General features: G+C 32.6%; 2 protein-coding genes and 2 long non-coding RNA genes across 6 annotated transcripts; 2 read left to right on the plus strand and 2 right to left on the minus strand.

Annotated features, from left to right (window-relative positions):
* Positions 1-46,213: 46,213 nt before the first annotated feature.
* Cph (BCL11 transcription factor chronophage) lies at positions 46,214-112,506 on the plus strand. 2 transcript variants are annotated; one of them, XM_076418192.1, is made up of 4 exons: positions 46,214-46,715; positions 85,053-85,350; positions 85,410-85,636; positions 108,777-112,506. In XM_076418192.1, exons 1-4 carry the CDS (start codon positions 46,679-46,681, stop codon positions 110,795-110,797), a joined length of 2,583 nt encoding a protein of 860 aa, XP_076274307.1. In that variant the 5' UTR covers positions 46,214-46,678; the 3' UTR covers positions 110,798-112,506. The 2 variants fall into 2 exon arrangements, with proteins under 2 accessions (XP_076274307.1, XP_076274308.1); XM_076418193.1 differs by having other exon boundaries at positions 46,307-46,715; positions 85,056-85,350.
* An 18,909-nt stretch (positions 112,507-131,415) lies between these two features.
* Positions 131,416-132,425, minus strand: LOC143205125 (uncharacterized). Its single transcript, XR_013007766.1, has 2 exons — positions 131,574-132,425; positions 131,416-131,517 (listed from the first exon to the last, which is right to left on the minus strand). It is a non-coding gene; the product is annotated as an uncharacterized LOC143205125 (long non-coding RNA).
* Positions 132,426-141,803: 9,378 nt separating this feature from the next.
* LOC143204983 (uncharacterized) lies at positions 141,804-168,472 on the minus strand. Its single transcript, XR_013007712.1, has 2 exons — positions 168,318-168,472; positions 141,804-145,386 (listed from the first exon to the last, which is right to left on the minus strand). It is a non-coding gene; the product is annotated as an uncharacterized LOC143204983 (long non-coding RNA).
* A 4,715-nt stretch (positions 168,473-173,187) lies between these two features.
* LOC143204984 (uncharacterized) lies at positions 173,188-186,429 on the plus strand. Of its 2 annotated transcripts, none has more exons than XM_076417943.1 (5): positions 173,188-173,322; positions 178,292-178,553; positions 181,215-181,454; positions 181,514-182,039; positions 185,998-186,429. In XM_076417943.1, exons 2-5 carry the CDS (start codon positions 178,293-178,295, stop codon positions 186,285-186,287), a joined length of 1,317 nt encoding a protein of 438 aa, XP_076274058.1. In that variant the 5' UTR covers positions 173,188-173,322; position 178,292; the 3' UTR covers positions 186,288-186,429. The 2 variants fall into 2 exon arrangements, with proteins under 2 accessions (XP_076274058.1, XP_076274057.1); XM_076417942.1 differs by lacking the exon at positions 173,188-173,322 and adding an exon at positions 176,758-177,086.
* Positions 186,430-288,358: the final 101,929 nt, after the last annotated feature.

The raw sequence follows: 288,358 nt of genomic DNA on the forward strand, positions 1-288,358 counted from the left end.
AATATAAACGGCACATGTTGGACCGTGGCATATGATGGTCGCCGTTATCGAGGGTGATTGGCGATACTCTATTCCGTTCAGCGTGTCCCATCTCTCCGTCGTTAAATACCGATGGACAAGCGTGGAAATATCGTCGACATAACAAAACGCAGAGTAATTAGAAGTTTATAGTCTATTCAAAATTTTTTTAGTAATGCGTAATGGATATTTGTGACGTCGAAACATTGCAATGTTTCCGCATAAACTCTACAATTTTACAAACATAATTGACAATTTTAATCATTTATCTCCACGATCAAACAAATCACCCTGTTCAACTGAACTAAAGCGTATAAGAAACCCACTAACACACTTATAATTTAAAATAATCATGAGGTGATATGACAGCAACGATTAAAACCATACAAAAAGATGTTTTTCTTAATTAGGACCGATATTTATTGATGGAAATTACGCTATCTATTTCAAATGAACTTAAGCTTTAATAGTATTTTTCTTCTTACTCTATAATATATGACTATTCCAAATCAATGAACGGGTATCTTTTTTGTTCGTATTGATGGTAATTCATACATGAACGTTATGAAGTGTTAAGTTAAGTTAAATACATTATAGGGTAGTCGACAACGACTAGTAACAATGTAATAATAAAAAATAAATTATGCAACAGCATCATCTATATATTTTGATGAAAATACATTGAATTTTAATTGTTCGAGACATCTCAGACGGAATGGAGACTATATGATCCAGTTATACGCTCGATGGAGACCGAGGGACAGAGGCACACATGTGAAGTCGCGCGAAGAACATCTTCAAGACGCGAGCCTGTGAGGCCTGCTACTAGCAGTGGACACGCTGGTCCCCGAGAGGGTTACGATGATATTTTTAACTTTCACACCGAGACCAAAATAAATTATCGGACGCTACGTTGTCAGGGCATGGTCTCTTTGTTTTCCTAAGGCTCTCTGGACGAATATAACCAAACAATGAAAGTTCGTTTCGACGAAACGCCAATGATTCAGGAGATTTTCTCGAACAAATATCGATTCCAGTTTACGGAACTATAGAGAAATGTTGGTAATATTGAACGTTTATTCCCGAAAGTTTCATGGAAATTTCGATAATGGGTTAGGAGTATAGATTATGCGTTCTTCTATGAAGATATGTACAATAAATGCCGCGTTTATTTTCATTATTATATCCGTATCTGAGTTTATAAACATCCAAATTATCAAACGCATTGATCAGGTTAATATATCACTTATTACGCAAAGATGCTTTTCGTTAGTTTTATGAATTTATCATTTTGTTTCAATTTGTTGTGTAATATATGAATTTGTCCGGAAGCAGACAAAGATTAGTCGCTATGGAAAGCAATTCAGATATTTAAAAACCAATTACTAGAGTACCACCTACTAAAAATTATCGACATGAATCGGTTCAAGGCAATGATGAAAAACCTGAATTATTCGCAGAACATATTCTAACGTGACAGATCAATTGAAAAGTCACCGGCCTGACATATACATGGCCCATATTCTCCAGATCTGGCATCCAGCGACTATTTCCTGTTCTCACATCTCAAAAGAATTCTGGCTGGGAAGAAATTTTCGTCGAATCGAAGAAGCAAACGACAAATTGTACTAAAATTTTTTTTATAACATCTTTATTAGATACGCTTAGTACAATCTTAATTTACAATTAATTTATTACTACAACATTACATCTATTACTACTTCCTATGTACTTGGATTAATTAACAAGCAAGACGAGTGCGAGAAAATACATCAGTATGTATTCCTCAATTATATAATTATAATTATTTATTAATTATTAACTTATAGCTATAGTTTACACTAATAGTACACACTAAATGTTCACACAGGTTCGAATGGTTTTGTTCGTTTCAATCTCCTGACATCCTGCACGCTGTCCAGCAGTATTGCTTCCACGTTATTATGATTTAGTTATCTTCTTTCGTGTTTTAAGGCGAAATCTTGCACAACGCAAATCCATTTGATTTCCAGGTCTTTGTGCAGTTCTTCGTTGGTTACATAGCGATAGGAATTGGTAATCAATCGAAGAACCTTGTTTTAACAGCGCTGTATGACTAACTGTTTTGAATTTTTAGTGCAACCCCATATTTGCACCCTATAAGTTCTAATTGGCTTTATAATTGTATTATAGATCAACCTTCTTGATTTTAGATCAAGTTGAGAGTATCTTCCGACTAACCAGTATAGTTGTTTTATTTTGGTTCTAATGTGTTTTGCTTTTTGTCTAACGTGCTTCCAATTTAATCTACCGTCAAGATGGATTCCAAGGTATTTTGCTGATTCTGCTTCGGGAATCGGGCATAGATTGAGTGATATGATTAAGTTTTTATTATTTCGCCTTAATGCAAAATTAACGTGGACAGATTTGGAGCTATTAAGTTGAATTTTCCAAACTTTCGTCCATTTGTAGATGTTGTTGACTACCACTTGCACTTTTTCTATTGCCCTAGGCAGAGATATATCTTTTGCCATAATAACTATGTCGTCAGCAAAGGTTCCAAGAAGTGTTTTTTGTTGTTGGAATGTCAGCAGTGTAGAGCAGATACAGGAGAAGTCCTAAGACGCTACCTTGTGGAACTCCAGCCGATATAAAAGTAAATTTAAATACCAAAGTTTTTTTCTTATGGTTTTATATATATGTATATAATATTTATATTTTATAGATATATTTATTTTTATATTATATTTATATTTTGTAGATAAATTTACATTATAAATTTATATTTATTATTATAGTTTATAATTATATTTGTTTATTTTTACAGATTATATTTATATTTATTTATTTTTAAATATTATATTTATATGTATATTTAATTGAATTTTATTTAATACATTTATTTCAGAAAAAAAAGTTTTTTATTTAAATTTCATTGGTCAATTAAACATGGGGTCAAGGCTGTCAGTACTATAAAACAATTTTGTTAGAGTCTGGGGCACGAGACATTATCTTGCCTCTATAAAATCAGTCTCAGTTTCTGGATCTACTTATTTATTCATAATTATATGTAAACAAAAATCACACTTAATTTCTTTTTTAAAAAGTTTTACTAAATAACCTGAAATATACACCACGGTACAATGTAAAACTTGTAAAATGTTTGCTCTTTTAAGAACATCTGGATTGAAGTCTATAATTTCAGTCCAGATGTTAATTAATTAATAGTAAGAATGAGCAGAAAGAAGGATACTGGCTGAGTGAATACAAACTTTACCATTATCTTATGGAGTTTGATCAAAAATCTTGGATAGCTTCGCAAATACACTTGATTTCCAAGTTTTCGTGCAGCTCTTCATTGGTTGCGTAGCGATGAGCATCGGTATAAGAAGCATCAATCCTAGAAATTTGTTTAGGCTGCGTTGGATTACTACTTGATTTGGTGTTTTAATGCATCCCTAAATTTTCACCCCCAACGTCCAAATTGACTTTATAATTGACTAATAAACGAATCTCTTTGATTTTAGGTCAAGTTGAGAGTATCTTCCGACTAACCACAACAGTTGTTTGACTTGCCTGAGAATGCCCCTTCATGCGAGCCTCCATTTTTTTCGAAAAGATATAATTCAGTCGACAGTAATTCCGCGGTAGCAATTTTTTCACTTTGTAGATAAATCTCAAATACTACACCCGGTCAAAAGTTGATGAGACGCCCAGTCCATCAAGAACCGCTGTTATTCTATGCATTTGGTCATCGATTGTCATGTGGCGATTTCGAAATCTATAATATATAAATTAGTTTGCAATTAAATTAAAACCTATATTAAAAGATATATATATATATATATATATACAGAGAGAGAGAGAGAGAGAGAGAGAGAGAGAGAGAGAGAGAGAAAGAGGGAGATAAATTCTCCTTCAATAATCCACTAAATCAAACAGAGAGCAGTGTAATTATATGGCGAAACAATTTACTCATAAACACTATTATTCGACGAACGAAGATATGTTTGTTTAGCTTGAGAAAGTTCATTAAATAAAGTAGTGATGTTGATATAGTAATAACATCGTACAGGGTAATTTATGTTTCAGGAATGGCTGTGGCTGTGATCATTTCCGAAACGGCCTCTTACTGTGCTGAATCGATTTATCACTTTATGTGTTGGCGTTCGATTACATCGAAACTGCACAGGTAAAGGTCACATGCAAATGTATCCAATCGATAAAAAATGTTGTTATTAACAATCCGCATTATTTCTGCGTTAAATTCTGATTGCTCTAGCTTAATGGACTTTATATTCATTGGATTATAGCTTTTATCTCAAAAAAGCATTTATTGAGAAAAATTGCTACGTTATATCTATATATTAATCAACTTAGTGAGAATTTGGCTCCCTTTTTATGTAAAACAGGAGCATCTGGTTCAAACTTATATGAAGGAAGAATATTTAGACCTAAAATATATGTTTAATCTTTGATATAAACAGCGATCAATCATCATTTAATTTGATATGTGGTGACCTCTAAAGCTAACACCTAAGGAACATAGTCCTTGCTGAAGAACTGGTAGTTATTGATAAGGTACTGAAGACGCAGCATATCATTGTATTAGAGGTAATTGTCAAATTTATTAAGATTTTTCTATACATTTTATTGGCATTATCTTCTAATCTATTTCAGGTTTCATTATTAAATGCATGTCGAAGCAAAACTGTAACCAAATATTGCAGACAATAAATATATTAATTTGTGTATCAAGAGTTAAAATAAATAAATATTATTGGTTTGTTTCTATTTCATTCGAAAATGTGCTTACCAATTTTTTTTTTCAACAGCACCATAAGTTTTTTTAATTAATTACATCTTACATTAGAAATGCTTACTACAATCTTAATTTACATTTATTACTATTGATGTGTGCTATAAATGAGACGAAGATGTACATATTACTATTGGAACTTGGAAAAGAATAGGAAAGAAATAATTCCTCTAATTTATTAGCGTCAAAAACCCTCTCATTTTGAAAGATGGAAATTTATTTTTATACTTTATATATTTGACTTCAATGAAACTTTATTAATGATTTTACAATTACACCCTTTTTAAATACAATAATAATTTTATTTATGGATAATAGGGAATATTTTAAGATTATTATTCGTTAAAATAAAGTAAAATAATAAATTTGAACTCAAAATGCTTGAACAAACATCGAGAGATTCAGAAAATCGGAAAAGTCAATAAAAAACACCCTATAGTGGACAAGGTAACATAAATTAAGTTCGGTCATAGTTATTTTTTAATTTATCATTCAAAATGTTGATTGCATTTACAAATAATCTTAAAAAATACAGTTCCAAAATACTGCTATACTAATGCACTCTATGTCAAATATATAAATAAGTATATAATATCCGAGAAACATTGTACAATATTTTCTATCGAAATGCTACTATATTAATGGATTTGGCGGCATAATCTTTGTGATAGTACCCAATATAAAACTGATTAATTTTCTTTGGAGTAACTGTAAATCGTCACGTGGTAGTCGAGGACTTAGGAAGGTGTACTTTTATTTAATCACTCATTAAATATATTATTTGTGGGTCATTATGGCCTGGAATAGTGTAGTGAAATTTATTATTCATCATTTCGCGAACTTTAATAAGTATACTAAAGAAAATTTATGTACGCTAACGTATGATCTTCCGTAAGCAATGGCGGTAATTATGTGATGGTATTATGGCAACCGCCACAAGAACCTCCCCATTTTATATCAGAGATTTATTGATCTTTAAACTTAAATTTTTAATCTTAAAACTTTCTTTCTTCTAAATTCAAATGCAACAAAGTATATAGAGAACTAAACTAGTTTTAATCACAGTAACTCTCCTATTTCTCATAATTCTTTTAATATTTGTATACAACAGGTCAATTGAAAATTTTCGGGCCTACCATAGTAAAGCACATTTTACTGGTTAAATTATTAGTTTTTATTTATTCAATATAATTCCCTTTAAGGGTGATACACTGATTATAGCGACCCTCCAACTTTTCCATACCATTTTGTAGTACGATTTGTCCTTTGCTTCAAAATAGGCCTCAGTTTCGGCGATCACCTCATCATTCAAGGAAAATTTCTTCCCAGCGAGCATTTTTTTCAGATCTGAGAACAGGAAATAGTCGCTGGTGGCCAGATCTGGAGAATACGGTGGATGAGGAAGCAATTAGAAAATTCATGGATTTTTGCCATCGTTTTCACTGATTTGTGACACGCTGCATTGTTTTGTTGAAACAGCACTTTATTTTTCCTCAAATGCGGTCGTTTTTCGGTGATTCCATTCTTCAAACGGTCCAAGAACACTATGTAATAATCGCTGTTGATGGTCCTTCCTTCTTCAAGGTTGTCAATAAAAATCATTCCATATGCATCCCAAAATACAGACGCCATAACATTGCCAGCCGACTGTTGTGTTTTCCCACGCTTTGGAGCGAATTCGTCGTGTGCAGTCCACTCGGATGTCTATCGATTGGACTTCGGAGTGAAACGATGAAGCCATGTTTCATCGATTGTCACATATCGACGCAAAAACTCGGGTTTATTACGCTGATCATCAACTCGTCGTTGTTCTTGTTCAAAAGTGACTCGCGCGGCACCCACTTTTCACAGAGCTTTCTCATATCCAAATAATCGTGAATGATATGATGTACACGTTCAGTTGATATCTTTAAAGTGTCAGCTATTTCATTTCAATTTTAATTTACGGTCATTTAAAATCATTTTGTGGAGTTTTTGTCGGTAACAACCTCTTGGGTGTCCACTGCGTTCACCGCTTTCGGTGATCATTTCACCACTTGGAACCACTTCAAACTGTAAAAAAAACAGTAAACTCTATTTTTCCCCTCAAAAAGCAATATTTTATCAATACGCGAAATTTCTTTTTATCCATTTTTTTCAAAATAACAAAAGTTGCTTCACTCAAAATGGTATAATTCACAAACTAATGATCCGACAGCTGTCAAATTTATACACGCATCTTTTGAGGGTTAGAGCTTAACACATGGATTTACTTCTAGTAGATTTATCTATGCGTTAGGCCGGGGACTTTTGAATTGACCTGTTATGTTATGTAATACCGCCCAGACTATATGGCCATCTGTTTTTCTCACTACTTGAATGGCGAACAAGTGAGATAGGTTGGTGTGTTTTTACACTCAATGTCTCTCTCTATCATCGTTCAACGACTCACCTCTTCTTTTGATAAAATAAAACAGTTTTTAAGTGAAAGAACAGTTTTTTATTTAATACCCTTTCATAAAATACAACTAGCGCAGTCGGCGAGATTCCGGGGAAATCATAAGGCTGTTCTTTTATGAATTCAATAAATTGCCAAGAAAAGAAAATAGGTTGACGTTGGATTGGTAATCATTCCGCTTAACTGCTCATAGTTTTTCTTGGTGTAGTTAAGTATAATGCAGCCAAAAGTAACGCAACTGAAGTTGTAAGGTAACAAATGGTGGATGGAAGGTGCTCAACGACCCTTACAAATACATTATTTCAAGTAAGAGATATTCAAGCTTCAACACCCCTAGTCTAAAGTAAACTTGCCGAAAAACCGATATTACACGCTCTAAATAGTTTCATCGTGCACCACATAATTTCTGATGAACATTTCGGCTTCCGTGCCAAACACTCAAGCCTCCATCAAGCTGCTCATATCGCAACAACCTTCCATCAGCCACTTTCTAGATGTTTTCAACGTTTTCGATGAAGAATGGCAGAACGGTCTAATCATTAGAACAAAACAACTAGATCTTCCGGATGACTTAATTTCCCCGATTCACTTTAACTTGGATGATAGATCCGTTCAAGTAAAGATCGGCGATGCAGTCAACTGTTCAACAATCTGTTCAACCTGGACATGGCTGATTTCCCACTTCTCAAGCAGTCTCATACAGTATTTTATACAGACAACACAGCTTTCCTCGCCACCGGTTACAGTCCCGACGCCATCCGCGACAGACTCCAGGTCCAACTCAACCAGGCAATTGCGTGGTATAAATTCAGGCGACTGCAGATTAACACGAGCAAAACTCAGACTATTCTGTTCCATTGCAAGAAGAACTTGCGCAAATAACAAAAATCCAAATCTCCAAATTGAATAAGCCCCTATCCTCTGTCTCCAGAAGGTATCATACCTCGGTCTCCAATTCTATTACATGTTACAATAGTCAGCCCAAATTCAGCACGCCATTTGCAAAGGTAATGGCATGTTGAGCATACTATTTCCACTCCCCTGCAGAAAAAGCAAACTCCCAATCCCCCAGAAAGCCACTCTATACAAAATGCTGGTCCGTCCAGTCGGCCTTTACGGAGCACAGGTGTGGTATAGGTACGTCTTCGAGAGAACTTGCATTGTTCTTATAGACAACATTACTCCAAGTGCTTCAATACAAAAAAAGTCCGCGCATTGCTTGCCCCATGGTTTATGAGGGACGCGAATAACCACCTAGAATGACATATCCCGTTCGTGAAAAGCTTCACGAATATGCTCAGTGTGAGGTAGGCTTAGAATACAAAAACAATTTCCCTACCCATCCATAAACCCCGGTAGTTAAACTAAATACGACAATCCCAGTCGTAACCCAAGGTCTCCCTTGCCCATAAAACATAACTATTCTGAGGCGGAAGCGACATCAGCAAAATACCATTTGGTTCCAGCCAGTTATCTTGGAAAAAAACCCACACCTAGACCTCGGGCTTTCGGCATATGCCTCACAGTTCAATGTGAAAGGCCACCAAGGATAGACTGAAGTTGCTATGAATTAAGATAGTTTACTACAATTTGAACGGAACCTTGCAGTTCAAGGTGAACGGATACCAAATGTGTATTGCAGTAGCCTAATTTCTTAAGCGCGGATTATTAGAATCCAAAGCAATCAAAGCTGGGAAATCATTCCATAGAGGGATAAACTGGCGGACGAAGGAACATGCGATACTCAAACATAATTTTATAATTACTATAAGCTGTCCAAATGAAATAACGACCACCTACATCCCTGTAACCATTTGTTTAGAAGGGAGATGTTATGTTTTACGGCTCAGAATATCCGGCCATCTGCTTTTTTACTACTTGAACGGTGAACGAGTGAGACTGCTTTTTCGGGAGGGGTCTGTTTTCTAATAGACAAAAACCCCCTCCGGGTCGCTTTGTATCGTCGTTAAACCAGTCGTTTCTTCTTTTCGTAAAATAAAACAGTAATAAAAATTTCATAATTTTCAACAATTTTTCTTTTCGTTCTTGCTCTAGAAACGTTGGACATAATTTTTACCGCGTTTAGGGCCATAGTTTTGTTGATGAACTAAACTACGGCCAATTGAATTAATTCCAGAAGGAAGGGTTTTCCTGGAGTATTTTCAGACAGGCCCTATTTTATTATCATATAGCCTGGCTAATTATTACCAGATCATGGTCAAACCATCACGTTATCCATGCCTAACAGTCTGCACAGTGAACAAAAAGCAATTTATTAGATACAAAATCTGATTTTTTAAAAATTTTGAAATAGAAAATAAACAAATAATTTACAATTGTTAATATCAATGTTACCTGACTCAAGCATATGTGTCTGTCATAAGTACATTGACAACTCATATTAGGCTGTTCTGACCCATCATTTTACCCATTAATTTGCTTATGTTGTCATATTAGGATATTATTATTAAAATTATAAAAAAATTTCATATTTTTGTCTCATTTTTTTTACTCGGGATATTTCGTTCAAATATTAATAGTGTTTAACTAAAAAATCTCTAGACATCCATTTTCTATTGGTATGCTAAGTGTTCTGTACCATGGTACACGTTATAATACAATATCTGATAAATTATAGATAGTTTTTGAAATAAATATCGACCAAAGAATATCGTTATATCGGCCAAAAATATCGATATGTCGTTGTGTCGATATTATTTCGGCATCTCTAATTCTACTTACTTACGCCTGCAATGTAGCTAAATAACGTTAGGCGCAAATAATCTCGACGCAACACTGTTGTGATCGATCGTTGGCGACAAGATGTTGCGTTGGTTTTATTGTTAATATTTTTCAGAACTCTTTTGTTGTTATGAGTCAATGCTGACCACTGTCTCAGTCTTCCTTTATCTATTCTGACTAGTTAATCAATAATAAGCTAGATGACTGTAATAAAAAATTACAAAACTATTAATTTTTAATAATAATACACTATAGAAATATTATTAGTAATACACTTGTGGTAATATATATAATGTGATTTTATTGTTACTTGTTGCAGACTTGAATTTAATTAATATTTTTCTTTGCGTTTTAACCAGCTAACCAGTTCAGTAATGACCACTGAACAAAAACCAATTTATTAAAACCAAAAATCTGATATTTTAAAAATTTTTAAATAGAAAATAAACAAATAATTTACAATTGTTAATATCAATGTTACCTGACTCAAGCATATGTGTCTGTTAAAGTACATTGACAACTCATACTAGGCTGTTCTGACCCATCATTTTACCCATTATTTTGCTTATGACAACATACAATATATTAGGATATTATTATTAAGAAAATAATACTTAAATTAAAAAAATGTATATAACATACCTATATACCTATAAACTTGCCGAAGTTGTATATCAAAGGAAAACCGATCAAGAAATAAAATTATAAAAAATTTCATATTTTTGTCTCATTTTTTTTTACTCGAGATATTTCGTTCAAATGTTAATAGTGTTTAACTAAAAAATCTCTAGACATGCATTTTCTATTGGTATGATAAATGTTCTGTACAATGGTACACGTTATAAAACAATATCTGAGAAATTATAGATAGTTTTTGAAATAAATATTGACCAAAGAATATCGTTATATCGGTCAAAAATATCGATATGTCGTTGTGTCGATATTATTTAGGCATCTCTAATTCTACTTACTTATGCCTGCAATGTAGCTAAATAATGTTAGGCGCAAATAATCTCGACTCAACACTGTTGTGATCGATCGTTGGCGACAAGATGTTGCGTTGGTTTTATTGTTAATATTTTTCAGAACTCTTTTGTTGTTATCAGTCAATGCTGACCACTGTCTCAGTCTTCCTTTATCTATTCTGACTAGTTAATCAATAATAAGCTAGATGACTGTAATAAAAAATTACAAAACTATTAATTTTTAATAATAATACACTATAGAAATATTATTAGTAATACACTTGTGGTAATATATATAATGTGATTTTATTGTTACTTGTTGCAGACTTGAATTTAATTAATATTTTTCTTTGCGTTTTAACCAGCTAACCAGTTCAGTAATGACCACTGAACAAAAACCAATTTATTAAAACCAAAAATCTGATATTTTAAAAATTTTTAAATAGAAAATAAACAAATAATTTACAATTGTTAATATCAATGTTACCTGACTCAAGCATATGTGTCTGTTAAAGTACATTGGAAACTCATATTAGGCTGTTCTGACCCATCATTTTACCCATTATTTTGCTTATGACAAGATACAACATATTAGGGTATTATTATTAAGAAAATAATACTTAAAATAAAAAAAATGTAGATAATATACCTATAAATTTGCCGAAGGTGTATATCAAAGGAAAACCGATCAAGAAATAAAATTATAAAAAATTTCATATTTTTGTCTCATTTTTTTTTACTCGGGATATTTCGTTCAAATGTTAATAGTGTTTAACTAAAAAATCTCTAGACATGCATTTTCTATTGGTATGATAAATGTTCTGTACCATGGTACACGTTATAAAACAATATCTGAGAAATTATAGATAGTTTTTGAAATAAATATTGACCAAAGAATATCGTTATATCGGTCAAAAATATCGATATATCGTTGTGTCGATATTATTTAGGCATCTCTAATTCTACTTACTTATGCCTGCAATGTAGCTAAATAATGTTAGGCGCAAATAATCTCGACTCAACACTGTTGTGATCGATCGTTGGCGACAAGATGTTGCGTTGGTTTTATTGTTAATATTTTTCAGAACTCTTTTGTTGTTATCAGTCAATGCTGACCACTGTCTCAGTCTTCCTTTATCTATTCTGACTAGTTAATCAATAATAAGCTAGATGACTGTAATAAAAAATTACAAAACTATTAATTTTTAATAATAATACACTATAGAAATATTATTAGTAATACACTTGTGGTAATATATATAATGTGATTTTATTGTTACTTGTTGCAGACTTGAATTTAATTAATATTTTTCTTTGCGTTTTAACCAGCTAACCAGTTCAGTAATGACCACTGAACAAAAACCAATTTATTAAAACCAAAAATCTGATATTTTAAAAATTTTTAAATAGAAAATAAACAAATAATTTACAATTGTTAATATCAATGTTACCTGACTCAAGCATATGTGTCTGTTAAAGTACATTGACAACTCATACTAGGCTGTTCTGACCCATCATTTTACCCATTATTTTGCTTATGACAACATACAATATATTAGGATATTATTATTAAGAAAATAATACTTAAATTAAAAAAATGTATATAACATACCTATATACCTATAAACTTGCCGAAGTTGTATATCAAAGGAAAACCGATCAAGAAATAAAATTATAAAAAATTTCATATTTTTGTCTCATTTTTTTTTACTCGAGATATTTCGTTCAAATGTTAATAGTGTTTAACTAAAAAATCTCTAGACATGCATTTTCTATTGGTATGATAAATGTTCTGTACAATGGTACACGTTATAAAACAATATCTGAGAAATTATAGATAGTTTTTGAAATAAATATTGACCAAAGAATATCGTTATATCGGTCAAAAATATCGATATGCCGTTGTGTCGATATTATTTTGGCATCTCTAATTCTACTTACTTACGCCTGCAATGTAGTTAAATAATGTTAGGCGCAAATAATCTCGACTCAACACTGTTGTGATCGATCGTTGGCGACAAGATATTGCGTTAGTTTTATTGTTAATATTTTTCAGAACTCTTTTGTTGTTATCAGTCAATGCTGACCACTGTCTCAGTCTTCCTTTATCTATTCTGACTAGTTAATCAATAATAAGCTAGATGACTGTAATAAAAAATTACAAAACTATTAATTTTTAATAATAATACACTATAGAAATATTATTAGTAATACACTTGTGGTAATATATATAATGTGATTTTATTGTTACTTGTTGCAGACTTGAATTTAATTAATATTTTTCTTTGCGTTTTAACCAGCTAACCAGTTCAGTAATGACCACTGAACAAACACCAATTTATTAAAACCAAAAATCTGATATTTTAAAAATTTTTAAATAGAAAATAAACAAATAATTTACAATTGTTAATATCAATGTTATCTGACTCAAGCATATGCGGATGTTGAAGTACATTGAAAACTAATAATAGGCTGTTCTGACCCATTATTTTACCCATTATTTTGCTTATGACAAGATATAACATATTAGGATAAAATTATTAAGAAAATACTACTTATAATAAAAAAAATGTGGATAATATTCAATTACCTATAAACTTGCCGAAGGTATATATAAAAGGAAAACCGATTAAGAAATAAAATTACAAAAAAATTTCATATTTTTGTCTCATTTTTTTTGTATTCAGAATATTTCGTTCAAATGTTAATAGTGTTTAACAAAAAAAATTTCTAGACATGCATTTTCTATTGGTATGATAAGTGTTCTGTACCATGGTACACATTATAATACAATATCTGATAAATTATTTTCAAGTATAATTGCAAAATAATTTGTAGTAAATATTACAACTACAACACGCGTTGAGATGTAAAAATAGATTTCATCATTCTGTCCATGTAAATTAAACTAAAAAAATATTTAAATTTTAGAAATGTTTGTAGAATTAAACACTAAATCAACACAACTTTTGTGAACCATTGATGTGTGCTAATGTTAAATTAGTAAAATATGAATGTCTAGACATTAAAATGGAAATGTTTAATGCATATTATTCTTAATTTATTTGGAGAATGATAACACACGCACAATTTGGAAACCGTAAATACAAACGAGAAAAAGTTAAATGTTGTTGATCTCATAATAAAATAGTTCATCCTTTTCTTGTTCATTCAATTTTAATTTTTCTGTTTTCATGGCGTTGTTGATGATAATGTTGTTGATAAGAAGATAATATTTTGTTGCTTCTAAACGAAATTTATTGATATCAATTCTAAACAATATCAGGCACTGGTATTTTGCTATTTTTCTGGTAGAACTATAGAAGTTAGTATTTTATTTCTGGACTAAAAACTGAATAAAATATTGTCACGTTTTTCTTTCGAAGCTCAATACAAATCATTAATAGTGTTATTCAAAAAATGTTAGTGTTTATTAATATTTAACTTCCCAAACACTTCCTATCAATTTTTGCCAAGACATTATATATAAGAGGTCAATTGACAAGTTCCCGGCCTACCATAGAAAAAACAAATTTTTTTGGCAAAATTAGTTTTTTTTATTCACATAATTCCTTTCAAGGGTGCTACACTTATTATAGCGACCCACCAACTTTTCTATATCATTTTTATAGTACGATTTGTCCTTTGCTTCAAAATAGGTCTCAGTTTCGTCGATCACCTCTTCATTTGACACAAATTCCTTCCCAGCGAGCATTCTTTCGAGATCTAAGAACAGGAAGTAATCGCTGGAGGCAGATCTAAAGAATACAGTAGATGAGGAAGCAATTCGAAGCCCAATACAGTCATTTTTGACATCGTTTTTCGTCGGTGACAACCTCTTTTGGGCATCCACTGCGTTCACCGTCTTCGGTGCTCATTTCACCATGTCTAAACTTAGCATACCAATCCTTAATGGTTGATTTTCCTGGGGCAGTGTCCGGAAATTCGTCATCAAGTCAAATTTTTGCTTTAACTGTATGTTTTCCCTTCAAAAAACAATATTTTATAAACACGCGCAATTCCTTTTTATCCATTTTTTTTTCACTATAACAAAATTTGTTGCACTCAAAATGCTATAATTCACAAACTAATGATCTGACAGTTGTCAAATTTATACACACCTTTGGAGGGTTAGGGCTAACTAAAAAACATATGGATTTAATTCTAATAGCGCCATCTATGTGTCAGGCCGGGGACTCTTCAATTGACCTCTTAATTGTATTAAAATGTATCTATATGGAAAAAACTACTTACTGTTTTTATAAATTTCATAAACTTTATCTCAAATGGAGTTGACATATAGTATTTTTAATTTTTTGAGAAATTTTAGATACAGTACCCATACTAATATTCAGTGCTGCTGCAACACGCTAAAATTACCAGTAAAAACACAGTAACCTAATATATTATAGTAACATTTATTTTATTGGCAAATGAACCGTTTAAAAATCCATTTCTGACTGGCTATTTATTGGCTTCGGCATTTCCAACCAGAGCATTATTTCAAAGACAAAGCAACGTTTGTCGGTCACTAATGTTTTGAAGAATTTGCAGACATTTGATAACCAGGTGATATTATAGGCTGATTTGATTACAACTGCTACATTAATATAAGATAATTTGTTCCAAACCGCTGAATAACAAAACTGCGTTGCGGTGACCATAACAAAACACATCCGAAACATAAATTTAAACAAACCGTTTAATTGTGTTTGCGTCCCGTCATCTCTAGTACTCTCTTCTACTTCCACGTTCATATTATCGTCCCATTCGAGGCGACGCTTATTGTTAGAGAGTAAATATCGTTCCGCCTTTGACCAGTGTGATATATCGGCGCGGCCCATCTCGAGGAGTGACTGTAAAGATGAGACCTTTCGGATCGCATTAGCATTGAATGCCGTGACGTCACGAGGGCGAGTCAGTCGGGTCATCTCATTGTCCATGCCGGGCGAGACCCGCGAACCTCGCCTCATATTGTTTAACGTTTCTCGTTGTCGACTCCCACATAGTTCGAATAAGCGACTCGGTGTTCGTGTTTGGACCCAATTAGACATTCGTATTGGGCGGCGATTCTTCGACATCTCGGCTTTAATTAGAAACACGTCGCGGCAGCTCAATGTAAGGATGTCGACCGCGGAGCAACATATCGATATATCCTTATTTTTTTTAGATATCGAAATATCAAAACGAAAGTTCGATAAACAGCTTCAAAATAACTAGCTTCCATTTTTCGCCAAAAATATTTTGATCCAGTTAATCGATACTCTGATTTTCAACTATCGATACTTTTTTGAAAATAAAAATTCTAAATAAATCGGCCAAAAACATCGACATGTTTTTAAAAAATTATGAATACATCGATGTATCGAAAGAAAAGTTCGATACACTCCTTCAAAAACATCATGTTTTTCATATTGAAGTTTTATTTTACAACTCAAGGTTCGATACTCTCATTAACAACTAACTATACTTTTTTGAGAGATATATCGAAAAATATCGGGCAAAATATCGATATCTTGTTCAAAAATTGTTAATATTTTGATATGGCAAAACAAAAGTTTGATACATCCCTCCAAAAACATAGTGTTTTTCATATCGATATTTTAATTCACAACTTAAAGTTCGATACTCTCCTTTACAACTAACGATACTTTATTAAAAAAAATATCGACCAAAAACATCGATAAAATAAATAAAAGATAAGAAAAATATATAACGATATACTTATATACAGAAATGTCAGAACAAAAGTCCAATATACTCCCTCAAAAACCATACACTTTAATATCGATATTATATAATTTGTAACTCAAATTTCAGTACTCTTGTTTACAAGTATCGATACTTTTTTGAGAGAAATATCGAAAAATATTTGCCGAAAACATCAATATTTTATTAAAGAACTCTCGATATATCTATATATAGAAATATCAAAACAACACTTACACTCTCTCAAAACTGTAAGTTTTAGTATCGAACTTTTTCTTGTCAAGTAAAAATTTTCGCTAACAATATTTTGATGATCCATTGGAAGAAATCTCGGACAAAAAGTTCTATACTCTGATTTACAATTATCGACGATATTTTATAATTTCACTTTGAAAGGAATATCTAAAAATATCAACTAAAATCATCAATGTTATAGAAATACCGATATATCTATATATAGCAATATCAAAACAAAATTTCGATACAAACCAAAACACTAGGTTTTTGTATCAAACTTTTTATTCCAGTCCTAATTTTCGGCAAAAAACATTTTAATTGCCCTTTTGATTATTAATATCGATATTATAATTAAAATTGCAAGGTTCGATACTGTCATTTACAACTATAGATAGTTTTTGAAAAAATTATCGACCAAAAAATATCGTTATATCGGCCAAAAATATCGATAAATTTTTCAAAAATTATGAATACATCGATGTTTCAAAATAAAAGTTCGATACAATCCTTCAAAAACATCATGTTTTTCATATCGAAGTTTTATTTTGCAACTCAAGGTTCGATACTCTCATTAACAACTAACTATACTTTTTTGAGAAATATATCGAAAAATATCGGGCAAAACATCGATATCTTGTTCAAAAATTTTTAATATTTTGATATGACAAAACAAAAGTTTGATACACCCCTCCAAAAACAGAATGTTTTTTATATCGATGTTTTAATTTACAACTTAAAGTTCGATAATCCCCTTTACAACTAACGATACTTTATTAAAAAAAATATCGACCAAAAACATCGATAAGATAAAAAAATATATAACGATATACCTATATATAGAAATGTCGGAACAAAAGTCCAATAAACTCCCTCAAAAACCATATATTTTAATATCGATATTACATAATTTATAACTCAAATTTCAGTACTCTTGTTTACAAGTATCGATACTTTTTTGAGAGAAATATCGAAAAATATTTGCCGAAAACATCAATATTTTATTAAAGAACTCTCGATATATCTATATATAGAAATATCAAAACAACACTTACACTCTCTCAAAACTGTAAATTTCAGTATCGAACTTTTTCTTGTCAAGTAAAACTTTTCGCTAACAATATTTTGATGATCCATGGGAAGAAATCTCGGACAAAAAGTTCGATACTCTGATTTACAATTATAGACGATATTTTATAATTATCATTTTGAAAGGAATATCTAACAATAAAACATTATCTAAAATATCAATATTATAAAAATATAGATATATGTATATATAGTAATATCAAAACAAAATTGCGATACAAACCAAAACACCAGGTTTTTGTATCAAACTTTTTATTCCAGTCCTAATTTTCGGCAAAAAACATTTTAATTGCCCTTTTGATTATTAATACCGATATTATAATTAAAATTGCAAGGTTCGATAATGTCATTTACAACTATAGATAGTTTTTGAAAAAATTATCATCCAAAAATATCGATAAATTTTTCAAAAATTATGAATACATCGACGTTTCAAAACAAAAGTTCGATACACTCCTTCAAAAACATCATGTTTTTCATATCGATGTTTTATTTTGCAACTCAAGGTTCGATACTCTCATTAACAACTAACTATACTTTTTTGAGAAATATATCGAAAAATATCGGGCAATACATCGATATCTTGTTCAAAAATTGTGAATATTTTGATATAACAAAATAAAAGTTTGATACACCCCTCCAAAAACATAATGTTTTTCATATCGATGTTTTAATTCACAACTTAAAGTTCGATAATCCCCTTTACAACTAACGATACTTTATTAAAAAAAATATCGACCAAAAACATCGATAAGATAAAAAAATATATAACGATATACCTATATATAGAAATGTCAGAACAAAAGTCCAATATACTCCCTCAAAAACCATTCACTTTAATATCGATATTATATAATTTGTAACCCAAATTTCAGTACTCTTGTTTACAAGTATCGATACTTTTTGAAAGAAATATCGAAAAATATCTGCCGAAAACATCAATATTTTATTAAAAAACTATCGATATATCTATATATAGAAATATCAAAACAGCACTTACACTCTCTCAAAACTGTAAGTTTTAGTATCGAACTTTTTCTTGTCAAGTAAAACTTTTCGCTAACAATATTTTGATGATCCATGGGAAGAAATCTCGGACAAAAAGTTCGATACTCTGATTTACAATTATAGACGATATTTTATAATTATCATTTTGAAAGGAATATCTAACAATAAAACATTATCTAAAATATCAATATTATAAAAATATAGATATATCTATATATAGTAATATCAAAACAAAATTGCGATACAAACCAAAACACTAGGTTCGACAAAAAACATTATAATTGCCTTTTTGATTATTAATACCGATATTATAATTAAAATTGCAAGGTTCGATAATGTCATTTACAACTATAGATAGTTTTTGAAATAAATATCGACAAAAAAATATCGTTATATCGGCCAAAAATATCGATAAATTTTTCAAAAATTATGAATACATCGATATTTCAAAACAAAAGTTCGATACACTCCTTCAGAAACATCATGTTTTTCATATGGAAGTTTTATTTTACAACTCAAGGTTCGATACTCTCATTAACAACTAACTATACTTTTTTGAGAAATATATCGAAGAATATCGGGCAAAATATCGATATCTTGTTCAAAAATTGTTAATATTTTGATATGACAAAACAAAAGCTTGATACACCCCTCCAAACCAAAAACAGAATGTTTTTTATATCGATGTTTTAATTTACAACTTAAAGTTCGATAATCCCCTTTACAACTAACGATACTTTATTTAAAAAAATATCGACCAAAAACATCGATAAGTTAAAAAAATTATGACCATATACCTATATACAGAAATGTCGGAACAAAAGTCCAATAAACTCCCTCAAAAACCATATATTTTAATATCGATATTACATAATTTATAACTCAAATTTCAGTACTCTTGTTTACAAGTATCGATACTTTTTTGAAAGAAATATCGAAGAACATTTGCCGAAAACATCAATATTTTATTAAAAACTATCGATATATCTATATATAGAAATATCAAAACAACACTTACACTCCCTCGAAACTTTAAGTTTTAGTATCGAACTTTTTCTTGTCAAGTAAAACTTTTCGATAATAATATTTTGATGACCCATGGGAAGAAATCTCGAACAAAAAGTTCGATACTCTAATTTGCAATTATCGACAATATTTTATAATTATCACTTTGAAAGTAATATCTAAAAATATCAACTAAAAACATCAATATTATAAAAATACCGATATATCTATATATAGCAATATCAAAACAAAATTTCGATACAACCAAAACACAAGGTTTTTATCAAACTTTTTATTCCAGTCCTAATTTTCGCCAAAAAACATTTTAATTGCCATTTTGATTATTAATATCGATATTATAATTAAAATTGCAACGTTCCATACTGTCACTTACAACTATAAATAGTTTTTGAAATAAATATCGACCAAAAAATATCGTTATATCGGCCAAAAATACCGATATATTTTTGTTGTGTAGATATTTTTTCGGCATCTCTAATTGTACTTACTTACGCCCGCAATGTCGCTAAATAACGTTAGGCTCGCAACGATGATGATTCATCTCGACGCAACACTGTTGTGATCGATCGATGGCAACAACATGTTGCGTTGGTTTTATTGTTAATATTTTTCAGAACTTTTTGTTGTTATCAGTCGATGCTGACCACTGTCTCAGTCTTCCTTTATCTATTCTGACTAGTTTATCAATAATAAGCTAGATGACTGTAATAAAGAATTACAAAACTATCGATTTATAATAATAATACACATAAAAATATTATTAGTAATATACTTGTGGTAATATATATATATATATAATGTGATTTTATTGTTACTTGTTGCAGATTTGAATTTAATTAATATTTTTCGTTCCATTTTAACCAGCTAACCAGTTCAGTAATGACCAGCATTGAACATTCAGTGACTTCAGTTAGAAGCCCATTTCCTTCCATCCGGTTAACATTGGATTCTTATAGAAATATATACTGATTTTATGCAGACTTGCCGACTAAGCCCAATCACTTTATATTAAATAGGATTTGCTGAAGAATTGAACAAACGAATTCAACTAAATGTACCCCTCAAGACAACTGAACAATTAAATCTTGAAGCAGAGAAATTCGTAGTAGATATTCAACAAGCTGCTTGTAATAATACTCCAGAAATTAAGAGTACAACTAAGGGTATTAATTATCCAAAGGAAGTGAAGGAAACAGAAACAGAAAACAGAACACCTGAAAATAAAAATAGTTTAAATAATATAATCCAAAGGCAGAAAAGAGAAATTCTGGAAATAAAAAACAAAACCATAAATGACTATGTCAGAAATTTAACAGATGATAAAGAAACTGATTACTCACTCTGGAAAGCCACAAAATATCTAAAGCGCTTATGTCTACACAGTCCACTTATAAGAGACCTACGTGGGAATTGGGCACGTGACAATCGCCAAAAAGCAGAAACATTTGCTGAATATATAAAAAAAACTTTCAAACCGAATGAAGCTAATATTGAACATAATTTACCGGACATAGACGCTGAAAATTCGATGATTGAATTAGTCACGCCGAAAGAGTTAACCAAAGTTATTAAAACTGACATTAACCCCAGGAAATCACCATATGATTTAATAACAGGAGAATTACTGCAAATCTACCAAGAAAGAGAATTATAAAACTCACCAACTTGATCAATACAGCATTTAGATTAAAACATGTCCCAGAAATTTTGAAGATGGCGGAAATTATAATGATTCCAAAACCTGGGAAGTCACCAAACGAAATAAAATCCTATAGACCTATATCATTGCTGCCAGTAATATCTAAGGTTTTTGAAAAACTCCTGTTGAAAAGAATAAAACCTATCACAGAGAGAAAAAACCTAATACCAACACACCAGTTTGGGTTTACTAACAAAGAGTCAACAATTGACCAGGTCCACAGAATAACAGATGTTATTGAAAAAGATTACGAAAGTCAAAAAGTATGCTCAGCTATATTCTTGGATGTAGCACAAGCCTTCGATAAGGTTTGGCATGAAGGCCTTGTTCATAAACTACAGAAAATGCTACCAAAACAAGACACCGAACTATTAAAATCATACATTACAACCAGAATGTTTAGAGTCGAGCAAGAAGAAGCTTACTTTACAATAAAAGAAGCTAAAGCAATACCACAAGGAAGTGTACTGGGACCAATGCTTTATCTACTTTACACTTGTGATATACCACAAATGGAAAATATCACGATGGCGACATTTGCTGATGATACTGCGATTATAGCTGTCGGGGACAATAGTGAAGAAGCCTCACGAAAATTACAACGGGTAAGTGACAATATAAATAATTGGACACAAGCTTGGAAAATAAGAATTAATGAAAGTAAATCTGTACATGTGCAGTTCACCTGTAAACAGATCGTACTAGCACCAATAGCATTAAATAACACTATCATTCCATATAGCAATAACGTTAAATATATCGGAATGAATCTCGATGCAAAACTTCGCTGGAAGGAACATATAAAGAAGAAAAGAAAAGAACTGGAATTGAAATATAAGAAAATGTACTGGCTAATTGGAAGAAAATCACAATTATCAGTACATAATATATTGTTATTATATAAGCAAATATTGAAACCTATATGGACGGAGTTCAATTATGGGGATGTTCTGCAAAGAGTAACATTAATAAAATACAAATTTTTCAGAACAAAGTCCTGAGAGGCATTGTGGGTGCACCCAAATACTATAGGACTGATTACCTACATCGAGACCTTCAGATACCCACAGTCAGTCAAGAAATCAAGAGAATTGCAAGGGGGCATGAGGAAAGATTCCATTCTCATACTAATATTGAAATATTGCAACTTTTGGATACCACTAGAATAGGACACAGACTCAAAAGAACCAAACCATCTGATCTTTTGTAGTGTTGTGTAGTGAGGTGCATATATTAAAAAATTCAGCAGTGACATGTATAAACATTATTTCACCAGAGACTGAGTTCAGGCCGATGGGTCCTCCTAGTTATATATCTAGATTGAAGTTAGCATAAAGACAAATTGTAGGTTAGACGGAAACGACTAGTAACAATATATTAATTAAATAATAAAAAAAACCTTTATATTAAATATGGTTTTCAATATTATTTGGTAAATGGAAGACAACAAAATTATTAGAGACGTTATATGCGCAATAAACAAATGAGGTTTAACCTCAAGTCTTTAGCAGTGTTAGTCAATAGCGATCCTCAGTGATGGTTTCATTTAGTGATGTCTTCAAATCCTCGTTCTGTAATGCGAACGATTAGGTCGCAAAAGGAAACTAGTTTAGTAAGTTTAATATAATATAATTGTTTTGAGTTATGACAATATTAATTTTAATAAAACCATGAAGAATCCGAATAATTGATAAAATTCAGGGAAAAAATTGGAGAAGTTGTTATACTGAGGCAGTAGGCAAACCGTGAATTGTTCAAATTAAATACACAAGATTCAAAATCAGACCAAAACACTTTTGGGAACAAAAAATATATATAATAAAATAAATTCTCATTTAGGTGTTGCTCGTAACAACGTTGTGATGGATCGATGGCCACAACTGTTGCGTTGGTTTTGTTGTTAAAATTTTTCAGAACTCTTGTGTTGTTATCAGTTAATGCTAATCGCTGTCTCAGTCTTTACTTTTGACCGTGTATTGTTAAAATTAAATATACAAGATTCAAAATCAAACCAAAACACTTTAGGGAACACTCAAATGAGAAGTCATTTTAGATGTTGCTCCATTCAACCATTTATTTCGATCAACATATGACCTATAGGAACAAGAATTAATTTTCTTATGAATGAAGCAAAATATTAGTAAGTCCACGCATAGCATAAAATAAAAATAAAAAATTCGACGTGAGACCCATCTCTCGTCAGAAGAAATTGGTTTTGTAGAAGATCGCAAATGGCACCGACTAGCTTTTAAAACATTTGAAAGACAAAATATTCGAGGTAAGCTTACTTTTTAAAATCAAGCCTCAAAATTAAGTCACAGTATTAGTAATAGTTAATAAAATATATCATACATTTATATCAAACGTGCTTAGTACAATTTCCAAATTAATTTATTCCTACTGTTGTACTACACTTGCATCAGTTCATAAGCAAGATGGATGTGACATTTATACACTATACAAGTTCGTATGCTTTGGTTCGTTTCAATATTCTGATTTCCTACATGTTGTCCAGTAACTCTATAGCTGCGATGTAGTAAGAGTTGGTTGAATATTTTAACGCAGCTCCACATATGCACCCCATAAGCCCAAATAGACCCTATTATTAACTGAAAAATCAATATATTTAAATATACTCAAGCTGGAAGTATTTACCGACTAACTAGCGCAGTTCTTCTGCAGAAATCTGCTCAATTTTGTGTTTTAAAATATGAAATAAGGTTGCTAAATCAGAGCAACGTGGAAGCAATAGAGCTACAGGACAACACCCAGAAAATCAGAAGTGTGAAGCTAACCAATCCACAGGAATTTGTTTAATGTGTAAGTATTCTTAACTTTAGCTTAAATAGTTTAGTTTTATTTTAATTTGGGAACTATATACTGATATATTAATCCCGTACTAGCCTTGCTTGTGTATTAATGCAAGTACAATAGAATAGTAGTAATAAATTAATTTGAAAACTTAGATTGTGCTAAGCATACCTGATGTAAGATGTATTTAATTAAAAAAATGTTATTTGAAATAATGTTTCCAATTTAATCCATCATTGAGATGGATACCGAGCTGATATTTAGCTGATTCTGGCTAAGGAATTCAAGTGGCAATTCTGATATTATTCACTTTTAATCATTTCACTGTAACGCAAAATTGATACGGATAATAAGCATTTAATGTAGACATAAAAATATGAATAATGAAAAGTGTACAGATAGCCCAAAGACATACTAAACCTGATCTTAATTGATTATGCTAAAAATAGCTGCAATAATTTCGAAGTTCAATATTTTTTTCTCGTTTAAAATAACCGTCCTCTTCATGAGGGACGAAGAAGACTTAGTGAAATAGGTGAAAATCAAATGGCCGACACGCGTCTATTTCCTACACGTCAATTTACATATTCTCTTAAGACTCATCGTCACATAAAACCGCAAGTTTCAAACCGCGGTCTGAGGCCTGAATAACAATATCAGTGTCTATTATTTAAAAATCGGCAAAATTATCTAGAAATTGTCATGGTCCTAACAATTTGCTTGTGTTAAACTGTACATAATTATGTAATAGGCATGCCCAGCGAGAATAATGCAACCTCCGACCTGATTCTCTATCTAAAATAAAAAAAGGCAAAGCTCGATGCATGATGATGAGATATGAATGTAGATTTAAGTGTTGTAATTGCAGCGATATGCCAGCCGTATCTTGGCAATTTTTTTATTTTATTTGCCATATCCTTTATCGTGACCGCATTATACTTGTATATCGTGAAAAATGGAGATATTACATAATTACTCGGTTAGATTTATAAAATATCTGAATAAACTATTACCTTTATTGAATAATTGTTGTCTTCGAATTGAACGCGGAATTATGGAAGAAATTCATTGACGGGAAAACCAATATATCTTCACTTAGATGCTCAAAGATATTGTTTTATTGCTTTTCTGGATATATCCCAGAATTTCGATAAAGCTGTCTAAATTTTCCTCTCCTCCGTCCGCATGACGCATATCTGATCGCGGGGCTTGCCCTGGAGCGACAAATAGGATCGGATTATATGGGACTTCCTCTGGGCTTACCAATAAACTAAACCGAAACCGCCTCATACTTGACCCCTGTGGGTCGCTACTGCTACTGCATTAAATTTGGAGATATGGCACCAGCTAATCGGGCAGACGCTGTTGGGCACGAGGATCCGACGAAAGAACAGATAGTGATACTAAAATTGTGATTGAAAATGATGAAAAAGATTGAGATATGAAGTGCTTGATTTCTGAAGGGTCAGTATTTCTATCAATTTGACTATTTCTGACAAACCATGGAGCGCCTAAGATTCTCCTGATGAGATTATTTTGGAAAACTTGAAGCCATTTCACCAGGTTGGGCGTAACAAACTTGAAGTAGACATTAGATCTGTAGACGAGTACGAACCTAATTAACATCTTGTAAAATAAGCATTTGATGGATATGGAAATTATGCTAGAAGGACAGATTAGAAAAGATAGCAGGTTTACTATCCCCGAACCTTTCTGGATTTGGGAACACCAACCGAACCGTCGGTCGAAATGGAGACCTCTCCTCTCCTGCTCTCCTGAAGTGGCGATCTTAAGTGGTGAGACGCGCAGCGCGTTTTTGTGGAAAATGATTGTCTGGATTTTCGGAGAGTTGATTTCCAACCACCAGAATTTAAACCTTTTGACCGCACCATCGAGCTGCTTTTCTAAACGTCCTTGAATGGTACCCTTGAGCCTAGAGGCCATGAAGAAAGTAGTACGTCGTAAGAAAGTAAAACGCTACGTCAATGTGCTCTTTTCTCGAAAGATCTGAAATAAAGAGGTTAAATAAGGCTAGGGCAGCGGGGAACCTTCAGTTACGCCAGCGTCGATTGGTTTTCGACTGGAAAGTGTTTTCCTGATCTTGACCTGGAAAGATCTGCCCGATAGATAGGATCTAATGAGAGCGGTTAGGTCTTCAGCGATCAAACCGTCGTGCCAGGCCTTGTCGAAAGGGTCGGTTAGGTTTAGGAGGACTGCTCCAAGCTTTTTAAGTTGGTCAACAGCGTGATGGATGTGTGCGGCCACGCGGGTGGCCTGACGGACGGATATATGGTGAGCGCGAAAGCCGAATTATTCTTCAGGAATGACGTTGTTTTCCTTTATGAAAGAGTTGAGAGCATAAAGTATTGCTCTTTCGTCAAGCTGTGAAATGGCACGAAGGCTGATGGGCGTGTAGTCAGATGGAGACGATTTTGCTCTTTTATTGAGAATAACCGCTATATGTACGTGTTACCAAGACGCCGGGAAGTGCCAATTTTATGGTACACTTGGTCCTGATGATGTTGGTTCAAAATTACCACCATTCCTGTTGTGAACGATTTTTGTTGCTGCAAATCATGCCATTTGAATTTGTTCACCGATTTATTCGTCAATTGTGGACCCATTTGTAAAAAAAATATTCGAAATGGTACTTATGAATGCATTGGAATGGTATTGATGGTCCCATTGGAACCAAGTCGGTATCTGATGGCGGAATCCTGGGAAAGCGAGGGATACCCTCATATTTCAAAGGTTTTAGCATATTTTTTTATCCAAAATAATCAGATGTTTGGGTATAATGTTACTGCTGAGCTGATATGATAGAATGCACAACTTCTCAACGGTTAGGACCAACTACTACCAACTGATCACTCTGAAGTCGGTCCCGAGCCCAAACAATACAAAAATAATAATATAATTTTGTGACTTTTGTTGCTCGTACCGAGTTTAAGATATATATAGATAGATAGTGTAGTAGATAGGCTAAATAAGGTTTATGTTAATTTTTATTTATTTATTACAACGATTATAATTGTGTACATATATTAATTATTTTAAAACTCTTTTCATGTTAAAAATCTAAGTTTATTTTATTTATATATCTTATTTTATTTAAGATTATTTTGTACTTTTTAGTAAGTTCCTTATTTATTTTTTGAAGTTGGTGCAAATTTAATTACTGTATGTTTAGAAGAACACTACTACCCCCACAAGCATGATGATTACCATCAACACCCGTACTATAACGATTTTCCTGCAAATTTACGCAATCCACCCTCGACTGAACGGACGGGGAGACGGCGTCGCGACGCGGCAGCTGGCGCCCCCTAGTGTCGCAATACCAATATCGTCGGCAACCCACCACCCCTGCCACCCGTAGCAGGTTCGCGTGCCACAAAGTCAAGTTATTTAATTATTTTTTAAGCTGTTCCTCGGAAAGTTTTCTGAACGCAGTTTAACCATGAATTTTATAGCGATTAAATAAACTCCTAATTGTTTAGCGTGTGTTTGTCCGTTGAGACTCACGATTTATTAATGTCTAGTCGAAGAAATGTTTCTATTTTTGAATGGACGATTTAATTCATACGTTGTAGCTTATCTAACAATGATATCTTGAAAAAATAACACTAAAATGTTAGACGAGAAAGAATAATGCCGGCTTGGTTGCCTTAGTAATAAAGACGACAGGACGGTCAACCTGCTGTTGCGATAGTCGCCAGTTTTGCTGGGGTATGACCGTTAAATTTATGTTTGTGATTCTTTAATATTTGTGATTGTTCTGGACAAGAGTGTAAAATCCGACAAGGAAAATTATCCCAGTGACGCCAGTAACCAGGCTGGGTAAGATCGGATAACCGTCACTGGTAAAAAGGAGACTATATAAGGAAGAATACCTCAAATAGGTATAAGCCTATAAATTAGTTTTAGGATTTTTAAAAAACTTTCAGGCATTTTATTCCACCTCGAAAGAACGATGAATATTTTGAAGCTATCCATGAATAGACACATTTTTTCGCGTCAAAGTGGTACAGCGCTGCTCAGACAGATAACTACTCATAAGTAGGAACAAATAACAGATCAATTGTACTAGTATTAAATCCATATATTTTTTAGTTCGCCCTAACCCTCAAAAGATGCGTGTATAAATTTTACAGCTGTCGGATTATTAGTGTGTGAATTATAGCATTTTGACTGAAGCAATTTTTGTTATTGTGAAAAAAAAACGAATAAAAAGGAATTTCGCGTTTTGATAAAATATTGCTTTTTAAAGGGAACAAATACAGTCGGAGCAAAAACTTGGATTGATGCCGAGTTTCCGGACACCGCCCCAGGAAAATCAACCATCAAGGATTGGATTTCCCCGTGTTGTCCAGTGCCTCTATGATTTCGACGTTTCTATGATTTACTAATCGTCCCGCATGTTTTACGGTGAAATCTTAGATCAGTTTGTAGATCCTTACCATTTCAAGGTCATCTATGTCACAGTCACTATACGGTAGTTTATGATTGTAACTATTATTTCTAGAAAAATATTAGTTATGAGTATACCTATTAGAATAATAAAACCATGGATGGTTGTATAGACATTGTTATTAAATTAAAACATTATCATTAAAATTTCGGGACATACGATATTAATAATCATTTAGTAGTAATAGTAGTTGTTTTTAAATCGAAATCGCGATAAGAAATAGTGATAATGCCTCGTCTTATATGAGCCCTGAAAATTACATTGAAATTTTTAATGTGTCTTACCTCAACGTTTTTATTTACCAGAGATTGTAACATATACAACGCGCTGAAACCTGAGTGGAAAAAATGGCTCATTTATCACAATATATTGATTAAGTTTATTGGTACTGGTATCGTCTATATTAATAATAATATCAAGACATTTTATAAAAAGATTCACTTTTAAAATAATCTGTAATTCAAAATATTTCAAAAACAAACCAAAGTAACTTTTTATATAAATATGTTTATATAAAAGAGATAATAATAAGGAGCTCTAAATGTTTCTCACCCTTTGGTATAATCTTATAAATATCTTTTTAATTCTTTTAACACACATGGCGTTCAATATTAAGCTGCAAACACCTTCGATCTAATGTTCACTGACGCTGAAAGCGCCATATTCACCGATACAGACGATGAGACTTGTAGAATTCTTCATGGTATAATTCGCGCTACACAGCCATACGGCTTGACATATAATGAGGAAAATACCGAGAAGTACAAGTGACAAATCTCTAAACTTTGACTTTTGCGAGCTTAATTTTATCTAAACACTGAATTTAATCCAATTTCAAGATTCAGAATTGATACTCACCTTTATTAAAGTCTTTAATACTTAACAGTATATGTGAATAAGTAAACAAAAAAAGTAATAGAACAGTAAATTAACCACAAACTTAGAATAATACATAATGCAGAAACTAAATATTATAATTAATAGCTTTATGTCAAATATAGACCTATTTCAAACAACTCTTAGATAATTAGATTATAATTTTTGATTACGTTTGTACAATGGCAACGTTGCTCAATGATGCGAAAACTGTCAAAGTTAACAGAGTAGTATTGACCGCTAAAAATAGAGGTGGCTTTGATGAAACATCAGAAGCGATATTTTATTTGTGAAAGGTTTGAAATGGAAACATTCCAGCATAATTTGTTTACAGTTGGCAAGGTCATTGACACCATTGGATAATTTAAAAAAGCAAAGATAATTGAAAAACATCAATAGTTTCTCCAATCATACTACCACTTTCTATGATTCCTGTAGAACTTTATCAAGTTTTTCAGAAAAGCTTGTGGAAAGAAGTTGATCCAGTTTCTCAACCTATTCTTATAGTACTCTATTCATTACTGTCAGCACCCAAATCAATCAATATAAAACTGAGAACTATACTGAACACTTTTCCATATTCTCGGACGGTTCCAAGAGCAATGACTACGTGGTGGCAGAATTTACATCGGTGATGTCGGAAGAACACTTCGGGCTCCACGTTTCATCGAGTGTATTGACGGCTGAACTGTTTGCCATGTATAGAGCACTGACCTCAAGATGTGCAAGACAAACGATTGGTTATCGCCTCTGATTCAATGAACTACTTAAAGTGCCTCCAATCATATCCACCTCTATACCGGCTAGAACTGCTTATCGATGAACTAATCTCCAAATTGGAAAGGAGCGGCAGAACTATCACTTTTATACGGCGCCCTTCCCAATCTGGGATCATTGAAAGTAAAAGAGCGGATTACTTAGCCAAGAAGAGGGAGGCATCACTTACTCTACAGAATTTTTAGATATCTAGACCAACTCCGATGGAATCTAACAGAAAACAACAAACTTTGGGAGGTGAAAAGGAGTATTTTCAGGGCCTTAACACCAGTAACATCACCAGGCGTAACTTAAGCTTATTCTCACGTCTCAGAATTGGTCACTGCAAATTGACCCATGAGTTTCTCATTAAGGGAACAAGCCTACCACTGTGCGATGAATGTGGTTCCTCACTGTCTATCAAACACATACTAATCGAATGCCGAAGATACAACTCGCAAAAATGTTTGTTCAGCGATGGAGGGACGATGGACCAATGTCTTGGGCTGGAGAACCTGGACAAGCTGATTAGTTTTCTAACAGTAACAGTATCTTGTATCTTTATCATTTGTATCTTTATCACTGTCATGGGTTGTATGGCTATTATACTGTAGCATTCATGTATTTACATATATGCTTTTACATATTTTACTTATCATCTTGCAATATATTCTATTATCTTACACATCTAACTCTAGACTTATACTTTATATCCGTATTTATATTGTTCTTTACATTCTTATTTAACACACATGGCGTTCAATATTAAGCTGCAAACACCTTCGATCTAATGTTCACTGACGCTGAAAGCGCTCTATTCACTGATACAGACGATGAGACTTGTAGAATTCTTCATAGAACAATTCTTCAGAGAAGTACAACTGACAAATGGCCTGCTACTGTATTGCGTTTCTCTAAACTTTTATTTATAAATTAACCACAAACTTAGAATAACACATAATACAGAAACTATATATTATAATTAATAGCTTTTTATCAAATATAGACCTATTTCAAACAACTCTTAGATAATTAGATTCTAATTTTTGATTACGTTTGTACAATGGCAACGTTGTAATAGGATTGTATAGTTTAACTGATGCAAATGTGTTGTATATTGTATATCCATAAACAGACCCTAAATAAGCCAGGAGACTGATGGGTCTATAATATATAAATAAAATCTATTCATTACTCAATAATCAACCATTGCTCTGCCCGAAAAAAATGGTGAATGATAATAGATTCTTTTGGTTTTTGGTTTTTGGTTTAAATAAGTTTATTTTGACATTATTAAAAAAATCACTTCAATTTTACCTCTAAAACGCTACAAATACAACATCTCAATACCATCAAATAAAAAAATCATAATAATTATGAAATTAATTACTCATTCCCGCCATTTATAACAGAATAAATCAACGAACCATCTCGTCCAGACCGGATTCGTTATCTGACGTCTCAGACGACGGCAGGTCGAAAATGTAAATTTTATTATTTAAAGAAGTTTTTAACGTTTCACAAAAATAGAATTACCCGAGAAATTTCCTCGTAAATGATTGAGGTTTTCGGGGAAAAGTTTTCCGCGAAATATTCTTACGGTTCTTAGGGAACTTAAAGTTGTTGATATTCTTTCGTTATTTGCCTTCGGTTCTCCTTTAGATTGTTAAACAGATTTCGTTTCGAATAACCGAAACCAAAGTGTAGTACGCGATCTTTAGATACACACCTTTTTCGGTGTAAAAAGTTACGAGCTTTTAAAACGAACCGAGTGTTTTATTTTCGTTCTTTTTAGTGTTTTAATAATTTATTTTCCACGAAGCTTTGACCATAAAATGACTTTTAACCGTCCTGTTTAGAGATCGAGTGATTTTGTATGTAGCAATTTGAAAGAAAATCGGAAAAATGGATTCAAATTGTGATCAAGAACTAAAGGGCATTGATAAAATTATTTCACAGGATGCTGTCCATGAAGCTTTGACCATAAAATGACTTTTAACCTTCCTGTTTAGAGATCGAGTGATTTTGTATGTAACAATTTGAAAGAAAATCGGAAAAATGGATTCAAATTGTGATCAAGAACTAAAGGGCATTGATAAAATTATTTCACAGGATGCTGTCCACGAAGCTGACCATAAAATGACTTTTAACCTTCCTGTTTAGAGATCGAGTGATTTTGTATGTAACAATTTGAAAGAAAATCGGAAAAATGGATTCAAATTGTGATCAAGAACTAAAGGGCATTGATAAAATTATTTCACAGGATGCTGTCCACGAAGCTTTGACCATAAAATGACTTTTAACCTTCCTGTTTAGAGATCGAGTGATTTTGTATGTAACAATTTGAAAGAAAATCGGAAAAATTGATTCAAATTGTGATCAAGAACTAAAGGGCATTGATAAAATTATTTCACAGGATGCTGTCCACGAAGCTTTGACCATAAAATGACTTTTAACCTTCCTGTTTAGAGATCGAGTGATTTTGTATGTAGCAATTTGAAAGAAAATCGGAAATGGATTCAAATTGTGATCAGGAACTAAAGGGCATTGATAAAATTATTTCACAGGATGCTGTTAGATACTCGCAAGTACTCAGGTCAGTTTTTCAGTTTAAGAGCTTCAACTGGAAGGATTGTGAAATGCGTGCCAGAGAATCCAAGAATGAATCATCGGTCTCTTTTTGCATTTCTTCACCATTTAAAAACCGTATACCAGCCAAATCCTACTGGATCGATTAAGACATTATGTCTGGTGAGTATGCTGACTGTTGGGTGCTCTTGTAGCATGTGGCCCAACAGATTTTTTGAAATTAAATAACAAAAGTAATAAATCACCCATTAATACTTAATAGAAATCGCATCAATATACATGCATGCTCAGTAGACATATACTAGCATATACTAGCATATTGAGTATTATGGTAGACAGAATCTTAACTGAAATATCAATTTTCAAGTTTTATTTATTTAATGAAAATGTTAAACATTATTAGTCAATCATATGTATATCTTCTTACAAGGCTGTAACGTTTTGTAACTCCTTTTAGAATATACCATTAAGTCAGACTGAAGAGTATAACTCAGAAATGTATGAGAACTAAAACCTTATGAACAGAGCCCCAGACTATTTATAACAGATATTTGGAGTTTTAGTAGAATATACTCTGAACCCAAATAGCTTGAATTACTCCAGCATATATTATTAAATGATTCATTAAATTATTAATTAAAGAGTATCTTTGATTGCCTAAGATGTATACGGATGAAGGAGTGTTTAGAATTGTCATTAGCACTTTTATAAAAGGGTATCTTATTGAAGATGACTTACTTTTTGCTTACTGAAAACACAACGAACAAAAACGAATTCAGAACACGATGTTTCTTGGTGGAGGAAGATCATTCGAAATTTGGTAGAGTGTAGTGGCTAGGTTTGTAAAACTGGTAAAAACTTAGCCTTTCGCAAGTCTCAACTAGGTGAATTTTGTATTGATATTCTGATTCTCACTACACTAAAATTCAGTCATCTTCAGATCAGGAATAGTTGAAACAACTCAGAACTCTGGAACAGTTGTTGCCGACTGCTGAATAAAAATCTGTTAATTTTTATGCATATTCATATTAAAACATCAAGCTGTTGTCATAATAACAATTATCAAAATCTATGCTTGCACAGAATGGCATTATTGTGAAAGTTTTAGACATTTTTACATTAAAAGTAGTTAACTATTTTTCTACAATATTAACGTATATCTAGTACACCTCAAACTCAACCCCACCACCTCAAAAGGTTTAGTCCTCTTGCGTCATGACATTGATATTGCGAAGAAGGCTATTTAGTGATCTGGTTAATAATGTCCAATGCCATATGGCCATATGACTATGAAGATTTACTTTAATACTGTATGTTGATAGGGTTCTTCCTAATATCTAGTACATTCCTCTATATATAATATCAAGTCTTTCTTCATTCTTCTTTACATGAAGCTTCTAGCTCAATTTCACGTTAAATATAATTTCTAAATATTTTGTTAAGTTTGTATGTAGCACTTGGATATTATATGATGAGCCAGATTTGATGATGCGCCGAGTTTTGTAATTTCATTGTTATTACTTCATAATCTTTACCCGCATCCACGATGTAAATATGGTCAGCGGTTCACCTAATTATGAAGAAGATGTATTTCAAACCTTACTAATTGTGTTAGTTAAGGTTCTAAAGGAAAACGAATTGTCTTAAGAAAACTATGCATTAAAATAGTATTATTTTCTGCTTTAAGTGTGCTGTTTTTGTTGAGTATTTATTATTATTATTATCATTTATCATAGCAAACTAGAAAATTAACACAAATTTGATTTTATCATAATTTGACACGGTTTAAAAATTATAAAGCACTTATTCTATTCTATTCTAACATATATGTCATTGCTTTTAATGTGCTCTGAGTCTTACTAATAATTTCACTGATCTAAATCAAATGCTTTTATCTCTTTAATCTTTTGACTATGTCTTCATTATCTAGGAGCTGGAGAATCTCAACATTGATGTGTTGATGCAGCCTCTGTCCATATATTTAGGCATCGTCCTTGATAAGGTTATTGTCAGTTTTAGCTAGTATAATCCCAGAGTTAAACATCATAAGTTCACATTGGTTTCAAGACTTGTTGGTAAAATAAAAGCTTATTATATACTTTCTTAACGTATGGTTTAACATATTGTCACGCCAAGGTAAATACAGCCAAATACTGACAGTGCTGAATATCTAGCCAATAGCCAGTATATTTTTTGTACTTTAGATTCAGCTATCCACATTATTTCTTAACGTAGGGCTTCCACCTGAGTTTAACATCAGGGGTCATGCCAAGATATTTGGCTGTAGTTCTACACGGGTCTACTTGCTGTTTCATATATACTGGCTTGTGCTTGATTCTTTTGTTGGTGGAATCAATATGCTTTAATTTTTTAAAATACATTTTGATGCGCCATTTTTCCATCAGAAAATGATATTTACCACTCGGCTTTCAGAAATAACGTTATTGGCGAGCCTTAACCAACAACAACTAATCTTGAGAGCTTGAGAAAGCCAAATAAAAACCTGGCAAAACAATTAACCGTGAGGAAATGATAAGCGTCGGCCAACATGTCGTTGTCCAATAAACCGTTAAAGCGGGATATATTTATGGTGTTATAATAAGAATCGGCCTTAATAACAAAATCCTATCGTATATCAGGTCAGACAATATCTTATGGTCATAAGGTTCTTATCAGTTTGTTTTCACAGGTTATCGTGCACATTTTGTTTGTCTGACGAACCGGGCTTATCTCAGATAATACCGTTCATACGTTACGTTCACAATCTCCACAAATCTCATTTTCCTTGAAATATACGGGACGGTTAAAATACAAACGCATCTAGAGAACATAGTGGACTGAAATGTGAATTAAATATCGCCAGTATTTGCCTGAATATATTCTAGTTTTCACTGTAAAAACGCAGTTATAGAGAAAAATTAGTAAAACGCATATTAGTCAAAACACTTTTCATTATTTTTAAATACCCTTCGCCCATTTTCCTAAAAATAAGGCTATACGGTCCTTAAAGAACGATGTTGGTTTAACAGCTATCAAATCATTGATACATTTTCGCATTTCTATACCATAGTTATAAACGGTGTGTAGAGTATCAGAAGAAAATGAAAAAACTTCAGTCAAATAAAATGACAGTTGTACAACGAACAAGACAAGATAAATCGACAAAGCTCTAAACTTTGCAAAGCCATCTGTCATTGAAAATAAGAACTTAAAGTAAAAAAGCAGGAAATTATAACCAACGACAAAACCAAACCATCCTCGACATGCTCACTGAATATCAGACTGAAATGCGATAATTTCAATCAGTTAGCAAACAAAAAACAATTAAAATACGAGATTATGATGCATACTGGATAAAACACCAAAGTGAATGTGCTCGAGGCAGAACAGCTCCAATTATAAAACAAAATATACAGAATTTCGGACAAGACGAGATACAAAAAAAAGAAATACAAGGTACGATAGTTGGGATTGAGAAGAACGACGCTGAAATCCGAAAGATAACTGAACAAATTCGGTCTGCTGCAATGGAAGTTACCCCGACATAAGGAGTGAAATCAGAATATGAGGTAAATTACTACCTTGAAATTAGGGTATCTACATTAGATATACATTTTGTTCATCAGCCCGATGTAGCTGTAAATCTGATTGGCAGGCAGTTAACAAAAACCTCAATCCTAAAAAAGCCCTTGGAATTGATGATATATCCACTGGGTTATTAAAAGAGCTGCCACGAGAAACAATAATCATGTTGACATACATATTCAATGCCTGTTTGGGACTCAACCATTTTTCGGAATGTCTTAAGGTTGCTCCAGTAAGTTGGATATTACAGGCCTATTTAACTGCTACCTGCAATGTTAATCGACTCTCGTTAATCGATCTGCTCGACAATCGACCAAGTATACAGAGAAACAGCGGTTGTTAAAACGGCATTTGAGGAATAGAAATTCTGCCCTACAATATTCCTGAACGTCTCATAAGCTTTTGATCGGGTATGGCATTTGGGATTAATATACAAAATTGGCAAATTGCTAATGCCAAATTACTGTCGACTGCTAGAATCATATATTTCGGAAAGACAATATCTAAAGAGAGTCTCGCATGAAGCATTCGCAGGACTTAAACCTATTTTGGCTGGGGGGTAATGTCTTGAGAACACAGCTATATCAGCTCTATACTGCTGATGTCCCAACACCAAAAGAAACAGTGCTTGGAATATATGCCGACGATACAGTTATCATTTTAAAAAAGTTATCTCTGTCGAATTCTTTAGAAAAAATACAAGTAGTGATCAACAAGATCCACAAAAGTAGTGACTGGAAAATGCACCTTAATAGATCCAAATCTGTCCGCGCTAATTTTGTATTGCGGCGAAATGACAAAAACCTAATTATATCTATATAATATAGAATTATATAATTATATAGTCTTATTGCTACGTAATAAAATTATACAATATTTCGCCTTGAAACACGACATAAGGTTACTAAATTATAGGAAAAGTGGAAACAATTCAGGCACTGGACAAAAAACAGGAAATCATAAAATTGAAGCAAACCAAACCACATGAACTTGCATAGTGTATACGTATTACGCTCCACTTTAGCTTAAGCAGTTTACGAGAAGAATTACATACTGATATACTTGTCCATATTGGACTTGTTTTTATATTGACGCAAGTACAACAGAACAACAGTAATTATTAATAAATTTATCAATTTAGTTTACACTAAGCATATCTAATGTAAGATGTAATATGTTTTAAAAACTGTTTCTACGAAAACCATCATGATATCATGATAAAAAGCTTAAGAAATCATCTTCACAAAGATGTTACGTTCACAAAATAAAATCTTTACATGGTGTGGAAACATATCAATAGGCATCTTGTTCGTCTGACCTACTTCTTCGTCTAATTCTTCTTGTGAACCAACGTTACGTGTGTACTTTTCGATATTTTTGGTATTAGCATTCGGCTTATCATGATCCCATCGGACTTCGAAGCTTATGATCGGGCAACGTATTTCGTTTTTATCGCATTTTAAACACCGCGTATTGATACTGTGGGATTATTCATTGATCTGTCGGCGTTTAGCCTTATTATTAGTACAAAATCAAACTGCGAAGCGTAAGTTTGGATGAATAACCTCACATTTCGGTAGCAGGATTATTAGCGGCTTTTCATTGTGATTGATACACTTATAGATATAGCTGACACATTTATTTATATAAATAACAAATAAAAAACAGGAAAGGATATTAGTATGTGGAGTAATAACAGTTCAATTGAAAAGTCCACGGCCTACCATAGTAAAACACGTTTTTTAGCAAAATTAGTTTTTTTATTCAACATAATTCCCTTCAAATGTGATATCATAGTCGCTGTTCATGGTCCTTCCTTTTTCAAGGTAGTCAATAAAATTTATTCCATGCGTATCCCAAAATACAGACGCCATAAACTTGCCAGCCGACTGTTGCGTTTTCCCACGCTTTGGAGCGGGTTCATCGTGTGTAGTCCACTCCGATGACTATCGATTGGACTTCACAGTGAAATCATGGAGTCATGTTTCATCCATTGTTACATATCGATGCAAAAACTCGGGTTTATTACGCTTGATCATCTTCAAACACTGCTCCGAATCATCAACTCGTCATTGTTTTTGGTCAAAATTGAGCTCGCGCGGCACCTACTTTGCACAGAGCGTTCTCATACCCAAATATTTGTGAATAATATGATGTACACATTCAGTTGATATTTTTAGATTGTTTGCTTTTTCATTCAATTTCAATTTGTGGTCATTCAAAATTATTTTGTGGATTTTTTTAATGTTTTCGTCGGTAACAACCCCTTTTGGGCGTCCACTGTGTTGACCGTCTTCGGTGCTCATTTCACCGAAACTTGATTTTCCTCTAGTAGTGTCCGGAAACTTGGTATCAAGCCAAGTTTTTGCTTCAACTGTATTTTTTCCCTTCAAAAAGCAATATTTTTTCCACGCGCGAAATACCTTTATCCATTTTTCCAACAAAAGTTGCTTCACTCAAAATGCTATAATTCACAAACTAATAATCCTACAGCTGTCAAATTTATACGCGCATCTCTTGAGGGTTAAGGCTTACTAAAAAATATATGGATTTAATTTTAGTAGCGGTTGGGGACTTTTCAATGACCTGTTATATCGACTATAAATTAAATAAATTATTTTTGTATATTTAGTCGCATCTGGTACATTTGTAACCAACTGCATGTTGAAGGCTCACTTCGTTTTTAAGTATGTGTCGTCGAAATATGAACAAACACTTTTTTCAGTGCATTGAATATGTCTGAATTTGTATCGAGTTAATTGCACTTATAGGAAGTTTTAATTTTTTTCTTGAGTTTCATGAAAAGGGCAAATACAGGTCATCGATTGTCGTTTGAAGACTCTGACAACCATGCTGCATCGATTGGAACAAGTGAACATTGGTTTTGACGGTTTAAAAGTGGTAGTTTTAACATCGATGACAAAGAAACTTCTGGGCAGCCAACAGACATTTGAAGACGATGATATTAAGACATTACTCGATGAAAGCATTAATGGGGTTCGCTATCGACTACAATTGATGCGTTGAGAAAAACACTGCTCGAAAAATTTCCAGAATGTGAGATAGGACACAAGAATATTATCCTCCATCATCGTTCAACAACAAGATACATCGGTTTTTGTTAGATGAAATCTATAAAATGCCTGAAAAATGGGAAAAAGTAACGGCTATCGATGGACAATATTTTGAATAATATACTTTATACCGATTTATTACAGTAAACTTTCAAATTAAAAAAAAAAGGGATTTAAAACCAATTTGAAACGTGAGAAGCATTAATGTAAACAACTCTTAAACAACTTAACCATTTTCTATACAGTATTGGTTAAGAATGTTCATCAAACGCTTTTATAAACCCATAGTGATACCGACTTTTCATATATCAAACTTTAATCTTAGTGTCAAGGATATATAAGTGGTGATATTGATGTCAATGACAAACAAATCTGTATACCATACATTATTTACTATTCTATGTTACTCTAATGACAAGGTTTCGAAATGTCTAACCATACCGAAAAATCAGGCGATCATTTGCTTCAGCGAAAGTGCTTTAGGCACGAATTATTTTTGTTAAATTTTTCTCATTTTGAAAGACTAGGATTGTTGTTTCTTTGGGGCTTATATCGATAGATCCAAGATCTACCACCTGTGTAGATACCATATGCAGCCTTTTATGCACCCCCACTGTATTTCCTTTCACCAGTTGACATGAGCATAATTTTGAAATTTTGTCAAATCACATGACGATCTTGCAATATCACTTCACGCCTAGCGTCAATATTTTTTAGCACAATAGCTGTATTAGGACATGCTTCATGACTTTCCTCCCTGAATATCGTGACATCGACGTTTCACAGTAACCAAGGCTTAATTCTAAGTAAGTTGTCGAAAGTTGTAAGAAATCATCTCGCAAAAATATTCAATGAGTTACACTGAAACCTTTTTTACAAGGGTCAGTCAACAATATCTACAAATAGATGAAAGATTGCAAAATACAACTTAACAGATTCAACTCTCTCCATGTTAATTATGCTTTGCGGCGAAATGACAAAGAGATAATTATATTGACAATCGACGGATGCCCGATTCCTTATCAGAAAAAATAACATTATAAGGAGAAAAAACCTAATACCAACATACTAGTTTGAGTTTATTAACAAACACTCAACAATTGATCAGGACCACAGAACAACAGGTGTTATTGAAAAAGCCTACGAAAGTCAAAAAGTATGCTCAGCTATATTCTTAAATATAGCATAAGCCTTCTATAAGGTTTGGTTGTCAGAAAACGCTACAAAAACAATACACCAAACTATTAAAATCATACAATACAACCAGAATGTTTAGAGTCAAGCAAGAAAACGCTTACTCTACATTAAAAGAAGCTAAAGCAGGTGTACCACAAGGAAGTGTACTGGGACTAATGCTTTATCTACTTTACACCTGTGATATACCATAAATGGAAAATATCACAATGGCTACATTTGCTGATGATACTGCGATATTAGCTATCGGAGACAATAGTGAAAAAGCCTCACGAAATTTACAACAGGCAGGTGACAATATAAATAATTGGACACAAGCTTGGAAAATAATAATTAATGAAAGTAAATATGTACATGTATAGTTTACCTATAAACAGACCATACAAGCACCAATAACATTAAATAACACTATCATTCGATATAGCAACAACGCTAAATATCTCGGAATGAATCTCAATGCAAAACTTCGCTGGAAGGAACATATAAAGAAGGAAAGAAGAGAACTGGAATTGAAATATAGGAAAATGTACTGGCTAATTGGAAGAAAATCACAATTATCAGTACATAATAAATTGCTATTATATAAGCAAATATTGAAACCTATATGGACAGACGGAGTTCAATTATGGGGAGGTTATGCAAAGAGTAACATTAATAAAATACAAATTTTTCAGGACAAAGTCCTGAGATGTATTGTGGGTGCACCCAAATACTATAGGGCTGATTACCTACATCGAGATCTCCAGATACCCACAGTCAGTCAAGAAATCAAGAGAATTGCAAGGGGCCACGAGGAAAGACTCTATTCTCATACTAATATTGAAATAATGCAACTTTTGGATATCACCAGAACAGGACACAGACTCAAAAGCATCAAACCATCGGATCTTGTGTAGTGTTGTGTAGTGTGGTGCATATGTTAAAAAATTCGGCAGTGACATGTATAAACATTATATATAACAACCAGAGACTGAGTTAGGGCCGATGGGTCCTCCTAGTTATATACCTAGATTTAGGTTAGCATAAAGACAAATTGTAGGTTAGCCAGAAACGACTAGTAACAATGTATTAATTAAATAATAAAAAAAATAATACTCGGAATACATCTCGATGGTACGTTAATTTGGAAACATCATGTTAGTTAAAAAGCAGAGCAGATCAGACTCAAAATCAAACAACTGTACTGGTTAGTCGGACGGTACCCTCAACTTGATTTAAAATCAATGGAATTGGTTTATCAGACAACCATAAAGCCTATGGGGTTCAAAATAATATTCTACGGTTTATTACCGATTCTTATGGCTATGTATCCCGTACTCGCCTTGCATGTGTATCAATGCAAGTGAAACAACTTAAGATTGTACTAAGCATATTTAATTTAAGATATAATTATTAAAAAAACCATATCGCGTTTGAAAAAACTATCTAAACTGTAAAATGTCTAATAAATCAAACAAATATTAAGTTCTTCAGTCAGCCAGAGCTTGCATGATTAGGGCTATTTGAAATTTGTCGAAAATAAATAGATAATTTCGAATGTGTACGAGTATTATTCAATTGTTTTTGTATGCTATTGAAAAAAAAAAACACTCGAAAAAATAGATTAAAAATAAACCGTCTGCGATGTGGTTTTGACCAGATCGATTTAACGTTAGCGATGGTTAGACATCCGATAAGAAATCATTCCGATAAGCCGTTGATATTGGACTTTACACGGATCCACATGATTTCATTTGTTATCTATCCGAACCGAATTATAATATGTGGTGAAAATAACGAGGTATATTTGCGAAATACCTGTTCTTATCGTGAGTAAAAATTATCCACCTTGTTTTTTCATAGCAACAATGATTAATTTTAGAAGCAAAACTATTCGGCTCTTGGTAACGACTGTTGGACTCACTCTTGATTTATAATCATTATTTAAATATTGGCTGTACTAATTATTTTTCGTAAAACAACAAGGATATTTTGAGTTAAGCTATCAGATTCGACCAAACAGAATTTAGGAAATAATTTTTCAAACTTTTCTTTCAAAATTAGTATCTAATTATTTACCAATCTGGGTTATTATGGACTGGATCGACCGCTAAGACTCAAGTAACTTCCATTCAAGCGGCAACAGTATCCTTCACAAGTTGTTGTAGTACAAGAAGATGATTTTGTGTCTATTGCTGTGTTTTTGCAACAATAGGTCCCTCAATTTGTCCAACAAATGTTGGTAAACATCTACAGTAATAGTTTCATTCAGCTCGCTATAACATACGTTCCTGATCCCACCATAATCAAGGTTATGATTATAAATCAGCTTCGACATTGATACGGATTCATTACCAATTACAATATGGTACAGGAAGCTCTTCTTATTTTTGCTAATCAATTGCCAATGAATCCGCGATGTTACAACGGTCCCAAATCGTATTTTTAGTCGATGTGACTGAACTTGGTAGCTATTTTCCATCCATGTATGAATACAGTGGCTCCATCAACTAATATGCTGCCTGAAAATTTTTTGAGAGTTTGAAATGGGTTTTTATCCAACAACAACAAGTTTTGTAATTCATTGTCTTCGGGCTGTTTTGGCCCTCTAGGCCATCAAAATTACCATTTTTAAATCGTTAAAATAAGAACTGACCAGCAATATCACCATACGCCACCAAAAAAGTAATGAATGTTGAAAATGCCATTTTGTACAATCCATGAATTAGCACCTGTTGTAGCAAGGAAAACTATTACTTTACGTAGAAGAATGTCAAACGCAAAATTATTGACAGTGATCCTTTACATATTTGCCAATAGATATCACTGAGCAAAACACATGCAAGCACCTGTTACAATCATTCCCCGGCAGGATTCGGAACTATGACGATTTCCAGCTGTCAATTACTAAGTGATTCTAGTAATACTGTTGATACCAAGCAGTTATATACAATACACAAACATTGTATAGAGCGTTACATATTTCTAAATTTTGAGGTTTGATTTATTTAGACAGAAAGAGGTAAGATAGAAATACATACACAGGTTTTAAGACTCACTAGTTTTTAAACGAAATGTGTATTTTTCTCTACAATTCGTAGATAATGCATCGTAGTAGTTAAATTTTCTTCTAAGCCAAAAGCCAGAAGAAATAAATATCCAATTGATAGCAAAATCATTTAGATATCCGAAAATATAAATTAAAAGTCATTATTGTTTGTTCACCTAAATTTATATCACAATTGGTTATAACCTCACTATTTGTGTGCACACACGTATACAACCTAAAAAAAATAAAAACAAACTCTAAAAGTAGAAATATAATCGACGAAGGCGAAGACAAAATATGAATAGCACATCATTGACAGAAATAACATTTAGCAGTGCTCTCATCTTAAGCAAATATAGCCCACCGTGCTATGTCAAAACGTTATCTGATATTCGATGGAAAAATAGCAAAACTAATCACTAAAATCAACTGTAATGTTATTATTTGAATCTCCAGCATAAGTGATTAAACAATAGTTAGCCTTCATATACTAAAAGATAAATTTTAGACAGAAATTCAAATGAAATTGGATAGTTTTCCATGTAAACATTAAAATACAAGTACAAATACTTGAAATATTGTGGTATGCGACAAGATAACAATCAATATTAACAAAAGTTCGTTAATTTATTGATAATTGTTCTTATTTATTTATTCAACAATATAATCATTTACGATTGTTGTTTCTGATTGTTCCCATATATATTTAATTTGGATTAATGGTTTCACATTTAATTGTAACCTTACAAGTTACTATTATTTTAAAGTGTCTATAAATATGTGTTGAGTGTCAGACTTAAACATTTGTTTGTTTAGTTTCTTCACCATTAAAATTTGATATAAACTTAAACATTAAAAGATAGAAGGTACGAATTTGTTTGCTTTTAACTTTAAGTGGAACTGTACAATTATTACATTATTTTAAAGTAATTTATTAATGTTTTTGTTCTGAATAATCGTTTCAACTGTTAACTAGTTTGGTTTCTTCACTACAAAATGTTGGATATAAACGTAAATATTAATATATTCAAAGTAATCTTTGAACTATAAAAAGGAAGGATGGTTTGTCAATAAAATCTTTTGTTAAAGGATACATCGGTACCAGAAGTCCAAATAAAATGGTACAGTAATATCTTGTAAACATTAAAATAAAAGTACAGATACTAGAAGTTTTGCGGTATGGAGATGCAAAAAATGACAAGATGTTTGTACAACACTATAATAACTTAATATTTATTATACCCATAGACAATTCATCTTGAATTATCAACCCTTAAGTTTATGCCCTTAGTTGTAACCGAACAGGTCATTAACATTCTAAATTTGTCAATAAATACCTAAATTTTTATTATTTTATAATTAAAGGTCAATTAAAGATAATTTAAGGTTTTTTATAGTTTTATTAAACATTAGTTTCAATTGCTATTGGCTTTGTTTCTTCACCATTAAATTTCTCATATAAACGTAAATATTAGTACATGTCAAGTATCCTTCCAACGGTAAAATCGAATAGGAAATTTGACAAGAAAGTGTTTCTGTTAAAAGGTAAATTTTTACCAGCTCAAATAAAATAATATAGTTACTTCATATAAACCTTAAAATATAAGTAAATATATATAAATTGTTGTGGCATTAGAGAAGACTTTGATTAAAATTAACAAAAGTTCGTTAAATTGTTGATAGTTTTTCTTGCTTCTTTATGTAGCACCATAATAATTTATTCTTGATTGTTCTCATAAACAATTATTTAATATTATTTTAAAGTGTCTCTAAGTATTTATAAGGGTTTTAATGTTTTTGTTGAACATTTGTTTTATCTGTTAACTAGTTTGGTTTCTTCACTACTAAATGTTTGACATAAACGTAAACAATAAAAGATTCAGGAGACTCTGAACGGTAAAAACGAATAGGAGAAAGCCGGCTCGACGAGAAATCCTCGCGTCCCCTGGTCTTCGCCGTTATCCTGCCGCAGCAGTTACCGGAGCCATACCGGAACACGACTTCCGGATGCCCGCTGTCCCTCCCCACTCCTACAACTCGCGCATCCTCCCCACCCCTCAGCGCACTACACACACACGTTCGTTCTCACACAGGACCGCTGGCTAGTGAGTAGCCGGTGCGAAAGGGACCGACTCGTTCCGACCAAACCCGAAGTATCCACGGGGCTTGAGCGCTGCCCGGTGGATCTAGCGGCGGCACACGCGTTTGGACCATCGAGATAGCCAGCGGTCCAGGAAAGCGCCGATAGAGGACAGAGAGAAGTCTCGCAGGATCGTGCTCAGTTTGCGAACGACACGACGGTTTGGAAGTCGCCTAAAGTGTTTCGTCCGATTGTTGACCGTCATCAGTTTACCGACGACTTTTCTCATGTGTCGACGGACATTGGACTCGATATTCTCCCGTGCTAGGACAAAGTGATGGAACGACGGAAAAGTTTCCTGTGACATTTTCGTTGTTGGTTTTATTTACATATATACAGTGTGTTTTTTTTTTATTTTGTCGTTTATTTGTACGATGAACTGAGTTTTGATTTCACGGACACGTCAGAGACTTACACAACGTTATCAAGATGAGAATTAAAATGCCAGCTGTGAGGATCGCACAGGGTAAGTACATCACACTATTTTCTGTTCTCTTAAAACTCCCGCGATAATAAACAATTTCGTTATAGTTTTCCGATGTTTTCATTAAACTAACGTCAACAAAAACCAGTAGCGAAAGAGTAAACACGCGCATCTTTAAACTCTACTACTCCGGTAAATGTTTGAAAATCAACCTCACAACCTTAGCTGTTTCTGCATATTTAATTCCTTTAATATCTAATAGGATTTCCATAGTTAGAAAACGTTATTATAATTTTTTTTGTAGAACACAAGGAAACGCTATTTTATTATTAGTTAATTAAGTGTTAGTTAAAACAATCTCGTGTAAATTGTTACAAAAAATTATCTTTCTTTGCATACATTTTTCTATGTATAAATATAACATCAAACTTTATCGCAACTTCAAGTTCTTCTGGGTATATTGTAGGAGGATTTTAAACATCTTTCTAAAACAGACGACAGACAGACAGGTTAACAAAAATGTGTTTTAATGAATGAACTTGTCAACTTCGGAAACTTTTACTATCATTGTAACATGAAAACTTTTGAATTTATACCATTAAAATTATATTATTTTTGATATTAGCAATCAAAAAATTAGGTTTCAAATCTTGTTGAGTTATTAGTCTACTTCATTATGTTTCTCTAAATATGCAATACATTTCTGAATAATTCAACTCATCAACGTCGTTTTTTATTTTTGTATTTTTGCAAGTTAGCCTTTTATCTCTCTTTGATGGTGACTAATTATTTATTATATAGAAAAGATGTATTAATTACTGTTTAAAATAAAACATCGAACTTTATTGCAACTTCTTATGAATAAATTGTAGGAGAGTTTTTAGATATTTCTAAAACAGACAGCAGAGCAAGTTAACTAAAATGTGTTTTAATGAATGAACTTGTCAACTTTAGAGAATGTTGTTATCACTGAAACATGAAAATTTGAATTTATATCATTAAAATGATATTATTTATGAAATCACCCAAAGAATTAGGTTTTAGATGTTGATAAGTTATGAGCTTAATTAATTATGTTTCTCCAAACATACAATACATTTTTTAATAGTTTTAATTGCAATATTAATTATCTTTATTAATATACTAATAAAATATAACTAGATTTAATAGAATTGATTTGTATTTTTGAAAATTATGTTTTATTTTTCTTTGATGGTGATTAATTATTTGTAATATAAAAAACTGTACTATTACTTAAAATAAATTATTAAACTTTAACGCACACTGAGTTTCTTATCGATAAATTGTAGGCGGATTTTTAGATCTTGCAAAAACAGAGAGCAGGTTACCAAAAATGTGTTTTAACGAACTTGTCACCTTTGGAGAATTTTGTTGTCATTGATAGCTATTTACGGAACTATGGCAATTTATTGAGTTTTTTTTATATTAACAGGAAAATGTTTGAATGTATGTCATTAAGACGATATTACTTATGATATTATAACCTAAAATTTATGTTTCATTTGTTATAAATTACTAGATTACTTCATTATATGTCTCTAAACATGCAATACATTTTTGAATGATATAAATCATCAGTGTTAACGTTCATCGTTTTTAGCTGCATTTTTAATTAATTCTCTTAATAATTAATCAATTAAATTTTAAAAAAATGTATCTGTTTATTATTTACGGAAATATGAAAATTTATATCATTAAAATGATGTTATTTGTGATATCAACACACGAAAAATTTGGTTTCATATCTTATGAGTTATTAGTTTACTTCACTAAGTTTCTCTACACGTACAATACATTTTTGCATAATTTAAATCGCCATTATTAACGTTCATGATTTTTAGCTGCATTTCAAATAATCTTCACTAATAAACTAATGAAATAGAACTGAATTTAATAGTATTCTTTTATATGTTTGTCTCTGTCGTTCAACAAATCATCCTAAACTAAAATATAACAACTGGTTAATAGATGTCACGCTTCGACTGAAAGAAAAAACTTAATTTAAATGAGAATCTTTAGACACGCGTCCATTCTCAACCCTTTAAATCGTTAATTTGAGGGAGAATCTTCTTTTAATGGCCCCGCGTGTGTGTCCTAACGCGCATAACAAGTTGGGTGTCGCTTTTTTTACCGTCTTGGAGAAGTGTGCTCGTGTCGTAGAGTTGGGGTCGCGAAAGGTCACGAGAAAGGGTTGGTTTGTTTGCGGTGGCCGAGAAAAAGTCAAGCTTCACCCCTTCCGGGGGAAGGGTGGGCAGTGGTCAAGGCGGTCGGAACTAGGAATAGACAAAAAAAGTCGGGAAAAAAGTAACAGGTAAAATGTTAAAGAATCTAACGAACGTTTCGATTAGTTTCGTATTGTTAAGGTTGGGAAATATAACGATTTATTTCTCTGTATGGTGAGTGTTTGTTCTCGACGAATAAACGTGAGATAAAACGAACCAAACTGACTGAATAAAATAGAAATATAGATGTTCTTATAAGTGCCGTATGGTGGAGAGTTATTTTATTCAATAAACAAGAATTTAATAAACACTAGTGGAAAATTGGGCCAAAATGTATGATATTTAAAGGTATTAAAACATGCTAATATCGCCAGTATCATCTGAAAATAATTTGATTGAAGTTGTTGTCGTGTAATTCCGAACGAAGCGTAGAAAGTCCTCATCAATTCGGTCGCCACGATAAAGGCGCGTCGCCATTAGCGGAAAAGGTCACTTTATCTCAAATCAAACAAGATTTTTCGGCGTTTTCTGGAAACCATCGCTTACAAGTAAAATTCACCTCGACTTTATCTAATCTGAGGCTTATAAACTCTGATCCATAACGTGTTGGAGGCAAATATTTGCCAGTCTATTGCACATTAATTAAACAACTGTTATCAAGTAAATAGAATTATTACACATACGGATCGGGATAGCGGTGTCGCTTCACAATGTAAAAAATTTCAAGTGCTTGTTGGGCAGACACATCAGAAAAACACGCCAAATGATCGTAAATGAATAATATCTAATATTAGACAGATGATAAGAATATTAAACAAGGAAACTTGAAACACGAGAGCATATTTTAAGATATTTTAATTAATAGGTGACCCACAATGCTGGTGACCCACAATCTTCGTAATAATTCATATGATTTAAAATAAAACTAAAATTAACCGGTTTGGTTAGTGCAGTGGTAAAGACGACAGGACGCTCGTCCTACTGTTCCGATATCACGGGTTCGATTCCTGCTGGGGCATGGTCATAAATTTATGTTTTTGACTGTTTAACATTTGTGATTGTCCTTAGACAAGATTGCAAAATCCTACAAGGAAAATGATCCCAGTCACGCCAGAAATCAGACTGGGTAAGACCGGATGTCTTCTGGTATGATTTATAAGTTGGTCATTCGCCAGTCGGTAGGCTTAATGCCGAGGACCGTGTTTCGGAGCCCACGTTAAACTGTAGGTCCAGTCCAGATCAACTCTCGTTGGTAACAGGATACTTTAAGATATACAACAATAAAACTAAAATATGCATTCAAAAAACAAATAGTCACAAAATAAACTTAAATTTAGATCGCCATGACCATCTTATAAAGCAGCCATTGGTATAGTCTATAACATACATGTATCACATATTTTCAAAGCTTGACCATTTAAAATTATGCCCTTAAGATGATTTTTCAGTGTTTTAATTATTATTAAGTTTGCCGACTAACTTACAATTTTAATCTAGGTTCTTATAATATATATATATATATATATATATATATATATATATAAATGCTAGTAGTATTTTTCAGTGTTTTTCAAAAAATGAAGTACTTCGGTGTTAACATAGGTGGAGTCTTTCCTCATGTCTTGTTGTGAATCTCTTAATTTCCTCTATAACAGTTGGAATCCGAAGGCCTCGAAGTAAGTAACTGTTCATGTAGTATCTGGGTGTATCCACAATACTTCGAAGCACTTTATTCTGTAATATTTGTATCATATTGGTATTATTGCTCACAGAATATCCTCATAGTTGAATTTCGTTGGTCCATATAGGTTTTAGTATCGGATTGTATAGCAGCAACTTGTTATATACTGATAATCATCTTCCGGATAACCAATACATTGTTTTCCAAGTTCTTTTCTTTTTCTTTCGATGTGCTCCTTCCGACGAAGTTTTGGATCAAGATTCATTCCAAGATACTTAGTGATTTGGCATATAAGCTGCGATATTTGTCAACGAAACTTTAAACGCGTTTTTCTTGATACTACTCTTTTCTAAGCGGTTAGTATGACATCTCAAGTTCTACTGGATCGAGTTACTTAACATTCCTTGAGAAAATGTTTCATAATAAGAACAATAAAACAAATTTGGTCGCCAAATCACCGCTTTCCACTATCAACTGTCTTTTATGCGTGTATTTTATATATAAACATTTCATTTTCTAAAGACGTAATATATCAGTAGTTTCAAAAACCCATTTTGGACCCGCAGTAGCCTCTTCAACCATTCTGTTGTCATCAGTTGTTGACCTCCACTGGTCTAATATACTCAGTAATTCAGCGTGTATCATATTGTAGATTTTTTCTATTTTTTTTTGCTGGTTTTTCCTCTTCTGTTCTATTTTTCGAATACATCTGCTGTATAGTTAAAGTCCGTTGGTTCTTCTTGTTATTTGACGCACTAAAATTATCCCACCTATTTGTTCAATACTCCAAGTTATTTCTTTAATACTCCTCCGAATATTTAGGTATTATTGTTATTCAACGCTTTCCATACATTGAATATTCTTTCCATTTTGTACTGTTTTATAACTAATAACTTATTTCCATCTTTATTCCTATTTTCTTCGTCTCCATACATCACTGCTAGTTTATATATATATATATATATATATATATATATATGAGTTATTTTCAACAGATGATTTGGTACTATTATATCCAGTATTTATGTTATAATTGTCCCTAATTAAACCTGTTTATTTTTTTATATTTATAGAGTACCATATTGTTTGATTTTTACTCTTAACTTACTTTTCGCTAAATTTACATCATCCTTTATAAAATTTATTTAAAATTTTTCAATGGTGCCAATGGCTTCTAGATTTTGAGAATAAGGAGGTTTAAATAATTAATGAACAGTGATATGACTAGATCTAAAAACACTTTATCACTATTTCGCTAATTATAACTCATTTAAATACCAATTAAATTCAATTTATGAAAAATTTGATTTATGATTGTAGTTATTGGTGAATTTAATGCATTATAACCGTAAGTATCTATCATCTTCTTGCACATACTAGTGAAGTATTTATATAATTTTCATTTATTGAACTTAATTCTTTGTACAGAACCAAATAAGACAACGAGTTAAAGATATATCGACAAAACGTCGTTTATGATTCAAACTACTTTCAATTATATTTAACCGAGAAATTTATAAATTTATCATTCTTCCAATGAATTAATTAATTCAAAATAAAAAATCTTGACCAACGTTTCAATAAAAATTAAATTTCTAGTTAATTAACGAATATATCTGTTTGTATTGTGGTTTATTGTTTTTTTTTTCGGTTGTTAAATCAATGTAGAATGTTTTATCGATACGATAAACCCGCCGGCCCCCTGGCCGATTGATATTGATGATTCAGAATTACGATAGGTCAGGTACCGAAATGTCCGAAATTAATTGCTGGGGTGTACTCGTTGGGACTGACCCCGTCCACCATAGTAAGGGTGGTCGGCGAGGCATTAAAATTATCTGATCTACTACGGCACGACATTTACAACTCTGTGGGTGATTCTTAAGCGGTTATTTCCGTTAATAAGAATTACTAATAAATTCCGGAAACCTATCCAGGCGATAAATAACTGTAAAACGTTATTAGTTCAAATTATTTGTACTGGTAGTAGTACAATGGAGGAAATATTAATACCTGAAATACAATTGTCGGTCATAAACAGAAACTTTAAAAGAAAACTATTTTTGAGCGACTTCGAAAAAGAGGAAGATCTACGTTCGGCTGTGTAATATATCTTCGCCAATTTCTTCGTTAATTGTAGGCCGATTTTCAAAATTGTTTTTTTTTATTCGAAAGAGTGCACGTCCGAGGTGGTCCCATTAGAAACAAAACAGGATCTGTTGGGGGAAGGGGTGGAAATAGAGGGAAACGCTCAAATCTCGGAGGCGCGTACAAATTTTTCAATTTTTTTTTATCGAAAACAGTCAGCAAATAGTGTATAATGTTATTGCTGAATCGATGTGCCGAAGAATCGGAAGTCGTTCAATGCAAAAGCTATTAAGTTTGCTTTTTTAGCACTACCCCAATTGAAAAATCAAAAAAAAAAGCAAAAATCCATGAATTGTGTTTCGAATTGCTTCCTCGTCCACCGTATTCTCCAGATCTAGCCCCCAGCGACTATTTCCTGTTCTCAAAAGAATGCTCGCTGCGAAGAAATTTTCGCCGAATGAAGAGGTGATCGCCGAAACTGAAAGGTTGTAGGGTCGCTATAATCAATGTATCATCCTTGAAAGGAATTATATTGATTAAAAGAAACTAATTTTGCCGAAAAAATGTGATTTACTATGGTAGGCCGGGAACTTTTCATTTTAACTGTTATACTGCCAAACTATTTCATTAAGATTCTATTTAATATTCCTTTTACTCTATACTTAAGAATAGTAGACCTAAATTACAACTACATATATATGTATTTTAGGGATATAAAATATAATCCAAGAAAAATGTACTTCTCAAAGAAACAAATATAGCAAACATTATATATTTCAAATTTTGTACAAAGCGGAAGATACAAATTACTTTACGTATTATAATACGCTATATTAAATTATTCTTAGGAAGGATTTCATTATCAACCTGTGTTATAACATACAATAGCCGGGCGATGAAATATTCTATATATTTAAATATCGAATTTCGTGTTTGTATTTTTTCTCAATCACTAAGCAGATGTTACGTCTCGTTTGACTACTTCCAATTTCCCAGTTGACGTGATGTATTTGTCTTGATGTAAAAAACTGGCCGAGTCCAATTAGTCCATCTGAAACGTTGTTAATGGATCGGACCACTTCCTGGATAAGTTGTTTATTTTTTGTTGTATGTGTACATGAGGATATCAAAAGCGTCTCTTATTGCTTGGTGTTCCCGCAAAGATAGTAACGTTATCATATCTGCCTGTCAGTTGGTTAAATAAAGGATTGTGATATTTTCAGAAAAGGGTTCGTCCGAATTCTTACTCATTCCACTCTGTATAATCCATGATACATTATTTCGCAATGCCTGGCCAGTACGCTATGGCTCGTCAGTTATTAACACTATCTTATCAGTTGGGCCCGCATATGTGGACTTTTATCAAAGGTAAACATTGTTCACCTATATTGAAATGTTTGTCGTATAGCCCATATTTATTAGAAAGAGAGTTTTTTTTCAAGTTTATATACACTACCGTTCGAAAGTTTCGAATAAATAAGGTAACTAAAAGAAGTGCAGTGATATGCTATTACTGCGCTCCAATCTTAATCAAACTGTAGAAATGTAGAACATTTAGTTAAATTAAATTTAGTACAAATAAAAGCCTCCTACCGGCCTTATAAGTTTAATATCGGTAATCTAAAAGCTTTTCAGAAACTGTACATAAGGAGGCACAATTATCTGATAGATAGATATAAAAGAAAGATCTTTCCATAACACCAATTTAGATTTCGTAATAAGCATGGAACAATGCATAGAACAAGAACAAGTGCATAGACTTGTTAACAAAATAAATATGGATTTAAACGCCATAAGATATTCTTCAGCTGCATTTCTAGATATTATCTCTAGCCTTTGATACAGTATGGTAAGCGGGATTGCAGTTTAAATTAAAGAAATCTCTCACTCATCCAAATTATGAGCTACTAAAATATTACCTCACTGATCATCACTTTACTGTAAAACAAAACGATGAAAATACCGAATTACACCGATCATACAAAACAAACTACAACAAAAATAACCACAGTGGCAACATACGCAGGCGACACGGGAGTCTTATCTTCTCATGAAGAGCGATAGCACTAATGAACCTACAAGCACACCTAAATCAAATATAGATGTGGCTGAAAAGATGGCGTATAAAAGCCAACGAATCAAAATCTATATGATTGGATTTTTACGCTCCGTAGAAGAACATGTCCACCAGTTTGTATCAATAATTGACAACTTCCGCAAAAAGAGGATTCTAAATATATTGGTATGCACCTAGATCGACGCCTAACTAGGAAAAAGCACATAATCGCCAAACGGAAACAACTTGGACTTAAACTCTACCAAATGTATTGGCCTATTAGGCACAAATTCAAGGTATCATTGGATAACAAAATATTATTATATAAATCTAACGCTAGCTCCGGGGAATCGCTAGCAAGTCTAATTATCCACCATGTAGCTGTTCCATAGTATGTTTCAAATGAAGTGGTACAACGTGATATTCCTTTAGAAGCAATAAAAAATGTAATTCAACGTGTTTGTGTGAAGTACTTCCAAAGAGTGTCAGGACATCCCAATGTACTCGCTAATCAGCTAAATATGCAGTGACAGTGAAATGCGTAGACTAAAGAGTCTAACACCATCCGATCTGATTATGGACATATACAGACCTACATAGACTTTAGAATAAGCTTTATAATAAGACTAATTAATTAAAATAGTATTTTATACAGGAGATTACTTAATGAAGTAATTTTCTACATGTCATGTATATATAACATGAACGTCACAAATACTTATTACCCTCTGGGCAGATTGTGGTGTGTGTCTAGTCAAACTAAGAACAATAAAACATTTTTGTGCAATTTTGGCTTCGTCAAAGTGACCATCCTTATATTTAATTATTTGATCAATTTTCTCATTCCTTTTGTAGTATATTTAAGTCTTTGAGTACCCGACAGGCATCAATTCTTCAATTTTTTTATCGAGTTCACCCCATATTAATTGGATAAAAGAGAGGTCTGGTGAATGTGATCACTATTTCATTATTTGCAAAGTTTCTTCGTTTCGATTTTGCTCTCCGAACCCGAGACATAATGTTGACGAATGTTTTTAAGAAATCGGATTTCTTTATTCAGTTTTTCATCAATTTGAATGTAAATTAATCTAATATCCGTCCATGGTCCAACATTTTTCTTGTTTTTCTGGTTCAGTTTTTATAGTTTTTAGCACACTGCAGTCTATTTATTTACAGGTGTAGTTGACACTGGCTTGTCTCTTTTAAGTTGATTAATTTAGAGCAGAGGTAATTTTGATAATATTACAACTAAGTTATCTTCCTGCTTTGTTGTAGCTTTGGGAGAACAGCACAAAGTGCACCGCATACTAAACTAATAGTATTTGAGGCTCTAAACCCACTTTTAAAATATTAAATAATATTCAATACTAGCGACCCGCCCCGGCTTCGCACGGGTGCAATGCTGATACTAAATTAAATACACTACAGAAAAAATATGAACGTTGTATATAAAAACATAGCGGCCCGCTCCGACTTTGCATGGGCATAAAATATATATGCCTATGCCACTCAATGAAAACATGATTAAAATCGATCCAGTATTTTTGGTTCATTCATTACTGCCCTTGGCCTGCACGCATTAAATTTGGAGTAAAACAATTCCTCTTCCCCTATACTTACTATGAAGATTTCCTGCTATCTTTGGAATATCTAAATTCATACAATTTTTATTACATTACACATTTTTAAACGCAAATTTTAAATTTGTAATATCTCCGAAAATATTTGTTTAATTTACATGCTGTAAGGAACCATATTGATCTATATTAATTGCACACTGTATTTAAGGTACTTAATTCGATAAGGATTAATGCCGTATTGCTTAAAATAGCTTCGTAAATAAGCCATTTTCTCACGTAAAAAGTAAACAATAAAAATGGTTAATGTGGGTTATCCCTAAAAGATAAACATATACCATCGCGGACTTTTTTGTAGACCTTTTTATGGTGTACAATACTGTAGTACATTAATTTGATCTAACTCGTAGGGTTAGGCAGCGTTTTTGCTAATTGCTAAATAAGCCTAAAAAAATAGGTTAATTTACGACATCACATTAGAAACCTCTAAAATTAGCAATATTGCCTTAGTATATTATGCATGTATTATACATATAAACCTTCCTCTTGAATCACTCTATCTATTGAAAAAAACCGCATCAAAATCCGTTGCGTAGTTTTAAAGATTTAAGCGCACATAGGGATATAGGGACAGAAAAGGCGACTTTGTTTTATACTATGTAGTGATAAAGCGATTAAGTCATTGCCAATTCTAAGAAATCAAGAATCATAAAGTCATTAAACACGTCTACCGGTCATTTTTAGGTAAAAATAAGGTATAATTGATAAGGAACTAGTATTTTTTATTATTATAAGTTCGTAAAATAGTAAACGCAATGTCAACATTTTCGTTTAAATATTTGTTACCGTATTATTATGTCAAATTTTTGGCCGAAATCTCATCGGCCATCTTCAAATCTTGGCGGACTTTTGCTAGTTTCGCTTCTCGTCATACGAGCTGGAATGATGCAGTATTATTTGAATTTTAATCAATCCTTTTAGAAATAATCGTCATTTCAAACGGTAATAAAATTTCTATTAGCACAAAAGGTAACACTATAATAAAACGCGCCAGCGATTTGGATTTACAGTCTAATAAAATTCGGTGAATGTATATACGATGGACTTCAGAAAATTTCCTTTATTTATATATAATCGCCAGGATGTTGTGTGTTTTATATAAATAGTATTGAGTGTATTGGTTAACTGATAATACTGCCCAATAAAAAGTTGAATGTTAAGAAAAATAAATTTTTATTAGATTTAGCTTTTGTTTTTTATTTGTTTGTCCCAAAAAGTCTATTTGTACCTTTATCATGCCCTTAAAATAATTCTTAAAAATATTGTATTATTGTCGTTATGACTCCACAAGTTCAGCCTTGCTTAAAGTGTGAATTTGGGATATATTAACAACTTATAAACTACCTGAATCTATAAAAGATCAAATACCAGAGAAGGGATTCTGATATTTCACTCTTCTCTTTTTTTATGGACACAATAATAATAGTCGTCATACGATTAGTTTGAAAGCCGTCGGAAGTCATAGGAACAGCAAAAGCTATGATTTCCGTTATACAATATTAACTTCAGTAAGTCACTTCACTAAGTGATCTTCCGTACAAACATATAATTAAAATCTTATTCTAGATACTATTCTAAGTTATTCTAAAACTATATCTTAATTTATTCTAAAGACTACTCTAACTTATTCTGGAGATTATTATATCTCACTCTATGTAACTGTTATTCGATTCGTATGGTAGTTATTGGAGTCGTTTCAGCTTGCGCACTTCACTCTGATCGCGCCCATTTAACTGTTTTGGAAAAATTTGGTAAAGAGCAATCTAAAATGCAAAAAGTCCTGAATTAGTCCAGACATCCATCCACATTGACGCCAAAACGGAAAATTCATGACCACGATATAGTTCATACAATATAGTTGATACACAGTATTATACATATAGTGGAATTGGTACTGTGTAGTGTATTACTAGCTGCAAAAACCTAATAAAACTCTTAGTGCACATAAAAACGGATGTCATCTGAATAAGCTGAATGATTTATTGTTGCAAAACTTGCAGCAAGACTTGATTGGTACATGGTTTCAGAATGCTGACAAACTGCGAAGATGAATCGTTACCAAACTTGTAAAAAATAGTAAGAAATATGTATTGTACTAATTTTCCGAATAAATGCTTTTTTGAAGTGAAAAAATATTCAGAATAGATGCAAGCTTATAAGATAATAGCAGAAACAATAGCCTATCTTCTTAGTTCTAAGATGTGTGATTTTTGAACAATATTACTGCTGTACATTGTTGCAATAATGAGTAACGAGGATATTCTTCATAAACAATGTTGTTTTGGATAACAAACTTTCCGGTTATTGTAAATGTTCCGTTGAGTTGTACGATACTGAGAAGCGTACTGGGACCAACGCTTTATCTACTCTACGGTTGTGATATACAACAAATGGAGAATATTACGATGGTTACATTTGCTGATGATACTGCGATTATAGCTGTCGGATACAATAGTGAAGAAGCCTAACGTAAATTACGATAGACAAGTAACAATATAAATAATTGGACACAAGCTTGGAAAATAAGAATTAATGAAAGTAAATCTGTACATGTGCAGTTCACCTATAAACAGACCGTACAAGCACCAATAATATTAAATAACACTATCATTCCATATAGCAACAACGCTAAATATCTCGAAATGAATCTAGATGCAAAACTTCGCTGGAAGGAACGTATAAAGAAGGAAAGAAAAGAACTGGAATTGAAATATAGGAAAATGTGCTGGCTAATTAGAAGAAAATCGCAATTATCAGTACATAATAAATTACTATTATATAAGCAAATACTGAAACCTATATGGACATACGAAGTTCATTTATGGGGATGTTCTGCAAAGAGCAACATAAATAATAGGACTGATACCTACACAACCTTCAGATACCCACAGTCACTCAAGAAATCAAGAGAATTGCAAAGGGGTATGAGGAATTACTCCATTCTCATGAGAATATTGAAATATTACAGCTTTTGGATACCACCAGAACAGGACACAGACTCAAAAGAATCAAACCATCTGATCTTGTGTGGTGTTGTGTAGTGAGGTGCATATAATAAAAAATACAGCAGTAACATGTATAAACATTATTTCACCAAATACTGAGATAGGGCCGATGGGTATTCCTAGTTATATACCTAGATTTAAGCTATTATACAGACAAATTGTAGGTTAGACGGAAACGACTAGTAACAATGTAATAATTAAATAATTAAAAAATATATAAATAATTATATCGAATACATTTAGAATAAAACATACTGGTTTTCTAACTAAAAAATACTTAGTGACATTTTACGCGATAAATCTTCCTCTCTATTCAAGGACTTACATTCTTTTAACATACCCTTCTACTGTAGACACCCTCACAACCCGGTATCTCAATGCAAAAGGAACCAATCGAAGTTTTTACTTAAGTAGAATCATAGGACTGTGATATCTTGAATCAAAACCTTCGGCAAATATTTGTTTTCTCTCTCGAAATTCGTGTGATAAGATTTAGACGCAAAGGACATGTTTTGAGATCGAAAAATTTCCTAAATAGATAATAACGCTGTTAGATATTGCGAACGGACCACCGATGCGTCTGGGGTCTGCTAACCTTTTAACGGGTAAGCGGTCAGCGGAAAAGAATAAGCGCTGAATAATTTGAGGAGAAATTTTGAACTCTACCATTTCGCAATAGACGGCTGTAAATTTAACATGCTCTTTAACACTCTCCCTGTACAACAGTTCGCATTGTTGTACCGAGTAATAATATTCGAAAAACCACGCTATAAATATCAAGCAATAGAGAACAGGCCGGTCATATGATGACCCTATGACATTTAAGACCACGAAGAGCATGAGGAAGGTCAAGAGATGCGCTTAGAAAATAAGGACACCGTATTGGACACATGGGCTCGACGTACGTTACTTAAAGAAGGAGAAAAAAGAATTGGTAAATGGTAAAGGTATTCTGCAGCATCATCAATTCTCTTTATTGATGCGGTTTTCGTTCAAGAGTCGTCATTTGAAACGTTACAACTAGCAATATATCACTATTAACAATAATTTATGTTTTTATTTCCTTTCAGTGTCTAATAATTTGTATTTTTTTTTAAATATCGGCTATTTTTATTATTTTATTTTTACAGTACTCGCCATATTCATATTTTGATGATGATTATAAGTAACCTTCTTAAAATTAGGCATACAATTTCTTCTTTATATAGTCTAATAACTGAAAAAACTCTAAAAAAAGAAAGTAGTATAAAATTAATAAAATTTCAGATATTTCATTATTTCATATGTTGATATCTTACCTTATAGATGATAGTATAACATAAAACAAGATAATAAATACTCTGGACTGTATCCAATGTATTCAGGAGTTCTACAAGACAGTGTAGTTTAACAAGTATTATATCTCTTATATTATGGATGTGGTTGATAACTGAAAATTGAAGTATCAAAGATAATGAAACAAAATCTACTGATGCAAATTTTATCTAACATGGCTCATATCAAAAATTGTCAACTATCCCAAATGAAACATGTTAAAAATCTTGGCGTACAAGCAACTTGAATCTTTAGATAACAAGTTATTTCCATACAAATAAATACTTAGACCCATTTGGTCCTACAGCATGATATCCCTCGAGAACATATAACGAGTATAATTTAAAGTTTTAGATAATAAGTAATTCAAAAGAGTATCAGAGAAGTGTCTAGACTAACAAAATAGTCTTTTAAACATAAAACAATACTTAAAACTAATGTATTCCTACTATATAAACCATTAGTTGATACATTTCTATGAACATCTTTCATATCTTGTACATATATATGATGAATCATGAGTTACCCCATAATTACAGTGATAATACCCATTTTTTTCTATCATTGGTTATTTTTGCTCGATGTTTTTCTTTTCTAGAGATTCATGAAAAAGTTATAATATTTTTATTAGTATTTTTTGTATTATTTATATTTAATAATACTATATAATTGTAAAGTTCTCCTTATAATTGTTATTTTTATTTCCAAATTGTAATTAAAATGTATGAGATTTTTTTTTAAATAATGTCTTAAAACGTCAACAATCTGCCCGTGGACAATAAGTATTATTATATGATTTCAGTTATATAACATAACTATCCTGACATGTAGAAGATCACTTCAGTAAGTGATCTACTGTACAACTTATAATCTAAATCTTATTCTAGATACTATTCTAACTTATTTTAAAGTTAACTTATTCTAAAAACTATTCTAGCTTATTCTAAAGCTTACAAATCGTCTGAGAATGAAACGTAATTAATATGTTAAACGATATAGGTGTCAGTAAATATGTTAAAATTATTATATTATCATGAATTTTACAGTAAATTGATCAACAAAAGCTTGTAGGTTCAACAAGGTTTTTCCTGAGGCCTACCTTCATGTCTATAATATTCTTTAACATAATTAGGTTTAAAATATTTTTTGTTTATATTTTACAGTATGCATTTAACGAACATATTTATTGAGTAATTCAAGTTTTTTTTATAAAAGACGTATGATTTTCTCCTGTTTTTCGTTTCATTTGTATTAAGATAGAACCAAACGAATACAAGTATGAAGTGTTTGCTAATAATAGCGCTGAAACGGTGTAAAAAATCGACTACAATTTAAATTATACCGTTTAGCGGCTTTCTAATTAGTCAGTTGGGCAATTACCACAATAACCTAACGTAAAATTCGAGTGACATCCTGGACATTTCTTCACTGTTGGACACAAAAGATCGGTAGTACGGTTTTAGCACTAAGACAACGCACCCAAGCGTAACAAACCGGAAGACTGACTTTCTTGCCACTTGGACCACGTTATTGTCCTTCAAGAGGCTTAAAAAAATCAGCTTTTTTACCACTTTTAACGGTACGGGGATTTTCAACAGCCGCCAAAACAATATGATGATTTTTCGGTATTGGTTTAGGTCCTCGATTTTTTTCCCATCAGTAATGACTTGTGGGTATTTAGTTTCGAAGAAAAAAACAAAACCAGTAACATTTGAATCTCGATTGAAATCCACTACTAATTAATTGTTACAGAACTTGTATAGATTTAAGACTATTAACACAAATAAAATAGATGTACGTTATCATTTAATTAGGGCTCTGCTTGGATTTTGAAAATTTATAATTTCGTGTTATCTACAATAACGGCAGGAGTATATATCCCGTATATTTCTTAAATTATTCTTGCGATTTTATTATTTACACCTAGTTTTCTCATGTTACTTTTACAGCCCATAGAGTTTCTCTTCTTGCTCTACCTAATGCATGAACCAACGAATGCTAGATATATCTTTTTTAGAATAGAACTTTTAACAATAATTATTTTATACTAAAATTACTTTAAAAAATTGGTAAGACTTAGATTATATATATATATATATATATATATATATATATATATATATATATATATATATATATATAATAGTAGTAGTAATCGCAAGGAGCAAGTTCTGGAGAATTACCATTTTCCATTCTAATGTTTCCAAGTATGTTTCCACCGGTTTAAGTGGGGCTTCAGTATGAAGTTGGATACAAATGTATCGGATACGATTTTATACACAGTTTGTTCTTAAAATCTGTATAATTATGTATAGATTTATATCAATAATATGTACAAACTATTGTCGAAGGAGAATTTATTTAAACGATATCAAACAATGAGGCTCATCTCTGTGAAATGTCTCTCCCGCACAGCAAAAGGTTATTTGAGACTAGTTAAGCCAACGATATTGTATGAAATAATTAGATGCAAATGAGCGATTGTTTCGAGAATTCTCTTTGTCATCATCTCGAGGGTACAACCGACTATATTCCTACGATTTAGCGCCTTGGCGTGATCTAGCGTTATTATATAAAACATAATATTTAAGACGGCTAGGAAGTAAATACAAATAATTCTCAACAAACTCATTTAAGAGTATATTATATTACATCAATAGTGTGAGCTTTGCTATTTAATTTGAATTCGAAATCAGTTTCAATATCATCACCAGCAACAAAATACCATCGCAAATGCTAACAATAACACTTAACTTGGAAGCTGACAAGAATATAGTGGAAAAGGAGGGTAATTTCAAGAACTTGTGACCCTCTAGTCTCTAACTATATCTTTGATTGTTCAAAGTTCAGTTTTTACACAACCATCATGATATTTTGTTGACATTTAGGTAATGTGAGTGAGGAGCAAATTCTGTGGCTTCGCTAGGTTATAAAAAAGATTAAAAAAACATATCAAAAATACATAATTGGCATGTTACCCGAGAGATATACCAATATTGTTGATAACGATGGTATAACCGACTATATACCTACGATTTGGCGCTTTGGCGTGATCTTGCTTTATCATATAAAACATGTTATTTAATAAGACGTCTAAGAAGTAAATACAAATAATTCTCAACAAACTCATTTAAGAGCATATTAAAGCTCCATAAAAAAATCTTATTTCGGGTTATTGATAGTTGTACCCTTCGCAGCTGCAACAGGGACCAGTGTCAGTCTAACCAGAACAAATTACTTTTTCGTATGTAGAAATCTATTTTTGGCGATTTAAATTTAAAAGTCTACCTCGTAATAACGACTTGGTGTTCTTATACGTCAACTTTAATTCCTTTTATTTACAAGTCTATTAGCAACTGTAACTATATCTTACAATCTACTGTAGTATTCTGGCACACTATATCTTTAATTTTTATGTTATTAGCTGTAGTTATATATGTGTGAATATTGTTCTGATCAATTTAATTAGTTCTTAAGTAACTACAAGATATGAGCTTGTTACGTTTTAATCAATATAGATCGAGTGCTGTGAAAAAAATATAGCCCCCAAAATATTTTAATTAAAAAATAAAATAAAATAAAACGTATTGTATTGTTGTTTAATACATTTTACGTATCCTGAAGATTTATACGTGTTTTATCTCGGCATAACTTCATGCTCGAAGGTAACATTTTTTTAAAATTTTAACTATATATGTCTGCTTTTTATCTATTAATTTAGTTACAACTATCGATACATATTATGTGTTTACTATACACTAGAACTATGATAAAAGGGCAAATCTGGTATGTGTATATGTATGGTAATAGTACAGTAGTAGTATCTGGTATGTATATTTATGGTAAATAAAAGAATTTGACAAGTTTAAGTTGCGTAAAGAAAAGCGTAAAATGAATCATATTAAAGTGATACATAATTTCATTGAAATTCAAAAAGTGAAGGAAGTGAACTGAATTTTTGATAACAAGTTATATTTTCTAATGAAAATAAATTTAATTTTGATCGATTTTGTGATATCTGATGAATTATATGATCTGTGGCGCTATCAGTTGGCGTCTAAAGAAATAATTGACATTTACTAAAGGTGATAAATAGACTAAATATAGCAAACAAGAGTTTACAAACTGTTATATTCAAAATGTAACTGATTTTTTATTAATTTGATGTAGTAATAGCTATATTAGCTTGATATATCAATTAGTTTGTGAAGAACAACAATATATATAACAATTATAAAACACATGCACATATCTGGAGTTAAATGACGTTCATTCTGTTAATAAACATGCAATAAATCATAAATATAATATGTAAAAATATATTCAGATGCATATAAAATAAAATAAATTAAACCTGAACGAGTCCTTTAAATAAAATACGACAGCCGTAGAAAACAACTAATTATGTCACAAGAAAATATAAAACGAAACAAAAAAAAACACTCAATCTACTAGAGATAAGGCATATCCGTCGCATATAAATCAATCGCTTACATGGTCCTGATAGCAGTTATTATTATATTATAAGTACTAGCGGTTTAATGAGGAAATTAGTTGAATAAAACACAGTAAAACCTTTTGCTGTTTATAGAGACCCGATTTTACCTAGCCCAAACGATCTCCAGTAGGACGTCCAAACAACTTTCCTATAAATTTTTCTCACTGTCACTGTCATTTGTCACATTGTAATATATACTGACTATTTTGGAAAATGTTAATATAATTTTTTGGATTAGATGGATGCTGCATAGAATTTAAAAGTTATCCTTAGTCAACGAAAGTGATTTTCCAAATTTATTTCCACTTATGTAACTTAAAGAAGTTGTGACCCTAAAAAAAGAAGTCCCTAACTATACATATCTCGGTAGCTCAAATTCCACTTTTTACATAACCATCATGATCTTTTTCTTGATATTTAGGTAATGCGAGTGAGAAGCAAGGACAATAGCTTCACTAGACTATAAAAAAAGATGTGAAAATCACCCAGTTGCTGAATATTATACGAATGGTAGTTTATTTTATCAAATATAGATATAAATATTCTAAGTTTACTATAACATAGTTGTATTGCACTGTCGTTATTAGATAAAATATATTATTATAGATAGAATTTTCACTTTCAAATATTTATGAAATATTTAGACAAATATTTTGCATCTTTTTTTAGTTTTATTTAACCGATAGCTATGAATATATTAACCAAATCATTCAAAACAAAATCGTGAATAATATCGGTTTTAGTCAACTTAAAGAACGATGAATTTGGATTTAATATTTTTCTATTAGTTTTTGAGTCAACATAATTTACTGTCGTTATTTAGCTTGGAAATTCGACACTATCAATTTATTTTGTTACGACAAAAGCTACAATTGGATATTTCGAACTCGGAGCCCATTAAAATCGAATCGTAATTTAATATTAAACAAAATGCCGACCTATTGTGCAAATCCGAAGGTGGTGAAAGACCGTAAGGGCGCCATTGGACCAAGTCAAAACAATATCGGAATGTACGGGATCGTTACTCAAGCCAATGGGCACGAAGGATTAAAGAAAAAGGGCAAGGGGGTCAGCCGGGATCGGTCCCTCTCTTTGTACAACCGTCGAGGACGTCTGGAGACGGACGTCAAGAATAAAATGTCGGTTATGTTTTTTCTTTGTAGTTTTGGTGTAGCCATAAAAAAATACAAGACATTTTTTTTAGTAAATCTTAGGTTAAATTGAAACTACAACAGTGCCAGATCATGAAGTCTTTTGAAGTGAAAGTAAATTTGAATTATTTCAAGCCATGCCATTTTGACCACATAGATATTCATGAATACTGATATAGGAAATATGTATACTGTATTTCCTCCATAACGGTATGTCAAACTCCTGTTATGAGATCTGAACAATATTACGAATTTTTTTTTATTAATCTCCTAGAATGTCAGCAATCTGCCCGTGGACAATAAGTATTATTATATGATTTCAGTTATATAACATAACTATCCTGACATGTAGAAGATCACTTCAGTAAGTGATCTACTGTACAACTTATAATCTAAATCTTATTCTAGATACTATTCTAACTTATTTTAAAATCTATCCTAACTTATTGTAAAAACAATTGTAGCTTAATCTAGAGTTTATTAAATCTCATTATATGTATCTATTAATCAGTTCGTATGATAGTTTGCATTTGAGCCTACGCATTCACTGTCATCGCGCACATTTAACTGTTTGGCTAGTGCATTGGGATGCACTAATAGTCTTACAGAGTGCTTCGCTCTAACACTCCGAATCACACTCATTATAAGTTATATGGGGATATCGCGCTGAATCAGTTTGTTGGACACGTAATATGGGGCATCGACGATGACTCGCAACACTTTATTTCTAAATATTGTTCCCTAAAAAGTTTTTATTAGACATTTATTTTATAAGGGAGACAAAATGAAACCCATCTTTTTACCCAAGTGTTATTTTTTGTCTTAACTGCAGCTGAAGCATGATAATATAAAGGTCATTCTTAGAGGGACATGGTGACCACTGGTTTGGCTCAAACCATACGATTTTCTCGTTGACGACAATAAGCGTCCTAAAACAGTAAAGAAGCTTGAAGGTTCTTAATATCCTGAGCGAAATTTTTTGGTAAACTTAGCAATAGCTTGTACACCCATTAAAGGTTACTCAAAAAGCCATTTCGTACCAATTGGAAATCCTAGGGCTCATTCAAAAACAAAGACATGGGTTGCCAAAAAAAACGTATGGATACGTAATTCGCATTGTTGATAATGATGGACAGTATTTCTCCGAGTAATATGTAATAGTGTTTGTGGTATGGAGCTTTGAATATTTAAGTTTTAATATAAAATGATGATTTTTCAATAGTCTGAGCTTTGCTATTTAATTTAAAGTCGAAATCAAGTTCCGGTATCATCACCATCAGCAAAATACCATGACAGATACAAACAATAATTGTTAACTTCGAATTTAACAAGAGTACAAAGAAAAAGAGGCTTGAATATAATTTAAAATGTTGTCACCCTCAAGTCTCTAACTATATCTTTGGTTATTCAATTTCCAGTTTTTACACAACCATCATGATCTTTTTTTTCGGTATTTAGAGAATGTGAGTGAAGAGCATAGGCAGTTGATGAAAAGAGATGGAAAAATCATACCAGAGAAAATTAAATATCAACATGATTGGTGATTTCTGGCAACCACAGAAGAACTATAAATAAAACGAAATAAAACGGCGATTTTTCAATAGCGTGAGCCGTGCTATTTAACTTACATTCGAAATCAAGTTCCAGTATCATCACCATCGACAAAATACCACGACAGATGACAATAAATAAAGCAACAACGCTGATGAAGCACATAAATCTACGGGAGAACAACGCGACGATATAAAGATCGGTCGCGTTATCTGCGAAAATAAAAGAGCATCAGCTCGCGCATCGTCATTAGCTAAAACAAAAGCCAACATGGTCTCATTCTACCCGTAGACGTTTCCTTATCAACGGCTCGACAACATACGTGAGCGTAGCCAAAGTTCACAGAGAAGAGATATCGTGAGAAAAGTGAAAGATTACATCTGAATCGTTCGCGATATTTCAACTCTGCAGAGATACCTGTCGTGGCTTCGACCGAACCTACGTCAATCCGAAAGATCTATCTGACCGGTGTCCCTACCATGCCACCGTGCGATGAATCTAACTTAAAGCCGATGTTCATTTTTTCCGAGTGTTTTTTTTTTTCGGACATATAATGTAATAAATCAGGATGCGTGTATCCAGAAGGTATGAAGAAAGATATCGATAAATAGTTATATAGATTATTTTTTGCCAGATATATTGATATGTTTCGATATTATTTCAAAAAAGGAACTTAAAAGACGTGTTTTAAACTTTAAAAATTTTAAAACTCTAAATTTTGATACTTAATTTTAAAGGTTTATTTAAAAATAATAATACTATATTAAATCGTTACAAAAACAATTTTTTGGGCCGATATATTAGTATTTTCGCTTAGCGACATGTCCGATACTTTAGTTGGCTGTCAGGAAAGAAAATATCAATATTTTTTCTAAATGTTGAAGGTTTTGTTTTTCGCTTGAAAAGAGGTTGTTACCGACGAAAACATTAAAAAGTCCACAAAATGGTTTTGAATGACCGTAAATTGAAACTGAATGAAATAGCAGACACTCTAAAGATATCAACTGAACGTGTACATCATATCATTTAAGAATATTTCGGTATGAGAAAGCTCTGTGCAAAATGCGTGCCGCGCGAGCTCACTTTTGACCAAAAACAACGACTTATGCTAATTACCGCTTTATCGTTCGTAATATAATTAATTACCGATTAAAACCGAACGGTTTCGTGTTTATTTTCGATCGATTTTGGGTGTTTATCGGTTTTATTTTTCCAAAATAGAACCTGTTGAGCAGTAGGGGACAAGGGGCCGCGTATAATGGTTCCTTTTGTGGGGTGCAGGTTCCCGCTGACCATTGTCCCCGAAAAGGACGACAGTTCAATGAGTTTTGACCCTTTTCCTCGATCCATTTCAAGCCACCGACTAATGTAGAGCGTGATGGACATACCCTAGCGTGGGAGAATTTTAAAATCACACCTTGCTCGCCAACTTCGATTAAAATATCTCTAAAATGTCGAGAATTTTAATCTGTATTGGACATTAACAGAATTTGATATTTTCTGATAACGTCTTGGATGATAACAATATGTTGTATATGCCATTTCATTATACCCTTTATAAATACATAGAAACACGCCCTACTTTGGTCTCGCTCAACGTCTAACAATTTTATTATTGTCAATTAATTAAGATAAAACTTATCAGTAACATGAAAATCTCATATGGAATGATAAATCGACAGAAAACGTAAAATACTCACTAACAAAAGTTATTGAGGCCATCATATATTTATAAGTATTAATCATCTTCTAATTATATCCTATTGATTATATTTATAAAAGTACCTTTCCTGTATTTTCCAAGTAGTTTTCTCTGACTTTTTATCGTTAAATTTTTTCCCTAAAAATAACCGTTTTTATTATTGTTTTATTTATATTTGTAATTATGACAAATAATGGGTTTTAATAACAATGTCCAATAGGATGTACTAAAGTGTTATCTTACTTGCTGACCAGATATAAATCACATTTAAATATAAGTGTATATTTTTCCAATTATGACAAATGAGTTTTTTTTATCTCTGTATATAAAATTTGTCACTTATGTCAAGTGATTTTAATATCCAACAATATTTAAATTTACATGATTGTTATAAGATGTTTATTGATACTGTAGATAAGGTTGGTTCATCAATTTTAGAAATTAAACCAAATTAACACTATAGACAATATTTTATTATTTCTTTAATATTCAACATTATATAAATATTTAATTATTAATACAATTTATATTGTTACTATATTTATATTTAAAATATATTCAATATTTATCAATTTAAAAATTATGGCAACTAATCAGCGTACAATTAAATAATATTTTATTCATTTTTTAATCTGTTTTCATTATACCTACCAATAATATATACTTAAAAATATAAATTAATATAATAAAAATGATGGTGATGTGAAAATGGTAATGTCAAATATCTAAAAATCATTAATTTTCTTCTTCATCTTCGTCTAAAAATCATTTATTTTATTAATTATGGAGAATGACCAGTGAATAATTAGAGAATAGCTTAAGCATTCTTTACTATTTAACAGGATTCAGAAATCTGGTTGATTATAATATGCTTAATATATATTTATATACTATATTTTAATTTGTATTTATGAAATATGTTTAAATTTTACTTATATGAAATATTATGGCAAACGATAAGTGCATAATTAGAGAATATTTTAGCTTTTTCAATATTTCACAGAATATAAGTGCTCGATTTTTCATAATGTATCAATAGACGCTATATCTAGGTAGATATGAAAGATAGAACAGGTGTCGAGTGTTGTTGAACATAATTAATAATACTGATTATGGCAAAAGATTGGCGTACAAGGAAGCAATATTTAACATTCAACAAAAATCAGAAATCTGATTGGCTATAATGTACTTACCGGATACAATATTTATGTACATGTAATATGTTCAAATATCACTGATATGGAAATTTTTGGGAAATGATCACTGAATAATAAGAGAATATTTCATCTATTCAACAGAATATAGGTAGTTGATTGTTTCTACTTATCAATTATTGCATATACATATATACGTCATATCAGATGTCTAAAAAGCATTAACTTTATTAATTTTGGCAAATGACCAGAGCATAATGGCAAATGACCAGAGCATAATGGCCAATGACCAGAGCATAATTAGAAAATACTTTAAACATTATTTAACATATATCTCTAAATAATATCACACACACCATTGATGTTAAAAAATCATTAATTTTATTAATTATGGAAACTAATCAATGCATAATTAGAGAATATTTACGCATCATTTAACATATATTTACTATAGTACTATCACACTTATATATCAAATGTTTAAATAGCATTAATTTTAATAATTATGGAAATTGATCAGTGCTTCATTCGAGAATATTTTATACATTCTTTAACATATATCTACAAATACTATCACACATATTAAAGAAGCATTGATTTTATTAATTATGGAAAATAATCAGTCTATAATTAGAGAATAGTTGATTGTTGGTAATATATTTACAGAGAAATTTGAGTCGTTATTTTCGTATATTATAGTAACAAGTGTCCGGCACTTGATATGACGATCAAGTTTTGCTAATGTCAAGCTCTTTATTCATATTTACATTATCGCGAACCAATTTCGCTAATTTTGGCGAGGCGTTTGGTATTCTCTACCGATCCGCAACACACGCGGATTAAAACTGGCGTGGGACCTCGCGCACGTTACTTCTTTCGTGCCGCGTAAGGACGGTTACCATTATAAAACTACCGTTACAGGTCATTATTATATTATCGTAAATCTGGAGGATCAACACGTATGCCCGCGGTCTGAGCCGGTAACTTATGCGACCTCATAATTTACGGCCCAATAAAAACGATTTTTTCTTCTTTTGCTTGTCGAACGAGCGCTCCTCGCAGTTTATGAATGCCCCTTCACTTGCGATCGTAAATCTATCGGTCTCTTCTGTTCCGTCAAATTTAAAACAGTTTCTTGCCAACTCCGTGTGTCTTTCTTTGGTTTTTTCTTTTCGGAAACTGATATACGAAGACGAACGGTGTGTTTTCTATTTAGAGTGATAATTCTTTTTTACACACCATCATCAATTCTTTTTATAATCCGAGGATAGTTCTCTACCATGGACTAGACAGTAACATTTCAGATAAAGTTTTAGTAATTATTATACGTTTGTGATAATCATTTCTTTTTATAATCTGCTTAATATACTATTAAATGTTTATGCATTTAATTTTTATTATTTTTTTATTAATTTTTTTTAATAATTACATCTTGTATTAGATATTCATAGTATAATCTTAATTTACAAATTAATTTATTACTACTGTTCTGTTGTACTTGTCTAAATACATAAGCAAGGCTAGTTGTTTTATATTTTCCAATTTTATTTTCGTTATTTTCTTATGTTTATTAATTTCGTATATTATTTATTAATTATTTCCTCTTATTAATTATTTATTACTCATAATGGCTGCTAATAGATTTACTTATTATTATTATTATTATATGTTTACCTGTAAGGTTTCTAATTATTACCTCTTTTCTACCCATACTGTCTTATATCTTTTATATTGTTATTACATTTTACATGAGGTCACGTAAATCTTGCAAAAAGTATGTATGTAATAAATAGTTATTATGCATATTAATATGTTTTTATAGCTGCATGTATTTATAGCTGCATGTATTTTTGTATATTGTGTCAATTTATCAGTTCGTTAGTGAAAACTAATCCCCCAGAGTGGATATTCAAGGACTGTTTGTAAGATATGTATATACGAAGTATATTTAAATATAAAATATAATTAAGTAAATTAATTTTCTTTGTTATTTTCTTATTTTTAGTTAAAACGGATGACTTCTATTTTCTAAAACAATATACTCGTAATCACAAGTATTTTATTGAATTTGTTTTATTTAATTGTTGAAAATATTTTTAGATATTTCTTTTTAATAGGTTTTATTATTGTTACTTCCACTTTTAGATATAAGAATATTAATAGAAAGACCTATCGATATATATATAAAACACAAACAACAATATTAATATTAACTATATTTTAAACAGCATTTTTTCATATAGTAACTGTTACATTTCTAGTTTACATTTCATTTCTAGATACATTTTTAGTTTTTAAATATAGCGTAAAATCTTAAGACTCTTTTCTATCATTTGAGCTAATGTTTTCACATATTTCACATATCACATATTTTATACGAAATATTAATATTAACGTTAATTCAAACCAAATTTTTTTTCAACCATCTAAACTGTTCTCAAAATTTTAATATATTTCGGCTGGAGCTCCGTAGGGTAATTTGTTGGAACCACTCCTGTATCTGCAGTATACTGCTGATATCCCAACAACAAAAGAAGCACTGCTTTGAACATTTGCAGGTGACATAGTTATAATGTAGAAAAAGTATAACTAGCGACCAATAAGATCTACAAATGGGCTAGAGACTGGCAAATACAGCTTAATATCTCCAAATCTGTCCATTTTAATTTTGCGTTGAGGTAAAATGACAGATACCTAATTGTATCACTTAACGGGTGCCCGATTCATCAAGCAGAATCAGTTAAATAGCGGCACATCCTGATAGTAGGTTTAATTCGAAACATCATATTAGGCAAAAAGCAGAGCAGATAAGGCTCAACTGTACTGGTTACTCGGAAGATACTGTCAACTTGATCTCATATCAAAGAATTTGGTTTATCAGTCAATCATAAAGCCAATTCGGACTTATGGGGACAGGATATGGGGTTGCACTAAAATATCAAACCAACTAGTAATTCAACGCTGTCAAAACAAAGTTCTGCGTTTTATTACTAGTGCTTACAGCTATATAATCAACGAAGAGCTTCACGATAACCTCGAAATTAAATGGATATATAAATTTATCCAATATTTCGCCTTAAAAATTTAAAGTTTGCTAAATCACAGCTACGAGGAGGGAATAAAGATAGCGAACATCAAACAGCAAATTAGATGATTAAAGCCTAGGTATATATATATATATATATATATATATATATATATATATATATATATATATGTATTATATATATATATTATTATATATATATATTATTATATATGTATTATTGTAAAGAAATCAATTAAATCACTCAACAGTGAGTGAAATCCTAAACAATCCTATCAACGACGGGGAAAAAACGACAATTCGTTGATAAAATTAAAAGATTAACATCACCTACGTTATTCAACATCAATTCGAATTATGCGTCCCTAAGCGGCCGCAGTCCAGCCGAAGACGCAGCAGCTAACGCAAGACGACAAAAGGCCCAACAACGACAAAAAAACATCACCTCTTTATAATTCTTTCTTCGCGATCGCTATCTGTTTTTCCTAAATTTCTTAAACGGTCTCCGGAGATGTCCAGATAACATTCAAGATTTCATAAAGCGACGAATCTAGTGACCTGGGCAGATGTAGTGGGTGACGAACCAACGAGCTCCCAATATGGATCGTAAACAGATCACGTTTATTCCTAGTTCGTATTGTCGAGACTCCCGCGATAATATATTGTTATGCGAGAAGTGTTTTGGGTTAGAGTGTACTGTTAAATTAATGGACGGTTATTAATAGCGCGCGCGATTTATTTTAGCGTTGACTCTCTATGCACGAACTCGTTAGCAGAGGTGGACAGTTTTTGGGCGTATGTGTGGGAATACAAGACATCGAATTTTAAACCCTTTGGCATTATGGCAAATGACCAGTGAATAATTAGAGAATATTTTATGCATTATTTAACACTTATCTAGAAGTTTTATCACACATAAATATCAGATATTAAAAAAGCATAAATTTTATTTATTATGGAAAATGATCAGTGCATAATTAGAGAATATTTTATGTATTCTTTAACATATTTCTACAAGTATTATCAAACATAAATAAAATATAACATTTGTTAATTATGGAAATTGATCAGTGTTTAATTCGAGAATATTGTATGCATTCTTTAACATATATCTACAAATACACAATTCACACATTAAAGAAGCATTGATTTTATTAATTATAGAAATTGATCAGTGTATAATTACAGAATAGTTACTTAGTCTTTATATTATATTTACATATATGAAATATTTTAGTGGATGACGAACAAACGAGCTCCCAATATGGATCGTATACAGATCACGTTTATTCCTAGTTCGTATTGTCGAAACTCTAGCGATTATATTGTTATGCGCGAAGCGTTTTGGGTTAGAGTGTACTATTAAATCAAAGGACATTTATTACTGGAGCCCGCGCGATTTATTTTAACGTCGACTCTCTATGCACGAACTCGTCGGCAGAGGTGGACAGTTTTTGGGCGTATGTGTGGGAATACAAGACGTCGAATTTTAAACCCTTTGACAGGGGACAATGCTGGCAAATGTTTGCCCCAATACCCTTTCGATCGTTTTATGTTTGTAAAATGAAAAATGATACAGATATTGGGATGCATGCGTGGGAACTGACCCCGTTAGCAAGGTGCATTTTACGAATCGGAATTTAGATAAAAATATCGCGACGATTCTAATTAAAATTGCCGATCTCGAAAGTTCTTCGAGTTCCCATAGTGTTACAGAAAAAAGGCGACCCCCAGGGACCTCCTTAAAAAAATTGTGGGGTACTATCAGAGATCTGTGTGAGAATTTCGCTCTTACCTTTTTTTACACCTGGTATGGGGTGCGCATTTTTTTAAGCCTGTTTTTTTTGCGTTGGTAATAAATCTATTTTTATAGGACCCCTTTTTTATTTGCCCGCCGTAGTTCGGGATGAAATGCAAATTACTTAAATTAATTTCTTTTTATACCTTTTGTTTTTTATTAACTTATTTTTTATAGATTTTTAATTAATTATTTCTCAAACATATTATTGTTTTCTTAATTTAATATATAATTATTGTTTATTAAATCTACTAATTAGAGATTTTTTTGTTATCCTTTAGAACTAGTCCCTTTTAATAATCTGTATTATACGTATTTTGTCCCCAGGACTAGATCATTTTTTTATATCTTTTTATCTTAAGAAGTGAGACATACTAATATTGGACTGTGGAAAAATTGTTATTCTCATTTTTATTATCATTTTTTGAGTTTATTACCTAATTATATATATGTACAAAAATATATATATTTATTTATACTTTGTTTCACTCGGACTAAAAAATAGAGTAATAATTCCTTGCAACACGGTCTCCAACGTCTCTTCTTTTTATAATCTGAGAATAGTTATCATAGTAGCATTTAATTTTTGAATACAGAACAAAATTTTACCAAGCCGACTTGGTGGCGCAGTGGTAAAGCCTATGAGACAGTCTTCCTACTGTTGCGATAGCCGCGGGTTCGAATCCTGCTAGGGCATGGTCGTAAATTTATGTTTGTGATTGTTTAAAATTTGTGAATGTTCAAGGCAAGAGTGTAAAATCCGACAAGGAAAATGATCCCAGTCACGCCAGTAACCAGGCTGGGTAAGACCAGATGTCTTCTGGGATGATTTTTGAAGTTGGTCACTCGCCAATTTGTTATCAAATTCATCTCCTCTTTTTATAATCTACATGAAGTATATCAACAAATTATATATATATATATATATATATATATATATATATATATATATATATAATACTTTTTAACTATATAAAATTATGTTCTATATAATATTATTCACATAGTTTATGTCCTATGTTCCAATTTTATTTTAGTTATTCATGTTTATTCATTTCTTGTTTTATATATGAATTTCCTCCATTCATGATTTATAATGACTGCCAATTAATTTATTTATTATTATATTATATTTACCTGATTATCCCTCTTCTATCCGTTCCTCACCAATATATCTTTTATTTTTTATTCCCATATCTTATATAATAATATAAATAAAAATACATATTATTATTACTATTTTGTTTCATTCAGACTAAAAAATATTAATTTCAGAACAAAATCTAATTTGAAAACATTTGAAAATTCACAAGTTATACAGAATGATACAGCCTTCTTAACGTAGAAGTAAATGGACCCCTTAAATTAATATCGGAAATTAAAAAAAATCCTGACGCCCCAGAGACCTCTTAAAAAAGTTGTGGGGTACACACTAAAATCTGTGTGAGAAATTCACGGGTTGATTTTGCATTTTTTTTTGCACCTGGTTTAAAAAATGAGGGGTGAGATTTTTTTAACGTTTTTTTTGTCCAGATCTTCGTAATAAATCTATTTTTTTAGGGGTCTTTTTGGTGTCTATCTAACTGTATCTGAGGAAGATGCAAATTTGGTGTGGTTTGTACTAATTAATATAATAATTAATAAATATTTTGTTTATTGGATTTTTACTGGTCGTTGCTTTTTAACCTAAAATGTATCTTTACAATAAGTCACATCTAGGAGGACCCATAGGCCCTATATGGTGTCTGGTGTTAAAATCTTTATGTTTTTACACTGCTGTTTTTCTACTAAATGCATCACACTATATTACTTTACACAAGATCAAATAGTTTGATTCTTTTGAGGCTGCGTCCTGTTCTGATTATCCAAGGGTTTTATTACCGCGTTTTGACTTAATACTGACATATTGACATAAGAATGGAGTCTGTCCTCATGTATCTCTGATAAATATTGTGATTTCCTGACAGTCAGTATCTGAAGATCCCAGTGTAACTAATCAGTCCTGTAGTATTAGGATGCACCTACAATACTTCTCAGGATTTTGTTCTGGAAAACTTGTATTGTATTTTTATTACTTTACTGAATTCCATCTAGATAGATTAGGTAGACATAGGTTTATAGGTTGAATACTTGCTTATATAACAGCAGTTTATAATGTACTAATAATTGTGATTTTCTTCCAATTAACCAGTGCATTTTCCTATATTTTACCTCCAGTTCTTTGCTTTTCTTTTGAAATGTCCCGTCCAGCGAAGTTTATTGTCCTATATTTTAAGTAATTAATCAATAAAACAACAACTTGATTATTGATTGAGAACTTTTGAAATACAGTGTGGATTTGACATGATACGATTTCATTCTCAAATTTGTATTGAGAGCTTGTTTTTTCAAAGTTTTTCAAGTACAAAAATATTGTCAGAAGATATATAAAACAAATAATTTGGAAGAAATATCAAGATTATATAAGAAATATTTATTAAAACTACAGTTATAACATGTGTGTCGTTTTTTATTATAAAAAATAAGCTACAGCTGTTTCAAAATCGTTGGAAAATAAATAATTAGTAAGGTCATTTTTGAAAATGTAGAAAAAAGGTAAGAGGGGGATACCATAACGAAAATTTTAATGCAAATTCCCATAAGATGACCCCCAAGAACTGACGTATCGACCGTTGAAGCCTGAGAAAAAATTCCTCGGCATTTTTTAACCGCCAAAAAAAAACGCCAGGGGTGTCGTTTTTTAGACACGTACCCCCGAGATCGCCAATATATTTATTTTTTACCCCACGATAATTGCGCATTACCATTAATCGGAAGTTACCAAACCGTATTGTCATCGGGCCCTTCCGTACCCTTGGTCCAGCGCGATGCTGAGGGTAGTTTTATCCGTACCCCCACCACCGTCGCGTGAGGTCGTACGCCGGACTCGTACCTGTGTCGATCTTCAGTATCTTCAGCGAATCGCTGTGATGCACAACTATCCGAACCAACCTAGAGAGAATCTTGCGCTCAGTTTCCGAAAGAAAATTCGGTGAAAGGACTTTTCGAGTGATTGATGTTTTTTGTTTGAGACTAGTGAAGTTTTGTGATGGTTATTGGAAAAATGAAGTGCTATACTAAACGAAGTAGATGTAAGTACACTCGAAATTAACCATTGTTATATATTACAAAAAATAATGTAAAAAATTATTACTATTTCTACTCATGTTTACTTAATTATTTTGTTCGATTATGCGCGATATCCCAATAAAGCAAGCATCAAAATCTTAATAATAGTACTACCAACGGAACCTCCGCCATATCGTCAGAATATCGATCCAAGAAAAAAAAACGCGCGCGCGCTCGAAATACGAACGAATTAAACATCAATTCGGGAGCGGAAACAATTGCCGACCGTTAACGCCAGGCCACTTGATTAGAAATGGCCATCGTCGCCCTGATTAGAGCCGAGGAGAGATCCGATAATGTCCAGAAATCCGAAAAATTACGGCACCATCTCGGATCCTTCAAATTATTTTATTGGTCCTCCTCAAAGACAAATGAAGACCGGGTCGTGACGTTTATGGTGAAACTTCGGGTCGGTTCGGCGGCCCAATTTTTTTTTCTCGCCCGTTTTTATTTATCGCCTTCGGTTTATCCTTTCTAGGTTTAGTTCCTTTAACTTGGCTAAACAATATATATAAGTCGATAAATATTTGAATAAATATGGATTATTGTAGCAATAATTAAACATTTTAAAACACCATAGGCCCTTCACAAAAATTATCATGAGCACCTTCGCCATAATATCATTGAGATGCAAGGTTTTTTCTATCGACGACGCTTCGCCCGAATTCGCAGTAATATCCCAAAATTAATTATGATAATGAATCGGCAGCCTAATCTCCCGAAACTCTGCCCTTGCATAAGTCAACAACACCAAGGGACGGGCAGAGTTATCGGCGAGGGGTCGAGAGGGGACGGTTATCGATGAAACTGCCCTGTTTATTCCACCAAACTTTTATCGCCCACATTTACGGGAAAGAATGGAGCGTTGGAGTTTGGGGGGGGGGGGGGGGGGGGGAATTACTTTTATCTTAACTCGATTTCTGCCTCGCCGTATTTACGTGTAGTCAATCCTCTCATTGAATTAGAGGCGCGACCGTGTGACAAGGTTGTATCCCGTCGAGGGCCAAATATGAGATTATTTGACACTGACCACCCCGGGGCCGCGTCGAAAAAACAACGAGAAATCTTGTTAGGACCGGTCCCAGAAGGACGTCTAACACGAAACCGACATCCGGACAGAACAACGACAAGGAAAAAACAAAGCAAGACAAATCGAATTTGCGAAATGTTTCATTTTTTTCTCGTCTCCCCCTCTGTTTCCGAATCGGTTTGCAATTTTCTTCTCGGTTCTCGCTCATATTTCTTTGTTTTTAACATCTATATGTTATTTATATCTTTATTTATATATTGCAATGCAGTTTGATTCGAGAATCATCATAAGACAAAAACAAGGAATTGCATTTCAACTAACCAAACCAAAATATATTAAGAAATATATCTTTATAAACTAAACCAATCCCGATAGATAATAGCTAAAAAAACAACCTAAATGACATGAATGGAATGGATGCAAAGAAAATATATCGGAAAAAAATCCAGGCTATACTATCAAAATTGAATCTAAATAATTTGGTTGTTTTGACAAAAATCAATAAGCACAAATGTTATAAAAATTTTGTTAACAAATATAAAAAATATTTAAAAAAGATCAAAGAAATCTTTATAGAATACAGATGATTTTTCATTTAACAAAGGGAAAAGACGAGTACCAGAAAAAAAAAGATTAAATATTATCTTATGCAATAGAAAATTGGCTAAAACGAAGGACAGAGAAAAATATGTTTAATCAATATCATTTTCCAAACAATATAAAAAAAGAAGAAATTTGTACGCAAGTAACATGTTAACAAATAAAGAGAAAAACAAAAGAATACCAGAAAGACTGAAAGAACGATAAAGATAATGTTAAAACACTATATTAAACAAAACATAATTAGTTAAAATAAGGGATAGAATTTTTTTTTACTGGATTTATAAGATTAACATAAAAAAATCAAACACATATGTTATGTAGAATGGTGAATTTTTTTAACAATGTCCCAATATCAAGAAACTAAAGAAAAAAGTTATAAGATTGAAGGAAAAATGAAATAAATAGAGAAAACGAGATAATATCAGGAAGAATGAAGAATTAATGACGAAAGTGAATAAATATTATATGAGACAATACATACTTGGTTCAAATAACAAGGACAGAGAGAACAAACAATACTAAAACAATAAAGCAAAAGAAATTTGTACGAGATAAAGATGAAAATATTAGAAAATGAAAAGAAACACAAGGAAAGAAATGCATATCGAAGAATGATAAAAAATCGATAGAATATGGAATATTAAAACAACAATAAAGAAAATGATGAAATATTACCTTAGGCAATACATAATTGGTTAAAATAAATAACAGAATAATAGGTTTAGTCAATTTATAAAGTAAATATACAAAATAATTATTATTAAATTTGATTTATCATCAAACTCCAATATATTTTCATCTGTATGAATTTACATTATTTAAATCTTCGTACTATTCGTAATATTCTCTTAATTAAACTGTTGATATCGTAATTTTATTGTTACATTATTTTGAGTTTAAAATAGATGTGTAAGTACTCCTGGCTCTTTCTGGTCATTATATTGCTGATAATTTTCAATAAATTGAATTGAAGCTTAACGCGAAACTATGTATCTGCTTCTTCAATAATGTATACATAAATATTTATAAAATGTAGTTTAACATCGAGGATATTCCTATATCCTATAAAAATAGCCATAATATTTGGCGATTTTATTATTTTCGGTTGGTTGCAGAAAGAACACCGCCATTTTATCTACTCTAAAACTAAACATTAATATAAAAGCGCGGTTATCAACCCTAAACCGGCAGGAAGATCACATATGAAGCTTGAGAGAGTTAGTTCTCTACATAAAAAAATATCCGTGAATGTTTAAAAAGAAAAAGAGAAGAGCGTGTTATTTGATATATTCAAAGATTTTGAATAATACACAAAAACAAAACTAAACTTTTAAAAGTCCATATGTATTTACTGCTTAAATTCGCGTTATAAAAATAATTTAACTAAAATCATGTTTAATTTGTAAATTAGAGAGTGATAATTAAATATATATAGCAAAATAAAGCTCCAAATATTTTAACCCATTAACACTTTGATGTTGGACTAAATAATGCAATGTTATACTTTATTTCTCATAATAAACATGATGTATAGATATAATTCTTCACTTTGTACAGTTGTACGTTGTACAGTTCAGAAAAACAATTAAAAATTCATTACTGATTACTGATTATAATTTATTGAAAAATCTTTTAAAAAGTTGTTAATACCAATTGTTATTTGATCTGTAGTTAGGATGATTTTGTTCCTTTTGTTGGACTGATTGAGGATAATCAAAATATCAGGACTATTGCTGAAATACTGTAACTTATTTTTTTATTAACTGCATCAAAATTACTATTTTGAAAGTAGTCGAAACTTCTTTTTATCAATAAATATATTTGGACCTAAAAAATTCTGATAAAAAAAGCGTAAGGAAAAAAATAAATGCTATCATTTATCGTAAATAATAATTCAAACTATATATATATATATATATATATATATATATATATATATATATATATGCTGAGACATATATTGAGACCCCATATATGAAGCTTAAGATAGTTAATTCTCTACATAGAACAATATCCGTAAATTATTAGGAAGGAAAAAAGAGAAGAGAGTCATTATTTAGAGCGAAAATCAGAGAATAGGTTTAATCAACTAGTTGATATACATTATTACATTAATTTGAATTTAATGTGGGTACATGATTAATATTATGCTCTGCTCTGTTCATTGTATTTTCTGTTAATTCTCAATCAATTGAAGTTGTAGAAACACCACTGCCATTGTATCTACTCTAAAACTAAATATTAGTATAAAAGCGCGGATATCGACCCAAAAACTGCACGGAGACCACATATATGAAGCTCGACACATTGCATTCTCTACACAGAGCAATATCCGTGAATGTTTACTAAGGAAAAAAGAGCGAAGCAAAGTTTTTAAAACGGTTTTAGTTTTTCTCTTAATTATAGCGTTTCCTCTGTGTGTAGAGAGAGAGACTACGCCTCGTGAAGGGCGACACAATGGCCGTCCGTTGTTTTTCGTGCTTTTGTCGTGGTCCAGGACGCGATACGGACCCGCACCTGGACCACCGTCTGCTATAGAAATGGCCGTCAAAGGGTTCGAGACCACTGTTAGATCGACCGTACATAATATCCCGTGTTTATATGGGGTCGGACATTCAAACGATTCACGAACAACATCGTCCGTATACCAGTTCTCTCGAATAATTCATCGTCTAATAAGACATAGAAACAAACGGTCAATTTAGATGATATCGAAAAATAACTGGAAGTTAATGCCATCCGACTATCTGGGAGGGTCCTGTATCGATTCGGTCTAAATCAATCACCACAATAACCGTAATAAAACTCCAATAAGAATACATTACAATATATATCGGCCAGAAAATAGGCAATTTTCCAAACATCCGTATAGGATGCGGAGAGGATTCCTGATTTTCACTGTCTATAAGGAAAGTTGGCGGATGGATTCCGGGCGATTCGTGACAAATTGAGGGCGATATCTGATATTCTGCCCTTATCGCCCTTTCGCTTTATTTTCCAAGCATTTGCCGTTAACGTCGAGTCTTGTCCGACGGCTGACCAATGAAAATATCTATACATACTCGCAAGGGTTGACTGCGCAGCTCACTGGTCACTCGGAGGAGTGGTCAGTGGCGAAGGCCGCTGTCCGGTTGGATAAGGGTAGCCCTTTCAGTTACTTTCTTGTTTACCTGTTCAGACGCACGACATCCCTTATATACAGCCCTTGACCAATACTAGTCCAGTAAAGATCTTCTCCGTAATGTAGTTTTCATTTTACTCAGAAAAATGTTAATTCTATAAACCATACGTTGTTACTATTTATTTTAATACATACATTGTTAGGCCGATAAAAATATTAACCAAAAACCATATTAATCCTGTTTTGATATCAAATTTTTATCTTCCAGAAGTCTCAAAAAGCGATGATTTTTTATAGATAAAAGTTTATAGATTAAAAGACTATTTGATGAAAAAAAGAAGCTGAAGAGAAAGAATTGACAGTGTTTTGACACAAATTCAAATGCTACATCAGCTATAGGAATTTTTTACAGTATCAAGCCTATAAATTAATTTAGTAAAGGATCCACAACTGATGTTATTACTGTGTATTAAATCGCATCGATTACATTTGTATCCAACTTCACGTTGAGGGTCTCGCTTTTTAGTAACTGTCATTTCCTCGATGTGTGTCCAATATGGAGAAAAATATAAGAATATAAGAACATGGGAGTGATCCAAAAGCTTGAATATTTTGTGTCCTATGAATTAAAGACATTGAAATATTCAGTGGTATAATATGTGCTACTAAAATCTAATGAATGTAATCAGTATTGTAGTATTGACCCCGCTCCACCCGGCGTATTCCCCAGACCTTCCTTCTTTTGATTAGTCATTGTTCGATGTTTAAAAATTGGTCGATTGGTGGTTAGCCTCAAGAGATACATCGTTCTTTCGAGATGAAATCCCAACATTGCCTGAAAGATAGAGAAAAGTAGCGACTATTGATGGGAAATAATTTGAATGAAATATATTCAACCGATTTTTCACAATAAAACTTCAAACTAATAGAAGTAATAGAAGAATTCTCTATAAACTATACCAAGATCACCAATTGAAAAGCATTCAAATCAATATAAATAGTTTTTTATCAATAAAATAACTTGGTGTTTCTAGCAGAGCTTTTTTAATTAATTAATTACACAAATTCTAATAAAAGAACCTTTGATACCGATGGGGTTACTAAATTACACCATCCATTGTAAATAACAATTCACACTAAACATAGATGAATAAAAATATTATCGGATATTGTTTTAAAGCGTTTTTCTGATGACCACTTCTGGCGAAAAGAGACTCATTGAATAAAACAAGCGTGGGACAGTCTAGCGTTGAGAGCGACAATAAAAAAACGTGTTCGAATCGGTCGTCGCTTTATTGATTACAACCATAACAGCTGCAAGGGCCGAATTTGAATAACCCACCCCCTATAACGCGTCATAACGGCACTCTAAGTGCGGACCGAACCCTTCAGGTCCAATAACGACCCCTGCCGAGATTAAGAATCGCCTCCGCTATTAATTGCTCTCCACGTTTTCTATTGTTTATCGGGCGAATGTCACCTTTTTTTCTCCTTCACCACCCCAATTAATGATGTCGTTTCTCGTCGTTGCAGCAGACGCAGATGGAACGGAACCGTCGGATAATCACCAGGATATACTCACGTGCGGCGTCTGTCAGAAGGCGTTCGCCCTATCGGATATAGTGAGATTCATCCAGCACAAGATCCAAACGTGCAACAAGGAGAACTTTGGCCAGTGTTTCGTGAATCCGGACCGGGAACGAGACAACGATGACGGTTCCTTACCTTTGAGTACAATAAACACGAGAAGACCAAGCATATCAGCGCCTATATCGAGTAAAAAGAGTTCCCAAGGTAGTAGGGTGCATACACCACCACCCGCAAGCCCACGGTAAGTTTTCCAGTCAGTCCTATTGGTGTTACAAGACTCTAACCTATGTTTTACTGAAGTTTGCCAGCTCCCAGTGACCTGTGTGTTGATGGGGCGGCTTCGTCCACCCCTAAACGACGAGCTTCTTCGCCCTTGACGACGTCATCGAGTACGGACGATGGTGAAGACCACAAACCGATCATCAAACAAGAACGGATCGACACCACCGCCTCGTCGCCCGAAGAAAATTCGCACAAAAAGTCAAGGACCGAAGTAGCGGACGCAGAAAGCAATACGACACACAGCGGTAAGTCTCCTTGTAATTTTCCTCAACCTACAGGAAAATGAACATGATGAGTGTATGACTGAGTAATTAGAATGACTAATATTTTAATTTAGTTTGGTTATACATGGACGTTTTCATTGTTTTCTGCACCGGTTCGTATTTCGATGAGAAGTAAATCAGAGAAAAATAAGCAATGTACTCTAAATGTTTGTTGTATATCTGGATTTTTTTCTTGTAACTTTTTGTTGCATCTACTAACATCTATGCAATATTCATATTTTAAACATGTCAAATATTGTCTGCAACATACTCAATATATAGTCCTTCCAATAAAACAGCTATTGCACATCATGAAAATTTAGAATTCAACGTTGCCGCATCCTATTTAAGTTTTGGTTTATTTTGACTCTGACATAACAAAATACTAATGCAAATAAAATAATGAAACTAAATTAAAGTTATAAAACAATTCATTTTACCATCATAGTACATATAATTAAACAGCCACAATAGTGTGTAGGTTATAGTTGTTTTATTATATTCACACTGAATTCTTTCGCTCGCCATCCATGAGATAGAGTTCTAAGCGCGTTTTTTTAGGTAGTGATCCCCTGGAGGCTTGTGTTGAGTTCTTGTTTCCTTCGTGGGTTTCTCTGAGTTTCTTCTGTTACTATGCATTTGTCGTATGTGCAAAACAGTACTAATGTTCTCATAAATTCAAAACTAAAATGCATATTCTAAACAATTACACCAATATCTATGCATATGAATATTTCACAATCAGTTAATATGGTTTTCTTTAGTTATCTTATATCTTAACACTCTTTATTATCTCACACTTTATTTACATCATTCATGTTTCTAACAGTGTATGAAGGATTCAGTTAGGGCCTCTAAGAGCTTCATATTCCTAAGTTTTCTATGGATACTTCCCAGATTAATAGTCTTCTATTAAGTAGTAAAAGTTACCCTCGAAAAGAGTTGTGAATCAAGGTGATCTTGATTCGTTACCTGCCTGGTTTTTGGCGCTCATTGTATTTACTTCTCAATGCTTTTATTAATATTAAGTGCAGCTACAACATGCTAAGAAATGTTATCAATCAAATCGAAGCAACTTTTGAACATTTAATAGTATCAATACTTACCCATCCCTCGCATTTTCCTGGCAAGAGGGATCGCAATCAGTTCCTAGTTCAAAAATTTGAACCAACAGAAACATTTATTGAAACAAGCTCCAAAAGAAAGTTTATTTCTGATTAATGTTTTTAATAATTTTGTAGAAATAGTACAAAGGTGTCGAACAATACCAACACAAATATTTATAAACTTCATTACGTCTCTTTTTAACTAGAGTAATGCTAATTAGTAAAATGAGAAAGAAAAACGCTTCGGGTTTGAAAGGGATTTTACGTTTTTATAAACTAAATTTGGCAACACGTTCGACGATGTTGATGACGTGCGTTGGCTGTTTAGTTGGAAAGAACATACATCAAATGTTTTAATGACTACTACGTACTATGAAATTAAGATTGCTAGAAATATGTTTATGGGACGCCAAAACGTCGCAATGTTGCCGCATCAACACTGAGTTTTAGTGTAATTTGGCTTTGTAATAAAATAAAATTCTAATCTAAATAAAATAATTGAAGAGAACTGTTATTAAATATAATTCATTTAAAGTTATATTATATCTAAAATCTACAGTTAACTATACAGCCACAATAGTTTCTAGGTTAGAGTTATAACCTCTTATCACTATTGCTTCCAAGAATTTTGCATACGTCTGACAACCGGACAACTTTGACAGGCTCATTCGTTCACGTGTTCACACTAATCAGACCTCATAGTGTCTCTTTTTAACTAGAATATTTTTTATAACATCTTTATTAGATACGCTTAGTACAATCTTAATTTACAATTAATTTATTACTACTTTTCCCATGTACTTGGATTAATTAACAAGCAAGACGAGTGCGAGAAAATACATCAGTATGTATTCCTCAATTATAAAATTATAATTATTTATTAATTATTAACTTATAGCTATAGTTTACACTAATAATACAGACTAAATGTTCACACAAGTTCGTATGGTTTTGTTCGTTTCAATCTTCTGACATCCTGCGCGCTCTCCAGCAGTTGTATTGCTTCCACGTTAGTATGATTTAGTACTCTTCTTTCGTGTTTCAAGGCGAAATCCTGCACAACTTCGCAAATCCATTTGATTGATCCATCCACCTTGTTTTGACAGCGCTGTATGACTAACTGATTTGAATATTTAGTGCAACCCCATATTTGCACCCCATAGGTCCAAATTGGCTTTATAATTGTATTATAGATCAACCTCTTTGATTTTAGATCCAGTTGAGAGTATCACTAGAATAAATGAGAAGAATAATGAGAATAAATCGAATTTACGAAATGCGGCAGATAATATTTAAGCAATTAATGAAAATGTGAAAATATAACCGTAGATTTAGCAAATAATAAACAAAATCAGACGTAGATCACCATAACGCGCGTGCGCAGAACGAACCAATCATCTACCACTTCCTGCTTATTTCCCTGCAGTCACATTTTCCTCACACATGGCGACTGGTGTCACGTCAAAATCGGAGATTATCGTCGGATTATTTCGCGGATTGATTTCTTCCCGATAGCCGGGCTTCCGTTGTTTTGACAGCGACGAACGGGGTGAGCTTTTTATTAAAACAAAGACGTCAACCCTTGTCCGATAAATATATTTATTGAAAGTCGGCCAGAGGCGGTCGTGATTGATATATAACCTATCGATGACATTTGCGGCAATCGGGTCTCATGAACGCGTATTGTGTTTCCCATTTCAAAATTCAATATGAGGGGAATTCGAAACTGAAAATTACATGGGGATGTTTTTCCGGGGAATAATAATAAGGATATTGTAGACACTTGTTACTGATTTAAAATTGTGTCGGGATTATTGGCCAGAGGCTCGTTCCGTATCACGTGTTCTTTCTTTCGTTTTCAAATCATTGAAAAAATTGATAAATCGCCGCAGATTTATATCAGTGACTAACTCACTAGGTCCTTTTTTATCACTAATACTGATCCCAACATAGTTTTGTAAATGTTCATTATTGATTATTTACAAATATGTTTTAAATATATTTCTTCTGTGTTTATTTCTCTTTGCTCTAGCAAAAGAATTATTCGTTTTATTCTATTGGTCATTACTTATGACTTTTTCAACACATATCCTTACAAATTGTTCTGTATTTCCCAATTCCATTTATCTTTATCCTTTTATATCCTACTAACGTACTAAGTATTCTCTAGGTACAATAGTCTTATATCTAATGTGTAATACTCTCTAAGAAACATCATCGATACGGTCTATCTATTTTTCGTTCTCTTAACAGTCCAAAATCTGCCCAATGGGCAACAAGTGTTAGATGAGATTTAAGTTGTATAATAACATGTAGAACATGCAAACTAGCATAATATGTAGTGTCACCGAAGGCGCATGTAGCATTTTATTTTGGAATCTCTGAAGGATGGCTATGTTAGATTTGCTAGTGGCGCCCCACAATTCGATACCATACGCCCACATTGACTTATTATAGAATTAGTATATATTGTACTAGCGACCCGCCCCGGCTTCGCACGGGTGCAATGCTGATACTAAATTAAATACACTACAGAAAAAATATGAACGTTGTATATAAAAACATAGCGGCCCGCTCCGACTTTGCACGGGCATAAAATATATATGCCTATGTCACTCAATGAAAACATGATTAAAATCGATCCAGTATTTTTGGTTCATTCATTACTGCCCTTGGCCTGCACGCATTAAAATTGGAGTAAAACAATTCCTATCTTTGGAATATCTAAATTCATACAATTTTTATTACATTACACATTTTTAAATGCAAATTTTAAATTTGTAATATCTCCGAAAATATTTGTTTAATTTACATGCTGTAAGGAACCATATTGATCTATATTAATAGCACACTGTATTTAAGGTACTTAATTCGATAATGATCAATGCCGTATTGCTTAAAATAGCTTCGTAAATAAGCCATTTTCTCACGTAAAAAGTAAATAATAAAAATGGTTAATGTGGGTTATCCCTAAAAGATAAACATATACCATCGCGGACTTTTTTGTAGACCTTTTTATGGTGTACAATACTGTAGTACATTAATTTGATCTAACTCGTAGGGTTAGGCAGCGTTTTTGCTAATTGCTAAATAAGCCTAAAAAAATAGGTTAATTTACGACATCACGTTAGAAACCTCTAAAATTAGCAATGTTGCCTTAGTATATTATGCATGTATTATACATATAAACCTTCCTCTTGAATCACTCTATCTATTGAAAAAAACCGCATCAAAATCCGTTACGTAGTTTTAAAGATTTAAGCGCACATAGGGATATAGGGACAGAAAAAGCGACTTTGCCTTATACTATGTAGTGATACATAGAATACATAGAATTGACTTATAGAGCAAGAGCTTATTATCCAAAGATAATTCAGAATTATGCCCTATGAGCTAATATTTCTGGTTCAGTTTAAGCCCAAATTATTTACGCTTAATTAGTATATGCAAGCAAGGACACAGCCCTGCGGAACGCCTGAATATATTGTCACAGCTTGAGACATGTCGAGAAATGCAGCCGAGCAATATTTTTTATTGCTTAAATTTATATTTATTTTGTTGGCTAATTGATAATCAAATATTAACGTTTGGTAAATATATTTATGTTTGAAGGTATTTTTATACTGTCTTATGTTGTTGTTTATGCTGTTTATGTTCTTTAAAGTTTCTAAAACAGAAACAGATGTGTCTCTCAAAATACTCATAAGTATATTAAGGGTCAAATTTTAAAGTTATAAAAAAGAGTTTCAAATTTATAAACTAGAACTCGTAGTCAGATAAAATAAAAATGAATACTGACTATATTATAGTATGAAAGACATATTTTTATAGTTATTTTTTAACCTTATTTATTTTATTAAATGTTATCCTTTCTTTATAAAAGGAATTGTTCGTTTTGTCTCTTTGTTCGATCAACTATGCGTTTAAATTTATATTCTTACGGAATACTATTCCAACTAACTCACTGGTTCTATTGCTTTATTTTTTATTTAATTCTTAGCATTGAAAGATTCTTACATCTAATATGTAACATTATTTAGAACGTCATTTTTACGTTTATATAGAACACACCATCAAATAATAAAACTAAAACACAAAAGTTCTTTTAAAAACTTACTTAGCTTAGTTTATGTTGATTATATTATTTATAAGAAGAATCACTAATTTTTTTTCGTTATTTATTCATTTGTACGTTTTCAGTTAATATTCTGACAGGGTGTTCTATATTTCTAGATTTTTCTCTCTTTGTACCCGATAAATCACAAGGTTTTCTCTAATTTTTGTACTTCAGATAATATACTTACTTCTAACTATAACTATAACTTACTATAACACTCCTAAGAAACATAATTGCTACTAATTTACTTGGCAATAAATATTCTTACTTCCGTGTGGTTTACTCACAATCTTCTGTAGTTTAGACTGCAAGTTTTCAATATTTTGTCTTTGTAAAATGAAAATTGGACTTTGCTCCTCTTCTGTGTTTGATTGAAAAAATGTTTTACTCATTATTAGTGACAGAATAAGCGTGACAAATTAACCACGCCGTTTAAAGTCGGAATTCTAGTATTCCTTTACTAAATTCGAATAAAATTAATAATCGTAACGTTGTCATAGTCATATCAATATATAAACAAGCGTCATAAAGTACAGAACAATGCGTATTTACTTTTATAGATGCATACGTTCCGTATCGTTATGATCTAATCGGAGGTAAATGTCACTATTGCAACAGCGAACACCCGTAAACATATGTCTGGCGAAATATGCCAAGGTATACACAAATTAGGTTCGAATATTAATTAACATTATTAAAATAAAAGAGCCAAATCCCTCTCTCATAATCGGTTTCTGCAATTAAATCATTACGTGTCAGTTAAACATTCGTATGGTATGAGGTAATTTATAAAGAAATTGAATGTTGCTGAACACAACAACACGGTTTTTTCGCGGAGATACTAACCTCTAAAGGGAATAAGAAACGTTACAAAAGTACCTTACCATCGCGAAATTAGTATTTTTGTAGTTTCGAATGCCCTTTCTAATTATATGTTGAGATATAAAGATTAATGTTGAAAACTATAGTTTTTGCCTTTGATGTTAGAATAGTTCGAATATTTTTTCTCCAACAATTTATAAAACTATGACTGGTTTTGGATTATGGGTCTTGGTTTCTATCTTCATTTCAAAACAATAAATATGAAGAAGAAATAAGTAATATATTATTAAAAATACAATTATTCATCGAAAAATATTACTAACGGTTTTGTTTTAATATTCAAATAATATAAACATAATGTTTACTTCGGAAAAACAACTTTCAAAAGCTTTTGATTAGTAATTTTTTTAAGAACAATCCTTTTCTATCAAGCATCAGGAATATGTTTGTATTTATATCTTGAAAGAAGAAATAATGTCCCATATTCTCAATAAATCTATTTTGCTCATATTTGGTACTAAAGTAAAAGTTTTTCAGCATCTTTTGCACATTTTTTTTATAATTTAGAGCTTTACTGTCAACACAAACCCACCCAAGCTTCATGTTGCATCAGCATCCAAGTTTAAAATATACTTAGAGCATTCTCCTTACTTATCAGAAAGAAAGGACTCATGAAAGTTAATTTGATATGCCGTCATAGTTTTTTGCGCAAATGTAAATAGTAAATACAATATGTGCGAACCTAATGACGAACCAATGACTTATCTAGCTTTTCAGAAATAATCAGTATAATAATGTTTTGTTCTAAACTGGTTTAAATTATTTTAAACATAAAATACAACGTAAAATAAAAAAAAATCAGAGCCAATTCAGTTTCTTCTTGCTTATATACAAAAACTGTGGACTAGTAAACAGAAATTCGTAGCCATATCAGGAGTATCAAGAATGTCTTTGGTAAATAAAAGAACGAAAGATCGGTTTTAATCGATTCTAATCTCTGTTCTTCTGGAAGCACGACGAAACCCTAATTGTCATCATTAAAACTTTTTTTAGGTGGCATCAAACTGCACCCCACTTAATCAGGTAAAATCTTCCAACCGGGTGCGTGAATCTGGCTAGTTTTTAGACGCTTGTCTCGTGCTAGGATGCGTCCTATCCCCTTTTACGGTTAATTATTCATCTAACCTTTCTGTTCACGGGTTGGTATCTTGTCCACGCGTGTCAGACAAGGAGGGTGGACTGATCTTAGGGAGAGACAAAGATGACTCGTGTTCTCGTAGATAATTGTGTTGAATTTGACGAAAAAAGACCGAGGAAGCGTGCTTCTGCACAATACTAATACCTGGGCGAACTACCCTTTCTCGAACTGGTGCAACACGCGCTCTTTTTTGTGATACTAGGTGGTTTAAGGGGATTGTGACGCAGTTTGCTGAATCTAACCGTTGATAAAGACAAGACAAGACCTTTTTCTTCTGTTTTTTTGGGCTTCATGATTAAAATATATTCTTTATGACACTTTTCCACTATTTTACAATATAGTACGTATGGTAAAATCATGATGAACCTTATTTAAATGTATAAGTCCATTAATGTTAATAATTAAATGAGCCCAACGAATGAATTATGACGAAATTTTTACATTTCTTCGTCGTTGCAAGCACATCATTAATATCATCATCATCTCCTTTTCCTTGACACTGCAAACACTTGCACTTTATTCAATACTCTTTACTAAACCTCGCCATAGTCGGTAATGGGACTCAACTTTTCTGGATCCGGACAATGAGAGTCTCCATATCTTTTTCAGAACACTCTGGGAAGGCTTCATTCACCTGCCATTCGACAGATATGTCCAAATAATTGTAATCTGCGTCTTTGAATTTGTTTCCCAATCGTACACTGATTGTCGCAACTTAACTGAATGACTTTACTTCAGCAGTATATGCCACTCTCTTCTCCTATATTATTGATCCCCCATACTCCTGCTCTACCTGATTACTTAAAAATCAAAACGGAGTTTGTTTTCTTTTGGATGGGAAAGAAGCATAAGAAATAAGTTTGGTCGCTGTAAGCAGTGAAGTGAGACATTGGCAAATAAATAGTGATAAAATAAAATTGTGTAAAAAAGTTTACTGGAAATCTATGGAATTATTTGATTTTTAATTTGGAAGTTAATTAACAACTTGGAGCTAATTAAGTGAAGAATATGGAATTTACATAAACCCTTGGAGCTAGTTGATTATTTAAACGTTGGCTAGCTGTATGGAATGATTCGCTTCTTTAATAGTAGATAATAAGAGGATAATGGTTTGGAAAAAAGCAGTATAAGTAATTAGTTTAGCATAATAGGTATATTCATTAATTTGATTAGAGAAATTCATCAATTATTAAGAAACGTATTTAACATATTTAGGTAGTTACTGAAGAACTATTTTTACTTCGTTAACTCTCAAGCCACAGGGCTTTGCAGTGTGATGTATATCGTAATACGAAGCCTCTAGCATTATTATGAGCGAATATCAATAGCAATGTCATAATTGTAGCAAAAAATGCCACGATATGCACAAATTACACACCTATTTCGTCTGTTTGAAGGTTTGTGTCTTGTCCGCTCGTGTCAAACAAAGAGGGACGACTTATCTTGGGGAGAGAGATTGTTAATTGTGATGAGCTTGATGAAAAAAAGGTCAGGGGAGCGTGCGCCTGTACAATACTCATACCTGGGTGAGCTACCCTACCTCCAGACAAGGCAACACGAGCTCTTTTTTGCTGGACCCGTCTGGACAGACTGTGACCGAGTTTCGCTTAAAATAATAAACGCAACGCCTCCGAAACGTTATAAATTTCGCGAAAAAGAAACCGTGGCGTGGTGAGTGACGGCCGGTTCAGTCAAAAATAAAACTTCTCCCCGCTTATTGAATATTTCCGTTGACAAAGAGCGACGAAACTGACGGATTTGTTAATTTCGTTACGTTTCTTTCGTCTCTCGACACGTTTGACGCGGAAACCTTGTTTCCACGGATCCGGAGCGACGATATTAACTTTTTGCGGGTTGCCATTCGAAATTGAAAATGCACACAGACACACATACACGCACGCACTTCGATCTAATCGATTAGACCCGGCCGACTTGAATATTATCGCCGATCCTGTCATCTGGTGCAATTGCAGGACCATTGTTTTTGGCATCCCGCTGGGGCACATGTCTTCCTCCGCTGATGACCATCGACGTTATTATCGGCCCCCATGCAGATAAAGAACTTTAAACTTTTCTACACGCTCCGGTGGCTCTATTAGGAAAAAACTTTCGAAGGGTGACATCTGGTATAGGGTTAACTTGGACAATACACTTCATCTCGTGCCGCATTACGTATTCGATGATTAAATTTTAATATCACCTTTTGTATTCATTTATTTTATTAATTTTTTCGAGGTTTTTTTCAACTATGTCCATGACCTTGTGACAGTTTTAATCTCTTGCTGAATCATTTCAAAGTTTCAACGAACTGCTCTTGAACTTGACATGCATTGTAATTCGATAAAGCTCCCAATTTAGCATCTTCAAATTATATTAACCTCCTTAAATGTTCTCTTTCGCCAAGTGCCAAAACTACCGCTATTGATGCATTTTTATTGTTACAAAAACAGCCTTTTGCAGTGTAATTTACTATTAGTTCATTTTTTACAAATCCTTAAGTTTGTTAAAATGTTTATTAAGATCTCGAAAATATATTTTATATTCAAATAACCAAATATTATTACAAAAGCTAGATAAATTTATAATATATGATTGATTTGATTGACCATTGATTCATTCTGTTTTAAGAATTCTGCATATATCCAGCAAACTACAATCAATTAATTCATATAACATTTATCTTAACAAGTCCATAATCTGATTTATCCGAATCATGAAAAAGTGTAAATAATTATAAAGGTTTTTGATTTCTTTCCACAGAGAATGGGAATATAATTTTATTTGTTTTGCTCTATCGCTGAATTATTTGTTTGTATAGTTCTTCTGGGTGATTTTTTATTTATTTATCAACCAACAGCTATTTTATAAGGTAAATTGCGAAGCTGAACAACTATCCGTCTTTTGAAGTTGGTTCTAGTGTTCGAAATATTCGAAAATTCATTATTTTACTACTTTTGACCATTAACGGCCATCTATTGAATTAAAAAATATAAATCAGCAATGAAGAGAATTTGAACTGAGTCTTTTATATTGCTTGGGATCTATTTCACACTTTAGTATTAAACACTAATCTTCCATCATGTCTTCGTCTCAAAATCATTGGTATTGCCACTCTCTTTGCTCATCGCTCGCGTCGCCCAATTTTTGTGGTGAAAAAATAAGATATGAATGCAGAAAATGTAATGAGAGACATTCAAGCTCCAATTTTGTGGTTATTTTGCAACAATTGTTGATGGTGATTGAGTTATGGTTACCGAGAATATTGTAAACAATTCTTTGAAGCGGTGCCCATGCTGCTACTTCATCAAGCGTTAAACATTTTGTAAATTTTGCGTTAATCACTAGTTTTCCAATAGCAATACAAAACCAAGCTCCTAATGATGTTTAATGCAACGAAAGCTCGAAAACCAATGTGTTATCAACCAATTGGGGTACTGTTACAGATACTATCAGTTTTTCTTTTCACATATATACATATATATATATATATATATATATATATATATATATAATAGCAGTGACCCGGGAGAACTATCAAAACGTCGCAATGTTGCCGCTTCAACTTTGAGTTTTAGTACATTTTGGCTCTGACATATAACAATATTTTAATATAAATAAAATAAATTATTATCGAAGAACTTAAAACTACAATCAATTTACATATAATTTACATTTAAGTTACATACAATTAACTACAGCCACAATAATTTATAGGTTAGAGTTGCTTTATTATGTATACATTGAGCTTTTTTTCCGCACTACTATCGGTAGGGTTCTAGGCGAGTTTTTGTATGTAGTAGTATCAGAGAGCATATTTATGTTTTACGCTTAGTTCTTGTTTCTTTCGATGCATTGTATCCTTGGAAAGTCATTATGGTATTACTATATTTCTCTTTAGTTGGTCCTATTACTATCTGTATACATATTTCTTGATAAAACTACATTACATTCGCCTTAATGCATTTGCCATATCTGCAAAACAGTTAGTGTTATTTTTCTATACATGTTAACCAAACGCTCATGTATATTCTGAGCGACACACATGCTCATAAAGCTTTCACACTCTATAATACAATTCCCTACAACTAAAGTCTACTAATTGTATACTGACCTTTAGTGGTTTCCTCTTTCATCACCCTGTCTTGGTAATCGTCAGCATTAAATCATAAACCAACATTCATAAGGTTTTATTCAATCACTCTCACTTTCAGAAACACTAATCAAGTGAATAAATAAGCTGTTTATTTTCAATCTATCAAAAACTTCCCCACGATTCCACCATTTGCCAATTTCTTCTTCAATGTGTCTGATCGAGCTCACACAAACCGAAGATGTTATTTTCAGCGATGCCTCTTTCCATAAATCCAGACAGTTCTGGTTTGAATATCCTCCTCGGCCTGAATATCTGTTGTAATCATTCTTTGCAATACCCAATTTATATTTACCAAGTAACAGCATGAAGAACTATATGTTTGCAATGAATAAATGTTATGACTAACAAAACCTAATCGATAGTTATTCCAACATTTACCTTTCTCCAACAGCTTTCGTTGTTTTAAAATATTTATTATCATCTTTCCACGAGCAACTCAATGTACCATTCTGAAATATTCATGTCTAATTTAAATGTATAAAACAGTTTCATATATTTGATCTCTGAAACACCAAGCTGATCTTGATTCGTCACCTGTTTCGCATAAACTCGGTTTCTTTTTGGCGAATCTCTTTTTAAATAGAATAAAATGACAAGGAAAATATTGTCTGACTGTAAAACGAATTTACAACTTTAGACAGACATATATTGACAATCGTGTCACTGCTATTTTGAATTGACTATATATATATATATATATATATATATATATATATATATATATAAACACAATCAATACAATATCTAAAATATTCCTTCTGCGTTATTCGAGATGAACGGGCCCGTCTCCACAGCCGCCTTGACCTCCCCCCGCCCTAAAAAATACATTCGAGCGGGCCTTAAATCTTAGTCCTCCATTGGACTTTAATAAGGGTCCGGGAATGCCCGTTGAATACGCGATATGGCTTTGGCCAGGCCACAAAAGAAACGCAAGCTTAAAAATTTGAATATCGCGGTCATTTCGGTCTTATCTCGGCATTAGGGACATAATCTTCCCGAACATTTGACGGATAGCCTCTGGGAAGTCGGCTCTAAAACCTTACTCAAATAGATCTCGCCGCGGTGGTGAAAAATTGAAAAAGGTCAGATCGATTTTAACGGCGATATCGACGATTTTATTTCGAATAACGCTAGTAAACCAAAAAATTGGTCAGTGGTAAACAATCATCAATACTTTTTGTGAATATAATATTCATCGGTTTACTTAAATTCAGTTTAATTCAGTTTAAAACTCTTATGCAGTTATATGTATTGAATGAGCTTGAATGTTTTTTGATGTGTGGTTTTTAAACTCATTACTTTTGTGGCAGACAATTTTAGATATCTTAGCATTTGATGAATGAAATGTTTCTAGATGCTTGCATGCGATATGAAAGAACCATAAAAGAAAAGAGAAAAAGAATAAAACTGGTTACTACACAAAATTACCATTTCGAACAGTTTGAACATTCTGTTTTCAAGAAAATTGCAAAACTGCTTTGTTTATCATCAAAAGAAGCGTGTATAATTTTGACATCTGTCGGATCATTAGTTTGTGAATTATAGCATTTTGAGGGAAGTAACGTTTGTTATTGTGAAAAAAACTGGATAAAAAGGAATTTCGCGTGTTGATAAAATATTGCTTTTTGACGGGAAAAAATACGGTTGAAGCAAAAACTTGACTGGATGCCGAGTTTCTGGACACTGCCCCAGGAAAATCAACCATCAAAGATTGGTGTGCTAAATTTAGACGTGCTAAAATAAGCACCCAAGACGGTGAACGCACTGGACGCCCAAAAGAGGTTGTTGCCTACGAAAACATTATAAAATCCACAAAATGATTTTGAATGACCGTAAATTGAATGTGATAACAGACACTCTAAAGATATCAACTGAACGTGTACATTATATCATTCACGAATATTTGGGTATGAGGAACCTCTGTGCAAAGTGGGTGAGCGCAAGCTTACTTTTGACCAAAAACAACGACGAGTTAATGATTTTGTGTGAAATGATGAAGAAATGTGAAATGATTTTGATGAAGTTGTGTGCAGTGTTTGAATATGATCAAGCGTAATAAACCCAAGTGACAATGGATGGAACATGGCCCCATCATTTCACTTCGAAGTCCAATCGACAGTCATCCGAGGGGACTGCACACAGTGAACCCACTCCAAAGCGTGTGAAAACGCAACAGTCGGCTAGCAAGATTATGGCGTCTGTATTTTGGGATTCGCATGGAATAATTTTCATTGACTCTCTTGAACATTGAAGGACCATCAACAGTGACTAATATAGCATAGGGTTATTAGACCATTTAAAGAACGAAATCGTCACAAAATGGCCTCATTTGAAGAAAAAGAAAGTGCTGCATCACTAAGACAATGCATCGTGTCACAAGTCAATGAAAACGATGGCAAAAATTCATGAATTGGGCTTCGAATTGCTTTCTCATCCACCGTATTCTCCAGATCTGTCCCCCAGCGACTATTTCCTGTTCTCAGATCTCAAAAGAATGCCGCTGGGAAGAAATTTTCCTCGAATGAAGAGATGATCTGCCGAAACTGAGGCCTATTTTGAAGCAAAGAACAAATCGTACTACAAAAATGGTATAAAAAAGTTGGAGGGTCGCTATTATCAGTGTATTACCCTTGAAGGGAATTATGTTGAATAAGCAAAACTAATTTGGCCAAAAAAAATGGATTTTACTATGGTAGGCCGGGACTCTTCACTTGATCTCTTAATAGTTTCACTGTATTTCATCCATGACAGATTAACATTCGCGTTTCTTGATAATAGTATACTCACTATATATTACTTACTATATTTAAATTACCATTCTCCTGCTTTGAGTTTTATAATTTTAGCGCAATACTGTTAAGGCGAAAATAGCGCGAGAGTAATCCGGTTTTTTCCCTTGCGACTTTTCAAATTTCCACTCACGGTCAGCGGCCGGGACACAGCTTGGCCATTAGCATATGGTTAAAATGTGGTCGCAACTCGGAACACAAAGGATATCACGGAGTCGCGATTATTTATCGTAACTGGGCGACAGAGGGCCGGGACATTTGGGGATGGAGTCTAACGCTGGGGTCGGCGAACATCTTGCCACATCCTTAAAATCACCATAATGCCCTTTTTACCTCCCGGAATAAGGGGGGGGGGCGAGGGTGGTGGTACGGGAATATCTTTGAAAAATTAAAAAATATCTTTCGGAAGAAGTATTCCGTTTTTTCATTATTATATAAGTTAAACAAAATCAACGAGTGCACTTTTAAAAAACTACAGTTAAATTTATCAAATTACTAGACAAAGCGACAGGATACTGCTGTTACTGAGAAATTCCTGTTAAAATGCCTTAAAATTAAAAAAAAAACTTTTTATAAACATGTTCGAAAGCTCCACGTTAACTCAGTGAAGGTGTGGAAGTCTTCACCGTGGTCTGAGATATAGGAATTAGTTTTTCGATATGAAAACTCTTAATTATATAAAAAGATGTACATGACGATCATACGATTCGTATCCGAACTTTCAATAGACAGGTAGACGATATAGGCATTATTATTTTGACAGATAAATCAATCTATGTGATCTTGGGTCAACTTGTGATGGTATCTACTAACTAGCGCGTGAATTTTTTAAGGCTTGGGTTCGATATTTTGATTTAAATAATAGAAATAGAAGAAGAGTAATTAAAAAATGTTTTATAAACATATTCTGAGAGGTTTGAAGCTCCACGTTAACTGAGTTAAAGTGTGGACGTGTTCATTGTGGTTTGGAATATAAGAATTGGTTTTATTCGATATGAAAACTCTTAATGACCTAAAAACATGTACATAACGATCATTGTATCATACGATTCATATCCGAATATTCAGTAAACAGGTAGATGATATAGGCATTACTATTTTGACAGATAAATCAATCTATGTGATCTTGGGTCAACTTGGGATGGTATCTACTAACTATCGCGTGAATTTTTTAAGGTTTGGGTTCGATATTTTGATTTATAATTGATTTAAATAATAGAAATAGAAGGAGAGTAATTAAAATATGTTTTATTAACATATTCTGAAAGGTTTGAAGCTCCACGTTAACTGAGTTAAAGTGTGGACGTCTTCATTGTTGTTTGGAATATAAGAATTAGTTTTATTCGATATGAAAACTCTTAATGACCTAAAAACATGTACATGACGAACGTTGCATGTACGGTTCGTATCCGAACATTCAATAAACAGGTACATGATATAATAAAAGTGTCAGAGCGTTCATCGAAGCGATCGCCTTGCCAGAAGCGGTCATATCGTCAAGCCACTATCAGATGTCGGCGAGCCATTACGGTCCCTCCGTCCCGAAAGGGGGGCGCCGCGCATAATACAGTGAAAAATCGGAAATGAAATATTGCTCGGACGTTTGCGTTGGAAATTCACAGTCCGCAGGGTGCGCGCTACGTGAGCCGTTTTCTTAAGGTTATCACGCTGGCCGTCAACGCGGCCTGACGAACTGGTGACAGTGGCAGCCCGAATTTTCTTTTTTCTTTCTTCATTTAAATTTCGTCGTCGTTTTACATCGTTCATCCCATTTGAATTAAAACAGTAAAATATAATGTTTATGTCACCAATTAATATATTTGAGAAATGTTATACAATTACGTTAGTTTCGTCTACTCCATGAGAAAAACTTCAATCAGTATCGATACATAAGGATATATGGTAAATGTGTGATAGATGCCAACCTTTTTCAAAAGAGTTATTAACATACAGAAGACAGAAATACAGAAATACAGAAAAAAATATGAATATTCTTAATTTTAATCGATATTAAGTAACTGCAAAGATAAAAATAATTATATATTTTTATAATTATGTATTTGGCCAAAGAATATTTTGATTTTTCAGATGGCGCAATCATATTTGGTACTTACTTACCTTAGAGACTCTTTGATTAACATAAATAAAATATTTTTAACAAAAAATTTAATCGACTTCAAAAAATAAATAAGGAGTTCACTAAAAAAAGTAAAAAATAATCGAACTTACATTTTGAATACTAAAACAACGTTTTAAAATAAAATATCTGCATAATAATCGTTGTAATAACTAAATAAAAATAAACAGGAACTTTATTTAACCTATTTACTACACGTATTTTGTATTCTGCTATATAGACACAATTTAGCTTAATACCTAAATATCTATTTCCAATATTATTTTAACTACTACCAAGTGACCAGTTTGAAGTCGATACCGAGCAACAAATTAGACAGTTTTTTTTTGTTTGTGATTTAATTTTATGTATATGTCACAAAATTATATCATTTTTTTTGTATTATTTGGTTCGGTTTGGTGGCAAGTATTACAATGGATAGGCCAAGTAAAAGTACAGCTCGAATGAGTAAAAATAGGAATAAAAAACAATGATTGGAAATAAGGAACGTTTCAGGCCCCGGGGTCCGCTACCCAGTCTAGATGATTTGATAAATGTTCCAATCAAACTAGAACAAAAAAGGCTGCTGCCCTGTTGAGAATTGAACCATCGATCTCCGCGTGTGTGCTCAACGTTCTAACCATTACACCATAAAAGCTGTTGCCTACAACGTTCCTACGACGTCTCATATGCAAGCAAACTGACTGACTTCTACACTGAATTGCTTCCGATTTTTCGTCACATCAGTTCAGCAATAACATTATACAAATATTTGATTATTTTAGATAAAATAAATATGAAAACATTGTACGTGCCTTTGAAATTTGAGGTTTTCCCTCGATTTCCCCCCTTGCGCTTTATCTTAAAAATAATGACAATCCCTGTCCAGTTTCTTCTTTTTTGTTTCTTTTTCTTTTTTTCTCGCTGTATTAATTTTTATTTTTAATAGACATATTTTTTTCAGTGCGCTATTTTAAACGTTGACATTGGTCACAATAATCATCCTACATTGTCCAGGTTTCGTGCCCCCATTTTTTACACATGGCGCGTTGAATCCAATCTACCTTAGATTTTGTTTTCTTAATATCTTCCAAACATTCCACACATTCGTGTGTTTCATTCTGGAATGAGTGTGACTCATTTAAAAGTGTTTCATATATTTGATTGAAAACTTGACCTATTTTTTTGCTTATCGTGGGAATAGACGCCTCACCAATTTTCCAAAGAAATCATATTAGAAAAAGAACATTTAATTGCTTTTATTTGCATCTAAGGTCCTATGGCATCTATCTCACATTTATCCTATTCATGCAAAGTTTCTTTAGACCATTGAAATCACTGGGTGTATCTATTTTCCTTTCTCTTTATTTCTTCCTATCATCTTATTTATGTTCCTTGATGCGCATAATGAATTGTAACGAATTTTTACTATTAAAAATATCAAATAATTAATATGACAATAATAATTTTGAATTTCCGTGTTTACTATTGCACATGGAATTTGGACAACAAATACTAAGACGCAATGTTGATGTTAATTAACAGACGTAAAAGACATTATACAATATTATTGGCATAATATAATTTTCAAGATTTTACAGCAGATTTTGTTACTGGTATATTAAATCAAATCGTGTATATTTGTAACCAAATTCATGTTGAAGCTACACTAATGGCTTTACTTTTCAGTATGTATTATTTTGTCGAAACCTGAACTAAAAATGTTTTCAGTACGTTAAAATTGTCTGAATTTGTACCAAATCGCTTTTGCGGGAGGTTTTATTTTTTGTAATTTTGTTATAATTTGAAGAATATGAATATTTCAACATATGAATATTGGAAATTTTTACACTGAAGACAGATAGCTTTCTGTATAGGGAAAAACATTGAAGACAATGATTTCAAGGCATTATTCGATGGTGATGCGTGTAAAATGCAAGAAGAATATGCAGAATTACTGGGAGTGGCACAAGAAACCATTTCCAATAGCTTGATGAGCCATATGAATAGAAGCCAAGAGACATTGAAAGGCGCTTGGTCACGTGTGATGTTGTTTCAACGGCAAAATCGGAAAAGTCTTTTGTATCGTATTGCTATTGACTAGAAAATCATGAAGACCACCTGGTCATGTATCCACATCAGCGATGCAGCCGAATAGCTCCAAGCCAATATTTTGTTTTCGGTAGCGAATATTTTGTTTTCGGTAGCGTGGTATACTATGAGCTGCAATGAAATCATCAATAGGAATCAATGAGCCTAGCAATCAGACGTGGACGTATTAGATTTGGCAGGAAATTGTAATATACTTTATAAATATTTCCATGAGGTTTTCACGATTTTTCTGAAAGATTTTTTTAATAATGATGGCATAATATTCTTTTAAATATTAAGTTAATTAGCAAATGATTGTTGTTAATAAATAAATTGATATTTTTAAAAAGTATTGGACAAATATTGTTTTGGATAGGTCTTATGATTTTAAACATGGTCTAACAAATCTTTACGTAATAAACGATTTCGAGAAAGATGAAAGAGTTTACAGAAAAAAGCTAGTTTCAGTTTAATGAAAACCGACATTTTCTAGACGAATCGGGGAGGAAAAAAGCGCACACAATATATCATTGGAGTCTTGTTCAATAGTATTTTACAAAATACATGACAGCACTAGTCAGTACCGAGGAATCGTTATATGTAAATGGCTTATTGTATGCTTATGTTGCACATATACACACACCTTTACATTAAGTCGTATCGTTCAAACCTAAAATTATTTATACGTCCATAACAGTTCGGTCGAATTCAAAGGCATAATCTGCATAAAAGGTGCATTAGATGAAAGAAAGTGACGTTTGTCTGTGGCGGGGGAAATTAAGCGTTCTCGGATATTTTTCGTCGATTCGTCGACTAAAAACGACACGATAATTTGTGGTGTCGCGTCGCCTCGCTCCCCCTCCGCCCCCAGGTCTTGGAATCGGAAATTCTGTCGTTTCCGCTTCCGCGAACCGGTCCGAAATAGGCCGCCGTTTAAGACGATCTATCGATCCGGGCAAATTACCGTGGAGAACAATGGCCATTCCGTCGTCGACTACGACATCGAAAAGAAGCTGCGTATCACCGTGCCCTTTATTATGTTCGACATCCGTCCGTGTGGCGTCTGGGCAATGGACCTCGGTCTGACCTGCCGACCTGTTCATTTATCCGTGATTCCTCCGTGACAATGAGCGTCAGAGATTACGTCAGGATTGTGATCTGCGCGGCATGATGTATGATGGTGAACTGTGAAAAAGAAACCATCAATTCTTTAACGCAACAAAGGTTGGGTGATATCACGGGAAAAGCGATACAGGAAAACAATGAAAAAATACACAAATAACATGCGTTGTCAAAGGATTGGAAGATCATTAAAAAAATCAAAAAAGACAAACCATTAATTTTTTATTATCTGAGACTGCAACATGTTATACTATTTCCAAGTTGGATGTCACATGCGACAATATTCTTCTAAACTATTTCAGTGAATTATTTTTCATATTTTCAATATCAACTTTTCTATTTTATCTGTGGTATAATATTTAATACATAACATGTCGTTTTAAGAAAACAAATATCATGCGACAATATTCCTCTAAACTATTTCAGTGAATTATTTTTCATATTTTCAATATCAACTTTTCTATTTTATCTGTGGTATAATATTTAATACATAACATGTCGTTTTAAGAAAACAAATATCAAGATCTACACGGTAGAATATTTCATGGTGAACTGTGCCGCCATAGAAATAATCAATTTAGTTAATGTAATAAAGGTTCGGTTATATCACGGGAAAAGCGATACAGAAAAAAAGTGAAAAAATACACAAATAACATGCGTTGTCAAAGGATTGGAAGATCATTAAAGAAATCAAAAAATACAAACCATTAATTTTTTATTATATGAGACTGCAACATGTTAGACTATTTCCAAGTTGGATGTCACATGCGACAATATTCTTCTAAACTATTTCAGTGAATTATTTTTCATATTTTCAATATCAACTTTTCTATTTTATCTGTGGTATAATATTTAATACATAACATGTCGTTTTAAGAAAACAAATATCAAGATCTACACGGTAGAATGTTTCATGGTGAACTGTGCCGCCATAGAAATAATCAATTTAGTTAATATAATAAAGGTTCGATTATATCACGGGAAAAGCGATACAGAAAAACAGTGAAAAAATACACAAATAACATGCGTTGTCAAAGGATTGGAAGATCATTAAAAAAATCAAAAAAGACAAACCATTAATTTTTTATTATCTGAGACTGCAACATATTAGACTATTTCGAAGTTGGATGTCACATGCGACAATATTCTTCTAAACTATTTCAGTGAATTATTTTTCCTGTTTTCAATATCAACTTTTCTATTTTATCTGTGGTATAATATTTAATACATAACATGTCGTTTTAAGAAAACAAATATCAAGATCTACACGGTAGAATGTTTCATGGTGAACTGTGCCGCCATAGAAATAATCAATTTAGTTAATATAATAAAGGTTCGGTTATATCACGGGAAAAGCGATACAGAAAAAAAGTGAAAAAATACACAAATAACATGCGTTGTCAAAGGATTGGAAGATCATTAAAGAAATCAAAAAATACAAACCATTAATTTTTTATTATCTGAGACTGCAACATGTTAGACTATTTCCAAGTTGGATGTCACATGCGACAATATTCTTCTAAACTATTTCAGTGAATTATTTTTCATATTTTCAATATCAACTTTTCTATTTTATCTGTGGTATAATATTTAATACATAACATGTCGTTTTAAGAAAACAAATATCAAGATCTACACGGTAGAATGTTTCATGGTGAACTGTGCCGCCATAGAAATAATCAATTTAGTTAATATAATAAAGGTTCGATTATATCACGGGAAAAGCGATACAGAAAAACAGTGAAAAAATACACAAATAACATGCGTTGTCAAAGAATTGGAAGATCATTAAAGAAATCAAAAAAGACAAACCATTAATTTTTTATTATCTGAGACTGCAACATATTAGACTATTTCCAAGTTGGATGTCACATGCGACAATATTCTTCTAAACTATTTCAGTGAATTATTTTTCCTGTTTTCAATATCAACTTTTCTATTTTATCTGTGGTATAATATTTAATACATAACATGTCGTTTTAAGAAAACAAATATCAAGATCTACACGGTAGAATGTTTCATGGTGAACTGTGCCGCCATAGAAATAATCAATTTAGTTAATATAATAAAGGTTCGGTTATATCACGGGAAAAGCGATACAGAAAAAAAGTGAAAAAATACACAAATAACATGCGTTGTCAAAGGATTGGAAGATCATTAAAGAAATCAAAAAATACAAACCATTAATTTTTTATTATCTGAGACTGCAACATGTTAAACTATTTCCAAGTTGGATGTCACATGCGACAATATTCTTCTAAACTATTTCAGTGAATTATTTTTCATATTTTCAATATCAACTTTTCTATTTTATCTGTGGTATAATATTTAATACATAACATGTCGTTTTAAGAAAACAAATATCATGCGACAATATTCCTCTAAACTATTTCAGTGAATTATTTTTCATATTTTCAATATAAACTTTTCTATTTTATCTGTGGTATAATATTTAATATATAACATGTCGTTTTAAGAAAACAAATATCAAGATCTACACGGTAGAATGTTTCATGGCGAACTGTGCCGACGGAGAAATAATCAGTTTAGTTAATGTAATAAAGGTTGGGTTATATCACGGTAAAAGTGACACAGAAAAACAATGAAAGAATACGTAAATAACAGATATTGTTAGAGGATTGGAAGATTAACAAAAACTACTATATTTTAAGATTACAACAGGTCATACTATTTCCAAGTTTCATGACACATGCGGCATAATACTGTTTAAAATTCTTTATTTTATATATGGTAAAATATTTAATAAATAGCTTGTCATTTTAAGAAAACAAATGTCAAGATCTATACGGCAGAATGGTTCATAGTGAACTGTGAAGAAATAATCAATTTTGTTAACGTAATAAACGATGGGTTATATCACGGTAAAAGTGATACAGAAATTCTATACGTTATTAAATGATTAGAAATTTGGTTATCTATGGTTAAAACATATATTATTTTCAAATTTCAACGCATATTCTCCAAAATTCTCATAAACTATTTTCGTCCATTATTTCTTTTCCTACGAACCTCATAAAATCAATTTTAATTTTAAATTAATTCAGAAATATCCGTTATACGTTAATTGATCGGCGTTTAAGGGCTTAAAAATATTGTTCAAATTTCTTTCTTATATATGGTACAAAGTAAAAAAAAACTGTTCATTTATCATGACGAAAATTTCGTATTCTATATCTTATAAACAATATTATTGACTCAGATAGACAAATTAAATTGCTACTTGCTTAATTAATATTATTAACGAATATATATAGATATATTGATGGTGAATTTGAATATATTAACATCAAAATGAAAATATCTATTAGTGTTGAAAGGATTCTTTATCTATAAGGACAAGGTGTAGAAATGTTTGACAGCGAATAAGATTTACAGAATTGTCAAAAACTGTGTGTTTATTGTTACAATTTGGGATCCTTCATTCGAATAAAATCTGGCGTCTGTATTTTCATTATCTCGAGTGCTTGTATGAGATAAGAGTAAATGAGTGACATAATTTTCCTTCATAGACGTGTTTTTTTTTAAATATGTTCTTGTTCTGGTGTAATTTTTATGCATATCTAATTCTGTGTTTTTTTTTATTACAGAACCAAGCAATTATGTATGTTCGACGTGCAAGGCTCGACTTCACTCGGCTTGGCGCCTGGTGCAGCACGTACAACACGCTCACGGCATCAAAATATACGTGGAAACATCGCCCGGATCATCGAAATCCAGCATAATTAGTAGCAGTAGCAACAACAACCATTCATCCAGCTCGGCGTCTAGTAGTTCGTCCGGATGTTCATCGGGCGCTTCCGGTATACCACCACCCACCCCGAATATGCGGCATCCTCTGCTCCCACCTCCGGACCTGCCCAATCCATTCGTCGGCGGACTGCTCAGATTACCCTTGCCGCCACTGAACCACGGAATGAACCCGAACTTGCCACCGGCGCCATTATTTTCTCGGCCCGACCATCACTACCGCATCGATCAGTTGGTCAGTGAACAGTTCCGACATCACGGACTGAACTTGGCAGCAGCAGCAGCGGCCGTGGCCGCGGGAGGCGTACCACAACCACACAGTTTCCCTTCCCCGGCGGAAAGAGCCAGCTCCGTCTCAAGCTTACCACCGAGAGACCGGAGCACACCCAACCAGCCCTTATCACTTGAGCCACAGCTGGATTTTTACTCACAGCGGTTGAGAGCATTAGCAGGAACAACAAGTCCTGGGGTAGCACAGGCGAGCTCCCCGAGCCCCAGGAAGCTTTCACCGCCCTTTACAAGTCTCTCGCCCTCGCAAATGCCGCCAACTTCAATCCAAAATAACATAAGTTCATCGAGCAGTACCGGAAATCCGGTCAGCGGTGGCCACAACAACAATAATCATAGTTCTAGTAGCGGGAACAGTGGCAATAGTTCTAGCAGGCCGCCGAGCGCGTCTCCGCCGAATAAAAGCGGCGGCGACGAGCACCTGGCGAACACCACGCCCAGGTCCGCGTCGACCCCGCCCGGCAAGCCGGGTTCCCCCCGAAACTGTACCTCCGCTGACGCCGTACACGCCTGCGAGTATTGCGGCAAGAAGTTCCGGTTCCAGAACAACCTGGAGGTCCACCGGAGGTCCCATACCGGCGAACTACCCTATAAATGCACCGTCTGTGATCAGGCTTACGCCGGCAGCAACAAGCTGAAGCGACACATGAAGATCCATCGGACGCCCGAGGACCGTACCAGCAACGCGGGCTCGGTGGAGACCTTGGACGGGGAGGATAGCGAAGAGGAAGAGGAGCTGGACGACGAGGAGGACGAAGACGAGGAGATGGACGGGGAGGAGGAAGAGGCGGAGGATCTCAGGGTGCCTAGTCAGTGTCCAAAAAACGATAATCCCAGCCAGGCCTCGTTGGTTGGTGAATTGATGGACAAATTCGGACTGAGCAACATCGCGCAGTACAGCGAAGCGTACAAACAGGCGTTGCAGGAGAGCAACTCGGCGCTGAAGCTCCAGATGCAGGCGAGCAAGGACCGCGACAACAACAACACGTCCTCGGCCACGCAGCTGAAGCTCCGGGAGTTCGCCAACGGGTTGTTGACGGGGCCGCCGCCACAACATCTCCCGCTGTTTCCCCCCTTCAACGATACCTACGAGGCGACGAAGCGCTTGAAACTCGACCTGGAGCGGAACGATTGGTGGTTGCAGGGGCTGCCGCGCGAGAACAAGGGCGTTCCGGGGCCCAGTGCTCTGCTGCCCAATCCCTTGCTGAAGAAGGAGTCGAGACGGAACGACACGTGCGAGTTCTGCGGCAAGGTCTTCAAGAACTGTTCGAATCTGACGGTGCATCGGCGATCGCACACCGGCGAGAAACCTTACAAATGCGAGTTGTGTTCGTACGCGTGCGCGCAAAGCTCCAAGTTGACGCGACACATGAAGACCCACGGACGCATCGGCAAGGACGTCTACCGATGTCGATTCTGCGAGATGCCCTTCTCGGTACCATCGACGCTGGAGAAACACATGCGGAAATGCGTCGTGAACCAGGGAAAGGGCCACCTGCTCGGCAGCGTGCCGATGCTGAGCGGTGACGAGGACTCTTCGACCAGCATAGCTTCGAAGGAGGCCGCCACATGACTCTTTCCCTGGGGCGGAATGCCACGGTATCCGGCTCCTCCACCCAGTTTAACTTACTAGTCGTTGTTCTTTTAAACCTGTAAATCGTTTCTAGCACAATATTGTTGGTGTACATTTCGTCAAGATTGGTAGACAATGGATAAGTTTTCTACTATAACCAACGAAAAAAAAAACAGTATCAAAAATTACGGTCCGACAGGATTTGGAACATCCGGTCGCCTGTAGACGTACAGTACAGTGTCGCGTACCTCTTCGTCCATCCTCAACCCGGTTCACATCCATCCGAAGACTTGACGACTGTTCTCGATTAAACTGACGTTGAATGTGATACCTGTTTTATTTAATCGTAGTCCTATTTGTAATATAAACTTATATACTTTTCGACCCGAGACACAGTCGTTAATTGTTCGACGTCGATGGAAACCGTACAAGAAAATGTACGCGACACCTTTTGTTACCTTAGTTATGTATTTTTGTAAAAAAAAAATAAATCTACCGCTAGACATAGTAAAACTATTCCCCAACTGATTGGGAATTGTTGTTTTATATGTAACCGATACCAAAGCAATGTTTTTCTTTATTATTATTATTACTTATTGAGTTTATATATTGTATTATGAATTATATATTCGGAGTTAGCTTAAGTTTTGTTGTTTAAGACTGAGGGTCTCGCGTAAGATTCGGTCCAGGACGCGGTGCATCATCGAGAAGGCGCTGTGCTCGTTGCGACCGAAAGTGTCGGCACCGAATCTTTAACGTGCCCACCTCACATTCCCAATCATATCATTTGTTTCTTCCTCGGCCAGTACGATTCAGAGCGACTGTAAATAGTATTTATTTGGACTTGAACAGTATTTGTCTTCGGACGGTTTTCGAACGAACGGACGAACTACTTAAATGAAAGTTACTTGATTCCAATGTGTATAGTATTATTATTATTTTTTATGTATAGATTCACGTTTTTCGAGTTGGTGTTTAGATACAGAATAATGTATTTATTAATTAAAGATAATACACAAATAGAAACAGATTCAGGGTCAAAATAAACTTTATCGCTTGACAGATCTATTATCGCGAGAGAACTGGTATAGGTGTAACGGCGCGTAATATAAAGAATTTTTGCCTAGAATAATGTAGTATACGAAGTCTATGTCACCACTTTCGACGGCATTGTCGCGAATCAGCCGAGATCGACAACATTACGTCACCGTTCCCGTTGTTTATCCCCGCTGAAGACGTACAGTGTAAAACACAATAAAAAACAACAACAGAGACACACTAGTGTATAATAGTCGACTGAGGACCAGGGTCTTTTAAAATTAAAATACTTAAGTGGCCAGTTTTACGATTAAGTTCTGTTATCAAAAGAAATAGTTCTCTAGCTCTCCGGTTCGGTGTTCGTGACTCCCCCATTGTCGCCCAATAAAAGATATTTAGTCAATTTTATCTTTAGTGATCTCAGCTAATGATTAAAAGCGACACTTTAGTGGAGTCGCGCGCACCAAACCGGAAAGTACCATGCGAAAGATTTTTTGTACATTTTTTTGTTTCATTTCGAATATTATTTTCCAGTTTACAAGTGAAATGTTTGTAGCATACTGTTTGTATGAGGCTACAAGAAGAGTATTTAATATAAAAGTGTTCCTATAATTATGCTGATTACCTATTCAGTGTGTATTTAAATAAAATCTATTACAATCATAACAAAATCGTTTCATTTTTATACCCGATAATTTATCATTATTTTATGTGACTTAATTGGACATAAAAAGGTACTTTCTTTGATACGTTCTTGGAAGAGCTTATTTAAACATTTTATAGTCATATTCTCCACAATTAAAAATAGTATCTACTTTTATCTTAATAGAATTTGTCTTGTCGAAACATGTTCAAATAATGAAAAAACTACATAAAGCATCAAATTGTAAATCATCAGTGCCTAAAGATCTGGAATATTGTGACTGATATTTAAAAGATTTGGTCTAGAACAGTTCCTGCATTTAACATCACGATACCATCCTAATATTGTAACTTGAGATAATAATATAGAAGTAAAGTTGCCTTAGAATTTATTCAAATTAATATTTATTCATTTATATTTTCTAGAAAACGCCCCTACTGGAAGTTCTAGCTTTATACTAAAAGTTATTTTTATAAATAGAATAAGTATTGCAAAAAACAATGTAATTATAATCAAGTAGAGGTATCATTTATTGTTAAATATAACGTTGTTGGCCACCTCTGATGAAAATCTATTACATCCATAAGAATTCGGTTTTTTACTTATACCCGATAGTTTATCTTCAATTTTAACTATGTAACTGAACATGAAAGGATACATACAAAACATTAAGTATAGTTTGTTGAAATATTTTATTCTTCTGTATAGTTTCCATATTTTATAACCATTTTTCTCACAATTATGGACAATTCTTAGCTAATGATCTCAGTTAATGGTTAAAAGCGACTCTTTAGTGGAGTCTCGCGCCAAACCGGAAATTACCAGGCGGAAGATTTTTTTTATGTTTTTTTATTCCATTTCGAATATTATTTTCCAGTTTACAAGTGAAATGTTTGTAGCATACTGTGTGTATGAGGCTACAAGAAGAGTATTTAATATAAAAGTGTTCCTATAAGTATGCTGATTACCTATTCAGTGTGTATTTAAATAAAATCTATTACAATCATAACAAAATCGTTTTATTTTTATACCTGATAATTTATCTTTAATTTTATGTGACTTAATTGGACATAAAAATGTACTTTCTTTGATACGCTCTTGGAAGAGCTTATTTAAACATTTTATAGTCATATACTCCACAATTAAAAATAGTATCTACTTCTATCTTAATAGAATTTGTCTTGTCGAAACATGTTCAAATAATGAAAAAACTACATAAAGCATCAAATTGTAAATCATCAGTGCCTAAAGATCTGGAATATTGTGACTGATATTTAAAAGATTTGGTCTAGAACAGTTCCTGCATTTAACATCACGATACCATTATAATATTGTAACTTGAGATAATAATATAAAAGTAAAGTTGCCTTAGAACTTATTCAAATTAATATTTATTCATTTATATTTTCTAGAAAACGTCAGTACTGGAAGTTCTAGCTTTATACTAAGAGTTATTTTTATAAATAGAATAAGTATTGCAAAAAAACAATGTAATTATAATCAAGTAGATGTATCATTTATTGTTAAATATAACGTTGTTGGCCACCTCTGATGAAAATCTATTACATCCATAAGAATTTAGTTTTATACTTATACTCGATAGTTTATCTTTAATTTTAACTATGTAACTGAACATGAAAGGATACATACAAAACATTAAGTATAGTTTGTTGAAATATTTTATTCTTCTGTATAGTTTCCATATTTTATAACCATTTTTCTCACAATTATGGACAATTCTTAGCTAATGATCTCAGTTAATGGTTAAAAGCGACTCTTTAGTGGAGTCTCGCGCCAAACCGGAAATTACCAGGCGGAAGATATTTTTTTATGTTTTTTTATTCCATTTCGAAAATTATTTTCCAGTTTACAAGTGAAATGTTTGTAGCATACTGTTTGTATGAGGCTACAAGAAGAGTATTTAATATAAAAGTGTTCCTATAAGTATGCTGATTACCTATTCAGTGTGTATTTAAATAAAATCTATTACAATCATAACAAAATCGTTTTATTTTTATACCTGATAATTTATCTTTAATTTTATGTGACTTAATTGGACATAAAAATGTACTTTCTTTGATACGCTCTTGGAAGAGCTTATTTAAACATTTTATAGTCATATACTCCACAATTAAAAATAGTATCTACTTCTATCTTAATAGAATTTGTCTTGTCGAAACATGTTCAAATAATGAAAAAACTACATAAAGCATCAAATTGTAAATCATCAGTGCCTAAAGATCTGGAATATTGTGACTGATATTTAAAAGATTTGGTCTAGAACAGTTCCTGCATTTAACATCACGATACCATTATAATATTGTAACTTGAGATAATAATATAAAAGTAAAGTTGCCTTAGAACTTATTCAAATTAATATTTATTCATTTATATTTTCTAGAAAATGCCACTACTGGAAGTTCTAGCTTTATACTAAAAGTTATTTTTATGAATAGAATAAGTATTGCAAAAAAACAATGTAATTATAATCAAGTAGAGGTATCATTTATTGTTAAATATAACGTTGTTGGGCACCTATGATGAAAATCTATTACATCCATAAGAATTCAGTTTTATACTTATACCCGATAGTTTATCTTCAATTTTAACTATGTAACTGAACATGAAAGGATACATACAAAACATTAAGTATAGTTTGTTGAAATATTTTATTCTTCTGTATAGTTTCCATATTTTATAACCATTTTTCTCACAATTATGGACAATTCTTAGCTAATGATCTCAGTTAATGGTTAAAAGCGACTCTTTAGTGGAGTCTCGCGCCAAACCGGAAATTACCAGGCGGAAGATTTTTTTTATGTTTTTTTATTCCATTTCGAATATTATTTTCCAGTTTACAAGTGAAATGTTTGTAGCTACTGTTTGTATGAGGCTACATGAAGAGTATTTAATATAAAAGTGTTCCTATAATTATGCTGATTACCTATTCAGTGTGTATTTAAATAAAATCTATTACAATCATAACAAAATCGTTTTATTTTTATGCCCGATAATTTATCTTTAATTTTATATGACGTAACTGAACATAAAAAGGTACTTTCTTGTTCTTGTTCGAGCTTATTTAAACATTTTATAGTCATATTCTCCACGATTAAAAATAGTATCTACTTCTATCTTAATAGAATTTGTCTTGTCGAAAGATGTTCAAATAATGAATAAACTACTTAAACCATTAAATTCTAAATCATCAGTGCCTAAAGATTTGGAATATAGTGACTTATATTTAAAAGATTTGGTCTAGAACAGCCCACGAATTAGACAGTCATATATATATGTATATATATATATATATATATATATATATATATATATATATTTCATCACGATACCATCTAACCTTCTAACATCACGATACCATCCTAATATTGTAACTTGAGATAATAGTATAAAAGTAAAGTTGCCTTAAAACTTACTCAGATTTATATTTGTTCATTCATAGTTTCTAGAAAACATTACTACTGGAAATTAAAGCTTACTAAGTATCATATGGATTTAATTCTCGTAGCGCCATCTATGTGTCAGGCCGGGCCATTTTCCAAGAAATATTATTATTGTTCTTCAATTTTCAAAAATTTGCAGGTAAGATACAAACAGTGTTTATGCATGGTAGTGAGGGTCACATGGCAAGGCTGATTTTAGTTAGTGTTTGTTTGGAATTGTTTCAAATTATTAAGGACTATTAATTTCATAAAGGACACAATAGAATATGATGAGACCTAGAGCGTATAAGGACGTGATCTTGTACTGCATATTAAAAATATTTATTTTTAATTATTGAATTATAATTACGAAAAATCAGATGTTATATTTGTGATATTTAATTAAAATATAGCGTTCCAGTAAATAAATAAAAATTTTATGTATTTGTTTAAGTGAAAATGTTTAAAAATAATTAGAATATAAACTAAGTAAACAAAACAAATTTATTATTTTCTCTTAATATGTAGATCGACCATCGATTTGGTGAACCTAGTATAATGATAAACAAAAAACAAATACTGTTTTAAAATAGTTGCTCTCCTTGTAGATAAAAAAGTAACAAAAATTGTTCAATTGCCGAGTTTTTTTCATTGAGATACTTCAACAGCTCACAAACATCAGTAGAATTTTCAGATTTTTCAATATGTAGAGTCAGATTCTGATACGAAAATTGAAACTTGAAAAAATAAATGGTTTTCTAAACTTAATGTAAATATCTGCACTATCTTCTAAACCAAATAACAAAACCTTCATAACCACCAAGTCGCTTATTATTATTTTTTAATTATCATTAATTATAAGTTTTAAATTTGTATATGTATTTTTTACTTTTAATTGTATAATATATTTTGGAAGATTTTATATATTTATATCAAATTTTGTTTTATTACTAATTCAATTTACTATAAAATACATTTTTGAAATTCTCCATGTTTTAGATATAGCTGAACCAATATTTTCCAAACCTATCTTATAGAAGGGAAAGGATGAAAGATTGAGAAAAGTATTTGATGACTATTGACAATAATGTAAGAGAAATATATTGTATCAATTTATCTGTAGTGTTATCAGAACATTACTCCCCTATATAACTATCTAAAATGAACTTAAAAAAATTGCTTATTTTCCACTATTAAAAATCCTCTTTTATGTTTCTCACTCGTAGCGACATCTCTTCGCAACTAGCCAAACTAAGCGAGAATCGAGCCGCAGCGAACCACTAGAGGGCTGCACCTCGGAAATTTTTAAAACTGGGGTCCGTGGTGACCCCACGGGTATTAAAAAATTCGAGGGTATTCAGGTGGGACGGTGCAGGTAAGTAGACGAGGTATTATACACCTTTATGGTGATTTGGTTGCCTATATAATGCAATAATATATAATTGAATTTCAGGGAATCATAATTTTGAGTTAAAAAATGAAAGATATTAGAATATAATCAGATATTTTAATAAATAAAATTAGTTATATTTAGTAATATAGAAATTATTAATGAATTATTTCAAATATATGATTATAAAAGGTTAAAGATTAAGCTATTCGGAGTTATCTCTAATTATATTAAAAAGTGTAAAACGTGTATATATAGAAATTCGATTTCCGTATATTTGTGTCCGCAAAAATTCGAAACCAATCGATGAATTAACTTGAAATTTGTACATAACTTTGGATTTAACTTCAGAAGTGTTTCTATAACTTCCTACGTAGAAGTTCCAGCAGGAAGAATAGAAAATTGTGATCCTTTTAGGGTCAATTTATAATGTGTAATAGTTACGTAAGCCATTTGTATGAAATAAATTATAATTACGATTCCAACCTACCCCTAATAAAATATTTTTTCAAAATTTACACTAAGAATGGTAGGGAAAACAAATGAATAAACAGTTATTTAATATGTTCTACATATGACTGTTTTCAAATATGTCAAGTTAAAAAGTAACTGTATTATTTATTAAGATAAGACGGTATATTGGAAATAATTGGAATATCTATATAACAAGAACTCAAGATTAACGGAAATTTATTGAATATGGATCAAAATATGGATTACTGTTGTTTTATATTATTTATTCTTTTCAATAATGGACTATTCGCAAATATAAACAAACAAAGTAGGCTAAATCGCGATGACCAAGAATGTATTAACGTTAATTAATATGTTAGAGTCCAACATTTTTAAAGTTACCAAAAGAATTCTAAGATCAGAGGAAGAAATATGAAGTAAAAGTGAAAAGAGCACCAGTACATTCGTCTTAACAAAATCAATGGCTGAGACGTATCAGAGACAATATCTAAAAACGCAAGCTTCATATCATTAAATTGCTTTTTATATAAAGACTTTCATATATACTTATATTTACTCCTCTGGCCATCAATATCCAAATGTGGCACTGAATCACAGGAATTTTATCCAGTTCACTAATATCAAATTAATAACTAATTATAAATAATCAAATAACCCACGAAGTACTAAAAATTATAAATAAAATAATATACATATTTCTATTACTCCACGTAAAAATAATTTCATCATAACCGTTAATATTCATAATATTATCCATGGGAAGGGCTGGAATTTAACATGATAAAAATGTTTACTTACAAATAATACTCTGTTTTTAATTTCTTAAAGATACTATTTTCAATTAAAGTCAGTTTGTCACCGATAGGTTATGGAAGCCGTATCGTTAGGTAACACGTACTACGTCTAACAAGCCACGGTTCGATGACTTAATACAGGTACTTAATGACGATATGGCGAAGGCCTTTTGTTAAATAAATTTCAATATCAAAAATATTTTCTACATACTTTGCCCTAAACTTGGACAGACTGAATATTTTTTAATACTGGCAATAATATACTTTGATAATCGATATATTCAATCGATATATAATTCGATTATTTTAGATATGTAGAACCAGAACCTGATATATCTAAATTGTTATATTTTGGACTATTATTATTAAATTCTTTTTTACTCATTTACACTTAACAACGAAAATGTAACTGAACAGATTTATAAATAACAAAATAGAAGAGTATATATATTTTTCCAAATGATTAGCCTAAATTGCAATAAGATATGCCCATTTAGTGACAGTTATTTTAAGCTAAATGTAAACTAAATTTAATAAACAAAACAAAAATTTACAATGTTATACAAAATATTTTATCAATGATATAGTTATGTTTTTAATTACCCATTAATTTGCTATATATGAATGTGGCAATTTAATCAAATCAGAGTAAAATAAAAAAACACTACGTTTCTATTGGTAATACAGGAAATTAACAAATTATACCGAAACTACGGCAACAAATTGAGTTTATATATATATATATATATATATATATATATATATATATATATATATATATATATATGTGTTATATGCTAAGTACTAGCCTAGCAGAAAATTCACTGAAACACCTAATTAAATATACTAAATTATAATACATTCAAAATGTGGTCTCACAGGCTGAAAGACACAAAATATAACATATAAATAGTTATATAATACTGTTGGTAGAGTTTTGGTTACATTTATTTATATATTTACACACACACACACACATATATATATATATATATATATATATATATATATATATATATATATATCAAGGTTAGTGTCATAGTTCATAGCGGATATTAAAAAAATATAAGCGTGTACGTTTGATATAAATGTATAAGAATATATGGGCAACTATATCATTGACAAAAGTAAAATATTCTAATATTTTAATTACACTTTCTATCAATTCATTTTCGATCTATTTCTTCACTGTTAGACAATTATTCTCCTATAAGTTATGACAACACCGCATCATAATATGTATAAGGTTATAATCGATATAAATCAAAATACAACTCATTATCAAATGACACTAATTATTTTCATATATAAAGTATTTTAATAAAATTGATATAAATGGATAAAAGGTTGGGGATTAAGTATTATAATTAACTTTTTTCATGTTCTTAAAGTGAATTTGTTCATATATTATTGAATTAAAATTGCACTATAATCAATCGAACAATCATTCTGTCACTGTAGAACCTTCTTCTAGAAGGTTCTAGGCTATTCACTGAACCAAGTAGTTGTGATAAGTATATGTTAAAATAATAATGTTATTTTAAATCATCAACAATGAAATTAAATATACTTCTTTCCCATCCGGATTATGAGCTACTAAAATCTTACTCCGCAGATCGCCATTTTACGGTTAAACAAGGCGATGAACATACCAAATTACATGCAATATGTTCAGGAGTTCCGCAAGATAGTGTACTGGGGCCGGTACTATATCTTCTAATCACGGCCGATCTACCTACAACAAAAGTAACTACTGTGGCAATTTACGCAGATAACACGACAGTCTTAGCCTCTCCTGAAGATCCAGCCATAGCATCAATAAACCTACAAACACATCTGAATCAAATACAAATTTAGCAGAAGATAGGGCGTATCAAAGCCAACGAAACAACTTCCACCCCCGTCTAGAGGATACAAAATATCTTGATATGCATCTAGATCGACGCCTAAATTGGAAGAAGCACATACTCGTCAAACATAAGAAATACACTTATTGCTCTTTGCAGATTGTTTGAAATAGAACTGATTGGAGTAATATAATAATCATCAACAGCCACAAGCAATTTTTCAGAACAAAGTCCTGAGAGGTATTGTGGGCGCACCCAAATACTAAAGAACTGATTACCTACATCGAGACCTTTAGATACTCACAGTCTGTTAAGAAATTAAGAGAATTGCAAGGGGGCATGAGGACTCCATTCTCATAGGAATCATAGTTCACCAGAACAGGATACAGACTAAAAAGAATCAAATCATCTCTGATCTTGTGTAGTGTTGTGTACTGAGGTGCGTTTAATAAAAAATACAGCACTGAAATGTTAAACATTATTTCATCAGAGAAATTGTAGGTTAGTCGGAAACGATCCCAAAACCTGGAAAGTCACCAAACGAAATAAAAGCCTATAGACCTATATCATTGCTGCAAGTAATATCTAAAGGTTTTGAAAAACCCCTGTTGAAAAGAATAAAGCCGATTATAGAGAGAAAAAACCTAATGCCAACACACCAGTTTGGGTTTATTAACAAGCACTCAACAATTGACCAGTTCCACAGAATAACAGATATTACTGAAAAAGCCTACGAAAATAAAAAAGTATGCTCAGCTATTTCTTGGATGTAGCGCAAGCCTTCGATAAGGTTTGGCATGAAAACCTTGTTCATAAACTACAGAAAATGTTAACAACACACCGAACTATTAAAATCGTACATTACAACCAGAATGTTTAGAGTCAAACAAGAAGAAGCTTACTCTACAATAAAAGAAGCTAAAGCAGGTGTACACAAGGAAGTGTACTGGGACCAATGCTTTATCTACTCTACACTGGTGATATACCACAATTGGAGAATATTACGATGGCTACATTTGCTGATAATATAGCGATTACAGCTGTCGGAGACAATAGTGAAAAAGCCTCACGAAAATTACCACAGGCAAGTGACAATATAAATAATTGGACACAAGCTTGGTAAATAAGAATTTAATTAAAGTAAATCTGTACATGTGCAGTTCACCTATAAATAGACCGTACAAGCACCAATAACATAAAATAGTACCATATAGCAACATATAAAGAAGAAAAGAAACGAACTGGAATTGAAATATAGGAAAATGTACTGGCTAATTGGAAGAAAATCATAATTATCAGTACATAATAAATTGTTATTACATATGCAAATACTGAAACCTATATGGACATATGGAGTTTAATTATGGGGATCTTGTACAAAGAGTAACATAAATAAAATACAAATTTTTCAGAACAAAGTCCTGAGAGGTATTGTTGGCGCACCCAAATACTATAGGACTGATTACCCACATCGAGACCTTCAGATACCCACAGTCAGTCAAGAAATCAAGAGAATTGCAAGGAGGCATGAGGAAAGACTCCATTCTCATAAGAATATTGAAGTATTGCAGCTTTTGGATACCACCAGAACAGGACACAGACTCAAAAGGATCAAACCATCTGATCTTGTGCGGTGTTGTGTAGTGAGGTGCATATAATAAAAAATACAGCAGAAACATGTATAAACATTATTTCGCCAGAGACTGAGATAGGGCCGATGGGTCCTCCTAGTTATATACCTAGATTTAAATTATCATAAAGACAAATTGTAGGTTAGTCGGAAACGACTAGTAACAATGTAATAATTAAATAATAAAAAAACAGGCATGAGCAAGTAGAAAAAAACATATATAAAATTACTGGAATTTAATGATTACTAAGAATGTCGGGAATGCAAGGAAGACGTTGTTTCAATTTAAAATATTCTTCCAGTTATATTAATCAATGCTTCTATTATTATTTAAACTACTTGAGACCAAAAGCGCAATGCTTGTGCCATTGGTTTACGGTTCCATCAGCTTTCGTCGAGAACAAGTCTGACAGTAACTAATGCGGACCACATACATACGTACAAACGAAGATTTACTTGAAATTGATAAAGGATTTAATCTTCTTATGGACCACAAAAAGCAGAACTACGCACTAGCGCTAAATAGGCGATCGCTTTGTCTTTGGCACGAAAATGATAAATTAGACGTTAAAGGCCGCTAAGAAGTTCGTTTGTTATTGTTGGGTGTAATTTTGGAACAGGGTTGGACTCCGGAAATTATATTTGTCTCTATATTACGTAAAATACGTCTTTCTATGGCCCTTTTTGTCGGTTTCAAGTGAATTAATCAATATATATTCATAAAAAATTTACTTTGATAAATATATTTTACAAAATTTTATTAGGCTCATTTAAGACTGTGCGATTTTATGATGAATGGTTTTTAATTGCTGTTTCTAGTCGTTCTAGGAATGTCGATGTTAGTTTCAGTTTGTGATTTGCTTCTGAAATATTAATACCTTCACCTTTTTTCGCGATTAAGAATCTTATTTTTGTTTTTTGTGATATACAATATAATATCATTTCAATGAAACATAAAATTAAATTTAAAAAAGATTTGTTGTCAAAAAGCTCAAAATAATGAACGAAGAAATCAAAGCTATTTATACATGTTGATTTTAAACAATCTAACTAATTGGTTGATTTGTTTGAATCATTGCTCTGGATAATACCACAATGTAGCAAAAAAGAACCTTATGAAACGTATATAATTCTAATCACAATATCTTAATCTGTTCACTGGCAAAGACAAGGAAATGTTGTTTGTTTTAAATGTTTGTCTAAACATTATATCAGCAATTTTATAACAATTAAAAATTATAATTTGGTGGCGCAGTATATTCATATACACAATATATTCATTAATTACTCTAACTAAGAAATGAGACAACTTGAGATATATAATAAAACAACTATTAAAGATAGATGAAAATATTGAGTAAAACAACAAAATTGAATAGAAGAATCAATACAAGAAATTGAACAAAACAGAGACAAAGAGAAAGAATACATGAACTAGAAAGTGAGAAAGAAGAAAAAACAACGGTTAATATTTATCGTAAGGGAATGAGACATAAAAAAACAAAATAAAGCAAATTAGAAAACAAATGAGGGTCAAGAATATCTCGACAAATTGCAGAGAGTTTGTACTTACTGGTTTTTGGTGAAGTCGCTTTGCTGACTATACTGTGACCTTATACACAGTTTATAGCTTTATATAGTTATTTATATAGTTTCCTTTTGAAAATCAATTTTTAAGGATTATTTATTAAAAAGAAACAAATTTTAATTAACAATTCGAAAATTACTTAGTAAAATAAGATATATAAATTATTTATTATTAATGTTATATAAACTAATTTTTCATATTATGTGTATATTTAGGAGAAAAAAATGTATTTATATTTATAAAAATATATTTATTTATAATATTACAACTATTATGTAAATATACCTTTTAATTAAGTTCTTGGATTTTTCTCTAGATGTTTGTTTAAACCGTTTGAATGCTAAAGTTTCTTTCAGATAATGAAGGTAAATGTTTGAAATTGTTATGTTTTAGGAAGCTTTTCGCCGGTTTTCTGTGATAATCCAGTGAACATACAATTTTTTGAGTAAATATATAGTAGTTAGTAGTCACATAGTCACAAAATATAATATAATTTATCATAAATGTATCATGGTTAATATTAAAAGAAAAAATGATTCATAAGCTAAGCTACAGTTTAATAAACGATGCACAATGAACTAATGAACAATATTTCATACAAATATATCGATATCGACAATTTTGCATGTTTTAAAATCTCTAAAAAGTTGAAAAATTAATCTTTCACAACTTAATTGAGTTTATAAGTCCGTATTTAGTTGAAATATTATTCGTATAGTTTTCAGACTGTAAATGCAATAAAAATATATAAGAAAGTTTACCAAATGTACATTATTTTATATAAGCTGTATTCCTTAAGTAGTTTTAAGGCATACTTTACTCCACCTTAATGGTAGTACATGATGGAGCTCAAAAATATACTAAAACATTATGTCTTGAGTTATCTCCACAAATCATGTGTTCCATCTCCATCAAATTGTGTGTAAAATAATCTAGGAACTGACACGACATTCTAAATAAAATTAACAAATCAATTTATCAAAATAATAATGTAAAAAATGATGCAATGAGCACTATAAAGCACAAATCATAAAACTCAATCGATTTCATTCATTTTTTTTAAGTTTGCTAATACATTTTAGAAGGATGTTACGGGAAGAAAAATTAAGAAATCTACGCAGAAAAATTCAAACAATTTAACAAACATTTAAACTTTTTGAAGCCCGTTTGGTACTTTGACAAATGTGGTTTAACAGTTGTATCGGTCAACATATATATCGACCACAAAATGTATTTATTATTTTCTTATCCACAGTCTATTCGATCTCAACGTTTATCCATTTTACGCTTGTTAAGTGAGTTTTTGTTCATGTATAAATTCAATTTTAAATATACCAACACGAGATATACATAGTTATTTTCACTGAATTTTGAAGTTGGTCCAGCCTAGGTAGTTAAGCCATGAAATTCAATACGTTTTTGAGACATTGAGAAAAATCGTTCAAAGAAACAGACTCCTTTTAAGTCAGCAACATAAATTTGCCTAGCATATGCTCATCAGCGTAATTAACGATAAAATTAACGAATTTTACTATCAAAACAATCAACATTATTTATTTACACACGAGAAAACTAAACTAGCAATGATGTGCATCAAGAAGCTTTACATATACACTATGTTTCTTAAATATTTTCAAAAATATATTTATTCTATTGAGTATTCATAGCTCGAACAGGACAACGTCTGACGGGTCAGCTAGTAATCAAATAAAAAACGGCACGTCCACCATTCGATGTCAAGAAAACGAAGCGAGGGCCGTGGGCCAGTCCGACCCTGACAATGATTCCCGACCAGAAGCGAAGTCTATAGGCGAACACCGCGCGCAGATGAGACGCTTGATGGATTAATCCATCCCTAATGAGTGTAAGAGCGATAAGTCTCGCATATGAATGCGCCCGAGCACAGTTCAGCCATTCCTAATTAGATGAATGGCGCACAATGGTTGCCGCTGTCTGTAACACGGCCTACTTGACTGGCACGGCATATCGCGCGGTGTGTTGTTTTGAACCACTTGCACTTATTCCTGCTGCCGCAGAAGGATAAATCTTCGCGGTTCTCGTTCCGTTTCAGGGCGTCGGGGGAGACGCAGTAGCGTTCGCGTTCTGTCGCCTGCCACCAATTAAAATTTAATTTAACAAGCTTTTTTATCATTACTCCAAATGGTTCAACAATCTATCCAGAGGGCAATAGGCATTTCTTATGATAATACTCATCACTACATAGTATAAAACAAAGTCGCCTTTTCTGTCCATATATCCCTATGTGCGCTTAAATCTTTAAAACTACGCAACAGATTTTGATGCGGTTTTTTTCAATAGATAGAGTGATTCAAGAGGAAGGTTTATATGTATAATACATGCATAATATACTAAGGCAACATTGCTAATTTTAGAGGTTTCTAACGTGATGTCGTAAATTAACCTATTTTTTTAGGCTTATTTAGCAATTAGCAAAAACGCTGCCTAACCCTACGAGATAGATCAAATTAATGTACTACAGTATTGTACACCATAAAAAGGTCTACAAAAAAGTCCGCGATGGTATATGTTTATCTTTTAGGGATAACCCACATTAACCATTTTTATTATTTACTTTTTACGTGAGAAAATGGCTTATTTACGAAGCTATTTTAAGCAATACGGCATTAATCCTTATCGAATTAAGTACCTTAAATACAGTGTGCAATTAATATAGATCAATATGGTTCCTTACAGCATGTAAATTAAACAAATATTTTCGGAGATATTACAAATTTAAAATTTGCGTTTAAAAATGTGTAATGTAGATAGCAGGAAATCTTCATAGTAAGTATAGGGGAAGAGGAATTGTTTTACTCCAAATTTAATGCGTGCAGGCCAAGGGCAGTAATGAATGAACCAAAAATACTGGATCGATTTTAATCATGTTTTCATTGAGTGACATAGGCATATATATTTTATGCCCGTGCAAAGTCGGAGCGGGCCGCTATGTTTTTATATACAACGTTCATATTTTTTCTGTAGTGTATTTAATTTAGTATCAGCATTGCACCCGTGCGAAGCCGGGGCGGGTCGCTAGTAATATTCTGTGTAAAACATTATCTGAGTTAACATAGTTAGTTATTCTAAAGTCTATATGACTGCAATAATCAGATTGAATTGAGTTAAACGGTTTAATCTGCGTCATGTCTCAAATATAGAACACAGGCATTTTGAATTACACTCATTATGGGTTCTAGAGTATCGACAATGACAAGTAACACTTTGTTTTGGCACCGTTATCTGATGGCCATATTATACTTACTAACAATACCCAATAGTTGGATTCCATATGACCAAATAGGCTTAACTATTGATTCGTATTTCAACACATTGTAATCTAATGATAACTCGGATTTGCGCCCGATGAGCCAATACATTTGATACAATTTAAGTCCAAGTTGTTCTCGTTTGACAATGATTTGCTTTTTCCAGATAAGGTGTTTGTCCAGATGCATTCCAAGATATTAAGCGTTCTCGGCTTGGGAAAGTTGACAATTATTGATATTCACTGATGGGCATGTTCTTGAGATATATTTTGTTTCATTTACTTTAATGCGCCATATCTTCAGTCACAGTTTTATTTTATCAAGATTCAAGTCAATTGCTTCAAAATAGACCTCAGTTTCGGCGAATATCTCTTCATTCGACGAACATTTCTTCACAGCGAGGATTCTCTTGAGATCTGAGAACAGAAAATAGTCACTGAGGGCCAGATCTGGGGAATACGGTGGATGAGGAAGCAATTCGAAGTCCAATTCATGGATTTTTGCCATTCTTTTTACTGAGTTGTGACACGGTGCGTCTTGGTGAAGCAGCCCTTTCTTTTCCTTCAAATGCGGCCGTTTTCGGCGATTTCGTCCTTCAAACGGCCCTATAACGCTATATAATAGTCGCTGTTGATGATCCTTCTTTAAAGGTTATCAATGGAAATTATTCCATGCGCAATCCAGAATACAGACGCCATAACCTTGCCAGCCGACTGTTGCGTTTTCCCACGCTTTGAAGTGGGTTCATCGTGTGCAGTCCACAGGATAACTGTTGAGTGGACTTCGGAGTGGAATGATGGAGTCATGTTTCATCCATTGTCATATATCGACGCAAAAACTCAGGATTATTACTCTTGATCATCTACAAACACTACTCGAATCAACTCGTCGTTGTTTTTGGTCAAAAGTAAGCTCGCGCGGCACGCACTTTGCATAGAGCTTTCTCATACCCAAATATTCGTGAATGATATGATGTACACGTTCAGTTGATATCTTTAGAGTGTCTGCTATTTTATTCAATTTCAATTTACAGTCATTCAAAATTATTTTGTGGATTTTTTAAATGTTTTCGTCGGTAACAACCTCTTTTGGGCGTCCACTGCGTTCAGCGTCTTCGGTGCTCATTTCACCACGTCTAAACCTAGCATACCAGTCTTTGATGGTCGATTTTCCTGGAGCAGTGTCCCTAAAGTAGACATCAAGCCAAGTTTTTGATTTTACTGTATTTTTTTCCCTTCAAAAAGCAATATTTTATCAGCACGCGAAATTCCTTTTTATAAAAGTTGTTAGACTCACTATGAAGAAGCCTGATCTGATCATACAGTCATATTCCCTTGCGAACCAGTGATATGCATTAATAATAGTACGACATTGATATAAAAATAGTATTAAATCCCTTTTAATTTCCCTTGGATGCAATTTGTAAATTCTGGATTTTCAAATGGGCTTCTTCGATTCAATTTTAATCTCCTCACTAAACTCAAAATTAAGTGAATAAGGCGGTTGTCAAATTAATGTTTTCATAGAGAGAAAAAACCTAATACTAATACACCAGTTTGGGTGTATTAATAAGCATTCAACAATTGACCTGGTCCATAGAAGAACAGATGTTATTGAAAAAGCCTACGAAAGTAAAAAAGTATGCTCGGCTATATTCTTAGATGTAGGACAAACCCTCGATAAGTTTTGACATGGAAGGCCTTGTTAATATACAGAAAATGTTACCAAAACAACACACTAAACTATTAAAATCGTACATTACAATCCGAATGTTTACAGTCAAACAAGAAGAGGCTTACTGTATATTAAAAGAAGCTAAAGCAGGTTTACCACAAGGAAGTGCACTGGGACCGATGCTTTATCTACTCTACACTTGTGATATACCACAAATGGAGAATATCACGATGGCTACATTTGTTGATGATACTGCGATTATAGATGTCGGAGACAATAGTGAAGAAGCCTCGCGAAATTTACAACAGGCAAGTGACAATAATAATAATTGGACACAAGTTTGGAAAATAAGAATTAATGGAAGTAAATCTGTACATGTGCAGTTCACCTATAAACAGACCGTACAAGCACCAATAACATTAAATAATACTATCATTCGACATAACAACAACGTTAAATATATCGGAATGAATCTTGATGCAAAACTTCGCTGGAAGGAACATATAGAGATGGAAAGAAAAGGACTGGAATTGAACTATCGGAAAATGTACTGGCTAATTGGAAGAAAATCACAATTATCCGTACATAATAAATTGCTATTATATAAGCAAATACTGAAATATATATGGACATACTGGTACCAATTATGGGGATGTTCCGCAAAGAGTAACATAAATAAAATAAAAATTTTTCAGAACAAAGTCCTGAGAGGTATTGTGGGCGCACCCAAATACTATAGGACTGATTACCTTCATCGAGATCTTCAGATACCCACAGTCAGTCTAGAAATCAAGAGAATTGCAAGGTGGCATGAGGAAAGACTCCATTCTCATGAGAATATTGAAATATTCCAGTTTTTGGATACTACCAGAACAGGACACAGTGACATGTATAAACATTATTTCACCAGAGACTGAGATAGGGCCGATAGGTTCTCCTAGTTACATACCTAGATTTAAGTTATCATAAAGACAAATTGTAGGTTAGACGGAAACGACTAGTAGCAATACAAAAATTAATGTTTGATAAAATAGTCGCAAAGAAACTAGGCTCTATTAAAGGCACAGTAATATCATATATATAATAAAACAGTCACATTACTAAATTATCTGATCACTGATGAAACATGGCTTCAAGTAAAGTATACGAAACCCTGAAATTGTAACCTTTGATGACAATTTGGTGTGTTTAAGTACATGGAGAGAATCATAATAAATAACTCCGTACTTTCTACGTCCAACTACTTTTTAATTACAGTAGTAATATAATATTTGCTATGATACCAGTATTCATTGATCTCTACTTTTTATGAAGAATATCTCCTGTGTTAATTGTTCACTAAAGATATTAAAAATATAAATAATCAATATATAAATCCATTTTAGTATTATTAGTATTTAAACAGTTAATATTATATATATATATATGACTTATGAAATACAACATTGTATTCAGCATTTAAATAATTAATATTATCAGTAAAAATATCCGTAATAAATAAATATTTTTTATATAATTATAGTTTAATAATTGTTTAACATTTAATTAATATAAATGTATTTAAAACACATATTCAAGTATAAAAATAATATAAATAAATAATCAAATCGATTCTATTATCTTTTGTTAATAAATAAGATTTCATATTATTGCAAAAAATGTTATTAAGGTTCATGCTGTAGCGAAAAAAATAAATAATTATTGGAATATAGTTTTTATAATAAACAAAACTAATAAAGTAGAAAACAATCAAGAAAATGAACATGAAGAAATGATATGTTGAATGGCGTGAATTACCTGGTCATGATATGTTGAATGATATATTTTAAATAAAATGAGAAAGGTTTGGACTTTTACGAACATTTTAATAAAAAATAAGAAAAAAGTGTAGCTTGTACATTAATAAATATTATTCTAATAACTAAATTAAATATAATTTCTAAGTCCTGTTATTTTCTGATCACAGTAGTAGACGTGGTTTGGTATAAAAACAGTGTTGATTCTAACTATGCCGTTTATAAGAATGTTATTGTTCTTAATTGTTATCTAATGCAAATATAATTGATGTTTAAACAATATTATATTTAAAATACTACTTACTAAGAAATATAAATCCTACCTAACATATCCTTCAGAATATCAAAATACCTGTTACTTGTTGAACACAGCTCTTATATATGTTGTTTTTTCAAAAGCTAAGTAATATTCGATAATTTTGAAGTTTAAATTAGTTTTTTAGTGGCAATCATATAGTTGAAAAGTATTATCTAAGAATCTCATTCATAATTTGTCAATACTTAATGTAATAGTTACAACTGATGGTTAAAAAACAATTTTAATTATTTTAAATGCCGTTATAACAAATAATTTAGAAATAATTTTGAACAAACCGCTTAAACCAAAAATTATCGTGTAATTTTGGGGGATTCCCCATTATTCTTTAAGAGCAATAATATCAGCAAGATTATTTCGGTCCTGTAGATGTTATGGGCTATTTTATATCTCTGGTGGTACAGGAAACATTCCCGAATTATCATTAATTCAATTATTTAATTAACACGCCACTGTTCACGATCTTTTATTTAAATACTTCACTTTCCTTGAGCTCGGAGAGGCTGGAAACGACTTAACCCTTGCTATTAAGATTAATGATTCGAATTTTAGGCTTTTCAAGGGGTCTCGGTTAATCTCTACTATATACCAGTATGTTATTTTTATATGAGACAAAGTAAACCGTCAAGAAGGGCATTCGAACTAATTGAAATCAACGTTGAAAAAATAGGAAACAATTTTCGCAATAAAAAAAAAGCAAAATAATTCGATCAGTTTATTTGAGAAAAAAAACATAACAATGACAACGGAAATAGAAAGAAAATAAAGGACATGAGAGTGGTGATTTATTACACAACCCTAATCTAAAAATAGCCAGTCAGTTTTCACCCTTCGTTTCAGTTGGATTCAGTGGCCTTACCCGCTGAAAATAGCCGGAGGGGTGTGTCCATCCGCAGAGTCTCCGCGATTGGTCAACGCTGGTCAACGGTCACTCGATTTAACGGGGAGCAAAGCCAGGCCCGATTCACACTATAAAAATACGAGCACAGTACGTGGATTTCGGACAAATTTCGAATGATACTACGCTGGTTTAAAATCTTCTGGTTTTACTGGAACGAACAAATATTGATTTTGTAGTTGTCACTCGGCGTATACTTTCTCCTTGCGAAGCTAAATTAAAACTGGAGAATTTTCTCAGAGGGAATACTTTCTTATATCTTTCTTCTTGCATTTCCTTGTGGAGTGGCGGGTATTTTTAGATTTCGGTTCGGGCTTTTTCTAATACGGGAACTAAAATTAGATACGATGACATACTTTTAGTGAAATCGATGTTTGTATATGGAAAATTGAATTCGGAAATATATATACGAAGAGTAGCTGGGAACACCTAAATTATATCGTAAAACTTCTGTTTTAAACATACTTAGTAGTTATATTCAGTAATTGTTAATTAATGTATAGTTAGTTTATAGTAGAGTATAATTATTTATATCAAATTTCTTCTTCGAGCTGAAACATTTCACAATTTTCTCAATATATATATATACATTTTCGATAACATTTTTGTAGTAGGATTTGTCCTTTGCTTCCAAATAGGCCTCAGTTTCGGCGATACCGTCTTCATTCGAGGAAAATTTCTTCCCAGCGAGCATTATTTTAAGATCTGAGAACAGGAAATATTCGCTGGGGGCCAGGTCTGGTGAATACAGTGGATGAGGAAGCAATTTGCAACTCAATTAATAGATTGTTGCCATCGTTTCCACTGACTTGTGACACGTGACACGGTGCATTGTCTTGGTGAAGCAGTACTCTTTTTTCTTCACATGCAGCCGTTCTTCGGCCATTTCGTTCTTCAAGCGGTCCAATAACGCTAGTAATAGTTGTTGATGTTTCTTCCTTTTTCAAGGCAGTCAATGAAAAATATTCCATGCGCATCTCAAAATACGGACGCCATAACATTGCCAGCCGACTGTTGCGTTTTCCCATACTTTGGAGCGGGATGATCGTGTGCAGTCCACTCAGATGACTGTCGATTAGACTTCGAAGTCAAATGATGGAGCCATGTTCCATCTATTGTTACATATCGACGCAAAAACTCGGGTTTACTACGCTTGATCATCTTCGAACAGTGCTCCGAATCATCAACTCGTCGTTGTTTTCGGTTAAAATTTAGTTCGCGCGGCACCTATTTTGCACAGATCTTTCTCATACCCAAATATTCGTGAATGATATGATGTACGCGTTCAGTTGATATCTTTAGAGTATCTTCTATTTCATTCAATTTCAACTTACGGTCATTCAAGACCATTTTGTGGATTTTTTTAATGTTTTCGTCGGTAACAACCTCTTTTGGGAGTCCATTGCGTTCACCGTCTTCGGTGCTCATTTCACCACGTCTAAACTTAGCATACCAACCCTTGATGGTTAATTTTCCTGGGGCAGAGTCCGGAAACTCGGAATCAAGCCAAGTTTTTGCTTCAACTGAATTGTTTCCCTTTAAAAAGCAATATTTTATCAACACGCGAAATTCCTTTTTATTCATTTTTCACAATAACAAATATTGCGTCACTTGAAATGTTATAATTCACAAACTAATGACCTCACAGCTGTCAAATTTATACTTGCATCTTTTGAGGGTTAGGGCTAACTAAACAATTTGTGTATATATATATATATATATAAATATATATATATATATATATATATATATATATATATATATATATATATATATATATATATGTAGCTACTCTGAGTATAGTTTGGCTTCGACATACAACAAAATTCTAATCTATATAAAATTATTAACTACAAATGTTATCAAATATAATTATATTTTAAAGTTATAGTACATCTAATGCATATATTATCGAAGGACTTAAAATTACAATTAAGTACACAGTTATAATAGTTTGTAGGTTAGGATGTGTTTTATTAATATTTACAATGTACACTTTCCGTTACCAATTAGGAGTTCTAGGTGCGTTTTTATGTAGTGGTATGCACTGGAAGCCTAATTCACCTAATTTAATAATTGTATATCTAATTGATACATTTTACTTTCATTAGAGAGCATATTTACCTTTTACGCTTGTGTCCTTCGGTGCAGTATTTCTTTGTTAAGACATTTTGATATTACTGAATATCTTCTTTGTTTGTTCTGCTAATACCTTTATAGATCTTTCTTGATAAAATTAACTAATGCATTTGCCATATCCTCAAAAGAGTTACTATTATTTTCCTCCTGGCATATTTTAACCAAATCCTCATGCATATTCTGGTCAATTACACATAAATCTTATACACTCTACAATAACATTTCCTGCAGTTATCATACATTAATTATTTACTCACCTATACTTGTTTCCGCCCTCATCACCCTGTCTTAGAAATTGGCAGCATTGAATCATATCATATTCAGAAAGTTTCACTAAAGTGATTAGCTAAGCTGTTAATTTCCAATCTATCTAACATTTTTCACAATTCCATCATTGATCAATTTCTTATTCAGTGTATCTATCGAGTTCAACCAAACCAAAGTATCATAACTAATAGAACCTAATCAATTGTGGTTCCAACGTTTACCTTTTTCCGTCAACTTTTGTTGTCATAGCACTATTTTTTTGCCAAGAGTGACCATAGGGCATATTGGTCCTATTCTGAAATATCCATACCTCATCTAAATTTATATATTTTTTTATTAATCTCTTAAATGTTGACAATATGCCCGTGGGCAATAAGTATTATTATATGATTTCCCTTATATAATATAAACATCTAAATACATGCATTGAAATAATAAGTCTTTGTTCCATTTTATTATATGCTTTTAAAAATTGAATTCTTTTAAAAGCAATATCCAGAAGTTGCATTATACCTCTTCGATACTTTTCAGTTTTCTAAGAAATAATTGTATTAAATTATGCTTGCATTGAAAAACTACTTACTGATTTTATATATTTCATATATTTAATCTCTGGTAGTACTACACTTTGCTGATGCCGATATGCATAACTATACTGTAACCATGGACGCTCTCCTGAATCAACTATGGTTATTTATAGTTGTAAACAGACTTTTCACCACCAGTAATAATAAACGTCAGAAAAAATAGTTCTATCTGGCCTAAAAATGATTAAAATGTAAAAGGAATAAGTAGTCTATCAATTATTAGTGTTGTTGGAACCTACGTTGGTTTATTAAACATGAATAAATGTTATAGATCACTAGTTTAGATAGACTCGCAGATGGGAAAGATCTTACAATTTAGATCACTACATAGTATAAAACAAAGTCGCCTTTTCTGTCCCTATATCCCTATGTGCGCTTAAATCTTTAAAACTACGCAACGGATTTTGATGCGGTTTTTTTCAATAGATAGAGTGATTCAAGAGGAAGGTTTATATGTATAATACATGCATAATATACTAAGGCAACATTGCTAATTTTTTAGGTTTCTAACGTGATGTCGTAAATTAACCTATTTTTAGGCCTATTTAGCAATTAGCAAAAACGCTGCCTAACCCTACGAGTTAGATCAAATTAATGTACTACAGTATTGTACACCATAAAAAGGTCTACAAAAAAGTCCGGGATGGTATATGTTTATCTTTTAGGGATAACCCACATTAACCATTTTTATTGTTTACTTTTTACGTGAGAAAATGGCTTATTTACGAAACTATTTTAAGCAATACGGCATTAATCCTTATCGAATTAAGTACCTTAAATACAGTGTGCAATTAATATAGATTAATATGGTTCCTTACAGCATGTAAATTAAACAAATATTTTCGGAGATATTACAAATTTAAAATTTGCGTTTAAAAATGTGTAATGTAATAAAAATTGTATGAATTTAGATATTCCAAAGATAGCAGGAAATCTTCATAGTAAGTATAGGGGAAGAGGAATTGTTTTACTCCAAATTTAATGCGTGCAGGCCAAGGGCAGTAATGAATGAACCAAAAATACTGGATCGATTTTAATCATGTTTTCATTGAGTGACATAGGCATATATATTTTATGCCCGTGCAAAGTCGGAGCGGGCCGCTATGTTTTTATATACAACGTTCATATTTTTTCTGTAGTGTATTTAATTTAGCATCAGCATTGCACCCGTGCGAAGCCGGGGCGGGTCGCTAGTATATATATATATATATATATATATATATATATATATATATATATATATATATATATCCTAAAAAATATTTTTCGCTAAATGAAAAAAAAAACTTTTCACTAATTACTCAATAACAAAAAATAACTTTAGGGAAAAAATGTATGAAAAACATGGGAAAATTATAGGCAAAGACCACAACAAAATCTTCGTTGTCAAAGCAACCCTTACGCAAAATTAATGAAGAACTTGATCAAGCGAGTTACCAATGCATGATGACACTCGATATAACTCAGGAATACTCTCTTGAAACTCGAAATGTTTTCTAATCAGGCGGCATATAATTAACAGAGCCTGATACAACCTATTTTACACTAATGTTTTTACCCCATTGCATTAACAATCTTGAAAAATATCGTTCCAAAATGTCGCTATGTTAATAAACAATATATTGTTATTTACAAGCAAACTACCAACATATCATAAAACTATATATTACATATAAATCTATGTAAGCATAAATTGTTAGTTAAAATTCAGTCGAATGAAACTATTACAGTCGAAAATAGTAACTAAAAGTACACGAATGAAACAGTAATAAAATCAGTAGAACTGAAAATAGCCACTGGGAACAAGCAACTGAAACAGTCAATAGTAAAAAGTAATAAAACCAGTCGAACCAAAAATAGAGAATGAAATAGTCGATAGTAAGAAGTAGTGAATTACTAAACAGTCGATAGTCATGTTCAGACGAAAATTCCTAACGCTAGCCAAAATGATTGATGTGACAGTTGGGTTAGCGGCTTACATTCATACTTACGTTAGTTTAAACGCTGTTCAGAATATATTGAAATATCTAATAACAACAATAAGTTAATTCACGCCATAAAACTGATAATAATAAGAATGCATATGCTACTTGATCTCTCGACATTTCGATATCGATATTCTGAAATATGCGCCGTATATCGGTACATTCCTCCTGCACAAAAGACATCTAACAACAAAGACTTCAACGTATATTGCAATCCAAGTTATGTTCGAGTATGCTCCCATACAAAATATAAACATGTAATAATCTAAAAAGTACATTCTTCCGGAATATATTAAATTATTGGAATATCTTTTTCTGACATCAATATTGTAACATTACATTTTCCCCGTAGAAATTTCATAAAGTTAAAGGCAAAAAGATCCGGATATTTTCATGGAGATACTGAAATTTCTTCCGTGTTCACTCAGAGAGAAATAGACATGTATATGAAATTTTTCTATAATGAAATGGTTCGGCTGCACAAAAGTAACAATAAATACCGTTTATTAACACACAGATATTGTTAATATCATATATTAACTTATTATTATAACTTTCAAATAACGATGGATTCGGGAAAAGGAAATTTTAGTTTTTAATGGACTTCACAAGTGGGGGAGGCTGATGTTCGACCGTATATATATATATATATATATATATATATATATATATATATATATATATATATATATATATATATATATATATATACGAATGAGGTATTTACATGATTTTTGAATGTTTCAATAGATTCTTCGGGCGATGAAAATCGTTGATCAAGCAGTTTATTCTTCACGGATGGCAACAAAAAGAAGTCATTGGGTGCCAAATCAAAACTGTACGGCGGATGACTCATCAATTAAATGTTTTGAGTGCTCAAATAGTCTCTTGTTTGAGCCGATGTGTGAGAGCTCGCATTATCATGATGAAGAACAATCCGGCGTCTCTTGTTTGTTTTCCTTATTTTACCGAAGACTTCTGAAGAACAAATGGTTGTGTACCAATTAGAATTTACTGTTTACGATCCTCTAGAGGCACTGTTGCAATATGACCAGTTTTCCCGAAGAAACAGGCTACCATTTTCTCTGAAGTGCTTCATGCGCGAACAGCGTTTGTTGGATTTGGTTCATCCTGGAACACCCATAACGTCGACTGCTGCTCAATTTCGGGCTCATACGAATATATCCATGATTCGTCACCTGTTACGATTTTCTAAACCTCTTTTGAAGTACCGCGATTGAATTTCTTAAGCATTTCTTTTTACCAATCGACACGAGCCTTTTTTTGAGAGATTGTCAAATTGTGTAGGATCAAACGCGAACATAACTTTCTCACAGCTAATTGTTCATGTAAAATCGCATATATGCTGGTGGAACTAATGCTTAGGGATGCCTCAATCCTACAGTAGGTGACATGGGAATCTTGCTTAATCATTTCGCACACAGCTGCGATGTTTTCTGGCACAACAGCGGATTTTGGACGACCTTCACGAAACTCGTCGGACAGCGAACTACGACCACGATTGAATTCAATAAACCAGCGATACACGGTGGTTTTTGATGGAGCTTCATCGTCAAATGTCAAATTATGTTTATTGATGCACTCTGGTTATGATAATCCACGTCGAAAATCGTCAAAAATCATCGCACGAAAATGTTCACGGTTCAATTCAATTTTTTGCCAAAACGAAACTTTCAACTAAATATGAAATGAACAAATAGCAGCCGTGCGACAATATGTTCTGAGTACCTATATCGTGAAAAATGTCAAACTGTACGATGGAACCGTCAGATGGACCCACATAACAACAGTGTTGCCAATTCCCGAAATATAATTAGCGGCGCTCATATATTAATCTATGTTCGCTGATTTCTCCATCAATTATGGATCGATTTTCAAAATTCGTTTTATATTCGAAATAGTGCAGTTCCGAAGTGGTTCCGTCAAAACCAAGTCAGTATCCGGTGGGGGAAGGGGGGATATCAAGGGAAACCCTCAAATTTCAAAGGCACGACCACGATTTAGTTTTCACATATTTCTTATTTAAAACAGATATTTATATATAATGTTATTGCTGAACTCATGTGACGAAAAATCGGAAATGGTTCAGTGTAAAAGCCATTCAGATTTCTTTTGAAGCACTAACCATGGCGTATGAGAAGTCGTAGAAACATTGCATTCTATGGTGTAATGATTAGAACGTTAAGCTCACATGTGGATGTCGCGGGTTCAATTCCCAACAGGGTGTCAACTTATTTTGTTCTAGTTTGATCGGAACATTTATCAAATCCTCTAGAATAGGTAGCAGACCCCGAGGGCCTGAAACGTACCTTATTTTCAATCATTGTTTCTTTATTCCTATTTTTCCTCATACGGTCTCTACTTTTACTTGGACTATCCATTGTAATATTAAATAAAATAACTGCGTAATTTATTGAGTAAATATCTAGCACTAAAGAGAGAAAAATAAAAATTTTTAACAAAAAAATTGAACCGACTTCTAATAATAAAAAGTAAAAAATAATCAAAGATAGATTTTTAACACAAAAAACGTTTTAAAAATAACCTATATACACGTATTTTATATTCTACTATATATACACAATTTAGCTTAATATCTACCTAAACCTGTTTATCTATTTATAATATTGTTTTAACTACTACCAACTGATCAGTTTGAAGTCAATTCCGAGCCTAAATAATATAAAAATAATAATATAATTTTGTAGCATATATACAAAATTAAACTACGAACAAAACGAATCTAATTTGTTGCTCAATTTATTTGTTAAAAATATTTTATTATTCATATAATAGACCAATCAGCTTAGCGATATTTATTCCTTAATTATCTTGCTTATATATTAATGCTACCACAAGAGAATAATAGTAATTAATTAATTTATAAGTTAAGATTGTATTAAGCATATCTAATTCAAATGTAATAAAAAAATTGATATTATATCTTAAACGATCTAAGATAATTGAATAATATAACGATAATCCTGAATTGTCATTCTAGATCAATATTATGTCATTGTATGATATAAGAACAGTGCGTACAGTAGAACAGAACAGTAGTTAAATTAGAATTGGACCAGAAATAGATCTGAAGGTAACGAGTTGATGATTCGGAGCAGTGTTTGAAGTTGATCAAGCATAATAAACCCGAGTTTTTGCGTGGATATGTGACAACAGATCAAATGTGGCTCCATCATTTCACTCCGAAGTCCAGTAGACAGTCATCCGAGTGGACTGCATATGATGAACCCACTCCAAAGCGTGTGAAAACGGAACAGTCGTCTGGCAAGGTTATGTTATCTGTATTTTGGGATGCGCATGGAATAATTTTTATTGACTACTTTGAAAAAGGAAGAACAGCGACTGTTATAAAGCGTTATTGGACCATTTGAAGGACGAAATCGCCGAAAAACAGCCGCATTTGAAGAACAAGAAAGTGCTTCTTCACCAAGACCATGCACCGTGTCACAAGTCAATTGAAACGATGGAAAAAATCCATGAATTCGAATTGCTTCCTCATCCACCGTATTTCCTGCTTTCAGATCTCAAAAGAATGCTCGCTGGGAAGAAATTTTCGTCGAATGAAGAGGTGATCGCCGAAACTGAGGCCTATTTTGAAGCAAAGGACAAATCGTATTAAAAAATGGTATCGAAAAGTTGGAGGGTCGCTATAATCAGTGTATCACACTTGAAGGGATTTATGTTGAATAAAAAAAACTAATTTTACCAAAGAAATCTATTTTACTATGGTAGGCCGGTGACTTTTCAATTCACCTGTTATGCTATATAAATCTGGTTGAAAGAAAATATTTTTTAGCTTTTTTTTAGCATCAAGGGTTTATCAGGACTAGTCCTATTGCTTAACATAGGTTCCAAAATACGGTTCTCGGCATTAAGCCTACAATATGGCGAGTAACCAACTTAGAAATCTTCCCACAAGACATCCGGTGTTACCCAGCTTTGTCAGTGGCATTAGGTATTCCCATGCCCTGCAGGATTCGAACCTGCGACTATCCAGTGTGGCTATTATGCCAACCATAAATTTATAGTTTGACAAATAAAATATTAATACAAAAAAATTAAAACCGCTTTTACTAAAGCTGTCTGATTAAAAACTATTTATTATTAGAAAAACAAATATTGCATCAATGTCCACCATACCACTTGTCAAATATTTCATCCCTTGTGAAATAAAGTAGAAAACAAGTTTCTTTTCTCACGCATATATACTACACGTGTTATCGTTTAACCCCTTAACCTACCAATTTTCAGGTCCACGGATGCTGGATGACCTCTAACCAGTTTTTTGGAGATCATGGGTTAAAGGACACCATTCGTCCCCATCCTAATACCCAAATAATAGAGATGGAACTAATGGGATGATTTATCAGGTTTGTTTAAATAGGCGTTTTATACGAAATAAATCATATATAATTTTTCAGGAATGTTAAAAGCGATTAAATATAAGCTTAATTATTTAAATAAATTATATATTAAGTATGAATTAGATGAATATAGGGTGTGTAAATAAATTTTTAAGGGTTTTTTTTGAAATATGCGAGTTATATAGATTTTGCTAAAATATGTCATATCTCTATTATATGAAGCATTTTTGGCATAATAGAAAAGGAAATTATTAGCATTGAAAATATGTATGACAAATAACAAAAAGAAAATATTATCTCACTCTCTCTCCCTGTTCTATATCATGTATAAATATAAGTATATGTCATAAGATATACATGTATTTATATCTTTTTAATACTAAATTGCTTATATCATAGATTACTTATCTGTTAACTGGTTATATCCTTTTAAAATGTAGGCACCCAATTTCGAAAAAAAAACTCATGTGAAAATTCATACATTTTTTATTCAGCTATATTTATACATCATATGTTACCCTAAATTTTAGCTTAAGTACTTAATTTACATACAATTAATAAATTAATTTTAAAAAATAACTAAATAATGTAATTAAAGTTATTAACTCGTCTACCATTGGCACAATATTTAATTTATTACCAACAGGATAAAATCGCAACTATAGTCCATTCAAGAGAACGGTAAACTCAAGTCATCTAAATGTGTCAGATCAAAAATTCACAATCTTGTCGTATCAATAAATTTTAGTTCATTTTCGCACTGACATGTAACAACAATCTAATCTAATAAATAATGAAACAAAATAATGTTAACAGATATAATTTATTCTAACATTATGTTATAATACATCTGATGCATATATTTACGAAGAACTTAAACTACAGTTAATTATAAAGTCACAATAGTTTATATGTTAGGGTGGTGTTTTACTAGATTTACATTGAACTCTTTTCGAAACCACCTATGGGGTAGAGTTCTAGGTGCGTTTGTTTTTGTAGTGGTAACCCTTGGATGCCTAATCCAGCTAATTACGTTTCGATAGTATCGAACAGCACTGTCTCTCTTTTAACTATAATAAAATGAGAAACAAATTATTCTATAGTCTGATTTTAAAACGAATTTATAAATTATTGTACGCAATACATTTGATATCTTAATGACATGAGTTCAGTATTATTTTGAATAGATTATAGTAAATTGTTAAACCAAATGCAGTAGCCATTAAATATTGAAATAAAGAGTATAGTATATTGTTGCAATAATTGGGGTATAGCATCTATCATCAACATGGTCATCGTACCTACTCCGTGCTATGTCTCATCATGTGATGTGAAATCCACTATCGACTGTTTAGTAATTGACTACTATTTACTATCGACTGTTTCAGTCGTGTACTTTTAATTACTATTTTTGGTTCTACTAGTTTCATTCGACTGATTTCTAACGTTCTGGCTCTGTCGTCTTAGCCGCGACCTTGACAAAAATGTACCCAATTTATGCTTACATACATTTTTATATATATAATATATATAGTTTTATGATTTTTTTGTTAGTTTGCTTGTAAAAAACAATGTATTGTATATTGATATAGCAGCATTTTGGAACGATATTGTTCAAGATTGTTAATGTAATAAGGTAAAAAGATTAAAATTGTGAATGATAAATATTAAAACACTTTTGACTGTTTTTGTGGCAATAATAGGTAATATTTCTATTACTCTCTCGATTTTTGTTAAAAAATATTTCCGTTCAATAATAAATAAAGCATTTTTTACTTTGTTTAAAAAGCTCTAGTAGTTATTGTGAGATCATTTTTAATTATGTCACGAATTAGCTTTTTTTCTATGGTTAGGTGTATATTAAAATACCAATTAACATATTAAAATACGATAAAATATTTTTTGGGGTTTTCTACCCCATAGAAAAATTCCATTCCTTTTTACAGATCCACAGAACATTCAAATATAAAAGTAATCCTACTTCATCTAAAATAAAATTATTAATTGCATGTTAATAGTATTCAGGAATTGTTTTTTCCTTCTCTTTTTTAAAGGTTGTTCGTGAAGGAATTTATACATCTCCGTCTCTCTTATACTACCGTTGGAAAATATAATCACATATAAAATTAACTATTGAAGCAATTATCTACGTCCTTTCCTCTCTCACAATTTATACAGGAAAGGATTCGTATATCTTCGTCTGACATCAATTGAACGAATTGAACAAAACTGCTATTTAAAATTATTATTTTCAGTTTTTGACTTGCGTGAAAGCTGCCAAATTTATATACGCATCTTTTGAGGATTAGGCCTAACCAAAAACCATATGGATTTTTTAGTTAGCTTTAGGAGCTAGCCGGGGACTTTTCAATTGACCCGTTAGAACAAAATTATATTGTCACACAGTGTGATTGGACCGAAACCTGGATCTTCAACTTTCGCTGGAAGAAACGCGTAAAGAAGAAAAAGAAAAGACTGAGGTGGTTATAAGAATATGTGTTGGTTAATTGGAAGAAAATTACAATTATCAGTACACTAGCGACCCGCCCCGGCTTCGCACGGGTGCAATGCTGATACTAAATTAAATACACTACAGAAAAAATATGAACGTTGTATATAAAAACATAGCGGCCCGCTCCGACTTTGCACGGGCATAAAATATATATGCCTATGTCACTCAATGAAAACATGATTAAAATCGATCCAGTATTTTTGGTTCATTCATTACTGCCCTTGGCCTGCACGCATTAAATTTGGAGTAAAACAATTCCTCTTCCCTTATACTTACTATGAAGATTTCCTGCTATCTTTGGAATATCTAAATTCATACAATTTTTATTACATTACACATTTTTAAACGCAAATTTCAAATTTGTAATATCTCCGAAAATATTTGTTTAATTTACATGCTGTAAGGAACCATATTGATCTATATTAATTGCACACTGTATTTAAGGTACTTAATTCGATAAGGATTAATGCCGTATTGTTTAAAATAGCTTCGTAAATAAGCCATTTTCTCACGTAAAAAGTAAACAATAAAAATGGTTAATGTGGGTTATCCCTAAAAGATAAACATATACCATCGCGGACTTTTTTGTAGACCTTTTTATGGTGTACAATACTGTAGTACATTAATTTGATCTAACTCGTAGGGTTAGGCAGCGTTTTTGCTAATTGCTAAATAAGCCTAAAAAAATAGGTTAATTTACGACATCACGTTAGAAACCTCTAAAATTAGCAATGTTGCCTTAGTATATTATGCATGTATTATACATATAAACCTTCCTCTTGAATCACTCTATCTATTGAAAAAAACCGCATCAAAATCCGTTGCGTACTTTTAAAGATTTAAGCGCACATAGGGATATAGGGACAGAAAAGGCGACTTTGTTTTATACTATGTAGTGATAATAAATTGCTATAATAAAAGGAAGTATTGAAACCTATATGGACGTAGGGAATTGAATTATGGGGATGTTCCGTGAAAACCAGTCTAAATTCAATCCAAGTTTTCCAAAACAAAGTCCTGAGAACTATTGTAGGTACACGTAGTATCTACTACAGGACTGATTACTTGCATCCAGACTTTTAGATATCGATCACCCAGAAAATCAAGGGAATTGCAAGGATATGTGAGGACAGACTCCATTCTTATATCAATATCAAAGTAATACAACTCTTGGATAACACCAGAACTTGACACAGACTGAAAATAATCAAATCATTTGATATTGTGTAGCGAGATGATATTGTGTGACAGAAAGCATCAGTTATTATAAGGACAATAAAATAAAGACAAATTGTAGGTTACTCGGCAACGACTAGTAACATTGTAATACATAAAAAAAGTTAATTTCTCTCTGTATTTAAGTGGCCTCTCATTTCTTTTCAGCCGCCAGTAAAATCGGAGCAAATATCAAAGACTGTTCGAAATTCCACCACGAAACGATGCTTTTTTCCACCCTCCTCCACGCCGACCGAACCAAAGGTGAGTGCCCGAGATCGGAGCCATAATAAATCCACTTCAAAGCGTCGCCTCCGTCGAGCGGGACGCTCCACGTCGAATAATTTCCACGATACTTTTGATGTGTTCGACCGGCCAGGCCGTAATTAAAGCTAGAGGAGAGCCGGTGAGGGAAGGGTGGTTGTCGGGCGCGCCAATGGCGTGGCGGCTTCGCGGAGGGTCCTCGGGACTGTCCGCAGATGCAAATTAGTGCCGGAGCCGGGCAGAATTAATTGCAATCGGAGATCGGGCCGCGCTAGCCCCAGCCTTTCGGTCCTCTGCCGCCGCCGCCACTACCACCTCTCGTCCTATCTGGACCCTCGTCGTTTCCGAGCCCTTCTCTTCTCGCCGAGCGACGGTTTGTTGTTGCAGGATCGAACTGGTCTGGAAAACATAAGAAACAGGGTATAAATTAATATTCTACAGAGATATATTCTTTAAATATTTAGATATACTAGTGATCGCCCAACAGACGAAATTCGACCACAATTTATTAAGTTAATCATATTTATCTCATAATAGAATAAGGGAATATTAAACCGGCCTGAAAAACATAAAAAATCAAGGAATAAATTAGTATTATATGCATATATGTTCTTTAAATCCTGATATATGCTAGTGTAGAGACCGCTACGACCCTTTAGGCCACCAAGCATTCACCTACAGCAAGCTCAAAGGTTGGCAATGCCGGTGGATTGGTACCATGCGGTTTTCGGCTATAAAAGACCGCCACGACGACGTCTTGCTCTCTACTATTTTCTTTTCTCTACCCCCTTGTAACAATAATACTTTCACAGTGCTACTGTACTTCCTTTACCTTAACCTAATATCCTGTCCATTCAGCCGTCGACCACATGTATCAAATCAATATGGAAATAAACAAATATTTAATCAACCAGTGTTTTCAGTTCTCGTGCGAATTCCTTCCACAAAATAGTAGGTAGTGTTCGATAAACGACCGCATCGACAGCCACACATTCCGATCGGCCGACCAGATGAACATTCCTACAATTGGTGACCCCGACGTGATCGAAGTGCCTAACAGGTAAATCAGCTCAACATAAGCCACTCGACAGGTGCTCGACACGTGCATGGAAGGATGGTACGAGAAATGGAACCCATCAACATCACATGGTCGACGTTATCCCACGAGACTAGCCTGTTGGACGAAAACCACAAAAGCTCATCATGCATAACATCAACACATGAACACTCTTGCATCACAAAACGGGACACGTAAGGCACCACACTTATAGGTACCCGCAAACAAATCGGAACGCCCCAAGACGAAGGGCGTCCTGTTACAATATTCGATGACCGTCGATCCCGCGAAACTCCTCGCTCAGATTGGGATCCCCATCTCGTAAGCAATCCCTAGACGATTCATTGCGTAATTGCGGGTGCACTCTGAAACCTGCACCACATAGAGGTACGTTCCACGGGAGCTCAATTAGAAGGGGAGTGATGTAGCGACCGCTACGACCTTTTAGGCCACCCCGTATTCACCTACAGCAAGCTCAAAGGTTGGCAACGCCGGTGGATTGGTACCATGCGGTTCCCGGCTATAAAAGGCCGCCTCGATGACGTCTCGCTCTCTACTTCCTTTACGTAAACCTAGTATCCTGTCGACCACATGTATCAATTCAATATCGAAATAAACAAGTATTTATTCAACCAGTGTTTACAGTTCTCGTGCTAATTCCTTCCACAAAATAATAGTGTGTGTTCGGGCTAACAATCGTATCGACAGCCAACAACTACAAAATAAATTTGAAATTGATATTTTACTTTAAAACAATAACCGACATAATTGTAATTTATTTTTTACAATTATAAATTGTATGTAATGTATATCAAATTTACAATAAAAATGTATATCGAACGAATATATGTACAATCCTTAAATTAACTATTGATTTTTCAAAACTAAGTCCGTAATGTAAATAATTGACACAAGGTTCAAAGAATAAAATGTCATATAGTCACATATCTTATTACATTAATCATTAAACGCCTTAATATTTGTCAATGCTTTAAAAGGTTTACAAATGTAGTGTTAATAATTCATATTTTTTTCTATTTTTTATATATGTTCTATCCATGCAAATTATGTAGTTCGTTTCATTTAAAACCTGCATATTTTCATTACTTCATTTATGTATTTTGCAATGTATATGGTCTTTATCTTTTATCCTTATTTATCACCAAAAATAAATATTTCAAAAACAACAAATACAACAGACCGATTAAAAAAATATTTCTTTTCCTAAATGTTTAAATAATGTTGTCCGTGCAATTGTAAAATTATTTGTTCCCCACTTCTTTATCACCTTTGCAGATAGTTCATCTTTAGTTTGTCTTCTATGGCTTGCGTTTATCTACTGCTTTCTACTTTGTGTTATGTCACAATAAAATGAGGAAATAAAATTCTATGAAGCTATTGTAAAGTTAATTTGTTAATATTCTTTACAATATTCATTTTAACTCTTGATGCACAAATAAACGTATTTATAATCTGCAATATTCGGTTAGTGCTTTGTTAAACAATGCATTTTCTCTTTGTTTATTTTAGTGTCTTTTTCTTGATGTCTTTTGGGAAACATTTTAATTTCTTCATTGATGTTCAGTACCCTTAGATCTTTGTGGATATTTTCATTTATAATATAGCATGTCGTCCAAAATCGGCTCTTGTGCCAGAAAACACCAATGCTGTCTGCAAAATGATTAAGCAAGATCGTCATGTCACCTATTGTAGGATTGAGAGATCCCTAAGCATTAGTTCCACAGTAAGCAGCAGTCGACTGTATGGTTGTTCCAAGATGAAGCAAATCCAACAAAAGTTCTTCGCGCACGAAGCACTTCAAAGAAAATGGTGGCCTTTTTCTTCGGGAAAACTAGTCATATTGCAACAGTACCTCTAGAGGACCGTAGAACAGTGAATTCTGTTTGTTATACAACTATTTGTTTGCCTGAAATTTTTGGCGAAATAAAGAGAACAAACAAGAGAAGCCCGATTGTTCTCCTCATGACAAAGCGAGCTCTCACACATCGCCTCAAACAAGCGACTATTTGAGCACTCAATACATCGAATTGATGGGTCATCCGCCGTACAGCCCTGATTTGGCACCCAATAACTTCTTTTTGTTCCCATCTGTGAAGAATAAACCGCGTGGTCAACGATTTTCATCGCCCGAAGAAGCTATTGAAGCGTTCAAAAATCATGTTTTGAAGATACCTCATTCGGAATGGGATAAATGCTTTGAAAATTGGTTTAAGCGTATGCAAAAGGGTATCGATAATCGTGGCGAGTACATTGAAAAACAATAAGAATATATTCGCAGCTTAATTATTTGTTTTTTTTTCCTATTCCCAAAATATAAATAGTAACCCTCGTAATATATTGTTTTTTTTTATAAACAATTTTTTTATATTAAATAGTAACGGCTTGCAGAAGATCGGGACCTATTAAATATGTGAAATATAGTGAAAATGCCACAATTGGTCCCACCACCCTTATGCTCTTTAGTTTCTGGGATTGGAAATTATTTTTAGCACCTCTTGGCCAACATTCAGAAATATAACTGCTGCTGTTTCCAGAGGACATCATTTGACAATTTCACGTAGTAGTTACCAAACACATGATACATGGACCTTGCAGAGTTTTCAACTACAATTTACCCTATATAGTTGACTGCAAGTGTTCCAAGCGATACCCAAGAGACCTTATTGCTGAAACCATAACGGGATATGATGCATACCCATTGTATCGTCGGCGATCACTTCCGGACAATGGGCGATCGGTAGTTGTGAAAGTAAGAGGACAAAATGTTGATGTAGACAATCGTTGGATCGTGCCATACTCCTCCATAATCAACCTCCACTATGCAATGGAAAAAGACTGACTGTGAAAAAGATAATGAATAACGTCATTGAAGCAATAATCATAAAGGGAAAAGACAAAGGAGAGGATGCTTTGATCCCGCGTATACCGATGATTCCAACGTATTTACCATTCGATTTTAAACGTTTACAATTTCCAGTACGTCTGGTTTTGAAGATACCTCATTCGGAATGGGATAAATGCTTTGAAAATTGATTTAAGCGTATGCAAAATGGTATCTATAATCGTGGCGAGTACATTGAAAAACAATAAGAATATATTCGCAGCTTAACTATTTGTTTTTTTTCCTATTCTCGAAATATAAATAGTAACCCTCGTAATATATTGTTTTTTTTTTCATAAACAATTTTTTTATATTAAATAATAACGGCTTGCAAAAGATCGGGACCTATTGAATATGTTAAATATAGTGAAAATACGCTGTGCGCAAAACATGTTGATTGTGACACGCCTGAGGGAATCCGACGTTGGCTCTATGGGAGGAGAAAGTCATCGGAATACGACTTTAAAGGACCGGAAGAGAGTCCCTATTTTCCTTAAGGAAAATACGCGAATGTACGTCGAACAGGTTGCGTTGCCTCGACGATATTATGGCAGGAGTGTTGCTTAGCTACCGATACCTGCGTCACTTCTTCTCAGCTACATAAGGAGGCTCGGCCACAAACATTTATTGTCGAGGGCCAATTACAATCCCTTTCATGGAAAATGCACCTTCCTTGGGGCAGATTTTATGCCCTGTCAAAAGAAAATTCGAAGATGAATGCTTGTTTTGAAATCCGAAGGAGTTTGAGTCCACATTTGAACCAATGGCCTAATCAAACGTATACGTATTTTTGGGAATTATTTAAGAGCCAATTAATACCAGTATATCATGTTTTAAATTCTCAGTTTTAAAACTTATTTTTATAGAATTTTATGTTAAATTAATAAGGTAATGATGGTAATTAGTTAATATAATACAAAAGAAACTCCTAGTATGTAGAAAGAAGAGGAATAACCAGTAGATGACATTATAGTTTGTCTGTAGCGGCTTTTTAAAAAGTTATAAAAGCCACAAAGATGTGTTTCTGGACATCGTACATAATGTTCGGCTGCATTTCTAGACATATCTCAGACTTTTAACAAAGTATGCCATACGGGCTTGCAGGTTAAACTAAAGAAACTTCTCCCTCATCCGGACTCTCAGTTACTAAAATCGTATCTCAGTGGTAGACATTTTATTGTAAATCAAGGCGATGAAATACCGAATTAAATCCCATATATTCAGGAGTTCCGCAAGGAAGTGTACTGGGTCCACTACTGTATCTTCTGTATACGGCTGATCTGCCCACCACAAAAATAACTACTGTGGCAACATATGCAGACGATACATCTATCTTAGCATCCCTTGAAGATCCAGTCACAGCATCAATAAACCTACAAACCCACCTGGAGCAAATACAATAATGGTTGAAGACATGGCGCATTAAAGCCAATGAAACAAAATCTACGCATATAACGTTTACCCTACGTAGAAGATCATGTCCTCTAGTGAATATCAATCATCGTCAATTCCCCCAAGCAGAGCATATCAAATATCTGGGTATGCACTTAGATCGACGCCTAACCTGGAAGAAGCACATACTCTCTAAACGGAAACAACTGGGACTAAAATTATATCAAATGTATTGGCTCATTGGGCGCAAATCCAAGTTATCATTAGATAAGAAGGTATTGCTGTATGAATAAATTTGAAATTGAATAATGATGTGATGATATGAATAAATTTGAAATAAAATTGAAAAAATAAATTAGTTTTCTCATTCTTCATCCTTCAATATTTATTGAACTCCCTAGTATATAGTGAATTTTTAATAATAATATGTTTCTAAATATATTTATTAATGGTATTAATTTATTTTGATAATGAATTCAGGTTTATGGAATAAACAAATACGTTCAAAGTCATAACATTCACTTTCTAGACTTTCAATAATTGAGACATGTTCTTTAAACTGTTTTATCACTGCGGATAAGTTAAAAATATGTTTTAAGGTATATTAATTGGACCAATTTGGTCTGAAATTACAAACCCATATTTGCCAATAAATTGGTTAATATAGTTGCGTCGAGACAATATATTTTCTCAAAGAGATATCATCAAAAATTGGTATGTCACTTAGGCAATTAAATAGATTACATAATACATTACTCTTATTTCTATAATATATGTTTTTACTCTAATTATTGTAGCATTAATTTTAAAAGATTCAAGGCTTTATTATGAAAATTAAATATATTATTTTAGGGTAAATGATATGGCTCGGTGAATGGAGGTAAAACGAAATGAAACAGTGGTGTTTACATTATGTGACCATTATTTATTAGAAATATAAAAAAAATTTAGAAAATACAAAATAGATAAAACGGATGGCAGCGGTGTTACCTGAAGATGAGGCTTGGGTAGTCGATGGTTGCACGTCTAAACCAAACGATAGTCGGGTACCCTTTAATAACATCCCAGATAAACGTCTCGGGATTGCCAGCTACTCGTTATCGGGTTCTAGTTGGCGCTGCTGGTACCCCGCCCGTGTTCAACATCTGGGATTATTTTTTTGGGTATTTTGTAGACCATTACTCCACTATGTAAAATTCGACATGTTCCGTATTAAACCAGGAAAAATACCAGGTGTGACCTCCTACCGGCCTATAAGTTTATTACCGATAATCTTGAAAGTTTTCGAGAAACTATACATCAAGAAGCTAAACTATATAATAGAAAAAAGAAAAATTATTTCAGAACATCAGTTTGGGTTTCGGAATGAGCATAGGACTATAGAACAAGTGGACAGACTTGTAAACAAAACAAACACTGACCTAAATACCAAAAGATATTCTTCAGCTGCTTTTCTAGATATATCTCAGGCTTTTGACAAAGTATGGCATACAGGCTTGCAGGTTAAACTAAAGAAACTTCTCCCTCATCCGGACTATCAGTTACTAAAATCGTATCTCACTGATAGACATTTTATTGTAAATCAAGGCGATGAACATGTCACACAGTACTGAGTTCAGTACTGTATCTTCTATATACGGCGGATCTGCCCACCACAAAAATAACTACTGTGGCAATATACGCAGATGACTGAGCAATTTTGGCATCCCATGAAGATCCGGTCACAGCATCAATAAACCTACAAACCCACCTGGATCAAATACAATTATGGTTGAAGACATGGCGTATTAAAGGCAATGAAACAAAATCCACCCATGTAACGTTTACCCTGCGTAGAAGATCATGTCCACCAGTGAATATCAATCATCGTGAACTCCCCCAAGCAGAGCAAGTTAAATATCTTGGTAGGCACTTAGATCGACGCCTAACCTGGAAGAACCACATAATCTATAAACGAAAAAAACTTCGACTGAAATTTTATCAAATATATTGGCTCATTGGGCGCAAATCCAAGATATCATTAGATAACAAGGTGTTACTGTTTGAGTCTATACTCAAGCCTATTTGGTCATATGGAATCCAACTATGGGGTACCGCTAGCAAATCTAATATATCCATCATTCAACGGTCCCAAAATAAGGTGTTGCGTGCCATTGTTGATGCTCCGTACTATATTTCAAATAAAGTGATACAACGCGATATTCCTCTAGAACCTATAACGAGTGCAATTCAACGTATTTGTGAGAAGTACTTCGAAAGAGTGTCAGTGCATCCCAATGTAGTCGCTAATTAGCTAAATATGCGATGCGATAGTCAAGTGCGTAGACTAAAACGCTTAACACCACCTGATCTGATTACTGGACATATATAAACTTTAGAATAAGCTTTAGAATAAGACTAATTAATTAAGATAATATTTTATTTAATTTTTTTTATAATATTTTAACATTAGCTCTGTTCGAGATCCAGGTTATGAAATTCATAAAAATAGTGAGTAGAATTTTCGATATAAACATAATTTAACGCTGTTATACCAGGGAAAATTGTTAGTCTGCAAATTCATAGATAATTTAGAGATATGCTCTATGAGGGATAAAAGTAATCCCTTCGTACATTGTTAGGAAATATTTTAACCTATGAAGAAGTCTAATGGAAGTTCCAGATACTGCATTTAAGAGAATACAATTTTCAAAACCGTATAGTAAAGTTAAGCTAGATTCATTAAATTGTGAAATAATGGAGTCATGTTTCATCCATTGTCACATATCAACGCAAAATCTCAGGTTTATTACACTTGATCATGTTCAAACACTGCTCCGAATCATTAACTCGTCATTGTTTTTGGTCAAAAGTGAGCTCGCGCTATTTCATTCAATTTCAATTTACGGTCATTCAAAATTACTTTGTGGATTTTTTAAATATTTTCGTCGGTAACAACCTCTTTTGGGCGTCCACTGCGTTCACCGTCTTCGGTACTCATTTCACCACGTCTAAGCATATCAATCCTTGATGGTTGATTTTCCTGGGACAGTGTCCGTAAACTCGGCATCAAGCCAAGTTTTCGTCTCAACTGTACTTTTTTCCTTCAAAAACAATTTTTTATCAACACACGAAATTCCTTTTTATCCATTTTTTTTACAATAACAAAAGTTGCTTCACTCAGTATGCTATAATTCACAAACTAATGATCAGATTGCTGTCAAATTTATACACGCATCTTTTGAGGGTTAAGGCTAACTAGAAAACATATGGATTTAATTCTAGTAGCGCCGTCTATGTGTCAGGTAGGGGACTTTTCAATTGACCTGTTATATTAGGGTTCAAGGTATATCCTCATATTTGAAGTTGCTATGTCCATATAAGTTTCAACATTTGCTTGTAAAATAGCAATGCATTAGGTACTGATAGCACCACATTAGGTAAAAAGCAAAACACATTAGAACCAAAATAAAACAACTATACTGATTAGTCGGAAGATATTCTCAACTTGATCTAAAATCAAAGAGGTTGATCTATAATAAAATTATAAAGCCAATTTGGACCTATGGGGTGCAAATATGGGGTTGCACTAAAAATTCAAATCAGTTAGTCATACAGCGCTGTCAAAACAAGGTTCTTCGATTCATTATCAATGCCTATCGCTATATAGCCAATGAAGAACTGCACGATGACCTGGAAATCAAATGGATTTGCGAAGTTGTCCAGGATTTCGCCTTGAAACACGAAAGAAGATTACTAAATCATACTAACGTGGAGGCAATACAACTGCTGGACAGTTCGCAGAATGTCAGGAGGTTCAAACGAACAAAACCATACGAACTTGTGTGAACATTTAGTGTGTACTATTAGTGTAAACTATAGCTATAAGTTAATAATTAATAAGTAATTATAATTTTGTTATTGAGGAATACATACTGATGTATTTTCTCGCACTAGTCTTGCTTGTTAATTAATCCAAGTACATAGGGAAAGTAGTAATAAATCAATTGTCAATTAAGATTGTACTAAGCGTATCTAATAAAGATGTTATAAAAAAAAATTAGGTACTGATAATTGTGATTTTTTCCACTTAGCTAGTACATTTTCCTATATTTTAGTAAAATAAGACGAAATGTTTAAATCCGAAGATACCCTTCTTCGATATATCTTCGATTAATTCGGGATAATAACGACCGTTAGCAAAACAACATGTTTCGGGCGACAGAGAACCAACCTATTACCGAGTTGACACAACAGACCCAATCATTCCGATAGGAATTCTTCGGGCGTCCCATGGCCGACGTTTTTATTTCGTTCTCGTCTTTCCTTTCTCCCCATTCCGACTCGTGTCTTTAACGCTCCACGAGATATGCCTTTGATCAAATAAACTTCACCTCGCCAACCTCGTTTCCCCCGCTGTCGATCGTCTTTGACCGGTTTTCTTAAAAATATATAATAAAAACGTCGCAGAACGTATCGACGGCGAAAGCCGAGACGCTTTCTATATTTTTTTCTCGGTTTCCGTTTCTGTCCACGCGAAATAGAGAGGAAAAAACGAGAAAGATGATAGAAGCAATGTACCGGTCCTGTTTATATATATTTTGCTAGCAGACCCGACAGACGCTGTCCTGTTCAAACGTAATTTTTCATACCGAGTGGTATGTAATCAAGTTTTGGGGCATTTATGTGGCTCGGTGAATGGAGGTAGGACGAAAGGAAACATTTATGGTTACATTAAGTGACGGTTATTTATTGGCAAATAAAGTATTTTTTTATTTATTTATTATTTTAAAGGCCCACCAACCTCTTGGGCTATTTAGCCTCCAGTTACAATGTAGTTTTTAAATAAAGTATGCAAAATAATGACATTCAATTTAAAATATTTTTTTATATTACTCTTCGTGAGTCCACAATCTGCCCTATTGGCAATAAGTATTTCTTATGTCTATATTATATATACATGACATGTAGAAAATCACTTCATTAAGCAATCTTCTGTATAAAATATTATCTTAATTAATTAGTCTTATTTTAAGGCTTATTCTAAAGTCTACATATGTCCAGTAATCAGATCAGGTGGTGTTAAAGGTTTTAGTCTACGCACTTCACTATCACGTCGCATATTTAGCTGATTAGCGAGTACATTGGGAAGCACTGACACTCTTTCGAAGTACTTCATACACACACGATGAATTACACTCGTTATAGGTTCTAGAGGAATATCGCGTTGTATCACTTTATTTGAAATATAGTACGGAGCATCAACAATGGCACGCAACACCTTATTTTGGAACCGTTGAATGATGGATATATTAGATTTGATAGCGGTACCCCATAGTTGGATTCAATATGCCCAAATGGGCTTGAGTATAGACTCATACAGCAATATCTTGTTATCTAATGATAACTTGGATTTACGCCCGATGAGCCAATACATTTGATATAATTTTAGTCCCAGTTGTTTCCGTTTAGAGAGTATGTGCTTCTTCCAGGTTAGGCGTCGATCCAAGTGCATACCAAGATATTTAACATGCTCTGCTTGGGGGAGTTGACGATGATTGATATTCACTGGTGGACATGTTCTTCTACGCAGGGTAAACGTTATATGCGTGGATTTTGTTTCATTTTCTTTAATGCGCCATGTCTTCAACTATAATTGTATTTGCTCCAGGTGGGTTTGTAGGTTTATTGATGCTGTGACTGGATCTTCATGGGATGCTAAGATTGCTGTATCGTCTGCATATGTTGCCACAGTAGTTATTTTTGTGGTGGATAGATCAGCCGTATACAGAAGATACAATAATGGACCCAGTATAAGTTAAAATAATAAACAATACAAATTGCAATAGAGGAGAATCACAGGAGCTGTATCAATCCCGCGGCCGTTAAAAAGTTGATAAGCATGTCCAAATGCTTGGGTTGAAACAGTTTCTCTAATTACCTTGTCATCCCGAGTTGCTGTCTCAGTACTTCAAGCTTTCCACAGCCCAGAGGGATGAGCTTGACGCTCTGTTGTATTTGACATTCATCACATTGTGGAGGATCTCTTCCTTTTAACAAATCCTCATGAGTTAGTCTGCTATGTCCCATTCGCAGCCGAGTAAGAATGCTCAGTTGGAACCTGCTAAAGTTATTAATATTAGGAGACTGATGAAAGACCCTCTTGATCTCCCACTACTTGTTATTTTCCATAAGGAGCTCCCAATTAGTTGATCCCATTTTTTTGTATAGAGTTCCTATGTGTGTTTTAGCATCTTCCTCACAAAACAGAACTCTTAGTTTAATTGAATCTTCCTTTCTGCTCGCCAGATTGTCAGCCCTTTCGTTACCGGAAATTCCCATGTGCCAGAGAACCCATAGATAATTTATCCTCACTCTTCTCCTCTCCAGTGCTGTATGTAGCTCTGTGATAGCTATAACTAGAGGGTGGTGATTATCTTTGCTATCCAAAGAATTCATTGAGTCCGATATTATAAGTATTAATGCGTCTATTAGTGATCCAAGCCAGATAGGGCCTTGCAAATGGCCGAAAGCTCCGCCGAAAAAATGTTTTTAATAGCAGGAAGCCATAATAATAAATGTTCCTCTAATAAACTTCCTTAATAATAGTGCTCCTTAATAGACCGACGAAATCTTCCCGTTTCCATTTAGAACCATCAGTGTAAATGTTGTTGTTTTACTATGCAGAAGCTAATCTATTCTTTATTTATTACCTTCATGGATAGATCTATGGATATATTGGAGTACTGCCAGGGTGGTATTGCCGTAGTTCGGTTGACTGCAGCAGGGATTGTTGTTTTTTGTCGATTGCAAGTCCTACGAAATACTGATGACGGACTTGTATGCTTTTTTATTATAGTGTTGTTGTTTAGGTTTTCAGAGACCTAGATAATAGGGATAGCAGCGATATTACCTGAAGACGAGGCTTGGGCAGTTTATGGTGGCACGTCAGAACTGAACGATGGTCAGTGACTGAACAGCAGAAAGTACCCTTCGATAAAGTCGAGACTAAAAAAAACTATAAATCCATGTCTATACAAGTTTCGATTGTCTAGAACTGCACATTCTAATCTAGCCTGAGAGTTTTCACAACTATTCGTCCTTTTCTATATACGCCTTACCACAGTTATGGTTACAAGTCATTTTTAGGTTAATTTTGTATTTACACTTTGTTGAGGTAATAAAATTATTCATAGACAAAATTAGCTATAACACTAGTTTCATAGATTGTTATGGAGCACATGATATATGTTTGTGTTCAATAATATGGAAACAGAATTTATTTGAATATTATAGAAAGGGTAAGAATGAAATGTAATAAATGAAGTATGGTCATATTTGTATATATTTTCTCTCTATTTCTTATCATATTTATATCTTTCTGATTTTACAGGTATTTCAAAAGAAGAGAAAAGCTAAATGTTTAAATGAAGTGTCATAAATGTTCAGCATAGTGTAGATAACAAGTGTACATAATAAAAAGTGGTTGGAATAAATTGATAACATAGCATCTGAAACGTTGTGATTTATTATTTCTTTAGGTTTATGTAACTCTTTGGAGCAGACAAAGAGCGAGCAGTTTTTCGATCACTATATGATTACAATCACGCGCGATCACTATTAACTCTTTCACCAGGTTTCAACAGTTCGTAACACACCATGCCACTCCGGTCCCACTAAATACAGAGCATTGTCTTGTGACCAAAACTATTTGGCCTTGTAGTCGATCGGCCGACTTTGCCAAGTGATACCCAAGATTTTTTGTGCTTAGGGTTTTCAAAATAAATCCACATTTCATCACCCGTCACTATTCGAAGCAGAAATGACTTCCGATCATACCTTTGAAGCAGAGATGATATTTTGATTTTCCATTTGCTTGCCATTCAATTGAAGTGGCATCCATATTCCCATCTTTTAGATTGTCCCCATTGCTCGTAATCGTTTTTGGGTGTAGATTTAATGCTTCTGCCAATTGTCTTTCAGTTTAGTTTGCTCTTCATCCAATAACTCTTGCAGTTTTCAAACTATTTCGGTCTACCAGAACGTTCTTTGTCTTGTACGTTGAATTTACCAATTTTGAATTTTCGAATTTCGAAATTTAAGGTTAGAGCAAGGCCACCGAGGTGCAAGGTGACTTTCAGCTGTTTTTTTTCTTTTGATTAAATAAGAAAAGTAATGAATGTTGCAAATAAATATTTTCAGGCATGAAAGTTGACATTTACAAAGGGGTATATATATATATATATATATATATATATATATATATATATATATATATATATAATGTATGTGCATATAATGTAATTGAAATGTAGATTAGAATTTTGTTGTATGTCAAAGTTAAACTGAACTAAAACTCAGAGTTGATGCGGCAACATTGCGACGTTTTAACGTCACACATTTAAATGACGTATGTACAAAATAACTTTAAAAAGACTATATTTTCAAATGATAATGTTACATACTTAACTCTAGCGACTTCTGTATATGGTGTTTCACCAAGACAATGCTGCTGTTCATACTGCGAAACTCGTTAAAGACTATTTTTTCGGAAAACAATATTCAATGCAGTCAAATTATAAATAATTTAATTGTGCTGTTGTATGTGAAATGTGTGAATGAAGACAATTAGAACAAGATTATATTAGAAAACTATATGAAACACCACAGGAGAGGTTGACTGAAGGTGTGGAAAATAGAAGAGGATGTACCTATTACTGAAGTAAAGTACTAAAATATTAATTAGATAGAGTTTTTTTTACCTAACTGTGGTATACTGATGTCACGACCACACAATTTTTACAGTGCCTATAAGTAAATAATAGTTGTATCCTTATAGTGTTTATAGAAATACCATGACTATATTGATTAATTCTAAAATATAAAAGCTGAAGATATAATTTTGTTAAGAGTTGTATCGAAAAATATGGAGTGTGCTAAAGGTAAGAGTAAGAAAAATATGAGTTTTGTCGCCGGGTACCCATTTATTGTTGTTACGTAACATTGTTCAAAAATAATATATTTGTGTAAGACGTATAATTAATGTTGAACTAGCAAGACAAACAATTGTATTAAATCGTTACTTGTCGACGAAACAATAAAATCCATCGCGTAAAATCATCGCCGCCGAAAGTTATTGGAAACTATCACTAAAATCTGAAGGCTCCGAACTTCACGACCAAACAATTAATGTCAAAGATAGAAATTCGGAAAACAGTTTCGCAAAACCTCCGTGCCCGAAACTATCCGCATTGAAAAGTTCGCATGTAAAGCAATTCCCATTTTCGCGGAGGGCTATACATCTCTCTCTCTCAGCAACTGCTCCATACACTCAACTTAAACAATGTCCCCGAAAGTGCACGGAGACTTGCTTTGGTCTGCGTTTGTCATGTACGCCGGACTGGGAGTCGGGCACCCTGGACCCCCCGGGGCTGCAGGACAGAACTCGCCCTCCGAATTTCCACGGTAATGGCATTATAGTCTGGTTAAATTAGAGTTTCCATGCCATTGCTGTGTATTAACAATTTGTTAACGGGTTAGAAACGTAGAGAAAACCACACTTTTAATTTCAATTTTAATACAATACCCTACTGGATAAATTAATCGTTTAACAATATATTATATTTGCCGGCTTGGTGGCGCAATGGTAAAGGCGATAGGACGGTCCTCTTACTGTTACGATAGCCGCGGGTTTGAATCCTGCTGGGGCATGGTCGTAAATTTATGTTTATGATTGAATTAAATATGCGATTGTCCTAAGCAAGAGTATAAAATCCGACAGGGAAAACGATCCCAGTCACGCCAGTAACCAGGCGGGGTAAGACCGGATGCCTTCTGGGATGATTTCTAAAGTTGGTCACTCGCCAGTCGGTAGGTTTAATGCTGACGACCGTGGTTAGGAGCCCACGTTAAACTGTAGGTCCATTCCAGATAAACCCATAGTTGGTAAAAGGAGACTTTAAAATATACTTTAAAAAATTATATATATATATATATATATATATATATATATATATATATATATATATATATATATATATATATTTAAAGGGACCGCTTGGGTGACCTTTAACGTAAAAAAGACATAACAGACACTATATTTTAAGGGGTGATGCTTTTTTTGTTATATTTTATATTCAACTCCCCTTTTTACCAACTAGGGTTTATCTGGACTGGGCCTACCGACTGGCGAGTGGCTATGTTTTTTCTTAGTATAGTAGGATTTTGCACTCTTGCCTAAGGATAATAACAAATATACATTTACGACCATGCCCCAGCAGGATTCGAACCAGCAACTATCGCAATTGCGGGAGGACCGTCTTGTCGCCTTTGCCACTGTGCCAACAAACCAGCTCTTGAATATTTGAATATTGTGTTCTGAAAAGAGATTTTAAGGAGTTTTTTCTAGTTGAATGCTAGCATTGTCTCGCTGGATAATTTCCATCCATTTCCAATTTTGATTGTAACTTTGTGTTTTATTATTTATTCAATTTATTATTTATTATATATGTTCATATTTCCACTATATGCAAATCATGACGTTTTACAAACATTTACATAACTTATGTTTTTATATGGTTATTTCGTTTATTTATAATATTTATAATATAGTTAAAAGGGTAGTCTATTTTTTAAAAATGTTATGGAATGTTACGGAATATATATATATATATATATATATATATATATATATATATATATTTTTTTTTTTTCTGCTCCAAGGAGTTACATAAACTATCATGTTATCAATTTATTCCAACCACTTTCTATTATGTACACTTTTTAACTACATTATGCTGAACATTCATGGCACTTCATTTAAAGATTCAGCTTTTCTCTTCTTTTGAAATATCTGTAAAGTCAGAAAGATATAAGTATTATAACAAAAAGAGAGAAAATGTATACAAATATGACCATATTTCATTCTTACCTTTTCTATAATCTTCAAATAAATTCTGTTTCCATATTATTTAATACGAAAATATATCATGTCTTCCATAACAATCTATGAAATTAGTGTTATAGTTAATTTTGTCTATGAAGTAATTTTATTGCCTCAATAAAGTGTAAATACAAAATTAACCTAAAAATTACTTCCATAATAAAAAGCATACAAGTTCCTCATCAGAATTGAATTTCGTAGGACTTCCAATCGACAAAAAACAACAATCCCTGCTGCAGTGCTGCAGTCAACAGAACTACGGTAATATATATATATATATATATATATATATATATATATATATATATATATACATATATATATATATATATATATATATATATACATATATATATATATATATATATATATATATATATATATATATATATATATATATATATATGTATAATATCTATTTCGTGCTTTCTATTTTTGGAAAGTATCAATTTTATGCAATGATGGAGATCTAAAAGATTCGTTATCTAAAAAATTCTACCTAAATTATTCTACAAAATTAACCTAAAAATTATTTCTACAATAAAAAACATACAAGTTCCTCATCAGAATTGAATTTCGTAGGACTTCCAATCGACAAAAAACGACAATCCCTGCTGCAGTGCTGCAGTCAACAGAACTACGGTAATATATATATATATATATATATATATATATATATATATATATATATATATATGTATAATATCTATTTCGTGCTTTCTATTTTTGGAAAGTATCAATTTTATGCAATGATGGAGATCTAAAAGATTCGTTATCTAAAAAATTCTACCTACTATAATATTCTCTTTAATTATAATTTTCTTATATAATCCCAATTATTATTTGTTAATGCTGTAAAATATATCACGCGGAAACTGATGAATAATAGTTTCACTTATAAATAATTGAATTAAATAATAAGTTAAAACATTAATTTATTGCTGGATGATATGAATTTAATTGCCTTAATTGTTTAACCAGTTAATTAAATGTATCAACCAAATATTTTTGCTATTAGCCCCTTGTGTTACATTATACAGTGTGTTTTAATTTATATCAATATATTGAACAATAAAAAGTTCATTGCCATTATATGGTAATATTTTGAAATATTGTCAATGTCAGTAATACTAGTTACATTAGTGAAATTTCGTCTGCAATCCTAACAATATTAACCTAAAAACTTACTTGTATTTATTTGTGTTGTATTTGTTAAAAGAAAATGCAACATCTTTGAGGACAAAGAGTCATTTTGATATTGACATGGGAATTTAGTATGTTATATCCTCATGTCTCCTTACAATTCTATTGACTTCTTGAGTGGCAGTTGGTATCTGAACGTCTCTGTATAAATAATCAGACCTGTAGTATCTGGGTACTCTCAGAACTTTGTTCTGGAAAACTAATTTATATTGCTTTTCGTGGAACATCTCCTTATTTGAACTCTGCATGTCTATATAGGTTTCAACACTTGCTTGTATAATAGCAATTTGTTGTGTACTAATAATTGTCATTTCCTTTCAAATAACCACTACATTTTCTTATATTTTAACTTCAGTTCGTTCCTTTTATTTTTTTTTCCGTATTCCTTCCAGCCAAGTTTTACATCAAAATTCATTCCGAGATACTTGGTATTGTTGCTATATGGAAGGATAGAATTGTTTATTGTTATTAGTGTTTATGCATTCAAATTACATGTTAACTGCACATGCACAGATTTATTTTCGTTATTTTTTATTAATTAGTTAGTTAATATTTTATTTTTAGTTTAATTCTAAATAGGCTGGCTTTGATATAATATTTTAATGGTTCAGTGTTCTTGGCAAACATTTTCTGTAGCTTATGAACAGAGCCCTAATGTATAATAGAAGCTATAAAAATATAGCTGAACATACCATTTTACCTTCATAGGTTGCTGAAATTACATCTGTTATTCTATGAATCTAGTAAATTGTTGAATGTTTGTTACTCTACGGTGTCATACTCTGTTACTCAACCAGAACTGGTGTATAGATATTAAGTTTTTTCTCTCCATAATACGATGCAGATGATCCATAACAATAATCCTTTTTACGATGCCTTGCAATATCCATTGATATTTTGGACAGAAGAAGATGAATATTATTTAAACATTAAACTAAGATATACAGTGAGTATATACAGCATATACATTATTTTGTTTGTATATTAATTAAGTAATTTATTTGATCTTAATTAACATTTTACTTCTCAGTGGCAAAAATTAACAAAGATGTTACTTATTATAGCGCGATTAACTTTAAATATATTTCTTTATGATCCATGTTAATCAAGATAACGAAATCCTACGATGCCGCCAGCTATTTCATCAATAAATTGTTGATATATGTGCGAAAATTGAAAGTGTGCGTTTACGATACACTAAGTTTAATCAAGCCAAGTTTCGTGCTGAAAATTACAAAGAAAATCTCTTTGCATGTAGATGGAAGAAGTGATATCGACAACATCGGTACCGTATATATTTTTCCATCATATGCTGGAAGTCCGCGTTATACACAAGGATATATTCAAGACGCCACGACTTTTGTGCGTGCATACGATTTACCAGAGCTGTTCATCACATTTACGTGCAATCCAAACTGGAATGAAACCAAATTATGTTGTTGCCAGGTTGATATCACTGTGCATATGTTTAAAAAAAACTGATAAACATGATTACACATGACTCGATACGAAAATGACGTTTGAATAGTACAGCGTCTGTCATATGTGCTAGTTTTCTTGGAGTAACAGAAAAAAAAAGAAAAGAATTTAAAACAGAAGGCACTAGATGATGATGTTCGTAGTGTTCAGTATGTCAGAGTTATAAATTAGTAACATTGTTAAATATGTTCATAAAATTCTTATATTTGTTTCCCAAAATATCTACCTTCTTATAGCTTTATAATTGGCAGGTTCGTGATTCATTTTTATTGCCACTGTCTGGCCTCTAGTTTACATGGAAAAGGAAAAAACCTCTTATAAGTTGACTCTTGGTTCCACGAAAAGGTAATTGTCCGATACAGCATAGTTTCAGAGTAGGCACGCAAGCAACTTGTTCAGTTTCCGTGTCAAACATTCATGCCTTCATGAAGCTGCCTGCGTTGCAGCAACAATCCACCAGGCATTAGAAAAATATTAAAAAACTGGAGCCATTTTTTAAGATGTCTTCAAAGCTTTCGATCAAGTATGGCACCACGGTCTAATATTCAAAGCGAAACAGCTTGGTCTACCGAATGACCTATTATCCCTGATAGATTCATACTTGGGCGGTAGATCCCTGGCCATCCCCTGGCTCAAGAAAGTTTCAAACGGTCTCCAGTTCGACCGCAGATTCTAATGGTTCAGCCCAAATTTAGCACGCTGTTTGCAAAGGCAAGTAAAAAAGGCGTGTACAAACTTTTATTTCCACTCCTTTGCAGAAAAAGTAAACTTCCCCAGAAAGCGACTCTGTATAAAATGCTAGTCCATCTGCCTCTACGGAGAACAGGTGTGGTACAGGCATGTCTCTGAGAGACTCGTACTACTCCAAGTGTTCCAATCCAAAAAAGTCTGCGCGTTACTCAAAGTCCCATGGTTTATGAGGAACGTCAATACACACCGCAGGCGCCTTAAAACACGACAACACCTTGATTAAATCCCTACCCATCCACAAACCTCGGTAGTAAACCAACTACGACAACCTCAGTCGTAACCCAGGGTCTCTGTCACCCGCAAAACACTCACATCCCGAATCCGACATCAGCAGAAGACCATTTGGTTCTAGCTGGTCGTCCTGCAATAAGAGAATAAAAGGTCCGCAAGCATTTACGATAAGTTTATATTCACGATTAGTTATTATTCAAGTTAATTTTACAAAATAAGATCGAAGATAGTTCGGGTATTTTATAGTATTGTATTGTATCGTAACTGTAAGCAGAAGTATAATATAAGTCATTTTTAGTAGTAACTTTTAGTAGTTCCACAACCTGCTCAGAGGGCAATAGGTATTTGTTAATAGAACATCACTTCATTAAGTGATCTCCTGTACACAGTACTATTTTAATTAATTATCCTTACTCTAAAGTTTATTCTAATGTCTATATACGTCCAATAATCAGACCGGATGATGCTAGATGTTTTAGTCTACGCCCTTCACTGCCATTTCGTATATTTAGCAGATTAGCGAGTACGCTGGAATGCACTGACACTCTTTCGAAGTACTTCACATAAACACCTTGAATTACACTCTTTATTGATTCTAGAGCAATATCGCGTTGTATCAGTTCATTTAAAATATAATACTGAACATCGACAATGCCTTATTGACAACATTTTATTTTGGAACCGTTGTACAATGGATATATTAGACTTGCTAGCGGTGCCCCATAATTGGATTCCATATAATTAAATAGGCTTGGGTATAGATTTTTCTAATATATTGTTATCTAATGATAACTTGGATTTTCGCCCGATAAGACAATAAATTTTTTAGAGTTTAAATCCAATTTGTTTCCGTTTGGTGACTATGTGGTTCTTCTAAGTTAGGCGTCGATCTAGGTGCCTACCAATATATTTATCATCCTTTGCTTGCGAGAGTTGACAATTATTGGTATAGAATAGTGGATATGTTCTTCTAAGAAACGAAAAAGTTATATGGCTGGAATATATATAATTAATTAAATAACAGTTTGCATTTCCTTAAAAAAACCTAAAGAATATCCATGCACTAAATAATGTCAGTTTCGTGAATCAATGATATTCTCAATAACTACTTATCTATTGACATGAACCAGCGTTCCAAAACTACCTAGTGAATAACATCAGGTATTTCAACACTTAGATAATATAATTTTTTTTTTAACCAAGTTCCACTCAAATCCATTTTATGCCATGCTACATAAAAAATGAACGTTCGACTAGACTATAAAATCGGGACCGTCGACCGTCCGAGTGTCATTACAAACAGCGGCCATTCCCCGCTCCGTCCCGCGCCTCCGACACCCGCCGCCCACCCTCACTCACGAAGGGTGAAACAAAAGACGGAATAATCCATAGGAGCCGTTGACCAATGGCGTGGAGCCGGCTTTATACGGGCTAGTGCTCAGCCCGGAGTGTTCATTTGTTTAATTACCGTGGCTTTTTCCGAGTATGGCGAATTGCGGAGCTCAAATGTTGCCCCCGTCTCCGTCGCAAAATTATCGTCATAAGTTCGGTTATTAATTGTTTGATAGTTGATTCGTGCGATCGATCAATCGAGGAACTGGTTTTACAAGATCGATTATTTTTGAAAACTGCTCTTAAGAAATGCAACATCGACTATATATCCTTGTAGGCAGCCAAAAAAATGTATGGGTTATGAAGAAAATCCCAAAAAATAGAATATTAACATAAAAAATTACTTTTGAGTAAATGCGGAATTAAAAACTACAATTCTCGAAAAAATTTTACTATATAGCATTCGGTATAACGACATTGTCATTATATATTACCTAATAATAGTTTAATAAATATTGTATACAATGTTTTTTATTATTTATTATTTATTATTATGATTGTAAAACGATGTCTAAATAACTAATTATAGAAGTTTGAAATTTTGAGAAATAAAATATTTTTAACAAAAAATTTACCGACTGAGTCAAGAATTCACTAAAAAAGATGCGTATATAAATTTGACAGCTGTCGGATCATTAGTTTGTGAATTATGGCATTTTTAGTGAAGCAACTTTTGTTATTGTGAAAAAAAAAATAGATAAAAAGGAATTTAGCGTGTTGATAAAATATTGCTTATTGAAAGGAAAAATACAGTTGGAGCAAAAATGTGGCTTGATGCCGAGTTTCCGGACACTGTCCCAGGAAAATGAAAGGATCGATTTAGAAGTGGTGAAATGAGCACTGAAGATGGTGAACGCAGTGGACGCCCAAAAGAGGTTGTTTTGCCAACCGACAGAAACATTAAAAAATCCACAAAATGATTTTAAAAGACCGTAAAATGAAACTGAATGAAATAGTAGACACTCTAAAGACTTAACTGAACGTGTAGATCATATAATTCCTGAATATTTGGGTATGAGAAAACTCTGTGCAAAATGGGTGCGCCGCGAGCTCACTTTTTACCAAAAACAACAACGAGTTGATGATTCGGAGCAGTGTTTAAAGATGATTAAGCGTAATAAACCCAAGTTTTTGCGTCTATATATGACAATGGATGAGAAATGACTCCTTCATTTCACTCCGAACTCTAATCGACAGTGATCCAAGTGGACTGTACACGAGGAAAACGCAATAGTCCGCTGGCAAGGTTATGGTTTCTGTATTTTAGGATGCGCATGGAATAATCTTCATTGACTACCTTGAAAAAGAAAGAACCATCAACAGCGACTATTACATAGCGTTATTGGACGGTTTGAAGGACGAAATCGCTGAAAAACGGCCACATTTAAAGAAAAAGAAAGTTCTGCTTCACAAAGACAATGCACTGTATCACTATCAGTGTAAACGATGTCAAAAATCCATGATTTGGGCTTCGAATTGCTTCCTTATCCACCGTAATCTCCAGATCTGGCCCCCAACGATTATTTCCTGTTCTCAGATCTTAGAAAAATGCTCGCTGGGAAGAAACTTTCGTCGAATGAAGAGATGATCAATGAAACTGAGGACTATTTTTAAGCAAAGGACAAATCGTACTACAAAAATGGTATCGAAAAGTTGGAGGGTCGCTATAATGAGTGTGTCACTCTTGAAGGGAATTATGTTGATGAAAAAAACAAATTTTGCCTGTGTTTTACTATGGTAGGCCGGGGACTTTTCAATTGACCTGTTATATTACTGCAAATACAACAAAACAACAGTAATAAATTAATATTTCACTAAACATATAGAATATACGATGTAGTAATAAATATTACATAATTAAAGAAATAATTAGTTTTTAGCGGACCAAAAAGAGATTTTAATAGTACCGAATACTACACGTATTACGATTAATTTAAATATAGTAAAAACGGATGCAGACATAAAACTGACCAGTATAAAAACGGTGAGCTAATACTACTTACATTTAAAAAGTAACAAATCACTGACACACTTTCAAAATATGAAACTAAAATCTCATTTGTAAACAAGTTTACATTGAAAAACATTTTAATAAACTGGTCAGAGTTGGCGTCCGGACTCGTGTGTTGTCAAATTGCTGGGGTTTGCGTGCCGGACCGGTCAGACCGGGACGCGGGACGGCGGTGGACAACAGTACCGACACCTGGGGCCAAAGGTTCAAAGGGCGCGGACGTACACGGGAGTGAGCAAGCCGCAAGAGCCCTAATAGTCGTCAACTGTCAACACATTGCCGATATTAATCATAAAGGGGCCGGAACGGCATAAACAAACGGAAAAATCCTCCTAAATAATAGTTTTCGAATGGTTTTCCTCGCGGAATTAGCGACTAAAAACGAAACGTCGAAATGGAAAACCTTCTCGGATCGGATCCTCGGAAAATAACGGTATTTTATTTTTGTTACCTGAATTGGAAGGGATTTGTAATTATATTTAAATTAGATTCGGGATTGGATCCAGGTAAAAAGTTTTTGGATGGCGGACCATCTGCGACAACTCTAATACCTACGTTTAACTTTTACTCTACAGGGTGTTACGGTTAACGTTCGTGTAACTATGTTAATAATATCATGATTTGGGAGTAAAGTATTTAAGTTTAACCGTCATCTACATTTGATTGATTGGGTTAGAAGCAATAAAGAGAAGGCTCATATTTTCTCAAATCTCTTTAAAAATGCTTTATAAGCTTTTCAAAGCCGCCCAAAGACGAAGAAAACTAAGTTACCAGCTTCCTAAATTCGTCGTTTCAAATGGACCTGCCACATGAAATAAAAAACAGTCAGAGAAGTTAAACAAACAACGAGATACATAAATTGTAAAGAAGCTACCGGATATGAATTAATTACCCCAATAACTTTAGATCTATCAGAAAAGGCCGTAAAATTATTAAAATGTCAAAAAACTAGCACGGTTCGACCATTTTGTTTAATTCGTGATGTCAAACGAGGATGTACGAATCCTTTCCTATATAAATTGTGAGAGAGGAAAGGACGGAGATAATTGCTTGGAATTTTATATGTGCTTATACTTTCCAACGGTAGTTTAAGAGAGACAGAGATGTACATATTCCTTCAAGTACTAACTTTAAAAAAGAAAAGAAAAAGTAATTATTGAATACCATTAACATGAAATTAATAATTTCATTTTAAACGAAGTAGAATTACTTTTATATTTGAATGTCCTGTGGATCTGTAAAAAGGAATGGAATTTTTCTATGAAATGGAATAAATAAATATAGTATACTAAAACAAATATAGACAATAAAATGGAACTTAAACAAAACCTAGAAACTAAAGATGTACAATAACCATAAAAATTAAATAAAAATTAGGCATATACCTAATCATAGAAAAAAAATTGATGACATAATTAAAAATGATCGCACTATAACTAAAGTAAACTTTAAATAAACAAAATGGTTTATTTATTATTGAACGGAAATATTTTTTAACAAAAATCCAGAGAGTAATGCAAATATATCATTGCCATAAAAACAGACAAAAGTATTTTACTATTTATCATTCACGATTTTAAATTTTTACCCTATTACATCAACATTCTGGAAAAATATCGTTCCAAAATGCTGCTATATTAATATACAATATCTTGTTATTTACAAGCAAACTACCAAAAAAATCATAAACTATATATATTACTTATAAATCTATGTAAGCATAAATTGGGTACATTTTTGTCAAAGTCGCGGCTAGGACGACAGAGCCAGAACGTTAAAAATCAGTCGAATGAAACTAGTAGAAACAAAGACAGTAACTAAAAGTACACGATAAAAAGTAGTAAAATCAGTCGAAACAAAAATAGTGACTGAAACAATCGATAGTAAGTAGTAGCCAATTACTAAACAGTCGATAGTTCCCAACACTAGTAATTAGCATGCTGAATATTACTTGGAATGTGAATTGGAACGAAATCCGTAATTCATAAGACCATTTTACAATTTCGGCCTCTATGGAAAAAACAAAGCCTAAAATATTAAATTTCGGTATCCTATATCTCGGAAACTATAAGAGAATATTCAATTTGGCAAAACGACTACGTAATTACCATTTCGAATATTACTTGGAATGTGAATTGGAACGAAATCCGTAATTCATAGGACTATTTTACAATTTTGACCTATATGGAAAAATAGAGCTTAAAATATTAAATTTCCATAACCTATATCTCGGAAACTATAAGAGATAATTCTATTTAGCAAATGACTATGTAATCAGCATGCCAAATATTACTTGGAATGTGAATTAGGCGCAATAACATTTTACCAAGTGACTGATTTTTATTTAAATTACCTTAATCTCAAGAATGTTTTCTAGAGTACCACCTTTCAAACAAGTTACAGTACAGCTTCATTGAATAAATATTGCTAGAGATATGGGATTGGAAACATCCATATATTAAGAAATATCAAAATCGAAAATGTCAGTCATAATTTTGTGTAAATAGTACCTAGTTATATTTAAATCAAATAATATTTGTATTTTAAGTTAATATCTAAGGATTAAATAGAATTCCCAACCGTTTATTTTTTACCAACTCTTCAACTACTCTAATATCCTTCCATCAATATTCTAGATCAGTATCATCAGTTTCATTACCTTGGTCCTAGTTAGTCAGCTACATCTACAAAAATGTTAAAAATAACATGCGCCCTATATTAGCATTTTCGTAAAACTGTGTAGCAATCAATCAAGATTTATATCCTCTTCAATCAACCAAATGATGATGTCGATAAACACATGACTATAACTATTTAATAGCCTATTTTTCGACTATAAATTGGTATGTAAACTGGGTGGACGATTCTCTTTCCTAAACACTGCATTTTTGTCAACCAACCCAAACCAAAAGATCGAATTGTCTCCTTTTCAATCAACGTCTAGTAGTGCCTTATATATATATATATATATATATATATATATATATATATATATATATATATATATATATTATCATCATAGCAATTGCCTGCAGCAGTTCTGGTCTCGGACAATATTAGTGTTATATTTTTCAGATTGATTTCTGTGGTATTGATCCATGTCAGGCTCTAATATTATCCAAGGACATACAGAAAAGTTGGTAAAATGAGCGTTGGAAAGTTGGATGTGTTTTAGTATTCGCAGTTCCTGCAGCTTTGCCTACTCGTTGCATATTCCACCTTTTTGTCCACTTTTACTATTGAAACTCCTAAGTTAGGGAGATATTTTCATCATAAATTCTCAAGATATTCTATATATTCTAGAAGCCTCAACATCGGTATTAGAGAATACAGCATTATATTAGCAACATCAAATCAGTCAAGAATTTTTAGCTTTATATTGGAAGCCATGCCTGGTTTTAAGAGCTTCTCACATAATGCATCCACAACTTTTTGAAAGAATATTTCCTAATTTGTCCAAAGAGAGGACCAATGTATAAAGTTGAAAGCAGAGCGCATATAATATTTCCACATCTAATACTTAATTCTATAAACTGGTGGAGTATGAAAATATTATCTGCATATTCGCAATTCAGTCTCGATCCTGTCAACACATCTCGGTTGCTGGAGCTGGAGTTTCTCAGGATAGCGTCTTGGGACCAATCCTGTATGGGCTCTATACTGGTGATATTCCAACAACAAAAGACCCAGCACTTGGAACATTTGCTGACGATAAAGTTATCATGGCAGAAGATCTCTGACTCAGTGGCTGTCAAGAAGATCTAAAAATCGATAGAGACTGGAAAATACAGCTTAATTGTTCCGAATCTGTTCATATATATTTTGTGCTATGACGAAATGACAAAACACTATTTATATCATTTGACGGATACCAGATTCCTCAATCGGAATCTGCTATATACCTCGGCGTACATCTTAATGTTAGATTAAATTGGTCACATCATGTCAGATAACAAGCAGAGTAGATTAGACTCAAAGTCGAACAACTGTACTGGTTATCCGGAAGATACTCTCAACTTGACCTAATATCAAATAGATTGGTTATACGATTAATTATCAATGCTTATCACTACGTAATAGACTAAGAGCAGCGCGATGACCTCAAAATCAAATGGATATGCGAAGAGATCCAAGATTTCGCCTTAAAACATGAAATAAGGTTGCTAAATCACAGCAACGCGGAAGCAATACATTAACTGGACAACACGCAGGACATCAGAAGATTGTATATTAGTATATTAGTTTTATTTTAATTTGTATTAACAACAGAACAGAACAGTAGTAATAAACTAATCTGTAAATTAAGATAGTACTAAACATATCGAATGCAAAATGTTATTATTATTATTATATAAAAAGAAAGTTCTTTAGTAACATAACACCTTGGGGCTCTGTAGTGTCTAGACTATTAACCTACAATGGTGAAATTATTATCTGGTATAAAACAACGTATAATCACCAAAATAATATGAAAAACTATTCTCTGGTATCTTTAACGGTATTTCTGACATTAGAAACCTCTAATTCGCTGGAACAATTGCAACTTGACATACAATTAAAATATTTGTTAACCAAATTAATTGGGACATATTATTAAATATCACGATTTTCAAGTGGTCACTTTGCAAAAGGACAAATTTATTAAAAGTCATGGTCATTTTTTGTAACGAATTGATTTCTTTATGTACCACGTAGATGTTTGTTACACGGTAACAAGCGCACTTAAATGGAAAAAAACTGACTATCTAAAATTGGAAACGGTTATTTTCAAAATAAATTATATGGTATAACATTTGTTTATTATATAGTTATTCGTTATCACGCGAACTTGCGTTCGTTTAATTTGTCGTTTTCTCAAACTCGCAACGTGAATACTGAAACTTCGCCGTTGCGTTCAGAAAAATCAAGTAGGCTTCGTCTAATTAACGACAATTCGTTTTATTCAAAATTGAAGTGTTTGATGTACTGTTGCAAGCGTTATGTCACTTTAGTTAGTGGTAAGTTATTTATCCGATCTATTTCTTGAATTATTATTGTTATTGCTATTAATAAACAGGTACATATTGTTATGTGTACTATTTAAGGATACCTCTATATTTAAAGGTTGACTATTCACTCAGTAATTTATAGAATAATTACAGTTTAAGAAAAATATAATTACAATGATATATGAATATAAATAAAATGGAAATGGATTTTATCACACTTACACTTACACGCTTTAAAAGTTCCTATGGTTTGGTTTCAAAATCTTATTATCTTGCATATCATCCCATAGCTATGTTGCTTCAACTTTGATGTGATTTGGAAACATTATCAATATTTAAGACGCAATCTTGGATATCTTTGTAGAATCATGAAACTCAGCTTGTTGGTTACGTAGCGTTAGTAATTAAAGGAAGAACTTTGTTTTGGAAGCGTTGAATTACTACTCTGGTTGATGTTTTGTACCTCCCTATTTACACTCGAAGTCCAAATAGGTTTTCTAATTAACTGATGCCCAATCTCTTTGATCTTAACTCTAACCTGATCTAACTAATACAGTTCTTTTATTTTAAGCCTGATGTTTTCTTATCCTTTTAGTCTCGTCTGTGTGATTCTTATCTAATGTAATTTATAGTATATAAAGGTAAATAAAATGATATTATTAAAATTCTTAGGCAGCCAGTAAATAATATTCAATATAATTGCTAAAATATGAGGTTGTGGATAAAGAAATTTCGGTCTTTTACACTTGGAGATAAGCTTTTACTCGTCAGTCATCGACTTTTTCAACGATTGACCTTAATGAGGTCCAGCTTTAACATCGAAATTTTAGAGACGAAATTAAGTTAGAGACGACACTTAGCATTCATCACCATAACCACCATACAATATTCGATGTATCGCATTCTTCTCATCTCGGAAGTAAAAAATAGTAAAGTAAAATTATGAAAACAATATTAATTAAACAAAATTTTTAAAAAAATTATGTAACGAAAAAATTATTCTGAAATGTCTCTACTTTCAAGGCATACTAACGTTTGACTGAATAAATGAATGTGGCTACCTTTATATCTACAATAACTTCAATAAATAAGTTTTACTATAAACTTATTACGTGAAACTAAGATAGGACCGATGGGTCGCCCTAGATATATATCTAGATTTAATGTATTGTAGAAACAAATTATAGTTTAATCGACAACTTTCAAGCCATTTATTAGGAAAAAGGAAAGTATCTGTTCTTTCGAAGTTTTTTCGTCTTGATCTAGTATATCCAATATATGCTCTCCATCTCTAAATAAAGACGTGAAATTAACTAATAGTTCGAAGGTAAGTTGTCGACTAAGTTCTATGACTAAACTAAGCTAATTTTATTTTCCATATATGAATTTTCTTCTTTTAATCTAGTATAATATATATATATATATATATATATATATATATATATATATATATATATATATATATATATATATCAGAATTTTCATTACTATTTAAATGATGTAATAACATTTCATTTTATCACTCAGCGAACAATAATCCTTTCCTGTAACCAGTCAGTTTAAACTCATAACTTACACTTCAAAACAATCCCCAAGAATATATTCTTCAGTTGAATTAACTCACGATAAACTACATCTTGCTGATACTGCCAAATTTATAGTAGAATCATCACTGTACATATTCCACTTTATGATAATTTTGATGATACGCTGATACTCCAACTTCTCGAGCTTAAAGTTTTTGCACTATTTTTTATATTACACAAAATGTACATGTAAAAAGTTTTAAGAAGCACTTTCTGTTTTAAAGCAATTTTTCATGATAAAACGTCATTCGACGTCTCCTATCTTGAATCGGGTGATATCCCTAGTAAGTTTTCAAGTTCAGCCAGTTTTCAAAGCATCCTCCTCCTCCAAAAAGCTTTTCCAGGAAATGTTTTCTTTATTTCGTTATCTTACGATTTACAATAAGATAGCATACTAAAAATGAACCTATAAATCAATTTACCTAAGTCTAATGTAATTTTCGATATTAAACTGTAGTTGATATCGGTGTTTTTATTACCCAAACTACTCTTATAATATCAAAAAATAGGAAACGTTTGATATACACAATTTAGAAAAGCATATTGTTTTTTTTTAATATATATTTTAAAGTGTCCTTTTACCAACTAAGAGTTTATCTGGGCTGGACCTACAGTTTAACGCAGACTCCAAACCAAGGTCCTCAGCCTACCGACTGGTGAGTAACCAACTTAGAAATCATCCCAGAAGACATCCGCTCTTACCCAGTCTGCTTACTGCCGTGATTGAGATCATTTTTCTTGTCAGATTTCGCTCTCTTGCCTAAGACAATCACAAATATCAAACAATCACAAACATAAATTTACGACCATGCCCCAGCAGGATTCGAACCCGCGACTATCGCAACAGTAGGTGGGCCGTCGTGTCGCCTTTCCAACATGCTTCACATAACATACGTACCGACTGTCACTGACAAAAACAAGAGAATTACTAGGACACATGAGGACAGACTCCATTCTTATGACAATATCGAACTAAAACAATTATTGGATAACACCAGAACAGCATACAGGCTCAAAAGAATCAAACCATTTGATCTAGTGTAGTGTAGCGAGGTGCATTGGTAGAAAGACAGCAGTATTATTACATAACATTATTACACCAGAGACCAAGATAAGGCCAATGAGTATTCCTAGATACAGATATCTGGAATTAAATTATTGTGAAAACAAATTATAGGATAATCGACTACAAAAATATACATAAGCGGCATTTATAGTCGTTGTTTGACAGTAACGATATCATATTTTCCTGTATTTTTAAAAATATCATAAATATCATTACACTAGATACGAGACTTACACGACAAGACTTATTACATGAAACTAAGATAGGACCGATGGGTCGCCCTAGATATATATCTAGATTTAATTTATTGTAGAAACAAATTATAGCTTAATCGACAACGACTAGTAACAATGTAATACATTTTATTGACAAACAAACTAACATAACATATGGCTGGCCCTATATATGTGGATCAGATTTTATTGTTACGCAAATTTCTATCAATTTATTGATAAATTCGCCTTTCACTCGAATGATTCTTCAAGCGTTTCAAACATTGACCTATATATGGCGATTTTGTAAAATATTTCTGCTCTTCAGTTTCGAAGATTAATTGTTCAACATCGTCATTATTGCTAGACATCAAATTTGTAAGTGAAATTCACACATTTCCCTTGTTTTAGTTCTATCACAGGTTAGCACACATGTTTGAAACTACACATATATATTGTAACAATTATAACTAGCAGATTGTAGTAAAAACGAAAGTCGTAATTGCCTCAATTAAGTCGTTTATTGATAAAATAATTATGAACAGCGCTAATGAGTAAAATACCAACACAAAAAAACGTGTTATTAGTGGTTGAAGATAGTTAGTTTTGTTCGATAGCTCATTGCAAGTAAAAGTTAGTATTCGATGGTCTGCCACTAAAGATCGCACTTAAACAAAAGTAGGTCGATCATAAACAAAACGAAAATGCTTCAGTTATAATTTCGGTTTCCGACATATAATTGTAAAATAATTTACATATTTCTGGTAGCTGTTAGGTGATTTTTTTTCGATATTAACCAACTCAAGCGTGTATAGAAAGGTCGTAAACACCCGACAGGGTTTTCAAGCGCGTGTGAAATTAATAAAAACAGTTATTGCAGTTATCTGGTTCCTTTGATAGATCGATCAGGTGAGTTAAGCATATATATTGATTTTTTATTTTCTCATTTAACTAAATATGATATATATTTATTTGCCAATTAATTTCAAATATTTTGAATTAAAAATTTTTCATATTTTCTGGCATAATAAACGGGCATATCTTTTGAAAATAATTGAATTTTGATTATATTTATACAAACTGATATGAATTTTTGTTTACTTACTTTCTCACCCCATCAAGCACTCATTATTTAGCATCCTCTGCATTGATACAGTTCTTTTAACATTTTGTTAAGCTTCTTTAAGCTGTTTTTTCAAGCTTCAATCACGATATTTTTTAGAGCTTACTTATATTTCCGACAGAAATCATCTTCAAACATCATTTTTCATACACGAGTGATGTGTAGTGAAGTTTATCAACGATCTAATTTGCTTTTGACCTGTAACAATCATAAATGTCATCATCAGATATGGTCGGCTGTATGCAGGCACAAAAATCATGGAGTTTTGAATATATTATTGCATATACGCGGTGTACTAGTACATGATTATGGAGGGATATATGCGGTACCAATGTTATTATCAGTTGTTTCAACTACCTTTCTGATAACAGCATCCGGCAAATATATGTAGCCTTCACAAAAAAGATTTGCTTGATTAAATTTGAAGTGGCTATCGTTTGCGAGGAGTTCAAGATTGTCGTATTCACCTTTCACTTTCATTACCCGCAATTACTAACTTCGAAAATGCCTTGATTTATTTTCATTTCAACAGCTGTATTGTATTGCAAGGTGTTCATAATATTTTGTCTATCCCCTGTATATATAATAAAGAATTAAAATACTAGCTGTCACTATGAATAATTGATTTTAAATCGAGCTAACCTAATAATAATGATGAATATATATCCATGATAATGAATTTCGTTGATAAATAAAAAATCTTCCTCCCCTAAGAATGATTTTTCGTCTATATCAGTCACTTAATATACACTAATAATACATATTTCCATGAAAACATATTCACTACTTTTCTCAGATTCACCGTATCACTCAAAATTTGTATACATAAAGATTCGGAGTTAGATAAGATTACTAGGTTCATTATCTACTGATATAGACTTATATACGTACAAATATGAAATGTTATCAGTCAAACTAAAATGTATCGCTCCCAAATGAAATCGGAGCAGTAAAAATGGTTAAATCTTCATTGTTATTTGTTCATTTTCAGTATGAATTTTACCAAGGACAGGATGTTCCAAGTTATCTGGTATCTGGGTATTTTTTCGGGTATAGTTTGCGAGGCGAGCGACCCCAAGGAAATGTACGTGAAATGTCCGGATTATTGTGACTGTGACGTTTTCGAAAAGTTTAATCGGGCCACTTGTCAAGATCAAAAGTTGGTGGACCTGGAGTTGGGAGTACCGAAGGAAGCCCAGATCTTGGACATAAGTTGGAACTACATCAAAGAATTGAAGGACAAAACATTTGTGGTGAGTGCGTTTTTATATTCAATATTATTAATATTATCTTAGAAATATATTATTATACTTATGTATATTACATGTAATATATAATGTTTTAATAAGTACCAAGTGACTGTGATTGTTCATCTGTTTTTTTTTTTCACTTATCTCAATTAGTCATTGTATTGCAATAAATTTACTTTCTATTCAGTATTTTACTTAATGGGAATTATGATGGGTTTTTGTTTTTATCAAATTAATTAATTTTCTTATTTTAACCTAATATATTACCTTCTTAGTGATGATGTTTTGTATATCGCCATGATGCCACTTGGTCAACATTAAATGTTGTATATATATATATATATATATATATATATATATATATATATATTTAATGTATGTTCGCCGATTTCTCTGTTAATTATGGACCGATTTTCGAGATTATTTTTTTATTCGAAAGAATGCACTTCTGAGGTGGTCCCATTGAAGCCACATCAGGATATGATGGGGGGAAGGGGAAAAATCGAGAGAAACGCTCAAATTTCAAAGGCACGTACAAAATTTTCACATATTTTTTATCTAAAATAATCAGATATTTGTGTATAACATCATTGCTGAGCTGATGCGACAGAAAATCGGAGGTCGTTCAGTGCATAAGCCATTCAGTTTGCTTTTCAAGCATCATATAGCATATAAGACTTCGTAGAAATATTGTAGATAACTACTTCTATGGTGTAGTGCTTAAAGTTTCTAAATCCCAAACGTAGGTCGTCATCAGCATCAATGCATCAACGCAAATTGTATCTCCATCATTCAAATTAGAGCCGAAAACTAAATTAAAAAAAGGAAAATTAAATCCTACTAGTAATGAAAATAGGACAAGTTCAGATTAATAATAGAGAAACAAATTAGCTTCAACCAAGCAACAACAACAACAACAACAGACTGAAAATCATAGACGATTTTGATTTAAAAAAATCGCGAAATTTAGCAGAACAGAAAGAACGTATCCAAACGCTTCAAACAAAACAAAAACTTAACAAAACCACCAAGTAGACGAAACAAAAGATTAAGGAATATAAACAGAACTGCATGAAAAATCGTGAAAGTGAAGAAAATCCAGCAAATTTCGAGTGGTAGTGTAATATAGTAATTAAACTTTCTAATATCAAAACCAACAAAATCAAAATATTCGAAATAATAAATTAAAGGCATATAACATAATTTTTAGTTATCATTGTTAGTTATCTTTTAAATGAATCTACTGTAGATTATCTCTATTTAAGTTAGTTTAGTTATTTCAACTGATTGTGGAAGTTATCCTATAGTACATATACTTCTTCTCGCTAGACCTAAACCAAGACGAGAGCTAGACCTGACATATAATAATTCCACAAAGTGTATAATTTTCTTTTACCATCTACGATTAGGATGAGAATTTATTAGTTGTTAATGAATTATTGTTACTAGTTATTATCAACCAACCTACAATTTGTTTTTAAAATTGCTTATGAGCTAGGTATATATGTAGAGGATGCCATGATACTATATCCACTTCACTGTACTACTATATCAAGTTGCTTGATTATAGCATTATTCTCCCCCATGTCTCCCATATACAGATATGTATGTTATGTACGAATATTGAGATGTTTTTTCAATTAACCAATATATTTCTTTATATTTCGGTTCCAGTTCTTTTCTCTTATTTTTAATATGCATCTTCCAACGATATTTTGCATCGAAGTTAATCCCAAAGTACAAATGAATCAATACGTGTAACTATTTTCTAATTAGTTGTGACTTTTAGCAATCCATTGTCACTAGAATATGTGCATGTGTTTAGGATAAAAAAATATTTTTTTATATAAACTAGGCCTATTTTCATTAAGCTCTACTGCTGGCTTCTTGAAATAGGGATTCTTGAACCGATTTTGGAGGCTATAATCGCTTTTTATATCCCCATGAACTGATAACTGGCTTCAACTTAATTTATAGATATTTTCTAGATATGTCTGTTACCTTTTAGATACACCTCGTATACCTATATTGTTATCATCGATTTTTTGTAATAAAGAGCAAGTTACGTGCTTTTGATAATGAATGTGCATTTGATAAGAATATTTATGAGGAATTTTTGTGATTAAGTCAAGAAATGTGTAGAAAATTACTCATTTCCAGCACGAAAAATATAAAATGGAATGAGGATTATTTCGACAAAAATACATGTCTAAATATATTTTACTGCATATATTATATGTGATTTCATTTATTTACATTAAAATTTTCACTGGAGAGCCTTAAAAAGTCCCATTCTTGTACCAAAACAGTCGCTAATTGCTTCAATGTTGTCGGAGATGTAAATATACGTCTCATTTTCTGGATGAACTCCTTAAAATAAGAAAGCAAGCTGCAGCATACAACAAGATGTATAATTGCACGGCATTGATATTATTTTGTCAATACCCTGTATCAGTAACCATCCTAAAATAAGCAATATTTCAAACAAAAACATCTCAAATGATATAAACAATACCGTGAGCTTTATTTATTTCTCTACGAAGTTGGGAGTCACATATTAATCATTCTAATTCGTTACATAAAATTTCTTCTTATTAATTGCAAAACAGAGAGTACTGGTAGCTAAATAATATTTAAATTAATAATCTAATTATGTATTTTTAGGAACAACGACTGACTGAACTGAAATTGCTTAACATATCACACAACAAGCTGTCGCACATACATTTCAACGCTTTCGAAGGCATGTCACAACTGAAAACCTTGGATTTGTCCTACAATGCAATCGAGTACTTCTTGGAGAATTGGTTCGTCAGTTTATCGTCGCTAGAGGAACTTTATTTGAGGGGAAACAACCTAAAATCCATCAACAAACAACCGCTGATAAGCATCAAAACTTTGCGGGTAAACAGAATTAATATACGTAAACAAAAATAAATAAATGATCGTTCAGGTTATTTTAGATGCTGGATTTAAGTAGTTGTCGCATCATTCATTTAAATAACGACCTGTTCTCTAGGGTTCCTAATTTGTGGTACTTGGATATATCGGACAACTACTTGACGAACTTGAGAGTCGATATCATCACACCTTTGAGGAACTTGACCAAGTTCAAAGTGGAGAACAACCAATTCGCTTGTAGGGATCGAAGTTTTTCCCAAATTAGAAAGTACACCGCTGAAAATAATATATCTTACGTGGACCCGTGTACTATTCATACGAAGGCTGAGTTTGAGATCAACGACAAGCCGATGAAGTTCCAGAAAATGATGGTGACCGACGAGGCGTTCGAGAAGCCTACCACTGAAAATATTGAGAAAAATCGTTGGTTAAAAATCAATCCAATAGATATTGCAATAAATAGTACCTCAACAAATACAACTGAAAGTACTGAAAACAATGAACCTCCGAAAAGTTTGTTCAGGTATATTTTAGACACGTCACCCTGGTTGCTTATTTCTTTAGCATTTTTTTATGGATTTTGTATAGGTATGTACAACATTTATTTATATTCGGGGAAAAGTAATTTCGCTCTTTTTTAAGCGAACTTGTTCATTTAGTTTTCTTAACACTAGTCAATGATATATAGTCTATTCAAAGTGTTTTTGTGCGTATATCTTCAAGATATTTAATATATTGCCTGCCGATATATCTAAATTCGTTTTAGAATCAGACAATTTTTTCATATAATCAGACATAATGTGAGTTTCACGAGAGTCTGTGAAAATAGTCCGGTTATCAGACGTCTACAAAATTCTTGAAAGCAATAGTGATAAGAGGCTATAACTCTAACCTATAAACTATTGTGCCTGTATAATTAATTGTAGTTTTTAGATGTAATATAATTATAACATTATATCTAATGGATAAATGGATCTAATGGATATATTATCGCAGAATTTAAACAAATAATTAATTATACTGATGTTGTATCAGTTGATAGTGTAGGGTTGTTTTATTCTATTTACATTGAACTCTCTCATGCCACCTATGAGTTGAAGTTCTAGGCGCGTTATTTAAAAGAATGGTATTCCTTGTAGGTCTAATACATCTAATTAACAATTGTGTATCCTAGTAATGTATATTACTTTCTTTATGGAAGATATTTAAATATTTACGTTTATGCTATGAAATATTTAATAATAATATTATAATAATTATTTAAAAAATCAAACCGATGCTATAACCTGATATAATGAGTAATTTTCTCTTATATAACTTCAGATATAGCTTAGAAGAATTGAAAATTAACATTTCTAGGTTTATGATATAGGAAGTTTGATGTCTTAAAAAGTATGAATATAAATTGTTTTGTGAATAACTATTTACGGAGTCATTGGATATTACAAAGTATTGAAGTAGCAAAAAAAGTTACAGTATTTGATCAGAAAAATTGGTACTATACAACGTAGGACAGAAGTCCCGTCCAAAAGTTTGGCTCTCATAAAAAGTTTATTTGGTCTTTGTATTTTTCATGACATCCTGCAACATTTGAGGTTGAATCTCTTCAATTTTGTGATGAATAATGTCTTTAAGATGTTGAATCCTTTGGAGCTTATTCACATAAACATTTGATTTTAAAAAGCCCTATAAGAAAATGTCTGGTTCTGTTAAATTCGGAGATCTGGCTGTCCATACTAAATCGCCACTTCGCATAATTAGTTTTCGTGGAGAAACGTCATTCAATAATTAAATTGTTGAAACCACATGTCCTCTAGTCCTTACTTTTCCAACCATGTCTTGATACCCTTCAGGAGTAATAGTAACTGCAACACCTTGGTCATTTTCAAAAAAATAAGGACCAATGATGTTTCCAGCATGAATACGATACCATAGAGTTGTTTTTGGTGAATGCAATGATGTTTCATGAATTAATTGGGGATGCTGGATTAATTGTGGTTCCGTGAGGCACCGGACGCTTAGAATATTTTTGAGGCAATTTCCGCTGAGTGACAATAATGGAACGATTATTTTCAATAAATATTGTCATTATTTCTGTTCGTTCTTGTAGCGTATATTTATTCATAACAAAATTTAGACGTCTACATAATACAACTGTTAAAGTGAAACTGAGGTAAACGTCACATAATCAAGATGGCGTGCAATCAAAATAGTAGCGACTTTTGCCCCAACTTATATATATTAATGAAAATATTTTCCAATAATTTGTACAACTTTTCCCGATCTTTCAGGCAACATAGCGATACCGTGCGGAAAAAATGTTGTTGGTTTAGTCAACTTTTCATGTTTTTAACTTTTCGTTCGAGCTGTAACCTCTTATAATGTGTGACTAAGCATTGTAATGTAAGAAAATTACTTTACTTACTTTGCGAAATTACTTATTATATAAAAATACAGTGAATGAATATGAGAAATGATTAATTTTAATCATTTCTCTTATTCGTTATCTTATATTAAAGATTGCATTGTTATAAAGATCGTTAAATAAGCAAATACTTTAAATATATTCCCTAAAATAAATATTTACAGTTAATACGTCAAAATATTATCAATAATAATTTACTGATAATATATGTTTATGCAAAAATGAAAGGAAAATATCTTAAAATTTCACTATATCAATATTTTACAATAATTTTACTATTTCAATGTTTTATAGTCGTACTTAAAAAAACGTAGTTGAAATTGCTCTTACAAAAAATTTTATGAGTCCCATAAAAGCGATATCACATTCTGTAGAAATATATTTTATGAAAATGGGTATGCTAACATTGCAAATACAAAATAAAAACATGGGTCAGCCAACAAGTAATTTCGTTTTTAATTTTAATACTGTTCTCCACTCATTTTGGTCGATGATCCTTTGCCACTTTTCTGGTAAAATCATAGTTCCATAACTGTAGAACTCTAGAGACTTCTGGGCGTACTAGGAAAGATTCCTTTTAATCATCTTTTGAAACCACGTTTGCGGAATTAATAGAGTTTTGTAAAGTCCGGTACAAATAGTAATCGGACAGCGAGTTTTCCCAGCCATTCCCTTTCAATTGTTCACTAAAAATGTGGTCTAGCGTTGATGTAATAGAAGACAAAATATTTCCTTTCTTCATCATCTTTAATCATTCTTTGAAAATAATGATGGATTTTGTTTAATGACAGCAGATATATTTAAATGGAAAGTCGCTATATATATACATATATATATATATATATATATATATATATATATATATATATATATATATATATATATATATATATATATATGTATATATAATATTCTTCTTTTCTTATTTATTCGAATCTTTGATCTTGGCCTTCTATGACTTTCGTTTATCTACTGCTTTCTACTTTGTCTTATGACCCACCAAGAACTCATGAGAAACTCAAATTCTATGAAACTATTTTATAACTGTTATTATTCTTTGAAATATTTATTTAACTTTTGATGGAGAAATTAACATAATTATTACTTGCAATATTCGTTTAGTCATTTGTTCAGAAATGCGTTTACTAATGAAACCTGAAAAGAATCAGAAGTTAATACCACTAAAGATTACCAAAAAATCTTAATACCTTTTAAAATGATTTATAGTACTACTATAACTCCAGAACCATATATGTTAGTATCAATTCTTGTATGGTCTGTTTATAGGTGAACTGTACATGTACAGATTTACTTTCATTAAAAAAAAAACTAATCAACGTGATCATACAGTTTTTAATAGTTTTTTAACCCAAATTTGGCATATATATTTTGTCACCGCTCTGACGATTACTCCTAGTTCCTAGATTTGGGCGTATTTAGTTTTATTTTATTTCTAGCCCATGTTAAACAAAAATTGTAGGCCTAAATATTCTTTCTTGATATAAACTTTAACCGTGCCAATTTCACTCCTCCACGTGATCCCGTTTTTTTAAATAAGTTAGTCAAAATTTTTGTTTAACCGATTGATTCATTCAAGGTTTTTTGTACATACATCATCAAGATGCTTAATGTACCGTTGGCCGCAATTTGTAAATTCATTTCAGAATCAGACAATATTTTCTTTCTCATTTTGGTCTAACTAAAAAAAGACACAATGCTGTCTGATTAGTTCGAATGAGCCTGTCAAAGTCATCCGGTGGTCAGACGTATGCAAAATTCTTGAAAGTAATAGTGATATCGTAAGTTTATAACTCTAACAAATAAACTCTTGTGGCTGTACAATTAACTGTAGTTTTTTGATGCACTATAATGTTAAAATAAATTATATTTGATAACATATTTGTTCAATCATTTTATTTAGATTTGAATTTTGTTGGATATCAAAACCCAACTGAATTAAAACTCAGTGTTAATGCGGCAACAATGTGACGTTTTTACGTCACAAATTTATATTAAATATGTATAAAATAACTTTGAATAGACGATAGAAGCTTTACCCAAAATAAGAATTATCAACTTTACCAATAGCACCCTGTATATTAGACTATATTATTTTTTTAGGGGTCATACTAATGTGCGCAATAAATCTAATAATGAGGAAACCATGGCTTCAGAACAGAACGAGAAATGTTTCAGAGAGCCGTTACTCGGACCTAGAATACCCCAACATGACAGGCGGAGCAAGTACAACGTTTTCGAGACAAAGCAAGGCAAATCGCTTCTCCCGGATCATAGGTATCGATAAATACGTACGCCAAGAAGTCGCTAATGACTCCAGTGACGACGAACTCATGATGAACGAGTTCATTTCCAACTCAACACCAATGCAACCAAGGAAAGATTACGAGTGAACATTGCCAAAATTTAGTCCTTAATAAGATTTACTAAATGTGATATATAGATAAGGGATTATTTATTATAGACAAATGTTGTATTTATATATTATTGAATGTGTTCAATATGATTAGATGAAAATAAAATAAGTTAAATATATGTCGAATTACCGAAAATTGTTTTCATCTAGGAAACCTATTCGTAGTATATATGTTTGTAAAGAAATGTGCACTATCTATTTTTTCTTCGTTTATTATTCGAAATATATTTCCATCATTCAAGTTCCATTAATTTTCCCCATCCTATTCTGAAATCTTCTTTATAAACACAGTTATAATAATCAGAAATTACTAAGACAATGAAATAATCTCTTCTGACTTCAAAATCTCATTCCCCTTGGACACAAAGCCTTTAAGTCATAAATTTTCCCAGTAATACTGTTAAATTCGATTTTTTTTACATTTCTCTACATAAAATAACAGTTCTTCATTTAGTATCATTGAGTTATTCAATGTATAACATGATGAACATAAAAGGTTTAAAGTTGCGTTTCGACATGTATTACTTTTATTCATTTGAAAAAAATTGATGACGAAGCCTATCAAATACTTTTAGAAAGTTTGGTGATACTAGCATGAACTGCTACAACGAAGTGATGAATTTGACGTTCTTTACAAGCAACAGCTTTTTCCGGATCATAGGTTTCGATAAATATGTACGCCCGGAGATTGCTAATTACTCCGATGATGACGAACTCATGATGAACGGGTTTATTTCCAACGCAATACCAAAACAACCAAGAAAAGATTACGAGTGAACATTCCCAAAATTTAGTCCTTAATAAGATTTACCAAATGCGATATATAGATAAGGGATTATTTATTATAGACAAATGTTGTATTTATATATTATTAAATGTGTTCAATATGATTAGATGAAAATAAAATAAGTTAAATATATGTCGAATTACCAAAAATTGTTTTCATCTAGGAAACCTATTCGTAGTATATATGTTTGTAAAGAAATGTGAACTAATTTTGAAGTTTTTTTGTAAATAAATATCTATTTTTTCTTCGTTTATTATTCGAAATATATTTCCATCATAAGTTCCATTAATTTTCCCCATCCTGTTCTGAAATCTTGTTTATAAATAACAGTCATAATAATCAAAAAAATACTAAGACAATGAAATAATCTCTTCTGACTTCAAAATCTTATTCCCCTTGAACACAAAGCCTTTAAGTCATTAATTTTCGCAGTAATACTGTTAAATTCGACTTTTTTTTTACATTTCTCTACATAAAATAACAGTTCTTCATTTAGTATCATTGAGTTATTCAGTGTATAACATGATGAACATAAAAGGTTTAAAGTTGCGTTTCGACATGTATTACTTTTATTCATTTGAAAAAAATTGATGACGAAGCCTATCAAATACTTTTAGAAAGTTTGGTGATACTAGCATGAACTGCTACAACGAAGTGCTGAATTTGACGTTCTTTACAAGCAACAGCTTTTTCCGGATCATAGGTTTCGATAAATATGTACGCCCGGAGATTGCTAATTACTCCGATGATGACGAACTCATGATGAACGGGTTCTGTCTGAAACACTGTCCGAAAATACTCATTATCTTGTTGAAAAAAACCGAGTTGTCGAGGAATCCCGGCTTCTTAATACTGACTGACTCATAAAAATTATAAATGGTATTAATGAAAGTAATGTTACATGTCAACTTAATAAAACGAATTCTATATTTTGCTGATCTGTTATATGATATTCATATGTGTAGTTTAACTATTACATCCTATACTTTTAAAATGAAGGAATATTGAACATTTATAATCGATTCTGAACTTGTATCCCATTTAAGCCAGGCTGACCACATTCGAGGGAGAGCGTACTCTACAAAAACTTCTTGGTCGTAACTGTACTCTATTAATATTGTACAAGTAATTTTCAAGTTACATCAGATGCTAAAGCCAAGATTACGATGTAACTTTATTGAATATTACCAACTATGACGGTTAGTTTAAGGTAAACTTTATTACAATAATATAACGATACAAAAACTAAAATTACAGTATGTCCAGTGGAAATTTCTCTCAGTAAATATATATGTAATGTTCATGATTTTCTACTCATTTTTTCGTCTTCGTTGCAACCGTACGCCATTTAAACCATGCTGCATCCATCTAAAGAAGAGATAGTCAAATGACCCTACATCTGGTGAATAAGCTGAGTGTTACAGGAATTCTCAATCCAACTGCAATCTTGTATTAGCATTGTCATAAAATGCTGTCTTCACAGCTGTCAGAAAGCATTTGCAGAGACATCTCCAGATCAAACAACAAAAGTAACGAATTTCCAAAATGTAATTTTAAGTGTAATAACTCAATAATTCTGAAAATATATATAATAGACAAACACTATCAGTGAACCAGTAAATGTCAGTCCATTCACAGGAGCAGGACAGAAACGATATAATGGGGGCACTCTCTTGTCAGTAAAGTGCGTTAGAAAGGTAAGCATTTTTACTGTTAATGCAGTTAATGAGATATGCAACTCATTGAGGGATGGAAAGCATCTCTTCATATACTGTAAATGGTGTAAACATATCCATTGAGGAGGTCTAATTTAACTTCCAGACATTGCATTTAAAACTATATTATAAAATCAAGGAAGACTTATTTTAATTGGTATATTTAAATGAAACATGGATATACTAGAATGGGATATTGGGTCAGTCATGAAAAGATGATGATAAGAATAGTGTTGAGAAAATAAAGGTTGATGGAAAAATGTAAACAGTGGAATAAAAATTGTGTTGGTCAAAACATTTATTTATTATTCATTGCATCATTCTTCCTGCTGAAAACAGGAATGGTTAATAACACCTTCGCTTTAGATGAACTCTGACTGAATTTTTTTATTACACACTAATTATTCACTAAAATGAAACTTTCTGAATGTGCGATTATGAATTCAATGCTGAATTCCAAGACCGAATGATGATAGAGGAAAAAGCGAAAGGTGAGTATATAATTAATATATGATAATTGTGAGAAATCGTTATGTGAAGGTGTGAGCGTGAAAGATTTATGTTTTATAGATATGTGTGTAACTATTCAGAATATACAAAAGCATTTGGTTAAAATGTATGAATGAGAGAAAAACTACAAACTAGATGGACCAGTATGCCAAAGGCATTAGTAAGATTGCAGTGATTAAATCTAGTTTTATCAAGAAAAATGTTCACAGGCAGTAACAGAACAAGAAGGAGAAATATAGTGATATCAAAATTACTTAAAAAGGAAGTACTGCTCTGAAGAAAATAAAAAACTAAATCTTAAAAGGTAAATATACTCTTTAATAAAAGTAAAATACATTATTAATAATGTTAATTAGGTAAATTAGGTATTAAAAGGCGTCTAGAAGCCTTCATATAGGAAGTTTTTTCAGATAGGTGGTGTTAAAAAGAGTTAGATATAAATATAATAAAATACAACCACAACCTACAAAATACTATAACTGTATAACTAATTATAGTTTAAGTTTTTCGATAATATATACATGAGATGTACTATAATGTTAAAAATAAATTACGTTACATAACATTTTGTTTCCTTATTTTATTTAGATTAGAATTTGATTATTTCAGAGCTAAAATAAACAGAAACTTAAAGTTAATGCGGCAACATTGCTTTGACGTCATGAATTTAGGTGACGTGAGATCACTGTTTTACTGACTCTAAAAATATAATTTGCATTAGATTTTACGTTTAGTTCTAGACATCTTCGAAAAATCCCTTATATTAAGATTAGACTTATTAACTATTTAACAAAAGAATGGGCTAATAACAGAATTGCAATTTATATGGATAGATCGTAAGAAAATATTCCAATATTTTATAGTAGATATTTTGAAACGGTCCAATAACGCTATGTAATACTTGCTGCTGATGGTCCTTCATTTTTCAAGGTAGTCAATAAAAAACACTCCATACGCATCCCAAAATACAGACACCATAACCTTGTCAGCCGACTGTTGCGTTTTCCCACGCTTTGGAGCGGGTTCATCGTGTGCAGTCCACTCGGATGACTGTCGATTGGACTTTGGAGTGAAATGATCGAGCCATGTTTCATCCATTGTTACATATCGACGCAAAAACTCGGGTTTATTACGCTTGATCATCTTCAAACACTGCTCCGAATCATCAACTCGTCGTTGTTTTTGGTCAAAAGTGAGCTCGCGCGGCACCCACTTTGTACAGAGCTTTCTCATACCCAAATATCCGTGAATGATATGATGTAGACGTTCAATTAATATCTTTAGAGTGTCTGCTATATCATTTATTTTTAATTTACGGCCATTCAAAATCATTTTGTGGATTTTTTTAAAGTTTTTTTTTAAGTTTAAGAAAGATCCCTTATATTAAGATTAGATTTATCAACTATTTAACAAAAGAATGGGCTAATAACAGAATTGCAATTTATATGGATAGATCGTAAGAAAATATTCCAATATTTTATAGTAGATATTTTGAAACGGTCCAATAACGCTATGTAATACTTGCTGCTGATAGTCCTTCATTTTTCAAGGTAGTCGATAAAAAACACTCCATGCGCATCCCAAAATACAGACGCCATAACCTTGTCAGCCGACTGTTGCGTCTTCCCACGATTTGGAGCGGGTTCATCGTGTGCAGTCCACTCGGATGACTCTCGATTGGACTTTAGAGTGAAATGATCGAGCCATGTTTCATCCATTGTTACATATCGACGCAAAAACTCGGGTTTATTACGCTTGATCATCTTCAAACACTGCTCCGAATCATCAACTCGTCGTTGTTTTTGGTCAAAAGTGAGCTCGCGCGGCACCTACTTTGTACAGAGCTTTCTCATACCCAAATATCCGTGAATGATATGATGTACGCGTTCAGTTAATATCTTTAGAGTGTCTACTATTTCATTAAATTTCAATTTACGGTCATTCAAAATCATTTTGTGGATTTTTTTGAAGTTTTTTTTTAAGTTTAAGAAAGATCTCTTATATTAAGATTAGATTTATCAACTATTTAACAAAAGAATGGGCTAATAACAGAATTGCAATTTACACCGATAGAGCGTAAGAAAATATTCCAATATTTTATTGTAGATATTTTGAAATGGTCCAATAACGTTGTGTAATAATTGCTGTTGATGGTCCTTCGTTTTTCAAGGTAGTCAATGAAAATTATTCCACGCGCATCCCAAAATACTGACGCCATAATCTTGCCACTGTTGCGTTTTCCCATGATTTGGAACGGGTTCATCGATTGCAGTCCACTCGGATGACTGTCGATTGGACTTTAAAGTGAAATGATGGAGCCATGTTTCATCCGTTGTCACATATCGATGCAGAAACTCGGGTTAATTACGCTTGATCATCTTCAAACACTGCTCCGAATCATCAACTCATCGTTGTTTTTGGTCAAAAGTTAGCTCGCGCGGCACCCACTTTGTACAGAGCTTTCTCATACCTAAATATCCGTGAATGATATGATGTACACGTTCAATTAATATCTTTAGAGTGTCTGCTATTTCATTAAATTTTAATTTACGGTCATTTAAAATAATTTTGTGGATTTTTTTAAAGTTTTTTTTTAAGTTTAAGAAAGATCCCTTATATTAAGATTAGATTTATCAACTATTTAACAAAAGAATGGGCTAATAACAGAATTGCAATTTACACCGATAGAGCGTAAGAAAATATTCCAATATTTTATTGTAGATATTTTAAAACAGACATAGCGAATCCATTGTTTCAGGTCGAATTAAAGAACGCGCAAACACCAAAAACTATTTAAACTTAGACACGGTAGCCCGAACAGCTATTCCGTTTTATTTTCCACACGATATAAACCGCTCCACATCCAACGTTTTGCAACTTAATACGACGGCAGAAATGTTCAAGGCTTAATTGTATCTTGAGTTTCAGAGACGGGGCCTCGGCTGCCCCCCGAAATGGAGTCGAACTATGGAGAAGTTGGAGGTTGGCCGAGGTTCGAGGCAAAGCCGACACTTAGTCGGCGGCTGAGGACCCGCAACCTCCTCCTCTCCACCACGCCGGCTGCGAGATGGCAGACCCGAGTCTCATTAGGTAAGAAAGTAACGCGAGCCAGGTCCTCGTGGCCCATTAAAGGACGAAAGAGTTCTTGTAGGAGGTGGTCGTGGCGGACTGCCTTTTAATATACGTCGCGGTAACGGGATCGAATCTTTTCGGGTATCTCGTTTCTCTCTTTAATTGGATCACTTCAATTTATTCCGTCAATCAATCTTAACGCTAACTGGATATACTCATTCAGATATAACTATTAATTAGTCTTAAAATAGCTATTATTATTATTAGGTACTAATACTAGGATCTTTCAAATTTTCACCCTCAATAATAATCATCACTCCTACCATTCTTGGGTGCTCACCAGCAGATTTTTGTCTGGTCAGGTGACCTTCAATCCAATGATACGAGGGTGGATCAAATATGATCGAGACAAATACCCTGACACGTTTATTTACTATTGAAATAATGTACAAACATTTACAGTTTTTCTAGGTTATTTTTCCCCTTACTAGGTACGCTTTTGTCCATCTTTCCGGAAGTTCTTTGATGCCCATATCGAAGAACAATTCCTTGGGCAACTCGAATAGCCATGTGCGCATGAACTCGTCTACCTCGTCGTCGGTGTTGAAGCTTTGACTTCCGAGGGATTCTTTCAGTAGTCCAAAGATGTCGTAGTAGCAGGGTGATAAATCCGGACTCTAGGGGGATGTTCCTGTATCTCCCACCCTAATTCCGATATTGTATCAAGCGTGAGAGGCGCGGTATGAGGGCGCGCGTTATCCTGGAGAAGAATCGCACTTCGTGATGGAATGCTCCTCCGTTTCGATCGGTAAGCGGATTTTACGTGAATTTTCGCAAGGTTAGAGTAGCATGTAGCATTAATGGTACGTGGGGTACGCAGAAAATCGACGTACAGCACGCCCCGAACCCCGAAATGTCTCGAACATTCATCTTACACTCCTCCAAAAGTTGTTCTACGCGGCGAATGTTGTCTGGCGTGATGCTGGTTCGCGGTCGACGATCATGGGGCTTATTCTCGACGGTTTGGCCTATTTAAATACGACAGCCCTACTCAGGCACTTACTACCGAATTAATTTCGCAAACGCAGAAAAAATTTCGTCTTTTTAACGCCTTCCCATGCTAAAGAACGAATGACAATACGTTGCACTACGGCAGTCAGCACTTGACGTTCACTCATGGTAGTAACACGGGCGTGAAACATGCGCTCCCGACGAAAACTATGCCACACTGTTCGTAATCACATACTCAAGCCACCACCTTTAAATCATACATGAATACCATCTACAGCGTTTGTCTCCATTATATTTGAACCACCCTCGTATTTCGGATAGTTTTAGTGATATATTCGGAGAATCCTAACCGGTCTTCGGTAAATTTCCGAAGTGCTGCTTCACCAAGGAAATGAACCGTGTAACAAGTCAGTGAAAAGGATGGGAAAAAATCCATGAATTGGGCTTCGAATTGCTTCCTCATACACTGTATCCATGAGATCTGACCCCAGCGACTATTTCCTGTTCTCAGATCTCATAATGCTCGCTGGGAAGAAATTTTCCTCGAATGAAGAGGTGAAAACTGAAAATGAGTCCTATTTTGAAGCAAAGAACTAATCGTACTATAAAATGGTATCGAAAACTTGGAGGGTCCCTATAATCAGTGTATGATACCCTTGAAGGGAATTATGTTGAATAGAAAAAACTAATTTTTGTCAAAAAATGTGTTTTACTATGGTAGGCCGGGGACTTTTCAATTGATCTGTTATAACAGCCAATTACATTTGCAATGTCTTCATCATTTTCCAAATATTAAAATTAATTACCATGAAATGTATTTGGGAAAATTATTCCATTCCTTCATACATTCAATGCAAAACTAAATTTATAATATTTATTAACACTGCCAATTTCCTATTTAATTTGAAATGACCTGATCCAAGGCTATTTGCTCCATCGTTTCCTCTCCCACAATTTACAATGGCAGAAATTCCTACATCTTCGTCTGATATCACGAATTAAAAAAACACTCGAAGCGTAATTACTATTTTCAGTCGACTGTTTCGACAGTTTTGCGATTATCGACTGTTTTGACATTTTCAGTCGATAGTTCCCAACGTTCCCAAAAAAAAACAACAGTTTAACAAATTTATCTCTCTGACATCCTGAACAAGTACGTTTTATAAAATATAATTCGAATTCAATGTGGAACTGATGGGAAATATTATAAATAATTATGTTCGAGGGTGATTGTAGGCATATTTCGAGTAGCTGGTAGATCCCTAATAAGGAAATCCGATAAAAGTCTTCAGCACCAACCGAAAAGTTTCGCGACGCCTCACAGTAAACGCTTTGTCATTCTCCATATTGATAAGTGCAGCGATACCGCGGTGGATGAACGTTTCCATTTACCAACACCCCGTTAACAATCCCCTATCGGGCTCATTTATCAGCGTTCGCCCCCGCTTTTACGCCAATGGCGATTCGACAGGCTCGCACCATGTTATCTGGCACCGTTACCCTTTCGCGTCATCCCACAAACCCCCGTCCACCCCTCTGCCCCCCCAGCTATCCGGGCCGGCGACACAGACACATCGCCATAGTTTCGTAAAACGCGCATTTTGTATTAATTAACGCCAGTTACGGTCACGTTAGTTCTGGTCCGCCAGATGGCGACGCGATCAATTGACACCGTTCACGGTCTATCGAATCATCGAATGATTATGCATCTCTACGTCATACTCAAATAATTATCAAATTACACCATCCAAACAATGTCGTTAATTAATATTGTGGGACTAATGAATTTAACTAACTGTGATCTTGATAATATAACAATATATCTCACTATATGTGTCTTTTAATCAGTTCATTTTGAGCCTACGCACTTCACTGTCATCGCGCACATTTAACTTTTTGGTGAATGCATTAGGATGCACCAATAGTCTTTAAGAGTACTTTGCTCTAACAATATGAATCATACTCGTTATGGGTTCTAGGAGATATCGCGCTTAATTAGCCTGTTGGAGATAAAATATGGAGCATGGACGATGACTCGCAATATTTTATTCTGGAACCTTTGCAGGATAGCTATGTTGGATTTGCTAATACGTAGTACGAAGTATCCCACAATTCAATACCATAAGTCCAAATAGGCCTAAGAATTTACTTATACCGCAAAACCTTATTAGCTAAGTATAATTTAGATCTACGCCCTATCAGCCAGTACATTTGGTTTAGTTTATGCCCAAGCTGTTTGCGTTTTGTTATTATACGTTTTTTCCATGTTAAACCTCGATCAAAATGCATTTCCAGTTTATTTATGCAATTCACCGTCATACTCAAATAATTATCAACTTATACCATTTAAACAATGTGGTTAATTAATATCATGGGACTAATGAATTTAGCTAACGGATCTTAATAATATTTATACAGCTTTAATTTTTGTTTATGCATTTTTATAAACAACATGAGTAACCATAACAAATATATTATTGATAACTGGTGATTGATCTGTGACGTGTTAATATTACAAAAACTTATTTTGACAGTATTTTTTATATAAAATCAGAAATTTATTTGACATATAACATTAAATACAATAACAAATGTCTGTATGTTTAAATATATTCACACTGTCTCAAGTACCAACACCCACTAACCTTTTTTAAAATGGCACTGCATTAAAGCTAACTTTCATCAGGTTTTAATAATTGACAGAGTATTAATAAGTTTATTACTGCACGACTGAATGTTACAACAAAAGTATCATCGATAAAAGTATTTTCAGAACTGTAACAAACCCAAAGCATCAAACACTGACACCTCAAAACTTAGGTATAAAGTAAATTGCTAAAATAATTGCTGAAAGCTTCTAAAAATAAATTGACATATAGTTATATATTTATTTTGCATTCATCGTTAAATATCTTAAAGTTTATCAGAGGTTTAATATATTTACCAAATTACTGTTAACAATTCACATTTTCTTTTATTTGTCCCATGCCTTGGACGTAGGCAAATTACGTAGTTAGGTTCATTTTATCTACACATTTTCATTACTTCACTTCTGTATTATTCTAATTATTCACTTAAAATTTATATTGAAAAACAATAAACTGAATGATAACATAATAGCTTATTTGATAACAGATTAATTTCTTTACTATTCTATTTATTACTTAATTACTTTATAAAATTGCATCGTTCTTCACTTATTTATTCCACTTTTCAATCTTTAAAACCGTAGCGTCATATTTTTTTTCTGTTATCTGAGTTTAACATTAAGAGTCATGTCAAGATAGTTAGCTGTATTTCCATATGAAACTGTTATATACACTAGCTTATATTTGATCCTTTGGTTGGTCAAATCAAAATGCCGTGATTTACTTTGTGGTAATTTAGTGTGTCATTTTTCTATTTAGCAATGTATTTCGGCAATAGCTGTAACATTTCAGATGATTCAGTGTCGTTATTTCGAATAACTAGGATTACACTGTCCTCTACAAATGTAGCAATATTTTCATTGAAGCTAGAGAAGTACCGAGTGTACAGCAGATAAAAAGCTGGTCCTAATGCACTTCCCTGTAGCACACTTGCTTGTATTATCCTCAAGTCAGAATAGACATCTTCTTGTTTGACTCTTAAGTATCGGTCAGTTACTGTCAGTCAGTTATAGAGTTAAATTTTTGAATATTGATCAAAAAGAAGCATTTTATAATATCTTATTACTTCAATCTTCATGCCGTACCAGCATAACAACATATTCGTTAGATTCCCACCAAAAAGTCACAAGGGCTACTTGTGAGGAACTCGTTGAGTATTGTAATCTGCATCCCGGAATTTGTTCCAAAACTGTACACTGATTTTGGCAACTGAATAGAACTAATTCATTTCTAATACAATCTCGTAGAGAAACACGAAGCCTGAATGAATATGTGTGCGAACAGGTGTACCGGAAAATCATTATCATTTGTTTCGGAAAAAAAGCTACATGATTTTCAAGAAAATGGAAAAATTAATGTATTAAAATATTGGTCAAAAGATCATTATATATAGCTTGCCCATCTCTCAGGCATGTTATGGATGCCATTCCAAAAATACTCCTTGTTCAAACTGAAATTGGCGAAGTGCTACTGTGTAGGCGCGTGTCCCATTGATGAAAAAAGTCGATAGTCGCACGGGGAAAGGTCTGGAGAGTACGGCGAGTACGATAATATACCCCATGCAAGTGTTTTCAACGCTTCCTTGACCGGTTTTGCTTTATGAGACAGCGCGTTATCGTGATGTATTAGTTTCACCAAATACAGAGCTTTTTCTTGCGACCAAAACGTTATCGCCTCGGAGTCGATCGGCCGGCTTCGCCAGGTCATGATTCTTTGGGCTTAGGGTTTTCAAAATAAATCCAGTTTTTGTCACCCGTTACTATTCGGTGCAGAAATTACTTACAATCATACCCTTGAAGCAGCATTTCATAAAGGATTTTTCGATTTTCTATTTCCTTCCATTGCTGGTAATCCATCGCTAATCGTTCACTGGGCCACATATAACGCTTCCGACATTTGTTTTTGGGTTTGGGTTGGATCTTCGTGCAATAACTCTTGCAATTTCGCATCTTCAAGGTTTTTCGGTCTACCGGAACTTTCTTCTTCTGTTCTTAATGTTAGCGCACACTCACTATAAATTTCTACCAGCAAACAATTATTTTCAACGGTATATTTATTTTGATTGAATAAGAAAAGTAATACGTGCCGCAAATGCACATTTTCAGGTACGAAGCTTAACATTTTCAAAGAAGTATATATCCGTGACGGTGTTACTTTCGCAAAATATAATATATATATAGCTTTGAAGCTTGATGTCAATAGAATAATATGACCTATGATGACAAATTATAACACCTAGCGACATATATTACAAAAACAAATAATAAAACAATTAATAATTAAATTGCCATTAAGGATTACTCACGTTAGACAAAAAGCAAAACACATTAGAACCAAAATAAAACAACTATACTGGTTAGTCGGAAGATACTCTCAACTTGATCTAAGATCAAAGAGGTTGATCTATAATACAATTATAAAGCCAATTTGGACCTATGGGATGCAAATATGGGGTTGCACTAAAAATTCAAATCAGTTAGTCATACAGGGCTGTCAAAACAAGATTCTTCGATTGATTACCAATGCCTATCGCTATGTAACCAATGAAGAACTGCACAATGACCTGGAAATCAAATGGATTTGCCAAGTTGTGCAGGATTTCGCCTTGAAACACGAAAGAAGATTACTAAATCATTCTAACGTGGAATCAATGCAACTGCTGGACAGCGCACAGGATGTCAGGAGATTGAAACGAACAAAACCATACGAACTTGTGTGAACATTTAGTGTGTATTATTAGTGTAAACTATAGCTATAAGTTAATAATTAATAAATAATTATAATTTTATAATTGAGGAATACATACTGATGTATTTTCTCGCACTCGTTTTGCTTGTTAATTGATCCAAGCACATAGGAAAAGTAGTAATAAATTAATTGTAATAATAATAATTAAGATTGCACTAAGCGTATCTAATAAAAATGTTATAAAAAGAAATAATTAAGGATTACGATTTCATTCATCAAGAAAATGCCGTTTAATAAAAAATATGCTTATAACAGGTTGAAATTTGTCTTAAAATGTGATTAGTTTAAAACCGGTTAATGTTCGAACTCTAGGAAATTGCCTTGGGCCGATAAGAAACAACATAACGGCAACGCAATAGCAGTAAAATCATAGTGGTGTCGGCAACAATAGTTTTGCGTTTTGTATTTAATGATTCGAAACGAGGTTAAGACTATTTTCGCTACCGACTTTCGGGAGTTTTCCTTCGAATGGGCCGGAGCAGCGGCCGGACTCTTCATCAGGCACGTTATTTACAATTATCCGACCGTCATGCACGAGATCTGCATTCCCGAATCTCCTGCCGGGACTTTACGGCACCATTTCGTCCCTTTCTTTGCTCGCAGACCGACATCGGATGGGTCCGTTTCTCTACTGTTATTGTAATTGTCTACGTGTTTGCTTTTAATTTCAAGCTTCTACTGGCTGTGGTTAATTTTAGAAAATTAAACCAACATATAATATATATATATATATATATATATATATATATATATATATATGCAATCTATTAATTATGTTTATCACATATTCAATAATTTTGAAAATGATAGCGTATGCTACTAAAACCTGTTTTTATTAAAATAATAAATGTCTGTATAATAAGACATATTAATATAACCGTCTCAAGAACTTACACTCACTAATCTTTTTAAATAAACTATATAATATTTAATTAAACACTAAATCTATTTGGAATTATTGAAACTAATTAATATCGATAAGTTTAAATTAGTAATAAAATTTAAATTACACCGCTGTACATTATAACAAAAGTGTCATAAGTAAGATTATTTTCAGAATTGTAATAACTTCAGAACAACAAATTTACTATATGTATATATAAATATATGTTACATGATCTTTCTGCACTTTTATGTTATAAATATAAATATGGAATAATATATGAAGTATTACATGTTTGAATATTGAAACAGAGAATGTAAGAATAAAGCAATTTTGAAACCTATACTGGACTTGTATAAGTGTAAAAATATACTTGTATTAATGTCGTATTAATATATATGTGAATTATAACTTGTTTTCACTACATAGTATAAAACAAAGTCGCCTTTTCTGTCCCTATGTCCCTATGTGCGCCTAAATCTTTAAAACTACGCAACGGATTTTGATGCGGTTTTTTTCAATAGATAGAGTGATTCAAGAGGAAGGTTTATATGTATAATACATGCATAATATACTAAGGCAACATTGCTAATTTTAGAGGTTTCTAGCGTGATGTCGTAAATTAACCTATTTTTTTAGGCTTATTTAGCAATTAGCAAAAACGCTGCCTAACACTACGAGTTAGATCAAATTAATGTACTACAGTATTGTACACCATAAAAAGGTCTACAAAAAAGTCCCCGATGGTATATGTTTATCTTTTAGGGATAACCCACATTAACCATTTTTATTGTTTGCTTTTTACGTGAGAAAATGGCTTATTTACGAAGCTATTTTAAGCAATACGGCATTAATCCTTATCGAATTAAGTACCTTAAATACAGTGTGCAATTAATATAGATCAATATGGTTCCTTACAGCATGTAAATTAAACAAATATTTTCGGAGATATTACAAATTTAAAATTTGCGTTTAAAAATGTGTAATGTAATAAAAATTGTATGAATTTAGATATTCCAAAGATAGCAGGAAATCTTCATAGTAAGTATAGGGGAAGAGGAATTGTTTTACTCCAAATTTAATGCGTGCAGGCCAAGGGCAGTAAGAATGAACCAAAAATACTGGATCGATTTTAATCATGTTTTCATTGAGTGACATAGGCATATATATTTTATGCCCATGCAAAGTCGGAGCGGGCCGCTATGTTTTTATATACAACGTTCATATTTTTTCTGTAGTGTATTTAATTTAGTATCATCATTGCACCCGTGCGAAGCCGGGGCGGGTCGCTAGTGTAAAAATATATTAAGGAATGTATTTACAATCATTAAATTAAGTATTAATTTTTCAAAACCAAAGTCTATAAAATCAAACAATAAAATGTCATATAGTCTATGTGTTATTGCATTAATCGCTAAACATCTTAATATTGCTTTAAAATGTCTACAAATTTACTATTAATAATTCATAATTTTCTATATGTTTCATTTAAGAAAATTATGTAGTTAGTTCCATTTTAACTCTTTCATATTTTCATTAATTCATTTATATATTCGTATAGTCTTTATCTTATATTCATATTTATTACCTAAAATATATATTACAAAACCAATAAGTATACTAGGCTGATTAAAAGAATATTTTTACCTAAATTGTTAAGTAAAATTGCATCGTTCTTTTCTTATTTATTCCACTCTTCGATCTCACCTTTGCAGATGGCTCACTTTTACCAATGAATATTTGCCTTCTATGGTTTTGGCTTTATCTACTGCTATTTAATTTATGTTGACTCACACTGTAACACACTGGAACTTTTTTGACATTATAGCTTCGGTTTCGGTAGTTCTGCGCATACTGACCTTATTCAGAAACACTTCCAGTAACTGCGTAACTATTGCCAATCTCACATCAACTTGTCTTCTTTTCTTGATAATTAATTTGATTTCGGTTAATTAAATGAAATAAAATAAACAGGCGCATAGTTTATTATAGTGGGATACTTTAATATTAAACAGGGAACTTGAAGTTTAAGATTAATGATATATAAAAAAGCAAAATGAGTTATTAACAGTTGTTAATAAAATGTTCCACTTTTTTTGAATACACTTCACAAAAAATATTAGTATATTTCTTATAACATGTTTAAAACATTACATTATATTACTAAAATAGATATTTACATTTAAATTTGGTTATTATATTAAGGCAAATTGTACATAGAGGAAAATAATTTCGAATCTATCCCGAAGGCATTTGGTTTTTCAATTTCCCGAAGTTAAATTATGGGCGTTACTCCCATAGGAAATGTACAACGACACATTTTCATTTCCGCTGTGGGTGTACCCATTAGGGAAAGGATATGTTAAATTAGTTAACCTAATATAATATCAGTCGTGGTGATATTTAGGAACCTATTAAACTTTTTAAGATTTCAGCTTATAGATTTTCTGTTATACTTATAAAGGAATCAAATGCTAATCGTCAGAAACATACAGTATCGATGGGAATACTTGATGGGGCGACCAATAGGGCAATGTCTGGTTAATAAGAAGGTTGATATTTATATTTATTATCTAATAATAAAAAAAAAGCATTGACGGTCGAAGTTCTCTTTTGAGTTCATTCAATTATTCGATCAAATTAATTACGAAGAAAAGAAGACACTCTGACGTTGTAAAGGCAATCGTTCCGCAAATACTCAAACCATTCCCCGGTGTAGTTAAGCGGATATCAGGTAAAAGTATCGCAGTTCAAAAGTTTTATTGAAGGTGCTCAACGATCTCTAGCTATAAATTATTACATGTAAGAAACATTCAAGCTTTATAGTCTAGCGAAATTTGGATAAAAGTTTAGGGTTTGTCATATGGACTCAGTGAATAAAGATACGACGAAATGAAACAGTTATGGTTACATGACGGTGTGATTCGTGTATTTATTGAAAGTTGTATAAGATGTTATGTAATACAAATAGATAAAAGGGATTGGCGCTGGGTTTACAAGGCTCGGACATGGTTATGAAATAAAAAACAATTAATTATAAGGGTGAGCCGGCGGTTGATATCTTTCGGTTCTACAGATATCTTTGCTTTGCTTGAATGTGATATATAGACGACGTTGAAAATAAACTAATTCTTGAACAGGGCTCCCGTAATCGACGCTGAGGAAGGTACGATGGTTCGACGACGTGGTAACTTATTTTCTGCTACGACAAGACGATGGCAACTGGTGGCGAAGACATGACGAGTCTACGGTGACTGAAATCGGTACCTAGCTGCTGGTACTGCTCTGTGACTAATCCGTAGAAACATATGTTACGGTAAGCTGCCCAAAGCCTTTCAAACCAAAATGTCTGCCAATATGAATGGGACTGCTAGCAAAGGAAGACATTATGATTTAAACACAGTGTGGTGTTTAGATTTTGTGACCGTTATTTATGGAAGTAATATAAAAAATGTGGAAAATACAAAATAGATAAAACGGATGACAGCGGTGTTACCTGGAGACGAGGCTTGGGCAGTCGATGGTGGCACGTCTAAACCAAACGATGGTCGGTTACTGAATGATCGAGATACCCTTCAATAACATCCCAGATAAACGTCTCGGGGTTGCCAGATGTTCGTTATCGTGTCCTAGTTGTCGCTGCTGACACCCCGCCCGTGTTCAACATCTAGGATTATATTTCTGGGTATTTTGTAAACCGTTATTCTATGATGTAAAATTCCACATGCCTCAAAGTCGCTATATTTCTAGCTAATCACAAAATATATAGTTAAATCATTATTTCTAATTTTTCTTTTTAAAATCTTTATTCATTTTAATCTTCACTTGGTTAACAAAATGTAACTCACTTTACAGAAATTTTTATAGAAAATTACATATATTACTTGAGTCAGAACTAACAAATCATCAACAAATGAGAAATTGAAAATCTATGAAGCTATTTTATAATTGTTAATAATCTATGCGACATTCATTTTAACTGTTGATGTTGATTTGTTAAGAAATGCATTTACTATAGAAACCTGAAATAAATACCACTAAAATATACAAAAAAATCTTAATTACCTTTAGAATTACCTGTGGTACAATGATATACAATGTTTCCAGGACCATATCAATTACTATGAGTCCTAAAGATTCTTTAAAGAAACAACTTGTCTTAGCTGTTCTCTCTTCAACAAGCATTAGTTTATATTGAATCAAAATCTGATTCCGAAATTCTAAAAGACTTGTAAACAAATTTATTCTTGAGTTTTGATAATCTACGTTGGGATAAAATTTTCTCTTATGTGGGATTTTTCTTTCACAGCTTATTGTATATAATTTCCGATAAAACAAACACAATAATTTGTCCTGCGCAATGATAAAAGCGAAAGGATGGTCCTCCTACTCTTGGGAGAGTGGGTTCGAGTTCTGCTGGGAATGGTCGTAAATTTATGTGATTGTTCTTAGGCAAGAGTGCAAAATCTGCAAGAAAAATGATCCCAGTCACGCCAGTAACCAGGCTGGGTAAAACCGGATGTCTTCAGTGGTGATTTCTAAGTTGATCACTCATCAGTCGGTAGGCTTACTACCGAGGACCGTGGTTCGGAGCCCACGTTAAACAGTAAGTCCAGTCCAGCAAAAACCCTAGTTGGTAAAAGTAAAACCCAAAAACAACTAAACCCAAGTTGGTAAAAGGAAACTTTTATTGCCGAGTTTCCGGACACTGTCCCAGGAAAAATAACCGTCAACCGAAATTGATGAACGCAGTGGACGCCCAAAAGAGGTTGTTATCGAGGAAAAAAATAAAATATCCACAAAATGGTTTTGAATTATAATAAATTGAAATTCAATGAAATAGCAGACACTCTAAAGTTATTAACTGAACGTGTACATCATATCATTCACGAATATTTGGGTATGAGAAAGCTCTGTACAAAGTGGGTGCCGCGCAAGCTGACTTTTGACCAAAAACAATGACGAGTTGATGATTCGAAGCAGTGTTTGAAGATGATCAAGCGTAATAAACACGAGTTTTTGCGTCGATATGTAACAATGGATGAAACATGGCTCCATCACTTCACTCCGAAATCCAATCGACGGTTATCCCAGTGGATTGCACACAATGAACCCGCTCCAAAGCGTGGCAAAACGAAACAGTGTCAAGATTGTGGCATCTGTATTTTGGGACGCGCGTGGAATAATTTTCATTGACTACCTCGAAAAAGGAAAGACCATCAACAGCAACTATTACATAGCGTTATTGAACCATTTGCAGGACGAAATCGCCGAAAACGCCGCATTTGAAGAAAAAGAAAGTGCTGCTTCACCAAGACAATGCACCGTGTCACAAGTCAATGGAATTGGGCTTCGTATTGCTTCCTCATCCATCGTATTCTCCAGATCTGGCCCGTAGCGACTACTTCCTGTTCTCAGATCTCAAAAGAATGCTCGTTGGGAAGAAATGCCATTCGATGGAAGAGGTGATCTCCGAAACTGAGGCCTATTCTGAAGCCAAGGATACAACGTACTACAAAAATGGTATCGAAAAGTTGAAGGGCCACTATAATCAGTGTATCACCCTTGAAGGAAATTACGTGGAATAAAAAAAATATTTTTCCAAAAAAATTATATATATATATATATATATATATATATATATATATATATATATATATATATATATTAATATTGAGCATATCTTAAGTTTTTTTAAGTTTTCGAACGAACAGAGTTGGTAAGAGCGGAATATAATCCTTTGGTCTCGAGAGGTCAGGCCGCCGGCAATTATTTAGCAAGGGTCCGTCAGTAAACGGTTTAGGTATGGGGACGGAGGGAGGTCGCGGGGGCAAATCCGAAGAAAAGGACCGGCGGAGGGCGATGCGGGGCTAGGGGAGTCGTGCTAAAATTACAATGTCGAGGGGCGCGGAGGGTTGCAAAACCTATGGCCTTCGGATTCGGAAGGGGTTACTTGTTTAAAACTCTTAATGGTTTATGTTGCAACTTGAGACAAAGGAAAAGCGGCGGATCGTGATTTATAAAACTGCGTCTCGGGACGGTCCCCCCATGGAGATGGTCTCGTTTTAAATTGGAATAGACGCGACGGCCATTTTAATTAATTAATCATGCTTGTATCTTTCTTCTGTATCTGTATTTGTTACCGGTTTATTCAAAAATAAAATACATAATATTCAAGGAAATAAGAAAAAATATTTATTCATAATGTCCGCCATTTGATTGTAAATATCTTTCCCATCTTTCGGGAAATTTATGGATGCCATCCCAAAGAAACTGTTTATCCTATCGGAATTGGCGAATCGCTATTCTGCATGCGCGTGTCCCATTGATGCGAAAAGTTGATAGTCGGATGGGGCAAGATCTGGAGAGTATAGCGGGTGCGACAATATGACCCATCCAAGTGATTTCGACGCTTCCTTGAACTGTTTTGTTTTATGAGATGGGTCTATACTGGAAGTTTTTCTAACTATTAACTGTTCGCCAGGTTTCAACAGTTCGTAATACACTACGTCACTCTGGTCCCACCAAACACAGAGCCTTGTCTTCGCCAGGTGATAATTTTTAATAATTAATAATAATTTTTTTTCTGATTTCTATTTGGCTGTCATTCAATTGATGTAGCACTCATCTTCCCATCTTTTGAATTTCTCCCATTGCTCGTATCGGTCGCTAATCTTTTATTGGGTCACATTTAATGCCTCTGCCAATTGTCTTTAAGTTTGTGTTGGTTCATCCAATAATTTTTCGCAGTTTCGCATCTTCAGACGTTTTCGGTCTACCAGAACGTTATTTGCCTTGCACATCGAAATCGTCACTTTTGAATTTTCGAAACCACGCCTCACATGATTTTAAAGTCACAAGCTTCTACCAGCATATTTTGATTATGTTTTTGATTGTATAAGAAAAGTAGTGCGTGCCATAAATGCACATTTTCAGGCGTGAAACTTGACATTTTCAAAGAAGTATAAATCTATGACTTTTGCAAGACATTGCATACTTAATCCTCGCGACATCTGTTGGAGGAACCGGTAATAACCTTCCGGTATATAGTAAGAAATATTTCTTAATTATTCTTAAATAATTGAGAATTTTTTTAATTTAAAGCTATTTAACTTTTAAGAAGTATTGTACGTGGTTAGATACCATATTTTCAGAGACCTGTTCACTTCACGATCAATCTTTATATCTCACCTCTCAATCAGATTAACAGCCAAAACAACATCAAATAACAATATCCCGCTAATGGCACTTACTCTGCTCAACACTAGAATATAGGCAATGAAATATAGGTAATGCTGTTCCAAAATGGATAACACTTGAAGGTTATGTTGTTGATATGTGACCAATATCATGATAAGATGTATTAACTCATAAAATATTTCATTAGTTAACTTTTGACATGTGCTTTCTTAAAACCCAAGATAATTATTAACACTTATTTTCAACTAATATATTACGATCAATATATATTCTTGAAATGATAAGTAGCAATTTAAACAACTATTAATCCATCTAACCTAACTATTAAATTATTTGGTTTTGTCGTTTATCTATCTAAAATAACAGTTTTTCACTTAATATAAAAGTTTTTTATTGTACACGGACGCTAATTATGTCAACTCTATTCATTACATTAGTTGGTCATTTAAATACATCTGTTGCAGAATGCTATAAACTATTTTTAGAAAGTTATGATGACTCTGTTACAGCGTTATAAATATATCTCAATTAATAAGTTTTGGTTTCAATTATTTAAAAGTACGCTGTCAGAACAACGAAGAACAGTACCGTGACCTAGAAATCAAATGGATTTGCGAAATTATCCAAGATTTCGCCTTAAAACACGAAAGAAGGTTACTAAATCATACTAACGTGGAAGCAGAAGAACTACTGGACAAAGCGCAGGATACTAGAAGATTGAAACGAACCAAACCATACGAACTTATATAAAGTGTATACCTTTAGTGTAAACTATAGCTTAAGTTATAATAATTTTATAATTGAGGAATACATATTGATGTATTTATGTCGCATTCGTCTTGCTTGTGAATTAATCCAAGTTTCATTTGTAATGTAGTAATGAATTAATTTATAATTGAAATTGTACTCAGCATATCAAATAAAGATGCTATCAAAAAAAATTAAAAGTGGTGATCTTTATGCCAGTAAAAATTGTAAGACTTATATCAAAAACCCTACTCAAACATTGAAATAACGTTCAAACAACTTAGCATTTAATGTGATGACAAATATCCAAAAGAGTGGCTACTACACAAATTAATTGGAAATGTTGTATCAAACCATTTCAACATCACGGTCTCATTGCTTGCCAGACAAAATAGAAGAATTTTACGTAGTATATTGTCACTATATGCGAAAAGTGAATATACTACAACAATCCTAGACACAAACTGATATCAGTCAGTTTAGGAAAGCGGTTTACATCTATTTATTTATTAAGAACTGCTAACATCTAATGAAACTGTTACTCCAAATATCAACTAATTAAATTAAACTACATATTGTTGTATAAATACCAGCACTAACCGAAAAAGTTTCAGACATGAACTCATTCTCTTGTATGACAATCCTCAGTCATACATTGCAAGAGTTGCGAATGATGCATAATCAGCATACTCACCAGATCTTTTGATTACCACCATATATTCAGATCTATACGACACAGCAATTGGGTCCCTGTCAAACCAATATAGTTTGTTCTACACGATATCGCCATGTTGGTAGGAAGATGCAAAAATCTTTTAAAAAATGTAAATTTTCAAAAAATCAATTTTTCTCAATAAATGAGAGTGAAAATTTAAAGGAAAATAGAAAATCACAAAATCATAATGTTTAAGCATCAAATAAAACCTCAAATTTAGCTACCATTTTTTGATCTAAAACAAAAATATGATCCCAAATATTTATGTTATTTTCCTATTTTTCCACTTTACGTAACTAATAAGAGGAAAAGTTCCAAATCGAATGATTCTACCTACGTTCAAATACGGGAACAATTAGATTACACTCTGGATCAAGCCGCTGCCACCATCTTGAAGTAAGTAATCATTAGGGAAGCACTTAGCAGAGAAAATATTGGTACAGAGCCTGCAACATAAACCCAACTACCTTAAACAAACTACAGGTCCGAAACTAACACAGCCAGCCAGCGAGTACTTAACGTAACACGGAATAAAAATGATTTTAATTAATAATTTTCAACAGAAGAGTTCGACCCGGTTAAATATGACAAATAATAGTTGTAAGAATGTGTTTAAAACAAATTAAATACTTAAAAAAGAATCACAATAGATGGTGTCATCTTACAAAAGTCAGTTTAAAGATAGTTGGTGATGATATTATGTACAGAGTATTTTTGATTGGTATAAATTATTTTAAAAAATAAGAAGCTCTGATTTTTCGTCAATATTCACCAATGAGAGGCACATTAAGCAAATTAGGATATTTTAAAACTATTTACATCATACATTTGATATGCTTAATACAATCTTAATTTACAAATTATTTTATTATTACCATTACTACACAAGTAAGGTATAAGGGTAACACTTATACACTATACAAGTTCTTGTGGTTTGGTCCGCATCAGTCTTCTGATTTCCTATTTGCTAGCCATTAGCTATATTGTTTCCACGTTAGTGTGATTTACTAACCTTATTTAATTTTTTAAGACGAAATCTTGCATAACTTCGTAAATACATTTGATTTCGAAGTCATGATGCAGCTCTATGTTGGTTACGTTACGATAAACATTGGTAATTAATCGTAGAACTTTGTTTTATCAGAGTTGGGTTACTGATCGATAATCGATTGATGTTTAATGCAAATCCATATTTGCATTTTAAAAGTCTAAGTTGGCTTTATGTTTGACTAACAAATCAATTTCTTTCATTTTAGGTCAAGTTGAGAGTATTTTCCGATAAACCAGTATTATTGCTCGATTTTTAGTCTAACCTGCTCTCATCATTTGGACCAATACATTCCAACATTCAAAAAAGATTACTACTACTTTAGAAATAAGATGAAATAAATTTAGAACATATATGAAATATTATCTTTACGTTTTATTTCAATACTGTTAATACTTTTGATTTCTTCTGTCAGTACACCACATTATTCAAACTTGCTAGCAGCTTCAACAAAATTTACCAATAAATAAATAAACAGAGATTAGTCAAAAAAATATCAAGGAACAAAGTTTCAAATAAGGAAGTTTTAAAGTAACAATTAAATTGTAAATAACATGTTGATAAATACAAATGCTCAACACTGTCTATAATATTAACGGAATAAATAATAAAGACATAATAAAGAGTATAAAAAATTAAATAATAAAAACCTGACTACATAGGGGTATAAAATATTGGTAGTAGTTTTTACAAATGACAGGCTAGAATATATTGTAAGATGTAGCTACACTAAATGAAATACTCTAAATAAAATAAGACCTCAGAAAGGTCTGAAGTGTAACTAATATAGACAGGACGAGAAGTAAAGAAATAAGAAAAAGGCCCAATGTTGAATCAGTTGTAGTATATTGAGAAGAGAGACAATACATTTGGTAAGAACACCTACAATGCTTGTAAAACATAAAACTGGTAAAGAATATCTGTAATGTTTGCCATTATACTGGAATAAGAAATGTTTCTATTAGAAAAAGTCTCCTACAACGTATTCGCCAGACATAGCGTATCCTAATTTTTGGCTTATTTTGGCCACTAACATAACATATTAATAGAATATTTTCAAAAGAATAAAAATAAATCAAAAATAGATGGTATATTGGTTTGCTTCGAAGTTAATTTATTTTTAATCTTAATTCATTTGTTACATTGTTACTAATCGTTGACAACCAACCTACAGTTTGTCTTTACATTAAATTAAATCTAGGTATATGTTATACCTAGAAAAAACCATCGGCCCCTTAGTATCTTGTGTAATAATGTTTATGTATTAACACTGCTGTTTTTCTATTAAATACACCTCACTAAAATAAATTACACAAGATCAAATGGTGTGATTTTTTGAGTCTGTGTCCTGTTCGGATATTATTCAAGAGCTGTATTACTTCACTACTGACATGAGAATGACGTTTGTCTTCATGACTTCTTGCATTTCTCTTAATTTTTTGGGTGAGAATCGGCATCAAGGTATCGATGTTAGTTATCAGTCATATAGTATCTTCGCGTACTTTCAATATTTCTCAGGATTTTATTCTGAAAAATGTGTGTTTATATTAGTTTTCACGGAACATTCCCATAATTACATTTCATTTATCCATACAGGTTCCAATATTTGCTTATATAATAGCACTTTATTATACACTGATGAAATTTTTTAATTTCATACTGATACGTTTTCATCAAGGCTCATTCCAAGATACTTAGCGTTGATGCTATATGGAATTAAATTATTATTTATTGTTATTAGCAACTGAGCGGTCTGATGGCGTGAACTGCACATGCACAGATTTACTGTCGTTATTGTTTATTGTCCAAACTTATGTCGAACTATTTATATTGCCACTTACCTATTGTAATTATCGTATGGTTTTTATCTCTGACAGCAAAAATCACAGTGTCATCAGAAACTATAGCCATTGTAATATTCTCCATTTGTGGTATATCGCAAGTTTAGAGTAGAAAAAGCATTGGCCCCAGTACACTTCCTTGTGGTACGCCTGCTTTAACTTCATTTATTGTAGAGCAGGCTTACCAGTGTTTGACTCTAAACATTCTGGTTGTAACATATGATTTCAGTAGCTCAGTGTATTATTTCGGTAATATTTTCTGTAGCTTCTGGACCGTCATGCCTTACCTTATCGAAGGCTTGTGTCATATCTAAGTATATAGCTAATAAAAATGTTTAACCTTCATAGTTTTCTTCTTCATTAATCTAATCACATGACCGGTCATCGAATGTTTTTTAACATACCCAAACTAATGTTAAGTATGTTAAGTTTTTTCTTTCAATAATTCGAAAATGATAAATAAACTCTTACACGTCAAATAGTCCATAGATTAACGTATGCTTAGTGTCCTTATTTCAAATATTTTAAATAACTTGATAAGAAATATTTGTATATTTACAAGTTATAAATAAACCAAATAAAACAAGAAAAAGGAATCCACCATGTTATAAAATATGGAAAGGTCAAAAGAAGAGCAAGGGAGCGTCATCGCCGAACTCCATACTATCTCCGGGCGAATTTTTTCCACGTCCACAGTTCACTCCTTAATACGAACCTGTCGTCGAAGATGTGAAAATCGTTAATCAAAACCCAAGAGCGGAATCTAGCCAAGGGCAGCAGCGTGTCCGCACCACCGGACCAACATGGCCGCTCACCCTTTCCTTACCCGTGTCCGCCGCCCCCGTCGCACCCCCTCCTCGTCCACCGCCAACATCTCTCCTAACCGGGCCACCATCACCACCGCCACCCCTCCCCTCCTCACGGAGGGTTTTCGGGGGTGGCGGACCCGTAATTTATTATTCACAGCTTCCGTAATGGAATTCTATTATAACGGACTAATAATCACGGTACAAAATTTTAACTTATAATTTTACGGGTCCCAGCGATCAAAGAACAAATATATATGTTGAAATTTTGGTTAAATAGTGAGTTATAAGTCTATGAAGGTACTCCCATCATATCAATTACTCTTATATATATTTAATAAGAACAACAAAAAAAGGGTAACTAAACAATCAGACAGTATGATATGCAAACTTTAGTAAAGAACATATATCACCAAAAATTCACTCGAAAACTTCACCAATAAAAAAGAGAAAATTTATGAAGCGAGCTTAAACTAACACCTTAAAAATAATAACACCACTAGAATTTTTTATATATTATTTATTATAGCAATATAGCAAAGTTTTTTTTGATAACATCTTTCTTAGATATGCTTAGTACAATCTTAATTATAAATTAATTTATTACTACATTTCATTTGTACTTGAATTAATTCACAAGCAAGACAAGTGCGAGATAAATACATCAATAAATACATCTTAAGCTATAGTTTACACTAAAGGTATACACTTTATAAAAGTTCGTATGGTTTGGTTCGCTTCAAAGTTCTGTTATCCTGCATGTTGTCCAGTAGTTGTATTGCTTCCACGTCAGTATGACTTAGCAATCTTCATTCGTGTCTTAAAGCAGGGTATCTTGGGTAATTTCTCAAATCCTTTGGATTTCCTGATCATCGTGCAGTTCTTCGTTGGTTACGTAGCAATAGGCATTGGTAATTAATCGAAGAATTTTGTTTTGACAGCGTTGGATGATTAGTTGATTCGAATTTTTAGGGCAACCCATATTTGCATACCATAGGTCCAAATTGGCTTTATAATTATATTATAGATCAACCTCTTTGATTTTAGATCAAGTTGAGAGTATCTTCCGACTAACCAGTATAGTTGTTTTATTTTGGTTCTAATGTGTTTTGCTTTTTATCTGACATGATGTTAATATAGCAAATGATTACTATTAATTTATTTGTTTTATTCTAATATGATACAATTTGAAATTGAGTTGAATTATCTACAGTCTCTACTGTTGCTGATGTACTGACCACAACATACTTCCTTGAGGTACAACAGCTATTATCAGTTTGAGATTAGTCATGATCTGTTTAACACGAAAGTATCGATTAATCAAATAAGACTTTAATATCATTTTATCTTATATAGAAGGCCTTCATGCCATACTACACTACACTGTTAAAATCCTACGCAAATATACTAACCAATTCCTCAATCAGAAAGCTTAATACAAAAGCACAGCATATTCGACTCAAAGTCACGCAATTGGACTGGTTAGTCGGAAGATACTCTCAGCATGATCTGAAATCAAAGAGAGTGGTTTATCCACTAAAGGTATACGCTTTATAAAAGTTCGTATGGTTTGGTTCGCTTCAAACTTCTGTTATCCTGCATGTTGTCCAGTAGTTGTATTGCTTCCACGTCAGTATGACTTAGCAATCTTCTTTCGTGTTTTAAGGCGAAATCTTGGGTAATTTCTCAAATCCTTTGGATTTCCTGGTCATCGTGCAGTTATTCGTTGGTTACTTAATAATAGGCATTGGTAATTAATCGAAAAATTTTATTTTGACAGCGTTGGATGATTAGTTGATTCGAATTTTTAGTGCAACCCATATTTGCATCCCATAGGTCCAAATTGACTTTATAATTATATTATAGAGCAACCTTTTTGATTTTAGAACAAGTTGAGAGTATCTTCCGACTAACCAGTATAGTTGTGTTATTTTGGTTCTAATGTGTTTTGCTTTTTATCTGACATGATGTTAATATAGCAAATAATTACTATTAAGTTATTTGTTTTATCCTAATATGATACAATTTGAAATTACAAAGTATTTATTCTATGACAGTCACTTTGGACTTAACATTTATGTCACTGTTTTTGCAGTAATTTAAATTTATCAATACTTTGTTTTTTATTGAATTATATAACTTAATGGAAATCGGATTTAACTAAATGAAATTTAAAAAGGTTAGTACCTGTTGTGGAATTGGCATATACTCTAATGTTTTAATATGGAGACATATTAATTTAATTAACATTATATTTTTGATCTTATGTTTAAAATGTTGTCAAATCAAGGTTTAGTAGCATAACATAACATTTTAATACTATTCCTTTTACTCTAACATGTGACAAATTTAATAAGTTTAGTAATTCGTGGTCGAATATCCATCGCTGGGTGATCACTTATAAAAATAAATTAACTTAAAATAATGAAATAACTAATAATAGTAATAATTTGTCCCAATCCCGCTGGTTTATAGTTAAATATATCAAATGTTTACCGATGAAATAGCAGATATGGATATGGATACCAAATTTTGTGATTAGATAACACGTGTAGATTAAGGATTTCAAGGAATCTAATAAGCTTAGGTAGTTTTTTCTAACTAAATAAATATTATAGACAGTGAGGGAAGTTAATTTGGATTCTTAAAGTGGTTAAAGAGTTACATTCTAAGGGTATATGGCATATACTCGATATACGAGTATGGAATGTGTGAATCAAATGGAAAATGTACAGTCTTAATACAAGCCGTTTAAATATAACTCGGTAGAACCTGAATTTGGGAAATATGCTTGGAATGTATATTAATAAATTAGCTTAAAAAATTAAACAACATTTTCTCTATCCCACCTGTTCATAGTTAAATAGATCAAATATTACCAATTAAATATCGGAGATCATATTTTTTCCGGCATTATATAATACCATCGTCAAGCACAGTTCCTACAACTTGGTTTGTTAGCTATTCAGCTGTTTCAAAGGAGTTAGCGACGCCGCCTGCGAATTGGTAGCAATAATTCGGTAAATTAAATGTGCCCTTTGGACTAGCCACAAAGTCTAAAATTTAGATGAATACGGGATAACAAGATAAAGGAAATGTATGATATGCAAAACAGACGTCGAAAACTCCATTACGGAACTGGAGGCGTATGGTTGTGGCGCTTTACTCCAATTTGGTCGGTTGGATTGCCTTTTCGGAATTATTGTACAAATTGCAATAATGCATGCATATTGGCAATCGGAAGATTGTGCCGTTGATGGCTTGCGGCTAACTTCGTTTTCGCGGTTGACGCTCGACAGGCTTCAGACGTTTCTTATTAGCGCCTCATACTGACATATTAAACAAACAAATTAACTTGCTTGTTCCTATCCATCCATCCTATATACTTCAGATATAGTTTTAGGATGACTAATCCGACATATGTTTTTGTTATACCTTACAATAATTATGTATTTATATATTATAAACCCATCAGCCTCCTGGACTATGTTTACGGATATACAATCTAAAACAGATTTACATCAGTTAAAGTATATAATGTTATTACAAGTATAGAATGCAAAGAACAATATAAATACGTGGCCCGATTTAAAGTATGTTTAGTTTTAGATGTGTAGGATAAATTGTACATATTGGCAAGTAAAATATACATGAATATAATAGTGCTACATTACAATGGTCGCTCAACCCATGACAGTAATAAGGATACAAGATACAAAAACTGTAAACGAACATGCACGATATTATATAGTTGCACACTATTATATTTCTAGTAATAGTCTTGTTATGTTATGGTTAGAAAATTAATCAAGTTCTATAGCCTAAGACACTGGTCCATCGTCTCCCCCAGGTTGAGCAACCGTCTCTGCGAGTTGTATCTTCGCCATTCAGTTAGTATGTGTTTGATAGACAGTGAGGAACCACATTCGACGCGCAGTGGTGGACTTCTTCCCTTAATGAGAACTTCATGGGTCAATTTGCAGTGATCAATTATAAGACGCGAGAATAAACTTAAATTGCATCTGCTGATGTTGGTGGTGTTAAAGCCCTGATAATACTCTTTTTTCACCTCCCTAAGCTTGTTGTTTTCTGTTAGATCCCATCTGAGTTGTTGTAGATGCCTAAAGGTACTAGTAGAGTGGTGATTCATATATTTACTCCAGAATAGGGAGTTTTCCGTAAATTATCCTTGCCTTTTCTTGGAAGAATAATTCGCTCTTTCATTTTCAGTGATTCGAGAGTGAGAAGGGACCATATAAAAGTGATGGTTTTGCCGCTTGTTTCCAATCTAGAGCTTAGTACACTCCTAGCGGGTGTAGAGGTAGAGATGGTTGGAGGCACTTTAAGAGGCTTATTGAATCGAGGCCGATGACTGATCGTTTTTCTTGCACATCTTGTACTGAGATCAGAGCTTTATACATGGCAAACAGTTCAGCCGTCAATACGCTCGATATAATGGGGATTTTGAAGTGTCCTTCCGACATTACCGATGTAAATGCTGCCCCACGTAGACATTGCTCATGGAGCCGTCCGAGAATACAAAAATTAATTCAGGATACTTTTCAGTTTTAAGTTGATTGAATTGGGTGCTGCTATTGCTAGAGTCAGAATTATCCCTTGATAGATTCCTCATGGAGGAATCGACAGTCACCTGCGAGGGTGACTCATATCCTCGGAGGTGTATATCGGTGGAAAAACTGGCGATAAGCGACATACTGCAAACGTCAGACTTTTCTTATTAGCGCCTCATACTGTCATATTAAAAAAACAAATTAACTTGCTTGTTCCTATCCATCCATCCTATAAACTTTAGAGATTATTTTAGGAAGACTAATCCTACATAATTTTAGTTATATTTTACAAAATAATAGTGCGATCTTAATTTACAAAGTAATGAATTAATGCTGCACCTGTATCATTGACGAATATGCACAACCAAGATGAGTGATAAATACGTATATTTTCATATTTTCAAAACTAAATGCCTAAGTTAGCTTAAGAGTAACATATATATGTTATACAAGTTCATATGATTTCAAGCATTTGATTTACTACTTATTGTCCGTCAAGAATATTCATGCCATGTTACTGTCATTTAGTGTATTTTTAGTTTATTCATTAAAACTAACAATTAACTTTAATTTGACTTAAACTACTAACAAATAAGTACAACTAATATATTTCCACTGAATCACTTAGTGTTCAAACATTTACAAGATCAAGTTTATCTGTTTGAGATATCTAATGACATTATCCACATTTAGAAATCTGGATGCTTTCGTGTTGACATGGTTCTGAAGTATTCTGTTATCGGAATCGGAAAATCTTCTGATAGTGTCCGTAAGCATATCAATTTCTAGGTCGCGATGAACGTCACAAACGTGTATATACCAAGACGCATTCACAATGCACTTCAGCATCTCATGTTGGAAGCTCTGAATTACTTGGATATTGGAGTCGCTGACGCAGCCCTACAGCTGATTCCATAGCTTCATACTGGTCTCAGTATCTGCTGATATGAAATAATCTTGTTCTAAGATGATAACAGGGAGTTTCGGCCAAACAACTGATATATTTTCCTGAACTTGACTTGAGTTCATCAAGTTTCTCTTTTATTTGCACTTGCTACTTTGATGTGCCGGCATATGGAATTTGCACGCCGTTAATAAAGACACTATACAGCGTAATCTTCCTATTTGTGAATTAAATGCATGTAGATTTTGCTTCATTCAATTTGATTTGCCATTTTTTAGTTCAGGTGTGCAAGGGATGATTTGGTGATCCTGAGTTGAATTATCTACAGTCCCTACTGTTGCTGATGTACTGACCACAACATACTTCCTTGAGGTACAACAGCTATTATCAGTTTGAGATTAGTCTAAATTCTGTTTAACACGAATGTCGATTAATCAAATAAGACTTTAATATCATTTTATCTTATATAGAAGGCCTTCATGCCATACTACACTACACTGTTAAAATCCTACGCAAATATACTAACCAATTCCTCAATCAGAAAGCCAAATACCTCGGCATACATCTCGATTTTTGGTAAAATTGAAGACATCATGTTAGACCAAAAGCACATCACATTCGACTCAAAGTCACGCAATTGAACTGGTTAGTCGGAAGATACTCTCAGCATGATCTGAAATCAAAGCGAGTGGTTTATCAGTCAATCATAAAACCAATTTGGATCTATGGAGTGCAAATATGTGGTTGCACTAAAACATCAAACCTACTAGTAATCCAACGCACCCGAAACAAAGTTAATCACCAATACTTGTCGCTACGTAATCAACGAAGATCTGCATGATGACCTCGAAATCGAAAGGATACACGACGTAATTCAAGACTTACAAGAACACAACAAGCAAGACACACAAGCAAGACAAGCAATACAGCTACTGGACAACACACAAGAAATCAGAAGATTGAAGCGAACCAAACCACACGAACTTGTTTAATGTATAATATAATATAATAATAAAATAATGTGTTCTCAACTGTAGCTAGTTTAATAGTTTTATATTATTTTAATTTAGAAAATACATACTGATATATTAATCTCATACACGCCTACTTGTGTATTAATGCAAATACAACAGAACAGTAGTAATAAATTAATTTGTAAATTAAGATTGTACTAAGCATATCTAATGTAAGATGTAATTAATAAAAAAAATTAAGCAATGAAAGAAAACTATTTTTACAACTAATACCAATGGTGCAGCATGAATACAAAGAAACAGTAACAGTAAAAAGAAAATTATATGTGCCATATTTTAAAAAATAGTTGAACCGTATCTAGAAATATATCTGAAGAAATTTCATGCTTTAGAATTATAGAAAACATCAAAATCTATCAGTCACTTGATAAGTGATTATGAGTTAATATAAAGTAAACAATAGTTAGCTGAATATATCTGAGATGAGTGATTGAGTAGTAATTCAATAGAATTTTAATGATCACTAGAAAAATGTGTACAGCCCAATTATATTGAACATTGAAATAGTAAAAAGTGATAAAAAAATCATTAATTTGTATTGTTCATAATAATTCTAATTAAGCATTTGCTATATTTAGGGTTAAAGTATCGAAATCACTATAAACCTACGAAATGCAGTTAAGATGATGTTCTGCGAGAAGTTGCATAATTCTTTTTAAAATAAAACGATGTTATTATTAACAGAAAACGAATATAATTTAACATAATATAAATAGAAACTATTTATTAAAAGTTCAAATTAACTTCCAAAAAAAATCTTAAAACAAAAACCTCAGACCCCACACTATATAAACCAAACAGTCAGTGAAATCACGAACCACTATTGAAAACATAAATTCGTATAGACGTCAACACCAACCCGAGTAAACCCACTCATTCGAAATCAACCCTAATGCCGGTCGTACAGATTCCCATTTAGCATTTCCAATAGTTGCTCGAGCCACCCCGCACCAGATGGCGCTCGCATATATCTAGATTTAATTATAAGCTATCCCCATACCATCGGTTACCTGCGAAAAATAGGGGTGAACTAATCACAACGGTCTGCGACCTTGCTCGAGGCTATTTTCGTCGCCCAAATAAAAAGGTACACATTATACAGGGTTGTAAAAAAGTTCCATTCGAAATGATAACAATAAATTAAAAGTATCCTACTTTAAAAGGTGCTATTTTTACTAGTTTTGCAATTCTTTAATTTTAAGAAATAAATTTTGGAAAAATAATAAAAAATATTACTTTATATATAAATACTCCATATATTAACAATATATAAATTTAATAGCCTGAATAATAAATGATTAAGTACAACTTTTTATATGTTTATCTTTGTTTACCCCCAAGCCTTATCTATAAATTCCTGCTCTGACTAAAAAGTAATAAGACTTTATCTGATTTTGTGAAATATAGAACAATCTTTGCAGATTCTCTTGTGTAATTTTTTAACTAATAAGAAAACTCTATATATTAAAAATATATAAAATATCCTCAATAATAAAACATTAGGTGCAAATTTTATATATGTATGTTTGCTTACTCTTAGAATTTCGAAGTCAACTTTTGGTTGGAAGGTAAATTGAAGATGAATAGAGAAATGAGAGATATAACAGCGGAATCAATAAGCAAAGGACTTTGAACTTTTATTTAAAAAATTAGGTAAAGAACTTATTATTTTAAGCAGCCAAGTGTATTTATTGCTTTTTCAATATATACTATATGAATACATAAATAAACAAGACTATATGAATATATAAAGAAAGTAATGAAAATATGTAGCCGTTAAAATTAAACTAACTACAAATTTTACATAGATGGAATACCTAGGACAAATAAAAGAAATTATGAATTATTTATAGTAAATTTATAAGCATTTTAAAAAATTCATGAATATTAAGGAGTTAAAAAATGTTATAAAATATGTGATTGATTATATGACATTTTATTATTTAAACTTTATATCAATTATTTTGATCATTTACTTTGTAGACATAATTATCGAAAAATCAATAGTTAATGATCATAAACAAATTCCTGTAACATTCATTTCTAAAGTGTAAATAATTAATTTACTCAAATATTTTCTGCTTTAATATACAACAATTTATTACTTCATTTATTAGTCCATATTTATATTTACAACATAAAAGTAGATTTGATATTCCCAATTTGTTACAGCTCTGAAAATAATATTATTAGTGATGCTTTATTATAATGTTCAGTGGTATAGTAATTTAGACTATTTAGACAATACTTCTTGGATTATTGAAACTCTATGGAAATTAGATTTAATTAAATACCATTTAAAAAAGTTTATTGAGTGTTCTTCAGATAGTTATATATGTTAAATACAGACATTAATTATTTTAATTAATATTATATATAAACTACTTTTGAGATTTTATATTGATAACACTGTGAAAACAATTTTTAATTAGATATCATTCCCTTTACTCTGCAGTAAGAGAAATAAGATTAAATGAATAAACAGTGATTAAATAAATAAATCGTTATCACTAGTAATATCAAATTTCCTACTATAAGAAGATAACATTAGAGTTAGAGATGTTGGAAATGGTAAAAATTGATAATTCGAAAACCATCAATCAAAAATATCAATATTTTCTCAATAAGCGTAGCACAAGTATGTATCTATTCATATTATTTATTGGCATAAAATTGCAATAGTACAAGAACTGCTTTATCATTGTTTTAATTATTAAAGAAACTGCATTCTAAAGCATGTGAGATTCCTAACATTCATAATAAATATCACCACGATTATTAGCCTCAGTATTTCTTGATTACATTAGTATATTTATTGAAGTTATATACTCTATGAAAAGTTAATCAAATATTAGGTTATGATTTTATTGTTAATTAATGAATATATTAATATACCTAAATATATCACAACCTCATTTTATTTAATAGAGTAATTATTTTAGTTTGATTTATACATGTATTTAAGGCAATTATCACACAAACTGATTCGTAGACATGTTAAATATTAAATATGAAAATCTATATTTACAAATTCAACTTTTAGCATAATAAGTTCGAAAATGTATTTCCGTTTTCTCTATATTTCTACAATATGATAATTCTAATTACAAAAATCTCAAACCAAATTCGGTTATTTCACATTAACCGGGGGATAACTAAAGAATAGGGTGGAAAAATCTAGCCCTAAAAACCGGTCTCTATGCGTGCCGTACGAAACTTCCGAATCGAGGGGGCGAAAAGAATGAACGGAGGGTGAGTTCCGAGCTGTCAGGGCGGGTGGTGATTGGTGTGCCCTCGTGGACCACTGACCAGGCAAGTTAGCCCGCCCCTACCTCGGTGTATTGTTCAATATTTTTACCTGAACACAACATACAAAATGGTTGTATCGGTTTCCGTTTTGATATTGGTCAGTTTATTAGAGATTGGTATTATTTTTTAACATATCGTTCACTTAATTTAACATATTATTTAATCTTTTCTATAGCTATATAGCTGTATTTAAATTAAGAACCTTTGGGGTTTTTTAATTTTTAAGGCGAATGAGGTAAGATGTTTTCAAGTAGAATTGTATTCGAAAATGAAATCTAATGGTAAACCATTAATTCAAACCGTTAAATAAAACCGGCTTGTTGACGCAGTGGTAAAGGCGATAGGACGGTCCTCCAACTGTTGCGATAGTCGCGGGTTCGAATCCTGCTGGGGCATGGTCGTAAATTTATGTTTGTGATTGTTGAAATTTCTGAATTTCCTAGGCAAGAGTGTAAAATCCGACAAGGAAAATGATCCCAGTCACGCCAGTAACCAGGCTGGGCAAGACCGGATGTCTTCTGGGATGATTTCTGAAGTTGGTCACTCGCCAATCGGTAGGCTTACTACCGAGGACCGTGGTTCGGAGCCCATGTTAAACAGTAGGTCCAGTCCAGCAAAAACCCTAGATGGTAAAAGGAGACTTTAAAATATATATCAAAAAACCGTTAAATAGTCTAATGAAAGTGGTTTTGGAAAAGATAATTGGTGGGTAGCTGTTGTTTATTAATAAGGTTGGCAGTTGCCAATACAAAATCTTAAATTTTACTGCTACTGAAATAAAATCTAAAAGACATATCAATAATTCAATATAAAGTGACAACCTAATTATTCATTTTTTACTAAACATAATATATTTATAATTTATTTTTTTAAATGGTTAAGTGGTTTCATTATGGATCAAGTAACGTTTGTTTTTATATTGTTACTAAACTAACGAATATTTACTAAAAACTGATAGAATACCTAGAAATCATTATATTAATGTAATATTTCATATGTGTATACAAATATAATATTTTACTAATATCAAGAATAAAAATAATATAATAAAATTAGGAAAATTCCAATAAAATTAAAAACTAAAAATATAGATAAATATATATCTAAATAAAATATATATTATCACTACATAGTATAAAACAGAGTCGCCTTTTCTGTCCCTATATCCCTATGTGTGCTTAAACCTTTAAAACTACGCAACGGATTTTGATGCGGTTTTTTTCAATAGATAGAGTGATTCAAGAGGAAGGTTTATATGTATAATACATGCATAATATACTAAGGCAACATTGCCAATTTTAGAGGTTTCTAACGTGATGTCGTAAATTAACCTATTTTTTTAGGCTTATTTAGCAATTAGCAAAAACGCTGTCTAACCCTACGAGTTAGATCAAATTAATGTACTACAGTATTGTACACCATAAAAAGGTCTATAAAAAAGTCCGCGATGGTATATGTTTATCTTTTAGGGATAACCCACATTAACCATTTTTATTGTTTACTTTTTACGTGAGAAAATGGCTTATTTACGAAGCTATTTTAAGCAATACGGCATTAATCCTTATCGAATTAAGTACCTTAAATACAGTGTGCAATTAATATAGATCAATATGGTTCCTTACAGCATGTAAATTAAACAAATATTTTCGGAGATATTACAAATTTAAAATTTGCGTTTAAAAATGTGTAATGTAATAAAAATTGTATGAATTTAGATATTCCAAAGATAGCAGGAAATCTTCATAGTAAGTATAGGGGAAGAGGAATTGTTTTACTCCAAATTTAATGCGTGCAGGCCAAGGGCAGTAATGAATGAACCAAAAATACTGGATCGATTTTAATCATGTTTTCATTGAGTGACATAGGCATATATATTTTATGCCCGTGCAAAGTCGGAGCGGGCCGCTATGTTTTTATATACAACGTTCATATTTTTTCTGTAGTGTATTTAATTTAGTATCAGCATTGCACCCGTGCGAAGCCGGGGCGGGTCGCTAGTATGTATAATAAAATTAATTTCAGTTATACTGAAACACTGTACCTATAGAACAGTATATATTTATCTAATAATGAAATATTTATTTATCTCTTCTTTACTAAACATTTTTTTTATTAATCTCTTAAAACTTCAATAATCTGCCCGTGGGCAATAAGTATCTTTTTTTTTATTTCCGTTATACAATATAACTATACTGACATGTAGAAGATCGATTCAGTAACTGAACTGTTGTACAAAATTATAATCTAAATCTTATTATAGATACTATTACAACTTACTGTAAAGTCTATCCTAACTTATTTTAAAGTCTATTCTGACTTGTAACGGCTATTCTAACTTATTCTAGAGATTATTAAATCTCACTCTATCTGTCTATTAATCAGTTCGTATGGTAGTTTGCGTTTGAGTCTACGCACTACAATGTAATCGCACACATTTAACTGTTTGGCGAGTGCATTGGGATGCCCCAATAGTGTTTTAGAGTACTTTGTAGAAACACTTTAAATCACATTCGTTATGGATTCTAAGGGGATATCACGCTTAATTAGTTTGTTAGAGAGGTAATATGGGGAATCAACGATGACTTGCAACACTCTATTCCGGAACCTCTGAAGGATAATTATATTTGATTTGCTAATAGTACTCCGCAGTTCATTACCATAGGTCCAGATGGGCCTAACTATTTACCTATACAGTAAAACCATGTAGTCTAAGCCAATATATTCGGTTTAGTTTAAACCCAGACTGTTTGAGTTTTGTCACCATATGTTTTTTCCATATTAAGCGCCGATCAAAATGCATTCCGAGATATTTAGCAATATCTGCTTGCAGAAGTTCATAATTAATCATTTTTAGTGGGTGGCAAGACATTCTACAAAGGGTAAATGTCACATGGGTAGCTTTTGCCTCAATTGCTTTGATATGCCATGTTTTCAACCACAATTCGTGTATTCGTCATCCTGTTTCACAAGTACATGTCTGTGAGGTAGGATTTCAGTATCTGAAATTGTATGTGAGTGGAAAAGCTTTTTCAATTTACTTACTATCCCGTGTGCCACATTTAGGAAACTTGAGATATATCGAGAAATGCAGCGGTGTAATATTTTTTATTAATCAAATTTTTGTTAATATGGTTGACTAATCTATGTATTTGTTCTGTTGTTCCGCGTTTATTACGGAAGCCATATTGATGGCCTGGAATAATATTTCTCTCTGCTGTGATTATTTCGAGCATCTTAACGTATAGTTTTTCAAAAACTTTGCAGATCACATGTAAACAGGCTTTTAGGACGTTGGGATGAGATAAAAGAGTAAATATAAGTAAATATAGGAATATATAGAAGCCATACTGTCTACGATTATCGACTAAAGCGCTACGATTCGAAAGGAAACAAAAATGTTCCGGAGAGCGAGAGGATAGGAGTTGCGGTCGCGGCGCCGCTGCCAGAAGACAAAGCGGAGGACCAAAGTCCGGGGTTTCGGGGGACAGTTAAGCCCGGCATGACCCGCCCGGACCACAATAAGCGCGATTACAGTTCTGTGTCACATTTAATCTGCCTGTTCAAACAGAACCGTTTAATTAAGGACCGTGTTTGGCCCGTAACTTAAACAGAAGTGTCCGCAAGGCGCGATCCCGAACCAGCTTAGGCGACTTACGTAAATAACGGCCCGGTAGCCGGAAGTCCCGGAAATATGACCCGAGACGAGGGTGAGCAAGACCGGTCCGTCCGTTCGGAGACCGGGAGACCGTGCGGGAGTAACCAGCATCAACGTCGACGCACTCTTCCGTCAACCGACACGCCGAGTTTCGAATATCGTCTTTCTTTAATCCAGTATCTTCGTTAATATCGTCAATTATCTAATGTAAATAAAACAGTTTAGGACATTTGCTACTGAATATTGGTAATGAAACAAAATTAATAAACAAATATCATAAGGAAAATTTGTAAACCAAAATTCAGCTCATAACAGGTCAATAGAAAAGTCCTCAGCCTGTCACACAGATGGCGCTACTAGAACTAAATCCATATGTTTTTTTCAGTTAGCCCTAATCGTCAAAAGATGCGTGTATAAATTTGACATTTATACATTTGGCTTGATGCAGAGTTTCCGGACACTGCCCCAGGAAAATAAACCATCAGAGATTGGTATGCTAAGTTTAGACGTGTCAAAATGAGCGCCGAAGACGGTGAACGCAGTGAACGCCCAAAAGAAGTTGTTACCGAAGAAAACATTTTAAAAATTCACAAAATGACATTGAATGACCGTATATTGAAATTGAATGAAATAGCAGACGCTCTAAAGATATCCACTAAACGTGTACGTCATATCATTCACGAATAATTTGGGTATGAGAAAACTCTGTGCAAAGTGGGTGCCGCGCGAGCTCACTTTTGACCAAAAACAACGAGTTGATGATTCGGAGCAGTGTTTTAAGATGATCAAGAGTAATAAAGCCGAGTTTTTGCATGGATATGTGACAATGGATGAAACATAGCCCCATCATTTCAGTCCGAAGTCCAATCGACAGTTATCCGAGTGGACGCGATGAACCCGCTCCAAAGCGTGGGAAAACAGTCGACTGGCAAGTTTATGGCGTCTGTATTTGCGCATGGAATAATTTTCATTGACCACCTTGAAAAAGGAAGGACCATTAAGAGCGACTATTAGATAGCGTTATTGGACCGTTTGAAGGACGAAATCGCCGAAAAACGGCCGCATTTGAAGAAAAAGAAAATGTTGCTTCACCAAGACAATGCACCGTGTCACAAGTCAGTGAAAACGATGGCAAAAATCCATGCAATTCATGGCTTCGAATTGCTTCCTCATCCACCATATTCTCCATATCTGGCCGACCAGCGACTATTTCCTGTTCTCAGATCTAAAAAGAATGCTCGCTGGAAAGAAATTTTCCTCGAATGAAGAGGTGATCGCCGAAAATAAGGCCTATTTTGAAGCAAAGGACAAATCGTACTACAAAAATGGTATCGAAAAGTTGGCGGGTCGCTATAATCAGTGTATTACCCTTGAAGGGAATTATGTTGAATAAAACAAACTAATTTTGCCAAAGAAATGTGTTTTACTCTGGTAGACCGGGGACTTTTCAATTGACCTGTTATATCCAGGAATAATTTTTAGGCCCAAAAATGTTTGTGTAATATACGCTACAAATAAGTAAATTCCAATAAAATGAAATACGTCCAAATCAAGCGACCGGGAATAGCCCGATCAGATCGGTGACACAAAATATATCTACAATTATTTTGGGCTCTGGCCGACGTGTTACCAGCTCCAACTATCATACGGTAGATTATTAGTCGTTTCTTTTCAAATGAGTACGGACGTTGAATTTTTAAAATAAAAATCTGGGAGCGTTGCATCGCAAAATAGCTCGCTTGCCGGCAAGCAATTATGAATTATAAGATAAATCGCTAAATTCTACATTTAAAGAGATAGTAGAACGGTAAGTGAGTGTGTTAAAACACTATTAAATGAAATTATTTAATTTTAAACAATGTTATTTAAGATTTTGTGTTACATTACGTTATTCCGTATCGTTGGGACTATTAAAGAGTTATAATAAGATGCAAACAATATCATAAAATAGATTCATAGAATTTTAATTCCTTTTAATTCTATATTTTAGGTGGGAAGATAAAGTCTATGTATACATAAATGAAGTAATAAAAATATACAGCAGTTGAAATTGAAACTAATTACTTAAATGGTACACATAGGACAGATCAAAGAAACTATGAATTATTAACGATAAATTGATAAACATTTGAAAGAATTGATAAGTATTATCGTGTTTAACGAATAATGTTATAAAATATGTGACTATATGACATGTTATTGTTTAAACTTTGTAAATTTGGAACGGTTATATGGAGAAAGAATTTCTAGTCCTAACATTTTTGTGTAATATACGCTACAAACTAGGAAAGAAATACTTTAAGCCCTGGTTGACGTGCTGACCAGCACCAACTCTTATACGGTAGATTATTCATTGTTTCTGTTATGCATAAACCAACTAAGGAAGTGTAATTTTTAAAATCAAAATCTGACAGCGCCTTTTTGTGTTATTTTCGGTTATTCCCGTTGGAACTTTTATATAGTTATGGCAAGTCTGGATAAAAAACGATAAACGAAACGAGAAAAACGAAAACGAACGAAGTATAGTATAATGACCTAAAATTACAAGGAGAGAATATGCACAATTATAAACAATATTAACAATTATAAAATAGCTTCATAGAATATTAATTCCTTCTAATTTTATATTTTAGGTGGGAAGATAAAGATATATGTATATATAAATGAAGTAATGAAAATGTTACAGTTCTGAAAATAATCTTACTTATGATATATTTTTATAATGTTCAGTGGTGCAGTAATTTAAATTTATCAATACTTTGTCGATTGTTGAAGCCTAGTGGAAATCAAATTTTATCAAACGGCATTTAGTAAAGTTTAGTGAGTGTTAGTTATTGAGATATTTTGCATATATTTTAATATGTTTTAATATACAGACATATATTATTTTAATTAATGTTATATATTAATTACAATTCTGATCATATATTGAAACACTGTGGAAAGAAGTTTTAGTAATATATCGTTTTGAAATTATGAGAGAAATGACTAATATAAATTATTACTTTAATTATTTGAATGTACTTAATATATAAGTATTCTAACTATTTATTCTTTTAAAAAAAGCAAAATGTGACTGTGTTATTTATCTAGACCGTATATTTCCTCAACTATCCGAACCATTCCAACGAATTTAGCCTCTAATTTAATAAAATTATTAGAACTTAATGACGCGTCGATAAATAGATCGGTCATTGGAGAAAATCGACATTTTCTCCAATCGTCTGGCTGCCAGTCGCAGGCTACACGTTATAAATAAGGATTAGTGTGCCACGTAGCGTGGGCCTGTCCGTTTACCCCCACGTTCCCCACGTCCCGAACTTATTTATTTTAAAATATTGACAGTGGCTAAAAGCCGAAATGTCCGGGGACCCAATGCCGAACGATACGGTCCACTTATTTTAATTTTATGTCGCTATCGATGCTCCCGAAGGGGGGGGGCGGCGGCGGTAGAGAGGGGGGGTTTGAGGCGTCCTCGTTATGGGACGGGGCGACGTAGGGATTTGTGAACTGTGGCGTTTTTAAATTTCTCTAATGCGTGGGGTGTGGAACTTTCTAAACTGACTACAGAAAAAATCAATGACTTCGATATAAAAATAGATAACAAGACGATAATACAACAATAAATATAGTTAAGTACGAACCCGAGTTTGGTGGAAATGTTAAGAAGAATAATCAAACCTAAGACATTAAAGTCACTCGAACAAATACAACATATATTTTTTCATGTATTAGAATGTTACTAGTCGTTGCCAACTAATCTACAACGTTTTTTTTTGCAATACCATCAAAGTCCAGTTATATATCTAGGAGCCAAATTTTTTTAACCAACTTCGAAAAATGAGGAGATATATATATATATATATATATATATATATATATATATATATATACATAGATATATATATATAATTATATAGATTTTATATATATATAAATAATTGGAACATTGGAACCAAATCAGGATATGGTGGGCTAAGGGCGGAAATCGAGGGAAACGCTTAAATCTCAAAGGCACTTACAAAATTTTGACATATTATTTATCTAAAATAATCAGAGATTTGTGTATAATGTCAGTGTCAGTCATTCAGTGCAAAAGCCATTGAGTTTACTTTGTAAGCTCTAACTATAGCATATAAGAACTTGTGGAAATATTGTAGACAACTGCTTCTATCGTGTAATGGTTAAAACTTGTAGCAGCCAAGAAGAGGTCGCGGATTCGATTCCCAGCAAGGATTATAACTTTTTGTTGTTTAGTTAGAACATTTGTCAAATCACCTAAGCTAGATAGAGGACTCTGGGTCCTGCAGCGCTCCTTATTTTCAATCATTATTATTTTATTCCTATTTTTCCTCATACGGGCTAAACCTTTACTACCCATTATGATATTAAACAAAATAACTGCGTAATTTATTGAGTAAACATCTAACATTAAAAAGAGAAAAATAAATTGAACCGACTTCAGAAAAAAAGGCAATAACTAAAAATTTAAAAATAATTAAACTTAGATTTTTAACACAAAAATTCTTATTAAAATAAAATATGTTCATAATAATCTTTATAATAACTAAATAAAAATAAACTGAAGCCTTATTTAACCTATATACTACACATATTTTATATTTTACTATATACACACAATTTAACTTCTTATTTTATTCTATTTTTATGTATAATTATAAGGAAAGTTATTCTCATATCATCATTTAGTTGGTACTTAAGGTAAATATTATTAGTTTAAACGCAAAATCATAACATGAATGTTATTTTCCAGTATATTATGGCCCAAATAAAATTAATTACTTTCCAAAGGATTCTGCTCTAGCACAAAAAGGATTTAAAAAGGTAATAAACTTCAGGAAACTTCTTATGATTTCCTACATGAAAATTTCGAACAGAGAGGTTTATTCTTTGCTGACCGACCAGATGAATATAGACCCAAATGTGGAATATCATTGCTTAACCAAGATGCAATTCTCTCAAGTCTTTCAGTAGAATCTACATCGACAATTGAATTTGATATCTATTATGTGTATAGATTATCGTTAACCTATCGAAAAAGAAAATACGGTTACACGTTAAATATTGATATCAGTACTTGTTCACCCCACACTAAAATCATTAAAAAGAATTGGGAGTACATATATATATATATTTTTCAAAGGAAGTAAATTAAGAGGTTTGAAAATTGAAAATTATAAGATATGTTTTTCCGCAGATTCCTTCTAAATAGACGAATCTCTGCCTTAAACTTCTTATTTGTAAGAACCAGACAGTAGAACACCAAACACACTAAGTGCTTTTGTTTGATGTATTTTTAAAATACTTTACATAAATATTAAATAGTATTTAAATAATATATTTTATAAAAAAATATTGTTTAATTTTCCCCTGTAATGTAAATAATATTTATAATCTTATTTCTCAATATCGCCCTGTAATAAATTTACTTTGCACGTCCTCGTCCACGGTGACTTGGACGTACAAAGCTTGGTTACAACTTCACACATGGAACAATGTATTCTAAATCTGCCTATTTTGTGGATATTAGTCATTAGATCATTACGTATCTATTAAATAATTGTATAAACAAAATTTTAGGTTACTCGGCAAGTACTTTTGTTTGATGTATTTGAAAATACAGTAAAAAGTGGCAAATTCGAAAACCGAGACCATCATAACAACACATTGTTAACCGACTGCGAAAAAGGAGAAGGTTCTGTGTTCTGCTGTATATATATTTTTTTAATACATGTTCACCGATTTCCATGTCAATTGTGGGCCGATTTTAAAAATTCTTTTTGTATACGAAAGAGCGCATTTCTGAGGTGGTCCCATTAGAACTAGGTCAGAATTTGGGGGGGAATACCCCCCGTATTGGGAGAAATCGAGGGAAACGCTCAAATCTCAAAGGCGCGTACAAAGTGCTCACATATTTTTTATCTAAAATAATCAGATATTTGGGTCTAATGTTATTGCTGAGCTGATGTGACGGAAAATCGGAATAGGTTAGGTAGCGGACACCGGGTCCTACATCGCACCTTATTTTTAATTATTGTGTTTTATTTCTATTTTTCCTCATATGGGCTGCACCTTTACTTGGCCTACCCATTGTAATATTAAATAAAATAACTGCGTAATTTATTGAGTAAATATCTAACACTAAAAAGAGATAAATAAAATATTTTTAACATCAAATTTAACCGACTTCAAGAAATAATAATAGACAATAAGAAACTCACTAAAAATTAAATAATAACAAAACTTATATTTTTAACACAAAAAAGAACTGATGAGTTTGAAGTCGGTGCCGAGCCCAAACAATATAAAAATAATAAAATAATTTTGTGACATACAAAATATTTTATTACCAACAAAACAAATCTAAATTAATACAACAGTTTGGATTCGGCATAGAAATCAAAGTGATCAGTGAATAGTAATTAAAATAATATTGTAAATAGATTAATAGGTTTAGGTAGGTATTAAGCTAAATTGTGGGTATATAGTAGAAAATAAAATACGGGTAGTAGATGGGTTAAATAAGGTCTATGTTTATTTTAATTTAGTTATAATAAAGATTAAGTACATATTTTATTTAAAAACGTTTTTTTTTTAAGATCTAAGTTTGATTATTTTTTAATTTTCAGTCATTTCCGTATTTATTTTTTGAGGTCGGTTCAATTTTTTTGTTTAAAACATTTTATATAATAATAATGTGTAGAAGAACATGTCCCTCAGTAAAATTGAATAATTGTGAACTTCCGCATACAGACAAGGTTAAATATCTGGGAATGCATTTCGATCGACGCTTGACATCGGAAAACCATATAGTGACAAATCGCAAACAACTTGGGCTTAAACTAAACCAAATGTAATGGGTGACAATATAACTTATCATTAGTTAATAAGGTTTTGCTGTATAGGTCAATACTTAAGCCCGTTTGGTTTGGACCCATGGTATTGAATTGTGGGGTACTGCTAGCAAATCTAAGAAAGATATCCTACAGAGGTTCCAGAATGAAGTGTTGCGAGTCATCGTCGATGCCCCATATTACGTGTCCATCCCCATAGAACCCATAACGAGTGTAATTCGGAGTGTTAGTGTCAAGTACTCTGAAAGATTATTAGTGCATCCCAATGCACTCGCCAAATTGTTAAATGTGCTCGATGATAATCCAGTGCGTAGGCTCAAACGCAAACTGCCGTACGAACTGATTAATAGACACAGAGAGTGAGATTTACTAATCTCTAGAATAAGCTAAAAGAGTTTTTAGAATAAGTTAGATTATAAGTTGTACAGTTGATCACTTACTGAAGTGATCTACATGTCAGGATAGTTATATTATATAACTGAAATCATATAAGAATGCTTATTGACCATGGGTAGATTGTTGACGTTCTAGGAGATTAATAAAAAAAATGTAATAATTAAAAACTAAAAATTCTCGTATTTTTATAATTTTGAAATTTACCGAAAACTCTGACGTCCTGAAACATTTTCTAAATTATTTTCGGTTTTAGCATGCCAAATATCTTTATTGTGGCAGACCTGTACTACTAGGCTTCTTTCAAGTAATGAAGAAACAAAATTTTATTTTAGTCGGCAACGACCAGTACCAATATATCAATGAAAATGCGGTAAAAAGTGGCAGATTCGATAATCGACACCACCGTAAAGACATATTTTTTAATTTCGATTCCCGCAAGACGAATACGTTCCGAAAATGGACCGGAGAGGAAACGAAACGCAGACATCGATTTTTACTCAAAATACCCTAAAATAAATAATTCATCGTTCGTGTAGTTTCCCAGGGACTCGAAGGATATCAAGTTTCGAGATGACCCGCGTTACGTACGATAGTATGTGTCAAATATTTAAAAGTAGCTCTGGGGAGACACTGAAAATTTGAAAGTGTCCGAGGGACGAGTCCCTGGACGGCCCTTAAGTCCTCTAAAGCGTCCCGATGCATCCCTAACTTTTAATACGGCACCGTCTTCTCCACTAAAGTTGGCGGGAATTTGCGTCTACTTCGGAAGTCTGAAGAAACTTGCCGAGAAATAACTCCGATGCGAAAAACCCAGTCTTTTCTTGGCGTCCCCCTGTTTTTTATTATACTTTTTCGGCCTACTGTGGAAACAATTCCCGTTTACTTATATATACGAATTATAATATTTTTATGTGATATTATTTTTTTATGGAATAAATTCGATATAGAATTGGTAAAGTATGTCGTGTGACAATATTTTTTTGTCTTATAACATTATATAAAACGGCTATTTTTGTCAAATTGTACTTGCTAAACTAGGGATGTTGGCCAACGAAAAAAATATCGATATATCGATATAGCGAAGAAAAAAATTTCGATATATTTTTTGCAAACAAGTTTAAAAAATGTCGATATTTTACAACAAAAATATATAGATATTTTTAAGAAACAATTGAAATAGTATATTAGCCTAAAAATGAAAAGATATCGAAAAATATCTGCTAAAAAAATTTCGATATATTTTTTGCAACAAGTATAAAAAATGTCGATATTTTACAAAAAATATATCCATATTTTTAAGAAAAAATTGAAATAGTATATTAGCCTAGAAATGAAAAAATATCGAAAAATATCTGCTAAAAAAATTTCGATATATCGGCCAACAAAAATCGATATATCGATATTTTTAATAATATATAAACACAAAAACTTAAACGGGTTTCCTGTAACAAACACTATTTTAAGCATTATCATAAATTAAAGTTCTGTAAGTAAACAAAGACAGTATAAAAATTTTAAATCGTATTTATTTATTAATATTATTAATTTTATTAAAAATATAGTAATATATGTTTGAAAATAGACAATAAATCAAAATAAGCCAGATATAAGTAGTCAATAGAAAAAATGAGCCATATATTTTGAAAGATTTTTTTTGATAATATCTTTTTTAGATACGCTTAGTACAAACTTGATTATAAATTAAATTATTACTACATTTCATTTGTACTTAGATTAATTCACAAGCAAGACGAGTGCGAGATAAATACATCAATATGTATTCCTCAATTATAAAATTATAATAACTTATAGCTATAGTTTACACTAAAGGTATACACTTGATATAAGTTCGTATGGTTTTGTTTGCTTCAATTTCCTGCCATCCTGCACGCTGTCCAGCAGTTGTATTGCTTCCACGTTAGTATGATTTAGTAAATCTTCTTTCGTGTATCAAGGTGAAATCTTGGATAACTTCGCAAATCCATTTGTTTTCCAGGTCATCGTGCAGTTCTTCGTTGGTTACGTAGCGATAAGCATTGTTAATTAATCGAAGAACCTTGTTTTTACAGCGTTGTATGACTAGTTGATTTGAATTTTTAGTGCAACCCCATATATGCACTCCATAGGTCCAAATTGGCTTTATAATTGTATTATAGATCAACCTTTTTAATTTCAGATCAAGTTGAGAGTATTTTTCGACTAACCAGTATTGTTGTCTTATTTTGGTCCTAATGTGTTTTGCTGTTTGTCTAACATGATGTTTCTAATTTAAACTACGGTCAAGATGGATGCCGAGGTATTTAGCTGAATCTGCTTGAGTGAAATAATTCAGTTTTTATTATTTCGCCGCAATACAAAATAAATTAACATGAACAGATTTGGAGCTATTAAGTTGAAATTTCCAATCTTGCGTCCATTTGTAGATTGTGTTGACTGCCACTTGTAATTTTTCTATTCCCATGGCAGATATGTCGTTTGCCATAATAATTATGTCGTCAGCAAAGATTCCAAGGAGTGTTTCTTTTGTTGTTGGGATGTCAGCAGTGTAGAGGGCTATATAGAGGAGGTCCTAAGACGCTACCTTGTGGAACTCCAGCCGAAATAGTTATCAAGAACGCCATTTCGTGCGAGACTAAATTTTCTTACGAAAAGATATGACTCCAGCAATTGACAATATTGATTAATCCCTAATGCCAAACCCGATCAAAAGCTTTTGAAAGAAAATGACGAAATATTAATTTTTTCTCTTGTGAACTGCAGAATCCTCTACCATTACAAACTAACAGATATCTGCTAATATTTTAGCATACCATCTTTTTTGATCAGGTTCCTCTATCTGTTTTATATATTAGTGAAAGCGTTCATCTTGTTCGTCAATATTCCAACACCAGGGCGAGAAAATCGAAATGGGAATACAAGAAAAGTATTTTTAAAGACATTCTGAACCCCATCGATTTACATTTTTGCAACAACTCATTCACTAAAAACTCAGCATGTTCAGCTTTAATATTGCCTGAAAATCCATGAATTACTATCTTTAGAGATAACCAAGCCGCTAACTCTTTCGACTTCGTAAAAGGTCAATGTTTAATTCAGTACCGATATCGAAAGATGGAATAAACTGATCTAGCTCGATATATTTAAGAATATCATAGGATCATAGGTCAAATATTGAAAGAATTTCGTAAATTTCAGCGAAAACTAATAAAATACGGAAAGAGAAAAGAAGAGGGCCAATTTCAACAACGTATGGTACCACTTCCTCCTCCAAGTAGTTTCACACTTGCCAAAAACTTTAGCTTTTTGATAAAATAGTATAAACTACAACATGGGGCAAATGTCCCGCTCCCATTTTCATTGCCTATAATTTTGCTCAAATTACATCGGCTAAATGGTCCTGCAACATCTTCAATTGACGTGACGCGTGCTGTTTTGGAGATATTGAATCGTTTAGGGTTTATTCACATAAACTCCTTATTTTATTATACCACTATTATATTATATTTTAAATAACCACTTCAGTAAATTAGTCTTCGTGGACAAGCATCATTCAATAAGTGAATTGTTGAACAAGCTCTGTGTGCTGTGGACCCTTGTTACTGAAACCACATGTCCTCTAGTCATTGCTCTTCCATTTCAGGCACGAGAAAATTTCGAATCATGTCTTGGTACCGTTCAGCAGTAACACTAACCGCAACACCTTGGTCATTTTCAAAAAAATAGGGATCAATGATGTTTCCAGTATGAATACCACACCATTCAATTGTTTTTAGTGGATGTAATAATGTTTCATGAATTAATTGAGAATTCCGTGTTCCTCAGAACTTATTGTTCTGTTTATTGACGTGCAGTGAAAAATCTTCAATTTAACCAGATAGCTTTAGGATTGCATTACTGTACCCAACTCGTTGATCAAGATCTCTTGGTAGCAATTTTTTGACTAACTGAATTTTGTACGGCAACATTTTTCATCAGTTTTCAAAATTCGCCTTAAACTGGTGTCTCCGAATTGATGTTTATGGAGACTCTGCAACACTATCGTGCACCAGAGACACATTTTCAACGTTACAAGACGTCCGTTGTCTTCCAGAACGAGAACTGTCTGCTGTGGTACAGTGTTATCGAAAATTCGCATGTATACGATTAATTATGGCTTTTCGCAGTCAAGATGGTAGCGGGACTTACCTGTTACCTGAATATCGTTATAGATCTGACATTTTATCTTTCCAACTGTTTCAAACTGTAAATCCTAGCAATTTTAGAGAACGATATAAAATTGGTTAATTAAATAATGGATTTTTTGGGGTTGTAAAAATATCTTCATAATATGACACTATGCAAACTAAAGCTGTCACCACAACTTGAGTAAAAGAGAAAAGTTTGTGGGACAACTACATTCCAATATCTTTTATTTTGTTAGTAAAGAAAAATCATTTGTAAAAAAATATTATCGTTAAAAATTTTAAATAATTACACCCATATATTTTAAATGCTCGCTAGGGTTGAAAATATAACTTTCCCGGTATAAATCAAACAAAAATACCCGTTATATTACCTTTTTTGTTCCATTAGATACAGATTCACATTACCAAACAAAAAGGAAACCTACAAACATATAGATAGAGACTATTGTATTTCTATGTGAAATTTATTAGTTTGCCACCCCTTTTCTCGATTGCCGAATCGAACATATGCATCAGGGATGGAATTGACCTGGCGCAGGTAGCGATGGCGATGCATCCCCGATGGGGTAGACGTAAAAAGGGTTAAAAAAACGTAACGTGTGAAAAAAAATCGAACGCCGTATACGACAAAACATAACGGAAACGTTCGGTACACATATGTCGATATTGATGCGAATTTATGTGGTGGAAATGATTTTGAAAAAAGGAACTAGTCGAGATAAATCCTCTTTAGGGATAAAGGTATTTCACCTAAATCTCGTCTAACTGGAAAAGGGTACGTAAGATATTTGGTTTAACCAAATTTCAACAGGTTTTTGTTTACGCTATTTGTATTAGTAACTGTACTTGTATACATTTATTAAGCTTCTAAATTGGGTTTAAAGAATCTTTAAAAAATTTGTGAAAAATCAGTACAATTTGTCTTTGATCTTTTGATCTATAAAAGAATCAACTATTTTTTGGTATCTTCATAAAAAAATTAAACGCTGCTCAGATAGGTTACGACTAATATGTTGGAACAAGTAGTAACCAGAAGGAACAAGGTCTGAAAAAAAGTGGGTAGCACTTCCCATTTTAATGTTTCTAGACATGTTTTCGTCGGTTTTGCAACATGTGGTCGAGCGTTGTCATGCTGAAGAATAATATTGTTGTGCCATTTTCTTGTATTACGGCAGTTTCTCACGCTGTGTTTGGCTCAAACGCATTATAGTGGTCAATGACGATCCCATTTGGTGGTTTCATTAGGTTTTGGCAGCTCTTAATATGCCACGCCAAGCTGGTCCAACTAAAACAAAGCTTGGAGCCAATACATTCGGCATTGCCGTTGATAAATATACAAGCTTTTGGATCATTTCCGTGTTCTTCAACCGATTGGAGATGGTTTCCTATGTTACTTCCAATAATTTTACATATTCTCCTTGCGTTTTACACAGATATGCATCGACTAATGCCTACAAATCACTGTCTTCAATTTTTTTGTCAAAATCACAACTTTTAAAACATCGAAACTTGTATTAACTTATTGAAATCGACAAAGCATGGTCAAAAGCAGTCAATTACTAAACGGTTGATAGTCGTTTTCAACCGATAGTTCCCAACGCTAGTAAATATACAGAAAAATCCAAGAAGAATAAAATCAATATATGGACCGAGACTGAGATTTTTGATCACTTAAAGTTTATTGAATAAATTTATTTCGAAAAACATGAAAAAAAATCGAATGCCTCTCCTTCAACCCGTTATATATAATGAAATCTAACTGAATCCTTTTACAAATAATATAGTTACATGACACGCGTACGTCCAGTTAACTCGGACGATAGCCAGCGTCCATTGTCCGAAAAAAAAGCTGCACGATCCAATCGCCTGACCGTCCCTTCACTAGTTTTCACCCCTGAAACCTGGAGCATGCGTCCTGAACGGGTCAGAACGTGCGAGGCCAGTGGTCAGCCGACTGGACGATCGGTTTGACTAGATTATCTAAATGGCGTTGAGAATGGACGTCTGCATACAAAATTATTTATGGTGCGGAAGAGGGATATCATCAGTGGCGTGCTACCGTTCTATTAGGGTAAGAATTAATATCAATGCTGCGTTCCCAAAATAATTTGAAACGAATTAGTTTTGATATTTTTTTAAGTTATAATATTTTAAAACATTTACTCATTGAATATTCTCAGAGTAAGTTATTAAATAATATTTTCTTAATTAAGAAAATATTCTTTCTTCCCCATATTTGGCATAGTATTAAAGAAGGAAAACACTTTTGATATATATGATATATGATGATACACTTTTGATATATGATAAATATTTTTAATATGAACGGCTTCAAACATTATCGGCAGCCTGTAATCTACAAAGAGTTTATGTCGGGCTATTTCAAGGCAGATGTAATATTTGGTGCTTACATGTATTTTTGCAAAATGCAAAATATTGATTTATTAAAAGAAAAATGAAAATTAACTCTTAAATTCGTTGGTTTCGATATTCTTCTACACATAAAATATTTTTAACCAAGAAATTGAATCTACTTCAAAAATAAATAAGGAACTCAATAAACAAACTTAGGTTTTTAACACAAAAAAAAACATTTCAAAATAAAATATGTACATAACAATCGTGGTAATAACTAAATAGAAATAAAGAAAAGCCCTATTTAATCTATCTACTACACGTATTTTATATTCTACTATATACACACAGTTTAGCTTAATACCTATCTGAACCTATTAATCTATTTACAATATTATTTTAACTATCAACTGCCTACTATGAAGTCGGTGTCTATCTAAACAACAAACATGTATCGTCCCCACTGGGAATCAAACCCGATCCGCGAGCTAAATGCCCTAGTAATTACACCATAGAAGCAGTTTTATATATACAACATTTCCACGAAGTCCTATATGTTATACTCAGCGCTTAGAAAGCAAGCTGAATGGCTTTCACACGGAATGACCGATTTTCCGTCATATCAGGTCAGCAATAACATTATACCCAAATATCTGATTATTTTAGATAAAAAATATGTGAAAACTTTGTATGTACCTTTGAAATTTGAACGTTTTCTCGATATTCCCCCTTCCCCCCAACAGATCCTGATTTGGTTGTGATGATATTACCTCGAATGCACTCTTTTGAATAAAAAAAGAATTTTGTTAATCGGCCCACAATTGGCGGAGAAATCTGCGAAGATACATTTAAAAAATATATACAGCCAAACATAGAACCTCCTCTTTTTTGCCGGCCAAATCATGTTGGGGCATGGTCGTAAATGTATGTTTGTGATTATTTAATATTTGTGATTTTCCTAGACAAAAGTGAAAAATCCGACAAGGAAAATGATCCTAGTCACACCAATAACCAGGCTGGGTAAGACATAATATACATAAAATAATGGTTATTCATTTAACATTATTGAGTTATTCAGTGTATATAGACGCCAATCATGGAATGGTTAAAATTGCATTTTCTACATGGATTACGTATTATTTGATTTGAATAAATTTCTTGTCGAAAAAAAACATATTTAGAAACTTATAGTTACACTGCTCTGTGACAGCTCAATTGTCGGTTAATATGGATATCAATGACAAACAATAACTTGTAGTGTCAAACTATTCTGAAACAATGAACTTATTTGACGAAAAAAACACTTCAAATTCTCTAGTCAACTACTTCCAGATATGTATATGGATTGAGAAAGCTCTAAAAGACGAAACAATAACTACGGTAAAAATTGACTGGCAGATGTAATTTCACCATCGTGGTTTCATTACTCACCAGAGAAAATAGAGATTTGGCGGAGTATTCATGGCGATAAACTTTTACTATGCAAGATGTAGGGTATTATGAGCTGTTAAATCAGAATTAAACTATTGCTGCAGATGTCTGCGGCTATACATACAAAAATCATATTAAGTATTGTTAAGTATATTGATAAAGTTCCCAGCAATAACGAGAAGCAGACATCATAAAGTCATCATCTCGCATGACAACATTTTGCTACACCTTGAAAGACACGTTGTTGCAGCTTGAGTAGAAAGATTTTTCGCATCAAGCGTAATAATCACACACCGTGCTTTCTAATCACCACCTGGTTAGGTCGAAGCAACATGGCTTAACTGGCATACGATTGCGAAATGCTGAAGAATTATGAAAATGGATCAATAATAGGATTTCGGCCACACCATCATACCTTTCAGACGGTATCGCCATGTTGATAAAAAGATGGGTGAGAGTTAAAGAAACTAAAGGTTAGAAAATAAGTAAATAATAAATAAACGTTTCTTAAACCGAAACATTTATCAGAATAGCAAATGAGGACTACAGCAATAGGTGTCATATTATCTTCGTTATTGGAAACTAATTAAATATCTGCAGCCATTGCAATTTAAATTCCTTTAAAACGCTTTAAATCGGTACTTAATTATAAGGGTTTATTAAAGTTGCAAAAAATTTTTTTGATATTTTCTTTAAAATATCGAAAACGATATATCGATATTTATAAATATCGATATTTTTCTCGGCGGCCGATACCCCTGGTCTGCATCATCGCTTGACGATTATCACTCTATATATTAATCGGCTTAGCGAAAATATTGTCTCTTTTTGAGGAAAGCGGGGACATCTAGAGGCGTGAAATTTGACATGGATGAGTATGAGTATGTAATATGCAGTACAAATAAATATATTCCACTAAAATGAAATACTAGCTCCAACTCCTATACGGTAGATCTTTAGTCGTTTTTGTTCTACGTAAATCTATCACAGATCGATATTTTTAAAATCAAAATCTGGCAACGCCGTATCGCAAAATGCCAGACAATTTTGAGTAAAAGACAAAAAATTAATGTGTTAACATACTATTAAATGAAGTTATTTAATTTTAAGCACTTATGTTACTTAAAATGTTGGGTTACTTTCGGTTATTCCGACTTTATTGTTTGAACTATTACATAGTTGTGGCAAGTTTGGATAAAAAACGATTGAACATGATCACGTAAAGTTATATTTTATGTCTTTTGCGGAAAGTCCCCTTTATTGGAAGTTATATACAGCAGTGAAAAATAACTCGATATATGAGAAAATTTCCTCTCAATAGAGATTAATAAAAGTTGAGAATAATAAGAAAGGTCTGTCCTATAAGATTTTTAGAGTGAGATTTTGATTTAATTTGATGTCTGGTATACCGACAACAGCCGAGAAAGATTGGGCTTGCTTAATTAATTCTTATTTTAAGTTTAATTGGTAAATGCATTTCTTAAAAAAGCTTTAACCGAATATTGTAGTAATAAATACATTTATTTGTGAATCATGACTTAAAATGAACGTTGTAAAGAATATTAACAATTATAAAACAGTTTCATAGAAATTTAATGACTTTTAATCACAAAAATTCATAGAAATTCCCCATTTGTTGGTGAGTTGATACAAAGCAGTATAGAAACAGAAAACGTAAAGGACAAAATAAAGATGAGCTATCTCTAGAGCGAGATAAAAGAAAATGAAAAATAAATAAGCAAAAATAGGTGCAATTTTTATTAAGTATTTAGATAAAGAAATTGTTCTGCTGATCAGACTGGTGTAATTATCGTCTTTGCAATATATATTTTAAGTGACAAATATGAATATATACAGCATTTAAAAAGAAATTAATTACATAATTTGTATAGATGAAACACATAGGAAGAGTAGAAGAAACTAACAGTAAACTGTAAACATTAAGGTGTTTAATGGTTACCATTATAAATTATGTGGCTATATATGTTATTATTTTAACTTTGTATCAATTAATTTGATTATTTAAGACATTCCTTTGATATACATTTCTAAGTTGTAAAAAATTTATTACCTAATTATGTTCGTTATTGATTTAATGTAAATGTTAAAACCAAATATCAATTTATTATTCCAAGATGTAAAATTCGACAGACCTCAAGGTCGCTACAACTTCATTTATTATTATCAAATTCATGTTTATAATATCAAATTAAAGGAAGATCAGATATATTTATATTTCGTTCTTTGAAGTTGTTATAGCTCTTACGATACTTTGTTATAATGTTCAGTGATGTAATAATTTCAACTTATTAATACCTTGTTTGCTATTGAAACTTAACGGAAATTAGATTTAATTTAATGACATTCAATAAGTGTTAGTGGGTGTTAGTTTTTCAGATGGTGCATATATTTTAATAGGTTTAATATACAAGTTTTAGTAACATATCATTCCTAAGTTATTCCTTTTACTCTATTATGAGACAAATATGATTAACCTAATAAATTGTCGTGAAATTTCGACCACAGGACGATCACAAGTAAAATTAAAGCGGTATCATTACTATATATCAAAGAAACATGAAGTATCAAATATTAATAAACTGACACCAAAAAATATCAAATAACTTTATTACTGTTTGTATGAAGATCCTCATCTTAAGAGATCAATATAATTTCTGAATTAGCGCAATAATGCGAAGGATTCTCTTACAACATTGATTATTCGCTATTTAACTCTTTCGAACTTCCGATTATTCTTATAACTTGAAAGTTTGTCGTTGTCGCCCAGTCACCTCAAGGGTCATTCCAGATTAAAAACTACTTTGAAAAGGGAAAGAAATCAATTTAGAACTGTTGATAAAAACAGATTTTAATTGGGTCCACTATTAATAAACGTCGATGCAGGATTTATTTATCATTAAGCCGCCATATTTAAAAGTAAAACGTATTAAATAGCGACGAGTAATATAATATTGTCCTACAATGTACCCACATTCTCTTAATAACTGAATGAATTCACTTCATCAACCAACTGAACCGTTATCAGACCGTAACGTTTTAAATTCCGAAAAATCATTTTAAACTATCCCTTTCCTCCCGGTCCCGTACCCGATCAATGATTAATAGTCATTCGGATGACGGAAAAAAACCATACACACAGACACAGACGGAGTATTTCGATGGCGATTGTCGACCGAAACCAAAACACACTGGATTACGATTGTAAGTCAAAATCGACGTCCGATTCAGGGGGGTTGGCTTTTCTATTAGACGCCAAAATCGTCATCGAGGCACAATGCGTTTTATGGATTAGTCTGTTCGAAAAAAAACGCGTCTCTTCATTCTAATAGTTCCCTAATAGTCCCCGAGCAGGTAAAAAAGGTTTTTTTTGCGATAGTTCTATTGAACAAATCGACAGATTCACAAGTGGACCGAGAACGGGGTTAAATGTTTGACGTTGGGGTTTTGTTATTTACGATTGAGTTTCTCACGAACTCTTATTTGCTTTGCGAAAACCGTTTGCGTCACGTTTATAAGGTTTTATGCGATTTTAGATCTACGAGTCATATGAAGTCACGTTAAGGTTTGATTTTAGCTAATGTAAAATATCGAAATATTGACATAATTCGGACTTATTTCCTTATAGTTAGATTTAAATTCAATATGTCATTACATGCATTGCATAGAGCACAATAACATCTAAAAGTAACATCATTTGTTGAATCAATTAATGTTTATTGCGTTTTAAAAATAGGAAATTGTCTAAATTACTAAAATATTAATAATTGTAGGCGTTTAAAAGGAAAACACATTACCACTAATAAGAAATATTGAAGAAAATGGTTCCAATATTTTTAATAATTCATTGATAAAATAATATAACACTTTTTTGTGTATATTTTAAAGTATCCTCCGAACCACGGTTCTCGGCATTAAGCCTACCGACTAGCGAGTGACCAACTTCGAGATCACCCCAGAAGACATCCGGTCTTACCCAGCCTGGTTATTGGCGTAACTGGGATCATTTTCCTCGTCGGATTTTACACTCTTGCCTACAACAATCAGAAATATTAAACAGTCACATACATAAATTTACGACCATGCCCTAGCAGGAATTGAACTCGCGACTATCGCAACAGTAGTAGGACCGTCCTGTCGCCGTTACCACAACGCCACCTAAAACAGCACTTAATATGTTGTTCATTGACATCTGAGCGTTCAAAACTGTGAATATTTATAAGCTCGGTTACAACTTGATAATAGTCAACCGAGAATGTCTCTTTTTTTATTATTTCCATATTTATCGGTGCCTACAAATGCTGATTGTAATTAATTATCAATAATGCCATTATCGTAATTAATTATTAACCTTTATTAAAAATCAAATTTAATAATTGTGGAAAATATCAGAGAATTCTAAAGTTCATAAAATGTAACACATTTTAAATGCTGGAATCACTAAATTATTATTATATAATCATCAACATTACTAAACAAATGTAGCTTAAACAGTACAGGACGAACTTATAATCTCCAGGTATATCATATTCAAACCCCGCTTTTCCACTGCTCATCATAGTTCAAATAGAGGAAAGGCTTTTGGCGTCTAATATTTTCCACCGTCTGTAATGTGTAAAGAGTATATCACGGTTTTTTGCGATAGTTCTATTAAACAAATCGACAGATCCACAAGTGGATCGAGAACGCGGCTAAATGTTTGAACTCATTTGCTTTACAAAAACCGTTTGCGTTGCGTTTAAATATTTCTACGTGATTTTAAATTCGCGATTCATCTAAAATCATGATTAACTAATGTAAAATATAGAAAACTGGGCAAAAAACGGTTCTAGTTCTTAATGGATGTATTCAAATACCTATACCGCTTGTAATGCTCATTTAATAAAGCAGTTGTAGAGCGCATTTGGATATAAATGTAGCGCCATTCGTTCACTCAATTAAAAGTTATTACGGTTTCGGTAATATTTTGCTTTTCGCAACAGAAATTTTACGCTGAATATTTAAGTTAATTATTCGTCGAAAAAATCGAAGAAATTCTTTAAAATGGGAGCTAAACGGACATATTTAGACCATAAAATATATGAATCATTTGACATGACTGAGTTTATATTTGTGAATCGTTATAGAGCCATTCTTGAATTAGATGAATACAGGCGGAAAAAGTGAATAACATACGACAATAATTTGCAATAAATGACATGGCTGAAGTCCAGATAAGCTTTGCAATATATTATCAAGCTTAATGTTATGAAAAGAGACACTCCAGCCTGGCCATTAATTCAACTCCATGATGTCAAAAGATAATGTGTTTGAAGCACGCGGTTAAATATAACAATCAGAATATATCAGCAGGAAATGCGTTACCTTCCATCACTAAATCTCACATGTCTTTAGTCAGTCAGCAAAAATTGAGAATGATTGTGTGCCATTCCTCGTATAGCCCAGGACTTTTCTAGTAGCCTTAGACGTTATTTCCACTCTTCGCAAATTTAAATGATTTAGAATAATTAACTCCTATTGATGTAAAGCTTAAAAAGAGGTCTGCAATGAAAGGAAACTTATATTGTTTTCACTTGATCACGTTTTGTGTAGTATATATGTATCACTACATAGTATAAAACAAAGTCGCCTTTTCTGTCCCTATATCCCTATGTGCGCTTAAATTTTTAAAACTACGCAACGGATTTTGATGCGGTTTTTTTCAATAGAGTGATTCAAGAGGAAGGCTTATATGTATAATACATGCATAATATACTAAGGCAACATTGCTAATTTTAGAGGTTTCTAACGTGATGTCGTAAATTAACCTATTTTTTAGGCTTATTTAGCAATTAGCAAAAACGCTGCCTAACCCTACGAGTTAGATCAAATTAATGTACTACAGTATTGTACACCATAAAAAGGTCTACAAAAAAGTCCGGGATGGTATATGTTTATCTTTTAGGGATAACCCACATTAACCATTTTTATTGTTTACTTTTTACGTGAGAAAATGGCTTATTTACGAAGCTATTTTAAGCAATACGGCATTAATTCTTATCGAATTAAGTACCTTAATTACAGTGTGCAATTAATATAGATCAATATGGTTCCTTACAGCATGTAAATTAAACAAATATTTTCGGAGATATTACAAATTTAAAATTTGCTTTTAAAAATGTGTAATGTAATAAAAATTATATATATATATATATAATTTTTATATATATTAATATATATTATATATATATCCCTATATATATATATAGGGATAAATTAATGAATAAATTTGTTTTCTCACCCAACAAAAACTTTTGGAATTCCCTTGTAACGCCAGAGGTTTTAAGCGTTCGAACCCCACTCTCCCAATAAGTTAAGGATCTTTAGTGGCTTCTCTCATAATGTCGATATTCTAAATATTCTGCTAACGTCCATTTACGGGTAGACAAGGGGTAAATTCAAACCGTTATCAGTCTCTAACGGGATGACCCGTCCGTCTAGGAAAATGGTCAGGATCGCCCCCGGCTTGCAATAACATTACGTGGTTATGGCCGACATTTGCATAGGGCGTCCATATCGGAAGTTTAGTAGTAATAAAACCGGCAGAGAACGTCTGTTTTTGCATCTCTTGCATTCCGGTTGTTGTTTATTGACTCTGTTCCACTGATTTATTTTTATTGGTTCAGTTGACAGTATTGATTTCTGCCTCAGAAATATAACTTATTGTTTATCGCATGTTAGAATCATCTTTTTCCATCCCTTCAGAATTCAATCAATCAATTTAAGCCATTCTAATTAGTCATCAATGTATCCGATATAAGTTGTTGTAAACAATAATTAAATAGGGACATTGAGCTAATCTGTCAATTCTGTTGTAAAATAAGCTTATTGTATTTCTTTTATGTTTTACATGAGTTTTTTAAATATCTCAGTTGTCATTTGTGTCTTCAAATTATCATAACAATTTTAATTAGGTTAGATATCGATTTAATTTTGATTTATTTCAGCAAATAATTTTTGTGAAACACTTTTTACGAATAAATATATTTCAATAACACTACTCTCACAGTTTCCAGCTGGCGTTTGTCCTATTATAGGATAGTTTTTAAATTTATTAGTTGCACTTTTAATTAAATTTCTTTTAAGTTTAATACACATGGTTATGAAAAAATAAGTGACGTCAATGTTTCGAAGTGATTCTAACTGGTTAATTTAGCAAAATTCTAAATTTTCTGCTTAACCATACACATCTTTTAGAATACATATTTTTGTAGTCTCCTTTTTACCAACGACGGTTTATCTGGTCTGATACCACGGTCCTCGGCATTAAGCCTACCGACTGGAGAGTGACCAAGTTAGAGATCATCCCAGAAGATATCCCAGCTTGGTTACTGGCCTGACTGGGATCTTTTTCCTTGTCGAATTTTGCACTCTTGCCTAGAATATTCACAAATGTTCTATCACAAACATAAATTTACGACCATGGTTCAGCAGGATTCGAACCCCCGACTATCTCAACAGAAGGTCCTGTCGCCTTTACCACGGCATCACCCAAGCCGGCTTTTTATATATTATTATGATTATAAACCAATATTTTTGTGATTCTTTATCACAGTAATCATCTCTATTATAAGAACACATTTGCAACATTCTTACTTCACCAATCCAAATCATTAAAAGCGAAAAAAAAAACAGAATTTCCGTACAAATATCGAAGCCGGAGCCGACCAAAAGTGGGGGGGGGGGGGGGTAGAAAAACCCAAACCATATATCAAAAATCTTTCATACAAACGTTCTCGATGATACGTCATTGTAAAACGCATAATATTTCAAAGTCCGCCCGAGCATTTCCAACAATATTTCATTGGTCCACCATAACGAAACCCTACATATGTTTATTTACATGGGCCGATAACGTAACAGGCCGCCCGCTGTATCTTTATGGCTAATTGAAACGTCGGTATCGACTGTATTTTGTCCAGTTTTTTTGTTATCTCTAATAAACCATCGTTAATGAGCATTAAAAATGTTAACTAGCGTCATTAATGAGATAACTAAATATACGGAATATATCCTATTAAAAAACCGATAATATACTGTAAATGTTTACGACTAATATTTTCAATTTTGTCCCAATTAACTGGAAATTGTTTACCACTGCACCACCCAAACCGGCTTTAGAATATATTATTATGATTATAAACCAATATTTATGTGATTCTTTATCACAGTAATCATTTCTATTATAAGAACACATATGCAATATTCTTACTTCACCAATCAAAATCATTAAAAGCGAAAAAGAACAGAATTTCCGTACAAATATCGAAGCCGGGACCGACCAGAAGTGGGGGGGTAGAAAAACCCAAACCATATATCAAAAATCTTTCATACAAACGTTCTCGATGATACGTCATTGTAAAACGCATAATATTTCAAAGTCCGCCCGAGCATTTCCAACAATATTTCATTGGTCCACCATAACGAAACCCTACATATGTTTATTTACATGGGCCGATAACGTAACAGGCCGCCCGCTGTATCTTTATGGCTAATTGAAACGTCGGTATCGACTGTATTTTGTCCAGTTTTTTTGTTATCTCTAATAAACCATCGTTAATGAGCATTAAAAATGTTAACTAGCGTCATTAATGAGATAACTAAATATACGGAATATATCCTATTAAAAAACCGATAATATACTGTAAATGTTTACGACTAATATTTTCAATTTTGTCCCAATTAACTGGAAATTGTTTACCACTGCACCACCCAAACCGGCTTTAGAATATATTATTATGATTATAAACCAATATTTATGTGATTCTTTATCACAGTAATCATTTCTATTATAAGAACACATATGCAATATTCTTACTTCACCAATCAAAATCATTAAAAGCGAAAAAGAACAGAATTTCCGTACAAATATCGAAGCCGGGACCGACCAGAAGTGGGGGGGTAGAAAAACCCAAACCATATATCAAAAATCTTTCATACAAACGTTCTCGATGATACGTCATTGTAAAACGCATAATATTTCAAAGTCCGCCCGAGCATTTCCAACAATATTTCATTGGTCCACCATAACGAAACCCTACATACGTTTATTTACATGGGCCGATAACGTAACAGGCCGCCCGCTGTATCTTTATGGCTAATTGAAATGTCGGTTTCGACTGTATTTTGTCCAGTTTTTTTGTTATCTCTAATAAACCATCGTTAACGAGCATTAAAAATGTTAACCAGCGTCATTAATGAGATAACTAAATATACGGAATATATCCTATTAAAAAACCGATAATATACTGTAAATGTTTACGACTAATATTTTCAATTTTGTCCCAATTAACTGGACATTGTTTACCACTGCACCACCCAAACCGGCTTTAGAATATATTATTATGATTATAAACCAATATTTTTGTGATTCTTTATCACAGTAATCATCTCTATTATAAGAACACATTTGCAACATTCTTACTTCACCAATCAAAATCATTAAAAGCGAAAAAAAAAACAGAATTTCCGTACAAATATCGAAGCCGGGGCCGACCAGAAGTAGGGGGGTAGAAAAACCCAAACCATATATCAAAAATCTTTCATACAAACGTTCTCGATGATACGTCATTGTAAAACGCATAATATTTCAAAGTCCGCCCGAGCATTTCCAACAATATTTCATTGGTCCACCATAACGAAACCCTACATACGTTTATTTACATGGGCCGATAACGTAACAGGCCGCCCGCTGTATCTTTATGGCTAATTGAAATGTCGGTTTCGACTGTATTTTGTCCAGTTTTTTTGTTATCTCTAATAAACCATCGTTAACGAGCATTAAAAATGTTAACCAGCGTCATTAATGAGATAACTAAATATACGGAATATATCCTATTAAAAAACCGATAATATACTGTAAATGTTTACGACTAATATTTTCAATTTTGTCCCAATTAACTGGACATTGTTTACCACTGCACCACCCAAACCGGCTTTAGAATATATTATTATGATTATAAACCAATATTTTTGTGATTCTTTATCACAGTAATCATCTCTATTATAAGAACACATTTGCAACATTCTTACTTCACCAATCAAAATCATTAAAAGCGAAAAAAAAAACAGAATTTCCGTACAAATATCGAAGCCGGGGCCGACCAGAAGTAGGGGGGTAGAAAAACCCAAACCATATATCAAAAATCTTTCATACAAACGTTCTCGATGATACGTCATTGTAAAACGCATAATATTTCAAAGTCCGCCCGAGCATTTCCAACAATATTTCATTGGTCCACCATAACGAAACCCTACATATGTTTATTTACATGGGCCGATAACGTAACAGGCCGCCCGCTGTATCTTTATGGCTAATTGAAATGTCGGTTTCGACTGTATTTTGTCCAGTTTTTTTGTTATCTCTGATAAACCATCGTTAACGAGCATTAAAAATGTTAACCAGCGTCATTAATGAGATAACTAAATGTACGGAATATATCCTATTAAAAAACCGATAATATACTGTAAATGTTTACGACTAATATTTTCAATTTTGTCCCAATTAACTGGAAATTGTTTACCACTGCACCACCCAAACCGGCTTTAGAATATATTATTATGATTATAAACCAATATTTATGTGATTCTTTATCACAGTAATCATTTCTATTATAAGAACACATATGCAATATTCTTACTTCACCAATCAAAATCATTAAAAGCGAAAAAAAACAGAATTTCCGTACAAATATCGAAGCCGGGACCGACCAGAAGTGGGGGGGTAGAAAAACCCAAACCATATATCAAAAATCTTTCATACAAACGTTCTCGATGATACGTCATTGTAAAACGCATAATATTTCAAAGTCCGCCCGAGCATTTCCAACAATATTTCATTGGTCCACCATAACGAAACCCTACATACGTTTATTTACATGGGCCGATAACGTAACAGGCCGCCCGCTGTATCTTTATGGCTAATTGAAATGTCGGTTTCGACTGTATTTTGTCCAGTTTTTTTGTTATCTCTAATAAACCATCGTTAACGAGCATTAAAAATGTTAACCAGCGTCATTAATGAGATAACTAAATATACGGAATATATCCTATTAAAAAACCGATAATATACTGTAAATGTTTACGACTAATATTTTCAATTTTGTCCCAATTAACTGGACATTGTTTACCACTGCACCACCCAAACCGGCTTTAGAATATATTATTATGATTATAAACCAATATTTTTGTGATTCTTTATCACAGTAATCATCTCTATTATAAGAACACATTTGCAACATTCTTACTTCACCAATCAAAATCATTAAAAGCGAAAAAAAAAACAGAATTTCCGTACAAATATCGAAGCCGGGGCCGACCAGAAGTAGGGGGGTAGAAAAACCCAAACCATATATCAAAAATCTTTCATACAAACGTTCTCGATGATACGTCATTGTAAAACGCATAATATTTCAAAGTCCGCCCGAGCATTTCCAACAATATTTCATTGGTCCACCATAACGAAACCCTACATATGTTTATTTACATGGGCCGATAACGTAACAGGCCGCCCGCTGTATCTTTATGGCTAATTGAAATGTCGGTATCGACTGTATTTTGTCCAGTTTTTTTGTTATCTCTGATAAACCATCGTTAACGAGCATTAAAAATGTTAACCAGCGTCATTAATGAGATAACTAAATGTACGGAATATATCCTATTAAAAAACCGATAATATACTGTAAATGTTTACGACTAATATTTTCAATTTTGTCCCAATTAACTGGACATTGTTTACCACTGCACCACCCAAACCGGCTTTAGAATATATTATTATGATTATAAACCAATATTTTTGTGATTCTTTATCACAGTAATCATCTCTATTATAAGAACACATTTGCAACATTCTTACTTCACCAATCAAAATCATTAAAAGCGAAAAAAAAAACAGAATTTCCGTACAAATATCGAAGCCGGGGCCGACCAGAAGTAGGGGGGTAGAAAAACCCAAACCATATATCAAAAATCTTTCATACAAACGTTCTCGATGATACGTCATTGTAAAACGCATAATATTTCAAAGTCCGCCCGAGCATTTCCAACAATATTTCATTGGTCCACCATAACGAAACCCTACATATGTTTATTTACATGGGCCGATAACGTAACAGGCCGCCCGCTGTATCTTTATGGCTAATTGAAATGTCGGTATCGACTGTATTTTGTCCAGTTTTTTTGTTATCTCTAATAAACCATCGTTAATGAGCATTAAAAATGTTAACTAGCGTCATTAATGAGATAACTAAATGTACGGAATATATCCTATTAAAAAACCGATAATATACTGTAAATGTTTACGACTAATATTTTCAATTTTGTCCCAATTAACTGGACATTTTTTACCACTGCACCACCCAAACCGGCTTTAGAATATATTATTATGATTATAAACCAATATTTTTGTGATTCTTTATCACAGTAATCATCTCTATTATAAGAACACATTTGCAACATTCTTACTTCACCAATCAAAATCATTAAAAGCGAAAAAAAAAACAGAATTTCCGTACAAATATCGAAGCCGGGGCCGACCAGAAGTAGGGGGGTAGAAAAACCCAAACCATATATCAAAAATCTTTCATACAAACGTTCTCGATGATACGTCATTGTAAAACGCATAATATTTCAAAGTCCGCCCGAGCATTTCCAACAATATTTCATTGGTCCACCATAACGAAACCCTACATATGTTTATTTACATGGGCCGATAACGTAACAGGCCCCCGCTGTATCTTTATGGCTAATTGAAATGTCGGTATCGACTGTATTTTGTCCAGTTTTTTTGTTATCTCTGATAAACCATCGTTAACGAGCATTAAAAATGTTAACCAGCGTCATTAATGAGATAACTAAATGTACGGAATATATCCTATTAAAAAACCGATAATATACTGTAAATGTTTACGACTAAACTTTTCAATTTTGCCCCAATTAACTGGAAATTGTTTAATTAATTACATCTTACATTACTTAGCTTAGTACAACATTAATTTACAAATCAGTTTATTAATATTGTTCTGTTGTATTTGCATCAATACAAAAACAAGACGAGTACAGTGTTAATACATCAGTATGTATTTCTCAAATTAAACTAAAACTAAGCAACTTAAAATATAATTAAGAATAATACTTATACACTATAAAAGCTCATGTGGTCTGGTTCACTTCAATCTTCAATCTGATTTCCTGCATGATGTCCAGTAGCTATGTTGCTTCCACGTTGCTTTGATTTAGCATCATTATTTCATACTTTAAATAAAAATCTTGGGGATAACTTCGAACATACATTTGATTTAAAGGTCATCGTGTTGGGAATTAATCGTAAAATTTTGTTTATTGGCGGCGTTGGCTTACTAGTTGGCTTGATGGTTTAGTACAACCCATATTTGCACGCTATAGATGCAAATTGTCTTTATGATTGACCAATCCAACTTAATTTAACGTACCATAGAGATGGATGCCGAGGTATTTAGCTTATTCCGCTAGAGGAATCCGACATCCGTCAAATGTTATAGTTAGAATTTCACATCCCAGAATTAACCTGGACAAATTTGGACTGATTAACTTGTTGATCTTGTTAATGTTAGCCAGTTATACTTTTGCTATAGCGTAGAATTTTTTGCCGTAATAGCATTGTCTTCGGCAAATGTTTCGGGTGCTGTTTCTCTTGTTGTTAGAATAAGAGCAATGTAAATTAGATACATAAATGGTCCCAAAACAATGGAATAGTTAATAAGCAAAAGTAAATCTAAGAAACTATCAACAATAAATCAATAATATATAAAATAGGGTGATAACTTCATTAGAAACTAGAAAATTAGAACATTTATTTAGGTTACAAGGAATTGATCTCCAAAAATAATCATAAGAGTGATACATTTTATCAAGCATTGAATATTACTGTCAAATATTACTTATATTACTGTTGGTAATACTATACCTCTAACATTAGATTCGCTTAGTACAAAGTCAATTAACGAATTAATTTTTAGTATTGTTAGAATATAAGTCAGATAAATGCAGTATAAATATATACTGCACGTAACATTTATGCACAACAACTTTAAGTGCGATTTGGTTCGCTTCAGACATTTGATGTCTTGTGCACTCTATCAGTAGCTGTATTGCTTCCACTTTACTGTTATTTTACATGCTTATTGTGTGTATCTTCCGGCTAACCAGTATCCAGGCACCACTCTACGAAACTCCAACTGAAATAGGTTTAAATGTTTAAAATTTTAAAGTGTATTTTTTTCTAAAAGATACAGCTCCAGCAATTACCAATGATTATACCGTCGAAAAAATGTGTTCATCTGACATGTTATTCTTAGGTATTATACCCAGTCAAATGTATCAAATGTATAGAGATATTGTAGGGCAGTATTTAATTTTTTTTCATCTTTTTCAATCACCACTGTTACTCTATGCAGTTAGTCGATTATTTAGTGGTGATTTCAAAATTCGAACTGGAAATCTAATGTTTTTATAAGGAGTTTAATGTTTTTAATAGCATTTTCTCAAATCATTCTGATATTGCAAATAGCGAGATAGGCTTGGAACATACTAATTAATCTCACAGGTTATATGTTTTTTAAACATATTTGTGGCAAACTAAAACATTCCTTGAACAAGTCTCAGACAAGCATTAAATATGTATATCAATATGACGATTGATTTTCGTAGCATTTCTTTCAAAAAACTAGGAGCAGTATAATCAATTCCAGGAATCTTATTTGGATTAAAATTTTTGAAAATTTCCGTGGTAATATAAACTGGAAAAACCACTATATATGATAATATTCGATTGGAATGGAAACAATAATGGTATTAATGTAAGAAAATCCATGAAAAGAATTTGATAATATATAATATTATTATAATATTCAATATTATTGTAATTCATAATATATCCCTCCTAAATGATTAAACCAATTTCACTATTACTTATTTCACCAGGTTTCAATAGTTCGTATACATAATAATACACCACACCACTCTGGTCCCACCAAACACAAAGCATTGTCTTCCAACCAATACGATTTAGCCTTGCAGTCGAACGACCGGCTTCGTCAGGATTTTTTATGCTCAGGATTTTCAAAATAAATCCACTTCAGTGATTCAGCGTCTAGTGATCACCCATCACTAGTCGATCTAAGAATAATTATCGATCATACGTTTAAAGCATTATTCACAGACGATTTTTCGATTTTCTATTTACCTGTCATTCAATTGCTGTGGCACCCATCTTCCCATCTTTGGGATTTTCCCCATTGTTCGTAATCAGTCGATAATATTTACTTGGGGCACATTTAATGCTTCTGTCAGTTGTTTTTGAGTTTGAGTTGGATCTTACCGGAATCTTCTTCGTCTAGCATATCGATATTACCACTTTTGGATTTTCCAAGCCTCACATTGAAGGCTTTCAACGGTTTTTTTCCTTTGATTGAATAAGAAAAGTAATTCGTGCCGCAATTGCATATATTTAGTTACGAAACTTGACCATTCCAAAGAGGAATAAATGTATGACGTTGCTACTCGAAAAATATAACATGTATGCTATAGGTTCGAAGCTTGTCGTGTACACCTTCTATAATTTGATAGAAAAACCGATAATGACTTTCCGGTACACCTAGTAGAATACCATGATATTGCTGCGCCTATGTTAAAACAAAACTTAAAATCGTTGATAAATTTGATTACTCATCACATGGTATGAAAAATGATGTTTAATCAAAAGTTTTTCCGGTCTGCTAGTAATATATAATTTTATTGTAATATATAATATTATTGTAATATATAATATTATTGTAATGTATCACTACATAGTATAAAACAAAGTCGCCTTTTCTGTCCCTCTATCCCTATGTGCGCTTAAATCTTTAAAACTACGCAACGGATTTTGATGCGGTTTTTTTCAATAGATAGAGTGATTCAAGAGGAAGGTTTACATGTATAATACATGCATAATATACTAAGGCAACATTGCTAATTTTAGAGGTTTCTAACGTGATGTCGTAAATTAACCTATTTTTTTAGGCTTATTTAGCAATTAGCAAAAACGCTGCCTAACCCTACGAGTTAGATCAAATTAATGTACTACAGTATTGTACACCATAAAAAGGTCTACAAAAAAGTCCGCGATGGTATATGTTTATCTTTTAGGGTTAACTCACATTAACCATTTTTATTGTTTACTTTTTACGTGAGAAAATGGCTTATTTACGAAGCTATTTTAAGCAATACGGCATTAATCCTTATCGAATTAAGTACCTTAAATACAGTGTGCAATTAATATAGATCAATATGGTTCCTTACAGCATGTAAATTAAACAAATATTTTCGGAGATATTACTATTTTAAAATTTGCGTTTGAAAATGCGTAATGTAATAAAAATTGTATGAATTTAGATATTCCAAAGATAGCAGGAAATCTTCATAGTAAGTATAGGGGAAGAGGAATTGTTTTACTCCAAATTTAATGGGTGCAGGCCAAGGGCAGTAATGAATGAACCAAAAATACTTGATCGATTTTAATCATATTTTCATTGAGTGACATAGGCATATATACCTTATGCCCGTGCAAAGTCGGAGCGGGCCGCTATGTTTTTATATACAACGTTCATATTTTTTCTGTAGTGTATTTAATTTAGTATCAGCATTGCACCTGTGCGAAGCCGGGGCGGGTCGCTAGTTAGTATTATAATATATAATAGTATTATAATATGTAATAGTATTATAATATATAATAGTATTATAATATATAATAATATTATAAAAATACACGTTTAATATATATAAAAATAAAGAAAACAAATCAGAATATAATAAATGAGGTAAATTCGTAGAAAATTACAAAGCGAACGCGGTGAAGGCCTGCTAATAAAATCGGCCTTGCCGATCCGCGTATGTTTATTTGCATAAAGTATATGTTTCTTTGAGAAAAATACACCCACTCAGCTTTCCACAAAGTAGGCTGGCGCTGCATTCGCCATACATCACCATCTCGCTGAAATTGATGGCCAGGAAAAGAGACTGTCAAAATCTCGCACCCGCTGGATAATGCACAAATTTGTTATTATTTATTTATCGGGCAGGGCCCCGGGGCCCGCCCGCCCCCCTTTTTTTTGCTCGATGGGCTTTGTAAACGGCACCATTTATTTTTTCGGCCGACCCGACGAGGAAAATGGAGAATTATAAAGGCAAGGTACGAGAATTTTCAGGATAAGTAACCGTTTTGCTTCTCGTCGGTTTCGTCGTCTCTCCAGGTGGTGGCGGTGGTTGGGTTTTCTTAGGAAGAACCGGGAATTATTTATTTATTTAATTTTACCATAATTACCATTTTACATAGTATAAAACAAAGTCGCCTTTTCTGTCCCTATATCCCTATGTGCGCTTAAATCTTTAAAACTACGCAACGGATTTTGATGCGGTTTTTTTCAATAGAGTGATTCAAGAGGAAGGTTTATATGTATAATACATGCATAATATACTAAAGCAACATTGCTAATTTTAGAGGTTTCTAACGTGATGTCGTAAATTAACCTACTTTTTTAGGCTTATTTAGCAATTAGCAAAAACGCTGCCTAACCCTACGAGTTAGATCAAATTAATGTACTACAGTATTGTACACCATAAAAAGGTCCACAAAAAAGTCCGCGATGGTATATGTTTATCTTTTAGGGATAACCCACATTAACCATTTTTATTTTTTATTTTTTACGTGAGAAAATGGCTTATTTACGAAGCTATTTTAAGCAATACGGCATTAATCCTTATCGAATTAAGTACCTTAAATACAGTGTGCAATTAATATAGATCAATATGGTTCCTTACAGCATATAGCAGGAAATCTTCATAGTAAGTATAGGGGAAGAGGAATTGTTTTACTCCAAATTTAATGCATGCAGGCCAAGGGCAGTAATGAATGAACCAAAAATACTGGATCGATTTTAATCATGTTTTCATTGAGTGACATAGGCATATATATTTTATGCCCGTGCAAAGTCGGAGCGGGCAGCTATGTTTTTATATACAACGTTCATATTTTTTCTGTAGTGTATTTAATTTGGTATCAGCATTGCACCCGTGCGAAGCCGGGGCGGGTCGCTAGTATACAATATACAACACATTTACAGTATCAATTATCTATAATTATATATTGATTCAATTGGGTGCTGATACTGCCACATTCAGAACTATAAAACCGGGAATTAACGAAGCCTGGAAATGTGTCATCAGGTCTTGATGAAATATTAGGTTTGTTCGAATTTGTTTAATACCCTACCGGTTGGATTTTCCATACCTAACTCCTTCTGATTAATAGTTGTTCCGACATATGAGCCTTGAGCAGCGCTTCACCTCTTATAAAGGTACCAAAAAGTGGGTCTATTCGGGGATACCTTCAAAACATACATTGTTATTTCAAGATGGAATCCCTAAATTGTATAAAAGATAGCTTTCGAACATAGTACCAAAAACTACTTTATATGCATAATATGTATTATTTAGTAAATGGTAATCTGAGAAGAGCGTCTAAGGTTTGAAATATTGGTAAAATTTTATAATTTAGTAACATTAATTTGTAGATTGTCATCGAACAAAAGAATATTTATGTTAAATAATTATATGAAGACGAAAGTAAAGATAATAATGGAAAATGTATGGTAAAAATAAACTAAGGTGTAGTGTACAAACATATTTATACTGTATTTCATTTTGAGAACAAAAGCATGATTTTAGTGCAATAGACAGTGGCCATCAAGAAAATAAACCTATTAATTTCGATATGAAGAACAGTATAAGACACTAAAAACCTAACTATGTCATCAGTATATCATCATTTATTATTTCACGATACTGTAAATCTTAACGTCTAAAGAAACAGTGGGAAATAACTTCATAGTTGTGGTGCTACTCGACAAACAATTACAGTACTAAACACAAGTTATTAAAGTTTTTTAAAAATACAGTGCCGCAATTGTATGAGATTACAGATAAGATATCAAATTCTGTTGATCAGGTTTTATACCATAATAAAAGAAAACGAGAAAATGAGAAGAAAATCAAAATAAAAAAAATTGAAAGGCAATCTTACTTTCGAATTAGAAGCAGTAGGAAAACTAATATATTTGTTGATAATAAAGTGTTCAATATTTATAATGTTCAATAACATCAAGGCCGACTTGGTTGGCTCAGTGGTAAAGGCGACAAGACGGTCTTCCTGCTGTTACGATAGTCGCAAGTTCGAATCCTGCTGGGACATGATCGTAAATTTATGTTCGTGATTGTTTAACATTTATGATTGGCCTTAGGCAAGAGTGTAAAATCCAACAGTGAAAATGATCCTAGTCGGGCTGGACCGGATGTTTTCTGGTATGATCTCCAAGTTGGGGTCACTCGCCAGTCGGTAGGCTGCGACTCAAAATCAAAGAACCCTATTGATTAATCGGAAGAATCAAACCAAATAAAGTCACCTAAATTAATTTATCAGTCTATTATAAAGCCTATTTGAACATATGGGGTTGCACTAAAACAGCAAACCAACTTAGAAATCCGACGATGCCAAAACAAAATTCTCCGATTACGTACCGATGGTTATTGCTATTTAGAACCAAGAAGAACCGAGATTTTGCTTTAAAACATGAAATACTAGAGATTAAGTCAAAACCAGTCAAACAGACATTCACATATTGGACAAAACGCAAGGAATTTGAAGCAAATCAAACCACATAATCTTGTATAGTACTTGTCTATAAATGTTTAACTTAAGCTTAAATATTCTAATTTAATTTTAACTTATATGTTCCTTTGTTCATTTTATTAATACTTCACACATATTTTTATATTGACTACTAATAATTATTTCCTGCTAAATGTTTCAATAAACTAGTTAAAGAAGCATGTAAACGTAAGGAAACTTTCAAAATATATTAAGTTAATTGATACATTATAAAAGACGATAGTTTTTACTCATATTATTTACAATAACGATGTCTTCGCATATCATCGTTCGATGAAAAGAAAAAGATCAATACAAAATCGAACGCATTAATATGAAATTTTTAGGGTTACCTATCGTCAGTGGTGTATCAAAGCATCGAATATATACAGAAAAAAACCCTTGCCAAACCCTATCATTTATTATCTATTGTCGTTCGTCAGTTCGATTTAGAGGGAGGTTTATTTTTACTATTTCTTGTAGGTTTTAAAAAAAGTTTCATCAATCTGACCGGCTACGACGAACAGCGCCAGCCGAAGAAAAATATAACCAGTCATTCTTTCGGTTCCTTTTTTTTTGCAATGTCCTGACTCAGCATATGTTACCCCCCGATTCTCCATTTTTTTACGCTACATAACTTGCCCTTTTCCATATTGCTGCTGGCCCTTGCAAGTTCATATCATATCAGACACACTTCATGGAAAGCTTATTTAAAGTCTGCCCCTTCCGTGTGGTTGCTTCTTAAACAAATCAAGTCACGATATTCTGTCCGGTGCTGTTTCCATTATGGGAAAAAAGTAGTTTCGACTTTTTTCGTTTTTATTCAAAACCGATTTATTCATATCATTTCTAGTGTTTTGATAAATTGATTTTTGTAATTTTTCTTGTAAAACGGTAATTGCGTCACTGAAAAACTTTTGAGTTTTTCAAATTGTTCCAAATGTTTTCCTAAGCTTTTTTGAAGTCAACGTTATATTATTGATTATAAAGTTGCGCCAAATGATGAGAGGAATACCTTTCCAATCGTACCAAACTCTTCTTTGACGTCAATGTGAATTTCGCAACACTTTGTGAAGCTTATCCGTGCTTAGCCGACGATATTTTTCACACATTATTGTCATAAGTGATCCAGTTTTGATTATCCGTAAGAATTCGTTTAAAAGTAGCTTTCGTTTCGCTTCAAAAACGATTCGCAAATGAAAACAGGACCAGATCAAATGATTCAGAATTGTTTTTAGTCCCATAGCTATATAGTTGATTCAAATTCAAGAGTTGTTCAAGATAAACGCAATTTTTGATATTTTTAACAGGGTTTCTACTGAACTAGTTGATCTACGGTTTGGTGCTAGTTACTACGTCGCTAGGGGGAGAGTATAACAACCCAATCATATATACATCTCTGGCATCATATATAGAGGTAGCAGAAAGAATTAATTTATCTTCCAGTAAAATATGTTTTAAACACTTCCACAATGTAACCGAAGACAGTTTAAACATACTACAGATTTCATAATTAGAATAATACGTTTAAATATATTTTTCTACAGTAGCAATATGTACACTTTTCATATGTTGACTAGCCAGATATGCAGTCAATAATTTTTCCTGTTGTAGTGTTATTGTAATGTTCTGACTTTTATTTGTAACAATAGAATAGGAAAAGGATGTTTTCGCTTCAAATTTATCTCTTTATAGAAAATTCCTTGCTAAAACCCAATTATCAAAACTAACTCGAAACATATTTTTGATGTACACCTAATCTAGAGCAGCCGAAGGTTTACATCACATTCGCTACGTTAGCATTCATGAATTTACGTATAGTTTATTCAAAGTTTTTTTACACATACGTCATCAAGATGTTTAATGTATTGCCTGCCGCAATTTGTAAATTCGTTTTAGAATTAGACAATATTTTCCTTCTCATTTTATTCTAGTTAAAAAGAGACACAATGATGACTGATTAGTTCGAACAATGCAACATTCTTGAAATCTATAGTGATAAGAAGTTATAACTCTAACCTATAAACTATTGTGGCTGAATAATTAACTGTAGCTTTTAAATGTACTATAATGTTAAAATAAATTATATTTGATAACATTTTAGTTCAATTATTTTATTTAGATTACAATTTTGTTGTATGTCAAAGCTAAAGTGAACTAATACTCAGAGTTGATGCGACAACATTACGGTGTTTTGTACAATCGTATGTACAAAATAACTTTGAGTAGTCAGTTCTCAGTTCAAATACATCAAATACAATTAATTTCGATCTTGACGATGGTTTAGTTGTAATTTTGCTTGAACTTTTCCTGTGACTGAGTTATCTTCTTTATAAGTAATGAAGCCTTTCGGAGTTTTAACTGATTTTCCGCATATAGTTTTCAACATAATATAAAATACATTTCAATAAGAAATTTATGTGATTTGATCCCAAATTTTGGGTCAAGTAAAGTAGTGACGATACCGGAATCAACATGATTAACACCGAAAGAAAAAGGATTTTACTTTTTCGTGTTTTGGAGATGGTAGCTCGGTGAATGGAGGTAGTGATGAGACCATTATTTATCTATACAAGCATAATTCTTTTGCCATATATTGAAAAAAAAAGTCGAGTTTTTTTCTCTGATATTTATCAATATATCGATATTTTTTAAAATATCTAAAATATATATTTAAAAAATCGTTCAGCAAAAGGATGGTCGTAATTCGGAGTGAACATTGAAGATCATCATCACACGTACGTTCAATTTAACATCAATGTATCGCCATTATATATCCACCATTATAATCGTTGATAAAGTTGATTACACATCATTCGATATGAAAAATGACGTTTGCAAACGACAAAGTCCGTCAGGTTTGCTAGTTATCAGTATAAAATTTAAAATTGAGAAATAAAAATGAACGGACTATTACTTGATAACCCTTGGATAGTCGATGATGGCGCCTCTGAATTGGATGTTGGTCTGCAACTTCGTTTCTGTTAGTTCGCCATCAAAATTCTTCTTTGTAAGATGTAAAATTTGAGATATCTCAAGGTCGCAACAGCTTACTTGCTCATAAAGGGACGAGGATAATTTGCTGACATTTGTGCTGCTGTTTTTTGGAGTTAATAAGAGAAATTCTCGCGCATTTGCTCGATGTTAGAATATCTCACAACGCTATGGAATTGATATCATTGTAGCGGATGAAACTTGATTCATAATTCGTTTGCGTTCTTAATAACCTCGGAATGCCTTATTAAATTAGTTCCGTCGATAGGGCCGCCATCCGACAACGTTCCACCGCTCAGCAAAAACAAATATTGAGACAAATTCAAACGGCGACCGCTATCGCTCGGGTATACTCGCCCTAATAGACCGAAACCGCAAATTCCAGAATCCAGGTAAACGTATTCCGGCAGGAGTTGACCAAACCGTGCCGCCGTCGCACCCCTCCGCCCCCTCGGCCGTCCCCCCTCCCGCCCCCGCGACCGGGTAGAGGCCTTTGTGCTCGTTAACAAGCGAGCCTGCGGTGGCGCGGCCAAAGAAAAGGGCTTTCATTAATGTAAAGTAGGATTGATTCTCCGAGTATCTACCTTGCTGCTTTGGAGACGCTCTACGTGTCCGCAGGTTCGGGTCGGAGCGCACGACGGGCATCGGTTCACGTCAGCAGTTCAAATATCAGCATAAGGGCATACAGTAATATTCATCAATCAAGGGCTACTGTTATCAAAAAACTGACAACATGAATGTATTGTACAAATGTGTGAATATGTACACACTATACCTTTAATACTATTTTCACTGTCACTGGCAATTATATGAATTTAAACATAATTTTCATTCGTAGTAGTACAGTAGATTTGTTAGTGTAAATATGTGTAAATTATAACATTTTACCTAAAATTTATAATTTGCACGCGTATTATCTGTTGCTAAGTAATAATTAATTATATAAATTAAACGAGGAATAATGTAAACATAAAATTAATAAAAAAAGTCCTACCTAACTACTAGTTTCATAAAAAACAACGCGTAGGTACTAACTAGAAGTCTTATAAGGACAGGAGGCTGTGAAGGTAAAAAGATATATTTAGCTATATTCTTAAGAATGTTTAGAATCAAACAAGAAGAAGCCTAATCACTACATGCCTAAACACGACCTAAACCAAATAGATAGCAGCGATATATTAACCAGATCACTACATAGTATAAAACAAAGTCGCCTTTTCTGTCCCTATATCCCTATGTGCGCTTAAATCTTTAAAACTACGCAACGGATTTTGATGCGGTTTTTTTCAATAGATAGAGTGATTCAAGAGGAAGGTTTATATGTATAATACATGCATAATATACTAAGGCAACATTGCTAATTTTAGAGGTTTCTAACGTGATGTCGTAAATTAACCTATTTTTTTAGGCTTATTTAGCAATTAGCAAAAACGCTGCCTAACCCTACGAGTTAGATCAAATTAATGTACTACAGTATTGTACACCATAAAAAGGTTTACAAAAAAGTCCGCGATGGTATATGTTTATCTTTTAGGGATAACCCACATTAACCATTTTTATTGTTTACTTTTTACGTGAGAAAATGGCTTATTTACGAAGCTATTTTAAGCAATACGGCATTAATCCTTATCGAATTAAGTACCTTAAATACAGTGTGCAATTAATATAGATCAATATGGTTCCTTACAGCATGTAAATTAAACAAATATTTTCGGAGATATTACAAATTTAAAATTTGCGTTTAAAAATGTGTAATGTAATAAAAATTGTATGAATTTAGATATTCCAAATATAGCAGGAAATCTTCATAGTAAGTATAGGGGAAGAGGAATTGTTTTACTCCAAATTTAATGCGTGCAGGCCAAGGGCAGTAATGAATGAACCAAAAATACTGGATCGATTTTAATCATGTTTTCATTGAGTGACATAGGCATATATATTTTATGGCCGTGCAAAGTCGGAGCGGGCCGCTATGTTTTTATATACAACGTTCATATTTTTCTGTAGTGTATTTAATTTAGTATCAGCATTGCACCCGTGCGAAGCCGGGGCGGGTCGCTAGTCTACGATAAAAGAAACTAAAGCAGGTGTACCATAAGGAAGTATTGGGATCAATTCTTTACCTACTCTACATATTTTATATATAATTAATTGAAAATATCACGATGGCTACATTTTCTGATGATACTGTGATTATTGTTGCCGGAGACAATAGCGAAGAAGTTGCATGAAAATTACAATAAACCAGTGACAATATAAAAAAATCAGACCCAAACTTTGAAAATAAAAATGAACGAAAGTAAATCTGTGCATGTGCAGTGTAATAAGTACCCACAACAAAAAATGATACGACCGGCTTGGTTAACGCAGTGTTAAAGAGAACAGGACAGCTCCTCTGCTGTTGCGATAGTCGCGAGCTCGAATCCTGCTGAGACATGATCGTAAATTTATGTTTGTGATTGTCCTTAAGCCAAGAGTGTAAAATCCGACAAGTAAAATGATATCAGACACTGGACCGTCTTCAAGTTAGTCACTGGCTAATCGAAAACTGTGGTATCGAACTCACATTAAACAGGAGGTACAGTCCAGATAAACCCTAGTTGGTGAAAAGAGACTCTAAAATATTTAAAAGACATGAGAAGAGCCTCCCCTCCCATATCAATATCGAAGTATTACAACTCTTGGAGAACAACAGAACAAGATACAGACTAAAACGAATTAAACCTTTTGATATTTTGTATTGCAAGTCAGTGAGGTGCATTTAATAGAAAAAGGATAGGTTTAATAAATAGATATTATTTCACCAGAGACTAAAATAAGGCCGAGAGATACTCCTAGATTCAACGACTAGTAACAAAGTAATAAATAAATAATATGAATTAACAAAGGAGGCCAAAATAATGCTAGCTACGTATATATTATTCGTGTTATCATATTTAAATTCAAATACTTTTGTTAATTTTATTATTTTATTTTTTTAGCAATCGCTGATCTAATAATAACCAACACAATAAAGAATTATCCGATTTGGTGAAATAGTTCTGAAGTTATAATTAGATAAAGAGTATTATTAGATAAAGTTATAAATTAAATAGCACATATTCGTCAAACACTTCTTTTCGTATTATGAGATTTAAATTTAAAAACTTTTCCTTAAGCAATTTTAATATTTTCCTACAATCCTTATCCTAATTATAACCAACAAAATAAAGAAAAAAATAGTACGAGCAACAATTTAGATTTGTTTTGTTCGTAATTTAATGTTGTGTATGTGCCCGAAAATGATGTCATTATTTTTGTACTGTTAAGACTCCGAGCACCGACTTCAAACTGATTAGTTGGTAGCAGTTAAAATAATATTGTAAATAGATAAATAACAAGTCAATTGAAAAGTCCCCGGCCTGGCACATAGATGGCGCTACTAGAATTAAACCCATATGTTTTTTAATTAACCCTCAAAATATGCGTGTATAAATTTGACAGCTGTCGGATCATTAGTTTGTGAATTACTGCATTTTGAGTGAAGCGACTTTTGTTATTGTGAAAAAATGGATAAAAAAGAATTTCCCGTGTTGATAAAATATTGCTTTTTGGATAGAAAAAATACAGTTGAAGCAAAAACTTGGTTTGATTCCAAATTCCCGGACACTACCCCAGGAAAATCAACCATCAAGGATTGGTATGCTAAGTTTGGACGTGGTGAAATGAGCACCGAATACAGTTAACGCAGTGGACGCCAAGAAATCCACAAAATGATATTGAGTGACCGTAAATTGAAACTGAATAAAATAGCAGACGCTCTAAAGATATCAACTGAGCATCATATCATTCACGACTATTCCGCTCCAAAGCGTGGTAAAACGGTAATGGCGTCTGTATTTTGGGATGCGCATGGAATAATTTTCATTGACTAGGTTGAAAAATGAAAGACCATCAACAGTGACTAGTACATAGCGTTATTGGACCGTTTGAAGGATGAAATCGGACAGAAAAAGACAATGCACCGTGTTAAAAATCCATAAATTGGCCTTCGAATTGCTTCCTCATCTACCGTATCCTCCAGATCTGGCACCCAGTGACTATTTCCTGCTCTCAGTTCTCAAAGGAATGCTCGCTGAGAAGAAATTTTCGTCGAATGAAGAGGTGTTCGACGAAACTTAGGCCTATTTTGAAGCAAAGGTCAAATAGTACTACCAAAATGATATGGAAAAGTAGAAGGGTCACCATGAAGGGAATTATGTTGAATAAAAAAAAATTTGTTTGCCAAAAAATGTGTTTTAATATGGTAGGCCGGGGACTTTTCAATTGACCTGTTATTACAACGATTATTATGTACATATTTTATCCTAAAACGTTAAAATTCTAAGTGTGACTACTTATTACCTATTACTGAGAGTTCCTTATTTATTTTTTGAAGTCGATTCAATTTGTTTTAAAAATATTTTATATTCAACATCATTCGATATACTTTTTATATCTCGTTCCATCTAGTAACTCTAATCAACATGTTTTCCTATTTCTGTATCTTGTCACCGTTACTAAATTAATTTGCTTAACAAAAACATTCTCTAGATAATTTTTAAATTAAAATAAAACATCGCCGTCCGTGCAGTCCGTCCCGCCCGCGGAAATTGCTGTCCCTCGAACGTCCGGGAAAGCCGGACCGTGCGCGCGCATCTGACCAACCGGACACTGATCAATAATAAGAAGATTGCAAAGTAAGCAAAGATTCGCCCGGACCACGGTCGTTATGGCTGCCCACCTACGGGGGGGCGCCCAGAAGGGGTTGCGAGAGACGGTGGCGTCAGGGACGGCGCCTGTGGGTGGGGAGGCGAGTGGACGGCCTAGATAAAACCCGTCGTCGTAGCAGCTTCGGTTTATTAGCGCGGTTCCGCCACATTTGGACACCCCGAGGATTATCATTATCGTCCTTCGGCAATTGATTGTTACGAGATGCTTGTTAGGCCAACTAAACGGTATTTCAATAGAACCTAGCTTTTAATATCATACTACAAAGATAAATTAATGGTTAAACATGAGGAATAGATGACAGGTACGAGAAATTAACAGAATTTCTATTACTAATAAATTTTATATTACAAAAATATCAAAAACTTAACATACCGAAATGTAAAGAACACGAATAGAAATATATAAAATGTATTGGTTAATTCTACGGAAATATCAATCCTCAATATCCTAGATGCCTATAGAAAGCATTGTTTACAACAAAGTTATTATAGATTGGAACAAACACCATCCTCCTATGAGTATCGAAATATTGCAATACTACATTATAAAACTGGATAGTTAAACATGAGTAATAATTGGTGGGCATGAAAAATTGAAAATGTGTAAAAAAAACAATACCATTTATTTAATATAACTAAGATATCAAAAACATATGAATTAGCATACCAAAAAGTAAAGAATTCCAATAGAAATATAGAAAGTGTAATGATTAATTAGAAGGAAATCTCAATCCCCTTGTTGGACAAGCTTTGAACAAGAAGTTGGTACAATCAAACAGCAACAAGTTTGGCGGGTATACAGAGTACGCGAAGAATATTTATCTTTTACACTTCAATACCTAAATATTCAAATGTTAAAATGACACTGCTAGGTCTTGGCAGTGATAGATTTACTTGGATCTAATTATTTTTCTGCTTCTTACTAATTCCAGCACAATTAGATCAAATACTTGACGTAATATCAGTAGCTCTCGTGAAATTAACCCATAAGTTGTCACAGAAAACACTTCATTATTATTACCAAAGAACCTTCGGAAGGAGAAGAAAACTCTTTTTGAATGAGAATCTTTATTTGATCTTTTTTATTCTTCGCAATTCAATTTTCTTTAATATCATAGTTAATAGTAAATTTAACAGAATAAAAAGTTGGCTGAAATAGCTACTTTAAGAGTGTCTTGAAATTTAACGTACAGTTTCCTCTTGTTTTAAGTTACTTAGATTTGTTTTAATTTCGATTTTTATTTATATTTTTATTAATCATATTCACAATATGAATTTGTAAAAAAATAAATAGCTAATATAGATTATATCAATACCAAAATGTTGAAATACTCATATAAACTAAGAGCAGATCGCAGACTCAGAGAACCAAACCTTTATCTACGTAAAATAACAGTATTTGGTGATGCTGCTCCATCATATCCAGTATGTCGATTTTGAAATCAAAAATTTAGAAGTTTGAAAACAACGTTGCAAAAGTTGTAGAATTACGTTTAAGTTGTTAACATTTTCATAACATAGTAATACTTTAAAATATTATTCATAGTAAAACTATATAAAGAAAATACGGGATATTCAGAACTAACTAACAATATTTTAATTAATAATTATAATAATATATTTTAACACATTACATAAACTGATATATTCCTTAAACACCAGAGAATGAAAATGATCCTAACTTTCATTTAATAACGTCCACACCAAACAGTTTCTTCTCTACCTGATACCGTGCTACTGGCGAAACATGGCAGGGCTTATACCTCAATTAAAATGTGACATTTTTTCCGTGAGGGTAGCATTATCCTGCCGGAGTTAAAAATTCAACATGGCCGACGGTCCTTGATCAAACAGAGATAAATGGCCGTAAGGAAATTAAAAAAAAATGCAGGGGACTGAGACTGATTCCGGCCGGGGTGGACCGCTCACCCTCTCGGACAATAATTAGTCATAGGGGGTGAGTGGTGGGAGAGACACTTTTAATTCCGGTGTCCGCCATGTTGGCTGAAAAACCGGGCTTTCAAAGGATTTAACTGGATTAAACAGAGAAGCTTCACAATCTTAATGGTCACACATAGTGTATATTTATGTATTTATACCAGATCGTTATTTATTTCACAGAATCACATCTACCATATTCAGTTTTTAAAGGGTAGGAAATAACAGTGTTTAATTTATAGCAGAATTTAATTTTTATAAAAGATTGTTATAATATAATAGTAATTTAGGTTGATTAGCAGTTATTTAAATGATACTTATTCTTTCCATCAATAAATATCATCGATAAAAATACATGCAAACGCGCAATATATATAAAAGGGCGTTATTTATTTCACAGAATCACATCTACCTTCTTCGGTTCTTGAAGGGTCCATCCGTTGCTGTATACAAATTAGTACACACTATATTATAAATAGCTAATAATGTATAAATAATAGAAATTATGATTACAATAATGTAAAAACTGATATGATAGTTGGATTTCTCTAAAATATATTTTTAATCTTTGCAAACACTTTTAATTATTTGCAAAACTTATAGGAAATAACAGTATCTAATTTGTAACCGAATGTATTTTTACAAAAGGTTGTTAGATTACCATAATACTAATTTAGGTTGATTAATAATTATTTACAATGTACTTCTTCTTTCCATCAATAGATATCACCGACAAAAATACATGCAAACGCGCAATTTATATAAAAGGCTGTTATTTATTTCACAGAATCACATCTACCTTCTTCGGTTCTTAAAGGGTCCATCCGTTGCTGTATACAAATTAGTACACACTATATTATAAATAGCTAATAATGTATAAATAATTGAAATTATGATTAGAATAATATAAAAACTGTTATGATAGTTGGATTTCTCTAAAATATATTTTTAATCTTCTCAAAAAGCTTTTAATTATTTGCAGAACTTATAGGAAATAACAGTGTTTAATTTATAGCAGAATTTAATTTTTATAAAAGATTGTTATAACATAATAGTAATTTAGGTTGATTAGCAGTTATTTAAATGATACTTATTCTTTCCATCAATAAATATCATCGATAAAAATACATGCAAGCGCGCAATATATATAAAAGGGCGTTATTTATTTCACAGAATCACATTCACCTTCTTCGGTTCTTAAAGGATTCATCCGTTGCTGTATACAAATTAGTACACACTATATTATAAATAGCTAATAATGTATAAATAATTAAAATTATGATTAGAATAATATAAAAACTGTTATGATAGTTGGATTTCTCTAAAATATATTTTGAATCTTTGTAAAAACTTTTAATTATTTGCAAAACTTATAGGAAATAACAGTATCTAATTTATAACCGAATGTATTTTTACAAAAGGTTGCTAGATTACCCTAATATTAATTTAGGTTGATTAATAATTATTTACAAAGTACTTCTTATTTCCATGAATAGATATCACCGACAGAAATACATGCAAGCGCGCAATTTATATAAAATTTCTTTATTTATTTCACAGAATCACATCCACCTTCTTCGGTTCTTAAAGGGTCCATCCGTTGCTGTATACAAATTAGTACACACTATATTATAAATAGCTAATAATGTATAAATAATTAAAATTATGATTAGAATAATATAAAAACTGTTATGATAGTTGGATTTCTCTAAAATATATTTTGAATCTTTGTAAAAACTTTTAATTATTTGCAAAACTTATAGGAAATAACAGTATCTAATTTATAACCGAATGTATTTTTACAAAAGGTTGCTAGATTACCCTAATATTAATTTAGGTTGATTAATAATTATTTACAAAGTACTTCTTATTTCCATGAATAGATATCACCGACAGAAATACATGCAAGCGCGCAATTTATATAAAATTTCTTTATTTATTTCACAGAATCACATCTACCTTCTTCGGCTCTTAAAGGGTTCTTCTGTTGCTGTATACAAATTAGTACACACTATATTATAAATAGCTAATAATGTATAAATAATAGAAATTATGATTAGAATAATTTAAAAACTGTTATGATAGTTGGATTTCTCTAAAATATATTTTGAATCTTTGTAAAAACTTTTAATTATTTGCAAAACTTATAGGAAATAACAGTATCTAATTTATAACCGAATGTATTTTTACAAAAGGTTGCTAGATTACCCTAATACTAATTTAGGTTGATTAATAATTATTTACAAAGTACTTCTTATTTCCATGAATAGATATCACCGACAGAAATACATGCAAGCGCGCAATTTATATAAAATTTCTTTATTTATTTCACAGAATCACATCTACCTTCCTCGGCTCTTAAAGGGTTCTTTTGTTGCTGTATACAAATCAGTACACACTATATTATAAATAGCTAATAATGTATAAATAATTGAAATTATGATTAGAATAATATAAAAACTGTTATGATAGTTGGATTTCTCTAAAATATATTTTTAATCTTTGCAAAAACTTTTAATTATTTGCAAATCTTATAGGAAATAACAGTATCTAATTTATAACCGAATGCATTTTTACAAAAGGTTGTTAGATTACCATAATACTAATTTAGGTTGATTAATAATTATTTACAAAGTACTTCTTATTTCCATGAATAGATATCACCGACAAAAATACATGCAAGTGCGCAATTTATATAAAATTTCGTTATTTATTTCACAGAATCACATCTACCTTCTTCGGCTCTTAAAGGGTTCTTTTGTTGCTGTATACAAATCAGTACACACTATATTATAAATAGGTAATAATGTATAAATAATAGAAATTATGATTAGAATAATATAAAAACTGTTATGATAGTTGGAGTTTTCTAAAATATATTTTTAATATTCTCAAAAAACTTTTAATCATTTGCAAAACTTATAGGAAATAATAATGTTTAACTTATAACAGAATGCATTTTTACAAAAGGTTGTTAGATTATCATAATACTAATTTAGGCTGATTAATAGTTAATTCAAAGTACTTCTTATTTCCATCAATTGATGTCACTAGTTAAAATACGTGCAAATACGAATAATATTATATAACAGACCGTTATTTATTTCACAGAATCTACCATCTTTAGTTATTAAATGGTTCATCCGTTGCAGTATACAAATTAGCACACCATATTATATATTACTAATAAAAATTATGACTAAAATAATATAAAAACTCTTATGATAGTTGGGTGCCTCTAAAATATTTTTTAATATTCTCTTACAGATTTACACATTTATATGCAAAACTTATGGGAAATAATAGTGCTTAATTCATATAAGAGAAGTATAAAACAGAATTTATTTTTCAAAAAAGATTACTACTGACATAGCAAAAATAAAACAAAAATCTGTATATATCACAACATCATAATTTGAATAGCACAAACTTCACCATTATTTCCAACTACAATACTTTTATATTTTGTGTTTAAAATCGGTAATCCTATTTTAGCTTAAATTATAATTCTATTGCAATTTCTAAGAATTTTCAAAAAATTATTTCAGTATAGTTTAGCAATTTTGTAATCCAGTCAGTCTCTATAAGTGTTTACAATAAAAAGATCTATAATAAAAAAAAGTTTCCTTTTTATTTTTGTAGCAATATTTCACAATAATATTGTAGCAATAACTCACCAAACTTATAATTCCTTATGTAAAAATCGTGGCATTAATTTTCTTTCTTTCTGAATAAAACAATCTTACAAAAAAATTAATAACGTTACCTAAAACAGTTTACTAAGTTTATCACAAATAAATACAATTTAATTTAAACATAAATGTAATAATATCATCTTAAGGTATTTTGCCATATCTATTCACTCAAGTTACAAAAATACTAAAATTGAAACCAAGAAAATCACTGCCCAGTATATTTGATGATAAACCAATTTGAGGATTCGAAGCCTCTGTCTCAAAATAGAACGAAACCAAGAAAAAAAACAAGTTAAACTTAAAGCAATTCGTTTACCCTCTAGTCAATCCATCAGTAAGAGTTCGAATTTGCACAGAGAAGAGATGGAGTCCCTGGACGACGATTCATCAGGATAAGAACAGGCGGAAGGACGATTGGGAAAAGGACAACCAATAGGTCGGTCAATATAAATTATGCCTCCTTGCAACAACAAGAAATTATTACAAAATTGATGGTTCACTTGAGATCGTGTTAACCTAACAAGATGTTTTTAAAGTTCTTATTATATATATATATATATATATATATATATATATATATATATATATATATATATATTTAATAAACGTCTATTATTTTCTCGAGAGATACTCCAATAGTTTATATTTTATTCATTTCCGTGAAAGTTCTAGATGATATTTCAGCTTATTTCTTACATAGAAGGTCTATAATATATAAATAATGAATCTGACAAAATAAAATAATAAAATGTATAATAACCTATTCAGCTTTCTACTTTTAATCATTAAAAATCATTCAAAACTTTACAGAGTTGAACTGTTTTTTGTCAGTTAGTAAGATATTTATTATTTCGGATATATTTCAAACGAACTGAAGTGTGTATGAACTATGACTGATCAGTATAATAATAATGATTAATATCATTATCTTACAACATTATCTTACAAGCTAACTCAAATATTTTGTAGTTATATTATTATTTAAAGTATTAAATATGTTGATTTTCTTGTATACATTTCATAATTTATACTAGAACAGTATTGTATTGATTCATTCATAACAGATAATACAATTATATTATTATATAATTATATTATCGATTAATAGAATCTCTCTATATTTTCTCCCTTCGTCAGTCCATTCGATATAGTATCTTAGACTTGTGCTAATAATAATCATGTGATATTTTAAGTCTATATATGCAAATCTATTTTTGTTATATTATTACGGTTTTTAAATTACATACAAAATAAATGGCATATTATATTACAAACAAAGTTTAGCCATAAAAAAAACATAAACGACAAGTATAAAAAATATTTAGACAGGAATCTAACAGGACAAGACAGGAAGTTAAAATAAAAATGCTTGTAGTTCCCATAAAAAGTTAAACAAAAGTTTTAGAGCATCATCTTTCTTCTAATCTCCTGAATATGATCCTTCGACATACAAAAACATTTTGTAAAATTAGAATTAAATAAAAATAAAGGTTTAGTGACTTATGACGCTAGAAAGCTATAAAAAACCACTCATAACACTATTGTTATGGTATTTTGAAATAACCCAGCATATATTTGAAAAATTTTTAAAACGTTCATACATACTGTAAATTATTTTGGGGTACTTTTTCAATTAAATCCTTGTTGCGAAAATATTTATTACTACAATTTCCTGATATCTTGCTGTTTTTTATAGTATTATGTAAAAGAAATTCAACAATACTGTGAGGCTTCGTTGGAGCAGTGGTCAAGGCGACAGAACGGTCCTTCTACTGGTGCGATAGTCGCTGGTTCGAATCCTGCTGGGGCAAAGATGTACTTTATGTTTGTGAATGTAACTGTAAATGTTTTTAGGCAATCATTTAGCGACCAACATTTTTGCGGAGGTTACCTTAAAAATACACACAGGCAGTGACAGATATAAAATCAATAATATTTTTAAAAGTTAGTGTCACCTACCAGGTTTAATTATAAATCATTCTCGAATCCACATGCAACAAGATTACACAAAAAAATTTCATCAAAATCAGTCCAACCAATATATATATATATATATAGCTATAACAGTATTACATAATGAGTTATTTAAGTGTATACAACGATACAGTGATAAATGTAGAAGGAAGATCGTAGAGACGCCGCAGAAAATCAGAGAAAAAGTTTATAATGGAGGGTGAGGTTCGTTCTGTGACGTTTTGATGTATTTACCTCCGCCTCGATCTCGCCCAATCTTTCAATCAGCTCCCCAGCAGCTTATCTCCTGCTGCAACAATGGGCGGAACAGTCGAAACGACCGTAGTCCGTTCCAAACAGACTAATGGCCAGTCCTTCCGGACAATATATGGCTTTCGGCTCCTTCTTAAAAGTTAATGTCGGTAGTTGAATGGGTCTAATTTTGTAGGCCGACTCGCATTATGCGACGGAATGGCTCTCGTCTCCATTCGAGCTGTATTAGCTCTTTAAATGTCATAATGAAATACAGTAAACTCTCATTTCAAGGAAATTTGTTATTATAAATTATTAAAATGTATCAGTCGCAAAAAAAAGCTGACGTATTATGTTATAAACTGATTAAAATAATTATTAGGATAAAATTAAAAATACTATAACTGAAGATGAATATGCCTTAAGAGCAACATTAGCTTCATCACCAAACATTGGTAAAATTCGACCAATTACTCATTGAAAAATGTAATAACTCGTTTTTTCTCACATTCACATTCATGTAATTATCGATATCTAATACATCTACAGAGTTATCAAAGATAAACCTTGAAAGAAGGTTACAAGCAATGTGGAAAAATGTGGAAATCAGAAGATTGAAGAATTTAATTTTAGTTTAGTTAGTACAACAAAACAATAGTAAAACTTATTATAAATTCTTATGGTAGGTTTCCCAGAGTGTTTCAATATAAAAAACATTAATAGTGATAATTAAATCACCAATTCTTTTGACAGTTACTGATACTTCTAACAGTAACCTAAATCATTGCTACCTTCACACCTATGGCATTGCTGAAAGATGCTAACCATAACAAATCCTATATCCAACAATGATGCGACATATTATTGACATTACTTATATTAACTAATTCATTTTTATTACATTGGCTTTTAGAAAAGAGTAAAGCATACGCAAAAAATTATTATTATATTTTTACAATAAAAATTCCGGGATACTGAAATATATAATTACCAAGAACAACAGGTATATCGCATACTCAATTAATAGATAGATTTCGGTATTTTAAAACAAATCATATCAATAATGATTGATATAATCTACATTACCTTTCCAATAATAAATTACAGGGAGTTTATCACAAGATCGTTCAATAAATTCGGGAAAATAAAACGAAATTTTCAATACAAATCGAAATAAAATATTAAATTTTCTCGCAATCACTGTATTTTTTTCGGTTTTTCTAAAAAGCCTACAATATACACAAATAAAATGAAAATCCTGTTCCTTAAGGCATACGAAAGGCTAAAAGTCATGAGGAGCTAAATCTGGAGAATAAATGAAGTGCAGAACAATAACAATCTGAATCGAATGTTTCAATCGAGAATTCAGAATGAATCGATGATGAATATAAAATCGAGCCGTTTCTTTACCTTTTGTTGTAAACTTAATAAAAATAAATAGCAACTCAAAATTCTTCTTATTTTATTTAAGGTCGTATTCGAATGAGTATTTCATCCATTATTAACAAATACAGTACGTGCTACACAAACAGCATAGTGTGTCTTGAAAATTTTAATATCACATCAAATTTAATCATGAAATTTTGGTTATTTTACTTGTTTCGAAATACCTTGTAAAGCAATATTACAGAGAAACCAAGGCAGGGACTTTAGCAGAGAAAAGTGCGCGTATGAGTATCAATACTGTGTATTGAATATATTACACAAATTATATTATCATTTTAGTATTTTTTGGACTCAACGACTTGAAAATGATCAGTTGCTACTAGTTAAAATAATATTTAAAATTACACAGTATTGATATTTATACGCGCACTTTTCTCTGCTAAATATAAATAGGTTTAGGTAGACATTAAGCTAAATTATGAGTACATAGTAGAATATAAAGTACGGGTAATACATAGGTTAAATAAGATTATGGTATATTTTTATTTAGTTATCACAACTATTATTGGGTACATATTTTAACTGTAAGTGTCTTTTATTGTGTTAAAAATCTAAGTTTGATTATTTTTTAATTTTTAGCGAGTTCTTTATTTATTTTTTGTAGTCGGTACAATTTTTTTGTTAAAAATATTTTATAGTTATCTTTTTAGTGTTAGATATTTACTGAATAAAATATGCAGTTATTTTATTTAATATTAAAATGGGTGGGCAATGTAAAGGGGCAGTCCGCCTGACGAAAAATAGGAATAAAGAAACAATGATTGAATATAAGAAACGCTTCAGGCCCCGGGGTCCGCTACCTAGTCTAGGTGCTTCGACAAATGTTTTAACTAAACAAGTTCCCCGCCGGGAATCGAACCCGCGACCTCTGTTTAGGAGCCAAATACTTTACCCACCAGGCCATAGAAGCAGTTGTCCACAACGTTTCTACGAGTGCTCTATCTATATGCTTAGTTAGTGCTTATAAAGCAAACTGAATGGCATTTACACTGAACGACTTCCGATTTTCTTTAGAAGACTTTGTACGTGAGTTCGAAATTTGAGTGTTTCCCTCGATTTATTGCCCTTCCCTAATAAAATCTTGATTTGGTTCCAATGATTCCAAAAAAATGATTTTGAAAATCGGCCCACAATTGATGGAAAAATCGGCCAACATACATTCAAGAATTATATATACAGCCAAATATAGAACCTCCTCCTTTTTAGTGAATTTTGGTACTTAATTTAAAAGATTTATTAAAAATATCCCTCTTTTTTATATAGTTGAAGAATATCGATAATTTCTTAAAAATATCGATCGAAATATCTATATTCACTGTAATGGTTAATAGGAAGACACTGACAGCTTGAGGTAAAATCAAATTGATGAAGATAGATTTAACCATCGTAACAACATTTATATATATATATATATATATATATATATATATATATATATATATATATATATATACACAAGAAAACAGAAAATTGAAAACAACCAAACCAACAAATAGTTTATAATGTATTAAACCGCACCTGTCCTGCTTGTAAATTAGCCCGTGTACACTTAAGATTAAGATGTCAAATAAAGAGATTTACATTAAGATTAAGATTTTAAGAAAAATCTTAACATTATAAACGTTGACGTTATAAAACTATTAATATAACAATTAACCACTTACATCATAAAACATCCCAATTCACTTGTCAGCGGCGACCAAACCCGCGCCTCACTCGTACTTCATAACAATCGAACTGATCACTATCATCGAAATTAACAACAACCATCAAGAGCTAACTTCCAATCAAGATATGTTGATGCCAACACCTCGAAATCGACTGGGTTCATTCATTATAAGGTCGGTTCGTTATCGGGCTTTCGAGAGCCCGAAAAAAAAATCTACCTGCAATACCTTTTTCTTCCTTCCGGCATCGCGAGGCGAAATTAAAAAGGGTTGCTCGTCGTGGATTTTCATTGTAATAAAGCCAGGCAGATTCGGCACAAAAGAAATTTACCTACCTATGAGCAGTCACACACATGGCGGGGCCCTTTGGTGTGGAAAAGGTTGGACGGTTGCGTAACATTATATTTGCATAGAAAGAGAGAGAACGGACCGCCAGAAGGTACGCCGAGAGGGGAAATTAGTCGTGGCGTGGAGTTAGAGGCTTCTCGCTCCTAGTTCTATTTTTTGATGATTCAATTTTAATCGGAGAACCGTTCGGATACGTGTCGGAATAAGAAATAACTCCGTGTTAGCAGTTAGGAAGAAGGTACATTTTACTTTAAGTAGATTATTTAAATATTTAAAATATTCTTTTTATTAATGTCTTCTTACATTAGATATACTTACTACAAGCTTATTTATTATAATTAAACTTGCTTAAAAATTACAAAGTTTATTATTTAGTGATATACAGTTTGGGTTTAACTTATAACTTCACTGAAATATAGATCAAATGGACTTAGTCCCTTTAATGTTCTAACTAAAGCACAATTATCTAGGAGCTGGAGAACCTCAACATTGATGTGCTGAAGGAGACTTTGTTGATGTCTTTAGGTACAATCATTGTATGATATTTCTGCTGATTTTCCTGACACAACGCCAGAGTTGAACCGTCAGTTCACATTGGTTTTAAGACTTGTTGGTAAAGCAAACGCTTATTATATATCGACAGGACTGAATATCTACCCAATAACCAGTACTTTTATTGTGTTTCAGCTTGAGTTCTTCACATTTTTCTTAACAAGTGGATTCTAGCTGAGTTTAACATTAAATATCATGCCAAGATATTTGGCTGTATTTCCTTGTTCTAGTTGCTGATTTAACAGGTTAATCCCCAGCTTGACACAGAGATGGCGCTACTAGAATTAAATGCATATATTTTTTAGTTAGCCCTAACCCTCAAGAGATTCGTGTTTGAATTTGACAACTGTCGGATTATTAGTTTGTGAATTATAGTATTTTGAGTGAAGTAATTTTTGTTATTGTGAAAAAAATTGATAAAAAGGAATTTCGCGTGTTGATAAAATATAGTTTTGTGAAGGGAAAAAATACAGTTGAAGCAACAAACTTGGCTTGATGCCGAGTTTCTGGATACTGTCCCAGGAAAATCAACCATTAACGATTGGTATGCTAAGTTTAGGCATGGTGAAATCAGCACCGAAGACGGTGAACCCAGTGGACGCCCAAAGGAGGTTGTTACCGACGAAAACATTAAAAAAATCCACAAAATAATTTTGAATAACCGTAAATTGAAATTTAATGAAATAGCAGACACTCTGATCATATCATTTAGGAATATTTGGGTATGAGAAAGCTCTGTGTCGTGCAAGCTCACTTTTAACCAAAAACAACGACGAGTTGATAATTCGGAGCAGTGTTTGAAGATGATCAAGCGTAATAAACCCAACTTTTTGCATCGATATGTGACAATGGATGACACATGGCTCTATCATTTCACTCCGAAGTCTAATCGACGGCCATCCGAGTGGACTACACACGATGAACCCACTCCAAAGCGTGGGAAATCGCAACAGTCAGATGGCAAAGTTATGGCGTCTCTATTTTGGGATGCGCATGGAATAATTTTCATTGACTGCCTTGAAAAATTAAGGACCATCAACTGCAACTATTATATAGCGTTATTGAACAGTTTTAAGAACAAAATCGCCGAAAAACGGCCTCATCTATAGAAAAAGAAAGTGCTGCTTCACCAAGACAATGCACCGTGTCACCAGTCAGTGAAATCTATGGCAAAATTCCATGAATTGGGCCTCAAATTGCTTCCTCATCCACCGTATTCTCCAGATCTGCTCCCCAGCGACAATTTCCTGTTCTCAGATCTTAAAAGAGTGCTCGCTGGGAAGAAATTTTCATCGAATAAAAGGGTGATAGCCGAAACTGAAACCTATTTCGAAGCAAGGGACAAATCGTACTACAAAAATGGTATCGAAAGGTGGGAAGGTCCCTATAATCAGTGTATGAAGGGAAGTATGTTGAATAAAGAAAAACTAATTTTGCCAAAAAATGTGTTTTACTATGATAGGCCGGGGACTTTTCAATTGAACTGTTACTAATGTATTTATTCTACACTCGTTTTGCTTATGAATTGATCTGAATACAAAAAAAGTAGTTAAAATTTATTTTACAATTAAAACTGTACTAAAATTTTTATCTAACTAAAACTTTTATATAAAAAAATATGATATAATTTTAATAATAAAAAAATTATTATGCAAGTTAAGTTTAAAGACAAACATTTTTTAGAACGTATCATAACCTCAACAAAAACCCAACGGATTTTTTGTTCGTGTATGCAAAACCAATAAGCCCTTCGATGAAAATCAATAGGCGGTACAATAGTGTCAACCCGTCTATCCCCTTCCGAACCTATCGGGAACATCTGTGCAGTCTAATGTGTCGCTAACATATGCAGAATATTATAATGTGTAAAATTATGCGCCAAAAAACTACCTGGAAGAGGGAGACGCGAAGGATGTGCCCAAAAAAAAACGGGGTTAAGCATCACAATAGACGGATTTAAATAGGTACGTCAAATGTGGTCTAATCCACTCGTTATTTTTTTTTCCGAAATTATTTCGAGATCTGCGTGCGGCCCAAAGCTGATTTGAATCGGCAGCGGCTTTGCCACGTGTGCAGATTTGTTACTTTAATATTGGGATGAGGGTTTAATTTAACAGAGAGTATTTTTTCATTAAAACATTGTTACTAGTCGTAGCTGCCTAACATGCAAATGGCTTTTACAATGACTTAAATTATCAGACGTTTATAGGAGATAGAAAACACAAAATTATGAACTTAAAAATCATTTGCCACAGTAGTTTTAAATGTATATTACAGAGACAAGACATATAGCCGGCTAGGTTGGCGCGAGAGTGGTAAAGGCGACAGGGCGGCCAACCTACTCTTGCGATAGACACGGATTCAAATCCTGCTGGGGCATAGTCGTAAATTTATGTTTGAGATTGTTTAATATTTGTGATTGTCCTAGGTAAGAGTGCAAAATCCGACATGGAAAATGATACCAGTCACGCCAGTAAACAAGCTGGGTAAGACCGTATGAATTCTGGGATGATTTGTAAGTTGTTCAGTCGCCAGTCGGTAGGCTTAATGCTGAGGACTGTGGTTCAGAGCCCACGTAACTGCAAGTCCAGGCCCGATAAACCGTCATATATATAAAACCTATATATATATATATATATATATATATATATATATATATCATTTGTTGAATGCTTGTTAATAAACCCAAACTGGTGAGTTGGTATTAGGTTTTTTCTCTCTATGATATCGTCAAAGTGACAACAATCTATTAATAAAATTAACAAGTATTTTTTAAATTAGTGTTTTTAAAAAACCTAAAATCAGTATTTACATTTCATAAATCCAAAATGGCTTTATAATGGATTAATAAACTAATATCTTTGATTTTAGATCAATTTGGGAGTCACAGAATTACTACGAAAAACATAAAAAAGTAATAAGTGTTTTCTCCAACACAATGATGAGCGTCCAACTTTTAGCAAAGATATAGCAATCGAAATTATTTGAGATTTTTAACATTGAAATCGAGACAATCGTTCCAAGGCCTTTCTTTACTAAACAACATCGGTTGAAAGTTTGACTTAACAAAAAAATTAGGATCGGAAAACAGGATTTCGCCGAAACTTAAAAAATTAATCAAATGTCCCGATAGGAAGGCAAGTAATTACCGTAAAAGGTGGATGGAGATAACATTCTACCATTAGATCAAAAAAGGCCGAAGACCCGGTCATAAATAAAGCCATAAAAAGCGATCCCTTTCTATAATATATATCGAGATGGGGAGTTTTTCCTTGTGACCGCGGTCCATTGCTTCTAATATACGGCCCCAAATTCCGATATGGCAACTCGAGGCCATAAATTCAAAATTGAACCAGCCATAAGCAAAACTTTCCATCTTCATCGCGTCTCGTCTCCAATTTATATTCAAGGCCCTTGTAAAGGTACCCGGTTCCCTTTTCCCTGGGAAATTTATATTTTTTGCGAACCGAAATAGAGCCTATTTCCGATAAGAATTAGCTTTTTATTTTTTTCCTTATCTTCTAGTCTAATTTTTAGTCATATCTATTATCTAGATACATATATATTTACAATATTAAATAAGTTTTAACGGAGAACAATCAACCTCCTCAATATAACTTATTAATCTGCCTAGTGTCCAACAAAATGTCTGATAAGGCCATAAGTTCGTTATTTGTTTAGTATTATCGTCAAAGTTTCTTTTTATTATTTAATTATTACATTATTATGATGGTTATTTGATGGTTTGATTTTTTTGAGTCTGCGTCATGTTCAGGTGATATCCAAAAGCTGTAATATTTCAATATTCTCATGAGAATGGAATCTTTCCTCATGCCCCCTTGCAATTCTCTTGGTTTCTTGACTAACTGTGGATATCTAAAGGTCTCGATGTAGGTAAAGAATCCTATAGTATTTGGGTGCGCCCACAATAATTCTCAGGAGAAGTTTTAATAGAGAACAAGCAAACTCCTCAATATAACATATTAACCTGCCTAGTGTCCAACAAAATATCTGACCATAAGATGACGTGACGATTTTCTTTCGTGTTTCAATGCGAAATCTCGGATAACTTCGCAAATCCATTTGATTTGAAGGTCATCATGCAGTTCTTCGTTGTTTACATAGCGATAGGCATTGGTAATAAATCGAAGAACCTTGTTTTGACAGCGTTGTATGACTAGTTGATTTGAATTTTTAGTGCAACCCCATATTTGCACCCCAAAGATCCAAATTGGCTTTATAATTATATTATAGATCAACCTCTTTGATTTTAGATTAAGTTGAGAGTATCTTCCGACTAACCAGTATAGTTGTTTTATTTTCGTTCTAATGTGTTTTGCTTTTTGTCTGACGTGATTCACGTTAGTATTTGATGAATTTAGAAAAATGAAGCATCATTAAGATCATCTCTTAAAGAGTTGATAATTCTTATGTCAGCTTTCATAATCTTCTGACTAAAAATAAAGACTAGAAGCAAGCTAAATCTAGCGTAGTCGTTTTGTAGTCTAGCAGAGTTAATTGTCGAATGAAAAAGGGCTACATTAGTACAAGATTCCGGTTTTTTAACTACATTATATTGGTTAAAAAGTTAACTGGATAATTTATTTATTGAATCGAGACAAACTCCGAGTAAGAATTGATGATGATAAGGATCCATACCACATAATCTAACTTTTTTATTAATTAAATCTTACATTAGATATGCTTAACATAGTACAATCTTAATTTACAAATTACATTTGCTTGACTTTGAGTCTAATCTTTTTGTCTAACATGGTTTTCCAATATAACCTACCACCGAGATGTATTCCGAGGTATTTAGCTACTTTTGCTCGAGCAATCGGGCATCCTTCAAGTTATATAAACTAGCTGAGTAGTACTTCCATTGAAGGTGATAGAAAGAACTTAAAAAATAACGTCTACCATTTGTTAACTCGATTAATTATCAACTCTACTGAGGAAAGATATTACACCAGTAATCTGAAAGAACGTAACTTCGTTTAAACAATAGGAAGGATGTTGTCTCCCTTGATAGCAACGTCCGACCACAACAAGGGCTTGGTTGCTTTTGGTTTAGATGCATTAAGTAACATAGTGCAGATGTAACACCTTCCCACTATCACTTGTTCGAAATTATACACTTTCTTTCGATGGAATTAAATTGGTCTTTCAAAAGCGAAAGTGAGAAAAATGGTTTGTTCATCAAACATCAAAATCAATTGTTTTTCCCAGACAACAATTACGAAAAAATAATTAAGGTAAATTAATTTACATAAAAATCTTCGAATAGGACCAAATATTAGTGCATCTAAGCTTTATATCAAAATGTATAGAGATATATCTCGAACAGAGTGACTGACAGGTACAACATAATCCCATATAATTTCCAATTATACGTTAAATATCAATAAACTGGTACCTGCGTAGCCGAAACACCATCACATCACATTTTTAACAAAGAGACCCTCGATGTATGTAATTGAGACCCTTATTATGGCATTTTTACCCCAAAAACGACAAATTCTCGCCCGATCGCAAACACCCCGCTTTATTGTGTCGGCACTATATATTTTTTTTGCCGAAAAAACACCATTTTTATAATTCTCTAGGCGGTCCTGTTTACCGAAAATATCAAAATAGGGATCTCGTTCTGCGTGTTTGTTTAGGGTGGAATGGGAATAATACGGGAGCGATTGACTGTTTTGGAAGATTTGTACGATTTTACCGCTATAATAGTTTTTATCAGATTAATCATGCACTTGACAGAAATGACACTCGTACAAAATAACGTTGAGCACTCTTTTATTTGCCCTTTTTTCGATTCTTATCGGCGTTTTTGTGACACTCTGATGGTCTCGTCGAGTGAAATCGGTTCGTGATGTGCACTAATTGCAATTTAATTTATATTTTATACAAAATATTTGTATTAATTAATTTGTTTAAAAATTATCAACGTTTAGTTAACAATTTGTTTCTTCCCGCATTTATTTTTGGGAAATAGTTTTTTTTTCGATTTTCATTTACCTTAGAACTCAAATGAATAATTGTTTATTTGTTATTTAACCTAATAAAAACAAGACCACCAACAACAAATAATGTTTTTATAAAATTATTTATTTTCTTCAATACTTCTTGTACAGTTTATTTCTCCAATATTATTATTTTTATTATTTAATTATTACATTGTTACTAGTCGTTTCGGACTAACCTATAATTGGTCTTTATGATAACTTAAATCTAGGTATATAACTAGGAGGACCCATCGGCCCTAACTCAGTCTCTGGTGAAATAATGTTTATACATGTCACTGCTGTATTTTTTATTAACTGCACCTCACTACATAACACCACAAAAGATCAGATGGTTTGATTCCTTTGAGTCTGTATCCTGCTCTAGTGGTATCCAAAAGATGCTTCAATATTCTCTTAAGAATGAAGTCTTTCCTCATGCCCCTTTGCAATTTTATCGATTTCTTGACTGACTGTAGTATTTGGGTGCGCCCACAATACTTCTCAGGGCTTTGTTCTAAAAAATGTGTATTTTGTTTACGTTTCTCCTTGTAAAACATCCCCATAACTGAATTCCGTATGTCCATATATGTTTCAGTATTTGCTTATATGATAGCAATTTATTATGTACTGATAATTGTGATTTTCGTCCAATTAGCCGATATTATTTCCTATATTTCAATTCCAGTTCTATTCTTTTCTCCTTTATATGTTCCTTCCGGGGAAGTTTTGCATCAATATTCATTCTGAGATATTTAGTGTTGTTGCTATATGGAATGATAGTATTATTTAATATTATTGGTGCCTGAATTGTCTTGTAAGTGAACTGCACATGCACAGATTTACTTTCGTTAATTTTTATTTTCCAAGCTTGTGTCCAATTATATTTATTGGCACTTGCGTGTTGTAATTTTCATGAGGCTTCTTCACTATTGTTTCCGACAGCTATAATGGCAGTATCATCAACAAATGTAGCCATCGCAATATTCTCCATTTGTGGTATATCACAAGTGTAGAAAAAATAAAACACTGACCCATGTATACTACTATTATAAGTGTGCAATAATATATATCTAGATGGTTTTGCAAAAAGAAAACTTTAAAACAAAGAAAACTGAGAACCTTCACTTGTATTCATCATAATTTTATAGTTATGGACATTCACATTGCCCAAAAACTTCTTTAAGTATTAAGAAAGTCTCCGTTTCCATGTAACAACGATGTTTCAAATTAGGAATTAATTTACGAATATTAGACCAAACGAAAATCTGTTTTTTTTTTCAGCCCAGCTTCTGATATGTTTTTATTATATCTTACATGAGAATTGCTCAATACACTCTTGATTTACAAACAAAGGTATTACCATTGTCCTGTTGTACTTGCATTAGTGCAAATCAACCAACATCAATATCATTAATTGGCTTGCGCATTCGTAAAGGTGACAGGACGGTCCACCTACAGTTTACTTATTGATAGTCGCGGGCTCGAATCCTATTCGGGCTTGGTCGTAAATTTATGTTTGTGATTCTTTAATATTTGTAGTTGCCTTAGGCAAGAGTGTAAAATCTGACAAGGAAAATGATCCCAGTCATACTGGGTAAGACTGGATGTCTTCTGGGATGATTTCTAAGTCGGTCACTCGCGAGTCGGTAGGTTTAAGCCGAGGACCGTGGTTCGAAGCCCACGTTAACTTTAGGTCCAATCCAGATAATCCCATGGTTGGTGAAAGGAGACTTTAAAATATAAATATAAAAAAAAATTCTTAAATGTTAAATGTTGAAATTTAAAAAAAAAATGTCTTTCCTCGTAGTAACACCTGAAGGTACAAACTGTCGATAACGTTAGAGACAAGAACGATGCCCAATGATATGAACAGAGGCTCTATCAGCACATTATTTGATGTAGATCATTGAAGTTATTAGTAAAACTCAGAGCACATTAAAAAACGTGACTTAGGTGGTAATACCAAAGTGTCTGCCGTAGAATAAATGCTATGTAATTTTGAAACCATAGCAGATTAAGATAAAGACAAATTGCTTATTAGTGTTTATTTACTATGCTGCTATAATATACAATAATAAAAATTAATAAAATGGAATTAGTAAAACTAATTCAACAACGTACCTAGACCTAAAATTAGCGCCACTCATTTACTTATTAAAAATTATTGCATTTTATTCATTTTCGTCAAGATTGGTATGGCTGCCAAATTTCCATTTGTT

Source organism: Rhynchophorus ferrugineus, unplaced genomic scaffold, assembly GCF_030347505.1.
Source record: "Rhynchophorus ferrugineus isolate W39M unplaced genomic scaffold, kcgeb_rfMv2 rfM11, whole genome shotgun sequence".
NCBI classification, from domain to species: Eukaryota; Metazoa; Arthropoda; class Insecta; order Coleoptera; family Curculionidae; genus Rhynchophorus; species Rhynchophorus ferrugineus.

Excerpts from the sequence above, each read along its gene's own strand:
- Cph (XM_076418192.1), top strand. The coding sequence starts at position 46,679 with ATGAGAATTAAAATGCCAGCTGTGAGGATCGCACAGG. Across the intron at positions 46,716-85,052 it reads AGCTGTGAGGATCGCACAGG|CAGACGCAGATGGAACGGAA; the intron begins GTAAGTACATCA and ends TCGTCGTTGCAG. Across the intron at positions 85,351-85,409 it reads CCACCACCCGCAAGCCCACG|TTTGCCAGCTCCCAGTGACC; the intron begins GTAAGTTTTCCA and ends GTTTTACTGAAG.
- LOC143204984 (XM_076417943.1), top strand. The coding sequence starts at position 178,293 with ATGAATTTTACCAAGGACAGGATGTTCCAAGTTATCTGGTATCTGGGT. Across the intron at positions 181,455-181,513 it reads TAAGCATCAAAACTTTGCGG|ATGCTGGATTTAAGTAGTTG; the intron begins GTAAACAGAATT and ends AGGTTATTTTAG. Across the intron at positions 182,040-185,997 it reads TTTTTATGGATTTTGTATAG|GGGTCATACTAATGTGCGCA; the intron begins GTATGTACAACA and ends TTATTTTTTTAG.